This window comes from Mirounga leonina, unplaced genomic scaffold (genome assembly GCF_011800145.1).
Source record: "Mirounga leonina isolate KUSES-001 unplaced genomic scaffold, KU_Mleo_1.0 Mir_168, whole genome shotgun sequence".
Taxonomy (NCBI): Eukaryota; Metazoa; Chordata; class Mammalia; order Carnivora; family Phocidae; genus Mirounga; species Mirounga leonina.
Genome location: NW_023270426.1, coordinates 15,901,436 through 16,145,228, shown reverse-complemented (window position 1 = coordinate 16,145,228; position 243,793 = coordinate 15,901,436). Strand labels below are relative to the sequence as shown.

Sequence of the window (243,793 nt, the reverse complement as noted above, 5' to 3'; positions counted from 1 at the left end):
TTTTCTACCTTAGACCCAACCTTACTTGGCACATTTCATGATACAGCCAAACCTAACAGACCTATGCACGAGGTCCCACGCACTAAGGACTTTCTAACTGGATGTATTTGGTGAGTATATACATATTCTTTCTCCTAAGCCAGGGTTTCTCAACTGTGGCACTATGACGTCTGGGGAGTGCTAACCATCTGCACCACAGGTCAGCAGTCCCCTTTTCCTCAAGTTGTGACAACCCAAACTTATCATGTTGGAAATGGTCCATAACTGCCCAATACGGTAGTTCACGGCTTTTAAAAAGTGATGGTTTGTGCAGGAGAGTAATCTTAACTAAAAATACAGGAATGCTTAAAAACATGCTCTAAGTGAATTAGTGAATTCTAGTTGAAAGGCACTAAGAAAGGAAAAACCAAACCAGGATGGAAAGAAAACATTTATTCAATCAAAATCAATACTTTCTTTTAATATCTACAAGCCAACACTGAATGAACACAATGTACAAAAAAAAGTATGCTTATATTATAAAAATATGTCAATTTTATCTTCTGGGTGCTGAGCAGAAGTCATTTTAAACAAAATCAAGGCAAACTTGCTCTCTATAATGAAACTGCTATAATTTAATAACAAAAGTGAAAGCTAGTATCTTTCTTTAAAGGCGATAATGCTGCACTGGAAATGCTGAACCCAATCACTATAGTGAACCTTTCTTCTTGGCACCCACTTCATGCCTGGCCTACATCATGGGAAAGCACCTCTTTTATAGAATGCAGATAATTAACAGAATCCAGGGCACTGGTTAAACCTTCATTCGGTTTCCCGTGCTAAATGTTAGCATGTATTTCAGCAAAGTACTAACAGTCAATCCTGTTTATTTAGATTCAATTTTAAAATGAGACACATGGCCCAAGAGTTACAATCCCGCAGATGATGTGGGGAAGCTGCCACCCTTCACACTCTTCAAAAGCCTCCCTAAAAAATGTGTGCCCAAGGTTAATATATTAAAATCTTTTGTCATTTCTTGCATTTATTGGCACCTTCCTTGGCATATGTTCTTGCACACAGTGTGGCTAGTGTAGGTCAGTTATCTGCTCTTACCATGGAGGTACGCTCCAGTACTCACTGGAGTATTTGGTCCACACAGAAGATATCAAAATCATGAGTTCAAGAGAAAGGAGCAGGGCTCTCTGTATTGTGAATCCAGGAGTTACAGGACAAGGATAAAAGTTCCACTAATTTTAAAAGTCAAAAGAGACTAAAGGGCATCACTATGGACAAGGCCCAGGAAATCCAATCTCTCTTGTAGTCTGTGGCAGGACACAGACTCTGGCTGAGAAGAACACCACGGGTCCTCAGCAAATCCCAGAACGCTGTATCCACACAGTAAATTAAACTGCAAACTGCCTGTTTTTAAATTACTAAGCATGAATATTTCCTCGACAGATTCTCCCTGGGACTGACACCTATGAAGCCACCAACTGCAGACACACAAGCACTGAGGAATCCAGCGCCCCACTGCCTTGAGTCAGTTCTATTCAGAAGCACTGCTTTCCCTCTGTAAGCTATTTATCCAGTTACCTGGTTCGTAAGAACCTGGGACTAAGATGCGAAGAAAACAATTACTCACCTAATTTCTTAGCTGTCTACATTTTCACCTAAGTCCCATTTGCTGCATAAAATATTAATCCTACTAAATGTAGTTAGGATTTAAACATTTTAATGAGAAACCCTGCCCTCACAGAGAAGAGAAAGTACTTCTGAAATACACATAATTTATGAAGAATAAACATTTTGGAGCCTGAGCAATGGTTTCTCACCAATGTCCTAACAAATCAAGTCATTATATTGCTCTGGGTTAACTTCCACTGCCCCAAAACAGGTCTGAATGTGGAAAGGCCAATGACTGCAGTTAGTGGTACTGGCCAGGAGTTAACAGTTAGTGGAAACACATGGATCCCATCATATTAAAATAACAAGTCAAAACAGAATGAGTACACAGTGAGACTGGATGAAGGCATCACCACAACACTCCGATACACAACCACACCTGTTCACAAATACAGGTCCTCACTCTCAAAATAAATATATTGAACATTCACAACCAAATGAACACCTTATGAATGCCAGATTTTAGTTCTAAAAGAAGCTACAGGTTACCTTTGTGTGAAACTGACGTGACGTGGTGCCACAGCTAATCCCTCTCTAACGGCAGCAAGGAAACACTCATTCCTGGCCTCCCAGATGAAGCGACTCCATAAAGCATGCAGATACCGATTCTGCTCAAGTCTCAAACGAATAAAAATGATCATTGTGCTTGTGGATGTCCTACCTTCCAAAATATACAGAAACAGTGACAAATTAACAAAAGCAGGTCCTACCTTACCAACAAACTCATAAGGCAGAGGGCTGGAGATGGAAATAGAAACGTTTAAAATGGGAGAAAAATGCAAAATAGTGCTAGCATTCACAACAAAGACCATGCTAAGATCAGATCCATAATCGATAAAAATGAAGCCACGATCCAAAGTCCGTGAGTCCAAAGGCATGCATGCCAGCCCAAGGAAATGCAGGGTTCATCTGACGACAGCTTCTTCAGAGCAGAACAAGAACGTCTCACTGGAGGAATCACAACAGGGTGAACAAGATGCCATCACACTTCTTTTTTGTATTTGAAAAGGAATCAACAACAACAAATTAAAGAAGAGTGAAAAGAGAAAACACAAATTCACAATGACCTATAAAACCAAAAGAAAAATCCAAATTATTTTTACACTTTAAGTTGTCTTAATTTGTAAAGTTTATCATCAAAGATTTAGCAATAATGCAGTCTAAAAAACATAAAGGTACTTCACTACACACGACATTCCCCCAAAGTACCAAGATTCAAAATAGTAATTTCATTCATGTTTAAAGAATGAAAGCCGCCTCCCCACATGGTTGTCTTATAGCACTTATAAGTGTTCTTCGTAAGGAAAAGAGCAACCGAAAACTACTATTCAAACTGCCTACAACCATCCCCTGGAACACTTAGCAGGGTAAAATGTTTGCCTTTTCCGGTGTATGACCCAGGTACTCACGGGAGACAGGACTTGGGGCTATCCAGCCTTCGTATCCACAAGCTGCATCTGCAGGCCGGCAGACACCCCACCCCCGTAGCCCCCCTTGGACTGCATCTGATTCTGAATGGAGCTAACCTAAAATAAGACAAAAACAGAACCAAGTCAAGAACCAGGGACAAGGCAACTGATTCTGGCCCTCAATGTTTTTAGCTAAGCAGTTTTGAGAAGGATACTTTCTATAGAAAAAAATTCTATTTTTATAGACTTAAATTTTTTTTTTTTTAAAGATTTTATTTATTTATTTGAGAGAGAGAGAATGAGAGACAGAGAGCATGAGAGGGAGGCGGGTCAGAGGGAGAAGCAGACTCCCTGACGAGCAGGGAGCCCGATGCGGGACTCGATCCCGGGACTCTAGGATCATGACCTGAGCCGAAGGCAGTCACTTAACCAACTGAGCCACCCAGGTGCCCCTATAGACTTAAATTTCTGATCGCCCTTAGGGAAAATGGTGAGGCTACTAAAAACACTTTTCAGCCCTCAACTCCCTCTCCCCACTTAGCAGCGACAAAATACCTGTTTTGTAATTCACAATGTACTTGGTAACATTTCAAAAACAGAAGTATACAGATCAACTCGTTCTTAATTTACAGACACCTCACATAGATGATCACCTCAATTACTTAGAATCAAACAAAAATAAATACAAATGAAATTGGACCAGCCAGAGGTAAATTTTTAAAGTCCCACGTGATAAAATTTACATACCTGATACCACCTTAAAGAATCAAAAAACTTGGAGGGTAGTCCAAATTTATTCACTGAGTCATTGTAACTCTGGGTTAAGTATTTATCCTCTCTAAAGATCTGTAAAAGAGTTAACGTGATCATCTCTCCTCCCCACCGAACAGGGCTATTTTCTGATGGGCTGTAAGGTTCTTCTCTTACTTGGTGGAAACAAAGCTTACTGGCAAGCTGAGAAGTGCCCTTAGTGGACCAACATTATTCCAATCTTGGTTCATACCAGCTAGAAGCAGACTGTGAGTAGGGAAGGAGAGAATCAGGCTAGAATGCTAGAGAACGGGGCCGTGAGGTGGAGCTGGAGGTGCTGACCTAACAGTGTCAGTCAGAGCAGGGCCGATCTGCTCGACGGGTCCCTCAGCTGTCCATGGTTCCCTGGGGGCAGGGGCTGGCAACAACATCCACTAATTAATCCACTTAAATACTTACTGAGCACTTGATAGAAAACATGACGTGTGGGGTGTTTTCAATGGTGATCCTGAGTCAGTATGTTTAAGCAAAGCAGGTAAGATTTGCCTATTTTCTGAGCAAGGTAGGTTTAAATATATTCTAATAGAAAAGCAAAATATAAAATGCATAGCTTCTTTAGATCCAGAAGGGTTTCACTGACAACATCTCACTCTAGTGATATCACACGTGTTATGGCCTTATCTATACTCACATTACTCAAGTGACTACTTCAGTTAAAAGTATTAAAAAAACACCTGAAATCTATAGGCCTATTTATTTTCAGCAACCTTGCTCGTCTGAGAAGGCTACAAGCATAAGCTATCAGTGCAAATTCATTTTCTGTTCAAGTAACCTGTTTTCTGGCACAAACTTGATTTTACCCAGATACCAAAAAATTTCCCACCTAACATGTTACCTTTTCTAGATATATCAGGGCTATTTATAAAAAGTAACATTTTTGTGTTTTTACATAGTGCATTCATAATGTCATGCTGATTCTAAGCAAGAAAAAAACTGGTTTTCCTCTAAAAGTCAATTGTTCAATTTCAAACTATAGAATTTGGATTTTCTAATGGATTACTTTTGACTGTGTATATATTATATCTTAACACAATAAGACTCTTATTAAAAGCGTCATGGGATTCTTTTCTAATAAGGAGTTAATTTATGAAAGGTAATCTTGGGAAGAAGAGTGTGTTTACAGGAAAAGAGAAACTCCCAAGTCATCTGCCCGTTCAGGAATCCAGTGTGGCAAGGCTGTCCCACCTGCGTCGAGCCAGGCACCTCATACATGGGGCTCGGTTCTTAGGACAGACTAACTTAAGGCAAGCTATTTCTGTGGATAAACAGCATTCAGGTTTTGTCTCACTCTGTGCAGCACTGTTACTGCACAGAAGAGTTCTCTCACCAAATCAGGCTCATACCAGTAACATCTCTCCACTAACGTAACTTGCAGGGAACGTGGGGATTACGTAACACTGAACCCACTGAACCTAACGCAAGTGCCTCAAGCAGCAACCCGGGGACATGTGGGAGTCAGAGACTGAGCCTCACCGCACAAACAGGAAACCTCTGGGAGACACACTGGGTTCCAATGAGCTCAAACACTTCATAAAAACACCTACTCTGTAAGCAGAGCAGGCTGCCTGGACTCGGCAGGTAGACTAACAGCGGAGGGCCTGTCTGGATCCAGCTCTCAGCTGGCGGCGCACACGGATGCCCTGCCAGAGACCGTCCTCCTCCAGTCCCAGCTCAACTGATGGCAATGAGAGTCCCCTACATCCATGAGGGGCTCCTAGTGCAGACAAAACGCCAAAGAGGACTTTTAAAAGAAATCCCGAAACGTACGTAAACAGTATTTAAAAGGTTAAATACCATGAACTAAAGATTTAATTCATTCTGGAGTTTTAAAAAACGTCAAGTGGGGAAAATTCATCACATAAAATAAATCTGAAGCCATTCGCTCTACTTGCATGTATTGTGATAACCCTGTTGACAAAAGTCCTAGGTTCTCATTTGGTCTTTTCATTTCATGCTGATCAGGAAACAAAGCTACTGAATTGTATTTTGACAGCAACCTGACACCTCCGACATTTCCACAAAAGCAGTGGAACAAAACAAAGTACTTTTCCTACAGATTTAAAGCAAACAAGCAGTTTCCTCTCAGGAAGCTACACATGTTATTCCTTTGCTTACCTAGTAACTGATGTGACAAACTTCTTTGCCGTATCCAGGATATCCATCTACCTATTTTAAAAGTCTCCGCTCTCTTGTTAAGTCTTTTGTTAATTCTGTCTAGTAAATAAGTATACAATGGATAATTCTGTATTTATAAAAGCCTTACTGACTTTCTGGTTCTAAGCACTTTAGAGATCATTTAGACACATCTGTTTACTTTAAATTTGGGGGAAAGAGGCTCGCGATACTTTGTGAAAAGTAAAAAAAAAAAAAAAAAAAAGTAGTAACTTCAGGGCAAAAACGAGGCAGAGCCCTGACACACTCACTTGGCACTGCTTCTGTTATAGCGCACTGTTTTGTTAGATGAAAATTGAGGAGTAAACGAGTTCAAGTGAGTAAATCTAAAGTGTTTTGAAATTCACTGAAATCTCTACAAAAGAGCAAATGTACACAAGTATTTACATTAGTTATGAATAAATCACAAACATTCTAATAAGGCTAGTCTTTTATAAGGTAAATGCAATAAATATGTTTGCAGAAGGCAACTTCATGAATTTAAGAAAAAAGAAATATTACTAACAGGCTGACATCCACATCCCTTTGCAAGGAGACAGGAGAGCCAAAGGGCTATTAGCTATCATTCTAAACTCAATACCTTTTAAGTATTTTTTCAGGAGAAAGGTAGAAATATACACATAGTTTAGCAAATCAGAGGAGAGAATAATTTTTCATTGCTCATTTTCTTCTATGTTCATGTTATGTATTTATATTCAGTGTCTACAAATTCACTGAGCACTGTATAATCTTTAAGAATGTATGTACCTGTCATACAGGTGACATAGGTCTATGCCCCAAGACCCCATCTGCATCTTCCACCAATACACTTACTGAATTCATTCCACTGAATAGGTCTCCCGATCCTACATGAGCCGTGTGCACAAAATTTGTTGGCTCTCCAATCATACTTCGGTCAATCCGCCGGCGCCTTTTCTAAAATACAGGGAAGAATGTGTTGAGAAATGATTTTATAAGCAACATACTTACTCTGTTGGATTTATTTACCATGGATGAATGATTTTAATGACCATAATACAATTTCCCCAGGACATCAAGATCCCGACATCTTGGGACTATCAGGATTACCTCAAGAGAGAGATATGCACACACACCCACAAAATGATTGGTAAAGCAAAACAATAGGTTATTATTTAGAACTGAAAATACATTACTTGGCCTAGCTTTGGCTATTGACTTATTTGTATAATAACTATTTAGGTTTTATTGTTTAAAAAAAAATAAGGCAACTGTAAAATTATCACCAGTGACCCTTTTCGTTAGCAAAGAATATAGTGTGATTTGAGTACAACACTCCTGATGTTAACATCACTTTCTAGGTTTCATCATTAACAAACTGACATTAGGGGCACCTGGGTGGCTCAGTTGGTTTTAAGCGTCTGCCTTCGGCTCTGGTCAGTGGGGCGTCTGCTTCTCCCTCTCCCTCAGCCCCTCAACCCCTGCTTATGTTCCCTCTCTAGCTGTCTCTCTGTCAAATAAATAAATAAAATCTTAAAAAAAAAACCACCTGACATTTTGATGGTTTTTACTTAGATTACACCCCCACAACCATTCCACCCTAGAATGAATTGGCTGCTCTGTTTGGAGGAAATGTGGTCCCAATCCATTCACTCTTCTCTGGTCTGAGCTGGCTGGGCATGAAACCCTATCCAAACTCAGTCTACTAAGCTGGGGCTTAGTGACCCCTCCTAATTTCTGACAACCACCTCTTACAGGGTACAGAGTACTTCTGCTACCAGCTGTAATCCTTGCCTCACCAATATGCCCATTCACCTCATCAGAGGGAGTTCCTTACCCTGCTGTTTCACTGATCATGAGATCCTTCCAGAGACAAAGGTTATCTTCAATCAGTCCCACGTTTTCCATGACCCCTCAGATACTGTGAGCTAGCTGAGAGGGAACACTGCATTGCTGGCTTCGTGTCCTAACACCAGGGCTGCTTCTCCCCCTTTACTTCCCTTTGAACAATATACTCTGTGTCTACCGCTACTGAAATGCTGGTATAATCCTGATAAATCCTAAATTTACCAAGACAGACCCAAGTGACAGCACCTCAGGATTAAAACACAATTTTCTACAAAGCCACCAAAATGGAGAGTTCATACATTAATTTCAGAAGCCAACATACATTGTTTTACTGTCCTCTAGCTTTTACAGCTGCCATTCAGGATTCCAAAAGAAGCCCGAGTTTCTCCTTAGAAATATTTATGTTCATCCTCACAGTCCAACGACAGACAGTGGGCCATCTCCAAGTTCGTTGGTTTCTCCATTCAGTGCATCTATCTGAACACAGATTTTACTGTATCTTGGAGAAGTTTTCTTCTATTATGTTTTTATAATGCTGCCTGTGTTTCTTTCTGCAATTTCTGTTTCACTGTTAGATGAACAGTGGATTGTATTTGTGTATGTGTGTATACTCTTCCAATTTTCTGGTATCTTTATCCAATATTTTTATTTCTCTTTATAGTTTTGCTATATTGAAAACTAACTTTACTTGATCTTCTTCAGGAATCCACAGATTTTTTTCTTACAGACCAAGACAGTAAATAGGCTATTCCGTGTGTCGTAGCTTCAACTCCACTGTAGTCCTTGGGGCACAAAAGCCGCTACAGACAAATGCATGAACAAAAGGTAGTTCCGCTCCGGTGAGCACTTACTCATGGAGACAGGGAGCAGGCTAGATGAGACCCACAGGCAGTAGTTTGGAGACCCCAGCTCTAGAACAGTTATTTTTTCAGTGGTAGCTACATACTATTTTTCAATTACAGTTATTTTTTTCAGAAGCTCTGTTATGAAATGACATCACCACAGTATTTTTTCATCTCTTGGAGAATTTGTATTACAGGTTTTCATTTTCCCTCTCAAAATGCTTGACCATATGAATTACAGTCTGTAACACTGAACAGCAAAACACTCTCATTCATCTACTTGAAGCCCCTTTTTCAAGGGTTGATAAGAAATTCGGGCGCCTGGGTGGCTCAGCTGGTTAAGCGACTGCCTTCGGCTCAGGTCACGATCCTGGAGTCCCTGGATCGAGTCCCGCATCGGGCTCCCTGCTCGGCGGGGAGTCTGCTTCTCCCTCTGACCCTCCCCCCTCTCATGTGCTCTCTCTCAAATAAATAAATAAAATCTTAAAAAAAAAAAAGAAAGAAAGAAATTCAATCATTCGGGGGCACCTGGGTGGCTCAGTCGTTAAGCGTCTGCCTTCGGCTCAGGTCCTGATCGCAGGGTCCTGGGATCGAGCCCCGCATCGGGCTCCCTGCTCTGCGGGGAGCCTGCTTCTCCCTCTCCCACTCCCCCTGCTTGTGTTCCCTCTCTCGCTGTGTCTCTGTCAAATAAATAAATCTTAAAAAAAAAGATATTCAATCATTTGTTTGGGGCCTTGCTCCCCAATTACAGAAAAATTTCAGGTTAAGAAGGTGTCAGTAAGACGATCCAGAACCTCTGTCTGTTTTTCGATTTTTCTATTTGTCAGCACAAGGCATGGATTTCTTGCTATCTTCTATGTTTTTACTTCAGGTGCTCTAAAGGTACCTCAAACAGACTCCATGCCCCTCAGCACAGACTCGACACCCACAACATCCTTTGACTGGGGACACCCATACCAGCAATGCCCTGGTTCCCCCAGACTCAGTTTACCTATTTCTACCCAGTCCATTCAACATACTTCCCTTCATACTATTCTCTTCTAGGATAACACAGCATAAATGAACTGTAAGAAGCAAAGCTACCTTCTCTTTTCTAGGATTAAGGTAAGGAAAGAAGATGCTAACAGCAGTTTTGTGCCTTTTTTTCTTCTTGGCTATACTGTTACATTCCATTGAATCTGCTTTGTTAGAAAGCTGTGTGTCCAGGCACATCCAAATGTATCTTCACCATCAAAAGATAAGAATTTACTCAATACCTGGGCTGGACAAATTGTTGGGGTTTCTTCCCCAGTAAGCCCCTTGACTGACAGTTAAACAGAAAGACTTCTAGCTTCTTGGCACCCTCCACACAGCAGGAAAGGGTGGATGGCTCCTTCGTTGAAGAAAAAGGGTAGCAGTGACATTCCAGGGGATGATGGCATCTATGGGCCTGAAGACCTTTCCTTCTCAGGCCTCGTCAACAGGTCCTGGTGGCAGAGGGTGCCACATGGCTCAGCCAGAAGGGCCCCCTCAAACAGGTTAAGGGATGGGCACATTTCAGAGAGTAAGATCTATTCCACGACACTGGGAGTCTTGACCATCCCTTGCCCTGTGAACACATAGGAGCAACTTCTCAAGTTCTATCTTTGTAACTTCCTCTGGACGGGTGTGTTCAGGGCTTAGCAAAAGGCTACACTTGGCCCACATCTCCACATTAAGTGATTTATTCTAACAACTGAATTACTGAAGGAAGATGTTGGGGATGAGGAATCACCATGGGGCACTCAGGCCACCACCCAACTCCCCAGAAACGTTTCTTGAAAGGAACTCATGAATGGATCAGGTTGTTAATCAAAATCAAAGACTATAACAAACATTCTGAATACCGAGGAAGGATGTTCCACAGAGACTACTCTCATACTGAAGGGCAAATCTGAGAACAGTGAATACATTTTAACTTCAACTTTACTGAGCTGGGAGTCAGGCTTTCCCCTTTCACCTTGTAAGGTTTCTTCATGCTATTAACCTGACATTGATTTAAGGTACAGAGGTTGAAGCTTTCAGTCCTTCCCCTTCCCTAATGACAAGACAGGTTGTTCCTTTGGTTTGTTTTGTTTTGTATTTTAAAGATTTGAGAGAGAAAGAAAACGAACAGGGGCAGAGGCAGAAGCAGACTCCCCGCTGAGCAGGGAGCCTGATGCGGGACTCAATCCCAGGACCCCAGCAGAAGGCAGACGCTTAACGACTGAGCCCCAGGCGCCCTGTGACAGGCTGGTTTTAGAGGCTCGTCCAGGCCAGTCCACAACAGCTACAGCTTGCACGCGGGCTGGAGGAGCCAAACAGGCCATTACAGCAACGCTGGTGGAAAGAGATTACTTGGATTCAACTACAGGCGCTGAGGTGGAAAGAACTAGGTTGATTTAATTCAGTGGGTCAAATCAATAGCATCTGGTTGTTGCCTGGATGTGAGAAGTAAGGGAGCAGTAGAAGTTAAGAAAATGCACAGATTTCCCATCTGAGAGGAATGTACACAATTCACTGCGGCAGGTAACACTGGAAGAGGAGCCAGGCTTTAGGAAGAAGATGAAAGAGTTCAGGATGCACTGAGCTTGAGTTACGTCTGAGACATCCAAGTGAAATTATCAAGAGGGCCAGCTGGATACATGGATGTAGGATTCTGACAGAGGCTAAACTAGACAAAAGAAATCAAGTCTCACCAGCACAATAAAGAAGGAAAGTGCACAGAGGAACCCTAACGTGGGGTGGAGAAAAATAAGCCATCAAAGGAGGCTAAAAAGAAAATGCCTGGAGGGGTTAGGCAAACACAGTTGAAAGCGAGTGAGAGGTCAGATAAAGACCAAAGGAGTGCCTGTGGAGGGGAAAGAGTGGAGGACTTCTGAGGGGCCAGACGAGCGTGCAAGAGGCGGGAAATGGAGTATCGAACACAAACAACTGGACACAGTCTGGCCGTCTGGACAGGGTCAAGAAAGAATGGGCTGAGCTGAAAGAAGAGGAAAAGAGGACTGAATTTTTCCCTTTAAGATGAGAAAGACTTGATTTAAGCTTAATTTCTGATAAGATCCAGTGAAAAAGTCTAAAAGTAGAGAAAAATAATCATCAACACGGTAATGTTCCAGGGAGGGTAGGAGGGACAGATCCAGACAGAGGATGAGATGTTCTCTGCGTTTGTATTATAACATTCTTAACCTAGATGCTAATAATTACCTATTTGAAAATACAAAAGTGTACTATTTTTCAGTCACTACGGACACTTAAAGAATAGGACACTTCTGTGGTGTGCTGTATTAAGAATACAAGACAGAGATAAGATTTACATCATGGGCAAACAAGGGGAATTCCAGAGTTGGGCCTCTGCAAAGAAAAACAGGAAATGGCGCACTCGCTCTTATGCGTATTAACTTGTCAGTAGCAGTCATCGTTTTTCCTGGAAACATACTTTATTCTTTATAGGGTACTCTATTAAGAATGTCAACCTTCTGAATAATTCTCGCCATCCTTGAAATACTGTTATTCTGCATAAGGTCAAGGATTATAGTTTTGTTAGCAAGGAGACGAGGGAAAATGTCTCTTCACATTTACTCAATGTCAATGATCCCTCTTATTAGAGCAGTTTAATCTTAGAGATACATACTGAAATAGTTTTTTTTAGATTTCATTTTTAAGTAATCTCTATACCCAACAAGAGGCTCGAACTCATGACTCGGAAATCAAGAGTCACCAACAGAGCTTGCCAGGTGCCCCATAATGAAGTATTTTGGGATGAAATGTGATGTCCAGATTTTGCTTTAGATTCTCCAACTGGGGGGAGGGGGGTCACAGGTACAACAGGATGCCCCCCACTGACAACCTCTGAAGCTGGGTGCTACATACATGGGAGGGGGAGGGTTCTCTTCCCTCTATTTCTGTGTATATTTGGTAATTTTCCTAATAAGTTTTTCAAGATTTGAGTGTTCTCCTACTCTTACAACTTTACACAAAAACCTAATAAGTGTTGCTTACTAGTAAAAACTGTGTGACACGAGAATGAATAATCAAACAATTTCTCTCTGATTTCTACCAGAACGGAGTTTTGTCCTTATTCCTTCTGATACAATTCTAAAATCATTCCCTCTCTACTTCCTGCCTTCCTCCCAAATGTATTAGGAGATATATTTTAAGTTTTTGAAAACTACACTGCAGAGCTACCATATAATACTTGGCTAGCAGCTACAGCATCAATTTAGTTTGTGCCATTCATATGCATCATTCATGCTTTCCCATCACAGGTTTCTTCTCTGAAAATAAAATTACAACTGAAAAACAAAAATGGCTTAAGCAGTAAGGCCCAGGGGCAAGGTGTCCAGTGTACTCAGAGCTTCCACAAGATTTCTCTACACTTTTCTCAGCTCTGCCCTCCTGTCAGGTTCAGTCTCAGGCTGGTAGCAACAGAGCTGCAGCAAACCTAAGGCCTTCCATCTGTGTTTAAACACAGAGAAAAATAGCACTTTACTAAAAACAAGGCAAATTTCCCCTGAGGTCTTCACAAAACTTCCCCTGGCATCTGGGTTCTAAGCCCTGTCTTGAACCAACCCCTCTCATCCAGAGAATGTCTTCCTTGAGCCAAACTCTTGAGCCCAATCACTGCTGAAGGCCAGCACCCTCTGACAAGCAGCACAGACCTAACCAGGGATCACTGTGGCTCCTATACAAGAGAGGAGGGAGAATGGATGCTGTGCCGAAATGATATCAATCTAGGCATCTGTCGTGGAACCTTAAAATTACTAGTCAAATATTTATTTCCAAAACCTGGAATGGCGCCTGAGTGGCTCAGTCTGTTAGACGTCGGGACTCTTGATTTCGGCTCAGGTCATGAGATCGAGCCCCGTGGCGGGCTCGGCGAGCTCAGCGGGGAGTGTGCTTGAGATTCTTCACCTCTGTCCTTCCCCACGTGCACATGCTCTCTCTCTCTCGCAAATAAATAAATCTTTAAAAAACAAACAACCCAACTCTGGAACGTACAATTTAGAGAAAGGATTACTCTGAGATTCTTCGAACAGATCCCTCTTCTCTGGTTTCTCACTTCTCTCTCCTGTCTACTACTTCCATCTTTGTACTATTTCTACTTTTCTGGGCTGGAGACTATACATTCAACTGCTTACTGACAAATCCAGAGGACATGCAAGCTTCCCGAGTCCAACACTGAACACATAACTTTCGTGAAGCCCATTCCTCCTCTCCAGTCCCTGTTTGGTAAACAACATTTCTGCCAGTATTTCCAGCCAGGTTGGAGGGCTGTCCCTCACTCACTGCTCCTTCTCCCTCACACATGATCACATCCAATTAGCAAAACATGCTGTGGAGTCAGCCCATTTCCTCTCCCGGGCCCCACATTAGTGTCACAGCCTTATTTCAGGCCCCTAAGCCTCTCACCTGCATCTCTGCAGGAGCCCCTCACTTATTTGCTTCCAACCTCCTTTCTCCTTCCAGTATGCTTCACCCTGAATCTAGACGTACCTTTCTCAAGTACAAAACCGACTGTGTTACTCACCCATTTCAAATCACTCAGTGGCTTCCCAAAACTTCCAGGATAAATTCAAAACTCCAGAGCCTATGGAAATTCTGTCTCTCTCGCCAACTTCATCTTTAACTACATTCCTTCAAGCAGTCTAAGCTTTCATCTGCTATTTCAAGTTCCCTACATACACTGTGCTCTTCCAGAACTCTGCCTGGAAGAATCTTTCCTACTGCTCTTTAATTTCACTAACTCAGGCCTGCCTCCTCTATACCCTCGAATCTGGGGTTACTCCCCCTCAGTATTCCCGGACTGCATGTTCACCTACCAAAGTAAAACTGACATCTCACGCTGAATTTAAACTGTCCCCTGGATGGTAGATGTGCTCCTACACAGGCAGCCACATAAAATGTGAATCCACAAGGGCCAGCACCCTACAAGGCGCACAGCAATTTATCAATAAACTTTTTATGAATGAATAAATTTATGAAGTAATAGTAATAGTGTGCAGCCCAACACAGTGCTTGAACTCATGATCCTGAGATCAAGACCTGAGCTGATACCAAGAGTTGGACACTTAACCGAATGAGCCACCCAGGCACCTCAACAATTCATGTTTTTAAGGCATAATTTTTCAAACACATTTCTGCAGCAATATAAATGCTCCCCGCCAAAATAAATTCTCCAACTTCCTCAGATTTCTTGAATATTAACTAAGTAGAGCTTCTAGAAAAATAGTGATTACTTAATCACCTAAGTGATCACTTAAATCACTTAACTTAAAAGTTAAAACTTCCTCTAGGACTACTGTCTGGGCAAGTTAGTGTTCAAACACAGGACACTCCAGAGCAATTTAGGGCCAGGTCCCAGAGGGTAACAGGAGGCTTTAGGTAAAAGCACATGTAGGTACTTCTAGAAATGGACACAGTGAGTAGAAAATGAATGTGCCAGGGTGCCTGGCTGGCTCAAAGAGCATGTGACTTGATCTTGGGGTCATGAGTTTTGAGCCACACATTCAGTGTCAAGATTACTAAAAAACAGTAAACTTAAAAAAAAAAAAAAATGAATGTGCCTGCCATTTGGAACAGCAAAAAGAGCTGGTACCTTCAGGCTGTAAGACAGCATCACTTACACCAAGGCAGCCTAAGTAAATGAAGAACTGAAAAAGAAAGGTGACTTAACTTGGTGACCTAGACAAAGCATATCCCCACCTATGTATTTTATCAAATAAACCCATGATTCCCAGCAAATACCCAAGGGCCCCACACAGTATTTTCAATTTGAGGGAAAAACAATGATACTCAACTTATGTAGGATACTGTATGAACTAGTAAATCAAGAGAATTCAAAATTTCAACATTATGAAAGAGAACTTCAGCTACATCCACTGTGTCTTCAGTGTGTACTTTCTAACTGATTAAGTTCTTCTTTCCAGCTTATCTCTTAACTCAAGCAAAAGACTCTGCGGAACCGAAACTACTCCCTGAAGCAAGGACTGAGCCGGCAAGACCCGTGTGACTGACTCCAAGACAATGATCAACTTGACCTTCACTGCCCACCTGCACGCACTCAACAACCTCTGTCCCACATTTTCCCTATATAAACCTGGAGGCATTTTCGGCTCTCTGGATAGTCTCTGAGATGTTAGTCCACTGTCTTCCCGGTGCTGGGACTCACTGAAATAAATTCCTTTTAGCACCACTAGTCTATCTGTCTTTGGATTTTGTCAGCGGCAAATGGTGAGGCCTGGTCTGTTTGAGACTGCTAGATCCAGGTGCTCTTGCTGCCCTCCACTCTGGCTACAATGAGAGCATCCACTCTTTTTAATGGCACATCTCTCCAAAGCAGTGCTTCCCATAGTTGCTGTGAAAAGAATCCAAGCACTGTACAAGAGAAAACATGGACCTAGAAAAGAGGGTAGTGGTCTTCATTCTGATTCCATGCTTTGAGGAGTTGTGTAATACCTAACAGGCACACAGCCTGTAAGTCATCGTGATTATATCAGAATGAAATAAAAATTTATTTTTTCTTTTAATTTGTTATATTTTTAAAGTCAACCAAGATGTTAGGACATAAATGTTTATTGCATTGTCTGCACAAAACTAGTTACCAAATCTGTAAAGAACTTCTCTTGGCCTAGAGGTGCCATGAAAAAAGTTACTCAAGTGTTAAGGGCACCAAAAACACACTCTGGGAGTCTCTGAAGTAAGTTATTATTTTTTTTTTTTGAAATATTGACAGTATAACTAGGCAACAGGCATTTCTAAAACAAATAGTTATTTTTTATGATACTATTGACATTGATTCCCTGGATACATGAGGTGCCTCTGAGGGGCCTCCAACTGTCCAACCAGTTCATATAACAGAAAAAACAGAGTAACAAAAGCTATAATATAAAAATGGATTTGACATTCTTTGTAGAAAAGGAAAAGTGGGTCTTCGCTTACACAAAAAATGAAAATGACTTTCATAGTAGTAATAATGTCAACCAATGCCTTCACCCCAAACCTATTCCCACTTAGCAACTGGCCATCACTCCTTAAGACCCAGCTCGAACTCAATCTTGTAAGTTGCGGTCACTGGTTATTTCTTGATCTGAGCATTCAGAGAACAAGGCTCATGTTTCTATTACAGCACCTAAAAAACCATTATAATCTACGTATAGTTTGATTTTCCTACCATAGTAAGCACTCTTTTAGGACCACAGCTGTGCCTGACAAAAATCAGACGATAAATGACTGCTGCATGAGTATAGGCCTGTAAAGAAACAGTGTCAGCTCAGTTCTCTAAAACCTACTGTTCTTACCCAGTATCCAGACCAAGTATTTTTTTAAGGACCTATTTTATATGGAAGATGTTTAACAGGGGGTGGGGAGGGGGGAAGATGCAAATTCTAGTGGAGTTTAATTTCCGCGCAAAAAATTCCCCTCTGCCTCACAATAATGCTGCATCCTATAGAGCTCAACTGGTATCACTATTTTAGTTTTATATCGGGCAGAACCTCAAAAGCAGTTGTTCTCAAACTCTGTGTACATCAGAATTCTTGGAGCGTTTGTTAAAACGCAGGTGGCAGAGCTCTACTTGAAGAATTTTAAATCCAGCAGGGTTGGGGAAGGGCCAGGAATCTGCGTGTCTAAACAACAGTCCAAGTGATGCTGATGGCTCAATGGTTTAGAAATAGTGGCTCTAAAGACTTACAGTTGCATATTTTAAAATGAATAATGGGTAATACTTACACATCTTACTACATGCCACGCACATTTCTAAGCACTTTAAACACAAGAACTCAATTGCTAATACCTTGAATAGCAGTATGTGATGTTTTAATACTGCCTTCAAATCTCAGTGCCTCTGGCAAACTCTCACTTTGCTCGAGTCCATGCTTTATACTCTCACTTGTTCACCTGTTATACTCCCTGAATAAAATATTACAATTTTTGTTCTTTTTAATTACTTAGAATGCCATTAGGTTGAATAGTTTTTCTCACTAAAAATAAACAACTTTACAACAACCATGCCACCAATTTTTTTTTTTAATCAATAATTTTTATCAAACAGAAGAGGCTAGGGCCGCCTGGCTGGCTCAGTCAGTAGAGCATGAGCTCTTGATCTCAGGGTCTTCAGGTTGAGTCCCACATTGGGTTTTATTTACTAAAACAGTAAGTAAATAAATAAAAAAGAGAAAAGCATAATCACTGTAGCAACACGGAGGAAACACTTCTGAACCAGCCAAACCCTCTGGCTCAGCAGAGAGGAGGCAGACACAAACTCCCATCTCCCAGTCTTTCCCTGAAAGAGACCTATTTGCATACTTTAAAAGCTACTGTCTGAATATCTGGCTACTACTGAGGCTGCATCTAGGTGCTAAGATCCTCCTCTTTAAGACACTGAAAGGTCTTGGCACATCCTCAAGGACTAGGAAACCACTAACAAAGAGGTTACATAACCACAAAGTTTGAGAGAGAACCAAGAACTTGGGCCAGGCTGAAATGATAAACTTCAACTTCTACACAAGACCAGTCCATCATGACTGGGAGAGGTGGCTCTTATATAATGGACAGAAACCAATAGCAAGTCAAGGAAAAATGAGAAAAGAGAAGAATATGTTCCCAACAAAAGAACATGATACAACTCCAGAAACATACCTTAATGAAATGAAGATCAGTGATTTCCCTGAAATCACTAAGTGATTTCAAAATAATGGTGATAAAGATGCTCACTAAGGTCGGGAGAGCAACACATAAAAAGAGAAACAATTTCAAAAAAGAGAAAATATAAGAGCATACCAAAGAGAAACCACAAAGCTAAGGAATAAAATAACAACTGAAAAGTTCAACAGAGTTCAACAAGAAACTAGCTCAAGTGGAAAAGAGGATCAGCGAATTTGTAAGATATCCCATGTTCATGGATCAGAAAAATATTAAGTTCCTATTATCCAAAGCAATCTCCAGATTCAACACAATCACCATCAAAATTCCAGTAGCATTTTTCTCATAAATAGGACAAAGCATCTAAAGTTTGTATGGAACCCAAAAGAGAACCTTGAGCAGTCAGAGCAATCATGAAAAAGAAGAACAAAGTTGGAGGCATCACACTTGCTGGTTTTGCACTATATTACAAAGCTATAGTAATCAAAACAGCACAGTACTGGCATAAAAACAGATACAAACATGAATGGAACACAAAAGAGAGCCCCCAAGTAATCCGAATCCCATATATGGTAAATTCGTTTACATCAAAGGAGCCAAGAATATAGAAAAGGGAAAGAACATGGTCTTCAATTAACAGTGCTGGGAAAACTAGACAGCTAGCTACATGCAAAAGAATAAAATTGGACCCCTAGCTTATATCATAACCAAAATTCAACTCAAAATGAATTGAAGGCTTGAACATAAGACCTGAAACCATAAAACTCCTAGAGGAAAACATAGGAGATAAGCTCTTGGAAATTGGTCTTGGCAGTAATTTTTTACATTTGACACCAAAAGCAAAAACAACAAAAATAAGGGGGATTGCATAAAACCAAAAACCTTTTGCACAGCAAAGGAAACTATCAACAAAATGAAATGGCAACCTACACAGAATGAAACAAATTATTTGCAAATTATTTATATAAGGGGCTCATATACAAAATACATAAAGAACTCATACAACTTAGCAGCCAAAACCCAAACAACCTGATTAAAAATTGTGTGGAGAATCTGAACAGATACTTTTCCAAACAAGACATATAGATGACCAACAGGTACACAGGAAGGTACTCAACATCAGTAATCATCAGGGAAATGCAATTCAAACAATAAGATATCACCTCATGCCTATTAGAATGTCTATCATCAAGAAGACAAGAAATAGCACATGTTTGCAGGAATGGAGAGAAAAGGAAACCCTTGCACACTACTGGTGAGAATGTAAACTGGTGTAGCTGCTATGGAAAACAGTTTAGAGGTTCCTAAAAAAAATAAAAACTACCATGTGATCCAGCAATTTTACTTCTGGGCATATATATCTGCAGAAAACAATATCACTATCTCAAAAGGATATGTGCCCTCATGTTCACTGCAGTACATTTACAATAGCCAAGAGGCATGGAAACAACCTAAGTATTCACTGATGATGGATGGACAGAATACAAAAATGTATTATGCATACACATGAATATTACTCTGCCATTAAAAAAGGAAGGAAATCCTACCATTCACAACATGGATGAACCTGGGAAGAGGGCATTATGCTAAATGAAGTAAGTTAGAAAAAGACAAATACTTTATGATCTCACTTATATGTGCAATCTTAAAAGACCAGACTCACAGAAACCGAGAACATACCAGTTTTTCAGAGGCACCTGGCTGGGGTGGGGGGGCGAGTAGGGGAAATGGGTAAAAGTAGTCAAAAGGTACAAACTTCCGGGGCACCTGGGTGGCTCAGATGGTTAAGCGTCTGCCTTCGGATCAGGTCATGATCCCAGCGTTCTGGGATCGAGCCCCGCATCGGGCTCCCTGCTCAGCGGGGGGCCTGCTTCTCCCCCGCCCTCTGCTTCTCCCCCCACTCATGTTCTCTATCTCTGTGTCTCAAATGAATAAATAAAAAAAATCTTAAAAATAAAAAAAAAAAGGTACAAACTTCCAGTTACAAGATATTAAGTTCTGGAGATGTAATATACAGCAGCATGGTAGATGATCTAGTGTACAGCATAATGATACTGTATTGTGTATTTGAATGTTGCTAAAACAGTAGATATTAAAAATTCTCATCATAAGAAACAAACATTTGTGGCTAATGTGAGCTGATGGATATTAGCTGGACTTATTATGGTAATCACTTTGCAAAAGTAATCACTTTGCAATACAGCTGACCCTTGATTAACAGGAGGTTTCAACTGTGCAGGTCCACTTATACATGGATATTGTCCGATAAATACAGTATGGTCCTATCAATGTATTTTCTCTTCCTAAAGATTTTCTTATTAATATTTTCTTTTCTCTTACTTTATTATAAAGATACAGTATATAACACATATAACATACAAAGTATGTGTTAACTGTTTATGTTATCAGTAAGGCTTCTGATCAACAGTAGACTATCAGCAGTTAAGTTTTAAGGGAGTCAAAAGTTATACATGATTTTCGACTGTGTGGGGGATCAGCCTCTACCTCTGCACTGTTCAAGGGTCAACTGTGTATACGTACATCAAATCTATTACACTGTATACCTTAAACGAATATAATGTTATATGTCAATTATATCTCAAAATTGTAGGGGAAGAAAAGAGCCATTCCTACCTCATAGACTGGAAATAGCTCCATGTTCTCTTGTAAGAATTACCTCTAACCATTTTCATTCCCTACCTCTGGACCTTAATCAAGTTTTCTACAACACACTTCAAGTGTGAGTCATGGTTTTATTTGAATAATGATCTGATAAATCATAAGCATACCAGGATTATACAGAGGTCTTATATACCTATTTACAGTTATCGCTGATGATTTGACCTACCCAATCGGGGGTGAAAACCGTGTGAATAAACTGTGTAAGATAATACAGGAAGCCGCTTTTATTCATTATCTTTGATAGCACATTTATTTAAAAGATATGGCACAAAACTCAAAAGGGCTTACCAGACGCTAGCTTTGCTAAAACCCTGCCAAAGGTATATAACTAGCATTATGGCTTTAGCCTTCTTTTACTTCTTCACTTCTGTTATCCTGTCACTGTGAAATAGTCTCCAAGTTTATTCCAGTATTTGGTAAAGAGATACAAGTTTCTGACAGTAAAGCATCATTTACCAAAAGATAAAGAGTTGTTTTTTTACAATTCCGTATCCTTAGCTCCTACTTCACTGATTTGGGTAACTTCTTTTTTCATACAGTAGCTTAGGGTATTCCAGACCTACAACAATTTTTTTATTGTTCTTAAAGGATCTGAGGCAGCTTTTTAACATGTTTACCAGAATGAGTTATAGATATCCAAACTGACCAAGTCAGAGTTATCCTTGTGCATAAAGAGACATAAATCTTTATAGTGGACACATGCCATTTCTTTCTGCATACTTTTTGTTCTGGAAACACCAGTCTCCTTCCTTTCCTTTCGGGAAATCACCTCTTCCCAAACCCAACCATATGATTTTGATAGGCTGCCAACGACAACAGTCCACAGCCCTGATTACAAGGGTGTGCACATGACACAAACTGCACCAGAATCCTTCACTGGGAAGGACTAACGCAGACAGAAGCCCTCTGTTCCTCATGGTTGTTAAACTGAGATGAAGAACCTGAAGTTGAGGGCAACCATGTTTCCTATGAAGAAAAACACTGACCTCCAGTCAAAAAGTAAGATGCCAACGTGCCGAGAATCAAGAAAGCAACAGGGCGGAATCCTACCCGTGCCCCAGGTCCTGGATACAGAAGTTTGAGAAGCCAGATCCAGCTTTCCCATGACTGGTAATACAGCTGACAGAATCACCTGTGGAAGTCTGGTTTCTAAGATTATAACCCAAAACCCCCGACAGGTTAAGGGACAAAGTGAAGAAAAACCAGGGGTGAGATACTGCAGAGACTGGAGGGAAAAAAAAAAAAATCTGCTCTTCAATAACTAGTAGCCTACTTTAAATTCCATATTCTCATAGTTAGGTCAAAACCTCTAAAAACAGTAAGACTTTTCAGTATACCAACTTATACTGTATCTTCTGCTCTGGGGACAATAAATGATAATTCTGTTCCTCCAGCTTCTAGATCTTGGTGCACTCACTGGAATGCCAGCAGTAGCCCTCAGGTCAAAGGGCTTATAGTAAGGAGCCATTTCAATAAAAGATGAGAACCACACCACGTATCACCCAACTAGAGCAACAAGCAAGGGATTATCTCAAAGTACAGAAAGGCAGGATATTCCATGCTGGAAGTATTTACAAATGGTGGTTACTGAAAATCCAGTCCTAAGTAGAACCTCTTTATTTTGCCCTTTAGAGTTTTATAGGTAACTAACCTTTCTCCCTTTCATTATAAATTCTGCAGTTGGTAACAGATGAGAAGTTTGCAGGAAGAGTTTAAAAACAAACAAAATTTGTTTTTAAAAGGAATCTCTAAACAAGTTTATAGTGACCTTCCAAGGGCGAAATTGCTAAAAGCAAAACTGAAAGAACTAGCTGTTCTCATCTCTCAATGAGAAACCTGAAGTGAACATGGGGAATTCTTTTTCTCCTTCTATTTAAAGTTAGTATCTGGATTAAAGTGACACATTTCAAGTACGAAAAACTGAAGCACAAACTAGGTTTAAAAAGTAATCTGAAATCAGTTTTCTAAGTACTAATGACAGATTTTTCAGCTTTTGAGTATAAAAGCCTTTACAACACTAGAGATCTCTGCCACCACGGATCCACCTGAGACTGTTTCCGTACACGGCATATGCAAGCGTGTGTGGAGGCCTGCATAGCACAGCTAACTTTCGACTGGCAAAACACCTTGTATTTCGCACAAAGAACGTGTGATGTAATAAGTTGGCTTACACTGATTTTAGTACAGTGAGACCTGTATTGGACTTCCAGCCCTAAGTGTACATAATAAATTTGTGTCGCTTTCATCTACTAAACGTGTGATAGACAATCTGCTACGGCAGCAGCAGGAAATTCATGTTCCTAGGGAGGTCGTATTACTCCACGAGGTTTCACAGCTCCTACTAAAGCACATCTGGGAATCTTCTTGTCCAGGAGTCTTTCCTTCTCCTGTAAGGGCAGTTGCTCTAAAATAAACATCTTAGTTTCAAAGAAAGTCCTGTAATTCCTCCCACACACTCTGTGAAACAGAGAAAGATCAAATGTTTATATTAACTTTTTTAACTATTGTTCCCATGTGAGCCAAGCAGTGTTCTTTAATTAATTTCTTGTACTGTCTATGTTGAATTGCTTTTTCTCTGCTTCACCTTCTGTGAAACCCATTAATTGTTCCAACACCATCCATAAATATCTTACAACTGGTTAAATAGCTAAATGTCTAGTCTATATAGCCTGAAATTTCACTAAAGGTTATGGGTTTTTTCATCCAATAGGCCTTCAACCAAAAAATTTGTTGCTGTTGTTTCAGTTCAGGAAAATGTTCCTGTATTGTTACTTTGGTAATTTATTCTTGAAGGAATTCTAAAGAGCAACACGGTTAAAAAATGCTAGGCTGCTTTTTGTCAATTAGATTGTGGCTGCCATTCAGCCAATTCCTACTCTATCAACCACTTTTTATTATCTCTCATCCATGGTTATCTCTTTATTCTCTTTCTCTTTGTGAGTTTTATCTTTTCATACCTGTTTGTTTTTAAAACTCCTTTAATGTAAAGTGGGTTTCAGGATAAAAGAAATGGGGGAAGTGTGTGTGGGGAAGTCCAACATTCTCTCTTATGTTAGACGACTGGATCTCTCTTCCTGGTAACTGCAAACCAAACCAAAATACTTGTGGCAAGAGACGAACTCTTCAAACTTGGAAGATTCTCTTCATTTCAAATACAACGTACTTAGAAATAATCAATGGAGATAAAAACAAGAAAAAGCAGGAAAAAATGTTTTTAAATGAGAGGAAATCACAATTTATCAACTCAACATTCATAGTAAGAACACTCTGTAAGCTAGGTACTCACTAAGCACTTTATCTTATTTGATATACTTAACCTATTATCTACTTTAATATATTCAATCCTAGGAGTGGGGATTATTATTCCTATTTTTCCTATCATTATTCCTATTTGCAAATGTTTAATCTCCTCACGGTCAAACAGTAAATAAGTATTGGCACTGGAATTCAAACCCTTATCTGAACAACTCTAAACCCCACAGAAAACCAGGTTATCATATGAAGAAAAGAGCGGGGGGGGGGGGGGGGGGGGGGGGGGGGGGGGCGGGATTTGATTTTTTCATAACTACCCTTAACTTTGGGGTTCCTAAAAATGAGATCAATTTCCCATAGCTGACCACTACTGAAAGCACATTTCTCTTATGTTCCTTACTAATTTTATCCGTTCTTAAAGTAGGCAAGAAAATGGTACCCAGTAATAGCTTTTCTGTGTTTAATAAAAAGTTTTGTTTACTTAATCTATATACAGAACTCACTCGGCTAATACTTTTTCCAATATTTTAATGCCTTTTGAATATATTCGTATACAAGTACATGCAGAAGTATTTGTGTATGTTAAGATCCCAGTGAGGAAATTACCCAAGTAGACACTGTAATAACAAATAAAACCAAAATCAAAACCACACAAAGAGGGAAAGAAGGAAAAATGCAAAGAAGGAATGAAAATGACAGACACGTATATCATTAAGACATATGAAAGTATTTGAAATAAGAAGGTCTATAAAAATGGTAGATAATAATTAACATTTGGTGGTAAGGAAAGCCTTTGAAAATTCTGAAACTCCTGGTTTCATGTTAACTTATTAAAACTACTGATGTATATTTGCATACTCTCATAATTCAATTTCAAATCCAATATACATATTCATTTCCATTTGGATATGTTATGGAAACACACACCAAAAAGAAAACCAATCTTAAGATGCAAAGGCTCTACCACCAACTCATTAGTCTCAACTTACTTTACTAGTTAACAGAGTTTCCAAATCTGCATGTGAGCCATACACAAGCATTTGACTAGATGTCTGTACGAAAATTATTTTCAGTTCACAAATGAAAATAGAAACAAATCACATATAAAGTAATGTCTTACCTTCTAAAACAGCGGAATTTAAGCAGAAAATTAGCTTTCCAAAGAACTAAAAGAAAGTTCAATGTACAAAAGCAAGTGGAACATAAGCACCAGAAAAGTCTTATCTAAAAAATCAGAAGAATTTTTACTATGTACAAAGATGGTAAGGGACCAAATCAACCTTTAGTGTACTCGGAACTTAAGGGAGATACAGCTGAGATCTTATAATCTGTCTTGCATATGGTAGCTGCTAATAAAACTTATCTGTAATATTTTCTACCCATTACAAACAAGTTTTTGTTTAAAGATTTTTATTTACTTGAGAGAAAGTGAGAGAGACTGTGCACAGAGGCAGAGTGAGAAGCAGACTCCCTGCTGAGCAGAAAGCCCAGTGCAGGGCTTGATCCCAGGACCCCAGAATCATGACCTGAGCTGAAGGTGGACACTTAACCAACTAAGCCACCCAGGCACCCTACAAACAAGTTTAAAGTAGAGGAGGATAAGAGACAGAATGGTTTTTTTCTATGTGTTTACATCAGTGATGAACATATTCTTAAGAAGTGCTTCTAAAACTGTTCAAGATACTATAAACATCGTAAGTATCTATCCCAGATAATTAGTACAATACCACTTATAGCATTAGGTTCCATAATTTAAATTCTAATTTCTCCTTAGTCATAGATTACATAAAATTTGTATAAACACTTCATTTTTCTACAATAATGAATAGTTTGACTTCTTTTATTAACAAATAATGTGTTATTTGTTTCAGGGGTACAGGTCTGTGATTCAACAGTCTTACACAATTCACCATGCTCACCATAGCACATACCCTCCCCAATGTCCATCACCCAGCCACCCCTTCCCTCCCACCCCCCTCCACTCCAGCAACCCTCAGTTTGTTTCCTGAGATTAAGAGTCTCTTGGTTTGTCTCCCTCTCTGGTTTTGTCTTATTTCATTTTTCCCTCCCTTCCCCTATGATCCTCTGTCTTGTTTCTCAAATTCCACATATCAGTGAGATCATATGATAATTGTCTTTCACTGACTTACTTCACTTAGCATAATACCCTCTAGTTCCATCCACGTCATTGCAAATGGCAAGATTTCCTTTTTTGATGGCTGCATAATATTCCACTGTATATGTACACACCACATCTTCTTTATTCATCTGCTGATGGACAATTAATGGTTTGTTACCTGCCTAGTATACCCATTTTTTTTAACCTCTAATATAATAAAATTTGTGTTCCTTAACAGTATTATTACTTACTTTCCTGGTTGTATATTATACCAAGACAACGTGAGAATGAGAACCCAATCCACACTAATTCTAGACATATTAAGACTTAATCTTCTTCATTCTTGCTGTTTCTAGGTTTATAAAACCCAAGATTCAGTAAAAAAGAATTTATGGGGCTGATATTTTAGAAGGGCCTTTATTTTAGCCATTTTAAGAATTCACCACCTCAGGGCACCTGGGTGATTCAATCAAGTAAGCATCTCCCTTAGGCTCAGGTCATGATCTAGGCGTCTTAGGATGGAGCCCCAAGTCGGGGCTCCCAGCTCAGCAGGAAGTCTGCTTCTCCCTCTTCCTCTGCTCCTCCCCGCTGCTTATGCTCTCTCTCTCTCAAATACGTAATAATCTTTAAAAAAGAATTCACCTTATGAAATGATGCAGACTTTCACACTATTTACACAAAGGACACAACTTATAATTGAAGATAGTGTTTTCTAAACAACTTAATATCCCAGATGTGGTCAGATGACTTACAAACAATAGACCTTTTAAGAAATGTTTCAGTATTCATATAAGCAGCCAGTTAATACAAGCTCACCTCCAATCACCTCACAATACAATCTCTGGTGAGATCATGACCTCCTAGATGAGGAAGACTTTCTTTATGAACATAAGGATATGGATTTTCTAACTAGCATACAGAAAAAAAAAATAAGTTGGGGCTTGTCATATACATATATACTTTTTAATTATTTGACCACAATGGGCTTTTTCCCCTCCTGGTTCATCCAAAAAATTCTTCCCGAGTTCCCTTTCTTTTCCTTTTAGCAGTATTTTTAATCACAAAGAAGATAATACAATCTTATTTTTGAACGCCAGAGCTCCATGATCTGACCCATCTGTATTCAAGAGTCTATACCACGGGATATACTCACTGAGGGGTACTCAAAATGATCTGCTGGGAAGTAAGAGGAAAATAGAAGAACTTTGATTTTCATTCCCTCTTTTTTAAAATTAAGCTCTACTGGGGCGCCTGGCTGGCTCAGTCAGAGAAGTGTGCAACTCTTGGTCTCAGGGTCGTGAGTTCAAGCCCCACATTAGGTATAGAGATAATAAATAAATAAATAAACTTAAAAAAATTAAGCTCTACTAATATTTGATATATAGGTTGACATGGATACTTGGTGGCTACTGACTACAAGTATTTCTACAACACTAAAAGACAAAATAGAAAGCACTGAACTAATACCCGTACTTGAAATAATTACAAAAATGAAAACTGCTACAGGATGTCTTAGCTAATGTGCTTCAATTTATCTAAATGTGTCTCTTTTAAAGATTTGTTTATTTGAGATAGGAGCAAGAGTGCATGAGTGAGAGAGAGCACAAGCGGGCAGGCGGGCGGGGGGAGGGGCTGGAGACAGGCTCCCAGCTGAGGAGGGAGCCTGCTGTGGGGCTCAATCCCAGGACCCTAGGATCATGACCTGAGCTGGAGGCAGATGCTTAACCAACTGAGCCACCCAGATGCCCCTATCTAAATGTGTCTTTTCTGTACTCTTAAAGAAGTGATCTTATCCTAAAATAAAAGTGGAATATGCTGATGAACAAAAGTCTGAAGAGCTAAACTGGGGAATTATATTTCAAGAAATCTCTGATTTCTGTATATTCCTGAAGCTCACAACGGGAAAGTCGAAAAAAGTCAGATTACTTTTCGCTCCCTTATATTAAAATGCAAGATAACACAAGGTTAAAACTTCAAAGGGATGCCATTACTTTTCTCCCAGACTGATAAAAACATAAAAGTCTGTCAATACCATGTGTTCATGAGGATATGGAACAATGGTACACTCAAAATGCTGGTGGAAATGTAAACTGACAATACCATATTAAACCAATTTGGTCTGGCATGGTAAAACTGACTGCCCTTAGACTTCAAAGCCACCGATTCCACGCCTACGTATACACCCTAAAGAAACTCAAGCATGTGTTCACTTGACAACACATTCACAGAAAGGCACAAGAGCATTACTGCTAACAACTCAGATTTTCAAAAGGACTACACTGGATAAATACATTATGGTGTAGTCATACAAGAAAATTTGCAAGAAAAATGAAGTTTAGCTACCTGGATGAATATGGACCAATCTTATAAAGTTAATATTGAATTAAAGAAGAAAACACAAAAGATTACAGAAACACAAAACAAAACACAAAAGATTACAGAAAACAGAAAGATTACAGAACTCCATTTCAAGTTAGAACAGGTAAACTAAATTACACTGTTTAGGGATACATACATAGATGGTAAAATAATAAAACACAATAAGTAAGTGATTACTCTAAGAACCAGGATAGTGTTGCCTCCAAGTGTTGGAGCAGGGGTGTATTTGGAAAGCACATTAGGAGGCTTCTAGGGTGTTGGCAATGTCCCATTTCTTAATTTAGGTAATATTTTCTTCCTAATATTTTTGTTTCATAATTATTATATGTTTAGATGTAAAACAAACATTTAAATGATTAATTTTTGGTATAAGAATAATGTGGTTATATTAAATAACAGTCATTTACAGGAATAAATACTGACATATTTATCGATAAAATTATATAATGCTTGGGACTGGTGTTCAAAATAATAAAGGAAAGGCAAAAGTGGCTGGAATGAGATGAACAAGACCACATAAGAAATGAAATTGTTAAAGCTGAGAGGTGGGTGCATGGAATTCATAACCTATTATCTACATTTAATACTGATTATTTTTGCTGTTGTTCTCCCCTCTTTGTTAAAGATGTATTTATTTGAGAGAGACAGTGCACACAAGCAGGGGAGGGCCAGAGGGAGGAGATAAGTAGGCTCCCCGCTAGGTGGGGAGCCCGACATGGGGCTCAATCCCAGGACCCTGAGATCATGACCTGAACCAAAATCAAGAGTCAGAAGCTTAACAAAATAAGCCACCCATGTGCGCCCCACTGTCATCCCTTTTTAAGTAACTAAAGATGGCAGCAATCATCAATGGCTTGCTAAGAAATGGCTTCTTAACTTTGAGGAACAGAGTAAAAAACTCCAATCTAAACTGAACAAAGATCAATTTAAGAAAAGCATTAAGCAAAAATGTCTAACATTTACCAACTTATAAAAGCATTGTAACCTCTGAAACTAAATGGCTTTCTACTACCTTCCCCCACTCATCCCCAAACTTGAACTCACATGAAATGCTAGGGACACTAACTGACCAGTGCTTCCTAATTGGTTAAGGGCAAAAACCTTCCACTCTACCCTCATGTCAAGAGCCTTTCTAATTTGTCTTTAAGCACATATACACAAATTCAGCTTTCTTCTCAGGATATTAAGTACACAGGGAATACAAACCACCACACCCCAAAGCAGCTGACTATGAGGAAATATGGTGGCCACTCCTGAGGCAGGGCATGCAGTTTCAGGGCATAAAACAGTCTCAGGAATTTCTAGGTTTAGTTTATAATGGAAACATTTCAACCAGTCCTCTGCAATACCTTTCTAAAAAGTAGGGATATTTTTCATTTCTCAACTGATAAGGATAATTTCCTTTTTATTAAGTAAATTCACCTATTAAGTGTTTTGAGTGTTTGGTTACATGATTTTACATGAAATTAAATCAGGAGCATGTACATTTTTTGTTTTCAGAAAAAGGAATGAAAATAACTTTTTTTTTAAAAAGATTTTACTTATTTATTTGACAGAGAGAGACACAGCTAGAGAGGGAACACAAGCAGGGGGAGTGGGAGAGGGAGAAGCAGGCTTCCCGCCGAGCAGGGAGCCCGACGCGGGGCTCGATCCCAGGACCCCGGGATCATGACCTGAGCTGAAGGCAGATGCTCCACGACTGAGCCACCCAGGCACCCTGAAAATAACATTTTTACCATACTCATACCGCGTAGGTGGCATATGGAATGAGCTTCATGAAAAGAGAGGCTCTAAACAAACGTGCCATCTGAGGTCATTAGAACACAGCATCTATGGAGAGGCACCCACCAGAGCTCCTCTACTTTATATCAATCACCTGAAATCATACAGGTGCCCTCAGCTAGTTTCCTCTAGCGACTTTCCACAGAATTGTTGCTTCATCCTCTCAGGCTGCAGTCAGGGCTTGGATGCTTGTCAGGATGTCTACAGTCTTCTTTCAATTCCTAAACATCTAGTGACGCATGCCATCCTCCTTCCAATTCCTCAACCATTTCCCCTGAGGAAGCCTCAAACACTTGAAAACACGGACGACGATGCTCTGTTTTGTTGCGGCCAGTCCAGCACAGCAGCATCACACACACACCATAGGTTAAAACTACATCAGAACAACAACAACAACAACAAAAATGGCAGAAAGAAAAGCCACAGAGGGAATAAACGGCCTTATTGCAGAACACTCTACAGGCTGATCAAGAATCCCTGGCTGAGGGCGCCTGGGTGGCTCAGATGGTTAAGCGTCTGCCTTCGGCTCAGGTCGTGATCTCAGGGTCCTGGGATCGAGCCCCGCATCGGGCTCCCTGCTCCTTGGGAGCCTGCTTCTCCCTCTGCCTTTCTCTCTCGCTCTGTCTCTCATGAATAAAAAAAAAAAAAAAAGAATCCCTGGCTGAGTGTGCATTACGGAAGTAACTCACCGGCCCAGAGTAACAGTCTGGTCAGTCAGGGTTAACTCTCAGTCTGAGCTTAGAGTAACATTCAAACCATTGGAAAAAGAGTATGTTCTACTTGGTTTTTTGCTCAAAACCATTCAATGATCTCCCATTTCATAAAGAACAGATACCATAAAGTCTTCTCATGGCCTGAAAGGCCACCCATAAGCAGGCCCTTAGCAACTTCTCTGAACTTCTCTCCCAGCACTGTTCCCTGGGCTCACAGCCACTCGGCCTTCTCGGATGCTCCTCTCTCACACACACAAACTGCACGTCCAGAGCCCTTGCACTGCACTCTCTAGTCTGACTAAATGCTCCTCTGAGTCTCCTGTGCCTTATTCCCTTACATCCTTGCTTAAGTATCACTTCACCAGAGAGGCCTTCCCTAGACACCCTTAACACCCCTATTTCTCCTTCTCCATCTTCGTTCCCTGCTTTTCTTTTCCACAGAGCACTTATCATCACCTGACATCACATACACTTATTTATTCACTAAGTTTTTCCTCCACTAGAGTGAAAGCCATGACGGCAGAAACAATGTCTGCTTGACTCATTGTCATTTCATCAGTACCTAGCTCACTGTAGAAACCCTGGAGCATCAGTATATGCACGAACATATGGTGACTGTGTGTGTATGTCTAATTAAAGTAACACATTTCAGAGACAAACAGCATTACAAAATACCATGAAATGAAAAGTGGGGGAAGGATGTAATTGATACTGTTTTTGAGGCTACATTATAAGTTTATTACCTTGATTGTGGTGATGGTAACACAAGTATGTACCTATGTCCAAATTCATCAGATTGTATACATTAATTATTTGTAGTTTTTGGTATACCAATTATATTTTAATAAAAGTCCACCAGTACTCCAATGCACAATAAGTAGGTAAAGAATCACTACAAACCTATAAAGAGCTGACAGATCTTTTGTTTTTAAAAAAAATTAAATTGCAAGGCAGCAACCACCCACTTTTAAATTTATAACTTGAGCTATAATTAGCAACAGCAACTACAGCATTTATAAAATACAGTTAACTTGAAAAGTTGGGCTGCCAAGGCTCAAAAAAATTGGGACTCTATTATACTCTGTACTGTGCTGTGCTAAATTGAAGGAGTAGGAAGAAAAAGTATGATTCTTATGCCACCACACAGAAAAATGCATTCTGTTTTCTTCCCATATTGGGTTGTTTCTTCTTCATACGTGGAATGTGCAAGAGCAGGGGGCGGCAAAGAACGAGTGGGAGAGTTGGCGTGCAGCACTTTCATTTCAGTAAATATTTTAGAAGACTTTAGAGATGACCAAGCAGCTTTCAAAAAAGGCACTCCTGATACTGTCTCACAGAACTGCAAGGATCTGTTTTTGTAAACTGTAAACATACATAAAATTATTAGTGCACCCTTTAAATGTTTTTCTGATGCCAATAAGCAAGCTGTTCCTGTACCATAATAACCACATGGCCCTGTTAAGTTTTGTGTTATTTTTCTCAGCAGGCCAAAAAGAATAAAAAAATCACAGCCCATTGAATTCTTATGGGGTATTTCACACAAATTTATATTATTCAACAATAACACAATACTGGCATGTTATATGTATGCAAAAACCTCAAATTGTGAATCCTTTGTGCAGCAGAAAATGTATTTCTAAAGTCTCATATTTGTAATTCCAAGGCCTTCTGCTCCTGTTGTTTACACTCCTAATCTATGTTTTCCTATTTTAGCTATTGGTGACTATACCTACATCACATACTGTACCAGGACTCACTTTATTATATACATTACGAATACCGGCAATGAAAACATCAATCTTAAAAAATGCAGCAATATTGGGGCACCTGGGTGGCTCAGTTGGTCGAACATCTGACTCTTAGTTTTGGCTCAGGTCATGATCTCAGGGTTGTGAGATGGAGCCCTGTGTTGGGCTCCGTGCTCAGTGGGGAGTCTGCTTGGGATTCTTTCTCCCTTTCCCTCTGCCCCTCCCCCTGCGCGCACATGCTCTCTCTCTGTCACACACACACACACACACACACACACGCTCTCTCGCGTGCTTTCTCTAAAATAAATAAACCTTAAAAAAAAAAAAAAATACAATACTGACTTCTGGTTTCCAGTGTGGCACATAAGGAGTTTGTAGTTTCACTCCCATCCACACACAAGAAAAAAGTTGAACTAACTGAAAACCACCAACTCTTCTCAGATCCATTAGAGAACTGAGATCACAGAGAGAACCGCTGCTCCCAAAACCAGACAGATAAAGAAAATCACAACTCATCGGAGCAGAAACCCAAGATGAGAAACTTCCAGGTATCCAGGACCAGTGTAGGAAAATGTAAACTTAGTAGAAGAGGAACGTATAGGAGTTTGAGAGTTAAAAACCACACGGGGGCCCAGTCTTAGTTTTACCTCCAAGAACTCCACCATGTTCTCAAGTGAAGATCAGAGTAACATCTCCTTGTGCTTTGGCAAAGAAAAAGGAAAAATAGACATTTTTCAGTAAGGCTGGGTATTCTGTTCTTCTTAACAAAGCCACCCTTGGAACACCTAGGTGGCTCAGTCAGTTAAGCGTCTGCCTTCAGCTCAGGTCACGATCCCATGGTCCTGGGATCGAGTCCCGCCTCGGGCTCCCGTCTGGGCAGGGACCCTACTCCCTCTCCTGCCACTCACTCCCCCTGCTTGTGCTCTAACAAATAAATCTTTAAAAAACAAAACAAAACAAAACAAGCCAACCCTCAAGACACACTCTTTTACCAGAGTCAATGGGCTGGGGTTTTACCATAAACTAACCAACTCCAGGGAAGGGAAATATCCAATCGCCAGCCAGCTTAGCCTTCCATATAGAGAAAGAGAAATACCCAATTCCAGTCCCTTCTAAGGTTTTTGCTTCAACCAGGGAGTTCAAAACAAAACACTAAAAAGCACTTCTGGGAGTAACAGCCCAGGGGCTTAGGCTCACTAGAAAACTGAAACCTAACCACAACAGCACATAATGCTTCTGCCCCCACACCCTATCAACACATCAATATGCTTCTATATAAGAGGAGAACTGAAAGGAGGAGACATCTCAGACCTTATTTAAGAAGTCTCCAAGTAAACCCAAAGAAAACGAGGCACAAAAACAAGGACACCAGCGGAAATTTTATCCTCTGCTTTTATTTTATACCTACAGCTTCAGTAAACATGGCCCAACACTGAGACAGATAAACATAAAACCTCATGCTAAAGGCCTGTTTACCTTAGTTCCTTTACTGTTACCATATTTCTGACTTTTAACAAAATATTACAAGGCGTACTAAAACAATATGGCAATAGAATTTAAAAATTCCCTAATTTAAAAACTGGTGAAAATTTAATCCTTGGTAGTATCGTTGATAACAAATTACACACGATAACTTAAATGTACAGGTAAACACACATTCACTAAAGTATAAACTCATATTATGCTTTAATTAGAACCTTTCCCATTTCCTTTCTCCCTTTCTCACACATCACTGGCACTATTCAACATTATGCTGGAGATCTTAGTCAATGCGTAAGATACCAGGATAAGACATTCACTCATCAGAAAAAGACTAAAAAAAAAAAAAAAAAAAAAAACCTGTCACCATACAAAGGTATTTTGAAAATATAAACTGTTCAGTAAGATGTCTGGTTAAAAGATTAGTGGATAAATAGTATTCATTTCCTATATACTAAAAAAATTTTATTAGGAAATGTAATTGAAGAACAGAATTTGATTCACAACAGTAAGAAAAAAACCCTAAAATATTTAGAACCAATCTAATAAGAAATGTGCACATTTTTATTGATGAAATCTTTAAGCTTTACTAAAAGAATATGAAAAGAACTATATAAATGAAAACATATGCCATGTTTCTCAAAGGGATTGTTCAGAATTTTGAAGACATCAAATCTCAATTACACTCTATGTACAATGCAATCGTAAACACCTATAGTATTAAAAATATGCATTATGAAATACTTCATCTAAAGAAAAAGAATAGAAAAATCTGATAAGAGACCACGGAACAACAAACCAGCTCACAAAACAAGACATTACCAATACAGTTGAAAAAACACCTATGAAAGAGATTTTCTCTATGATATAGCAAAAATTTACTTAGTAACTACAGCAATTAAAACAGTATGGTAGAGGCACAGGTATAAACACATGCACCAAAAAAATAAAAGACTTCAGGAATGGACCCTTCAATACAGGAAAACATGGCATACAGTAAAAGTGACATCCCAAATCACTAGTAAAAAGATTATTTAATAAACTGTAGGTAGCTGATTAGCATGGAAGAATAGACCCCTACCTCACACCACACAGAACAATTTTGCATATTTCATGGACCAAAGAGCCAAATGTAAAAAACAAAATTATAAAAGGTGTAAAAGGGGAAATGGCAAAGTAAGTAGCACAAGGATTCTGCATCCCACCACAACAAATGCATTGGCAGAATCTGTCTGATAGAACTATTTTAGAACTCTGGAGTCTGTTCAAGGTTTGCAACGTCCAGGGGAAGACTTAGAAGATAAACTACATTTAATTTCAGCTCTTACTACAGTAGCAGCTACCCATCCCCAACTCCTAGCTGTTTCCTAGAGCAGTTTACACACATCTTGTAGAGCCAGGATGGGCAAAAATGAACCCCTCCTTCAATTATCTGTGCTTCTCATCACCAAGGACAAAAGAGGTGGGCAGTCCTTGCACTTCCCCCTCTAATTCAGTCACTTGTAGGGGATTTAAAAGCCAGCATCCTTTCTCCTCTCCCTCCAACCCTCTTCATTTTTCACTTTTTCCCCTTCTGGGAGCCAAACATGAAAGACTAGAACGTTCAAAACAAACACTGCATACTTGAGGAAAATTACAAAGTGACTGCACATGCCCAGGAAAAGGCTCAAAAAAGATCTGAGAAGACTTCAAGATTACACCTCATTCTTCCACTTATGTTCTTACAAATGTAAATGAAACAATATAAATTCACTTATTCAGCCAGCCAGCCAGTTAACCAACTGGCATGTAAAGCTACATGCTCCAAGATAATAGATTTGATCCTGAAAATACAAAGTAAATCTGGTCAGAGCCCCTAAAGAACTAAAAATGTGGTGGAGAGACTGTAGAAGTTATTTACCATAAAGAAGTTCTAGGCTATAATAGAAAAATAAAGTAATGAGCCAGTGGGAATACACATGAGATAATGACTAAGTCAGGAAAAAGCTGAAGATTATACAGAAGTGACATTTGATCTAGGCATCTTAAAAGATGAACAGAAAATTGACTTGGAGGGCAAGATTTGGGAAGAGGCAACAATATGAGTGCACAGGTTAGAAGGCACAAAAGTGGGGCATGCACCAAAAAGTTACCTAAGACCAATTACTATCTATAGAACTTTGAGCAAAAACTGTATCTATTCCAGTTGAACAATAAGGGTAATGGTATCTACCTCAGATGCTTGCTGAGAGGAAAAAGAAGTGGTAGGTCAAGAAGGATGTGAGCAGTCTGGCTGCCACATTCTTCTACCCACTGACTTTCAAGGCTAACTCCACTGTTTTTACCTCAAGTTGGGGTGTCAACCCCTCACTGTTCCTCTAGAAGCCATCTACTTGGTAGAGGAGACAACCTCCTCAGCCATGTACAGTGGGCGGGCACAGTTCTTGACACTCAGTATTTACTCAAAAGAGTTTTTCTTTTTTTTTTTAACCAGATGTTCAGAGTTCCATGAACTACTTTCTGACACTCCTGAGATCTGCCCTGCAATTACTGCTAGGGTCCTGACTCCCAGCTTGAGAACCAGTGGTATGTTTAATAAGCACCCCACCCAATCTGTACACATATTACTTCATACTTACAGGCTGAGGCTGTTCTGCAATACAGCAGTTGAAACACAACCAGAATTCACTCATGCTTATAAGTCCACGGTATAAATGAGCACCAATGAAGTTTTCAAATCTTGGCTCAGGAAGCTTCAAAAGCAAGCTCCTTGATATGCTGAGTGTCCAATGATGCCAAAAAAAAAAAATAATTTTATTACTTCTCCGTGTTTTTGTTCCTGAAAGTCGAGTATCTACAGTCAATTTAATGAAGAAAGTCAATCTGTTTTCCTTTCTTTGCTTCTCGTTCTACAGAGACTCGTTTCTCAACCACCAGGAAGGTATAAAAATTGTTGTCTTGACTCAGGGCGTCTAACAGGTAATCTAAAAAGAAGAAAAATAGAAGAAAACAAGTTACTTATCCTTAGATGCTTTTATTTTTTTAAATCTGTGACAAAATTAAAATTATTTCCCCAAAAAGCATTGAAAAAAAAAATCAAAATTTTAATAAACTGATATTCAACAAAATTTTCTGAACACTTTGTCAGGTATCAGGAATATGGCAGTGAAATAAGAAATCCCTGCCTTCATAGAGCATCCTATTTTATGACTATAAAACTCTGAATTATTCTAATAAGTTTATTTTTTTTAAATCACTAAACTAGAACACTATTATAGCCATACAAAAGTCTCAAATTCCAAGAAGAAATACTGATCATTTTCATACAGGTTTCCTCACCTGAATCTCTATTCTCAAAGACAACCCAGAAAGTAACTGGTAGAACAATCAACTCTTAGATAATTAAGCAGCTGTAACTCATCAATAACCATAAATAAAACTAGCAGCTTCTCCAATGAAGTTGAAATTGAACATGAAAGATGGACAGGGTCTAATTTTGGCTTCATTTTGTGAATTAAGACATTAGATTCCTGCCACCACCATCACCAGAATCAGTGTCAGTAAAAACAGTTTTTTATATCCCACAAGTAGCTAACCAACAGAGTCATTCAGAATCCACGTCAGGCCATTTTCTTTTTTTTCTTTTTCTTTTCTTTTTTTTTTTTTTTTTAAAGATTTCACCCATCCATTTCACAGAGAGAGAGAGAACGCGCGCACAAGCAGGGGGAGCAGCAGAGGGAGAAGCAGGCCTCCCGCTGAGCAGGGAGCCCGATGCGGGACTCTTATCCCAGGACCCCGGGACCACAGCCTGAGCCTAAGGCAGACGCTCAACTAACTGAGCCACCCAGGCATCCCTGTCAGGCCATTTTCTATGTGGAGCTGGGCAAAGAGTGAACCTATCCTTTCTTCGTGACTGCCAAGCTGTTGACTTTAAGAAAGGCTTTTGCCAAATAAATTCCAAACTTCATGTAGATGACTGTTCTGAGATAATAATGCCGACAAGCACAGACAAGAGAGAGGAGGAAGTCTAGAGGACATGAATCTCTACTTCCACTCATCCCTAAGACCAGTTTGAGCTATGCATCTGAGCTTTGGTTTTGTGAGGCTGTGTTTCTCTCTCTTTAGCCTGAAGCTACACTGAAGTGGATTTCTATCACCTGCAGCCTAGTACAACCATCAAGTAAAGACCTCTGGATGTACAGTTGTGAAGCCAAGGAAAAGTCCCGGAATTACCAGCAGATCATAAATGAAGCCATGAATCCTAAATTCTTTTTTAAGATTTATTTATTTGAGAGAGAGAGAGAAAGCAGGCGAGCGGGGAGAGGGGCAAAGGGAGAGGGAGAAAGAGAAACCCAAGCTCACTGACACTCAACCGACTGAGCCATCCAAGTGCTCCTGAATCCTAATTTCTAAGGAAAGCTGCATCATGAAAAGCCAAGAGGGTCTAATAGAGAACTCTAAGTAATAGCATCATTTAACTACGGGTAGAGGAAGAAAAATCTACCGAGAATATTTGGCTATTACCAGAGAGAGAGAGAGGAGGAAAACCAGTTAAAGTGGTGTCACTGGGGCCTGTTTCAAGGAGGAAGTTGGTAACAGTATTAACTGCTGATGAGATAGCCAAGACAGAGAACTGTCCATCAGAATGGGCAGAAGATACTCGGTGGTCCTGGTTACATCAACTTCATTGAAGTAGTGCCGGCAGAAATCAGATTAGAGAGAGCTGAGAAGTGAGTAAAGGGAAAGAAGCAGAGTCAACAAATGTAGGAAATATTTCCCAGAAAAGACATGGTAGGGTGGCAGATACAGTGAAGAAAAGAGCCATCCCTGAAATGAAAAGACCAAAGATGCATTAATGAGATTACTCAAAGAGTGTATTAACATTTTTGCCCCAAGTAATCAAACATATCACATATTTATCAATCTCTGAAAAAGATACAGTCCATTTATAAGCTATCCCAACTATAAATCAGTAAAAGACAGCTACATTACAGGATCACACACCCTGAACATTAAGTGAAATAACATTCCTCCCTTTTGTGTTCTCCAAAGCCATGACTGGAAACCTGGTAAGACACGAATGACAGTCATCTTTGTATCTGTATGGATGAAAATCTTCAGTAAAGATAAATGCATGTATGTTTAATGTCACAAACGTGGGACTCTGATTCTACTGAGTCCACTGGACAAGTCCCCTATGAGAGGTTAAGATTTAAGCCTATGTTCAAGGAGGAAGATCAGAAGGAAGAAAATTTACATTCTTGCCATAGTTAAAATTCAGAACCTGGAAGATTTATTTTTAAGCAGGGATGAACATTCCTCATCTCACCCAAACTTCCAAAACAAAGAAGTGGCAGTGTTGTAACTGACTTTGTCAGTGAACTAGGTAAATACTGTGAAGGTTCAGAAACTCTTACTTCCTTCTTAGGAAGAATCTAAGAGGAAAGGGTTAAATTCACAATAACAGGAACATTATTTAGTGTTGCATTTAAGAAGTTTAATTCCACCTTGATCAAAGACCTTGGGCATTAAGAAGTCATTGTGCCAGTTGTAAAATAAATAAGTCATTAAGATGAAAAAAGCACAACATAGGGAATACAGTCAATAATACAGTAATAACTGTGTGGTGACACATTGTAACTACACTTCTCTCCTGATGAGCATTTCATAATGTATATAACTGCCAAATCACTATGCTGCAAGCCAGAAACTACTATTTCAACTGTACTTCATTACAAATAAGAAAAATTTCTTAATGAAAAAAGACGTCATTGTGAAATGAAGTCTCTTTTAACCAATTCTATGAAAACAAATATACCTTTGTTTGAAACTGAAAATTCTTTATGCTCATCACTGTTGCAACACAGACATGGAAAAACTTCAAATCTATTGGATTTGAAATTTGATATTTAAAAATCTATGGTTTAATTTATTCTATTTTCTTATCTACATATAAAGTCAGGCAAATTTCGTTTTTATTTGGAAATTATGTTTTCCAGAAACCATCTTCAAATATTAATTTTGGATTGGGAGGTGTAGTTTCTTCTTTTTTAATTTTATTTATTTATTTGAGAGAGAGAGAGAGAGAGAGAGAGGATGAGCACAGAAGGAGAGTGAGAGTGAGAAGCAGACTCCCCACTGTGCAGGGCCTGATGTGGGACTCGATCCCAGGACCCTAATAAGATCATGACCTAAGCCAAAGGCAGACACCTGACCAACTGAGCAACCCAGGTACCCGTTTCTTCTAAGTGTTCTGTTTAATACTTAAAATTAATAAAGAGCTTCCTAATATACAATCCATAATACTTTATCACCTTTCCTTGTTCCAAATTCAGACCTCGTTCCCATTTAGAGTAAAGCTATTCATTAATTTGTGATTTTTAAAATATACAATTTCACACTCACATGTACCTTGGAAAATGACATTCATAAGACTTCCTCCTCCCTTGTGTTTAAAGAATGATTTTTAAAAGTGCAGTAATTTTTGCCTCATTTTTGGAAATAAGACAGACAGGATATACAGCTTAAGTTATTTCCACCTAGATAATCATGAAATGCACTTTCAAACCAAGCAGATGTTTGCAACTCCACAGCTCTATATTTGTTAAGTAAATACATGAATCTAAAAATGTCTCAAACACGCCTTGGAATGTCATGCAAATACATTTCCATCTTCCTCCTTTTCTAAACAAACTTCCTTGTCACAATTATTTTTCAAAAGTGCATACTTAAAACATTTATATATGAACACCTGGAGAGAAGTATTAAATTTATCACAAAACAATTTCCCTAGTAATATATAAACTATAGTTACTTCCATTTCTTGAGCTGACAGTTGCTTAAAACATTTCCATTTTGAAAACCTTGTACTTTTAAAATCTTAAGACAATAAAAGGAGTGTCACTTTGCAACAACATCAACATCTAAATTTGGCTTGAAACACAGCTCAGCACATTCCACACATATATAAGGGGTCAGACTGGTCTACAGCACCAGACGGGGTATTTCACAAATGCACAGGTTCACGAGACAAAATTTTAGAAAAAGTTTAAAGTGAATTATCTGGCCATTCAGTGACTGGCAGTCTCTCTGAATTAAAAGCTCAGTCTCCTGGCTTTCAAAGAGACTGGCATGAGTTAAAAAAAAACTGCAGTAGTACTCTCCACCATCAGCTTCCTCTCCTCCTTACACTCTGCACTTGGATCGGTTTTCCTCTCTCCAGAGTAATTTAGAAATAGAAATGCTGGGTCTTACTCTACGTTTAATTTCAGCTTGGTAAGAAACGGCTCACCCATTCTGCAAATCCGTCGTACCATTCTTCACTTCTGCTAGCAATGCAGGAGTGTCCCCGCTGCTCTACAGTTGTCAGTCTTTTCAGTGTTGGTCTTTCTAGTGGGTATGAAGCAGTAACTTGCTGCGGTTTTAATTTGCACTTTGATGATAACTAATGATAGTCTTTTCTTTAGCTTGTTTGGTAATTCATCTATCTTCTTTGGTTACATATGTTGAGATCTTTTGCTCACTTTTTAATTTAGTTGTCTTATTCAACTGTGTTCTTTACATATTCTAGATCAAGTCCATTGTCCAAAATAAGTACTGGGAGTATCTTTTCCCAGGCATTCTTTTTTTAAACAACATCTTTTGGGGCACCTGCGTAGCTCAGTGGGTTAGGCATCTGCCCTCAGCTCAGGTCATGATCTCGGAGTCCTGGATGGAGCCCCACATGGGCTCCCTGCTCAGCTGGGAGTCTGCTTCGTCCTCTGCCCCTCCCCCTGCTCATGTGCTCTCTCTCTCAAATAAATAAATGAAATCTTTAAAAAAAAATCTTTCAAATAGTTTGTTTTTTGATAGTTTGGTTTATTGATTTTATCTTTTATAAGTTACGCTTTTTGTGTACTGTCTAGGTTCTTCATATTTCCATATACATTTAGATTCAGTTTGTGTCAATTTCTACAAAAAAGCCTCTGGCACTTGATTGGGATTGCATTCATACTAACAACTACATAATGGATAATTACATTTTAACAATATTGAGTATTCTAATTCATTAACATGACATACCCAATAATTTGTAGTTTTCAGTGTATAGGCTTTACATGTGTTTTCTTCATCAGTTTTGTTTTTTTTTAACATTTTATTTATTTGAGAGAGCACGCACACGAGTGGAGGGAGACGCAGAGGGAGAGGGACAAGCAGACTCCCTACTGACGTGGGGCTCGATCCCAAGACCCCAGGATCATGACCTGGGCTAAAGGCAGATGCTTAACCAATTGAGCCACCCAGAACATTAATCACTGATATTTTATTCGTTAGGTATCATCTTCACAGTCTACTCAGACTTTTTCCCCCTCACATCTTCTTTTTTCCCTCTTAATTAAAACTCAAGTATTTAACACTAAACATATACATTATGTTTAGAGATATAAGATTTTTTTTTTTTTTTTTTGGCTCAAATGTGCAAGAGTTTGCAATACCAACATAGAGGAAAGCAATGTTCATGAATACCACTCTCTCAAGCTGTACTCCCCACATTTCTTCTCCCTCTTGTATGAGAATGACTGCCATGTTTTCCTTCCCTCTCCTTAATAATCTTTCTCCTTTTCCTTTCCTGGTACTTTTCTTTCTGCTTTTCGTTTTCTCTCTCCCCCTTTTTCTTTTTCCCATTTCCACTGTATTATTCCCTCTCCTTAAATACTTCTTTAGTGGCCAAATTAGAAGTAACAATTATGTGATACATAGCCTCTCAGTGTATTAGGTGATGGACTGAAATATCTATTATCACTCTGAACTTTTCTCCTGAGTCCAGGCAGACATTTATATACACCTGCAAATGAACATCTCACTTAGTCTCCTACTTAACCTGAAACCTGGTATTTGAAACCTAGAATTCACTGCCCTTTCCCCCATATCTGGTTTTATGTTAACTTTCTTGGTGGGTGGTACCACCACACACTGTTTACACCAAGGAACACACATTTGAATTCTATCCTACCACTGGCAGTTCTCTGAATAAAACCATACTTGTACAATGCTTTCTTACATTTAAACAAATCTTTAGTGTTATTCAAAATAATACAAGCACATAGATTTTTTAAATTCAAGAAATAAGTTATCAAAAATGGCAAATCTCAAAAAAAAGATAAATCTCTAACCTATTCCTCTTCATCTGTTGGTTGTAGTTGTTCCTAACTTACCAACATGTTTCCTTCTGGTACTTATAAATAAGATGCTTATGCTACTTCTTAAATTGTCGATTTGTAAATAATTTAAACTGCCTTTCTGTTAAAATAGATTGATAGGTTTTTTTTTTTTTACATCACCTCCTACCTTCAAACTCCCTGTCACCATCACCGTTACCACTAGATAATTATAATTTTTCATTGAATCAATATTCAATGTTTCTGTTATTATAATTGCTACTACTGAAATAAGTAACGTATTAGAATCAGCTATCCCTTCTTGAATCATCTTTCTTTTCCCTGAGGTTAACAAGTGCTGAGCTTTTTTATTTGCTTAGTCTTTTTTTTTTTTTTTTAAAGATTTTATTTATTTATTTGACAGAGAGACACAGTGAGAGAGGGAACACAAGCAGGGGGAGTGGAAGAGAGAGAAGCAGGCTTCCCGCCAAGCAGGGAGCCCAATGCGGGGCTCCATCCCAGGACCCTGGGATCATGACCTGAGCCAAAGGCACACGCTTAACGACTGAGCCACCCAGGTGCCCCTTTGCTTAGTCTTTCTATGTACCTATATCAGAACTGTAAAATACTTTTAATTAGAGCTGCAAAAGACCTGTAATTTCCAAATACCTAACCATATGCGTAGACATACTGATTAAAAAAATTTTTTTTGTTTTGTTTTGTTTCTTCACAAAACCTGGCCTCCTGCTTTAATTCTAACTAGCTGCTGTCTAGGCATGTTCCCTCAGTTCCTTTCCGATTTCTAATCATTACATATTCCTTTTTCTTCATCCTCCTCTGCTTATTTTGCAAAATCACATACTCCAGTAGCTTTTTGCATGTGAAAATAGTTGGTTTACTTATACCTTCCAAGTCCAGTAGCTTCTTAAGAAAGGGTACATAGGAAGGAAAATGTTTTAAATCCCTGCATTTGACATTTGATTGAGCACAGAGTATCAAGTTAAAGATCTTTTCCCTCAGGATTTTAGAGGCACTGTTTCATGATCTTCTACCTTCCAGAGTTGCTAAGAAGGCTGGTGACATTCTAATTTGCTTTCTAGGTGAAAAATTTTCCCTTCTCTCAAAGGCTTAAAGATTTTCTCTTACTCAGAATTCTCAAATTTCACAGAGACATAACTTGGTTTTGTCCCTTTTCACTCAGTGTGCCAGGGACTGAATGAGCTCCTTCAAAAAGGAGAATTTGGTGTCCTTGAGTTCAGAAAAATGTTAAGTACCTATAACCATAGGGCTGTTGTGTGAATTAGACAAAATACTTAAGACTTGGCACATGGAAGTACAGAATGATGATGATAATCAATGGTTATCGACATTTGCACCAATTTCTTTGATAACCACTGTTCCTTGTTTTTCAATCCTTCCTTTAAAGATGAACTTCCATCTTCATAAAGTACATACTTTAAGAGTTTTTTCAATAATACATGCTGTTAATGATTACCTGCAAGTGGTAAGCTTCCAGTTGTTTCTCTAAAACAGTGAGGGTTTTTTTTTTAATTTCAATTTTGAAACAATTTACTTATAAAAGAATTGCCAAAACAGAAATCTCCCATCTAACCTTTATTCAGATACACTGTTAACACGATTTCTATATTGTGCCCTTATTCTTGCATGAGAGCTTAACAGCTAAGTATGAAATTCTTGGTTAACAGTGCTTTTCCTTCAGTCCTCTGCAGATATTATTCTGACCTCTACTGTTGCTGATGAGAAGTTCACTGTTAATCTGACTTTTGGTCCTTTGAATGTACACTTTTGTTTTTTTCCCTAAAGATACTTTAAAGATTGTCTTTCCATTTGACTCCAATTTCATAGAATCTCTAGCTTTAGATACACTTCTATTGGGGTTCTTTCAACTGTTTCTCAACTGCTATTTAATTTTCACTATTAATATTTTCCCCAATTATTGACTTTTAATTAAATAATCAAATTTTCCATTTTAACAAATTCTATGTGGTTCTTTTGCAAATTCACTTACTTCAATCTCTTAATCTTTTAAACTTAGACACTTTAATGACTCATTTTATAGTGTTCTTCTGATTATTCTGTTAAATCAATCCTAGTCTTCTAATTAGCCTTCTTGTGTTGTCTGCTAACTCTCCCTCATGTTGGACCACTTCCTTGTAATTATATTATGAGCTCATCTTCACTGGGAGGTTGTTTTTCCTGTGAAAGTCTAGTACTCCTTGGTTGAGGAACAATCCCTACAAAGCAGTTGCATTTCCTAATACTTAGATGCCCATAGGTGTGCTCGCTTCAGCAGCACATACACTAGATACCCACAAGGGGAAGTTCACAAAATCAAATTTAAGTTTTAATTTCTTCACTCGCAATTCTCATACCACATGGATGCTACACATTCATACTGCACATTTCTGTGGAAGTGCAAGCTTGGAAAGATAGTATGATATAGTGTTGAAACTTAGATTCTGAAACTAGACAGCTTAAGTTCATTTTTTTTTAAAGATTTTATTTGTTTGCAAGAGAGATTGAGAGAACGAGTGGGGGAGCGGCAGGGGGAGAAGCAGACTCCCTGCAGAGCAGGGAGCCCGACGTGGGACTCTATCCCAGGACCCTGGGATCATGACCTGAGCCGAAGGAAGACACTTAACCGACTAAGCCACCCAAGTGCCCTAGAGAGCTTAAGTTCAAATCCTGGATTCCACCACCTACTAGCTGTCTGATCTTGGGCAAGATACTTAACCTGTGTGTGTCTCAGTTTTCTGTTCTATAAAATGGAGTTTACAATTTTATCTACCTCAAAGGTTTATGTGAGGGTTAGTTAGATAAGTAAAGTTGCTAAGTACAGAGGGTGGCAAACAATGAGTTTAAATAAACAAATAAATGGTATTGTTTTTACTGTTACCATCATCATCATCATTGCTACATCATTATTTTTCTCTCCACCCAGAGAACTGAGCAGAGATAAACTTCCTTGATGCTTACCCAGGCAGGTGGACAAAAATATTTCTAGTTAATCTCCCTTCTTAGATGGAGTAGCACACACACAGAAATACATGAGTCTATTTATTAGCACTTATATTTAACAGGGAAAATGAAGCAGGACCAGTAATAAGGTAAAGAAAAACAAAGCTTACTTATGCCAATTAAATTAATCCCTTTGATAGCAATGACATATTTTCCACAAAAGCAAATTTAAATGTATGTATTATTTGTATGTCTATGTCCTACAATAAGATCAACAATAAAAGGATATTCAGTATATACTTTAAGTAATTCTAACTTCATCTACTGGTTATTAATTATTTAAAAACACATTCATATAATCAATTGTATTTAGTCAGGTTTTCTCTTCTTGGTATAAAAGGCCTTGGTATCAGAGATTTAAACTTTCAGAAGGGAATGCTTGTTGAGTACCTAGTTACTGCCTGAACTGGCTGCCAAATCTGTTTTGCAAAAGCAAGGCTGAAGGAAGGTAATTAAAAGGCTTGAAGAATGAAAAGTATGTAATTCAGGCTTCTTAGGCAGGCATGGAATCTCCTATCAATCCCCTGAGGAGGTAAAGTCAAATGAGCACAAACTGCAGTCATTTATCTGGGTATAGAACTAGGTAAGGCAGAGACCAGGCTTTGATACCGTGTTCCAGATTCATCCCAGGGAGAAAAGATCACAGTGATTTATATTTGATTCCTACTTGCTTTGTGATAATTGCCTGAGGACTTTTTGTTAACTTGGTATTTTCCCTAAATAAATGAGGTATTCTCAGCTGTCTTTGGCTGGGACAAACTTTTACAAGATTAATTTGGTATGACAAGAGAACTCTGTCACACTCCTTAAAGAGCTCTCTTAGCTGTTTTAAATTTCTCCACCCCAACCCCGCCATAAAAATTAACATCAAATTGTATTATCAAAGTGATTAACATCGTATCTGGCACAAGGTAAGAGCTGACTCATGTTACTAGGTTATCAAAGTTTCCTCTCAAGTCAAACATCAAACAATAACAGGTCTAACACCAGACATAGCACATCCAAGTTTAAAATGGTTCAAAGATTTTCTTGTTAAAGGGAACAATATCTACAGAAAAAAATATTTAAAAATTATGTACGTGCATACTATCTTTTAAGTTCCAGATGGAAGTTATAAGCACAAACAAAAAAGCTGTACACATCACATTTTACTTATCTATTTCACATCATTTGTAAGTTAAAGATCAACAATGACAACACCTGCAAAAAAAAGCATGGTCACTGCCAAAGACTAACCAGACTACAATTTATTTACAGCTCTCAGTCAAACTAATCATTAATTATTATTTTTTCAACAGTTACTTAGGTCTATACGGTTGTCACTGAGGCTGAACAGATTTTCCTCTTTTTAGGGTAGACAGGGAGGAGAAAAGGAAGCTAGTGTAGAAAAAGATGCCTTATATGAATTTATACAGAGGTGGAGTAGGAAGCCAGGAAAATTTAAAAGATTTCAAAAATTATACCATTAGCTTTATTACAAAGAAAAACAATAAAGATATATCAAATTCAGTACAAATAAAAACCACAGGAATCCTTACAAAATAAATAATGCGTAACTACTGCTTCTGGTACCAAGAAGATAAAATTTATACACAAAGCTGATCTTTCTCACCCTTACCAAAGAGAATTTTTTTTTTTAATCTACACATCTACAGAACTGTTTCCACAGGTTTTTTAAAAAAATTCTAGAAAATATCATACTGAAATCCTTTGCTAATTTTACAGAGGAAATGAGAAGAAACAAAATTAAGTCAATACCATCAACTGCATATCGGAACATGGTATCTTGACCTGTGTTTTCAGGAACACAGAAAAGCAAGCAATACAATATGCTGTCTGTAGTCAGAATGAGTCTGTATTTTTCCAAAAGAAAAGTCACTAAACTCTTTAGTAAAATATATTATAGGCAGATTAAAGATTAAGTTCATTAAAACTTAATGTCTCTGGCATACTAAAAAAATAGAAAAATTCAAGCTGTCAAAGGAGAAAACCTGCTGTTATCTTTAAAAAGCTCTTCTTATGAATACCCTAAGTGCATTTACATATAACTTTTAAAATATGATGAAATAACATTCCCAAAAGTTAAAGGACATTCTCAAATTTAATCTGCTATTCTCTTTCCTTACCCACACATGAACTTTACAAGAATAAGGTATATGTTTTACTAAAATCAAGAAAAATTAAGTTAGAATTCACATGAAATGATAAAAATGTATCTATGTGGGATTCTAGTCAGTGGTTAAAAGCTACTGAGATTAACCAAAAAGGTTAAAGTCCTTTTTGGTTGCTTAGAGAAAATATTATAAGGAAAAAATACTTCTCTATCACCTTTTATCTTCTAAACCCAGAATGAAATTTAATATATTTCTATAAATAGTGTTGATACTTTACATGTAAAAATATAAAAAATATTTTAGAATAGACTATCTTACAGTATGATAATCTCAAAGATAACAGTCAAACAAGTTCAATTTGAATATAACACAAAGAATACTTAAACACAAAGTATAAAATACCTGTAATGTCATATAATCAATGAAGTCTTCCATTGCTTTATTAAACTTTAAGTGCAGTTTATCAGTGAGGAAATTAAAAAGTATACCCACATTTAGCATCTTTTAAATGTATTTCTTTACTCCAATCACATAATTAATAACCCTTTAATACCACCTCTTAACTGGATAACAGAAACAAACTTCAGAAGGTGGGATCAAGAAAGTGTAATAGGAAGATCCTGAGCTCATCTTCTCTCAGGGAAACACCAAAATCCACAAATACATATTTAACAACTATCTTTGACAATTAACTCAAGACTAGCAGAATGGATCATAAAAAAAAAAAAGGCCATACTGAGAGGGCAGAAGAGGAAAACAGGCAGTTTAGTGAGGACCCACACCCCAGGCCTAGTGACCCACAGCAGGAATATCACAACTGTAGAAGCCATCCCTGAAGAGTGAGGGTCTGAGCCCCACATGGTACTCCACAGGCCGGGGGTCCTGCACTGGAAAGACAGGCACCTACAATGTCTGGCTTTGAAAACCAATGGGGCTTACATCCACGAGAGCCAAGGGCAGCAGGAAGCCAAGACTCTGCTCTTAAAGGACATGCTTCATCTCAATGGCTCAGAGTCCCAACACAGACGCAGCTGTACCTAGGTTACCCGCGAAGGAAATCCACTGACGGATTTTAGTAAAAGAGGGGTAGCAATCTGTTGGCATGTTCTCTGGGGAGCAAAGTGCTTGTGGGTGTCCCTTTTCTTACCCTCCTCTACCTTGCTGGCCTGTGAGCACCATTTCTGATATTCTCCATCCACTGCGGTAGCACCACTAACCCTGCTCCAACACTGTCCTGTGTATTCACCTCACCCAACCCACCCACACAACTTGGGAGTCCTTCCCAGACAGCACCCCTCTCACGCCCACCACAATTGGCAAGTGCCCTTGGCTGGCCCTGAGCCCCTCCTGAACACCCTGCACTGGGGGACCAGTCCCACATACTAGAACTCCCATAACAAACACAAACATACCTCATAGCAAGCTGCCCAAAAGACCAGCAAACCCCAGCTGCTGCAGCATGGCCTCCTAGCCAGCCACGCTGTGGGCGAACTATATATATCAGAGCACCTACAGCAGTCATGATTGGGCCTCTCAGCCAGATAAGACGTAGGCCCGCCTTGTTTACCATCGTGCATGTAGCAGTTAGTGGCTAGACCTCAAGAGACAGACAGACCAAGGGAAAGTCCTGCACACCAGCAAGTCCACATCAATCATGACCCATCCATAACAGGAGGGTAAATGCAAACCACACAGGGAACATTCCTGGAGCACATGACTCAGGTGACCAGGGGAATTTATGCTACAGGGCCCCACAGAAATCTTCTGCATGAAGACACTCCTTAATGACCAGGAGATGTACCTGACCTACCTAACAGAAATAAGCAGAGACTAAAGCAAATGAGGAGGCAGGGGGAGTATGTTCCAAATGAAAGAACAAGACAAAACCTCAGAAAACAAACAGAAAATGAAACAGGGATAAGCAATCTACCAGATAAAGAGTTGAAAGTAATCAAAGGTGCTAACCAAACTCAAGAAAAGAATGAACACAGTAAAAACTCAGTCATGAAAAATACTTGGAAAAAAAAAAAATCAATGCTGAAGAATACAATAACTAAAATGTAAAATACACTAGAGGAATCAATAGCAGGTTGAATGATGCAGAACAGCAGATCAGCAATCTGGGAGACAGCATAGTGGTAACACCCAATGAAAAAAGCAAAAAGAGGGGCACCTGCATGGCTCATTCAGTTAAGCATCTGTCTTCAGCTCAGGTCATGATTCCAGGGTTCTGTAATAGAGCCCCATGTCAGGCTCCCTGCTCAGGGGGAGTCAGCTTCTCCCATTCCCTTTGACCCTCCCCCCACTCTGGCTCTCTCTCTCTCACAAATAATTTTTTTTTTTTTGTAAATCTTTAAAAAAAAGAAAAGAAAAAAGTAATTCAAAAAATGAAGACACTAAAAAAAAAAGGGGGGGGGGGTGTGCCTGGGTGGCTCAGATGGTTAAGCGTCTGCCTTCAGCTCAGGTCATGATCCCAGAGTCCTGGGATTGAGTCCCGCATCGGTCTCCCTGCTCCTTGGGGAGCCTGCTTTTCCCTCTGCCTCCTTCTCTCTCATGAATAAATAAATAAAATCTTAAAAAAAAAAAAAAATGAAGATACTTTAAGGCACCACTAGGATATCAAGCATAACTAATGTTCACATTATAGGAGTCCAAAAAGGAGCAAACAAAGAGAAAGGGACAGAAAACCTATTTTTAGAAAATAGCTGAAAACCTCCCTGAGGAAGGAACAGGACATCCAAGTCTGAGAAGCAAAGAGTCCCAAAGAACATACACTCAAAGACACCCACACCAAGACACACTGTAATCAAATTCTGAGCAGTTAAAGAATCTTAAAAGCATCAAGAGAAAACAAAAACAAAAAACTAGCTACATACAAGGGAAGCCCCGTAAGACTGTAACCTGATTTTTCAGCAGAAACTTTATAAGCCAGAAGAGAGAAGCACAAATATTCAAAGTGTTGAAAGGAAAAAACTTAAAATCAAGAATACACTACACACCTAGGTGGCTCAGTCAGTTAGGTGTCTGACTCTTGATTCCAGTTCAGATCATGATCTTAGGATCCTGAGATTGAGCCCTGCATCGAGCTCCATGCTCAGCAGGCAGTCTGCTTGAGGATTCTCTCCCTCTGCCATTCCCCCACTGGTGTTCGTGCATGAGCTCTCTCACTCTCTCTCTCAAATAAAGCTTAAAAAAAAAAGTCTGCCTCAAGGACAAAATCTGAACAGACCCATTACTATTAAGACTGAATCAGTAATGAAATAACTCCCAACGAACAAAAGTCCAGGACAAGAGAGCTTCACAGTTGAATTACATGAAACATTTAAACAAGAGTTAATACCTATCCTTCTCAAACTATTCCAAAAAACTGAAAAAGAAACAATACTCCAAATTCGTTCTATAAGGCCAGTATTACCCTGATACCAAAATGAGACAAAAAACACCACAGAACAAAATTACAGCCCAATATTCCCGATGAACACTGATGTAAAAATCCTCAACAGAACATCAGTGAACCAAATTCTATGATACACTGGAAGGATCACACACTGATCAAGGGGATTTATTCCAGGGATTCAAGGATGGTTCAATATCTTCAAATCCATCAACATGATAAACCACATAAACAAAAAAGGGTAAAAATCATGTCATTATCTAAACAGATGCAGAAAATACGTTTGATAAAATTCAACCACCATTTATGATAAAAATTATCAACAAAGTGGATATAGAAAGAACATACCTGAACTTAATAAAGGACATGTATGACAAACCCACAATTAACATCACACTCAAGGGTAAAAAGCCGAAAGCTTTTCCTCTAAAATCAGAAACAAGACAAAGGTGCCCACTCTCACTACTTTTATTAACAGTGTTGGAAATCTTAGCCATAGCAATCAGATGAGAAAATCAATCAATAAATCAATGGCATCCAAATAAAAAAAGAAGTAAAACTGTCACTACTGGCATATAACAAATTATATACAGAAAACCCTAAAGATTCTACCAAACAATTATTAGAAATAATAAATTCAATAAAGTTGCAGGTTACAAGATTAATGTACACAATTCTGTTGCATTTCTATACCCTAATATTGAACTATCAGAGAAATTAAGAAAACAATCCTATTTATAATCACATCAAAAAGAATACCTAGGAATAAACTTAACCAAGGAGGTAAAAAGACCTGTACTCTCAAAACTGTAAGACAAAGATGAAAGAAACTGAAGAAGACATAAATGGAAAGCTATTCTGTGCTCACGGGTAGCATAAATTAAAACTGTTAAAATGTCTATACTACCCAGAGAAATATATAGATTCAGTGTAATCTGTATCAAAATATCAACAGCATTTTTCATAGAACTAGAACAAAGAATCTTGAAATTTTTATGGAACGACAAAAGAACCCCATTAGCCAAAGTAGTGTGGAGAAAGAACAAAGCTGGATGTATCATGATCCCTGACTTCAAACTATCCTACCAAGCTATAGAAATCAAAACAGTATGGTACTAACACAAAAAGGACACACAGATCAATGGAAGATAATACAGTCCTGCAATAAACCCACACAGATAAAGTAAATTAATTTTCAACAGGGGAGGCAAGAACGTACAATGGAAAAAACACAGTCTCTTGAATAAGTGGTGTTGGGAAAATGGACAATTACAAAGAAAACAATGAAAGTGAAAGTTTCCTTTTTCTTTTTTAATAACTTTTTTTTTTTTTACTTAGTAATCTCCATACCCAATGCAGGGCTCAAACTCACAACCCTGAGATTGAGAGCCACATGCTACATTAACTGAGCTAGCCAGCCACCCCAGAAAGTGGGCCACTTTCTTACACCATATACAAAAATAGTATCAAAATGGATTAACGACTTAAAAGACTAGAAACCATAAAATTCCTGGAAGAAAACACAGGCAGTAAGCTCTTGGACATCTGAACAATATTTTTCTGGATCTGTCTCACCAGGAAAGGACAACTAAAGCAAAAATAAACAGGACTACCCCAAACTAAAAAGCTTTTGTACAGCTAAGGAAACCGTAACACAGAAAAGGCAACCTACTGAATAAGAGAAGATACTTGCAAAAGATATATCCAACAGGGGTTTAATATTATAAATACAGAAAGAACTCATACAACTCAGTATCCAAAAAAATCTATTAAAAATAGGCAGATGATCTGAATAGGTATTTCTCCAAAGATAAGACAGATGGCCAACAGGCACATGAACAGATGCTCAAGATCATTAACCATCAGCAGACTGAAAATCAAAACCACAATGAGATCTCACCTCACACCTCTTAGAACGGCTAGTATCAAAAACACAAGAAATAAGTTCTGGCCAAGATGTGCAAGAAAAGATGTGGAAGGGAACCCTCATGCGCTGTTGGTGGGAATACAAAATGGTGCAGCCACTATGAAAACAGCATAATGATTCCTCAAAAAAATTAGAAATACAACTACCACACAATCCATCATGTCCATCAAAATATGAAGGGATAAAGATAATGAACTGTACACACACACACACTAAAATATTAGCCATAAAAAAGCATGAAATCTTTCCATTTGCAACAACATGGATGGACCTAGAGAAAAATCCTTAGTGAAAAGTAAGTCGGAATGAAAAGGACAATACCCTATGACTTCACTTTTATATAGAATCTAAAAAAACCAAACAAATGAATGAATGTAACAAAATAGAAACAGACTCAAGATATAGAGAACAATCTGGCGTTTGCTAGAGGGGAGAGGAGTAAGGAAATAGGTAAAATAAGGGAAGGGGATTAAAAGGTACAAACAATAGGTATACTATGTACAGCATCAGGAATATAGTTACTAATATGTAGCAGCTCCGTATGGGACACATGGTAGCTAAATTTATCTCTGTGATCAGTTCCAAATGTATATAAAATGTTGAATCACTATGTAGTACATAAGAAACTAATACAATATGGTGTGCTAACTGCACTTCAATTTTAAAAAAGATATCAGCATATATATATATATATATATTTTTAAGATTTTTTATTTATTCATTTGAGAGAGAGCAAGCAAGAGCATGAGCAGGGGGAGGGGCAGAGGGAGAAGCAGGCTCCCTGATGAGCAGGGAGCCCGATGCGGGGCTTGATCCCAGGACCTGGGATCATGACTTAGCCGAAGGCAGACACTTAACCAACTGAGCCACCCAGGCGCCCCTCAGCATATATTTCTGAATATAGGATTTCACTATACAAGTATGTATATATGTATGTATGTATACATACATTTATTTTGACAGATATTTTTATTTTGCATACTTTAATTTCAGAACAAAAACAAACAAAAAAACCCACAGTATGCATCCAAACCCCTTGGCAGATATTGTTGAGCAATAACCATGTGACTATAAAACTGAATGAAGGAAAGTTCATTAAAACTGGAGTCAGGACACCAGAAGGGGGAGCTCTCCTATCCTACTACTCATAGTCACTCGCATTCCCACTGAGCAGAAAGAATTTCTCCTTGTCCAGCAACAAGCTCAGCCAATACGAAAATATGTACCTGAACCAATGAGAAGCCATCACCACCCTCAACTCTAGCTTTCCTCCAATGTACTTTCCCTCCCATCTTTCTCCTTTTCTCAATAAAGTCATGTTCCTCTTTTCTCATCTCCGGACTTGCCTATGGTTTGCCGTAGCTTGCACTTTCGATTAATCCTGAATAAACTCATTTTGATGGTAAAATCACAGGCTGTTTTACTTTTGAAGTTGGCAGAAGATAGTAGTACTTTAGGGATATTAGTACTATGTGAAATATTAGTACTATAAAGTCACAATAAGAAACCATAAAAATGAATAAAGTGGAAATACGGAGTAGGAAAAAAAAAAAAAAAAGACATCCAGATAAGAGAAGTTCCAGAAAGAGAGAAAAACATTTCAAGAGAAAAGCAAACATGTCAAGAAATGATGAGGATAAATTTTTCCAGAATTAAAGATAAAAAAAGTCAAGATTTAAAAGACCAAAGAGCCAAATAAGATATAAGGAAAAAACTCATTCCTAGAAAAATTAAGATTATGTAAATTGGTAGTACATTTAGAAAATATCAAAAATTTTTACAGCTAATGTGTTAGTATGACTTCTGAAAATCCAAAAGTAATTGAGAGTAATCCAGAAAAAAAAGCAAAATATATGCACAAAAATGTTTTATTGCAATACTTCTTATGACAGGAGGGAAGACCCCAGACACAACCTAAATGTTGGTAATAATTAAATTACGGTTTAATGACAGATTCTACAGCCACTGTCATAGGGCTGAGAGAAAAGAATATGTTTACAAATTTTATTATTTGAGGGCACCTCAAGATTCCAATAACAGCAAGAAGTTTACATTAAAACTACTGTGAGCATTTATTTCTTAAATTACAACTTAAAAACTTGTTTTTAAAAATCTGATGAGCCTGGTACATTGTGCTTTCAATACTTTACCAAGAATGGGCCAGCAACAATTACTTTTTAGATACACTGCACAGAAATATTAGCTTCCCAGAGTCTGTAGGGTATTTTTATACTAAAGGACAATATAATGCAGCTACTCTTATTGAGTAAGCAGCTTATGACAGCTTTTTGACTTATTAAATAATAAAATATAGTAAGGAAAATTTCAACATCCACTATGCCAAAGAAAGGCCTGGTCTTACTTCTACTAAGTGCTTTATATTTTTATCAGTTTTCATTAGCTCAGCTCCACATGAGACCATTGCCTGCCTTGATTTCTGGAATTCTGCCCCAATTCTTTTCTCCTAGTCTGTGTTGCCAGGGTTGCAGCTGCACAACCAATTCTTATTAAAATGTAAGTCTTTGAAATGCACGTCTATGGAAAGGGATATAAAGGATTTCATTATCTTTTCTCAAAACTAACAGTGAGGATTAAACCCCCACCCTTCCCAAGCCATACTACCACTCAGCTCCCTTCTTTACCACTCACACCAAATACAGTAAATCCAACTGCTCAGTTTATTTAAATGAAGTCATAAACTGCATAGTGAAACTTAAAGTCTAGCAAAAATTATTTTTAAATGACTTCTAATACTTACAATGTAATTGTAGGTTATAGCTAGATATTCACACAATGATGCATTACTTTTAAATACTACTACTAAATACTTCTAAAGAATAAATACTTGCAAGATAGAATAGGCGATTCTGTGATGATAATGTCAGAGTAGTAAGTTCAGAAACTTCAAGTCAGGAAAAGAAAACTGCAATTAAATTACTTAAAATGGAAAATATTCTACCAGGTGTTAATTTTGTTTTGAGTCCCACATTGGGCCCCCTGCTCAACAGAGGTTGGGGGGGAGTCTGCCTCTCCCCTCTGCCCCTCTCCCAGTTGTGCTCTCTCTCGCTCACTCTCTCTCTCTCAAATAAATAATGCCCCTAAAGTTTTCTTGGAGATGGAGAAAAAAAAATTGAAAGACAATTTATACCCCTTTTCCATTTTTCACTAGGATCTCATGTACTTTTTTTCTCTGGATAAATCCTTCAACACTGCTTGGCTTGCTCTTAAAGACAATTTATGACTGGATTCATCTTGTGAGAAGAGTTAACACAAAACTGTCAAGACTGTAAAGGTAAAACTTTTCAATTAAAAGTAAACAGGGGCAGCTGGTGGCTCAGTTGGTTGAGTCGGCCTTCAGCTCAGGTCATGATCCTAGGGTACTGGGATCAAGTCCCACATCAGGCTCCCTGCTCAACGGGGAGTCGCTCTTCCCTCTGCCTCTGCCCTTCCCCTGGCTTGTGCTCGCTCTCAAATAAATAAACAAGATCTTTTTTAAAAAATAAATAAAAGTAAACAGAGGTCAAATACTATGTTGCAAAGTGAAAATGACAGTTTTTTATTAAATCATAGTGTTTTTAATGCTGGTACACAGCTGGAATTCTCATAACATGTAGAACCTTAGAATTTCAACTATGTAAGTGAAAATAAAGTTGGCAAAATTCTTTGGGGTTAAATATAGCCTAGACTCTTCCTGGGTCATTCAATCATGGTTAAATAGAAAAACAGGGAAGGCATCGTAAAGGTACTACCCCTTTAAGATCTGATTATACAATACACATCTCAAGTTACAACAACAAAGCATTCTGAGAAAAAGTTCTAAAAAGTAACTATTTGTTGCATTTTAGGCGATCAAACTGAAGTCATTAGGTTAAATGTACCTGATAAAGTTTTTTAAATATACAAGAAATATATGATTATAATGCTTGTTAAAAGCATGTATTGAGATTACCTTACATCCATTACGATGGCTAGTAACCAAGAAAAAAAAAAGGAATAGAAAAAGAAAAAAAACAGACAATAAGTATTGGTGAGAATGTGAATAAATCGGAACTCTTGTGTGCTGTAAAATTAAAATGGTGCAACTCTTATGGTAAACAATATGACGATTCCTCAAAAACTGAAAAATAATGCCACCAAATCAATCCTACTTTTGGGTTATCTATTTAAAAGAACTGAAAGCAGAGTCTCCAAGAATATTTACATGCTCCTGTTCAAAGCAGTACTATTTACAATAGCCAAAAGGTGGAAGGAAGTCAAATGTCCATCAGCCAATGAATACATAAACAAAATGTGATATATACATATAATGGAATCCTATTCAGTCTTAAAAAGGCAGAAAATTCTGTCACATGCTACATGGACGAACTTTGAAGACATTATGTTAACTGAAATAAGCCAGTCACAAAGAGACAAATACCATATGATTCCACTTATATGAGTAATTCTACTTATATCTGAAGTACTCAAATTCATAGAAACATAAAGTAAAATGATGGTACCAGAGGCTGGCAAGAGGAAGTAAAAAGAAGTTTTTGTTTAATGGGTATTAGAGTTTCATTTTTGCTAGGTGAAAAAATTATGAAGATCTGTTCACAACAATGTGAATGTATTACTAAACTATACTTTTAAAAATGCTTAAGATGGTAGTTTTTACGTTATGTGATTTATACTACAATAAAAAAACTTTCTAATGTAATTGGAAGTGGGTCTCACCCTTAGAGATTCTGATGAGTTGATAAAGATGAAAATTAGGATAAATATGTTTTGTTTCTCAGTACTACATATTAATGTTTGTGTGTGTTTCTTTTTGGTAAGATAAGTAATACACCAATATATTACCATGGTGTAATATATTACTCAAAAGATGGAAGAGTAAATCATGAATAATAAATCTTCTCACCATTATCCCTAGCGATCCAGTTCTCCTCCACCCACTGGTATTAGCGTCTTGTGTACCCTTTCACAGATACTCTGTACACATAGAAGAATGCACATATATATTTTTTCCTTTTTAAAGTATTTTCATGTGATTGCACATATCATTTGGCACCTTGCTCTTTCACTTAATACTTTATCTTGGAAATCAGGCAGTATCAGTAACTTTTAAAAAACTGCCTCCCTCAATTTATAAAGGCTGTATTTTATGAGTATAACCAGTTCTCCAATAGATGGAAAGTTTCTAATCTTTTACTTTTGTTTCTAATCTTTTACTTCTACAAACATGATGCACAAAATAATCTCGTATATTCACACATGTAAAGTATGATGGAGTGAACCCAAAACCTACAGGATTTATCTGTGGGATAAACTCCAAGACACTTCTGAACATGGTCAATCAAAGAGTTTACAGACTGAATTTGAGGAGGCATTTTAGATTTTCACAAATATTTTCCAAATTTCCTTCTAACAGAATATACCAAACTGCACACCCACTAACAATGCATTAGAGTATCTGTATTTCCAATCTGTGAAAAAAAATCTTGAAAAAAAATGCCTCCCTAACTCCAATAAATAAAAAGGGGAAAAAATGTGTTTTCTTCCTCTGAAGGTAAGGATCTGTTTCTTTTGTTTATTTTGGACCACTACCCTGCTATAATACTGCAATATAAAAAAAAAAAAATCCCTTTCTATGCTGATCTGAAATGCACTTTTATTATATTCTACCTCCCTATGAATTTGGAACAATTTCTATTCTGTACTACTGACCTGTCTCATATACAGAATCACAATGTTTTCATCACTACTGTTTTATTTTTTTCATCACTATAGTTTTGTGGGTTTTTTTAAAGATTTATTTTAGATAAAGAGTGAGCGAGCAGGAGGAGGGGCAGAGGGAGAGAGAATCCCAAGCAGACTCCCTACTGAGCATGGAGCCCAACACTGGGCTTAATCCCACGACCAGGAAACCATGACCTGAGCCGAAACCAAGAATCACTGAGCCACCCAGGTACCCCCATCATTACTGTTTTAGAATACATTTTTAATATATAAGATAATTAGTTCCTTTTCTTTCATAACTTTTCTGGGTAATCTTATTTTTTGTCTTTTAAATTTTAAATTCACCTCGCCTAATTCTTTAAAACCTTTCTGGTATTTTTATTGGTATCATGCTGTATTATAAATTAGAACAGTATTTTTCAGATACCGAATTCTAATGATAAGTCCCTATTTAAGTCTCTTTTGAGTCTAAGGTGATTCTACTACAGATGATCTACTTTCTGAGAATACTGTAGGTCCAACTGAAAACCCGTACTGGTTAAGGGACAAGGGGAGCCATTACACAGTGTGGCTGTATCTAGAAGTGAAACTACAGCTTTTATGTTTCATCTCAATACAGATTTGTCATTGTTCGTGAGACAAAAAGTTCTTCAGAGAGGCAGAAACTGTTCTCCAAATCACTTTCTGTGGCCCTAGTGTAGAGAACTATAGCTGAAATAAGTGGTTCAGAATTCCATCCTATATAAAGAACTTAAAAATGAGTGAGTTACTATATGCTTAGAGCACCAGGATGAAGTGGGACCCTGAATCTGAGGGGGGGGGGAATTAACAGTGGGACCTAGAAAGATGTTTGTCCCACCTACTACTCCCAACTCATTTAAAAGACCAGCATTTCAGGTAAGTACAGAGAATTGCATAAAACTAAAAACTTACGTGTTCAAGTATGTAGATGAAAGGAATGGACTCCAAAGGTCCTATTAAGTGAGAGGCAGAACTTCAGCCTAAGAAAAGCACCCATCCTAACCACAGCCAGCTCAGCCTTCGCAGGCACACCTAGGTCCTAGGCCTCTATAGTCTCAAATTTCTTTGCCCTGAAATCCATTCGAATCTATAGTTTTTGACCCTAATAGCTTTACTAGTAACAGCACCACAGTCATGATTTTTAACCAAATTACTTCAACTGGCCTTGACAGTAATTGTTTCCTTTTGGGTGGATAATTTTCTAACTCTGGGAAAATATAGAAATCGATATAGAAATGATGAAGTCAACCAAAACTACAGTATTAATATTTTAGTGCTACTATATATATCTGTAATAATTTATTTTGATATTTTATGTTCTGTTTATTAAGATATTTAAAAGAGAAAAAACTGATATGCTAAATTTACAAGTTTACAAGTTTAATTTATTGGACATTAAAAATTATTTAAGTTTGGGGAGTCTGGGTGGTTAAGCATCTAACTCTTGGTTTCATCTCAGGTCATGATCTCAGGGATCCTGAGATGGAGTCCCAAGTCAGGCCTGGTGCTCAGCATTGAGTTTGCATGTTCCTCTCCCTCTTCTCCTTCCCCAGCTCGCTCACTCTCTCTTTTCTCTCAAATAAATAGACAAAATCTTTAAAAAAAAGAAAAAGATTAAAGTTTTAGGAAGATTTGTTTACGGGTAAATCTGCCTTGTAAACTGCTTGAAATATATGAGCGAACCAGAGAAACGTAACTATAACTCAGAATATTTAGGAATGTAATTAGGCATGAAAGTGTCAGCCAACATTTAAAGAGCAAAATTTACTCTTCCTTATCTGCCATTAAAACCCAATGACAAGGGATCCCTGTGTGGCTTAGCTGGTTGAGTGTCGGACTCTTGGTTTCAGCTCAAGTCATAATCTCATGGGTCGTGGGACTGAGTCCCACGTAGGTCTCTGTGCTCAGCGAGGAGACTGCTTGAAGATTCTCTCCCTCTTCCCCTGCCCCCACTCACATGTGCGCATGCTCTAAAATAAATCAATCTAAAAAAAAAAAAAAAAAAACCAATAACAAGACCATAGCAATCAAACAACAGTAAGAAATAAAAGGCATCCAAATTAGTAAAGAAGTAAAACTTTCACTATTTGCAGATGACATGATACTATATTCAGAAAAATCTAAAGGGGTGCCTGGGTGGCTCAGTCAGTTAAGCCTCTGACTTTTGATTTTGGCTCAGGTCCTGATTTCGGGGTTGTGAGATTGAGCCCCCCTATCAGGCTCTACGCTCTGTGAAGAGTCTGCTTAGGGTTCTCTCTCTTCTCCCTCTGCCCCTACCCCCTCACACCCACACGCACATGCGCGAGCACACACACACACACACGTGCTCTCTCTCACTAAAGTGAATAAATCTTTAAAAAAAGAAAGAAAACCCTAAAGACTGCACCAAAAACAACTAGAACTGATAAATGAATTCAGTGAAGTCACAGGATACAAAACCAATGTACAGAAATCCATAGCATTTCTATACACTAGTAATGAAGCAGCAGAAAGAGAAATTAAGAAACCAATCTCAGTAACAACTGCACCAAAAATAAAAAAATAACTAGGGATAAACTTAACCAAAGAGGCTAAAGACCTGTACTCTGAAAACTATAAAACGCTGATGAAAGAAACTGAAGACAACACAAAGAAATGAAAAAAGACATTCCATGCTTATGGACTGGAAGAACAAATACTGTTAAAATGTCTATATTACCCAAAGCAATCTACACATTTAATGCAATCCCTATCAAAATAGCAACAGCATTTTTCACAGAACTAGAAGAAAAAATCCTAAAATTTATATGGAACCACCAAAGACCCTAAATAGCCAAAGCAATCTTAAAAAACAAAACTGGAGGTATCACAATTCCAGACTTCAATTTATATTACAAAGCTATAATAATCCAAACATTATGGTACTGATACAAAAACAGACACAAAGATCAGTGGAACAGAAAAGAAAGCCCAGAAAGAAACCCATAATTTTTTTTTTTTTTTAGATTTTATTTATTTATTTGTTAGAGAGTACAAAGCAGAGGGAGTGGCAGGCAGAGGGAGAAGCAGGCTCCCCACTGAGCAGGGAGCCCTATGTGGGACTCAATCCCAGGACCCTGGGATCATGACCTGAGCTGAAGGCAGACACTTAACCAACTGAGCCACCCAGGCATCCCGAAACCCATAATTATATGGTCAATTAATCTTCAATAAAGGAGGCAAGAATTAGCAATGGGGAAAAGTCTCTTCAACTAACAGTGTTGGGAAAACTGGACAGCTACATGCAAAAGAATGAAACTGTACCACTTTCTTATACCATAAACAAAAATAAACTCAAAATGGATTAAGAACCTAAATGAGACACCTGAAACCATAAAAATCCTACAAGAGAGCACAGGCAGTCATTTCTCTTGACATCAGCCATAACAGCATCTTTTTAGATATGTCCTAAGGAAAGAGAAACAAAAGCAAAAATACACTATTGTGACTACATCAAAATAAAAAGCTTCTACACAGCAAAAGAAAGAACCAACAAACTAAAACACAACCTACTGAATGGAGAAGATATCTGCAAATGACCTACCCAATAAAGACCTAGTATCCAAAATACATAAAGAACTTATACAAGTCAACACCAAATAAAAAAAAATAATTTAAAAATGGGCAGAAGACATGAACAGACACTTCTGCAAAGAACACATACAAATGGCCAACAGACATATGAAAAGATGTTCAACATCAGTCATCATCAGGAAAATGCAAATCAAAACTACAATGAGATTTTACCTCACACCTGTTAGAATGGCTAAAATCAAAAAGACAAGAAACAACACGTGTAGACCAGGATGTGGAGAAAAAGGAACCTTCATGAACTGTTAGTTGGACTGCAAACTGCTACAGCTACTGTGAAAGACAGCATGGAGGTTCCTCAGAAAATTAAAAATAGGAGCACCCTATGATCCAGTAATCACACTACTGGTTATTTAGTCAAATAATACAACACCACTAACTCAAAGGAATATATACAGCCCTATTTTATTGCAGCATTACTTACAATAGCCAAACTATGGAAGCAGCCTAAGTGCCCATCAATAGATGAATGGATAGAGAAGAGGTGGTGTGTGTGTATATACAATGGAATATTACTCAGCCATAAAAGAGAGGAAAATCTTGGCATTTTTTCATGACATTGATGGAGCTAGAGCATATAATACTAAGCGAAATAAGCCAGTCAGAGAAAGACAAATACCTTATGAGCACACTCATATGTGTAATTTAAGAAACAAATGAGCAAAGGAAAAAAAAGAGAGAGAAACAAACCAAAAAACAGACTATGAACTATAGAGAACAGAGGGCTACCAGAGGGGAGGTGGGTGAAATAGGTGAAGAGGATTAAGAGTACACTTAATGAGCACTGAGTGATGTTTGGAAGTGTTGAATCACTATACTGTACACTTGAAACTAAAATAACACTGTATGTTAACTACACTGTAATTAAAATAAATTAAAATACCCACTGACAATACACATAGCACTCAACTTGTGGTGAGTTCTATGGGTCAACGATTTTTAAAGAAAACTACAGAAACAGATGACTATGGGGAATATGGTCTTGAGTGGAAATTTTCTATATCCACCCTAAGATCAACACATTTCCTTTAATTAGTATCATTTCCTCTAAGCATTTTTTCAGTGAACATGTACATTAAAACCATTCACAAATATTATTAGATGCTAATAAAAAAATGAAAATAGGTTTCCTGCATGTGACTACTTTTCAAAGAAGAAATGGCTTCTTTTATAAAAGCATGTCTTATATCCACATAGCACAAAACAAGCAGAGCATTTTCTCATGCTGCCCAGAAAACACTCTGTAATCAAAACCACAAAAGGGCTGCTTTTATGATTTCCTCATGGAAATCATGGCCTTTACAGTGAAAACATACAGCAACAGCTACAATAAATTCCAGCTGCTGTGGTAAGGATTATTATACTATGGGTTAGCTGCTGAATGGGCCCAACACTGAGCCACCAATTCTATTTACTTAAGCAAAGCACAGACCCTCAAATGGCAATTGTTTCCAGATATTTAAACCCTGGATCATTAACCAAAGTAGGAATTTAATATCAGTTTCATTCCCTTAAACTGTAACACTATTACCAGACTTCCAAAAATATTTTCTACCTATAGATAGAGACAGATATTTTGTATCATACTGACAAAACTAAAGAGCTAATACCAACTATTCCATTCCCTAAAAATCTCCAAAGCTACTTCTTTACAGATAATTTCAAGTTTAACAGGAGAAACTCTGAACCATTCAGGGGCAATATCTGAATGGAGCAATCCCATTCTACTTCCTTAATAATTTTCTTTTATATACACATTTCCTCATTCTCTCACATTTGGTGAATGAATTATTCCTAACGTGTGTGTGTGTGTGTGTGTGTGTGAGAGAGAGAGAGAGAGAGAGAGAGAGAGATAGAGACAGAGAGGGAGGGAGGGAGGGAGAGAGAGAGAGGGAGAGAGAGAAATACCTAAACCCACCAGAGAGCTTCTAAAAGACTGGTACCCACAGCAAAATGCTATCAAGTCAGGGAAATTGGTATATCTGAAATCAGCCATACGACCATGAAACCAAGAAACTACAACAATAATAAATATGTATTTTCTGGGTTTTTTCCATTTCTAAAATTGATATAATATTTTCCTATCATTAGCCAAACATAGGCTTATCAAGATGCCTCACTAATCAGATAATTATAAAAATTAACTTATTCAATATATATTCACTGAGCTCCTACTACATGTTAGCCCCCCACAAAAAATTTTTAAAATATATAGATAAAATAGAACTCAACATATTTTTAAGTGTATAAAAATGAATATACTGAAGAGGTAAAAGATATTATGTACAGACTATAAGAGATTAAAAATGAAGTGCAGTATTGGGCGCCTGGGTGGCTCAATTGGTTAAGCATCTGACTTCGGCTCAGGTCATGATCTCAGGGTCCTGGGATCGAGTCCCGCAACAAGCTCCCCACTCAGCGGGGAGCTTCCTTCTCCCTCTTCACCTGCCCCTCCTCCTGCTCATGCTTGCTCTCTCTCAAATAAATAAAATCTTGAAAAAAAATGAAGAGTGGTGTAAGTAGGTAGAAGTAACAGTAAGTTTTAGTTTATAGCAATTTTGACACAGCAACAAATAAGACTTTAAAGTCTGGCCTACAAAGATGTCCAAATAGGAATTTTAAAAACTTGTTTTTTAAGATTTTATTTATTTATATGAGATCATGACCTGAGCCGAAGGCAGATGCTTCACTGACTGAAGCACCCAGGCGCCCCAGATTTTTAAAAACTCTTAACAGAAGTACTCCAATCCCTTTTATATTTTATTTATAAAGAGTACTAAAGTCTGGGCTTCATGCTCAGGGGTGAAAGAATATCAATGTTCCAATTAATGTTAAGTAAGCATTTAGTGAAACATTAGATACATTAAATTAACAAGACAAGATGCTCACTGTAATCACAATGTGCCACAAGTTCTAGCCAATGTAATTAGTAAGTGAACCAATATGATATAAAATTTGAAAAGGATAAGCAAAATTTAGAACTATGTTTAATTACAAATAGACTATATTCCCAGAAAAGCTAAGTGAATCAATTGCAAGACTAATAGAAATACTATGTGAATTTGTTAGATTGGCTGATTAAACTTAACAAAGAATAATCACCTTCCTAATGTTCACAATAAAGAGATGAATTTAAGCGGTACAGCACCATGAAGAGGCAGTGCAACAGAGGTTTATTTAGCACAGGGATATCAGTGCCAAACAGATAGAGAGTATAATCTCAACTCTATTACTTCCTAGCTACATGAACCTCCATAAAATCACCTAATGTCTCTAAGTTTTCTCAAGTAAAAAATGAGTCCTTGTCAATGCTGGCCGCGGAGGTGACACCATGGGCACAAGGTAGAGGGGCAAGTTAGCTATCACCGCTGTGGGTGGTGGGAGAGCTAATTCAGGGGAGGGGGGAACTGGGGGAGGGAGAGTCGGGCAGCCCTGCACCCACTTTTTAAATTTTTTCCAGGGCCACAGCGGCAACCCCTCAGTGCAGATGGACCTCATTCCCAGAGTGACAAGAGCCACTGCCTAACCTGGAAGGAGGAATGCCCACTCCTGAGCAGGACTTCACTAGTGGAGGAGCAGCAACCACAGAAAGGAAGCTGCCTCCACTGGCCCAGGCATGAAACCAGATGCCACAGCCACGTTCCTAAAGGAGCAGCTCAACTGAGAAGTCACTTCCTTGGAGATCAACAGATGTGCCAAATACTGGTATAAAAGAACCTGGACTTTCTGACACTGTTCATCCCAACAATGATGTCATCAGGACAGCACTGGCACAAGGGACCCTCTATTCACCAGCACAGACATCTCTCCATGAAAGATCATTGGGTACCTCAAGAAGTCCAACAAAAATGAATTCTTATTCCAAGAGTAGATACCAGTAGAAGCAAGGAATTTCCACAACAGCTAGAATTTGGGTAAGACAGACAACAGACCACAGCATTTATTCATGGGATCAACTAATAACCATTTGGTGAGAAACTCAAGAGCCGAAGGACAAACAGTGGTTCAGCCATCAGTAGCTAATCGGGCCATGAGAAGAGTTAGTTTAGCTCCATCTGGAGCAGTCTTTCTTTTGTTATCAGGAGGCACGTCTCCTTCAAAGGAGTTACAGAAAACTTCTCTGGAGAGTAGATTTGGCTCTGTGTCAGTGAGTGACTCCCGACCACTGAACCCCAGTGCATATTCCTTCACTCCATTACCTGCTCAGCAGGCAGCCTCACCATACTCTGCATACAGACTCGCTTCCCCCGTAGTTGTACATAGGGCTGGATCAGTCACCTCCCAGCAGACTTCCAATCCCAACTGACCAACCTCTCAGTACCAAACCACTACCAAAGTAGGGTCCCCGCTGATCCTGATGGGAGGCACAGACTCAAGTAGCTTCCCATCCCAAGGCCAAGTGGGGTCACTGTTCCCCAAACACTGAGGGATGACCACCGCACCACACCCTGTGACCTTCACTGTAAAGGACTGTTCATGACATAGAACAACTTGCACAGCAGCAGTATGCCCTTTAGGAAGAGTATGGTTCCACATCGGCCAGACAGCCTGAAAGGCTTAGAGTTCCTGTGCTAGGCAGTACAACCAGCTTGGGAAAGACCTTCGTTCAGCTCTGTCTCCCAACCTGCTCATCACTCCAATATAGGAGGGGAAGACCTATTACGGCCCAATGTTATCGCAGACCAAACCACGGAACCGTAGAAATCCAAAGATCATAGGCAGCACTATATCGCCCAGGTACCGTAGGTGTTGGAAACGTGCAAAGGATGTCCAGCCAGCAAAGCACCCTTACATACCAAAGAAATAATTATGCTCTGAACACACGAACCACCTGCCCAGAGCCCTACAGGCCAATACAGCAGCGAGTGCAGGAGTGCAACTGTAACAGGCTGCAGCATGCAACACCACATGTGATGCTGGCACAAGATCCCCATCAACAGACAGGATTCAGAAAGACCCCAGGGAGTTTGCCTGGCATGACCCCAAGCTGCCTGAAGTCATTCACATGCTGCAGCACCCTGGCCATCAGGGGAGGCAAACGCAGCAGCCTACCTGCAGCACCTGTGCTTTGGCAACAACAAAGTACAGATGGAGGGGTACAGGTAAGGAGGAATCAAGCATCCGTCCGACTTTTTGGACGACAGAGTTTTGGAAGTTTGGAGGAATGCTGTGGGGTGCCCTCCGAAACCTTGTTTTTGCAAGTCTACAGATGAAAATAAAATAGCAATAGAAAAAAATGTTGGTAGGATACCTGCCTTGTTCCAACTGATGAGAAAATCTACTGATGCCGAAGTAAGGGAATTTGCTACAGGAGTCCTTTGGAATTTACCTCCATGTGATGTTATAAAGATGACAATCAATCAAGATGCTCTCTCAACCTTAACAGACACTATGAATGTTCCAGTTATTCTGGATGGAATAGCTCTTCTTTTCATGATGATCACAAAACTAAATTTCAGACTTCACTTGTTCTGCCTAATACGACGGGTTGCCAGCTCCACAGGGGAGGAAGTGAAGCAGCACATGCAACCCTGTGAGGTGCTAGTAAACTCACTTTTGCATGGGATCCACACATGTGTGAACACATGTGATTAGAACACCAAGATTGTGGTGAACTGCGTTTGCACCCCACGGAACCTGCCCAATCAGTTGCACCTGGAGGCCCCTCAGGCCTGGCTGCTGGGGCTGAATTAACTGGATGCCTTACCAGGAAAAGAATCTCCCAGCAAGGACTTGGAGCCCGGCTGTCAGCGGGCGAAAAAAAGGGGAGGACACAAGAGGATCAACGGGATGGAGCTGGTCATATCCCAAGACTGCCGAAGTACTCCAAAGGGGCGGAGATGCTGTGGCATCCATCAGTGGTAAAACCGTATCTGATTCTTCTACCAGAAAGTTGCATCCCAGCTACCTTGGAGGGCTCTGCTGGATCTCTCCAGAGCCTCTGCTGGAAACTAGTTTGCAGAGTACATCCAGGTGACCATCCACAAATACAAAGGGCTGCCCATGCTTGTAGGACTTCTGAAAGCAGATAATGATAGATGCTCCATCTGAAGAAACTGCTTTGAGGGATGTGGTGCTAGATGTTTGGGACAAAAAGCTCACAGGTAAATACACCGTGAGAGACCTGGCCAACCAGCTTCCCAGTAGCTCTGGCCCCCATGTACTGTCTGATGAGACCATCTGCTGTGCTCTGCATGAGGTCACCAGCAAAAACATGGAGAACAACAAAGTCCTGGCCAACTCAGGGGGGATAGAGACATAACCAAGGGCAGAGGAGACAGATCATCGCTGTAAGTGGTGAAGACAGCAGCCCAGGTCTTGAATACAGTATGGCAATATGAGGATCTCCAAAGCATTTCTAAAAAGGATGTGTGGAATCAAAACTATTTTGTTATACCTTTATTTTACATTTGAGTGAGACCAATTCAAATCGCATCCTTCTTTGTCAACCACTGACGAACAGATGTCACCCATCGTTCGTCAGCAGCATCTCCTCCTCACCAGCATCTCCTCCTCACCAGCACGGTTACGAATCAGAAACCCTCACTCTGAATACGATAGGACCCAGCCACCTATGCAGTATTACAATAGCCAAAAGAAAACCAAACAAAGGCTTATACTCTGGCTCCAGCAAATCTTCACCAACTTACATCAGTTCCTATTCCTCACCAGCAAGAAAACAAAACAGACAGCTCCCATACCGACTATATTGTAGTCAAAATGATTCCAACAGTAAGAACCCTGCCATACACAGATGTGTCTGCTGTCTCCTCATAGCTAAAAAGATCTTTATGTTGATGAATGAGTTCACTTCCCTGCTATTACTAATTATTCAACACAGTATGGACTGAAACCAACCACAAATTATATAGACTTTTATTCCACGAAACAACGTTCTTATAGAGCAGAACAGTACCCAGGGTTCCCAGACTTATGGGTTGTAGCATCAGTAGAACTACTCTATCTAATCTTGTTTTGAATGAGAAGAAAAGCCTGCCTTGCTCATTTGCTGAAATGTCCAAGTATGAAATGTATGAGTGAATAGCATTTTTTCTTCTTTTCTGAAGAATTATCAATGAAGTGAGGAAACCTTTGGGAGAGAAGACTTTGACTTTCTAAGCTCTACTTAGGTGTCAGATGTAACTACTTGTAGATTCTGTAGTTTGGTAAAGGTGTGGGCAATGCAATAAAGAAGTTTAAGAAATGGGTGAAATGAGATGGGGGATGTGTAGGTAAAATCAAAGAAAAGGGGATTTTTCAAATGTAAAGAAAGTTATGTTCTGATAGTTTGGACAGAAAAAGAAATGAAATGGGGCGCCTGGGTGGCTCAGTTGGTTAAGCGACTGCCTTCAGCTCAGGTCATGATCCCAGAGTCCTGGGATCGAGTCCCGCATCGGGCTCCCAGCTCGGCGGGGAGCCTGCTTCTCCCTCTGACCCTCTCCGCTTTCATGCTGTTTCTCTCTCTCTCTCTCAAGTAAATGAATAAATAAAATCTTTGAGGAAAAAAAAAAATGAAATGAATGTCCCTCATGTTTTACTGCTATTACTAAAAAAAACTGTTAAATAGTTAAGATAATGTTGAAAAGTATACAGAGTATGTCATTTAGCAGTTCAACTCATGTAAGGATTATTTGTATTATTAATAACAGAAACCGCTTTGTCCTTTAAGTAAAAAAGAGGTATTAATACAGTGTGTGTACTATATTAACCTTTCTAAAATCTGAAGAATTCTGAAACCCCAGTATATCTGGCCTCAAGATTCTGAATAAGGCAAACAAAAAAAAATCTGAATATGGGATTGAGGACTGTACATTTTTCTAATGCTTTATTAGGAAAAAATGAATAATTTATATATATATATTTTTTAAAGATTGCCAATTCCAGGTTCCCCACAATTGTTTTACCAGCTTCAGAGGTAGCAGGGGTTCAGTAGGCGTCTCCACCAAAGAGCTAATCACAAGAGATGATGGATACTCCTTTTCCTCTACAACTCTCATCTTGCCTAGTGAGAGATTTTTTTTTTTTAATTTTTTTTAAAGATTTTATTTATTTGACAGAGAGAGACACAGCGAGAGAGGGAACACAAGCAGGGGGAGTGGGAGAGGGAGAACCAGGCTTCCCACCGAGCAGAGAGCCCGATGTGGGGCTCGATCCCAGGACCCCGGGATCATGACCTGAGCCGAAGGCAGACGCTTAACGACTGAGCCACCCAGGCACCCCTAGTAAGAGTTTATTAATCTCAGTTAATAATCCTACTAGTATATAGTAGGATTACTATCATCATGATAGCCTATTCCAGTTAACAATAAACTACTTAGCAATGGCATGGACTATGTATTTATTTACCACCTTAACTCTTCTACTTAATACTTGAATCCTTGTAATCAATCAATGAATGGCCTTTTCTGCCACCTTACAAACCTGATAATGGACTGCATTATCAGAGACTTATTTGCCTAATTCACAATTCAAGTTTCATTAAGTCCCTTGAGTTATCATTATATAGTTTAGAATAAAAGATCTATCAGTTAAGACGGTTTCATATACATGAAACATAAAATCCAAAGCCAACTGGACTAAACTGAATTTAATGGCTCATGTAAACTAAATGAAGTCTAGAAGTATACTATCTTCAGGGAAGACTGGATCTAGTGGTCAGGGCATGGTTTTTCTCTGTTCTACTCCTTCAGTGTTTGCTTCCTACTCAACTGGTTTCCTTCAGTGTTTGCTTCTTATTCAACTGGTTTCCTTTTATGGTCAGAAGGTAGCTTCCAGGAGTTTAATGAGTACATTTTGATTTCTGTTGAAATTCAGCCAAAAAAAAAAAAAAGTGCCTTTATCCTAGCATTCCTAGCAAATAGCCTAAGATCATTCTGATTCATCTACCTGAGATCACATGCCTACTGTGACTGCCTTGGGTTAGGGCACATGTTCCATTCTAACAAACTCTTCGTAGTATTTATGAAATAAAGTACATTACAGTTGACCTCAGTGATTTCAACTTCTAATATTACTGAATGGTATTACTGAATTAAAATTGATAGGTTAAGCATATCATACAACTTTCACTACCTTCTTAAAAAGTTATTCCCCCAAACTTTAATGACAACCCATCAAGGAAAAAAAAATTAACTCAAAATGTCTTACAAAATTACCCACAGGCTTTACGATTTTCCTTTTTAACACAACAGAAACCAACACCATATATTTTCTCAAAGCAAAAGAGGTTTACATCCGACTTTTTCAAGATCACAACAGTAGAATTTAAATAGTGAAGAGTACATGATTAGCTTGAGTTAGGAAAAAAAGTGTTTTTGTTTCATAGAGCCTTAAAATAGAAGTGACTAAATAATCCATCCTGTAACTCAAGACTCCTCTTACAAGGTACTAGATTCACCATGAAACCTACCCCCCCACACACAAAGACACACAACTAGGTCCTAAGAGCAGATCAAAGATGTACACCTTAGGGAGACTTTTTCTGAATGTGCATTTCAAAGTCAAATACTAATTATTTCTGAATTACGATGTTTCTTACTTTTTATGTCCCTTATTCCTATAATGAGCAGAGAAAATAGAACATAAACTATCCTGTTTTTACGCCAGAGAATAGTGAAATTTATTACACTGAAAGCCAGTAATCAAATATATAGGAAAAGATCTGATATTAACAGTAAAGTCAAAGAAAAGCAAAAGACAAAATATGAGCACCATTTTTTTAGAGTAGAACTAACCACCTGAATATGTGTTATACAATAATCATCTTAAAAGCCAAACTTCATTTATAATCCTGCAGGGAAGCAGTGTGGTTAAAGAAAAGGATTTGAACTAAAAGAAAATCTCTGTAGGGGCACCTGGGTGGTTCCGTCAGTTGGTTTTGGCTCATTTCATGAGCGGGGAAGTCTACTTAAGATTCCCTCTCTCCCTCTCTGCCCTTCCCCCTTCTCTGAAATAAATAAAACAAGAAAGAAAGAAAAGAAAAGAGAGAGAGAGAGAGAGAGAAAGAAAGAAAGACAGAAAGAAGGAAAGAGAAAGAAAAAGAAAAAGAAAAGGAAGGAAGGAGAGAGGAAGGAAGGAAGGAGAGGGAGGGACGGAAAGAAAGGAGGAGGGAGGGGGAGAGAGAGAGAAAGAAAGAAAGAAAAAGAAAAAGAAGAAAGTAAAGAAAGAAAAGAAGGAAAGAATCTCTAATTGTTCAATTCTGTAGATTGGTTTTTCAAATACTCAACTGTTCAAACAATTCAATTCAGTAAATATGCACTGATGGCTTTATTAAGAAGACAGTACTGGTATTAGAGGAGAGATATAAACAGAGCCCTTAACTTCACAAAGTTTTGGGGCGCCTGGGTGGCTCAGTTGTTAAGCATCTGCCTTCGGCTCAGGTCATGATCTCAGGGTCCTGGGATCGAGCCCCGCATCGGGCTCCCTGCTCAGCTGGAAGCCTGCTTCTCTCTCTCCCACTCCCCCTGCTTGTGTTCCCTCTCCTGCTGTCTCTCTGTCAAATAAATAAATAAAATCTAAAAAAAAAAAAAAAAACTTCACAAAGTTTACAATATGCCTCAAAAGCAACATATACAAAGCAGCATTACTGGACAGCACAGAACATAATCAAGGAGAAATAAATGAATGAGACACTAAAGACAATGGGTAATCAGGAAGAGGAGAAATCAAATGAGAGGATTTCTACAGCCAGTAATAGAAAACCTAAGGGCAAAACTGCTTAACATTAAGGAAATTTGTTATCTCACATCACAAGAAATCCACAGTTAGGGTGATTCTACATACATTACATGGAGCCCCAGTTCTACTTCTCTGCCGTTCTCTTGAGTCTGCCTTACTTTACATAAGGGCATCACTTTCAGGCTAGTAGCAAAATGGCTACAGCAGTTCCAGATGTCCCATCCAGATAAAACCACCTCTAGGGAGTAGAGGGATCAACTTTTTCCTTCTTTCTCAAAACCAAGAAAACCTTTCCCAGAATCCTCTTACAGACTTCCCTTCTATTACTCAGTCGCCAAAACTGGATCTATTCCTAAAATGATTCCCAAGGCAAGGGCACCTACCATTAACCAAGATTAGAGTAGATGCTGTTAATTATCATGACCATCATTTTAATGTTAGGCTGAATATTTCAAGAAGACAGGCCTTGGAAGATGGTATAATTAGGCAAAGAAATAAAAGAGAAAAATACAATGACAAAGGATGTGCCTAACTGAATAAAAAAAGTCAAACTGCAACCATACACTAAATACACTGTTAGGGACAAGGAACTTTCCTAAACTGCACTGCTGTCATTCTCTGTAATACAAAAATTAATTTACTATTCAACAGAGAGTAAATGCTAAGAATGGAGGAGGAGGAGTTCTCTTTTTATGAAAAGGATTTAGTTAATTATCAGTGGGGACAGTCAGACTCACCACTCCTTGTCAATGGAGTCACCCATTTAGCTATCTCTGGGTTGAGAACATTCCATATTATGCATACAGATGATTACAGACTCACTGTCAATAGAAGTTGTTCCTTGAAGGTTTCTTCTCATTTGGGTTCCAGGTTTCAGTCAAACGTCCACAAACTCGCAACTGGCCCTATGTGCAAATGAAAGCATGCAATTAGGAAGCAAAAGGCTACAGGGAACAATTCCCTCCTCCCCCATCTATATTAACTGATCCATAAGAAAACTGAACTTAAATACCAGATTCAATAAACCCCATGTTCAAACTAAGCAACTTGCATTTCAAAGGCTAAGTGCTTATTACACGGTTACCACCCTTTCACATCATATAAATGTATTGTTGTGTCCACAGAATACCAGATACAACTCTTAGCAGAAGTTGCCCACTGGGTAGAATCCAACACACATTTATGTGTGGTGGACACAAATAAGGTTGACCTACACTCATGTTAAAGGACAGCTGCCTACATTTATAAATCAGAAGAAGACTCAACATGGAAATCAAGATTTCTGACCTCTCTTGGGGGAAAAAAAAAAATTAGAAGATCTAGCGGTAATGGGCCCACATTCCCACATGGTAACAATCTGCTGGAGCTGATTAGCAGCTAATCCTTTGGGTGGGTCACAGGCTTTGCAGTTGCCTGCAGATGTCATCACTCTCTCATAACACAACTCAGTTATCTGTCTGGATCCTGCTGGCATCTGACTTTGCAAACTCTGCTATATTTTTATAATAGCTCACAGGGAACATTAATTACTATCAAAGCCAAGCATGTTTTTCTGCCTTGACAATACAATATAGTATAGGGCTAATGACTACATTGATTTTGGAGTCAGCAGGCCCTAGGTTTGAGTTCTAATTCTGCGATTACTAGCTGTGTGACCTCAGACCTATTTTTGACCTAAGAAATATTTTTTTTCCTAAGATATATTTCTTCATTTATAAGCCTCCAAATAAACATATAAGCACTTAACACAGTCAACAAACAGGCCTAAATCATGTCCAAGCTGAAATGAAAATCCCAAATTCATTGCCTTCTCAGTTTTCTCCATCTCCGAAAGCTGCAATGTGATTCATGTGCATAAGCCTCAAACCTCAAAGTCCTTATCATATACTTTCCTTCTCCCAAAACCAATACCAAGGTAACTGATTCTCTAAAATATGTAATTTGAATGAAATCTCAGAATCCCATAAAAACAAATAACAATGCCTCCATCAGAATTACTTTCCTGAAATTACCTACAAATTCAACCATTTAAGTAATAGTAGTTTGAAGTTTCAAGGTTCCATATTATGAAGAATATTAATATTTCATTAAAAAAATGAAGACGGGGGCGCCTGGGTGGCTCTGATCATTAAGCATCTGCCTTAGGCTCAAGTCATGATCCCAGAGTCCTGGGATTGAGCCCCACATCGGGCTCCTGGCTCAGCGAGGAGCCTGCTTCTCCCTCTCCCTCTGCCTCTCTCCCTGCTCATGCTTTCTCTCTCTCTCTCTCTCTCTGTGTCTCAAATGAATAAATAAAATCTTAAAAAAAAAAAAAATGAAGACGGGGTGCCTGAATGGCTCAGTAGGTAGAACATGCAACTCTTGATCTCAGGGTTGTAGGTTCGAGCCCCACACCGGGTGTAGAGATTACTTTTAAAAAAATGGGGTGCCTGGGTGGCTCAGTTAATTAAGTGTCTGACTTGATTTTGGCTCAGGTCATGATCTCAGGGCCGTGAGATCAAGCCCCACGTGGGGCTTTGTGCTCAGCGGGGAGTCTGCTTGAGGTTCTTTCCTTCTGCCCTTCCACCAGCTCGCTCTCTCTCAAATAAATAATCTTGTTTTTTAAAAAATGAAGACAAAATACTGGGGATAATACCAATCACTCCTTGAAAGATACTGACACATTACATTTTGTAAGCTTACATGTTTCTTCCAATCTAAACTAACAATGAACTAGGATGCTATGCTTCATCTGAAAACAAAATTAAGAAAAGAGATGGCTAGAATTAAAAAATCAACTGTTTCTATAGAACTGTTCAAAGAACAATCAAAAAATCCACTTTTGGAAATATTACCACTGGAAAATATGAATTACAAATTATCAAATGACGTGTAACAATGACAAATACATGGAGAGATACACTATGTTCAAAATTCAATGATCTTAACATGTCAATTCTCTCCAATTTGAGCAAAAGATTCCACGCATTTCTAATCAAAATCCCAGCAGCTTTTGTAGAAATTGAGAAGCTGATTCTAAAATTCACATGGAAATGCAAATGAGCTAGAATGGCCAAAACAACTTCAAAGATAATTAATATTGGAAGCCTTATACTACCTGACTTCAAGATTTGTTATAAAACTGCAAATATCAAGACAGTGTGGTACTGAAAAGAGACAGATCAAGAAAACAAAATTGACAGTCCAGAAATAAACCTTGCTACAAAGGCACTACTTCAGTGGGGAAAGGGAGAACCTTTTCAACAAATAGAGCTGGAATGACTGGATGTCCACACCTTGTGCCACATATAAAAATTAACTCAAAATCGATCACAGACCTAAAGGTAAAACCTAAAACTATAAAATTCCACAAAGAAAACATAGTAGAAATTTTTTGTGGTCTTAGACAAAAATTTCTTAGATAAAACACAAAAGCATGACAGGTAAAAGACAAAAGTGACAAACAGGACTTCATCAAAATTACTAATTTCTGCTATCTGCAAGACACTTAACAAAACGAAAGACAACTCACATGCTAAAAAAAAAAAAGAGAGGCAAATCTCATGATCTGAAAATGGACTTATATTCAGAAAGAATACAAGAAAGATGCTCAAAACTCATTAAGAAAGCCCCATTTTATTTTTAAAGATTTTATTTATTTATGTGAGAGAAAGAATGAGAGAGAGAGAGCATGAGAGGGGGGAGGGTCAGAGGGAGAAGCAGTCTCCCTGCTGAGCAGGGAGCCCAATGTGGGACTCGATCCCAGGACTCCATCCCGGGACTCCAGGATCATGACCTGAGCCGAAGGCAGTTGCCCAACCAACTGAGCCACCCAGGCGCCCAAGAAAACCCAATTTTAAAAAGGAACAAATGGGGGCGCCGGGGTGGCTCAGTCATTAAGTGCCTGCCTTCGGCTCAGACCGTGATCCCAGGGTCCCAGGATTGAGCCCCACATCGGGCTCCCTGCTCAGCGGGAAGCCTGCTTCTCCCTCTCCCACTCCCCCGTTTGTGTTCCCCTCTCACTGTGTCTCTGTCAGATAAATAAAATCTTTTAAAAAATAAAAAAATAAAAAGGAACAAATGATTTTAACATACTCACGAATGATGTACACACAGCAGATAAGGACATGAAAATATACCTTAACATTATCATTCATTAGGAAAATACAAACATTGGCAAGGATATGGAGCAAGTGGAATGATCATATGCTATTGATGAGAATGTAAAATGGTAGAACCACTTTAGAATACAGTTTGGCAGTTTCTTAAAAAATTAAACACACACTTAACATACAAGCCAGCTATTCCTAGGTCTTGCCTAACAGAAATGAAAGTCTATGTTCACAAAAGACTGTTCTTAGCACCTTTATTTTTAATACCCAAAAGTGGAAACAACCCAATTATCCATCAAGAGGTGGATCGATAAACTAAGTGTGGTAAAGCCATTCAATATTTTACTACTTTTAAGAAAAATAATGAACTATTATACACTATTTAACATGGATGTATCTCAAAATAATTATGCTAAGAAGCCACACCAAGAGTATATTCTGTAGAATTCATACACGCAAAACTCTAGAATCTCTAGGGATAGAAAGCAATTCAGTTGATTGCCTGGGAACAGAGGATGGTGGACAAAAAGACCCACAAATGGCTGAAAAAAAACCTTTTGGAGGTGCCAGATATTTTCATTATCTTGATTGTAGAGATAATTTCACAGGTATAAAAACTTCAAAATTTATTAAACTGAACACTTAAATATGTGCAGTTAATTTTAAATCAAATTCATTGCATATTAATAACTGAAAGCAAAACTGATTAATATGAAAAGCAAGACCCTTTCAATGCAGTAACTATGAAAATCACAGCCACTATCTTTTTTTCTGAAAAATAATTCCATTGAAAAGTATATTATCTCAATGTTAAAGATCAAAACCATAATTACCGATCACAAAGAAAGCATATGCCAAAAATTGCACTCTAGCTAACCCCATATAATTCAGCATGGGCAAAAAGAAAATTTAGAGGATTTCATTATTACTCATTCAACTGCAGTCCACAACGTACCCCAGGCTTTCATTACATTTGGTAGGAATTAGATAAAAAAAGTTTTTTTCACTGTCAACCAAAAACATTTTAATATAGTAATTTTATTAGCATTCATCCCAGTATCACTACTATACCGTATTTCACATTCTGCTTAGAATTAATGAAGAAATCATCAAATCAGATCCATTTTAATTGTTAACTGCTGACATGGCTTGGTGCTTTTTACATATTAAATGGCACCTCTATCCCCATCTGCCTATTATTTATACTGATAACAGAAAATTACATTATTTCTTCAGCTGAATTTAATCATTAAATTTTATTTTAGATAATATCAGAAGTGTGTAAGCCCATCTCTATCCAGAGATATGTATTCTCCAAGTTAACAGTCTCAGTTCCATCACACTGCTATGAAAAAAGGGCTTCATCTTTAGAGAAATGAGTTAGTAGTGCTACCTTAGAATACTTTTAGGGCAGTCACAGAGAAAAATCATGCTAGTTCTGCATCAGCACAAATGGCACAACTAGAATGAATGAGCAGAGGCTCTATCTTCCACATATTAGAACATCTTTCTGAGTCACTGTTGCCTCAAAGGGAACGTCCTGCCTTCGGATACCTATCATCAGCAGTCGGAGTATTACAGCAGCGATCTGAAAATACCAGATAGCTGATCTAGACCAGCTTTATGATTCCTTGCAACCCTCAGATGCTCTTATGAATTTAAAAATAAAAATCTATTTTTAAGTGCCCAAATCCACTGCAATTCAAAAGTCTTAGGTTTAAGCCGGTCAAACTACAAGAAGCTAAAGCCTTAAGTCTTACAGTAACATTTCTGTTTAGTTTCCACTTTTCCTCAATGAATAATGGCTTAAATTACCAGGCCTTGACCCTATTAAATTACTCTGATACTGAAAGAAAAATATGTACTAAGTATGTGTTCCATCTCCTTGCTCATTTAAGTCAAATGCTAATTCTTTCTTTCTTCCCAAAGAAATACAGATCTGGCAAGAACAATAAAGATCTATGAGAAATCTAGTTCAATTTCTTCATTTTACACACTGAAAAAAGTAAAGAAATTTGCCCCCAAATTCTAAACTAATCAATATACTATAAAACCTATTAGCACTGTAATAAATCACTACCATTTATTTCCTCCTTAAGTACACTGTAAAGAAAGGCATATAACCATGCAGTTACACAGTTTAAGTGAAAAGTTATCTGGGCAATAATATCCTAGCCAATGGTGATACTATTAGAGATTCAAGCCATTTTGCCTCTAGCTACTGTTCACTGGTGCTGTTAACGTTCCTGGACCCAAAAGCGTAGGACGTGGTAGGGTTACAGAAATGGATAGAAATGACAGTATATACATGAATAGCTGTGAATGAGGCAAAACTTTTAAACAGGGAGAATGAATGTATTTCTAACTACCAGAGTTTCAAAACTGGTGGAAAAGGCTGGGACGTGGTAATAAAGATGCACTACCAGTGGGAATGCAAAGTTGTACAACCACTTTGGAAACACTGTGGAAACTTTCTTATATACACTTACCAGGCACCAAAACAAACCCACTCCCAAGAGAAATGAAGACAGGTCCACATAAAGAACATGGACCAGAGGAGGCAGTAGAGGAGAGCAATTAAGAAAACAGGCTCTGGAGTCTGTCAGAGCATGAATTCTGGCTCTGCCACTTACTAAATATGTTGAGTTTAGACAAGTCACTCACCATGCCTCAACTTCCTAAACTATAAAAAGGAAATAATTCATAAGGCTATCATGAGTTTAAATTATGTTAATACACATAAAATGCCTAGATAATGTAGTCTGGCACAAAGTAAGCCTTCAGATAAATGACTATCAGAAGGGGAATGGGATTTAATACATGATGTAATATGACGAGAGTAATTTTCTGAGCAAGTCAAAGGGCATTTTTAAATACAGATGCACACCCACAGCCACTGCAGTACAATGTAGTGTTTAAGAGTTTACTTGGATTTTGTTTGTATCACTTCATTGTGTCCAAGTCTGACTGCCACGGAGAACTGTAGGCCAACTTCCCTGAGATTTGGTTTCATCAACTATAAATAAAAACAACAGCCAATTACCTCAGAGGATTATTTTAAGAATGTAATTAAGATGTATCAAGTGCATAGCTAGTACAATGCTTGGCACATGGTAGCTAAAAACTGATACTATTTTATTACACTATATTAAAATAAGCACATTATAACTACAGTGACCATTTGTTCTTACTTGCTAATGATAGCCCCAGTTTATGCAAGTTTTCACAATGTAATTACTCAGAAGTCAGTCCCCTTTCTATCTCAGTATGTCCCAGTTTAGATAATAAATTTTCTCAATATGTCCTAGTTTAGATGATAAATTACATGGTTGCCCTAATTTATAACTGAAATACTTTCAGGATTTTCCATTTATTTAGTTCTTTATCTTTTCAAATGTTCTCTTATGTCTTTTTAATGACATTACCTCTTTGCTCTCCAACTCACCATCCCCATTTTACACACACACACACACACACACACAGTCTCTGGCTCTTACTCTCCTTATCTCTTTATCCAGGTGCTTGGTAACCTCAATGCACAAATCCAGGTCTGTGCCCCATACTCCTAACAATGTCATGTTTCCCAAGCCTCATCTTTCTCAAATTCCTATCTGTCCCTTCAGTGTGAATTCCAGAAAAAAACCTACTGACCTAAAAATATCACCACCACCAATTAGTATTTTAGCGGTCTTTAGGGACATCTACATTTTAACAGGTAACTCCTTTAGAAACAATGCCTTACCCCAAAGTAGAGAACCTCTAATAATATGAATTTTAGACACTGAGAGCTGACTAAGGGAGATATTTTAAGAACCATTTTCACTCCTCCAATCAAACAATTTTGGTGGGTTTCTACTAAATAAATTAAAGCAGCCCTGATTTCTTTCTTTTTGCTGGTTCCCAAATAATCCCATCAAAAACACCAAAGGTGTTTAGCTAAAATATAATAAGGTCACAGTTCTTTAAGAGTTTTGGCCTGTGCCCTCCTCTTTCACTGTACCAATGCTCTAAATTATTTCAGATCACTCTCCTAAGTTCAGCTACCATATGTATACTGATGACAGCCAAACCTACTTTCCCAGTCAAGCTCTATCTAAAGTCCAAAGTTCTCCAGCCTAGATGTCTTTCAGTTCAGCCTCACATAACCAAATGCATATAGTACACCCCACCTGCATGTGCTATCTCTGTCTCAGGCTTAACTGAACCTCACTTCTTCCCCAGCACTCCTCTATTCCAATCCCATGCAAATGATTTTTTTCTTTTATTTCTTTAAAGATTTTATTTATTTGACAGAGAAAGACACAGCAGGGGGAGTGGGAGAGGGAGAAGTAGGCTCCCCGCGGAACAGGGAGACCGATGCGGGGCTCGATCCCAGGACCCTGAGATCATGACCTGAGCCGAAGGCAGACGCTTAACAACTGAGCCACCCAGGCGCCCCTGATTTTTTTTTTTATGTTCTATTTATTTATTTGACAGAGAGAGAGAGAGAGAGCATGAGCGTGCACAAGTGGGGGGGGGGGAGCAGCAGGCAAAGGGAGAAGCAGGCTCACTGCTGAGCAGGAAGCCGGATATGGGGCTTGATCCCAGAACCCTGGGATCATGGCCTGAGGCCAAGGCAGTCGTCTAACCAAATGAGCCACTCAGGCGCCCCCTCCCCATTCAAATGATTTTCATTAAATTCTCTCATCTACCCAGTTTCTCAAACCAAATCCTTGACTCCTACCTTTCCATCCCTCCCCACTACAGCCAAACAACAACGGAATTCTCTGAACTATTCCAGTCTGTTTCTTTCCAACCCAAAAGCCACTGGTCAAGGCCTGGGCACCACCATTATATCTAAAAATTACCATTATAGCTGTTAAGTGATCTCCTGGCACATCTCAAACCCTCCAATTCGTTGGCATTTGGGACAGAATGATCCTTCTAAAATGGGATGGTTGGTGGTGTTTGCTTTTTTTTTTTTACTTAAAACTGCCACTAATGATTCACTATTATCCTCAGGAACAGTTCAGTTAATACAATTTCTAAGGGCCTTTATGACGTGCTCCCCAGTTTTCCCTTGAACATCATTTACTGCCTCTTCCACTCAATGCCCCATAACTGTGTCATCATCCAGCCATTTTCAATTTCATTCTGTTTCATGAAACACCAGGTTCTCCCTCTCGTGACTACAGGGCATCACACTTGTCCACCTCTGCCTGGCGTACTCTTCAGAACTTGATATGGCCATCACTTCCTTCAGGAAGCTTCCCCAACCCGCAAATCTATATTAGGTGCTCTTCCAGTGTATCAGGTACCTTCCCTTCAGGGCACTTATATTGCAGAAGTTACCAATCCTGCTTGCACCTCCACATCATGAAAAGTAACTTAGGCCTATAATTTCAGATTCACATGTTGAGGAATATGGCATCTGTTTTTGGGTACCAGATCCTAAGAGACATTTTTATAAACCAGAACACAACCAGGAAAGGAAAAACAAAGCTGAGGTATCACAATCCCAGATTTTAAGATACACCACCTTGTTGTAGTAATCGAAAGAGTATGGTACTGACACCGACACTGACACACAGATCAATGGAAGAGAATACAGAGCCAGAAATAAACCACACCTATATGGTCAATTAATCTATGACAAAGGAAGCAAGAATGTACAATGGGGGAAAGATGGCCTCTTCAACAAACAGTGCTGGGAAAATATGACAGCTGTGTGTTAAAGAAGGAACCTGGACCACCTTCTTACACCATACCCAAAGTAAACGCAAAATGGATTCAAGATCTAAATGTGAGACAGGAATCCATAAAAATCCCAGAAGAGAACACAACCAGTAGTTTCTCTGACACTGGCCCTAACAACATTTTTTAGACATGTCTCCTCAGGCAATGGAAACAAAAGCAAAAATAAACTACTGGGAATTCATCAAAATAAAAAGCTGTTGCAAAGTAAAGGAAACCGTCAACAAAACAAAAAGGCAAACTACTGAATGGGAGAAGGTATTTACACACCCTTAAAAAAAGAATGAGATTGTTCTATTTGCAACAACATGCATGGACCCAGAGGGTATTATGCTAAGTAAAATAAGTCAGACTGAGAAAGACAAATATCATATGATTTCACTCATGTGGAATATAAAAAAACCAAATGAATAAGCAAACAAAAAGCAGAATTAGACCTATAAATACAGAGAACAAACTGATGGTTTTTGTCAGAGGGGAGGCAAGGTAATGGGGGGGGACAGGCAAAGTGGGCGAAGGGAGTGGGTGATACAGGGACACAGTCATGGGATGAGTAAGTCACAGAAATAAAAGCATAGCCATTTGAATACAGCCAACAATACTGTAATAGTATCATACGGCGACAGTAGCTAGACTTGTGGGAAGTACACAACATAGAGGGGAATCACTTTGCTGTACACGTCAAACTAATGTTAATGTTGTATGTCAACTATACTCAAATTTTAAAAAAATAAAAAATTAGAAAAAGAATATATCCAAAGAAGAGCTGAATGGTGAGGAGTCTGAAAAAGATGTCATGTAAGAGTTAAGGGAACTAGAGATTTAGCCCAGCAAAAAACAGAGGAGACAAGACAGCCTTCAAATATGTGTAGGCCAAAGCATACAGTTTGAGAAAGAGGAAGCATTATTGTGGGTTATCAAAGAGGATGGAACCAAAGCCATTACATAGAAGTTTCAGAAAGGCAATTTTTGTTTTAAAAAAAGGAAGAACCATATAAAGTATAACTGCCCTCCAAAAGATACTGGGTTGGCTAAAGAAGTGGTGAGTTCACACTCCCTTAAGGTTTTAAAAATAAGGAACACTAAAAAGATGCCTACATTTGGGGCACCTGGGTGGCTCAGTCGTTAAGTGTCTGCCTTCAGCTCAGCGTCCTGGGATCGAGCCCCGCATCGGGCTCCCTGCTCAGCGGGCGGCCTGCTTCTCCCTCTCCCACTCCCCCTGCTTGTGCTCTCTCTCTCTCTCTCTCTCTCTCTCGCTGTGTCTCTGTCAAATAAATAAAAATCTTTAAAAAAAAAAAAAAGATCCCTACATTTGATGGGTGATGGGTAATCAAGGAGGGCACTTGTGGGGATGTGATATGTAAAGTGATGAATCACGAAATTCTACTCTTGAAACCAGTATTACACCGTATGTTAACTAGAATTTTAATGAAAACTTGAAACAAAAAAAATTAAAAGATTCCTGCATTTGAGATAACGCCAGACTAAGCAATTACTGACCAAATCAATTCTAACAGTCTATGATACCTGAATTTATAAAATATTTTAAATATGACTAGGTGGCAGCTGAATTAAAGCACATTACCCTAGCCTACCCTATTAAGAACATAATATAATGTCTTAAGATCTAAGATCTTAAAACTGCCTGTTTCACAAAGAAGTCAGAGGAATTACTCATAAAAAAGCTGAATACATGTTTTTCCTCTATTAATGAACATTTCAGAGGGGAAAAAAGCACTTTAAGACTGCTAAGAGTTTCCTTTTTTTTTTTTTTGACCCTGAGTGGGGGCGGGGGGGACACAGAAGGGAATCTAAATGACAACTGGTAGGTTTATTCAGATAGAATGCTCATTTCACAAAGGATAAAAAGGTATCAAAAAGGCGTATTTAAGGAATAACTTTTAAAAAGACTTTGTAGGCTAACAAATACTTGGCTTCTGATTTATACATGAGGAAGAGAGAAAGGGGAGAAAGAATTTTTAAAGTTTTCCTAATGTTTTATAGAATTATAATGGTCATGGTACAAAAGAAAAACTAAGAAGGGAGCTAAATACTCTGTCCTCTCTGCTGCCATATTTAATTTTATCTTTAGGTCAAACTGATCTGGAAAAAGCCATCCTTACATGAGCACAAAAGCGCAAGAAAATAGGCGGTATTTATCTTCATGGTATGACTTTATTAACAAGTACAAAGTATGAATTAGTCATTCAGTGTCATCTCTAACTCACTACTATTTACAATCCTCATACTTTTACAACACTAAGAGAAAAAAATACTGTATTTTCATTAAAACATAACGTTTAGTAGACTTCACTCTTAAGTTTGATTTGATTCAGAGATGAGATCTTCTCTCCTTATAGAAAAAACTTTTCTATTAAGAGTCTTTAAAAATAAATTGTGAAACATTACTTATCTTTTCATACAACTTCACAAAACAGTTTTGTATATATGGAAGGCTGTAACAGGAAAGAAACAAGCCTCTATTTGGGGTTGAACTGTGTCCATTTCCCTCTACTGGCCCCCAGAAAAGACATGTTGAAGACGTACCCCCCACTATCTCTGAATATGACCTTACATGGAAATAGGACTGTTGCAGATGTAATTAGTTAAAATGAAGTCATACTGTAGTAGGGTGGGCCCCTAATCCACTATAATTGGTGTCTTTATAAGAAGGCAGCCATGGGAAGACACAGACAGGGAGAATGCTATATGATGAGGAAGGCAGAGATTGTAAATTATGCAGCTGCAAGGTAGTAATGCCAGAGACTGCCTGTAAATCATCAGAAACTAGGAAAAGGCAAGGAAGGATTCCTACAGGTTTCTGAGGGAGCCTGGCCTTGATGACACCTTGGATTTCTGGATTTCTAGACTCCAGAACGGTGAGACAGCAAATTTCAGGTGATGGTACCTCATTGTGGCAGCCCTAGGAAATGAACACCTTCCATTTGATTAGAAGAGTGAAAAAACAGCACACGAATCTAAATGTTACCATCATGATCCCTACAATCCATCATCCAAGATGTCAACAACAAGGTCTCCAGCTCAATAGAATTGAGTCCGTGTTTCTATTAACTATCAATTTTATTCACTATCTAGGCCACTGGGTATAATAAATACATGCGTTTTCCATCACCTTTTTTTTTTTTTTTTTAAAGATTTTATTTATTTGACAGAGAGAGACACAGCGAGAAAGGGAACACAAGCAGTGGGAGAGGGAGAAGCAGGCTCCCCACGGAGCAGGGAGCCCGATGGGGGGCTCGATCCCAGGATCCTGGGATCATGACCAAAGGCAGACGCTTAACGACTAAGCCACCCAGGCACCCCTCCATCACTTTCTAATTGGGCAAACAGTCCTTACATTCTTACTTTACACCGTATTTGCTCACTTTGACTAAGTAGTATAAATACAAAATAAATGGGATGTGAATTTTTTTCAATGAACTCAAAGTTTTTTGGTTTGGGGTTTTTTTTTTTCAATATTTTTTTATTTTAAATTTGGTACAGTTAACATACAGTGCTTTATTAGTTTTATGTGTACAGTATAGTGATTCAACAATTCTATACTTAACTGACTGCTCACCCCTTTAAGTCCCCTGTACCTATTTAACCCATCCCCCCACCCACTTCCCCTCTGGTAACCATCAGTTTGTTCTCTTGAGTTAAGAGTTTTTTGGTTTGTCTCTTTTCTTTGTTTTTCTTAAATTCCACATGAGTGAAATCATATGGTATTTGTCTTTCTCTGGCTGACTTATTTCGCTTACTATAATATTCTAGCTCCATCCACATCGTTGCAAATGGCAAGACTTCATTCTTTTTTATGGCTAAGTAATATTCTATTGGGTATATATACCACATCTTCTTTCTCCATTCATCTATCAATGGACACTTGGGCGGAATTTGAACTACTACACCTCACTCTGTCTACCAATCATCCTGTTCTCCACACCAAAGATAAGCACTATTAACATTTTCTTATGTATCTTTCCAATGATAATCCATGCATTTATAAAATTACATATATAAAATATACAAATTTTTGTAGTAGACATAATGGTAGCATACTCCTTTTATCATTCCATACCTAATTTTTATTATTTCCTATATCTGAGATGATTCTTATAGGTATGACTTATTTTTTTTTTTAAGATTTTTTATTTATTTGAGAAAGAGAGCACATGTGCATGAGTGGGGAGGAGGTGTGGGGAGGGGCAGAGGAAGAAGGCGAAGCAGGCTCCCCGCTGAGCAGGGAGCCAGATGTGGGGCTCGATCCCAGGACCCTGGGATCATGACCTGAGCCGAAGGCAAAAGCTTAACCAACTGAGTCACCGAGGTGCCCTGACTTTTATTTATTTGCTATACAGTATTCCACTATATAGGTGTATCATAATATATTTAACTAATCCTCTGTAGATGGATATTTAGGTTGCTGCCAATATTTATCATAAATGATGCTCTAACAGTTGTCTTTTTATTGTCTTGCCACTGAGCCCTTCCTTTGCCATCCTATTTATAACTGCAATCTCCTGTTCCCTACCTTGACAGTCTCCACCTTGCTCCCATGTTTTATTTTTCCTCGTAGCACCTGAAGTTATCTGGCTATATATTTCACTCATTCACTGCTTGTCTTCACCAACTAGAAAGTAAGCTCTATTAAGACAATGTTAGTTTCCAATGAACTCCTACTACGTAAGTCCCTGGCACACAGCTGGTGCTAAGTATTTATTGAATAACTCAATGTTCTTATTTAATCCCACAAAAGAAAAACATATTTGATAATAAAAAGGGACAACATATCTTACCTTTAAGGCAAAATAAGTAATAGTTCCCAAACTGATCAATAATTTGTCCTCTTCGTCCTGTATTAATACATTTTAATTTGATCCAGATTTGATATACTCATCTGTGAACCCAGGAATGTCTCCATTTATTTCAGCCTATCTGCCGAAGGATAACGCTTCCTGATGTTTCTGAATATTACTTAAAGGATGAGTCTCTGCATCTTTTACGTAGTGGCCCTCCCGCAGTAACAGTATCATTAACATGAGATTTCTTCTACCAGCTGTTCATTTTCAATCACCAGAAGAGTGACTCAGTGTGGTATTTTTCTGGTAAATGCATAGGGTGCTGAAATTTCAACTTATTTTGAGAAAGTCAATACATATTTAATTTGTCCCAACTGCCTTCCTAAGGACTTAAGATGTGGTAAACTGTGTCATTCTCTTGCAGAGCACTCAGTACGCATTTCAATCAGGCCCTGGCACACTAGGGCCTCAAAGTAGCCACTGACAAATTGCTCGGGGGAGGGGGGATATAATTTACAGGAAAAAAAAAAAAAAAGAACAGGAGTGCCTGGATGGCTCAGTCGGTTAAGCATCTGCCTTCGGTTCAGGTCATAATCCCAGGGTTCTGGGTTCAAGTCCCACATTAGGCTCTCTGCTCAGTGGGGAGCCTGCTTCTCCCTCTCGCTCTCCTGCTTCTCCCTCTCCCTCTGCCCCTACCCCTGCTTGTGCTCTGTCAAGTAAATAAAATCCTAAAAAAAAAAAGTTCTCATTTTTATATTATTAAAATTTATCTATATACTGTAAAAATAACTATGTTCAACCATTCAAATATCCAATTAACAAGTATATATACTACTACTCAGTATGAAGATCCTCATCTTAAAACAGCTTAGTAATCAATACAGACAGTCCCTGATTTAAGGATTTTTTTGACTTTACCATGGTGAGAAAACTACAGACATTCAGTAAAAACTGTACTTCATAAATTCTGACTTGTGATATTTTCTTGGGCTAGTGACATGGGGTACAATACTTTCTTGGGATGTTGGGCCGCAGGGGTGAGCCACAGCTTCCAGTCAACCATGCTATCTTGAAGGTAAATGACAGATACACTTACAACCATTCTGGTTTTCATTTTCGGCATTAAATAAATTGCATGAGATATTCAACACTTTATTATAAAGTAGGCTTTTCATTAGTGCTTTTTGCCCAACTGTAGGCTAATGCAAGTGTTTGGAGAATAAGGTAAGGCAGGCTAAGTGATGATGTTTGGTATGTTAGGTGTATTAAATGCCTTTTAGATTCTGGATATTCTCAACTTATGATATAACCCCATTTAAGTTGAGGAAGATCTGTACTTTATTCCAAGAGAACACAAGAGCCAGCTTCCCTAACAATTTCAATTCCACCCACTCCTGTGTATGTACAACCTGTCTGTTCCCAAGAGCCAAATAACCCCTGAACTTAGCAAAGGAATCACCAGGAAGGTTATGGGTACTGGGTCATGTTTATTACAACACCTCTTTGAAAGGTTTCTCCAAGCTTAAAAGCAAAAGGGAAGGGCGCCTGGGTGGCTCAGTTGGTTAAGCGACTGCCTTCGGCTCAGGTCATGATCCTGGAGTCCTGCGATCGAGTCCCGCATCAGGCTCCCTGCTCGGCAGGGAGTCTGCTTCGTCCTCTGACCCTATCCCCTCTCATGTGTTCTCTCTCATTCTCTCTCTCTCAAATAAATAAAATCTTTAAAAAAAAAAAAAAGCAAAAGGGAAAATATATGAAATTTGCAAGATAACTTAGATATAAATGAGAATATTGACCTTTTACTTGTATTTTTAAAATTGTATTTCTGAAACAGGTAAGATTCTGTATTTTTAAAAAAATTATGGCCATGAAACAGTAATTATGAGTTTTTTGTTGTTGTTGTTGTTTTTAAAGCGGGGCAATGGCAGAGGGAGAGAAAGAATCTTAAGCAGGCTCTACGAACAGCAGGGAGCCCAATGCGGGGTTTAAGCTCACAACCCTCAGATCCTGACTTGAGCCAAATACAAGAGCAGGACGCTCAACCAACAGAGCCACCCAGACTCCCCAGAGATTTACTTTTTTAATGAGAAAAAGTACAGTAGTCTTCCCCTTATCCCTGGTTTCAGTTACCCGCCGTCAACCACAGTCACAAGCACATGAGCCTACTGAATTATGATCAGGTCAAGAGTAGCCTAACATTACAGTGCCTATGTAGGTCACCTCACTTCAACTCATCACAGAGGCCTTTTTTCATCTCACATCATCACAAGAAGAATGAGTATAGCACAGTAAGATATATCAAGATGGGGTGATTGGCTGGCTCACTCGGAAAAGCATGTGACTCTTGATCTTGAGGTGGTGAGTTCAAGCCCCACACTGGGTGTAGAGATTATTTTAAAAAATAAATAAAAGGAGGCACCTGGGTGGTTCAGTTGGTTAAAGCATCTGACTCTTGGTTTCGGCTCAGGTCATGATCTCAGCGTCATAGGATCTAGCCCAGGCTCGGGCTGCATGCTCAGTATGGAGTCTGCTTGTCCCTCTCCCTCTGCTCCTCCCCCTGCTCTACTTATTTCAATAAATAAAATCTTTAAAATAAATGAACTTTAAAAAAAAAAGCTCTTTTGAGACATAGCCCACATTCACATAACTTTTATTACAGTAACTGTTACAATTTTTCTATCATTAGATACTGTTATCAATCTCTTACTGTGCCTAACTAGATACATCAAACTCTATCATAGGTATTTATGTATAAAAAAATATAGTAACAGATGGCTCACTACTATCCATGATTTCAGACATCCACTTGGGCCTTGGAAATGCATACCCCATGGATAAGGGGGATTACTATATGCTGGATGGCTTGTGAAAGTTTCCCCACACCCAAGAGTTTTTATACTGATTCATGTTTTCTTCCAGTATTTCTAAGGTTTTCTCTTGTATACTCAACTCTGGAAAATCAAGATCTTATCGTGGCCTAAATTATAAGGTAGATAATCAGTTTTCTTTTTTTCTAATTTCTGTACTGGCAATCACATCCATGAGGTCCTGATGACTATGTTCAATGGTCTATAGAGTACTATGAAAACCACAATGGTTTCATCACAAAGATCAGTTTTGCTGTCTGTCAAAACAAAGATTTCAAGACAAAATTAAAAAGGAGGTAATTTAGTTAAAAGGATAAATACACAATGCCAACTAAAGCAGAAGATAAGCTAGTCCCTTAACTCAAGGGTCCTCAACCCAGTGTAAGGTTTGGTACTTTCCAGGTACTACAGAGGATAGGTCTGGACAGTTGTAAGGAAATTTCATTTCCACATCTCCAACTTCCTTCTATGCTCTTGTCCAAAATTGATGTGCCTTGGAGCGCCTGGCTGGCTCAGTCAGTTGAGCGTGCGACTTTTGGTCTAGGGGTCATGGGTGCAAGCCCCATGTTGGGCATAGGAATTACCTAAAAAATATTTTTTAAATGTTTTTTAAATAAATAAAATTGATGTGTCTAGGCATCATTCATTCTTTCTCCACCTTCCCTTTCACAGTAACTCTTCCACGTTGTAGAAGAAAGCCATACTTCACTCATCTCAAACCTTAACATGGTACTGATTTTCAGTAAGTCTCCAGTGCACCGAAGGCGTAACTGGCAGACACAAAGTCTCATTTAAGCAACGCAAGAAATACTCAAAGAAATTCACGGCAAGACTCCTTGCCTAATCAATCGATGTCAGAATTTGGTAGTGCAAACAGTTGTCCAGTGGTTGTTCAGTGCAGGTGCTGCTATTTCTATTAGCATTGCAAACGTCAGGCCACTTTTAAGAAAACATACACGATCTGGCTTGACAGTGAGGACTACCAAATTTTACAGCAGTTCTTTGCAATAAAGTGAATAAGCAGAACAAACAGGGTCAAGGTGTTTGGCAACATATTCTTTAAAAACATAGACAACATACAGTATTCCAGAAATTACATCTTTGGTAATTTCATAAACTTAAGATTTTAATGTCAGTTTTAAAATTTATGAAGAAGTACAAAGTTTCTCAAAAAAGTTTTCAAGGGTACATATACAAGAAAGTTCAAAGACAACATTAACTTGCAGATATAGAATAACAGTGCTCTAGACCTAATGAGAACAGCAACAGAATACTATCAACTCTTTAAAAATCATCAAATTAGGGGGCACCTGGGTGGCTCAGTCGTTAAGCGTCTGCCTTCGGCTCAGGTCAGGATCCCAGGATCCTGGGATCGAGCCCCGCATCGGGCTCTCTGCTCAGCCGGGAGCCTGCTTCTCCCTCTCCCACTCCCCCTGCTTCTGTTCCCTCTCTAGCTGTCTCTCTCTCTCTCTCTAATAAATAAAATAAAATCTTAAAAAAAAAAAATCATCAAATTAGAAAATAGCTGGGAGGAAAAAATGGGGACCAACCCTTCAATTTCACCCAAAAATGCTTATACCAAAACCTAATTCCATGCTCCTTGCAAGCAGTCAACAGGCATCACTAAAGCAGACTTAGGGGGCACTTGGGTGACTGTCACTTGAGTGCCCAACTCTTGTTTTCGGCTCAGGTCATGATCTAAGGGTCGTGAGATCCTGCCCTGCGTCAGGCGCCATGCTCAGCACCAAGTCTGCTTGAGATTCTCCCTTTGACCCCACCTCCCACCTCCCTGCTCACCAACGCAAGCTAATTGAGTAAATAAAATCTTTAAAAAATAAATAAAGCAGAGTCAGGTTTCCAGGTCAACTTAATACTTTTTCCTGCAAACAGATGCCAACTGAAGCTACATAGATAGCAACATATTCTCAACTACTTAATATTAAAGAACCTAAGACATAGCATCTGAAAGTTATTTAGCAAAAGGCTATTTAATGATACGCTCACCATACTCAAGACTACGGAACACAAAATATGGGAGGTATAAATACTTTGATAGAAAAGCATACTGACTTGTAATACTCTCAAAATTTTCTGACGAAATAAAAATTTCTTTAAAAAACTATCATAGCGCTTGGGTGACTCATTTGTTAAGCGTCCAGCTCTTAATTTCGGCTCCAGTCAACTATTTTTTTTTTTATATTTTATTTATTAGAGAGAGAAAGAGAGCACATGCATGTGCACACAAGCTGGGGAATGGGAAGAGGGAGAGGGAGAAGCAGACTCCCCACTGAGCGAGGAGTCCTATGCAGGGCTCCATCCCAGGACCCTGAGATCATGACCTAAACCGAAGTCAGACTCTTAACTGAGCCACTCAGGCAACCCAATAAATAAATCCAAAAAAAAAAAGGGGGGGCCCAGTATCAAAAAATCATACATGTTTTCATTCTAAATTTTATAAGGGGAAAAGCTACTTTTACTAGCTCGCATATTCTTTTTAAAGATTACCATAGCTTTTCCTATGTTGACAAAATAATGAACTGAGGTAGCATAAACGATTTTAAAAAGACATTTAAATTACATACTAGGGGACACCTGGGTGGCTCAGTCAGTTTAAGCGTCAGCCTTCGGCTCAGGTTATGATCCCAGAGTCCTGGGATCGAGTCCTGCATCGGGCTCCCTGCTCACCGGAAGCCTGCTTCTCCCTCTGCCTGCCCCTCCCCCTGCTTCTGCACGCATACACTGTCTCTCTCAGGTGTACTCTCTCTCAAATAAAATCCTTAAAAAAAAAATAATTATATATTAATTCAATCCTGTGAAAAACCAGCAATAAGGGAAAAACAAGATTTTTTTAGATTTATTTATTTTAGAAAGAGGCAGAGAGAGAGAGAGTGAGCAGGGGGAGGGGCAGTGGGAGAGGCAGAGAGAGAATCTCAAGCAGACTCCCTGCTGGGCAGGGCTCAAGCTCATGACCCTGAGATCATGACCTGAGCTGAAATCAAGAGTTGAACTACCCAGGCACCCAGAAAAACATAATATTTTACAGTTATATTCTTCAGAAATATTTCACCTATTCAACCCAGAGATAAACACAGTATAAAAGAATTTTCTACAAACACTAGTGTATTTCCAAATGGAAATATTACAATAGACATGCTACTTTATGAAAGTAACAGAAGAGTAAGGGCTCACATTATAGGAAAAGAAAATTTCCTGAACAAATCAAGTCTAAGGTGGATTTTTTCATCTTACCATCTTCAAAATACACTGCATGTAAAGACATAAAGCCTTATCACTGAAAAAATATGGAGGCTTCTGCTGAATGCTAGAGAGGTTACTCAAGTAGCACCTGGTATTCATTCTTTCCTACCACTCCTCATATATGCCTACCTGTATCTCAGGTGCAGGAAAGCTAAAACAAAATAAAACCAGTAAACTACATTTCCCAGACTTCAAGTTATAGTTTGCATTCAGAATGTAAATCAGGTTCTACCAGTAAGAAGGCCTCTTTAGAGATTTGGAAAGCAGAAGTGAAGGAAAGAAAATGACGAAGCTATCCTTCCACTGCTGATTTAAGTGGTAAGCAATGACAAAACAAAATCAATGTGATTAGAAGCAGTTACAGTAACTTTAGTCACCAGATGCAAGCAAGAAGCAGTCACATCACATATTCAGCATCCCTATGATGGGTCCCTGGTTTTACCTTCCTGACCCTTCAGCTATGGCCTTATATTCTTTTTTTTTTTTTTTAAGATTTTATTTATTTATTTGACAGAGAGAGACATAGCGAGAGAGGGAACACAAGCAGGGGGAGCAGGAGAGGGAGAAGCAGGCTTCCCGCGGAGCAGGGAGCCGGATTCGGGGCTCGATCCCAGGACCCTTGGGATCAGGACCTGAGCCGAAGGCAGACGCGTAACGACTAGCCACCCAGGTGCCCCTGGCCTTATATTCTTAAACATATAATCCAGTGATGGTTCTGATTCCAATTCTTCCAAACTATCCAATGATTTTTTTTTAAGTATCAAATTCCCTCTATAATATCTTTCTACCTGAAAATCCTACAGTACTGTTTGTATCTTGCAAAGAATGCTCACAGATAGATTATGTTTAAGCTTAAAATGTACATTGCCGGAGTGCCTGGGTGGCTCAGTCAGTTAAGTGCCTGACTCTTGATTTTGGCACAAGTCATGATCTCAAGGGTTGCGAGATCCTGCCCAGGGATTGGCTCTGCGCTCAGCGGGGAGTCTGCTTGACATTCTCTCTCTCTCTCCCCCTCCTCTTGCTCAAGTGATATTGACTGCCATAAAAGCACATTTCAGAGTTGATAGCTGACTTTTTTTAGTCTTTCAACCGTAGCATAAAGTGATTCTCTTAGCAGTAGCCCAAAATGACTTTATTTATAAGACAATTGTTAGGGCAACATACAATACTAACATTCTAACACTGAATGATCTTGGCTGAAAGAACTTATCAGTAATACACAATGGGGAGTCCCCCTCTGCCCCACCCCCTGCTTGCGCTTCTCTCATAAATAAATCTTTTAAAAAATAAAATAAAATATATCCATACAAAAAGCTGCATATGAATATTCATAGCAGTATTATTCATAATAGCCAAAATGTAGAAACCCAAATACCCATTAACTGATGGATAAATGAAATGTGGTATATGCATACAACTAACATTCATCTTCAAGACACAATCAAGTGCTGATACATGCTACAACATAGATGAACCCTGAAACATTATGCTAAGTGAAAAAAGCCACTCACAAAAACACACACACTGTATGATCCCATTTATATAAAATGTCCAAAGGAGGCAAATCCAGAGAGACAGAAAACAGATTAGTGGTTGCCGGGAGCTGGGGGAAATGGAGGAATGGGGAATGACTGTTAATTTCTTTTTGAGGTAATGAAAATATTCTAAAATTAGACAGTACTGATGGTTGCACAACACTGACTTATATACTTTAAAAGGTGGATTATGATATGTGAATAACAATTGCGACACCAATCCTGAGGTGCAGAACACACCAACACCAAGCAATTCTCCAGTACCACCTGGGTGTCCTATAATTCAACTCAATCCTGACATACCTAGAGACAGCACCAGATCCCACAGGCAGGCTAAGGGCTCAGTCCTACAAGACTGCCCTGCCCTTCAGAGGCCAATCCTAAGACCAGACTGTCACCTGTGCTTCTAAAGTTCCCATGACTCCCTCCTCAGGTTTGACTAATATGCTAGAGCAGTTTACAGAAATCTGAGAAACATTTCAGTCACGAGATTACCAGTTTATTATGAAAGGATATAATTCTGGAACAGCCAAATGGAAGAGATACACAGGGAAAAAAAGGAAAGGGGTCTGTAGCTTCCTTGCTCTCTGAGCATGCCACTCCCCCCAGCATCTCCGTACGTTCACCACCAGGAAGTTATCCTACCCCATCCTTTGGATTTTTACGAAGGCTTCATTACACAGTTATGACTGATTAAATCACTGGTCACTGGCAATTCAACCTCCAGCCCCTGGCCCCTCTCCAGGTCAGACAGGTGGGACTTCAAAGTTCCAAACCTCTCATCGCAGGGTTGGTTCTCCTGGCAACCAGCGGCCATCTTTATGTGCTTCCCAAAAGTCACCTCATTAACATAACAAAAGACACCTTTATGGCTCTCTCAGGAAATTCCAAGGGTTTTAGGAGCTCTGCACCAAGAACAGGGAAGACCAAATAGATTATTTCTTATTGTAACTCACAGTATCACATCTATTATCTCGATAAAGCTGCCATAGGGTAGAAAAAAAAAAAAGGGTGAGGATCATTTCCTTAGGATACAGTCTCAGAGACAAAAATACCAGTCTTTGATATATATGTCAAAATGCTTTTGGAAAAAAAAAGGGGGGGGGTTCTACAGATTTATACTCCCTCCAGCAATAAATTTCGTACCTATGTCACTGTACTGAGGTGAATTGGCACCACTTCTTAAATCCTAAATCTGGTAAGAGAAACGTATTGTTATTAAAGTTGAACACTTTTTTCCATATTTTAGTAACTTTCTTCTTCTGCAAAGGGTAAGTTCTTAGGCTTTAAAATAGACATCTCTGGGGCGCCTGGCTGGCTCAGTTGGAAGAGCACGCAACTCTTGATCTCAGGGTTGTGAGTTTGAGCCCCATGTTGGGTGTAGAGATTACTTAAAAATAAAATTAAACAATACATTAGATGTTAAAAAAAAAAAAAAAGAAGATAGTAGGAAGGGGAAAATGAAGGGGGTGAAATCGGAGGGGGAGACGAACCGTGAGAGACTATGGACTCCGAAAAACAAACTGAGGGTTCTAGAGGGGAGGGGGGTGGGGGGATGGGTTAGCCCAGTGATGGGTATTAAGGAGGGCACGTACTGAATGGAGCACTGGGTGTTATACGAAAACAGTGAATCATGGACCACTACACCAAAAACTAATGATGTAATGTATGGTGATTAACATAATAAAATTTTTAAAAAATTAAATAAATAAACAGACATCTTTATGCACACAACTGTTACACTATAAACCAAGAGATTAGTTACTTTCTTACCATTTTGGCCAGCAATAATGAACTCAGCCTCACTCTGTTCTACTTCAGCTTTTAACTTCAAAACTTTCCTTGAAGTCAAAATACTTTTTAAAAGAGTCTCAAGAACCATTCTCCTCCTAAAATAGGCAGATTAAAAGGACACTACAATATGAGTCCACCCGGGGTTACATGAATTTCCAGTTTCCTGACTGCAATTCACTTTCAAGTAAAATGTCCAACTGACTCTGGAGATGTTTTAAAGTAACATGGAGTAGCAAAAAGGAAATGAAATATTAACACTTTCTACAATCCAGGTACTGAGGTGTACCTCATTTAATCCTACCAAGCCTATTAACCTCACTTAATAAAATTAAAATCACTGAGACTGAGGCCTTGGCCACGCAGCAAATATGTGGCAAAGTTATGGATCAAACTAAGGTGTGCCTAATTCCAAAGTTCCTATTCTTTCTGCCACTTAACAATGCTTCCCAAGTCAATGACTCTGAAAATCAGACATTTTGAACAGTAGTTCTGCCATTTATTATGTGACTAATTTCTGAGCTTTGTATGTATCCTTTTTATAAAAACAAGGTTTTTATTCACAAAATAAATATAAAAATGCTAAAAATTCACTGTGAAATTGAAGTTTAAAAATACCTATTTCTTAAACAGCAAAATGTACAGAATAATTCTAGACACTTTCCTTGAATTTATATCAATATTTCACTGAACCTTCCAACATTTACAAACATGTGATCACTCGCTGAAAAACATTTTTTTAGGAACTAACTGCCAATCTCCCCTTCACACAAAAATGCATCATTTCTCAACTATAATGCTTTTTATTCTTCTTTACCACATGAGACATGTTTTCAGTATTGTATGCACCATTCAGGAAGTAGCACTACGTTAAGAGAAATGACTACTTCAGCTATTTAAGAAGAGATAAAGAGCACAGGAGCTTGAGAGCAAGCAGTAGTACAATAAAGAAAAAGACAAGGTAAAAAAACAATAAAAACAAGGTAGGAAACCAACTTTCTACTCTACCATAGCTAATGAATATAGCTGTGATAAAGGAAAAGTCATTTAAATTATACAACCCTTAAGGACTCTTGATTAGCTTTTAAAAACTACTTTTAGTCCAAAACAGCTACCTGATAAGATTAGGACTGATTTCCAAAGCATGGAATATACCAATATATATGAGGGATTCTTCCACAAGGATCTGCACATACATGAAAACAAAAATCAACTCAAACATTAATACACGAATTCTTAAACTAAAACTTTTTTTCCAAGAACTCCCTCACTCCTCATTCTGACATATTAAAAAGGGTAGCAATATTTAATGAAATTGTCACAGACTGGATAAAAGCCTTTAATAAAACACATTTTTCTTCTAAAATTATTTTAATATTGGGGCGCCTGGGTAGCTCAGTTGTTAAGCATCTGCCTTCGGCTCAGGTCATGATCCCAGGGTCCTGGGATGGAGCCCCACATCGGCCTCCCTGCTTGGTGGGAAGCCTGCTTCTCCCTCTCCCACTCCCTCTGCTTGTGTTCCTGCTCTTGCTCTCTCTCTCTGTTAAATAAATAAATAAAATCTTAAAAATAAATATGTAAATAAATAAGATTATTTTAATATTAAGGCATCAATAGGACTGGGGCAGACCAAAAAATATGAACTTATCTACAACCCCTTATTTTACCCTAGGGCTATTATTAAAATAAGTCTACTGTACACAAAATCATGTACTGTTTTCCTTAGCTGGTATAACACAATCAAGCTATTGTGCAATGGTAAAAGAGCTCTCAAGAAAAAATTACTGCTCAAGTAATTTTTGAGTCGAGGTGACTTACCACAATTATACTCTCCATAAACACCATTGTTTTTAATCATAACTTTACTTACAGCTTTACCCACTGTCAAACAAAATTTTCACTTTCCAAAGAGATTCTTTCAAACTAAAGTAATAAAAGTAATGCTTTTATGATCACAGTATTTGCTAAATTGTGTACTAAGATTTTATTTCGGTTAAAAAAAAAAAAAAAAGAAAAACCACTTATTCATCGACGTGCCTGGAAGGACACTCAACAAAACATGACCAGTGGTTATTTAGGATGGTAGAATTACGGATGTGTTTTTTTTTTTTCTTTAGCTTATTCATATACTCTGATGCTCTGCATCAAACACAACTTTTTTTAATGCTTGTGAATGAGAGAGAGAGAACCTGAGTTAAAGGATAAGAAATATAGGTGCCATATTTTAATTCAATATCAACAATTCAAATCCACTTATTCAGAGTTAACATAATGCAAATGTCACTCAAGAACTGTCAGTAAATCGACAAAGCTCAATTTTTAAATTAATTTCCTCAAGAAAATTTTAAATCTCCGCAGGTGCCTGTAAGAAAATAATCTGTCTCTTTATAGAATTGGGGGGGGGGGAGATAAGGGTGGAAAATGGCACGGTATGTCCAGGTGATCATAGGAGAGACAAAGAGGAAAAACAACTAAAGCTGAGAAATAGGACCATATAATTTCATTGATTCAGAGATACGGATTCACAGAAAAAATCAGAGTAACAGGAAGTAAATGATCAGAGACATCAGGTAAGCACTTAGAGGATAACGGGCAAAAGAAGAAAACAAAAAAGCCAGGAAAAAAAAAAAAACTGAACTCAGGTATATTTATGTAAATCATGTAAATCATTCTGAAAAGCAAATTTTAAAATAAAAGGTACCTAATAATTTATGACTCAAATTGAATCAGCTCTGCTTTCTTCACCAGGAAAAGAACACCTTACCATGGGCGTAGCAACTCAGTAGCAAAACCAAAAACACCTTCAAAGGCCTCTCAAGATCTTTTATGCCTGCTTTGGAATGAACTAGTCAAAGTAAGGTGTATAGTTAAGCAATTAATATACAAACACACAAATAACCAGTTTTTACACAATAAAAGAATCTACAAATCATCATCAGATGTGAAGGGGATGCAACTTTGAAAAACAAAAAAGATACAGCACTGAGGTAAGTCACGGACTGAACTGACTTCACAGACCACAATGAGGAAATTATCTTTAAACCAAAATAACTCCGCTAGGTTAAACCATAAGAAAAAATGCTTGTCGATATTCAAGCACTTTTTATCCATAAAAACAACAATTTCATATGGTTCCACCCAGTGGCTGGCTGATAAATATTTAACAACTACCTCTCTGGAAAAAAGGCCCTGATTTATAGCTTTTGCAGATTCCCATGTCATAAACAGTCCTACCATAACCAGTTTCGAGCTGCCAACATGATGTCACTGAACATGGAGCTGGAAAGATGCACAAGATCAGCTCACCAGCTCCAACACACCACTAGTTCTACCCAATACTCTGATCTAAGGATCATCAGAGCAATTTCATACTTTCCTTAAATCAGGCTTTTGCCTGAATATTCCCATTTCCTACTCCCCTAGGTTAGAAGGAATACATCTTTGACACTTTAAGACATCACTACACTAAAATTCATTCACAATAAAGAATAGATGAGATTACTATTTTTATTCATTCAACACTTTTTTACTAAACACTTATCTAGTGTCATGTAGTATTCTGAGCATTGTGACAGCAAGGAACAAGAAAAAGGAGTTCCTTGCTCTCATAAGGGTTATTATCTATTTTCGGACACACTTAAATTAAAAACATATTAAAGTCTGACAAATGCTATAAAGAAAGTGTAACAGTGATGGGAGGGTGCTACTTTAAACTGAGTGGCGAGGAAATGAGGTGATATTTAAGCTGAGATCTTCAAGATAGGAGGCCAGCCTTGCAAAGATCTGGGAACCATCATTTCAAACAGAGGAAACAACTAGTATAAAAACCCTAACACAAGAACAAGCAAGGCCTGTTTGAGAAATTAATTTGTGGCTAAAGGCAGTGAGCAAAGGTGAGCCACTCTGAGTGGCTGTCAGGTCCATATTATATCGACAGTGTGAGTGAGTTTGTATTTTCTGGGAGAGTACAGTTTGTATTTTATTCTGAGTAAAATGGGAAGAGTAGTTTGATAAATCTGTTAAATGAACAAACGAATGCATACTTTGACAACCCCTTAAGAGATTTGGTTCACAGCCTATTACTTACATTCACTTTTCTCAATATGATCATTTTGATTACTTCACAATCCACCTAGAATATTATGATGTTAAAGCAGGCCACAGTAGGCCTCAGACTACGAATATACCTGAAATAAATTTAGAGGTTTGACTACTTATCAGTTCAGAAATAAGGATTTTTTAGAAAGAGAGAGAGAAAGAAAACAAGTGCACGCAAGAGAGGGGGGAGAGGGACAATCAGAGAAGGGGGAGAGAATCTTAAACAGACTTCATGCCCAGCGCAGAGCCCACTGCCCAGTACAAAGCCGGATGCAGGGCCAGATCTCACAACCCTGAGATCATGACCTCAGTCGAAACCAAGAGAAGTATGCTTAACTGACTGAGCCACCCAGGTGCCCCAGAAAGAAGGATCTTACTAATCCAAGATGGGTATTTCATACTTGAAATTGTGACATGAATTTGTGCGCACACACACACACACACACACGGGGGTGGGGGGGGCAGTGGCAGAGGGAGAAGCAGGCTTCCAGCTGAGCAGGGAGCCGGACAAGGCACTCGATCCCAGAACCCAGGGATCATGACCCAAGCCAAAGGCAGACACTTAACCAATTGAGTCACCCAGGTGCCCCTAAAAGATTTTTTTTTTTTTTAATCAACAGGAAATGACACTTATAACTTAGAAAAAAAGAGTTTAAAAATAAATTTTAGGGGCACCTGGCTGGCTCAGTCAGTGGAGCGTGTGACTCTTGGTCTACGGGCTGTGGATTTGAGCCCCACGTTCGGTGTACAGATTGCTTGAAAATAAAATCTCCAAAATTAATTAATTTTTAAAAGGGTTTACAAAATCTTGTCTCAGCATAATGAAATACTGAAAGTGTGCATTATCATTAATTTCCCCGGCACTCCTATTTCCTACCTAAATATTACTTAAATTACAGTTTTAAAAATGCATTTATACATATTCAAGTATTTTTCATTTATGAGCACAAACATGCTTATAAATATTACTCAATAAAATTGTGCACATTAATGTAGCTAGCTGCTAGCTTACCACAGAACTACAGTAAAACTACTTATAGGCCCCGCCTTTTCCAAGGGGGGCGGTAAATAGGCAGTGTAATACTGAGAGAACAAAGCATACTAATAAATTTGTGTAAGCTGAAAATCTCTCTCTAAAGCTATGACACCTCTGGACTCTCTACAAAAAAATTAAGAAATGCTAAGAACATCGTCCGATAAAGCACTTTCTTGATAACAGCAACTTACTTTAACAAAAGGAGTTTGGCAATAGAAAACCAACCAAGTTTTGGATCCCAATCTCTCTTGAACCAATATCCCTGATAAAAGAAAGGTGTAATATAGCCCAACTTCAAGAGCCTAAGTCCATGTAAATCACCAACACTCAGAATTCAAGAAAAAGCCCAAAAGAAGTACGGAGCAAGCCAAAAATGGTTTGTGTTGTCACCCTACTTCCAAATCAGGCTTTTCTTTTTATTTTGTTTACCTTACCTCCCTGTTCCTTTCCTACCTCCTCTGTCCATAACCATTTCCCCATGTATTCTTTTTTTTTTTTAATTTTTTTTTAATGTTTTATTTATTTATTCATGAGAGTCAGAGAGAGAGAAAGGGGGGCAGAGGCAGAGGGAGAAGCAGGCTCCCCGCCTAGCAGGGAGCCCGACGTGGGACTCGATCCCGGGACTCCAGGATCATGACCTGAGCCAAAGGCAGACGCTTAACCATCTGAGCCACCGAGGCGCCCTCCCCATGTATTTTCACTTTGCATACACAAAAATTGATTTGAACATACTTTCTCTCCTTGTATCTAAATTTTCTTACTTAATTTTTCCAGGACTACATGGTTTTAAGTGAAATATTTTTAGTCAGGCGCCTGGGTGGCTCAGTCGGTTAAGCGACTGCCTTCAGCTCAGGTCATGATCCCAGGGTCCTGGGATCGAGTCCCACACTGGGCTCCCTGCTCTGCGGGGAGCCTGCTTCTCCCTCTCCCACTCCCCTTGCTTGTGTTCCCTCTCTTGCTGTGTCTCTCTCTGTCAAATAAATAAATAAAATCTTTAAAAAATATATATATATATTTTTAGTCAAAATACTTTTGGTTATACAAACATACACAAAAGCTGTTTTCAAAGACATGAATAACAAGATAAGTGGTCATTCATTGAGCAAATGTAAATGCCCATCATGTGCATGTCTCTGTTCTGAATACTGGATATTCTGCAGTGAATAAAAGAAAGGTCTTTCCCTAAGGACACTAAAGCCAAACTGCTTGGCAGGTTCGAGAATAAACCAAGGAAAAAGTAATAGGACATGTCAGAGAGGTAAGAGGCACAGATGATGGAGGGCCTTGCAGGCCCTGTTGTATTCTGGCTTTTACTCTAAGGAAAGCCACCAAAGGATTTTGAACATCAAAGTAACATAATTCAACTTGCATTTCAAAAGGATCACCCTGCTACTGTTCTGAGAACAGAAAAGAGCAGAAGCAGCAAAGAGACCAGGAAAGAGACTACTAAAATAAGATAGGCAAGAGATGATGGTTGCTTAGAGAAGAGTGTCAGCAGTGGTCTTATGGTAGACTTTAAGGTATGATACATTATTTTGAATTAGATGTGGGGGTGTGAGAAAGTGAAATCAAGAATGTCTACCAGGTTTCAGCCACAAAAAACTGAAAGATGGGGTGGACACCTAGAAGATGAGGGAGATGGGATAAGAGCAATCATTGGAGTAGGAGAGAAACAAAGATGGAGAGGTCAGTCTTGACTTATGAAATATGGGATATCTAATTAGGAATGTTGACTCAGCAGTTGGGTACACGTGTGGAGGTTAGGAAAGAGACCCAAGCTGAAGATAACATTTTTAGTTTGAAATATATGATAATTCCAGCTAGAGAATAGGATGAGATTACGAAAGACTACATATAAATATAGAAGAGACTTAAACATAGAGCTCTGGGACACTGCCTTATTTTTTAGAAGTTGGGGCTACAAAAAAGAACCAGAAAAAGAAACTACAAATAAGTAGTAGTGTCCCAGAAGCAAGGGGAGAAAAGGTTTCAAAGAGAAGAAAATTATCAACCATGTCAGATGCTGCTGCTGCATCCAAGGGGACTAGGACTGAGAACTGACTAGGGAATGAATTACCAAGGAGCTCACTGGTAAGGTCAACAAGAGTAGAGTGGAAAAAAAAAAAAAAAAAAAAACCACCTGAATGTAATGGATCCAAAAGAGATAGGAAGGACTGTTGACCACAAATAACTCTTTTAGAAAACGGTAGCTGAAGAAAAATGTGGTGCTGGGGGAGGTTTGTTTGTTTTAAAGATGGGAGATACTTCAGCATATCTCTACCCTGATTAGGAATGATCAAGTAGAAATGGCAAAACGGTGATGACATAGCTCACTGGCAGGCAGGAGCCCGGGATGAATACTGAGGCAATGCAATATCCTTGACAGGAGAAGGGGATAGAACCAAGGGCAAGAGGAATGGAACCCATGATCACAGCAGAATAGAAAATGCAGAGTGTGGGTATAGATGCGAAAAGAGATGAAAAAGTTTTTTTCTGATTGCTTTCATTTTTAATATACAGGAAGCAAGGTCGTCAGCAGAAAATGCAAAGAGGTACTAGAGTTTTAAGGAGAGATGTAAAATAGTCATTTAGGGGAGTGGGAGAGTGATTCAACCAGGGAAATGTACTAAGATTCCAGAACTGGGGCACCTAGCTGACTTAGTCGGTGGAATGTGGGACTCTTAATCTCAGGGTCCTGAGTTGGGAGTGCCACATTGGGTGTAGGGATTACTTTAAAAAAAAAAAAAAAATTTTTTTTTTAAGATTACAGAACTGTGGGCAGCATGAAGGACCCTCCTAATTTACAGGGAGATGAGGTCAGCATCAGTGTTTGGTTTTTTTCCCTCAAGCCATACTCAAATGCCACGTACAGGCTAGTCTAGATGGGGGGGGAGGGGAGGGGAGCAAACTACAGGTGAGTAAAGAACTGCTATAGAGAACTGAGGGTGTACAAAAGTAAAATTTCTAACAGTGGACCATGGATTCAAAGCATGGATGTGGAGGAAGGAGGGCTTGGGACAGTATAGCAGCAACATTCTATAGGTCCCAGACACAGAAGTACTGTGTAAGTGGGGTAATTAACAGAAAGAGCCGGAAAGGTACAATGTTGAGGTCCTAGTGGAATGCATGAAACTGCATATTATGAAATAATCTTAGTAAAGGGCAGGTCTGGTTAAAAAGTTATAGAACTACTATGAAGACTAAAGCAAAACCTCTCCTTGGGCATAGTGAGCCTGCAGATGAGGGAAACTGGAAGATGAAGGGGCAGTAACAGAAGAACTGTATCACAAGAATTGTAGCTGGAAGGTTCCCAGACATGGAATCCCCAAGAAAACCATTTCCAGCACTTCTGGAGAAAGTCCACTTTGAACAACCTGCCCGATTCAGAAGGCACCAGTGCCCAGAGCACAACAGGATGAGCCACATTAAAATCACATCTTTCCCCCCACTTCTCTTTCCCCACTGACCTGGACCCTGGACAGGTGAATGGACAGCACAGTCAAGAGAAGCTGGTAAAATAAAAGACACCTACTAGGACTCTTGCTCCAAAGCAGACTTCTGGGCTCACAAAGTTCTGAGCCATAGAGAGAAGTTTTAAATTGTGTAACAGTTTTAACACTGAATATTATACTGAACTGTACCTTCCAATGACTAAAGTAACACTATCATTGACAAGTAAGCACAAGAATTTTTATTACCTAAAACTAACTAGAAAAGGTACCTGACCTTCCTAAAAGCTCATCCAGAGGCCGGGAAAGACTTAATCTATAGGGACAGTTTGAAGGTATAGGGAGAGAGTTGTTCTCTCCTTAAGCTTTATCAAGTCCCATCCACTGCACATACCAGTTCCACAAATACCCATGGGTTCTCACCATACGTAAGTGCAAAATATACACAATGCTGAATATACAAAAAAATCATTTTTGCTTTATTAATCAAAAAGTGGAAGTATATTATTAAGCTACATGGAACAAAATGATTTTATGTTTTACTAACAGATGCTTACAATAATCCAAAGGTTTAACAAGAAATCTTAGCATGAATTTCTAATTGGGTAAGAAATAAAATGAAAATATCAGTGCTCATCATTTAGTCAATTTCAAAGATACCTAAATTTAACATGGAGTTATCTAATGCTTTCTAGGAAAAAGAGGGAGTTTGTTTTACTGTAATCCATTTTGACTAAAATACATTTGCAGGTATTTTATGGTGTCATGATAAAGACAACTTATTACCAAGTCTTTAGGCTTTCAGTTCAGAAACTCCCTTTGGATGGATTCCCATAACTCGTTCAGCTAAATCCTGCTCTGTTCATTGTTTGTTTGTATTACAGAAAAGTTCCAGTATTCTTAAGCTTTGAAGTGAGGTAGCAGGATGCACACAGTTAATTATTAATAAGCTAAATTTCAAGTTTTTCCACATGGTATGGAAAAAAAAATCAGGATAAATTCCCTCACCTAACTAGTAAGTAAGAATTAAGGATAAGCACACATTTCACTCAGTTCTTCTCAAGAATGCACAGGGAACCCATAATATTCCTCTCAAAAATATTACTAACATTTTTCAATAAAATGTTAAAATATTTCATGAGAACTGAGATTAAGAACACTATAACAGATGAAAACCAATATGCATTTCCAGTTGTGAGGAAAAAAAACTTACAAAGCGTTAACAAAAGTACCCCAGACTCATCCTAAAGCAGATGAAAACCTAAACACTTTCAAAAAGCGACACCTGGGACGTAAAAAATGTAATAGCAACCTGTCCTAGAGAATGTGAGAAATTACTTACAAAGCACTTTGGAAATGTTTTTATACAAATGCTAATTGATACTAACAATCTATACAAAAATGAGCACAGCTGCAATGCTTTTTTATGGACATCATTCTTAATCACTTTATTAATTACATCTGATAAAGGAAACACTTTGTAAAGCATTCTGAGGGGTCTTAAAAAAAAAATGAACAAACTCCCTACTCCCATCCTGTCACACACACACACACACATACCCTAAGGATGAAAGCATCAACATTTCAAATACTCCAACAATTATAAAATGGGATGATCCTGGAATTTATTTAGACTCAAAACATTATAAACTATTCTGAGATAGAAATACTTTGAAAATACAATATTTTTTAAGGTACAAAACCCTATTTTTTTTTTAAGATTTTATTTATCTAGGGGCGCCTGGGTGGCTCAGTCGTTAAGCGTCTGCCTTCGGCTCAGGTCTCGATCTTAGAGCCCCAGGATCAAGACCCACATGGGGCTCCCTGCTCAGTGGGAAGCAAGCTTCTCCCTCTCCCACTCCCCCTGCTTGTGTTCCCTCCCTCGCTGTATCTCTGTCAAATCAATAAATAAAATCTTTAAAATACTTTATTTACTTGACAGACAGCAAGAGAGCACAAGCAGTGGTAGTAGCAGAGCGGGAGGGAGAAGCAGGCTCCCCGCTGAGCAGGGAGCTGGAACCCAGGAGGGGCTCGATCCCCGGACCCTGAGATCACAACCTGGGCCGAAGGCAGCCGCTTAACCGACTGAACCAGCCAGGCACCCCATGGGTTCTTATTTCTTGAAAAAATTTTAATATGTCTCAATACTGTTGACTGTCATGAACTCTGATGATGAAGCTTGTATCCAAATACAATACACCAAGCATTTTTTATTCAACATATCACAGCTTGCTTACACTTCTTAAACATCACTTTATCACCTACTACGAGGTTTCTCATCAGCACCAGACTATCAACAGTATGTTGTCGGGATGCCTGGGTGGCTCAGTCGGTTAAGCATCTGCCTTCAGCTCAGGTCATAATCCCCAGGTTCTGGGATGGAGCCCCACATCAGGCTCCTTGCTCAGCGAGGAGCCTGCTTCTCCTTCTCCCTCTCCCTGCTGCTCCCCCTCCTTGTACTCTCTCTGTCAAATAAATAAAATCTTAAAAAAAAAAAAAAAGTATATTGTCAAAGTAACTCTTCCCACAAGAAACATACGTTAAAAAAAACAAACAACGAAAAATACAACTCTCTACCACTAAAACTTAAGGGATTACTTTCCATATTACTCCCAGGCACAACCACAAAAAGCAAGCAGCCAACCTAAAAATCTTTGAAAGTTCTATCTGAAAGTACATTATCTTCAATAATGTATAAGGTGTTAACAAGTCAAAAGATCCACCTAAACTGAAATGCCATCTATGACAAAATTCTTAATCTACATTATTTTGTAATGATCAAAAAAATGACACTGGAACACATCAATATGGCCTTCTGATGAGACCAAACAAAATAAGCACTTTTTTAAAAAATCCTGTGTATATAAGACAAAAGCAGGCAATGCAACCTTATGTTCAGAATAAATACTACAAACAGTATTCTCCTTTTAGTAAGCAGTTCCATCACAGTTGCGATACTAGCAGGAAAGTCCAAATATGGAAGCACAAATTATTACTACTCCTTCCCTTTTCAGCATGATCAAGTCAATACTGTATTTATCTGTAAATAGTGACTAAAAGATCAAAATAAAGCTTCCAAATAGGTGCTTTATTTAAAACATTTCTTGTAGAAAAGTAATCCACTGTTTCTCCTTGGAGATTCTGAAAAATAAAAAATGTCGTATAACAAAGATTATTTACAGAAAACAACCAGAAGTGCATTACTCTTCAATAAATACACTGTACCAAAATCATCCAGTATGGAAGGAGGGAAAAAAAAAAAGTTGGTTAAACCTCCTCCTCCCTTCATTTTAAAATGTAGATTGATTTTATTAAACTGACAATAAGAAAATGTAACCTAATAATCTCAGCCCTATGAAGTTACTTATTAACCTTTAAGTAGACTTAGGGATCTATACTTCCTGCACTCCACCTGCCAGCTTCCCTTGTAAGTAGTCAGTAGGGGTGTAAGTCGGTCCTTACTTGCAACATCGATAATGAGGAAAGAACTTCACGCTCAGGTTAAAGCGATAATTGTGGGTTTTGTTTGCTTCTAGAAACGTTACCAACACAGGTGCCACCACCTAATGGCTGCTCCATGAATACCGGTTGAATAAATGGTAGGGTTTAATTAGTGCAACATTAGTTTTCTTTCCCCCCTAACTTTAGAGAGCCTCTGGCTCAAAAAGCAACTGAAGACCATGCCGCCACGGCCCGCCAAAAGCACATAAACTATTTATTCATAATGAAATAGACTTTGGGCGTCTCAAAAGAACAAAATACAATCCAAACACCTCTCCTTTAATTTCTTTCTTTCGAAAGAAAAGCAGAAATAACACTTACCTTTTAACACTTATTTTTAAACAACAGAAAATGTCAACCAACTTCCCCTCAAAATGAAAAATTTCACATTTCAACTACATATTCTACACTTGTAACACCGATAACAACTGATCATCAACACTATCAATATGGTGGGTAAAAACAAAAAAGCAGCATATAAACAAAAACTGCATGCGGTTTGCCAACGTTTTTTTCCTTGAGTCAAGAGGGTATGTGCCTAAATTTTCCTAGCTGTGAGATCAGTTTTCATGTTTCAAGATTCGTTCATTCAAATATTTTACTGAGCACCTACTATAAGCCAGACTCTTTAAAACAAAGTATGTCAATTCTGTAAACTGAACATCAGCACCAAATTCCCCTACAAAAGTTTATCATTTGAAATAGCAGCAGACAAGGAGAAATTCCAATGTTTCCAGTACACACGAAGTCAGCCCACCGGGGCTTTTCAGCTGTAAATGCGGCATCAGCGAGCCTCTACCTACCACGCCGTCACCAAAAATCACAACTGAAGCGGCGAAGGAAGGACAACCTGTAAGAGTAACACGAGCTCCTCCGCGTAGGTGGTCGGGCAGGGCTCCCTCTCCGGGGCCCAAAGAGAAGCGCCGCGAGACCCGCGGGCGGAACGCGCAGCACGCCTCCGGCGAGAGCCCGGGCTCCCGAGCAGGGGTTCCCGCCCCCCCCCCCAAACCCTCACCTGGAAGACCCCGGCCCTCCCCGCCCGCCCTTCGCGCCTCCCCTCCCGACTCCCAGACCTGCAAAGTTGGGGGGAGGGGGTCTTTTCATTTCCATTTTACATCAGGCTGGCGGTTGGCTCCCTCAGCCGCCCGCCTGTCGTCAGTTTTGAACTGAGCATGTAACCATTCCCCAGAAGGAATGGAAGAAAAACCAAAGGCAGGGTCCGCAGGAAGACCTCGCCCAGACCTGAAAATGGAGCCGCAGGCTCAGCCCGCAGCCCGCAGCGCGCGGGGGGCAGGGCCGGGCCGCGCTCCCCGCCGCGCCCTCGGCGGCGGGGGTTCGAGGCTGCGGGCCCCCGCCCAGGAGGCCGCGAGGGCGAGGTGTGGGGGCCGGCGCGCGAGCCGGGCCGGCGGGACACTCACCGTCGCCTTTGTCTCGACCGCGGGCTCCAGCCGCAGCCGCTCCCGGTGCCGGCTCCGCGGCTCCTGCCACCCCCACGCCCGCAGCTGCGCTCCCCGGCGCGCTCGCCGCTTCCTGGCCCCTCCCCCCGCGCCCAGGCTCGCGCGCGGGCGGAGCGAGAGGCGGCGCGCGCCCGCAGAGCCGCGGGAGGGCAGCGCCGCCGCGCAGCTGCCGCCGCGCCGGCCCCACCCCCTGCCCCGCCGGGGCGTTGGACTCAGCCCGCGACCCCCGCAACGCGCGGCGCCCTGCAGCTGCGCGGGCTAGGAAGCCCCCTCCTGAGGGAGCGGGGGGCCGCGAGCCGGGGTGGGAGCCCGCGCGGGAAGGGACGCGCCGGAAGATGGCGACCAGGGCTGGGTGGGAGCGCACGAGAGCCCCTCCTCGCCCTCCGCCCGGCGGCGGGCAACGGCGGCTCGCGCCCCTTCCCCGGACCGCGCGGAGGGGCGGTGCCTGCGCTCCAGGGGGGACCGCTGACGCTCCCGGGCTGGCCAGGCTGGGCGCTGAGCCCTGGCACCACTTGTCGGTTCGGTTGGAAGCGGTGGAGGGAAAGATGCCCTGAAATCGCCGGACCACCGCTTTTTATTAATGGAAACGTCAGAATCATTGAATCTGTCATAACCAACTGGCTTTCATGGCCTAGAAGTGCCACCTGACATTTGAAAAGCGTGAAATTACTTGTCTCCTGGATCTCTGAATCTTCTTTCGCTGTATGTTTTATATATCCCAGAAATCAGAAATACCTGAGAGTCCCCATCCAGCAATCAACCTTCCACCGAATGCCTACAGTAAGTTTTCAGGCCTACAACACTTAGAATATGATGTAGTAATATGTACGTCTTCTTCATCTGGATTGATTATATTAGTACAATACTAGTTTTCTTTTCCCCCTAAGTTTCTAGTTCTCGCTTGCTCAAAAAGCAGTTCAAGACCTAGCCAGGTCCTTCTAGCTAGTTGCTCAGAACAAATATTTTGTGGAGTCCTTGGCTCCCTTTCTTCTCTGATCTTCACCTCCAAGCTGTCAGGCAAGACTGTTGTACTCTCAGAGTAAATCAGAATCAGACCAATCAGTGCATTACTTCCGTCTTCTGACTTGGATCGTACTTCACTGGCCTGCTAAATGGTCTCTCTGCCCACCATTAACTCACTCTATTGTCAGAGCAACAAACAGAACACTGTCTTACAAGAAAAGTCGGCTCCGGTCTCATCTGGCCCAAACCCTCCAGCAGCTCCCTATTTCATTGTCTGTAAAAGCTAAGGTCTTTATGGTGACCTACGAACCCTTGGTTTTGCCTGTTCCCTTCACCTGTCTCACTCCAGCTCCAACTACCCTTTGTTGCTTGAATATTCCAGACTACTACTTAGGGCCTTTGAAGTGTCGCTCCTTTCCCAGGAACATTCTCCCTCAATGTCCACTTTCCCTCTTCTAACTCCTTTCTCAAATCTCACCCTAACAGTGATGCTTAGACTGACCACACTATTTAAAATTGCAACTACCCCAACCCCAACTCTCATTCCTTCCTAACCTGCTTTTTTATTTCCATGACACTTTAAACCTTGCAACAATCTTTATAATTTATTTATTTTGTATGTTTATCTCTTAATGCCTGTCTTCCCCAATATAAGATGGAATTTTGTCTGTTTTGTTCAGCTGATGTACCCTGGCGCCTAGAGTAAATGAAAAAAATGTTTAAATCCCCTGAGACGATAAAAAGTGCAAAGAAAAAAAAAGACCAATTTTTTTATTTTAAATTTGCTCTTTGTCCCAATTTCTATTAGTTAACCATAGATCCTTATCTACATTATAATAAAAGCATTTCAATTTTCTAGTTATTCTGAGTACAGTGAAAACTTGACATTTAATGCAGTTTTTCTGACCAGTGATATCCTGGTATCCTAGTTCAAAAAAATAGGAATAACATAATAAACTAGAGGAAGCTTTCTGGCCTGAAATTCAAAGGCATATTAATTCTAAAAATTTTCTAGGACAAAAAAACCAGGAAGTTCCTACAACTGCATGTGAATCTATAATTACCTCAAAACTAAAAGAAACATGGGATGCTAAAAAAAAAAAAAGCCCAGAAAATTCCTGAACTTAATATGTCTGGTATGTTTGTAACCCTTCCTTTGAATTGCTAACGTAGTCATTTTGTGTGAATGCCTTAAAAGTAGCATTTCCTATCATTTATTCATAAGGGTTAACGTTCATTACATAAACATTTGTTTTCAGGTTTCCCATAGGTTTATAACACATCATATGCAACTGAATACCCTGATAATATCTAATTTCAGTTGCTACAGCTATTCATACACTTCTCTTGTCAATAGAAAAAAAAATCAATTAAGAATACAATTCTTGAAGGATACCTTTTGTATGAAAGTCTGTGTGTATAATTATTTGCTCAGTATCACATTTATAGCATAGTTTCTTTACATATTTTATTTATCCTTTATGATTTAAAACAGTTTAAGGCTACAGATTATTCTTACAATTTAGATTATTTTTTATAAAATTAGACTACTTTTGTTTAAGAACCACTGATAATGTGTTTCATCAATGTCAAAACATGGTTTGTAATTATGATAATACCAAATAATAATTTTTCTGGAGTTAATATAATGATGCTTTAATGATGACTATCATTAAAATTGTTTCCAAGTACAATCTTGTCAAAAGGACAAGGTAGAAAATAGACACTGTTTATAACTTATTCACATAATGTACACTGAAAATGCTGCTAAAAGTAAACCCAACTGTTGTAGTACAAAGGTTTTTTGTATTACAAACTGCTTTGCACACTTACTAGTTCGTAAGCAAGAAAATGATCTCAACAAAACTAGCGGTATATTTGTGTCATAACAAATGGAGATGTTAACACCAAGAACAATAGCAAGAATGTCTTTGTCTGTCACTACTCATGACCTCACATCGCCGCCACATTGATCTGATTCTTCAATCTTTACTTAGTTAAATACATTTTCCTTTAAACATGTAAAAGCACATGAATTTTTCCTAAAAGTATGGTATTAATATTTTAAAATTACTTTCCAAAATTTAGTACTAGTTACTGCTCACATATAGGAGAGATGGTGTATGGCGTGAGAGTCTGGGGTTCAAACTCTGCTACATAATTAGCTGGGTGACCCTGAGCAAGATTCTTAATCTTTCTAAACGTATCTTTTCTTCTAATTTAATGAGACCATAATAATGCTTACCTCCAAGAATTGTTGTGAGAAATCCATGAGAGAACTCACCAAAGTTCTTAGCCCTGGGCCTGGCACATGCTAAGTTCTGGTAAATGCTAGCTACTATCATTACACAAGCATATAATTAAGCTCATTACCCTATATTTTTATACTGAGAAAATGGCTCATAATAGGACCCAAATGGGATGGTTTGAGTTCTACATCTAGATAGTATAATATGCAATTAAATGAACATTTTTAAAGAGGCACTAACATTTCTTCTACCACCACCAGTGGTAGGCATAGTTCTAGATAACAAGGAAGCTAAAAGAAATAAGGCCCAGACCTAGAATAGCTTTATAGTTGAACAACAAGAGACATACAGTTAGCAAATAACTACTTTCAAAGTAGTATGAGCATACTTCCTGGTTTGTCAGGGACACCTCTTATCCTGGCTTAATAGTTTTTTGTGCCCACTTTCATTCTCAATGTGTCCAGGTTTAGACAATAAATTATGTGGTCACCCCTAACTAGATGTATGGCTTGCTCAGAATATAGAAAAGGAACCATCAGTTCTATGTAAAGCTATAGAGACTTACATTGCTCCTTGAAAAGAACAGTTAAATTGCCAAGTGGACCAAAAAGAAGGAGCAAAAGAAGGACCAAAAGAAAGGCAAAGGGAAGATTTCATTTTTATTATTCCAAGTCAAAACCAGAAAGTGTTTGTATACTTGTTAATAGACTTAGTAAATTCCCTTGACCAAAATGTTAAATGAATTAGTTAGGTGATTTCGTACTTTTCCCTAAAGATATAACAGCAACACCCCAAGACACAAACAATATAACATGTATTCATTTATTTATACAATAAATATCTATTGAGCATCTATTATGTACACATATGTCTGTCTTGGATGATAGAAGATACAAAAAAATTTTATAAGCAGCATAATATCTAATGGCAAACACCAAATACCTTAGCTAGTAGTCAACATGAGAGACACAGAGCACATGAAGTGTGATTTGGAGAGAGAAAAATCAGGAAACACCTGGAACTGATTGAGAAAGTAGAAAATGACCAGTTCAAAGGAGTATCATAATCCATGGCCCTTTCTGTGATGGAAGCAGTCAAAGGTAGAAGAACCTAAGTCAAACTTCACTTCACACTTTTACCCAGAGCTGCCCCTTGCTGTTTATCAAACCACAAATATTCATTGAATGCCTGCTGTTTGCCAGGTAGCATACCAAGTGCTGTGGGAAAAACTTAGTATAAAGCATGGTCTTTGTCCTTAATGAAATGTCACACAGCAACATTTGAATAATTAGACACAGTAGCCTTATGAATGCAGTGGAGGGGATCACTGAGGTCTGTATTGTCAGAAAAGGTCTCTTGGAGGGAAAGGAATTTGAGGTGGGTCTCTGGGAAAAAGGGAGTAGATCAGTGTTTTCTAACTGTTTATTGCATACTGTAGACCAGAAGTCTTACCTCTAACATAAACAATCAACTAACACATATTTTTTTGTTTTTTAGAAAGAGAGAGCGTGAGCAGGGGAGGGAGGGGCAGAGGGAGAGAGAGAATCTTAAGGATGCCCCACACCCAGTGTGGAGCCCAACACCGGGCTTGACCTCACAAGCCTAAGATCATGACCTGAGCTAAAATCAAGAGTCAGAAGCTTAACCAACTGAACCACCTAGGCATCCCATATAACACATATTTTGTATGTCACATGTATTTATATTGTATTCTTACCATAAAATAAGCTAAAGAAAAGAAAATGTTATTAAGAAAATCCTAAGGAAGAAAAAAAATCCTAAGGAAGAAAAAATACATTTATAGTACTGTGCTATATTTATCGAAAACAATCCGTCTATAAGTGGACCCACATAGTTCAAACTCATGATGTTCAAGGATTAACAGTAATTGCAATATAGCCCCTCAGCTCAAAACAAAAACCAAAAATCAAAAAATGAAACAAAACAAAACAAAAATAAAACCAACACCACCAACAACAAAAGCATTAGGAATTGTAATAAAAATGCCCCTGGTGACAACTAGAGAAGAAGAAAGGAGCCTTTTGAGAATCATTCTGCTATGTCAGCTTAGAGACTACCAGTGACTAAGAATTCCCTTTTTTTTTCTTTTTTCTTTTTTTTATTCTTACCTATATATGGCAGGTAATTCAGATTTTCCACATATGATAGTGAGAAAAGTTTCCTTGATACATTTGTTAAAATTAAAAAGGAATAAGCTATAAGAAACCTCTCAAGTAAACAATAGTAGCAATAAAGAGAAAGGAGATGTGGCACTTAGGAGAGCACAAAGTTTGGCAAACAAAACTTCAGTAACTAGCACTTAACTAGGGGCGAGTTCCCCGGAAGAGCAAAAACCACGATGGATTTTGAGCTGAGCATTGGCAGATTGGCATATGAGAGTGGGGAAAGTCCAAAAGGCAGGTAACCAAGAGGGACTGCGGTCTGTACTGTTCTGGGAGGAGAGCGTTACTCCCTGCACCTTGAGGAAAGTCCTTGGCTCAGAGAAACCAGGAGAATTGGCCCCTGTGACCTGTTAGGAAGCCATTCAGAAGGCACCAGTGGGACTCCCACCTTTGCGGTTTACTAGCGCTTCAGCAGGAGGAAGCTCCAACATAGCTCAGTGTGTCTAGACACTGCTGCCCTTAAACCAGGTAGGACAGAAATGTTACAGTTCCGCCTAACACACTTAACCTTTGTGTTGCTTTTGCAAAGGAAGTTTATGATTAGTAAGATTTGAGGGTAAAATTGGAAGAAAGGGAAAGGAGCACACCAGGATCTTTCATGTTCTCCATTCCTTACCTGAGAGTAAAACAACTCTTGCTTTCGTCCCTATGACTAGCAAAGCTAAGTAGCTGGGAGAGTTGTGATAGTCAGCTTCGTGTCATTGCCACCGTGGTGGTGTGCCTGCCCTATATAATCGCCAGGGCTACAGTGGACAGATTGCTGAAAATGTACCACCCACTCCCCCCAATATGCTGTGCTTTCATTCCTGGAACCTGTGACTAGGATGAGATATCCCCCTGATTATGTTATATTTCATAGTTGACTCTAAAGGAAGATTATCTGGGTGAGCACCATGTCACTGCAGGTGCACTTCAAGTAGAGAGTTTTCTACCACTAGTGGCAGAAGGAGAAGTCAAGGAAATTCATAATCATGAATAAGACTTGATGAGCCATTGCTGGCTTGAAGATGGGGTATGGGGCACATGACAAGGAATACAGTTAGCCTCCAGAAACAGGGAATGGCCCCTGGTGGACAGCCACAAGGAAACAGGGACCTAAGTCCTATACCCACAAGGAGCATGAATACTGCCAACAACAATAATGTACTTGGAAGCAGATTTTTTTTTTCCCCCCGAGTCTCCAGACAAGAGCTCAGACTTGCAGGCATCTTGATTTCAGCCATGTGATAACCACGAACAGAGAATTCAGCAATGACATGCTGGACTTCTGACCTACAGATAATATGAGCTAATAAATGGGTGTTGTTTTAAGCCACTAATGGTAATTTGTTACACAGCATTAGAAAACAAAACCACTGTCACTGAATTAGCCCTTTTCTAGACAGGTTGTGAGGTGGCCCTCCAGCCTCAGAAGTGTATCTGAATTTCCACTCTACTGTCAATCCACAAGACAAATGGATCAATACTTGGGCATTAGTAAACAACTCTTGGTCATTTATGTCTACATTTATGAACCATGGGAAAAGACTGGAATTCCTGATAATTTGGTATATGAGGGGCTTAAATGTTATTTTCATTTGGGTGAAAAAGAAAATAAGACCTTATTTTGAAGTAATCAGCTTCAAAGACCTGGTAAGGTCTGGTAAGACCTCATAATTGTAGATGTTATTAGAATTTCTGGTAGCATATGGTGCCAGTCTCTGAAAAGGAAAGGCAAATGAGATTATTCTCTAGTAGAAAGAGAATGATCTCTAAAGTCAGGGAGATATGAGTAAGTTTTATTGACAGTAGCTGTCTGATCATGGGCTTAAGGAAATTTTCTTAAACTCTTTGAGCCCCAGTCTACCTATCTTAGAATAGGAATAACACCTATCTAATAAGATTTGGGAAGAATTAAATGAAATAGCTCATGTAAAATCTCAGAGCCTGCAGCACAGTAGACTATCAATTAATTAGTCTCCTCTACTGGAGTGGAAATTTTTCCACAACTTCCTTACAATGTTTTTAAAGTAAAAGTAACTAAATTATAGCATATACCAGAGTAATGCTGTTTTAGAGAAACATAATGCATGCCACACATGTAATTTTAAGCTTCCTAGTAGCCACATGAAAAAAGTAAAAATAAGCATATAAAATTAATTTTAATAATATGCTACTTATGTACATAAATTTGTAAAAATTCTGTCATTTCAACATGCAACCAACATAAAACTATATTAATGATGTATCTTACTTTTTAAACTCAGCCTTCAAAGTTGTTTATATTTTTTTATACTTAAAGCACAACTCAATTCAATATAGCTATGTTTCAAATGCTCAATAACAACACATGGCTAGTAGCTACGGTGCTGGGCAGCTCAGTACCAGATCTCTAAATAAATATTTCAAAAAATTCTCCTTTATTCTTTGTTAATTCTAAAATAAACATGAATATGTGCTAAACAGATAATTATAGATATATGAGAACACACATGCATATACATCACACTCTGGCACATACCAAACCCAGATGGTTTTTTTCTTTGTTCTTTCTTTAACCATCAGTTCTTAGTTACAGTGAGCTACACTTCAATCAGAGGATTAAGGTATAAGTGGTACATGGCTTTCTAATTTCAAATTCCAAAAATACTACAAAGCAGAACTATATAGCCAATGTAAAGTAAGACCAGGCAACCATGATACTAGGTTAAAACAAAATCCTATCTTGTACAAAAGAATACAGGTTGGTTTTGATAGTAACTTTACTTGAGGATTATATATTTATTTTCTTTGCTTTTCCTTTGAAGACAGTGAACTAGACTTTTGGATTCTCCATAAGCTTGTTTTTCCTTCTACCATTTCCTTCAGTATCTCCATTATCGAGAATGAGGGCTAAAACATATTGGAAATGGTGGGAAATAGGAGTCATACATAGCAACCACCTGAAGACGCATAGAAAATCTGTAACACTTCCTACTGGGATCTTCAAAGATGATTCAGACAGTAATCTTGCCACTAGGGTGGATACACTCAGACAGAAAAACAAAAAAACAAAACAAAAAAACCAACAAAAACAAACCCAGAACCCATCCAAACACATGTAACACATGTAATGAGACAAGGTGGAACACTGAAAGAGACTGAGAGATACCAAAAAACATACCATGAGTATATGTAAGAACAGAATCCTAATCAGTGGGGATGAGAGAAGGTTTCCTAGATAAGTAACCTACATGAGAGGTTTTGAAAAAAAATGGTCTTTGGGGCACCTGGGTGGCCCAGTCGGTTAAGCGTCTGCCTTCAGCTCAGATCATGATCCCAGGGTCCTGGGATCGAGCCCCACATCGGGCTCCTTGCTCAGCAGGGAGCCTGCTTCTCCCTCTCCCTGCTTGTGCTCTCTGTCAAGTAAATAAATAAAATCTTTAAAAAAAAATGGTCTTTAAAGAATGGTTAATAGAACTCAGTGTAATTCAACAGATATATGCTGTCTACCAACTGTGCAGCAGGTCCGATAGTAAGCAGTGGAAATTGAGTGATGGAAGTCTGCACTTAAGCTATTGGGAGGAGATGGAGAATAGTGGAAGACAAGGAAAACCCAGCAGCACAGCACAGCTGTGGATTCTAACAGCTCTTTGCACTTCACACCACGTCTGACTGCACCCTGCCTCTGAAGTCTTCCCAAGTTCTCCCTCTTGTACCCACAAACGACTTTTTGCTTCTTCTCTGTTTCTGACCCTTCACGTACAATATAACTCTAGGTTTTACCTTGTTCTCAGGCCAGCCTGGCTGTGAGATGAGTGTTTTATCTCTGAGCCCTGCCTTGTAACCACACGGACACCTGGCCCACGCTTGCTCTGGCTCTAGCTCTAACCAGGAAGCTGCTGAATCAAGAAGTTGCCACCACAGCTTCCGGCTCCAGCATTACTCTAGTGTGAAGAGGAAGTTGGGCACAGTTTGGTTAGTTTTATCATAGAGATAGCTCTAGTAGAGGACATTTGACCCCGCCTGGAGGGATCCAAAAAGGATTCCAAAAAGAGCAGATGCTTCAGAGGAATTATCCAAAAATGAAAAGAAGCATCAGATTCTTTTTTTGGCATAGAAGAACAGAATGTATGAAATCAGGGAGAGATGGGAATGTGACACCTTTAGAGATCCAGAGAATTGAGTGCAGGGTCAGAGAAAGGTGACTGTGGGCATGGGGAGGAAATGATGCTGGATCCACAGAAAGACACTACATCGTACTAAGGAGTTGGGCTTTATATAGGAGATGATAATAATCAGGGCAGAAAGACAAAACGCATGGTATTGCTTTAAGGATAAAGTTGATGTATATGGCCATATCATTAAAGTATTTCACATATAACCTTTGAACTTCAAAATACTCCTGCTTCAGTTACGTTCTTGATGAGCTCCATATATCATTTGTTCATAAAGGATAGTATGTGAAAACTTGAAATGGAATTTACAGTACCTACATGGTTATTTTATGATCATTTGTGTGTTTCTAATAAATCATCAGTATTATGGAGGTTGACTTCTTCCTGGTTTATTTTCCATTACTATGAACAGTTTTGTATTAACTAGAGTTATCTCCTTATGAACAGTAATTGCTTACATGTCAGATTCAATGGGCACTGTCTATTACATGAATTACTCTGCTATTCATGTATTGTCTCCAAGACAATTTTTTTTCATTTTTCTCTTTTCTCACAATGAAGAATTAAATATTCTGCTCTACTAAAAAGTAGGTTAAATACAAAGAGAAAAATTATTAAAATCTCTTAAAAGAACCTGATGCCGGGCGCCTGGGTGGCTCAGTTGGTTAAGCGACTGCCTTCGGCTCAGGTCATGATCCTGGAGTCCAGGGAACGAGTCCCACATCGGGCTCCCTGCTCAGCAGGGAGTCTGCTTCTCTCTCTCCTGCTCCTCCCTCTTGTGCGCTCTCTCTCTCTCACTCTCTCTCTCAAATAAATAAATAAAATCTTTAAAAAAAAAAAAAAGAGCCTGATGCCTTAAAAGAGAAAGGAAATTAACTTGTTTTGAGGGGGGGGATATTAACATTTTGACCATTTGACTACTTCATAGGAATTTCTTTTCTTTTCCTTTCTTTTTTTTTACAGATTTTATTTATCTACTTGACACAAAGAGAGAGATAGCGAGAGCAGGAATGCAAGCAGGGGGAGTGGGAGAGGGAGAAGCAGGCTTCCCGCTGAGCAAGGAGCCCGATGTGGGACTCGATCCCAGGACCCTGGAATCATGACCTGAGCCAAAGGCAGACGCTTAACGACTGAGCCACCCAGGCGCCCTTCATGGGAATTTCTTAAAGGGAAAAAGGCGAAAGATTTTTTTAAAAGAAATAACTAACTTTAGTAAAAAGAATGATCTCCACAGTGATTTCCTGGTGTAGAAAAATAAAAAGAACTAAAGGGGTTTATTATAGCTTTTTGCTTCAGGTAAGACCTGCCCAGCATATTCTTTTGCCCACCAAGAAATAATTTCAGTCCTCCTTCCATAATCCATTAACTAATAAATTGTCAATCAATAAGACAGATATATAAAGTATTAAAACAAGTCATCTAAAAAAAAAAAAACAAGTCATCTATTTGTTAAGAATTTTGATAAGTAGCTATAGTGCTATTCATTATTTCACTTGTTTTTATATAGTTTTATTGCATCTGTACATATTCTTTCAAAGCACATTTTTTTAAAAATGGACTTCTTTTTAGTAGTTTTAAGTTTACAGAAAAATTGAGTGGAAAGTACAGAGAGTTCCCATACAACCCTCATCCCTCCACCCCTATTATTAACATCTTGCATTAGTGTAGTATATTTGTGTTATGATAGGTTTTTTTATTTTTTATTTTTTTATTTTTTTATTTTTAAGACTTTATTTATTTGACAGAGAGCATGTGCACAAGCAGGGGGAGCGGCAGGCAGAGGGAGAGGGAGAAGAAGATTCCCCACTGAGCAGGGAGCCCGATGTGGGGCTCGATCCCAGGACCCTGAGATCATGACCTGAGCCGAAGGCAGATGCTTAACCGACTGAGCCACCCAGGTATCTGTGACAGGTATTTTTTTAAACAAAGTTTTCAACTTTTCTCTACAGAGGTCTTGGATATTTTCTATTAGATTTATTCCTTCAGACTTGGTATTTTTTTTTCTCAAGATTTATTTGAGAGAGAGAACATGCACACACACATGCACGTGTGAGATGGGGGAGGGGCAGAATGTCAGGCAGACTCCCCACTGAGAGGGGAGCCCCACTGGGGCTCAATCTCATGACCCAAGAGATCATGACCTGAGCCAAACCCCAGAGTCAGAGCTTAACCAACTGAGCCCCCCAGGTGCCCCTGACATTCTCTATTACTGCAAATAGTTTCTCCTCTTTAATTATGTTTTCTAGGTGTTTGGTGCTAATGTAGGAATGAAACTAAATTTTGTCTTACATCTGACATCTTATTAATTTGTGGATTATTTTGGGTTTTCCATGTAAATAGAATCAGCTGCAAATATTGACCATTTTACTTCCCTCTTGCTAAACCTTATGCCTCTACAATGGTTAGGATGTCCAATATAAGATTTAATAGAAAAGATGATCTTTCTCTCATTCCTGTTTTTAAAGGGAACACTTCTAATATTTTCTCACTTAGAATAATATTTGCTTTAAGTTATCTATAGGTACTGTTACATAAAGGAAGATGAGGAAGTAGATCCAACATATATATAATTGGTATATAACTGGTATCCTCAAAGGTATGAATCTCCCCGATAAAGGACCATCTTAAGTATTTAAGGACATAAATCAAGAAAACTTTTTCTCCAGATAAAAGGTAACTTATCTTTTACTCTATTATGAACCAACCAACATGAAACATATCCTAGCAAAAAAGTTACTGAGCATCGAAGATAAAGAAAGAAAACTTTGGTGTGCCAGGTAAAAGTTTAAGTCACAATGACTGTGTTTCAGATTTCTTCATAGCCCTGCTTAGAAGTCAGTAAAATAATGTCCTCAAATAACTCAAAGTCCTCAAGGAAAGAAAGTGTGACTCAAGAATTTTATGCCCAGTAAATTACTCCTCAGATATAAAAGCAATGGAAGTACAATTCTGAATATGGAGGAATTCAGGGAGTTCTTCAACAAACTCCTTGAGGATTTACTTTCACTGAGAGATAAATGAAGAAACTATGGCAAAAGAACAAAGTATGCAATATTGAATTCATTTAACTGTGAAAACAGAACAAAATAAAGGTGTATGGTTAAAGAAAAATATATAAATGTCACAAACTCTAATGTTAAAGTAATGTTACCTTTAACAAAAGTTGGCACCAGAAGAAAAAAAAGGTACAGGCTCAAGTAATACATATAAGAAAATTTATCTGGCATTGGGATTTTTAAAAATCCCTCCAGGAGATCTGCTTTGCAGCAAAATTTAGGAACAACTGCATGATGGAAATAATGACAGTCACTTTCCTGTTTAAGCCTCAGCTCAGCGCAGAAAACACTGTTAACTTCTACCAGTCTCAGGACTGTTGAACAAGGAGATAGCAGTGGTAAAAATCTGTATGTGAAATTGTGTATGAGAAAACCAAGTATTTTTTTTCTTCTTGGTATGACACATTGTTTTAACATACAGTCTCAGCAAGAACAGACTGTTCTTGACTATGAATCTTGCCAATTGTAATAGAAGTCATTAACAAAGTTATACTGAATAAATCCAACCAGGATACTCTGTACCGGGAACATCCGTATCAATCATGGAGACTGACAAGAGAACAGTAAGCACAGTACAGACCCAAAATACATTAGAAAACAAACAAACACAAAACAAACAAAAACCAGAAATAACCACCTGTAAGCTCCAGTATCCAGCAAATTCAAGAATATTTGGGGTCTCCTCCTTGGGAGGAGAGGAGGGGGTACTAACAGAACCTTGTCCTTTCTTTCCTGTACCCATAATGTTCTTATTCCATTGTGGGTTTGCTCATCAGCCTATTTGCTTGTCTGGGGTTTTGCTCCACATAAGCAGCAAAATCTACTCCAGATATTTGTATCAACCCATCAGGCTGACTATAATTCTGAGCCATTGGTAGTCAATATCTTTGCTTTTCTTCTACATTTTCTCTGTATACTATAGGAACAGCTCCTACCATCCCTTATGGTTCCTCCTGTAATTCTGAATCACCAGCTTCAGCCATAAAAAAATATACATTCATGTGTACATTTGTTTTTCTGGTAGAAAAACTACCCAGAGTTTCCTTTCTGCAGTGAATCTATCTTTTCAGAGTGACTTGCATACTTTCACATTTTGAGGCCTAGTTGATCTTGCTGCTGTGACCTAACCTCTCAGGACTTAGAGTAGATTCCTCAGCAGCCCCTCTTGCTCCTGGGATCATGGAAATCTGTGGCCACTCCACTCACTCTGAGGTTAGCAGACACCTTGGCCTTCTGCCCTCCTGGGGCTTAAGACACTGGGCCCAGTCCAATTTCCATTTTTGAAAATGTTCTGGGGCATCTGGGTGCTCAGTCCACTAAGCATCTGACTCTTGAGTTCAGCTTAAGTCATGATCTCAGAGTCCTGAGATCCAGCCCCACAACAGGCTCTGAGCTCAGTGGAGAATCTGCTTGAGATTCTCTCCCTCTGCCCCTTCCCCCACGTCCTCTCTCTCTCTCTCTCCAATAAATAAATGAATAAAATTTTTTTTAAAAAAAGAGAGAAAATGTTCTTCGTGTGCTTGAAATGAACATTTTTCTGCAGTTGTGAGTGCAGTGTTTTCTATATTGCATTAAGTCAAGCTTGCAAATTACATTGTTTAAATTTCCTTCCCATTTCCTGTTTTTTATATCTATTTATTCTATCAATATCAAAAGAGGTGGTTTAATATCACCAATTATGATTTTGATTTAGTCTAATGTCAATTTTGCCTCTTAAGTCTATACAAATTTGGAAATTTATATCTTCTTAGTAAACTGGATCTGGACCTTTTATTATTATTATTATTATTATTATTTTAAGATTTTATTTTTAAGTAATCTCTATAACCAATATGAGGCCTGAACTCACAACCCTAAGATCAAGAGTCACACACCCCACCAAATGAGCCAGCCAGGGGCCTCTGGACCTTTTATTATTACTAAGTATTTCTCTATCTATAATAGTAACTTTTTGTTTTAAATCCGATATTATTAAAGCTACATCAGCATTCTTTTGGTTAGTATTTATATGGTTTAACTTTTGCCATTCTTTTACTTTCAACTTTAAGATCTCCACTCAAAATAGTGAGAGTTTACAGAATTCTAATTTGACAGCCATTTCAGTCAGCACATTGAAACTATCAGTCCACTGTTTCATGGCTTCCATTGTTGTTCTTGGGATCTAACTGTGGCTCCTTTAAAGGTATGCACTGCAGATTTCAGCCTGGGCAGAAGGAACTCCAGCTCAGACAATCCAGAGCAACTGTTCCTAGATCAAAGTCCTCTTTCTCATGGACTGAGATTATGAGCCTCCCGAGCTAACCTAGAAAACCTGATTTATAAGGAACTTTAACTTTTTTTGGACATCAGCACCTCTTCCTTTTCACCAAGAATTTTTGTTCAGAGGTGAACAAGTACTGAGATCAAGATTGGTTACCTAATTCATGTGCCCTGTACAAAATGAAAATGTGAGGTTACTTATTTAAAAATAGTAAGAATAAAATAAACCCACAATTATATGGTCAATTAATCTTCAACAAAGGAGGCAAGAATATACAGTGGGAAAAAGTCTCTTCAACAAATGGCATTGGGAAAGCTGGACAGCTAGGTGTAAAAGAATGAAACTGGATCAGTTTCTTACACCATACACAAAACTAAACTCAAGATAGATTAAGAACCTGAATGTGAGACCTGAAACCATAAAAATCTTAGAAAACAGCACAGGCAGCAATTTCTCTGACATTGGCCAAAGCAACATTTTTCTAGGTATGTCTCCTGAGGCAAGGGAAACAAAAGCAAAAGTAAACTATTGGCATTTCATCAAAAGAAAAAGCTTCTGCACAGGAAAGGAAACAATAAAAAAACTACAAGGCAATCTAAGGAATGGGAGAAGATATTTGCAAATGACATATCCAATAAACAGTATCTGAGATATATAAAGGGCTTATATAACTCAACACCAAAAAAAATAATAAAATAAAATAATCCAATTAAAAATGGGCAGAAGACATGAACAGACATTTCTCCAAAGAAGACATACAGATGGCCAACAGACACATGAAAAGATGCTCAACATGACTTATCAGAGAAATGCAAATCAAAACCACAACGCGATCACCTCACACCTGTCAGAATGGCTAAAATCAGATAAACAAGGAACAACAAGTGTAGGCAAGGATGTGGAAAAAAAAGGAACCCTTGTGTACTGTTGGTGGGAATGCAAACTGGTACAGCTACTGCGGGAAACAGTATGGAGATTCCTCAAAAAAGTAAAGATAGAACTACTCTATGAGCCAGTAACTGCACTACTGGGTTTTAACCCAAAGAATATAAAAACAACTAATTTGAAAAAATACATGCACCTCTATGTTTACTGCAGCATTATCTATAATAGCAAATTACAGAAATAGCCCAAGTGTCCATCGACTGATGAATGGATAAAGAAGATGTGTTATATATATAAATATATACAATAGAATATTACTCAGCCATAGAAAAGAATAAAATCTTGCCATTTGCAACAACATGGATGGAGTCAAAGTATAATACTAAGTGAAAGAAGTCAGCCAGAGAAAAGCAAGTACCATATGATCTCACTCGGATGTGGAATTTAAGAAGCAAAGCAAATGAGCAAAAGTAAAAAATAAAAAAAAAAAAGAGAAAGAGAGACAAACCAAAAAACAGACTCTTAACTCTAGAGAACAAACTGATGGTTGCCAGAGGGGAGGTAGGTGGAAGGATGGATGAAATAGTTGATGGGGATTAAGAGTATATTTATCATGATGAGCACTGAGTAATGTACAGAATTGTTGAATCACTATATTGTATGTTAACCATATTGGAATTAAAATTAAAAATAAATAAAGTGAGTAAGTAAGTAAGACTACCCAGAGAGCAATAGCAGAATATTAAAGCAAGTTCAGGATCCTTCTGAACCTGGGAGCCTGCGTGATTACACAGGTTGTGCACCCATGAAACTGGCCTGTGTGAGACAGAATCCGCTTGCTGATCTGATCTATTACTCTTTTGCACAAACAGAGCATTTGTTCCATTAGGACTTTGATGAAACTCAAAGGAAAAGAAAGCTGATCACAAGAAACGAATCCTATAACTTCAGAAATTGATAACCTTCTTACAAACATACACAGACTTTTTCTAGAAAGAATATATAAACGAATGAATTCTTACATTTCTCAGCTGTTGACTCAGAAGATAACTTAACCCTAATTATACTAAGCGAGCAGAAGTGAGAGAGTAAAAAGACTCATTTACCACAACTATGACCACTTAGAAGAAGGTAGTACTGAAGAAGAAGGAAAAAAGGATCCAGACTTGACTTCTGTTTTCTGAACATTTACTCATAGCTAACACCATCCTTTAGATTTCACTGTGAAAGCAGTAACTTAGATGAAGTAAATACATACTAGCAAGGAAATAGTAGTTGTGGGATGTGTGGAATGTAAGAGTATCAAAGCAAATTAAAATTTAGATATCTGATAAAATACCATGCTTTCAACAGGTTGGGCAAATGAAAAGCAATAATACTATTCATTCATTCAACAAATGTTTATTGGGTGCCTACTATATGTCAAGTAGAGAGATAGTAAAAAAATAAGATTGTAGGGGCACCTGGGTGGCTCAGTTGATTAAGCGTCTGCCTTTGGCTCAGGTCATGATCCTGGAGTCCTGGAATTGAGCCCTGCATCTGGGCTCCCTGCTTGGGCGGGGGGCGGGGGGGTGGTCTGCTTCTCCCTCTGCCCCTCCCCCCACTCGTACTTTCTCTGTCAAATAAATAAATAAAATCTTAAAAAAATAAGATTGTATATGTATGTATATGTATGCATTGGAGATGAGTGCTAAAGAGAAAAAAAGTGGGTAAAAGAAATATGGAGCAGAGAGGGATTGAAATTTTAAACTGGTGGTGGTCAAGGTAGATTTCACTGAGAAGGTGACTTTTGAGGAAATGCTTGAAGAAGATGCAGGTATTATGAGAGTTTGGAGTGTGTTCATGGATATGAAGACATTAAAGATAAAGGAGTAAATGACAGATGATGGTCTGAGAGATGGATCAAGGGACATAGGCAAAGGGGTTAAACCTGTAAAGGTTAAAGACAACTCATTTTCTGAAATCAGAGAAAATGACTTAAAAATGAATTCCAAACAAAGTGCATTGTAAATTGTTGACATTTATACAAAGTTAAGGTAATTTTAGCAATCTTAAATCCTGTGTGGCATATGACAAAACCTAAAGAAATAGTGGTTATATTAGAAGAGAAAAGAAAGTGCATAGGATAAAAAGGCAAGAATTTATAATTTGACAGTTGAAGTATAGAATAGGGAAAAACAAGTTCATTTAGAATAATACATGAGAAGATAGTAGTTAATGAATTATTAATATCATAGCTTATAAAGGAAGTATCATGCAAAATAAGACCATAATTTTATAATCTTGAGAAAAACAAAATATATGAAGGGAATTCAGGGGTAGAAATTATGTAGCATGCACCAGAAATTTATTTATTGTCAACAAACACTAGTTTGGATTTCATGTTCTCTGGCAATGAAAACAAAAATGAATTACATTATGGCATATATTATTCAGTGTCTGACATAAGAATGCATACAGGGGGCCTGTGGTTCAGTCAGTAGAGTATGCAACTCTTGATATCAGGGTGGTGAGTTCAAGCCCCATGTTGAGTATAGAGCTTACTTAAACAAACCAACAAACAAAAAATAAATAAAATAGAAAAAAAAAGAACGCATACAAAATCACTGATACAGGCACATATTTTTCCAGAACTTTAGGACAAATTTACTCTAAGTCCTTTGATGTTTAAAGAGAATTGGATAACATAACAGACATTTTTACTATGATTTTATTAAAGCCAGATAATTGTTATTAAAAATTTTATAAACCAGAAGGCATAACATCAGATTGCAGGTAAACAAGGGTGTAAGTCACTTGTTCTGTAATGATCTTATAATACAGGGATTTTTTTTTAATGTTTACTTTTTTTTTAACATTTATTTATTTATTTATTTATTTATTTATTTAAGTACTCTCTACACCCAACATGGGGCTTGAACTCACAACCCCAAGATCAAGAGTTGCATGCTATACCAACTGAGCCAGCCAGGCACCCAACAATACAGGGATGTTTACTCTTAAAAGAATGTTGCTTAAGTTCTGAATAAGATCTGCCTGGAGTTCAGAAGAGAAAGCTAGGAGTTTTGCTTGGTTGCACCTCATTATATAAATGCACTTTCTTGATACCTTACAAAGTCCTAAAATAAATGGTCAGTATAAATCAGATGTACAGGGGTGCCTGGATGGCTCAGTCAGTTAAGCATCTGCCTTCAGCTCAGGTCAAAGGAAGAATAAGAAGAACAGAGTCAGAGACAGGAAAAGATAAAAGGACACATACATGAAAGAGAAAGTAAAAGGATAACCCTTTTGTTGGTGTTGGGTAAAGAGGCTTTGTGAAGATCTGAAGACAAAGAAAAAAAAAGCTGAGAGGGAAAAAGGAAGACAACAGCAAGAGAGAAGACTAATGAGACTAATGAAGCATCATTCCGAAAAGGTGGGCAGGGAAGGTTCAAGAACCAGCATGACTCAAGACTCACAAGACTATTTAAAAAGTAAGAATACGGGGCACCTGGGTGGCTCAGTCAGTTAAGCGGCTGCCTTTGGCTCAGGTCATGATCCCAGAGTCCTAGGATCGAGCCCAGCATCGGGCTGCTTGCTCAGCAGAGAGCCTGCTTCTCCTTCTCCCTCTGCCTGCTTGCCACTCCCCCTGCTTGTGCTCTCTCTCTCTCTCTGTCAAATAAATAAAATCTTAAAAAAAAAAAAAGAAAAGAAAAGTAAGAATGCTGAGGGGCGCCGGGGTGGCTCAGTTGGTTAAGTGTCTGTCTTGGGGCTCAGATCATGATCCCAGGGCCCTGGGGCCCAGCCCTGCATCAAGCTCCCTGTTCATGGGGGAGTCTGCTTCTCCCTCTCTCTCTGCCCCTCCCTCTCTCTCTGCCCCTCCCTCTCTGCCCCTCCCCTCTCCTGCTCGTGTTTGCTCTCTCACTCTCTCTAACAAATAAATAAAACCTTAAAAAAAAAAAATCAGATGTACAGTTTGAGAAATAACCAGCCAAAAATAAACATACAAAGAAAGGTAAGAAGTAGAGAAACTTAATACTTTTCCGTTTATGAAAGAACAGAATGGAAAAGTAGTTTATATTCTGAGCTAAGCAGAAATAAAAAAAAATCCATAACATGAATTTTGAAATTCAGAAAAATGTTGCATAAAACATAGAGAAATGTTTAAAGTCTGTAAATGAGCCTACAAGAAAGAAAAATTCATAGGTGCCAGAAATGAAAGATAATTCATTTCTACAGTGGGAAGTGTATGAACTGATACTAAGGCAGATTACTGGATACAAATGTTGATCCTAAGAGCTGGAGACTGGGGTGTAATAATCATAGGAGAACATAACATAACAGCTTTGGCCCTTTCAAAGCAGAGATATAGAACTGATACTTCCTATAAAAAGAAATGACCTGTGGAAGGGTTTCCCCTCTGGGTAGATAAACTCTGTCAAATCAGAGAAACATCAAGGAAGTTTGCTCTGAACAGGACTCTGGAATAGAGATCCCCACTCCCCCACTGAGAAACAAAACGTAAAGTTAAGCCTCTCTCAGATGTGGAATCTGAATTTATTCTACCCCTATGGTGAGGGAACTCTCAGCCTAGCCATTAATATTAAAACTGGTGCTGGACCCCAGTGAAAAACACCTAGGGTGCCAAGCAGTAGCAAATCCCTAACTGCTCTATAGGGATGCTTCTTCAGCAGTGGTGACACGAATTTTGTACTCAAGGTTCACAATAAAAAAAACAAACCCGTTCAAGATACTCAATAAAAAAAAATCACAAAACATCTAACATTATGTCCACAAAAACCCAATAAACAGGAGAATAAGGAAATGCAAGAACTTAGTTACAGAAAAATATTTCTGTAAAATAATTATTTTTCAAATTATTAAAAAGATGAAAGAAAATGAAAAAATATTGTTATTAATAGTAATAATGAATTTTTATTTTATATTAAAAAATATTTTATTTATTTATTTGAGAGAGACAGAGAGAGAGAGAGCAGAGAGAGGGAGAAGCAGACTCCCTGCTGTGCAGGGAGCCTGACACGGCTGGATCCCAGGAACAGGAAATCATGACGTGACCTGAAGGCAGACACTTAACTACTCAGGCGCCCCAATAATAATGAATTTTTAAAAGAAAAAAGATTAAAGAAAAACAGGAAACAGAATTATAGGATAATACATTGAAAGACAACACACAATTTTGATTTGAAAAATATATAATTTCCAGGGGCACCTGGCTGGACCAGTCAGTGGAACATGTGACTCTTGGTCTCCAGGTTGTGAGTTCAAGCCCCATGTTGGGTGTGGAGATTACTTAAAAATAAAATCTTAAAATATATGTATATATATACACATACATATATATGTATATATATTTATATTTATATATATAATAAATATATATATAATTTCTAGAAATGAAAAACAGTGATTTGAATTGAAAAATTCAATGAACCTATTAAAGTACAGATTATACACAACCGAAAAAAAAACAGTAAAATGGATGATGGAGCAGAGAAAATTATTCAGAATATATGATGAAATGATAATAAGATGGAAAATAAGAATGAGTGAAAGATGAAGGAATGAAGAATGAAGGATGAATGAAGGACAGGGGCACCTGGCTGGCTCAGTCAGTAGAGTGTGTGACTCGTGATCTTAGGGTTGTGAGTTTGAACCCCACGTTGGGTGTAAAGATTACTTAAAAAAATTAAATTAAATTAAAAAGAGAGAGAGACATGAAGGATATACTGAAATGCCCGAAGTAGTCTGAAAGGATTTTTAAAATTAATTAATTTTTTTAGAAGGTGGAGAGGGAGAGTAAGAATCTTAAGCAGGCTCCATGACCAGCCCAATGCAGGGCTCAATCTCACAACCCTGAGATCGTGACCTGAGCCGAAATCAAGAGTTGGACACAACTGACTGAGCCAACCAGTGAATAGAGTGAATAGAGAGAATATAAGAGAGGCTATATATGAAAATATAATGGCTAAGAATTTTCCAGAAATGATGAATATAATAAATTCCCAAATCAGCGGAAATTGGACAAAGACTGGAGAATAATGAATAAAAATAAATCCATGTCCAGACACACGGCAGTGACACCACAAAATGCACAGATTAAAAGGAAACTGTCATGGCAACCTTGAGAAAAGATGGACACTTCAAAATACTTTAGTTAGAAAGAAAAATCTGAAAGACACTGGGAAGAACAATTTCATCGATAACAGATATATCAATAGCAACTGCAGAAACCAGAAAGCAAAGAATAATACTTTCAAAGTGCTGAAGGAAAAGAGCTGTCAGAACAGAATTCTGTATCGAGTGAAACTATCATTCACAAGTGAAAGAGAAATAAAGACATTTCAGACAAAGCAATTAAGGCAGGCTGCCTCTCGCAGACCTTCAGGAAGGTCTAATATAAATTAAATATAAATTAGGCAAATAGTGTGTTAGAGTAACTGGTAGATTTCAGGGAAAAAAATAAATTTAATCTCTACCTAACTAAAACCTCACACCAAAATAAAATCTAAGTGGATCAAAAACTTAAATGTAAAAAAATTAAAACTATAAAAATACTATAAGGAAATACAAAATAATATTTATGAAAATATTTATTCAGGAAAAGAACTTTCTGAATGAAAAGAAAGCTAAACTAAGGCAGAGTGAGATCCAAGAAACAATGGTAATCACACGACTAGGAAATATTAACCTAATAAAACAACAGCAAAAATGACTAATTTGGTGTTTAAAATAGGTCATTTCCCCCTCTGTCCTCCAAAAATAGGTTATCGATTTTTGAGAACTAGATAAGCTTATTGTAAAGTTTACATGGAAAAATAAACCCAAATATTTGGGGAAATTATGATATAGGAGAGTAATGAATGGGAACTCTCTCTACAAGACATCCAAACATTTTTTTAAATCAAGATTATAATTAGAATAATGTGGTCTGGCGTCTGAACACACAGACAAATCAGTAGAACAGGAAAGAAAACATGAAAATTGTTGTGAAAATTGTTGTAACATGTGTTGGAATTCCGACTTAACAATGGTTCAATTTATAATTTTTTTTGGCTTTATGATGGTGCAAGTATATTACACATTCAGTAGAAAATTGCACTTCGGGAATTTTCAATTTTGATCTTTTCCCAGGTTAGCGATGTGCAGTCCGGTACTTTCTAGCGATGCCGGGCAGTGGCAGTGAGCCACAGAAGCGGGTCAGCCGCCCAATTATGAGAGTAAACAACTGATAACACTTACAAGCATTCTGTTTTTCACTTTCAGTACAGTATTCAATAAATTACGAGATACTCGGCACTTTATTATAAAATTGGCTTTGTGCTCGATGATTTTGCCCCAGCTGTAGGCTAATTAATATAAGTGTTCTGAGCACATTTAAGGTAGGCTATGCTAAGATATGATGCTCAGTAGATTAGGTAGATTACATGCATTTTCAATTTAAAGTACTTTCAACTTACGATGGGGTTATTGGGAAATATTTATATTGGGAAATAACCCCATCATAAGTCATCTGTATATGACAAAGGTAGCACTTCAAGTCTTGTGGAAAATATAAATTAGGCAAATAGTGTGTTAGAGTAACTGGTAGATTTCAGGGAAAAAAATAAATTTAATCTCTACCTAACTAAAACCTCACACCAAAATAAAATCTAAGTGGATCAAAAACTTAAATGTAAAAAAAATTAAAACCATAAAAATACTATAAGGAAATACAAAATAATATTTATGAAAAATCTTGAAGTGGGAAAGCCTTTTCTAAGTGTGATCCCAGAAACTGTAAGAGAAAATATTGATAAACTTATTACATGTAAAACCAAAAATTCCTGCACAGCAAAAGAGAAACCAAATCAAAACAAAACAACCCAAGAAACTCCTCCAAAATCCCCTAAAAACATTAAAAGACAAATGTCAATCTGGGAAAAAAATCTTGCAATTCATATCATAAACAAAAGAAAAAAAACAACAATTGTATAGTGAACTGGGCATAGGATGTGAACTGATAGTTCACAGAGAAGGAAATACCAATGGTTCTTAACATATGAAAATATATAGAAAGACTTTTGACTTGAGTCACAGTAAAAGAAATGCAACTTAAGACTCCAGTAAGATGGGTTCTTTACCTATCTGATTTGTAAACAACACAAGAGTTTCTAACACACTATTAACAAGGGTATGGAGACATCTTTTTTTTTTTAAATATATATTACTGGTAAAAACATATATGATGGTGAGGCGCCTGGGTGGCTCAGTCGTTAAGCATCTGCCTTTGGCTAAGATCATGATCCCAGGGTCCTGGGATCGAGCACCACATCTGGCTCCCTGCTCCTCGGGAAGCCTGCTTCTCCCTCTCCCACTCCCCCTGCTTGTGTTCCCTCTCTCGCTGTGTCTTTCTCTGTCAAATAAATAAATAAAACCTTAAAAAAAAAAACCCCACACATATATGATGGAACCTGAAGGTGATTACAGGTAGGTACAAGCTAGTTTTCAAATAAACCCCACAATTTCATTTATGTAACAGAAGTGAATTTCTTGTATATGAAATAGTCCAGTGCAGAATTTCCTAGTAGTGGGAACAGATGATGGGAAAGGAAGAGATAGGGATAGAGGTCTGATCCATGAAGGGATAGAGGTCTGATCCATGAACTAACTTACTCAGGGACCTAGGTTGATGGTAATTCTGTCCTCTGTAATAGGTAGTTTTCAAAGTTGCCCTGAGTAACAATACCCAGTCAACAAAGGCAGAAAGAACTTGGAGAACTGTACATGGTAAATATCTTAGCTTGAGATGCTTTAACAAAATACTGTAGACTGTGCCTTAAACAACAGAATTTTTTTTTCCTCAAGTTCCAGAAGTTGGATGTCTGGGTTCAGGATGCCGGGATGCTCACATTCTGGTGAGAACCCTCTTCCAGGTTGCAGATGGCTAACTTCTTGTATGGCAGAAAGAGAGCAAGCTAGCTCTTCTGCCTTTTCTTTTATGGGCATTAATCCCATTCATGAGGGCTCCACTTCCATGACCTAATCACCTTCCAAAGGCTCCACCTCCAAATACCACTGCACTGGGATGAGGGTTTCAACATGCGAATTTTGAGTATTTACAAACATTCAGTCCAAAACAAGAAGTTTGTGTGTGTGTGTGCGTTTTTAATTTTCAGTCCTTTAATTAGAATGTACCAAATGTCCTTCCAAACTGCAATTTAAGCCTGGATGGCTCAGTCGGTTAAGCGTCTGGCTTCAGCTCAGGTCATGATCTCAGGGTCCTGGGATCGAGCCCCACGTCCGGCTCCCTGCTTGGTGGGGAGTCAGCTTCTCCCTCTACCCTTACCCCCCACTTGTGATCTCTATCTCTAATAAATAAATAAAATCTTAAAAAATAAAAAATTAACAAACAAACAAACTGCAATTTAAATGGAGTATGTAAGTTATAAACTCTTTGAATAAACTTTTTAAAAACTGAGGTTAAAGTTGCCTATATATATAACATTACATCAGTTTCAGGTAAATGATATAATTGGATATTTGTATACACTGTATACCAACCCTCACCATACAAAATTACAAATTTGCTTTGCTTGTGATGAGAACTTTTAAGACTTACTCTCTTACCAACTTTCATATATGCCATGTAATATTATTGGCTATAGTCACCATGGTGTACATTATATCCCTATGTCTTATTTATTGTATAACTGGAAGTTTGTGCTTCTTTTTTTTTTTTTAAGATTTTATTTATTTATTCGACAGACAGAGACAGCGAGAACAGGAACACAAGCAGGGGGAGTGGGGGAGGGAGAATCAGGCTTCCCGCAGAGCAGGGAGCCTGATGCAGGGCTGGAGCCCGATGTGGGGCTCGATCCCAGGACCCTGGGATCATGACCTGAGCCGAAGGCAGACGCTTAACGCCTGAGCCACCCAGGTGCCCCGAAGTTTGTGCCTCTTGACCCCTTTCACCCATTTTGCCCACCCCCAACGGCCTCCTCTTTGGCAACCAAACCACCAATCTATTCTTTGTATCTATGAGTTTCATTTTGTTTTTTCATTTGTTTTTAGATTCCACATATAAGTGACATCATACAGTATCTGTGTTTCTCTGTATAAATTATTTCATTTAGCATAATACCCTCAAAGTACATCCATGTTGTCACAAATGGCAAGCTTTTGTTTTTTTATGGCTGAGTAGCATATCTATGTACATATATATATCTCAGGTCTTCTTTATCCATTCATCCATTCATTTATCCATCCATTTCCATATCTTTATAAATAATGCTGCTATAAACATAGGGGTGCATATCTTTTCAAATTAGTGTTATCATTTTCTCCAGACAAATACCCAGAAGTGGAATTGTTGGATCATATGATAGTTCCATTTTTAATTTTTTGAGGAACCTCCATACTGCTTTCCATAGCAGCTGCACCAATTTGTATTCCTACCAATAATGCACGAGGGTTCCCTTTTCTCTACATCCTTTTCCACACATGCTCACCAACACTTTTGTAACAGGAAGTTTTAATGGGGCATCTATAGGAAAGCAGTGAAATTCATTTGGAGAATAATATGCTGCAGTTAAAACATACATGCCCTGTGATGCATGCCCTCTGAGGAATTTATACTATAGATATATATACCTGTATGCAAAATTAGGTTTATACAAATATGCTTCACTTCAATATTGTTTTTAGTAGCAAAAACATTAAACAACCTAAATACCCATAGTAGGTGTTTTGTTAAATACATTGTGAGGGCGCCTGGGTGGCTCAGTTGGTTAAGCGGCTGCCTTCGGCTCAGGTCATGATCCTGGAGTCCCTGGATCGAGTCCCGCATTGGGAGTCTGCTTCTCCATCTGACCTTCCCCCCTCTCATGTGCTTGCTCTCTCTCATTCTCTCTCTCTCAAATAAATAAATAAAATCTTTAAAAAAAAACACATTGGGATATGTGCACGTAATGGCTATTATAAAAAATTATAAAGCCGTTATATTATTATCTTTTTATATGTATAATATAAAATTTATATTTATATGTTATAAATATATAAATTATTACTAGTAATGAGAAAGCTCTATATATGTACTGATATGAAATAATCTTGAAGAAGTATTTTTGGATGAAAAAGCAACATGTAGAACAGTATGGGTCATATACCAACATTTACATGAGAAAAGAAAATTTTATGTACACACTTGATACACTTGTATATGCATATTCTGCCTCTGGATGGATATACAAGAAACTGGTACTAATGGTTGCCTCTGCAGAGGGGGCCTTGAAAGCATGGCACAAAGATGGGAAAAAAATCTTTCACTGTACAGCTTTTTGTAGCTTTGAAGAAAATTTGTTTTTACTATGTACAGCCTAGTCAAAACATAAAATATTAAAAAATAAACCGAAATATAAGAGAACAATAATATAGAAGATGCTGGAAGTTAGGCAGAAACACACTGATGAGAAATAGTCAGAAGGACTAGACATAGTTTTAAACTTGAGATATTTTAAAGACATCTATGCAGGATAAAAATTCAAGTAACCACTAACAGAATAGATAAAAAGATGTATAATTCTGAAATAAAGTAGGGGTAAAGAAAAGTTATTTACTTCAGCAGAAGGCAAAAAGGGAGAAACAAATGAAAAGCACAAAAGGGAAAATGTAGGAAAATTCAAATATGTCAGAAATTGCAGTGAATAGGAGCTGATTAACTCACAAGTAAAAGAAAACTTTGGGTAGGCCCTTCTAGATTGTCCAGCCTGCCAACCAGCAGAGATGTGAGAAAAGGCACGTTACACCATTTGGTCCCCAAACTGGCCCAGACCAGAAGAGACCATCCAATCAACTCACAGAATCATAACAATCATAAATGTTAAGCTACTATGTTTTGCAGGAAAACCTAAACAATAGAGTTGGGATTTAAAAAAATATAATAAAACATCTCAACAATTTTATGCTATTAAATTTAAAAACCTTAAGATAATTTTCCAGAAAAAGATTAATTCCAGAAACAGATTCGAAAAGAAAGAGAAAATATGAATGAACATAAACCATGAATCGAAATACACCCTAATTTAAAGCACTAGGTTTAGAGTTTATCTGAGACTTAAAAAAAAAAAATTCAAATAACAGCTAATTTCTAGAGAATACAAAAGGAGGAAAAAGGCACCACTGGTATAACTTTGATACAATATTACACAAGAACAGAATGGAGAAATGAAAACGAAAGGTCAGTCTTGTGATAAACACAGATGAAAAGCCCCAAACAAATGTGTTAGCAAATACTCACACAATGTTGTATGTCAATTATATCACAATAAAAGTGGAAAACAAATGTTAGCAATAAAATCTGGCCTATACACAGAAAACACATATACGTATATTTACAAATACATCATGATCAAGCAGGTTTTATCGCAGGAATGCAAAGCACATTCAAGAGTGAGGAAATCCTTAACCTAATTTCCTTATTGTATTCATTAGAAGATTTAAAAAGAAAGTCCATTTAATCATCCCATTAGGTAAAGCAAACATGAAAACCTCTTCGATGACTATGAATGTACAAAAACTTTCCTAGTCTGAAGGAGGATACCGTGCAGCTTTTGACTTGTAGCTGTCAGCTTTATTTCTGCACTTGCTTTTTCTCTTCTATCACAGGGGGCTGGAAGCCTGACAATTCTGTTTCCCCTGCTCCCTTGCTGTGGTTTGGTTAGGTTCTGCCAAGGGGAGATGCTGGCGAGGACGTGAAAGGTGGCAGAGGGAAAGAAACCATTTGTCTCCTTCTGTTCCCGGCCCTAGCAGCGGGAGCAGCTTCACCAGCTGTGCCCCAGCTGCCCAGAAGTACAGCATGCCTGGGCTCTGAGAACCACTTTCACCTTTCTGCTCCTTCGTCTTTTTAACAATTTTATAATTAGTTCTCTGTGTTAACTACCCTCTGACATTCCTAAAATGGTTTCTGTTTTTCAGACTGGTTAATAACTGATACACACTGCAACAAACATCATTAATCGTGGTGAAACATTAAAAGGTTTTCCTGTGGAGTCAAGACTGGGACAAAGCCGCCGCCTTTACTGCTTTCCAAGGAATATTTTACTGGAAGCCTTAGTCTGAGCAACAGGATAATTAAAAGGAAATGAATTATAAGGAATTAAAAGAGGGCAAGAGAATTGTCAATACAAAAAATAGGATGTTTGGCAACGCTTCTTGGTGCTATATTAAACCAAAATCAATTGCAAGCTTGTAAATGCTATCTGAAGGATTTTCAGAGAGGGCTCTGGTGTCTTTGCATAAGGGAAACTGATCTTAAAGGATCAGGGCATTGCCCTTATGACCTCATTCAATCTCAATTACTTCCTTTGAGTGCCCTCTCCAAATACAGCCCCACTGGGGGTTAGGGCCTCAATATAAATTTGTGTGTGTGGGGGGGTACACCGACATTCAGTCCATAACAAAATGTATGCCCTGAAAGAAGGTGAGAAGCTAGGCTGCTTGAGTTTGCACTCCAGAAAAACTGAGGGATACTTAATTGCTTTTAGAGTCAAATGTCTTTTATTAAAGAGAATAGAGCCTTTGAATAACTCAGATAAAGGGCATAAGTCTCACGGAAACCAGAGACTGAAGCCAAAATTCCAATGGATTTCATGGGAACTAGAAAGTCACCAGGGACCAAGGCTGCTCTATGTTTATAGTCTATGGGGCAGATTCTTTATATGGTGCTGTAGATTGGGTAGACAATGAGAGACATGTCTCATACAGTTACTAAGCATGAAGTTAGCAGTGCACCTCTAACAAATATTCCATTCATTCATGCATTTACTATATACACCCATACATTGACTTTATACTTAGCAAGAAAACTTGCCAATGGAGATTGAAATATGAAAGTCTAAAATAAAATTAAATTGTATGAATTAATGTTTAATTTAGTTTTATAAAACAACTGTACCCAACCTGACACTGAGTCATGAGTTACCAAATACAGAAGTTACATTTCATAACTATAAAGCCCTGCTTCTTCATAAGACCACATCTTGTAAAGGGATCTTCTTTATTAGCATTATTTTTTAAAATTTTACTTCCAGTGTAGTTAATATACAGTGCTGTATTTGTTTCAGGTGTACAATACAGGGAGTCAACAATTCCGTATGTTATTCAGTGCTCACCAAGGTAAGTGTACTCTCAATCCCCATCACCTATTTCACCCAGCCCCCACCCAACTCCCCTCGGGTAAGGGTCTGTCTGTTCTCTGGAGTCAAGACCCTGTCTTTTTTCTCCCCGCTTTGTTCCTTTATTTTGTCTCTTAAATTCCACATGTGAGTGTGAGCATCGCATGGCATTTGTCTTTCTCTGACCGGCTTGTTCCGCTTACTGAGGGGACACCTCAGCTCTACTCTGAGCTGCCAGGCTGTGCTCCATCCAACCAAGCCGCTGTTCCCGCAGGAGCCCGTTTTACGCTCCCGGCCCGTCGTCGTGCCTGCGACAGCGGCCTCACCCGGGTCCCCGCTCCCCTTTCCTCAGGCTGCTGCTGACGCTGCTACTGCTGTCCTCCACGCCCTTCTTGGCTCCTCCACACGGGTTAGGGCTGCCCCAGATGCTGTCACTCTACCTGGATACTACTTCTCGGCGCTGTGCCGCTCTGCCCGGCTCCACGGCTGGACCTCGTGCTTCGGCTCCTGCTTCTGTCGCCGTCATCCTCTGTGGCCGAGCAGACCTCGCTGGGACCGCAGCTGTGCCCCAGGCGGCTAGTGCTCATCTTAACGTTTCTAAAATAGGTAGGGAAACAGTTTCCTCTTCCCTGTTTTCTGTCCTCCTATAGAAGTCTGTGTCAGGATTGCTTGGGGTCTAAGGTGCTACCAAGTTTAAGGAGTCTGTAGGATTATCCACACGCTTCCCTGCCCTTACACATCCTCCACAGTGGCGATTAGAACGGCGATAGAGCTTAGGGGGAGGTCGCATCTGAGGCATTGCACAGTCCCCAGAAATCCTCTTGAAATTGCAGGCCTTGTGACTTAGTTTAGTTTATCATGCCAGGCTTCCTTCCTTGAGATTGTGCCATACTTCTTCCAGGAACTGCGTAATCCACTTTTCTTTTACCCAGTTTTCCACTCAATTTGAATTCCTATCATGAACACAGTTCAAATACTTGTCCTAGAAGATGCATTAACTTGTGGCTCAATCAGTGACTACGAACAGATCCAGTGGTAGCTGTGGGCCTCACCCCACACTAAAATATGGAGGACCGTCATGCCACTGCAGCAGTTGAGAATTCTCATTTGGGGGCGCCTGGGTGGCTCAGACGGTTAAGCGTCTGCCTTCGGCTCAGGTCATGATCCCAGGGTCCTGGGATCGAGTCCCGCATCGGGCTCCCTGCTCCTTGGGAGCCTGCTTCTCCCTCTGCTTCTCTCTCTCTCTGTCTCTGTCTCTCATGAATAAATAAATAAAATCTTAAAAAAAAAAAAAAAAAGAATTCTCATTTGGTTTTATCAGACAGAAATAACTTTCCTATAATATCAACTATTCATCAAATATATATATTGCACAGATGCTTCTAGTACATTGGGACTACAACAAGGATTTTTACCCTCAAGCAGCTAACATTTTAGTGAGAATACAGACAATAAATAACAAATATAATAAGTTATATATTAGTGGGTGATGACTACAGAAAAAAGGGAACAGTAGAACAGGATAATCAGAAATGCCAGTGGTATGTGTTGCCCCTGTGTGAGCGTGTGCATGCATGCACGGCCACAGCTGTAGTAGGAAACCAAGTGGTTAGAGCAAGTCTCGTTGAGAAAGGTCCCTCACTGAGGGAAGACATGAAGGAAGGGAGGGAGTTAGCTAAGGAAAAGAACATTTCAGGCGGAGAGCACAGCCAGAAGAAGAGTGTGCCTGGGGTAATGGAGTAACAGCAAAGAAGCCAGTGAGTGAAGGGGACAGTAGAAAGAGATAAAATCAGAGAGATAATGGGATGCCAGCTTAAATAGGACCTTCAGCCTATCGTAAGAGTTTTGCTTTTGATCCAATTAAAATGGGAAGTTACTGGAGGATTTTGAACAAATGATATGGTCTGTCTGACCTTTTTAAAGCTCATTCTGCCTACTGAAATGGGGTTTAGCTTAGAGGAAGAGAGTTCTGGCTTAGTTCAGGTGAGAGAGGAGGGTGGTTTAATCAGGGTAGTAACCAAGGAGGTGATGAGTAGTTTGATTCTGGTAATATCTGATGGAAGAGTCAAATAGGAATTCCTGACAAACTGGATGTGTGAGATACCATAACAGTCAAAGAGCTAACTCTGAGATTTTGACCTGAGCAGATGGAAGGCCAGAGTTGTCCAGGATGCCAAGATGCCAGGATGGAGAAGGCTGCAGTTGGGCCAGGTTTGAAGAGTAAGATCTGGAGCTCTGTTTGAGATCTGTCAAGTTTGAGATTCCTATTAGATTTCAACTAGGCAGTTGGATATGTAAGTCAAGAATTCAAGAGAAAGGGCGCCTGGGTGGCTCAGTTGGTTAAGCGACTGCCTTCGGCTCAGGTCATGATCCTGGAGTCCCGGGATCGAGTCCCGCATCGGGCTCCCTGCTCAGCGGGGAGTCTGCTTCGTCCTCTGACCCTATCCCCTCTCATGTGTTCTCTCTCTCTCAAGTAAATAAATAAAATCTTTAAAAAAAAAAAAAAAAAGAATTCAAGAGAAAGATCAAAGCTGATGAGATACCTTTGGGATTTGTCAGATTAGAGGTGACATTTTTAGCCCAGAGAACAGAAGAGATCATTAAGGGAGTGAATGTGGACACAGAAGAAGAGAGGGCCCAGGACTGATCCTGAGGCACACTCCAGAACTAAGAGGTTAGAGAGAGAAGAGACCAGGTTAGCCAGAGGCTGAGAAGAAACAGCTAGGCAAGTAGGAGGAAAACCTCCTCCTGGGATTCTGGAAGCCCAGTGAAGAAAGTACATCAAAGAGGAGGGAGTGATCAGTGTCATAAATGCTGCTGGTCAGGTAAGATGGGGACTGAGAACTGATGATTGGAATGATCCAGTGAGGTCTCTTGATGGCCTTACCACAAACAGATTTGGTGGAGCAAGGTGGGTAAAGCCTCATTGGAGTACATTCAAGAAAATGGGAGGGAAACAATGGAGAAAGAGTTTACAGATGGCCACTAAGAAATTTAACTGTAAAGAAAATGGGCAGTAGGGGCGCCTGGGTGGCTCAGTTGGTTGAGTGACTGCCTTCGGCTCAGGTCATGATCCTGGAGTCCCGGGATCGAGTCCCGCATCGGGCTCCCCGCTCGGCAGGGAGTCTGCTTCTCCCTCTGACCCTCCCCCCTCTCATGTGCTCGCTCTCTCTAGCTCATTCTCTCTCTCAAATAAATAAATAAAATCTTAAAAAAAAAAAGAAAATGGGCAGTAGATGGAGGGGAAAGTAGGTCAAAAAAGCCTTTTGTTCATTTTATTAAAGATGATAGAAACAATGGCATGCTTGTAGGCTGATGGAAATGATTTCGTGGAGAGGGAAAAATTGCTAACCTGAGCCAAGGAGCAGGAATGACTGCAGCAATGTCCGTTACTGCGTGAGAGGGGGTAAGAGCTAACGCACATGTTGAAGGACTGCCTTTAAACAGAACACGATGAGTTCACCCACAGTAACAAGCCATTTTGGGGGAGTTTTTATTTTATGTAGAAAATTGCATGTTTTTTATCTGATTAATAATATTGATTGTAAGAAAGCAGAATGTTTGTCAGATTAATGGAAAGTCGCCTTTTCAAGTTGGTAGTTGTGCCTCCAGACATCCTCCTGCCAGTACTCATCCTACAGACACATGTCCAATCCTAAGAGTGGAGTCCACGCCCCAGACTTATTTGGGGTAAGCCCAAGAAGGCCAAAGACCATCTTTCTGATGGTCACTGACGTTCAATTCTGGGTTAAAGATGCTCCAGATTAGATTAAAACATCAGGAGGAAAGAAAGAAAGAATCACATTTTACAGTCAATTGAGTTCCATTTAGGACTAGAAAGGAAGAAGAAAGAAACAATTTTCTATTTTAAGTAAATGGATAGGGTGACGATGAGTCAAGTAAATTAGCTAAGAAACAGTGCTAGGAAGAAGGAGAGAAAATAATATGCTATTTTTAAAAAAATGGATGGGGTGACAATGATTTAATTACCTTGGCTAAGAAATAAGTCAGCACTTATGGTACTTTTGGGGGGGAGAGGTCTGGAGACTTGAATCTGGGACAAATCTGAAAGCTTGGCAGCAAGCAGAGTAAGAAGCAAAGATTTGATAAATGGTAAAAAATGATATTATCATCTGTATCTGTCTTTCTGAGGGAATCACTGGGAATGGCATTGAAAAGTTCAGGGTATGTCCCACATTCATGACCTCCTGTGTCCATGCCAGCCCACCTGTCACTCTGTTAAAGAAGCCTGCTGATATAAAACCAATGGACAAGAAGCAGATAGTGTGTCATCTCCAGCCAAAATAGGATTGGAGGGGATTCATCTGCAATAAACACACAGTAGAAACGCAAAGGCAAGTTCAGTGATGTGTGGGTCTTCATTTCTGTTCATTTTGTTTTATGTTTCATTTAGCAATAGCTCTGGTTTCTTTTGATTCAGTGTCATTATCAAATAATGCAAATAATAGGTGACATATTAAGAATTTACAATGTGCCATGCACTGTTCTAAGTAGTTAAAATTTATTAATTAATCTCAAGAAGGAACTATTATTTTCCCTTTACAGATGAGAAAACTGAGACACAGGAGAGGTTAGATAACCTGAACCTGCACACAAAGCTAGTGGCAAAGCTTGTTTTCTTCCCTACTCTGGAATACTCCATCTCAGGACTTTTGGATGGCTAAGCACTTTTTATTATATTTGTGTGTGTTTGTGAAAAATCTGTTTTATCTTTGAATTATGAAGTTCTATCCCAATATTGAAAAATGAGGGGTGCCTGGGTGGCTCAGTTGGTTGGGTTCAGACTCTTGGTTTCGGCTGGGCTCATGATCTCAGGGTCATGGGATCAAGCCCTGGGTCAGGCTCCAGGTTTAGCGGGGAGTCTGCTTGAGATTCTCTCCCTCTGCCCCCACTCACCCTTGCTCACTCTCTCTTTTTAAAAAATTGATAAATCTTTTCTAAAAAAGAATTAAAAAAAGAATAAGGGGTGCCTGGGTGGCTCAGTTGGTTAAGCGTTCAACCCTTGGTTTTGGCTTGTTTAGTGATCTTGGGGTCGGAGTCCTGGGATGGAGCCTCGCTGTGTTGGGCTCCATGTTTGGCATGGAGTCAGCTTGTCCCTCTCCCTCTGTTCCTGCCCACCCCCCATTCTCTCTCTTTCATAAATAAATAAAATCTTAAAAAAAAGAATTAAAAAAAAGAAAACTGAGCAGAACTTTATGGTCTTCACAGAGATATTAAGGTAGAAAACCTTAGCTACTCTTTCTTTTGAAATCAAACAATTTCTGGGAGCATTCATCCATGTGAGCATTATGTAATGATGAATCAGAGCTGTCTGAAAGGTTTGGGGAGTGATATATTATTTATATTGCTAATTGCTTTATCACTAAAATTATGACTTTACACAATGTTTATTGTGAATGTTCTTCAGGTAGAGTTTAGTTATTTAAATGATTTCTAACTTTATGTATACATATGAATAAATGATAACTTGCCATGTTCTTTTCAGTACCAATATTTAACAATTAATAAAATATTAAATTTGCACAATTCACCTACGGAAAAGAGCTCATGGGAAGTATGAAAAAAGAGGGCTGCAAATAGAGAAAAAAAGTGTGAAAGAAAAAATTATGTGTGTAAGTTAGCAGAACCATTTTCTTCTCTAGAAATTGTAGAGGAGGAAAAATGAAACAAGTCAGAATATATTCTTGTTAGGCATAAAGATTCTCCATTCTGTGAAACTGGACCATTTTCTTACACCACACACAAATATAGACTCAAAATGGATGAAAGACCTAAATGTGAGACAGGAATCCATCAAAATCCTAGAGAACACAGGCAGCAACTTCTTCGACCTCAGTCACAGCAACTTCTTCCTAGACACATTGCCAAAGGCAAGGGAAGCAAGGGCAAAAATGAACTATTGGGACTTCAACAAGATAAAAAGCTTTTGCACAGCAAAGGAAACAGTCAACAAAACCAAAAGACAACCGACAGAATGGGAGAAGATATTTGCAAATGACCTATCAGATGAAGGGCTAGTATTCAAAATCTATAAAGAACTTATCAAACTCAACACCCAAAGAACACATAATCCAATCAAGAAATGGGCAGAAGACATGAACAGACGCTTCTGCAAAGAAGACACCCAAATGGCCAAGAGACATATGAAAAGGTGTTCAACATCACTCAGCATCAGGGAAACACAAATCAAAACCTTAATGAGATACCACCTCACACCAGTCAGAATGGCTAAAATTAACAAGTCAGGAAATGACAGATGTTGGCGAGGATGTGGAGAAAGGGGAACCCTCCTACACGGCTGGTGGGAATGCAAGCTGGTGCAGCCACTCTGGAAAACAGTACGGAAGTTCCTCAAAAAGTTGAAAATAGAGCTACCCTACGACCCAGCAATTGCACTACTGGGTATTTACCCCGAAGATACAAATGTAATGATCTGAAGGGGCACATGCACCCCAATGTTTATAGCAGCAATGTCCACAAGAGCCAAACTATGGAAAGAGCCAAGATGTCCATCAACAGATGAATGGATAAAGAAGATGTGGTATATATATATACAATGGAATATTATGCAGCCATCAAAAAACCGAAATCTTGCCATTTGCAACAATGTGGATGGAACTAGAGGGTATTATGCTAAGCGAAATAAGTCAATCAGAGAAAGACAAGTATCAATATGATCTCACTGATATGGGGAATTTGAGAAACAAGACAGGATCATAGGGGAAGAGCGGGAAAAATGAAACAAGATGAAACCAGAGAGGGAGACAAACCATAAGAGACTCTTAATCTCAGGAAACAAACTGAGGGTTGCTGGAGTGATGGGGTGGTGGGAAGGATGGGAGGGCTGGGTGATGGACACTGGGGAGGGTACATGCTATGGTGAGCACTGTGAATTGTGTAAGACTGATGAATCACAGACCTGTACCTCTGAAACAAATAATACATTATATGTTAAAAAAAGAAGAAGAAGATAGTAAGAAGGGGAAAATGAAGGGAGCAAAATCAGAGGGGGAGACGAACCATGAGAGACTATGGACTCTGAGAAACAAACTGAAGGTTTTAGAGGGGAGGGGGGTGGGGGATGGGTGCCTGGTGATGGGCATTAAGGAGGGCACATATTGCATGGAGCACTGGGTGTTATACACAAACAATGAATCATGGAACACTACATCAAAAACTAATGATGTAATGTATGGTGACTAACATAATATAATAAAATTAATTAAAAAAAAAAGATTCTCCATTCTGTAATAAAAGAAGTCCATGAGAGCTCTACTCCATCCTCTGGAAAAACAGAGTGGGTATTCTGAGGTGGCTTGCTTTATTCCCCCCCTTCTTTTTTTTCTCAATGATAGTGGGCTCACACAAGAGAATACTATTACATTTTAAATTCTGAGGGTGGAGTCAAATTTCTTTTGTATTTTGGCTACTATCTAGTGTTATGCTTAGCTTAGTGGAGGGTGTTAATAAATATTGATTCAGCTGGGTGTGATGGTTAATTTTATGTGTCAACTTCACTGGGCTAAAGGATGTTGGTAAAGCATTATTTCTGGAGAGGTAGTAAATCTCAGCTTGTAAAACATTATTTCTGGATGTATCTGTAAGGATATCTCTGGAAGATTGGGATTTAAACAGTAGACTGAGAAAAGATCTCCTTACCAATGTGGTTAGGCATCATCTAATCCATTGAGGGCCTGAACAGAATAAAAAAGTTGAGGATGGGCAAATTCATTCTTTCTGTTTGATTTGAGACATCCACCTTCACCTGTCCTCAGACATTGGTGCTCCTGGTCCTTGGGCTTTCAGACTCAGATCAGAACTGACAACACTGGGCTCCTCAACCCCACCCCTCTTCCCAGGTCTTTGGATTGGGCTGAATTCCACTGGTGGCCTTTCTGATTCTCCAGTTTGGAGATGGCAGATGGTGGTTGGCCTCCATGACAGTGTGAAACAATTCTTATAATAAATATAAATATTTATATATATTGGTTCTTTTTCTCTGGAAAACCCTAAGTAATACACGGGGTGACAGAATGAATGAGCAGACATTTAGTCTCAGGTGAGATACTCTTGGAAACATTTTGGCCTTGGAGATACACAAACAAGTGTGTATGACTTGGGAGATGAGAGTCAAATATACATAGGCACCAATAATGTAGAACTGTGCCCTAGTAATTAGGCCATAGCACATGCTTCACAAAAATACCACTTGACAAATGGCTCATCCTGAGCAAAATCCCAGTAATAGTTCTGGCCTGATTTGCTTTGTGATCTTAAATAATTTATTACCTTCTGTCATTCTACCTCATTTTCTACATCTATAATAGGATATTCTATCAAGGTGCCACAAAAGCACATTAGCTAAATGTGTTGTTGCAGATGGAATTATGTGTTATGTGTTGCCTGCTTGAAAATATTTTCTGAGAAACAAGTAAAAAGTATTTTTAAAATAGGGCTATTCCTAAAACAAATGACATAATTAAATGCAAGTGTATGAGCAGAGCATTATGTGCTGACAGCTTACATTTAGAGAAATTCAATACTTCTAAGTATTTCCTGTATCAACCATTACTCAGCCATACTGATATAAAATATAGAGGAATTAGAGTGATCATAAGCAGACATAATCAAAACCTTATTCCAATAGATACCTGCATTACAGTTACTGTGAACCCACAACTTTTCTTTTCCTGCATTGTGTATCAAAGCCACATGATGTTTTGGCAAATGAGGTTTTAGCAGCCCAGGTTCCAAGTACAAGAGTTAATGACCCATCTCAATGAACAGTATTTTTAGTCTTACTTGTTCAGTATTGTGGAGGGAAGTAATAAAGTGCTACAGTTCCTGGAAAAAATGGCCAGACTTTATTTTTAGTGTAAACAGTCAGAATAGAGGTATATTCACAATAAGCAACAAATGTGGGCTTATATATAAACTGCTATTAGGGAGCTTCCTAGTGCCAGATGTAATTAAAAGGTAACTGATAATTTTTGAATCTTAAAATATTACAGAATTGTGAACTTCACTTACTGGTTTAATTTATACCATTATAAGTCCCCCCAATTTTTTTTTTGTTTTTCAAATATGTGTTGTGTTCAAGTCACCATGCCAAGATCACAGACAGGAGCTAACAATCTAATGTAAACTGCACTTTTTTTTGAACTTTCTTTTTAAATCAAAATCTTCACTGTTAGCATAATATACATATATACAGAAAGGCACACAAATTGTGTGTAAGCTCAGTGAATTTTCACAAAGTGAACACTTTGCAATTCCCACTTCAATCAAAATACAGAGCCTTAGTAATACTCTAATAATTTCTTTCCAGTTTGGGCTAATATATTACTGACCATTTTTGTATGTCTTTGGTAAACATAGTTCCATAGCTCAGAATGCAAATGCTGGGTCACAGAATATGCTTATGCCCAGCTTTAGTAAATACAGCCCAACAGGATTCCAAAGTTGGACCAATTTACATTCCTGTCAGCAACATATGAAAGCTCCAGATGCTCCATATCCTTGTCAACTCTTGTTATTATCTGTCATTTACATTTTAGTCATTCTAGTAGGCATGTACTGATACTGCCTTCCACTTCCATTTTTCATTTCCATGGTAAGCACTATCTTCAAATACATTTTTCACAGGTTCATCGACTAAAAAAATCCCCTTTTGGAGATATCTACTCAGGTCTGATGCCCATTTTTCTAATGTTAGTCTTTTGTATACTGATTTGGAAGAATTCTTTACATATTTTGGATATGAATCAGATACACGTATTACAAATATCTTCTTCCACTCTGTAGTCTGCCTATTCATTTTCTTTTTTCTTTTTCAAGATTTTATTTATTTATTTGTCAGAGAGAGAGAGTGCACAAACAGGGAGAGTGGCAGGCAGAGGGAGAAACAGGCTCCCTGCTGAGCAAGGAGCCCAATGTGGGACTCGATCCCAGGATCTTGGGATCATGACGTGAGCCAAAGGCTGACGCTTAACCAAAAGGCAGACGCTTAACTGACTGAGCCACCCAGGTGTCCCTGCCTATTCATTTTCTTAATGTGTCTTTGGCAAAGAGCTTCTTAAGTTAAATGTAGCCCAACTGATCTTTTTTTTTTCTTAAGGTTAATTACTTTTTTGTGTTCAAGAAATCTTTGCCTCCCCCAAAGTCATATTCTATTTTTCCTTTAAAAGCTTTGTTTTCTCTTTCATATTTAAGTCTACACAACATTCAGAATGGATTTCTTAGTATGGTGTGAGATATGGTCCAGTATCTTTTTTTCATATTAATATCCTATTTGCCCATTACCATTTATTGAAAAGAACATATTTTCTAAATCATGCTTTTGAGACAAGCCTATATGAGAAGGCACATTCAGAAAACATAGGTCTTTAAAAGCAGAACTGTATATAATCATGTGACTAATTTGGAATGCTCTAGACTGCCAATACAGATGTAAGAAATTTATCTTTAGACTAGAGTTGGCAAACTTTTTATGTAAAGAAGGAGATAGTAGGGGCACCTGGCTGGCTCAGTCAGTTCAGCATCAACTCTTGATCTTGGGGTCATGAGTTCAAGCCCCACGTTGGGTGTAGAGATTACTCAAACAAACAAAAAAAGAATGAGATAGTAAATATTTTAGGCTTTGTGGGTCATATAATTTCTGTCCTAACTACTCAGTGTTCCTACAGTGTGTTACTAGCAAAAAAATAGCTATAGACAACATGTAAATAAATGAGCATGGTAGTACTCCAATCAAAATTTATTTACAAAACCAGGTAGAAGGCTGGATTTGGGCTGATGGCCATGGTTTGCCAACTCCTGCTCTAGATTGTAAAAAAAATTACCAAATAATTATGTATTTCTCTATTTCCTTGTATCAGTGAAACCCAGATATAGAAATAGGCCTTTGGCAGACAGATGGTCTGATCCTGCTTAGGAATTGCTCATAGGAGTTGATACTGATTCATCCAGTCTAAGCCAATTTAGCTGTTCCAAGTATTTAAGGTAAGACTGAGTGAATCAATATAAACTTCTCCAGTAAATCATCCCTAGGCAGTCATTTGGTGAGAGTTTTTAGAATGGTTTGGAAGGAAGGATTAATGTGGTATAAAGTTCCCTGAGAGGAGAGGGAATGGAATTCTTGAGGACCTGATTGGATCATTCTCCCAAGTCAGGTCATTTCATTGGCAGCTTGATATCTCTGTGGGGACTTGAAGATCAGGGAAGTTTGTACCCAGTACTGGCAACACTGCTGTGTTCCCTGTTTTAGTGCAGATGAACTGTGTCCTCTACCTAAATTAAAGACTGTATCCTTACCCTGTGTCTATAGCCTGTTTCTGTCAATCACTTTAAAAACTCTTATGATAGCTACACTCCTGGTTATAGAAAATAAACTTCTCTGTAAGTGAATATCAGAAATTGGTTTAAGCCACACACCAATCACAAATCAAGAGAAAACATCTTTAGTCCAAGTGGTTTAAACATTTACATTTTCCCCTTTTGAAAACATTTTGTACTTCTTGATATTTTATTACCAGGTTAATATGGGTTTATTACCAGTTTTGTATGGGTCTAAATAGAGAGTGAAGGGGGCACCTGGGTGGCTCAGTCATTAAGCGTCTGCCTTCAGCTCGGGTCATGATCCCAGGGTCCTGGGATCGAGCCCCGCATCAGGCTCCCTGCTTGGCGGGAAGCCTGCTTCTCCCTCTCCTGCTCCCCCTGCTTGTGTTCCCTCTCTCGCTGTGTCTCTCTCTGTCAAATAAATAAAAAATCTTTGAAAAAAAAAAAATAGAAGAGTGAAGCTGTCAATGCATTTTGCTGAGGGATTTAAACTTCAACCTCCCTCATTTAATTGTCAAATTTCCATTCACACTTTATGTATTTTAATTAAGCACTATAATTTTTTTTTGAAGATTATTATTATTATTATTTTTTAAGATTTTATTTATTTGCGAGAGAGAGAATGAGAGACAGAGAGCATGAGAGGGAGGAGGGTCAGAGGGAGAAGCAGACTCCCTGTCGAGCAGGGAGCCCGATGCGGGACTCGATCCCGGGACTCCAGGATCATGACCTGAGCCGAAGGCAGTAGCTTAACCAACTGAGCCACCCAGGCGCCCAAGCACTATAATTTTTAAATGATAGTTTAAAGCATCATTTAAGAATCAGTGAAAAGTGAATCATATTTTACTTAGGTAGCTGCTTAATTCAATCATAGGGTTTTAGAGATAGCAGCAGTGGACAAGTTAGCTGCCACAGAGCATAGCATTGTCCTAAATGTTTTCTGGAAACTTCTCTCCCCACTAGGTTCTCCTCACCTAGGCGCAGTTGTTTGAATCAGAGGTTGTTCTCTTCATACATATATGGCCAACAAGCACTGTTCTCAGACAATCTGGAACTGAGACCCAGGGATTTTAGCCTGGGTGTGGCTGCTGTCTTGAATATAGGAAATGAAAACTCAAGAGTGGCTGTTTGTGTTATTTTCCTCATGTGAACTGAAAATCAGAGTGAGCTGGGCTGCAGCAATAGTGAAGAATGAAGCAAGCGCAGAGGTTGGGGTGGAGGGTGTCTCTGGATAGCCTGTAGCAATCCAGTCTGTTCCTGAAGCTCAGTTTCAACCCAGCTTCTGTGAGATGCACATTTATTTTTTAAACCAATTCCCTCCTCTTTCCCCCTCTCTCTCTAGCTAGGTAAAGGTTATTCCTGAGCACACTCCTTAATTTAAATCTCTTGCATGCACAAAATCTGTTTCTCTGGGAATCTGTTAGTCACACCTAAAATATTTCTAACTAATACATCATCTAGTCCATACTTCCCATTGTACAGGAAAAGAAACACAAGTCCAGGGATGATAAATGATTTGCTCAAAGACCACATTTTCAGCGACAGAATCGTGACTAGAACCCAGTCTCCTCCCTTTTTGCCAGGTTTTTCTCTAGGTGATGCTAGATAGACATTTATTGAATGAATGAATGACCCCATGAATGAATTCACCTTGAATCTCAGCTTGTAATTAGCTTTTTCTAACAGGTTTGCTCTCTTCTTTTGGTCTGAATAGGTGACAAACTGTCTCTGGGGTACTTACTTCCCAGAAGGGAAAACGCTCAGCTTTAGAGTTGTGCTTCTCCTGCTCAGTTTCAGCTAATTATGGAAAGGCCTTATTTGGTATAGCAGATTCTGTGCATGGCCCAGATGTCCCTTTCAGAAGGAGGCATTCATTTCCCTAGCTCCTGGAAGTGTTGGCTGCTGAAGGTTCACAAATGTTGCTCTTTCTGGTTATACCACTGAAGGGAATTGCCTTAGTGAGGCTATGCTTCTTCCCTGGGGTCCGCCTGTCCTCCATTACAGCTGATGCCAGGAAACAAAAGTCTGGTCCCCTTGCCTCAACTCAGCACAATTCTGAAGGCCATTTCATCTCCAGTCTTCCTCTGCAGCTGTGTGGCAGTTCAAAAACTCCCTCTGCCCAATCTCCCTTACTCCCTCACAGAGGTTATTCCTGAGCACACTCCTTAATTTAAATCTCTTGCATACATAAAATCTGTTTCTCTGGGAATCTTATCTAACACAGTAGAACTTTCACTCTGTTACCAGAGTAAAAGATAAAGAGGAGCAAAAGAGCTACATAAAGCAGTTTGTATCTTAAGATTCCCCAAAGTTCTCCTGTCTCACAAACAAAGCTCCATTTTTTCATTCTCATTGATATTTTAAAATAGTGTTAGCTGTGTTATTTTATAACTGTTTACTTCTTTAAGAAATTAAAAGTACATCATCTTGTATATTTATTGTATTTTATCAACCACTTTCTAATAAATTACTTTTATATTCTTTTTTTTTTTTTTTTTAAAGATTTTATTTATTTGACAGAGAGAGACACAGCGAGAGAGGGAACACAAGCAGGGGGAGTGGGAAAGGGAGTAGCAGGCTTCCCGCCGAGCAGGGTGCCTGATGCGGGGCTCGATCCCAGGACCCTGGGACCATGACCTGAGCCGAAGGCAGACGCTTAATGACTGAGCCAGCCAGGCGCCCCTACTTTTATATTCTTAAAACTCTGTTTAATCCCTGTATAGCAGTAATTATACTACAACTGCCTCCTTTGCTGGTCTTAACTTTGAATCTCTAGCACCTATCTTTCAGACTGCCCCTGAGCAATTCAGTTAATGTTGGTTGAATAAATAGATTGTATTCAGTTGAAATTTGGAAAAAGATTACAGCAGAACAAAATTCTTAAACTGAAGGCCTGAATCACATTTCATTAAATAAGATTTCTTTTTAAAAATTTTTAAAATTTTTACTTTATTTTATAAGATTTTATTCATTTATTTGAGAGAATGAGAGAGAACACGGGGGGAGCAGTGGTGGAGAGAGAGGCGGAAGCAGATTCTCTGCTGAGCAGGGACCTGGGACACAAGGCTTGATACCAGGACCCTGGGCCTACTGAGCCACCCAGGTGCCCCTGAATAAGATTTCTTATACTCAGAAGCCTTGAGATATTAACAATGGATTGTCAGAAAGACATTTTAGAGACTTGTTTCTAAAAGAATCAGTATCTGAAATTCTGAGTTTGGCGACATGTGAACTAAGCTAACGTAGAACCATTCCCCTCCAACAAAATGCTGAATGAGATTCAATTTTTAATTTCCTCCAACTTTTATTTTGAAGAATTTCAAGGCTGAAGAAAACTTCAAAGTCTGTAAACAAACAAACAAAAAACCTTACCTTTTTTTTTTCTTTCTCTCCTTGAATGTCTTTATGAACTAATGGGTTATTTTATTTTTTATTTAATGTATTAGTCCATGATAGTCTAATTATTATTTTTGATCCATAAATTGTCCCAAATTTGAGTGAAGAGTTCTTTCAATCTGGCTTCTGTGTCCTTTTAACATTACAACATTAGTCTTTTAGTATTTCTTTGTATTCTGGCTCATATTACACGGCTAAGCTCACAAGAAAAGAAAGGAAATTCGTATTTGCTAGAAAGTAAAGATAACTGAAAGCCAAAACAGATTGTAATTGTAAACTGACACTGAGGTAACCTGGGAGGCTGTGAGGGGACCTGGACCTGGGCCTTAATACCGAGGGGCTTAGATTTTAGTTCCCGCATATCAACAGGTGATAAGCCCCTGGACTGGGGTGTAGCATGGATAGAAGTGAGACCTCTGTGTAAAGCAAGTCCCCTTCAAAGAGCTGCAAGTACCATGAAAGGGGACTGAAAAACTGTTCATAAGGCCAGAGAGAGAGCAAAGATCCAGGGACTCTGGGTGGAGGAAAAAAACTACTGGTGAGAGAAGAAAATCACTACACCATTCAGTGATTCAGTATCAGTTTTAAATTACCTGAGTGGTATGGACATCTCCAAGGTACTCTTGGCATTACCTGAAAAAGGCATGTATAAAATCTCTTTGGAGGAACACTCCCATGATCTACAATTCCACATGAGATCTTCAGAGAAATAACAATTGCCATTCAAGATACACACATAAAAAATTAAGGACACATGAGTAAAGACTGTCATGAACAAAGGAGTATTGAAAATCTAGACAGTTGATATAATAGAATATTCTGAGAGATACTATAAAATTAGTATTTTTTTTTTTAGAGTACATGTGAGTAGGGTCGGGGGAGGGGAAGGCTCTGTGCCCAGCATGGAGCCCAACATGGGACTTGATCCCATGACCCTGAGATCGTGACCTGAGCTGAAATCAAGAGTCAGACACTTAAATGACTGAGCCACCCAGGCACCCCTAAAATTAGTATCTTTCAATGATGAAACATATAAAGTTTAGATCAAGTCACTGTGCAAAAGGAACAGTGTATTTGATTAAAAAACCAAACATAATGACAAGAAATGAAAAATAAAGTCACTGAAATTACAAGAGAAATGCATGGTGTGAATAAAATGATCAGCCACAGATGAAGAAAGTAGTAATGAATTAGAGCAGATACTAAACCAGTAAAATTGAGCAAAGTACCAGAATGAAGCACAATGAGAGATGCCTAAGAGAAGCTCCACTAGGAAAAAACTGTAGAGAATATTTGTGAGATATTGAAAATATAATGGATGAGAAATTTCCAAAATTGAAGCATGGCATGAATCCTCAGAAAAATGAAATACACCAAGTTTGAGTAAGATAAACAAAAATAAAATCCCTATCTAGAATACCGAAGAAAACACAAAAATCTTAAAAGCAATCATAAAGAAAGGGCAAATAAGGTAAAAGGGACTGGAATTAAACTGCTAATAAACATGTCAGCAGTAAAACGAGGTTAAAAGACAATACAAAGTATCTGTGAAGTGCTAAGGGCAAAAAAAGCCAACATAGAATTCTGTACCTTACTAAACTATTATTCAAGAAAAAGGGTGAAAATAAGTATTTACAGACACAGGTAATTATTGAAAGAAATATTAAGAATGTATAGAATGGTCAACTGCTACTATTTTCAGTTCTTCGACCAATACTACACTTAAAAAGAAAATCACTATAGGGGTGCCTGAGTGGCTCAGTCCTTGAGCGTCTGCTTTCGGCTCAGGTCATGATCCCAGGGTCCTGAGATCGAGCCCTGCATCGGGCTCCCTGCTCGGTGGGAAGCCTGCTTCTCCCTCTCCCACTCCCCCTGCTTGTGTTCTCTTTCTCGCTGTGTCTCTGTCAAATAAATAAATAAAAATCTTAAAAAAAAAATCACTATAGCTTTGTAGTATTTTTTTAACAGCTTTATTGTATTATAGTTGATATAGTTAACTATATTTAAAATGTACACATGTATTTTGTACATTTTTTGACATGTGCATACACACATGAATCCATTACCACAATCAAGGTAATGAACATATACATTACCCTCCAAAATTTCCTCATGTACCTTTTTAATCTCACCCTCCATCCCTCCCCATGCCCTCATCCCCTGGCAACTACTGATCTGCTTTCTATCACTATGAATTAGTTTGTAATTTCTAGAGTTTTATATAAACAGAATCATAAAATATGTACTTGTTTTTATCTGTTTCTTTCACTCAGGATAAAGTATTTTGAGATTCATTTATGTTGTTGCATGTAACAATAGCTCATTTCTTTTTATTCCAGAGAAGTATTCCTTTGTATGGATATGATAAACAAAATGTTTATTCATTCATCTGCTGATGGACATCTGGGTTGTTTCGTTGTGGGCCATTACAAATAAAGTTGCTAGAAATAAGTCTTTTTTATTGAGATATAATTGACATATAATATTATACTAGTTTCAGTGTACAATGTAATGATTCAGTGTTGGTATGTATTATGAAATAATCACAATAAGTAAAATAACAATAAGTCTAGTTAAAATTCATCACCACACATAGTTGTAGTATCTTTTCTTGTGATGAGAACTTTTAAAATTTACTCTTCCCATCTTTCAAATATACAATATTATTAACTACAGTCACCATGCTGTACATTACATCCCCATGATTTATTTTTTTACAACTGGAAGTTTGTACCTTTTGACCACCTTTGATCACCCTTTTTGCCCACCCCTCACCCCTTGTCTCTGGAAGCTACCAATCTGTTCTCTGTACCTATGAGTTTGGCCTTTTGTTTTCAGAGTCCACAAATAAGTGAGATCATATAATATTTGTCTTTCTCTGTCTTATTTCACTTAGCATAATGTCCTCAAGGTCCATCCAATTTGTTGCAAATGGCAAGATTTTATTCTTTTTTATAGCTGAATAATATTCCTATATATATATATATATATATATATATATTATATACACATATCACATTTTCTTTATCCATTTACCCATCAATGGACAGGTTACTTCCATGTCTTGGCTACTGTAAATATGCTGCAGTGAATATGGGGGTGCATATATCTTTTCCAGTTAGTGTTTTCATTTTCTTTGGATAAGAAGTGGAAGTGCTGGATCAAATGGTAGTTTTATTTTGAATTTTTTGAGAAACTTCCATACTGTTTTTCCATCATGCCTGCACCAGTTTACATTCTATCAACAGTGTACAAAGATTCCTTTTTGTCCATATTCACAGCAAAACTTATCTCTTGTCTTTTTGAAAAGAGTCATTCTAACAGATATGAGGTGATATCTCATTGTGGTTTTGATTTGCATTTCGCTGATGAATAGTGATGTTGAGCTTCTTTTCATGTAGTTGTCCATTTGTACGTCTTCTTCGGAAAAATGTCTATTCATATCTTCTGCCCATTTATTAAATTGGATTGTTTGTTTTTTGCTATTGAGTTATATCAGTTCTTCATATATTTTGGATATTAGTCCCTTATCAGATATGATCTGCAAATATTTTCTCCAATTCCATAGGTTGCCTTTTCATCTGGTTGATGGTTTCCTTTGCTGTGCAGTATCAGTAAGTCTTTGCATGGATAAATGCTTTCGTTTCTCTTAAATACCAAGGAGTGGAAAGTTTGGATTATATGGGGAGTATATGTTTAACTTCTTAATAGATTTTCAAATTTGTTCTGCCATTTTGCATTGCATTCAGCAATGTGTGGGAATTTCAGTTCCTCTAGATCCTTGCCAACCCTTGGCATGGTCACTCATTCTAATTTTAGCTACCAGAAAAGGTATGTAGCAGTATTCAATTGTGATTTTAACTTCCAAAGAGTAATGATGTTGAACATCTTTTCATGTGCCTATTTTCCACTTGTATATCTTTTTGATAATTTGATAACTTGATAATTTTTTCAAATATTGATCTGTTTTAAAAATTAGGTTGTCCCCTTTTAAAAGTTCTTTATATATTTGAGATCCAAGTTCTTTTTTTTTTTTAGATTTTATTTATTTATTTGACAGAGAGTGAGAGGGAACACAAGCAGAGGGGATCTGGAGAGGGAGAAGCAGGCTCCTCGCTGAGCAGGGAGCCCTATGTGGGGCTAGATCCCAGGACCCTGGGACCATGACCTGAGCCAAAGGCAGACGCCTAATGACTGAGCCACCCAGGTGCCCCTGGATACAAGTTCTTTATCAGTTTATTATTTGTGAATATTTTCTCCCAGTCTGTGCTTGCCTTTTCATTCTCTTTACAGTTACCTTTTACAGAGCAAAGGTTTTACATTTTGATAAACTCCAGTTTCTTAAATTTTTCTTTAATGTATGGTGTATTTTGTGTCTTATCTAAGAAATCTATGCCTAACCCAAAGTCACAAAGATTCTCTACTGTTATTTCAAGAAGTTTTACAGTTTTAGGCTTTACATTTAAGTCTATGATTGATTTTGAATTAATTTTATATATATAGTTTGAGGTATGGATCAAAGTTCCATTTTTTGCATATGAATAGCTAATTTTACTCTTTTGTCATAGCTGACTTAGTTATTTATGGACCTTTGTTATTTCTCATAAGTTTCTGAGTAAATTTTAGTAGTTCCTCAAAAAACCCTACTGCACTTTTAACTGTGATTACAATGAATTTAAAGGTCAATATGGGTAGAATCACCACGAGCATAAGTTTCCCCAATTACATCACTAAAATTCTCTTGCCATAGTCATCAAAACCACCTCCATTTGTCTAAATCCTACTGGAATTTTAATTGCAATTACCCTGCAACACTCCCTCTCCAATGAAACACTTTTTTTCACTTGGCTTCTAGGACTCTACCCCTGGGGTCAACAAACTTTCTATATGGGGACCAGATAGTAATTTTAGAGTTTGTGGATCAGTTTCTGTTGCAGTTACTCAACTATGCCATTATAGTATGAAAGCAGCTATGGGGAAAAATATAAATGAACAAATGTGGTAGTATTCCAATAAAATTTTATTTACAAAAAAAGGCAGTGTGTCAGATTTAGTCTCTCTGAGCCACAGTCTGCCAACCTCTGTTCTACATTCTCTTTGGTTTCATTCCACCTTACTGGAAACTTCTCTGTCTCTTGTGCTTATCGTTCCTTATTTCCTTAACCTCTTAACATTGGAGTAATCTAGGACTCAACTTTCCTTCTTTAGGTATAATCAATTTCTTGGTGATTTCATCCAATATTATGATTTTAAGTAGTTTATCTATATTAATGGCTGCCAAATACGTATGTCCAGCCCAGACAACTTCCTCAACTCCAGCTATTACATTAGATGTCTTATTAATATCTCCACTTGGATATCTAATAGGCATTTCAATCAATACATGTCCAAAACTAAACTCCTGATCTTTGTCCAAAACCTAGTCTGTTTTCACCATAATAATTGATGGCAACAATATATTTCCAGTTGCTCAGGCCAAAACCCTTGGGAATCATCCCTGACCCCTTTCTTTTTGTCTCACCTCACATTTAATCCATCAGGAAAACCATGAGCTCTATCAAAATATATCCAGAATCTTGGCCACTTCTTATCACCATCATTGCTGCCACTCTGGTCTAAGCCATTATCACCTCTTACCTAATTTATGCAACAGATTTCTAATTGATATCCATGCATTCAACCTTGCTCATAGTCTCTTCTCAGCATAATAGCCAAAGTGATCTCTTTAAAAGTTAAAATCTTATCATATCACTTCTCTTTTCAAAACCATCTAACGGCTCTGTATTTTATTAAGAGTGAAAACCATAGTCCTTTTAATAGCCCACATAAACTGGAATCCACTCCCCACCTCCTTTTACCACATCATTTCTACAATTTCATCTCTTACTACTCACCCCATTAACCACTTTGCTCCTGTCACTGGGTTCTCTTCAAAGACAGCAGGCATGAACCAGTCATGAAACTAGCAGTTTGCTATTTGGAAAGCTCTCCCCTTAGATATATGCATGGCTAGATCCCTCACATCCTCACCTTTACTCAACTATCACTGGTCTTTACTCAACTATCACTTTCTTCATGAGAACTTCCCTGATCACATCTAAAATTGCAACACCCTACTGTTCCCAGCTTCCCTATCTCCCTTTCCTGCCTTTCCTTCTAATTTACTTATTAATTTTGTTTATTGTCTATCTATCACCTCCAGAAGTAAATTCCCCTAGGGCAGTGAATTAGTGAGTCCCAATAGGAAATAGATGGTACACTTAAAACACGGCAGTTTGAGAATGATTTACTTGTAAAGGGACTATTTACAAAACTATGAGTGTAGGGGAACCCACATGGATAGTAGCAGATGAGCTGTTGCAACCCCAGGTCTGCAGAGGAAAGGGAAGCTCTTACCCAAACTGGAAGGAGAGAACTGTACAGAACTCACCTTGAGAGAAGCTTTGAGGGATATTGCAGTCTGAGGCAACTTCTCAGGGATAGTCAGAAAGATAAATTCCTGCCTTCACTCTCCTCCCTCCTTCTGATCTCCTGCCAGCATCTCTCATTAGAGAACCAGCCAAAAGTCAGAGGGTACAGAAGCCACTTGAGCTGGTTCATACAGGTCAGTACTCCCAGATAAGGTTGCAAGCAGGGTCAAAAAAGGCTGAAAGTGGATCTAAAATGACAAACAAGATAAGGCAGGCATTTTTGTTATTTGCATTCATGTCTGTATCATACTCACAATAGGTTTACAATGAAAGAGTGTCTAGGTCTCTCCGTTCAAAGAAGAGGGATGATTGATTATGCCAACTGCTACTGAGAGAATGAATAAAATGAGGACTAAAAATTGACCTTTGGACTTCCAAGTGGAGGTCACCAGTACCTGGGACAAGGGTTTGATTGGAGTGGCAGAGATTAAGTCTTGATTGGGAGCTCTATAAGACAGAGTTGGGAAAGAAGTGGCACAGTAAGCATAGAAGCTTCGTAGTAAAAAAGTGCAGAAAAATAGTGTTGAAGCTCAAGGACGGAGGTGAGTTCGATAAAGTTTTTTTTTTAAGATGGGAAATATTTCAGAATGTTGAATGCTGTTGAAAACAATCCAGTGGAGAGAGGGGGAAAAAAAGATTTGGTGGAGAGGGATAATTGTAGGAACAAAGTCCTTAAATGATTCCAATATATAGTAACTTGGGATATGATCACATTGTTTTACATGTAATCAGGAAAAGGATAGGCTATCCAATAAATGATGCTGAGGCAAACTTTTCTCATAAAAAAGGATAAAATTAAACCTCTCCCTCATATTATAAACAAAAATAAATTCTAGATGGCATAAAGGACCAAACATAAAAAGCAAAACTTAAATGTTTAAAGGAAAATGTATTAGAACACCTCTGACTATGGAGTAGAAAAGAATTACTTAAAAAGGTACAAAAGCAAAAGAAATTTAAAAATGGACACACTAAAATAAACTCCCATACTACAGGTTTATATAAACAGTGTTAAAAGACAAGTTACATTATGGAAGAAGACATTTACATCACAGATAACAGACTCAGGATTAGTACCTAATATATAAAAAGGGATCAGTAAGAAAAAGCCAGACAATCCAAGAGAAAAAAGTGAACAAAGGATATGAACACACATTCATAAAGGAAAACTGTAATGACCAATAAACACAAGATGATCTACTTCATCTGTAATCCAGAAATGCAAATTAAAATGTGATACCATTTCATATCCATCAATTTGAAAAAAATGAGAGAAGTTATATAAAACAATAGTGAGGATATGGAAAAATGGGACCTCTCACACAGTGCTGACTAGAATATAAACTGGTACAAATACTTTATTTTTTTTATTTGACAGAGACAGAGAGTACAAGCAGGGGGAACGGCAGGCGGAGGCAGAGGGAGAGGGAGAAGCAGGCTCCCCGCTCAGCAGGGAGCCTGATGTGGGGCTCGATCCCAGGACCCCGGGATCATGACCCGAGCCGAAGGCAGACGCCCAACCGTCTGAGCCACCCAGGCGCCCTGGTACAACTATTTTAAAGAACAATTTAAAAATTCCTGGAAGGATTGAATATGCACATACCCCATGCCTCAATGGTTCTGCCTCCTCATATAAATTCAGATAAACTTTGGGTACAAGAATTCATGTGCTGGAGTTTTTGGTAAATTTGTTTGCAGTATCAAAAAACAAGACAATACTATTGTTCATCAAGAGACATGAATAAACTAGTTCATTCTTACAATGGAATAAGACATAAAAGACCCAGATATTTATGCAACAAAATAGATCAATCCCATGTAAAAAAAATAAAAAAAGAATAGATCTTTAAAACCTAAGTATGATGAAAATAAGTTACGGAACACATGGAGCATAACACCATTTATTTTCATTTTAAAACCTCAAAACAATACATTGTTTTGAATACACATACATTTGGTAAAAGTATAAAAACAAGTATGGGAATGATATCCACCAGCTGTAAAACAGTAATTATACCTGAAAAGAGACAAGAGAAAGAAAAGTGGGACTTTAGCTTTATAAGATTTTGTGACTTATAAGGAAGGATATCTTTAAACAAATATGGCAAAATGTAACCTCTGTCAAATGTGGGAATGAGGTTCATGAGTGTCCAATATACTAGATGCTAATATTTTTACTATTGCATAATTAAGTTTTAAATAAATCACTAGTAGCTTAAGTACTGTCCTTTAAAAATTATTCATTGATCTACACACTGTAAAAAGTACTTAAGCATGCAGGAATTACCATAATAAAAATCCCCAATTTACCAGTCCTTTCACCAAATCTCATTCTCCTACTTAACTACAATTGATCCCTGAACAACCTGGGGGGTTAGGGGCACTGAATTCCCACGCAGTTGAAAATGGACATATAACTTTTTTTTTCCTTGAAGATTTTATTTATTTATTTGACAGAGAGAGAGACAGCGAGAGAGGGAACACAAGCAGGGGGAGTGGGAGAGGAAGAAGCAGGCTTCCCGCAGAGCAGGGAGCCTATGCGGGGCTCGATCCCAGGACCCTGGGATCATGACCTGAGCCGAAGGCAGACGCTTAACGACTGAGCCACCCAGGCACCCCTCGACATATAACTTTTAATTGCTCCAAAACCTAACTACTAATAGCTTACTTGTTGGCCTTACTAATAACATAGTTGATTAACACATATTTTGTATGTTATGTATATTATATACTATATTCTTAGAATAAAGCTAGAGAAAAGAAAATATTAAGAAAATCATAAGGACAAGAAAATATACAGTACTGTACTCTATCAAAAAGAAAAGGTCCACGTTATAAATGGACCCATGCAGTTCAACCCTCGTTCAAAGGTCAACTGTACTAACATTAAGCATGTTTATTTCTTAAAGGTATGTAGATTTCTATTCATTTGTGTGTGTGTGTGTGTATATATATATATATATATATGCATATATGCACAAATGTGTGCACAAATACTTTTGTATGTAAATGGATTCATAGATAACATATATTCTGTGACTGGCTTCTTTCACTTGATGGTATATATATTTTGCATCAGTCTTTTCAACACCTGCATAATATCCCAAAGCTACATTTCCTATAATTGTTGCCTTAAATTTGGAAATTTAGGCCATTTTCAATTTTTTACAATTATAAACAATGCTACAGAAATTCCTATACATATATCTGAGTGTTCATTTATTAGTATTCTTGTGTGCTATGGAGATGAAAGATTGAGTAATATGTTTATTTTATTATTATTTTTTAAAGATTTTTATTTTTTTGACAGAGAGAGAGAGAGAGCACAAGCAGGGGGAATGGCAGGCAGACGGAGAGGGAGGATCCCCGCTAAGGATCCCTGCTAAGCAAGGAGCCCGACGTGGGGCTCGATCCCAGCATCCTGGAATCATGACCTGAGCCAAAGGCAGATGCTTACCTGACTGAGCCACCCAGGTGCCCCAATATGTTTATTTTAAATTTTGATGTCAATTTTCCTTTCAAAAAGGCTCTATCACTTACATCCCTTCCAGAAATATTTGAGAGTGCCCATTTCCTCACACCCATGTTACTTTTACAAATAATGGATATGATCAGTTTCTTTAACTTTTGCAAATTTGATGAACAAAAAGTTTCATATTGTTTTAATTTACCTTTCTCTGATCAGTAGAGAGGCTTAATCTTTCTTCTTTTGTGAACTTTTTATTTATATCATTTGTCCATTTTTCACTGAGTTATCTTTTACTGAGTCATAGGAGCACTTATATCTTAAAACTCTTTTAATCATTATGTTGGCAGCAAATATTTTCTGTAAACTTTTTTTATAGTAGCTTTTACAGATTACATAAGTTACATTTTTTTTTTTTTAAAGATTTTATTTATTTATTTGGCAGAGAGAGACACAGCAAGAGAGGGAACACAAGCAGGGGGAGTGGCAGAGGGAGAAGCAGGCTTCCCGCTGAGCAGGGAGCCCGATGCGGGGCTCGATCCCAGGACCCTGGGATCACGACCTGAGCCGAAGGCAGACGCTTAACGACTGAGCCACCCAGGTGCCCCCATAAGTTACATATTTTTACATAGATGTATCTTTAATCTTTCAGGATTTTGATAGATAACATTTAAATTGTTCATGTCCATAATTTTCAGTTGTCCCATCTAGGAACATAGTATGTCTTTCATTTTTAAGTTACACAGTTTTTTAAAAAAAGTCTATTACTATTTTATAGTTTTGTCTGCTAATATAAACACGATCTTTTTTCTTATATATATACAAGATATACATACATCTTGAAGAAAATCTCAAAGCCACTGGCTTTAATAAAATATGCATGTGAATTATTAATCTCTATTGCTCCTAATGGTAAGTTTATAAAAAAAAAAAATCTGTTGAGATATTTAAATTAATGTGAATGAAGAATGGAACACAGGAATTAAGATTAAAGAAAAAAAGCTAGGGGGGCGCCTGGGTGGCTCAGTCGGTGAAGCATCTGCCTTCAGCTCAGGTCATGATCCCAGGGTCCTGAGATGGAGTCCTGCAATGGGCTCCCTGCTCAGTGGGGAGCCTGCTTCTCTCTCTCCCCTTGTTCCTTCCCCCTGCTCATGCTCTCTGTCCAATAAATAAATAAATAAATCCTTTAAAAAACGAAAAAAAGCTAGGAACTACTAAAAATGTTCAATATTACTAAAATAATTAAAATATATTAAGTTAACCTAGGTCAGCCAATGTTCCTCCAAATATATAATATAGATACTTAATGAAACAATACTAAGTCAGGGAATTTATCAGTGATTGTACTGTGACAACTTTCAACATTCTTTTATAAGAGCAAATTTCAAATATGAAACAAGTAGGTATAATTTCCACATAAATAATAACTACACATGGGAGATGAAAAATTAACGTTGCAAATCGTTTGACATGTATAAACCATTTCACAGACTACTAAACACTCTTCTCACAAGTATTAGAAGGCATTAAGGATAGTTAATGGCTTAATGTTAAGTGTAATATGTCTGAGGAATTTAGCAAAATCTTTGATCTCTTAAAATTAAATTATTTTATCATTTTTTAAATTATTTTAAAATATGACATTTTATATCCACTATGGATATACCCATGTTTTGCCAACAAAGCTTGCATTAAGAATCCTATAAAAATTGAAAACTCTGTATCATTACTGAATGGGAGAATTGGTCAGTGAATGGGAGAGAACACACTGCTCACTAAGACGAGAATGGTAAAGATACACAGATAAAAGAGAAACAAGAAGAATATTAAATACAATTTTTTAGTTCCCACCATTAGATGGTAGAATGACACACTGTTTTGTGATACTGCCACTCACGTCAGGGACGGATGGGACATGTGGAAGAAAAGCCATCTAAGTTTTATTGATTAAAATCGAAAGAAGGTAGCCACATATTACATTTTCACAATAAAGTCTAGCTGTGGCCTAGGTACACTATTTCTACTAAGGATGTATTACATAGTTTGATTAAGGGTCATTATTTCCTAAAAAAAATTAGGATTTCTTTATTCCATAGTGATCCTAGGTGATTTTGATATTTTATTCATCTATCTTCAGAAGACTTACTAGAAAAATGTCTTTACAGGAACAGAGAGATACTCTATCTCTGAAAGGAAACTGAATAATTATTTGTTAGCTACAGAAATAATTTCAGTGCTGGGGCGCCTGGGTGGCTCAGTCATTAAGCGTCTGCCTTCGGCTCAGGTCATGGTCCCCGGGTCCTGGGATCGAGCCCAGCATCGGGCTCCCTGCTCAGCGGGAAGCCTGCTTCTCCCTCTCCCACTCCCCCTGCTTGTGTTCCCTCTCTCGCTGTGTCTCTGTCAAATAAATAAAATCTTAAAAAAAAAAAAAAGAAAGAATTTCAGTGCTTTAGGAAACAAAGGCCACCTTCTGTGGAGAGCTGGCACATATTGTGATTTTTTTTGACCAATTTAATGTTTATGGAACTAAACACAAATTTAATCTAATAATTTTAATCTTATAGTTTCATTTCATGTGGGAGGAAAACCCACCAACTTGTCAAATCACTGCATTCTTAGTTATGTTAAGACCAAAGTACTCGGGGCGCCTGGGTGGCTCAGTCATTAAGCATCTGCCTTCGGCTCAGGTCATGATCCCAGGGTCCTGGGATCGAGCCCCGCATCGGGCTCCCTGCTCAGCGGGAAGCCTGCTTCTCCTTCTCCCACTCCTCCTGCTTGTGCTCCCGCTCTCCCTGTCTCTCTGTCAGATAAATAAATAAAATCTTAAAAAAAAAAAAAAAGACCAAAATACTCATCAAGGTCAAAGAGAAATGAGTATGACATACTTCCTGAGCATTTATTTTAGTTTATAAAGTTTGATTTTTTAAAGCAAATAACATGTCTTATTTAATGCTGTCTAGGAATATTTAACTATGTTCTGCAGTTTTCAGCAATGTCCTTTTAATGTGAAATTTAGTTATGAAGTGATACTTTAATTCATTCATTTTCAATAGGCTGGTTCTGAAATACTTGCATTTCCAAAACTTTTGCCAGAGTTATGTACTTAAGATTAAAAACTAAAAGACTTGATTTTATCCTAGAAAACTCATTGCTTCTGAGTTGGTGCATCACAATATGGCACATTTTCTATAAGGAGCTCTTTCCTAGGGACCAATTCTGAAAGAAAAACAAAAAGAATAATTGATATCATTAAAATTAAAATAAAATGAACATACTCATTTCCCTCTAAAATTTCTAACAGTAAAATACTGAATTTTAAGGTAAATCTTCCAGAAATATTTCATTTCAGATAACTTCAAAAGTGAAGTCCTTGATTTTAAATGGAAAACTGTTAACAGGATTCTCATTTCAGATTATATTAAAACATCTATGATCAACTTAACCCTTTATGATTTATTAAACATAACTACCTGAACAGAATTCGGCTAATATACATTATCACCTATCTGATGAGAGATTACTGATAATTAAAACAATCAACTTGAAAATTTGTTGAACTGCCTACTATATAAAAAGCAAGACCATTTTCCTAACTTAAAGACTGTAAATGAATTTTACAGAACAGTGGTTCTCAAATGGGGGTGTTTTGGGTTGTCGTACCAAGTGAGAATGCTACTGGCATTTAGAGAGCAGGAGCCAGAGATGTATGGGACAACCTGGTGCAGTAAAGAACTATGCTGTACAAAATGTCAACAGTGTCCCACTGAGAAACTCAGTCAAACAACAACAACAAAAAATATAAGTCTTCGGTGAGACATCCTACTGGAGGTCAAGTGAGAGAGCACTCTTAATTAAGATAAGAAATTTTGTAAAGATCAATGATTTTTCCTTTTTTTTTTTCCCAGGAGAGCTGAATTCAGGTATCAGGATCAAAAAATGCTCACATCACATTCTATGAAATAACTTGGATATACTCTTCAAAAATATCATGGTCAGGAAAGACAAAGAAAGATTGAAGAATTGCTCCAGATTAAGGAAGACTAAAAAAATAGTGACTAAATGCTATTTGTGTGATCCTCAATTGGATCCTAGACCAGAGGGAATTTTCTTCTTCTACTAGAGAAGACAAGTTAGGACAAATGAAAACATCTGAATGGTAGAGTTGTATCAATGTTAATATTCTGGTTTTGATAATTACACTGTGGTTTTATAAGAGAATATCTTTGCAAATTTAGCAAACATATATGAAAGTATTTTTAAGAAATACACTCTTTCTCCAAATCTAATCTTAGTGGGCTGTCATGATTTTTAAAATGACCATTTGGGGGTAAAGAGGCATTATGTTTACAATTTACCCTCAGAACATTTAGAAAAAAAATGAGGGTTGGATAATAAAGCAAATGTGGTAAATGTTAGCATTTGTGGAATCTGGGTAAAGGAAATTTCCATACCCTTCAACATCTCTTACATCTTTTCTGTAAATTTGAATTATTAAAAAAATTTTTAAAAAGGTATCATTAAAACAAATTCAATTGAAAAGGAAAAACACCTGATCTAACTAAAATAATGTTATGAGCCAGATGATAAATGTGGTTTACCAAAATGAAAATCAGCTAAGTAATTATTATTTAATCACTGTTTATCTCTCATCTGCTTCTACCAATCTTTGGAGATACCACCAGAGAACAAATTACAGTTTAGGTTTTAACGTATTAGCAATGGCAGTAAATTGTTTCACTTATCAAACATATATGTGCCATTTTATGCTGCACATTATATCACAAAATGAAAATGCAGAAGTGAATACAGAATAGTCTCTTCAGTATAACATAGTGATTGCAGTTAATAATACTGTATTGCATATCTGAAAGCTGCTAAAAGAGTAGATCTTAAAAGTCCCCATCCCAAGAAAAACAATTTCTAACTATGTAAGCAGACAGACATTAACTAGACTTATTGTGGTAATCATTTTTCAATTTATACAAATATGCTATCATGTTGTACAAATGAAACTAATATGTTTTATGTCAATTATACCTCAATTTAAAAAAAAGTCTATTTAACTTCAAGGAGTTTACAATCTGGTGGAAAAGAGAGATTAACCAAAAGTCCAACAAACAACAGTTTAAAATAAGAGATTTAATTTTCTCACATATCAAGAAATACAGATTAAGGCATCCTGGGCTACTGCAGGTCTTTACTACCACTAAGAAGCCAGGCTCTTTTTAAATTCCTGCTCTGCTATCCTTCATGTGTGATTTTTGTCTTTACTGCTGCTGTGACATCACCATCTATACTCCAGGAAGGGAGAAGGGAAAAGGGCAAAAGGAGACTGCTGGGTTGACTTATGCCTTTTTAACAGGAAAACAATACCCTTCTTACAACAATATCCAATACACAACTGCTTAGGTGGTCAGAAAGGTGTCATGTAGTCTGAGAAAGAACCTTTTTTTTTTTGGCTTGGCACACTGCACCCCAACAAAATTTTTCAGCTGGTAAGAAGGAATGGATATTGTGGTAACAAGCAGTACACCCTCTTGGCTACAGAACATGAATATATACCCTTTGTTTCATATACAGAATATATCCATTTACTACTTGACCCCCAAGGTCCTATCCAGATTCAAACTGAGTCCCTCTGGCTGATGTGCTAGCCTTTCCATTAGGTCTAGCCAGGGCCCACACGGTAGTTACCTATTGGACTACCGTAAAGAATAAGCAGATACAGCAATAAAAACCTGGAATAGGAAACATATGGCAGTCACTGTTCCACAGTAAATCCTAAATGCTGCTGGACAGGAAGAGCAAGGACCCCTTGCTTTTGGCAAAGCAATAAAGTCCTTAGTCAGTCAATCTGGTAGCACGTATCCTGTTTTCTGGGAGACTCAAAGACCCTCTCTTGTCCATTGTTCTTCAAGGCTCCTGGTTCTGTATGTTGGGGAAATGCTTGCCCAGAGGTGAGGATACTGGGAAAGATGCCCTTCTTTGAGGCTCTGAAGCTTTCACTTTCTATTGATATGAGTTCAGGGGCCCAGGGATGGCTTTAAGAGTTGAAGTGAGCTAGCCAGGCCTGGGGTTTCTTGGCAATATACTCCATTCAAAATTATTTTTTTCTAGTCATTTCTATGTACAAGTAGCCACAGGCAAACACCCTGAAAATTTTTAAGCATGAAGATTTTCATCCTTTGGTAATGGCCTCTATGTTCTGCCCATTCCCCAACCCTAAGATTAATGAATACCCTTAGAGTAATGAAAAACTATAGGCTCCATTGAGTAAATGCACTGTATATCTGATCCTTGTTTGGAAAGTGGGAACGGCTTGAGGCACTGATTTTATTTCATGTCAGAACTCAGAAGCCCCCCGCTTGTATTGGCTATAGGGTTAGTGAATAAGAGCGATTCTCATTTTCAACACTGCCAGACTCTAAATCTCAAGTATAAGACTCTCAATCAGGATTTAGACAGAAAAGTGTCCTTAGCAAAATAGTACTTCCTTCCATATTTGCTTTGCACCAACTAGCTTAATCTGCATTCATCCTCTTTTTCAGAATTTTGCTGAAAGCAGGAAGAAATAACCAGAACACCTTGACATTCTGGTTATTTCTCTTATTGCTGTAGCCTCAGCTGGTACTTGGTCTGTGTCTCAAGAAACACGATGAGGCACTGACCTCATGTTTCATCACTACATAACAAGGACCACCAGCCTAAAGACTGTAAAGGTCAGGTCCACAACAGTCCTATCCCCCTCTGTCCTTGCCTTCCATTCAACTAATTTCACATTTTAGGCTGTGTAATTTTCAGTATCTCACTTCTGGTAACAACTTCTGTTGTTTTTGGTTAAAAGTAACAGAAGCTGACTCTGGACGATTAAGCAGAAAAGTCATTTATTAAAAAGGTTATTAGTCTAACTCAAGCAATTATTGTGAGGGCTTAAGAATCAGGCAGGCTTAAGGCTAAGCTTCCAGCAACAATGTACAAAGCCACACCACAAAACTGGCCTGATGATGAAAACTACTGCTGCCTATTGGGCACTAGAAGAAATTGCCACCAATTCTACCACCATGGAACACAAGATGCTACATTTCAGATGCTGCTGGAAACTCAATTTTTTTGCTCCTGCCACCACACCAGTGCGCTTCTGCATCAGTAAGTTGACTCTGCAACCACTGATGCTACTCTTGCCTGCAAAAGAGATTCTATGCCAACTGTCTTTTCTCAAGTTCATTTCTGAATGTGAGTGAATATACTTCACCTATGTCAAATTCTATGCTAAGCTGTAAGGAAAACTGAGGAACTGAATTTTCTAGATTCTATGATGGGAATTTAGAACTTAAGGAGATGGAAATACCTGAAACAAAATTATCAATTCAAAGAGTGGTAAATAACCAGAAAACCTGCCAAATATTCACTACTCCATCCCTTCACCCAATTCACCTTATTAGGTAATCTCTGGAATCAAAAAGTACCCTTAACTGAATTTTTCTAAATTAACTGTTAGCACTTTCATAGGCCAAATATATCACAGGTGTATTTATATGCTGTATACTATTTTTCACTGTAATTTTGCTTTATTGATGATAAAATCTCTGACTTTGCTCTCTATATTAGATGTCAATGTACCATAACAGCATAAGTTTACTGAAGTTGTCAGATCTTGAAAAAGAACTATACTGAGATCATGATTTATTTCCTGTACTTTAGGCTCCTGAAAAACCTTATCTATTATGGTCATATGAAATGTATCACTTAAAAAGTAATTTCTTAAAATAAAAAGGCTTTAATCAAAATTTAGGTCAAGATTAAAGATAAATAAATAAATAAAACAAAAGAGGAAGGAATATTTCCAAACTCATTTCATGAGGCCAGCATTACTCTGATACCAAAGGACACTATAAGGAAAGAAAACTAGAGGCCAATAACCCTGAGGAACATAGATGTAAAAATCCTCAACAAAATATTAGCAAACCAAATTCAACAATATGTGAAAAGGATCACACATCAAGATCAAGTGGGATTTATACCAGGGATGCAAATCAACATCTGCAAATCAATGTGATACACCCCATTAACAAAATGAAGGAGAAAAAAAAATCATAGAGTCAACTCAAAAGACATAGAAAAAGCATTTAACAGAATTCAATATACACCCATGATAAAAACTCTCAGCAAAATGGGTATCACGGGAACATACCTCTACATAATGAAAGTCATATATGACAGGCCAACAATTGACATCATACTCAATGATAAAAAACAGAAAGTTCATCCTCTAAGATCATGAACAAGGATGCCCATTCTCATCACTTCTATTCAACACAGTACTGAAAGCCTTACCCAGAACTAGGCAAGAAGAAGAAATAAAAGGCATCTAAATAAGAATAGAAGAATGGTCTCTATTTGCAGATAATATGACATTATATATAGAAAACCCTAAAGACTACCAAAACTGCTAGAATAAACAAATTCTGTAAATTTGCAGGATAAAAAAATCAATGTACAAAAAATCAGTTGCATGCCTATATACTAATAACAAACTACCAGGAAAAGAAATTAAGAAGATCCCATTTATGATCGTGTCAAAAATAATAAAATACTTAGGAATAAATTTAACCAAGGAGGTGAAAGACCTGTATACTCAAAACTGTAAGATAGTGATGAAAGAAATAAAAGACAATACAAATAAATGGAAAATTATTCCATGCTAATGATTTGGAAGACTTAACACTGTTAAAATGCCCCTAATACCCTATGGAATCTACAGATTCAATGCAATCTCTATCAAAATTCCAATAGCATTTTTCACAGAAATAGAATAATCCTAAAATTTATATAGAACCCCAAAAGACTTTGAAAAGCCAGAGCAACCTTGAGAAAGAAGAACAAAGTTAGAGACATCACACTTCTTGATTTCAAACTATACTACAAAGCTGTAGTAATCAAAGCAATATGGTATTTGTGTAAAAACATAAGAATAGACACATAGATCAATGGAATAAAACAGAGGGCCCAGCAACAAACTCATGCATATACTGTCAATTAATTAACAACAAAGGAAATGGGAAAGGATACAATAGGAAAAGATAGTCTTTTCAATAAATAATTCTGGGAAAACTGGACATCCACATGCAGAAAATGAAAGTGGACCTTTATCTTACACCATACATAAAAATGAACTCAAATGGATTAAAGGTCTGAACATAAGACCTGAAACCATAAAACTCCTAGAAGGAAACACAGGGGAATAAGCTTCTTGACATTGGCCTTGGCAATGATTTTTTTGGATTAGACATTGAAAACAAAGGCAATAAAAGAAAACATAGTAGGACTAAATCCAACTAAAAAGCTTCTTGTACAGCAAAGGAAATCATCAACAAAATGAAAAGGCAACCAATGGGATGTGAGGAAATATTTGCAAATCATATATCTGATAAGAAGCTAATATCTAAAATATATAAAGAACTCATATAATTCAATAGCAAAAAACCAAACATATAATTAAAAATTAAATTAAAAAATTCGATTAAAAAGGTGCTGAGGATCTGAACAGACGTTTTTCCAAAGACCTATAAATGGCTAATAAATACATGAAAAGGTGCTCATCATCACTAATCATCAGGAAAATGAAAAGCAAAACCACAATAAGATAGCACCTCACGCCTGTCAGAATGGTTATTATCCAAAAGACAAGTAAGAAGTGGTGGCAAGGATGTGGAGAAAAGGGAATCTTTGTGCACTACTGCTGAAAATGTATATTGGTGCAGCCACTACAGATAACAGTATGTAGTTTCCTCAAAAAATTAAAATAAAATTACCATATGATCCAGCAATTCCACTTCTGGGTATTTATTCAAAGAAAATGAAATCACTATCCTGAAAATATATCTGTACCATATGTTCACTGCAGCATTATCTATAATAGCCAACACACTGAAACAATCTAAGTGTCCACTGACAGATGAATGGATAAAGAAAATGTGGTGTATATATATACATGGTGGAATATAATTCAGCCATAACCAAGGAAGGAAATCTTGCCATTTGTGAAAACATGATGGGCTTTGAAGGCATTATGCTAAGTGAAATAAGTCAGACAAGGACAAACACTGTATTATCTTACTTACATGGAGAATCTAAAACAAATACAATAACAAAATACTGAACTCACAGATACAGAGAACAGATTAGTGATTCAGAGGTGGAGAGTATGGGGACTGGATGAAATGGGTGAAGGGGGTCAAACAGTACAAATTTCCAGCTTTTTTTTTTTTTTTAAGATTTTATTTATTTTTCAACAGAGAGAGAGAGACAGTGAGAGAGGGAACACAAGCAGGGGGAGGGGGAGAGGGAGAAGCAGGCCTCCCGCGGAGCAGGCAGCCGGATGCGGGGCTCGATCCCAGGACCCTGGGATCATAACCTGAGCCGAAGGCAGACGCTTAATGACTGAGCCACCCAGGCGCCCCCAAATTTCCAGCTTTAAGATAAATAAGCTCTGGGGATGTAATGTACAGCATGGTGACTATAGTTAACAATACTGTACTGTATATTTGAAAGATGTTAAGAGAGTAAATCTTAGGGGTGCCTGCCTGGTTCAGTTGGCGAACATGCGACTCTTCATCTTAGGGTTGTGAGTTCAAGCCCTACATCAGGTGTAGAGCTTACTTAAAAAAAATAAATAAAAAGTAATTTTTAAAAAATTTTTTAAAAAAAGAGTAAATCTTAAAATTCTCATCATAAGAAAAAAATGTGTAACTGTGTGGTCATCAAAGTTAACTAAAAACTTGTAATCCATGTTAATTGTATTTCAATTAAAAAATCTATCAATGGCATGGTTTATAACAGTTTGGTAATCAGAGAGTTGTTTAGGATATAAATAAATTATAGGACATTGAAATATTTAGAATATTTAGCTCCACAGTTCTAGCAATGTCTCTAAACATATTAAGCACACAAATATATATAAGCTCAAATTAAAGAACTTGAAGAAAAACTGTTTTTTTTTAAGAACCTGTCCTGACCCACCAAGTGCTGGATTTGGAACTCTGCCTATGTGCCTGTGCCTCAACAACACCTCTGCCTCTCTTATCATGGCACCCAAAGGATTGTAATACTTAGCTATTTGTTTTCCACATAGCACTCTAAGTTCCATTAGGACAGGAACTGTTTATTTTTATTTTTTAAGATTTTATTTATTTTTGACAGAGAGAGAGAGAGTGTACAAGTAGGGGAAGCAGCAGGCAGAGGGAGAGGGAGAAGCGGCTCCCTGCTCAGCAGGGAGCCCAATGTGGGGCTTGATCCCAGGACTGTGGGATCATGACCTGAGCCAAAGGCAGACGCTTAACCATCTGAGCCACCCAGGCACCCCAGGACAGTAACTGTCTTGCTCATTTTCTATTCTCAGTGCCTAGCACAGTATGTAGTCAATAAACGTTTGTTGGATCACATGAACTTGCCTCAGAATAAAAACCATATGATAGTTTTAGGTGAAGACAAATATAAAAAAAACAAAGAACAGAAGTTTAAAAATGCACTTGAAATAAAGAATAGTTTCCTGGAACTTATATAACACACATGTACTTTGTTTGTCTTTCACATATAGTCCAGAGAAGAAATTTAAAAAATATGGATAATGCTGTTTAGAAACAAAGTATGATTAATATATAGCCATGTGAAGCCCTGAATTTTCTTGTTCACAATTTGTTCATCATACATTTCTTATTCATAGTTTTTTCTTATTCACAAATTCGGCGACTGTCTATAAAATATATGTTTGATAAAGGCCAACAATGAAACCAGCTGTCAATATTCCTATGAGAAAGAGGGCTTTGACAAATGTCAATAATCAATGAAAAAGTGTAGAACAAGGGAATAATTTCAGTATTTTTCTAAGTCATAGTTATTATTTTTCTATACACTATCTAGAAAGGCTAGGCTAGACTAATGATGAAAATGGTATGAATCAAAGATTATGATTAATCCAAATTCATGTACCTGAGATACCAAAAAAACAAACAAACTAGACACACACACAGAAAAAAGTAGGGATACATGGAAAGAAAAATAGTTTCCCCAATATTTTTTTTCCTCATCCTGCCCCAGTTTCTCCAATATTTGAAAAGATTTTAAAAATAATGAATCAATAAAACTAAAAGACAACCTATGGAATGGGTGAAGATATTTGCAAATGACATATCTGATAAAGGGTTAGTATCCAAAATATATAAAGAACTGATACTACTCAACACCAAAAACCCAAATAATTCAATTAAAAATGGGCAGAAGATAAGAACAGACATTTCTGCAAAAAAGATATAGATGGCCAACTGAAACATGAAAAAAATGCTCAACATCACAGATCATCAGGAAAATGCAAATCAAAACCACAATGAGATATCACCTCACACTTGTCAGAAGGGCTAAAATCAAAAAGACAGGAAACAACAAGTGCTGGTGAGGATGTGGAGGAAAAGGAACCTTCGTGCACTATTGGTGGGACTGCAAACTGGTGCAGCCACTGAGGAAAACAGTATGGAGATTGCTCAAAAAATTAAAAAATACAACCACTCTATAAGCCAGTAATTCCACTAGTGGTTATTTACTCAAAGAATAAGAAAACACTAATTTGAAAAGATATACGCACCCCTATGTTTATTGCAGCATTATTTACAATAGTCAAATTATGGAAGCAGCCCAAGTATTCACTGATAGATGAATGGATAAAGAAGATGTGGTGTACATGTATAAGATGGAATATTGGTGTACATGTATAAGATGGACTATTACTCAGCACCAAAAATAATGAAATCTTGCAATTGCCAACAATATGGATGGATCTAGAGAGTATAATGCTAAATGAAATAAGAGAAAAAGAAATAGCATATAATTTCACTCATATGTGGAATTTAAGAAACAAAACAAACGAACAGAGAAAAAAAGAGATAACCCAAAAAATAGACCTTTAACCCTAGAGAATAAATTGATGATTACCAGAGGGGAGGTGGGCAGGGGGAAGGGTAAAACAGGTGAAGCAGATTAAAAGTATACTTATCATGATGAGCACTGAGTAATGTATAGAATTGTTGAACCACTATACTGTATGCCTAAAACTAATATAATACTGTATGCTAACCATAATGGAATTGTGATTGTAAAGTCTCAGCATTTTATTTTTAATTTTTTAAAGTTTTAAAAAATGAGTTTTTCTCAAATGATGAAATTATTTGGTCTGTAATAAGAAACTTGTAATTATCTACAAGGATAGTGATGTGATTTTTTTTTTAAAAAAGAAAAAATGAGAGGGGCGCCTGGTTGGCTCAGTCAGTAGAGCATGTGACTCTTGATCTCAGGGCTGTGAGTTCAAGCCCACTGGGCATGGAGCTTACTTAAAAAAATAAATAAATAAAAAGGAAAAAATGAGAAGTTATTTAGTATAAAGAGTTCTTGGTAGGTGTTCGTATTTTATTTCCACTGTAGTTATTTTTTGAAAGGGAAGGAAAAAGAGACATGGATTTAAAATTCATGTAGCTGTTTCTGAACTTGGTGATTATTCTTGCAAATGAAGTTTAATTATTTTCAATATCTATTATTTTTCACGTTGGGACATTATCTGATTATTTTTTAGAAACACACTATCACAACTCTACTTTTTAGCCAAGTAGCAGAATTCATTTCTGTACACCAGTATAGACATTGCTAAAATTTGTGGAGAGATTTGCTTAAAGTGGTTGTAAAACAGAGATTAAAAAATCAAATTTGTTATATCTTGGGCCCACAGGAATAAATTAAGAAAAAGAGACCCATATATCTCTTAATAGAAAGAATGAGGCCATTATTAAGGTAATACAGCATTCTATACTAATTACCATGAAAGAGTTAAAATTTTCAATCTTGTGGGAAAATTAAATTATACAAAAACCAATAGACAAAAAGAAATTTAAACCAATATTGTCATATCTAAAACAAGGCATGTGAAGTATAGATATCAAATTTAGTTAGTTGAAATAACTTCAATTTTTATTCATATAAATAAAAATACCTTTTTAAAATGATAAAAATAACATTTAGCTGTGACTACCTGTATAAAATGTTGGCTATCTTATACAAAAGCTCTAACAGTCATTATTAAGATTAAAGATGATGACTAAAATTTGCAATTTAGATTAACTGTGTTTACCGCTCTTATAAATACAACTCAGATCTAATAACTTCTGATAAATTCTCATGAACTAAAAATAACTTTAAAGCTCTATAGGACTTATACTACTATATATCAAGATTTATTATAAGGCTGTAATAATTAAGACATTATGGCATATGATGCATGGATACAAAAACTAGTTACATAGATTATAAAGTTCAGAAACAGATATATGCATATATAGTTATCTGATTTTACAACAAAGGTGATCCTGCAGTGCAGTGGGGAAAAAGTGGTCTTCTCAATAAATGATGCTGGATTAAATGGACATTCACATGTAAAAAAATAATTGACAAAAAGCTTATGATTTCACTTCTATGTGGAACCAAACAACAACAACAACAACAACAATGAATAAAAAAAGCAGAAAGAGACCTATAAATACAGAGAACAAACTGGTGGTTGCCAGAGGGGACAGTGGTGGGGGAATGGGCAAAAAAGGGGGTGAAGGGGAGTGGGAGGTACAGGCTTCCAGTTATGAAATAAATAAGTCACAGGGATAAAAGGTATGGATAGGGAATACTGTCAATGGTAGTGTAATAGTGCTGTGTAGTGACAAATGGTAGCTACACATGGGATTAGCACAGCATGTACAGTGTTGTCATATCACTATGTTGTGTACCAGAAACTAACATAACACGGTGTCAACTATACTTCAATTAAAAAAAAAAAACTTCACTCCTATCTCACACCATATACGAAAATCAACTCTAGTTGATAGAGACCACCAAATGGAAAAGATCAAACAATAAAGCTTTGGGAAGAAAGCATAGGAGAATCTCTTTATGACCTGGCTTGAGATAGGCAAAGATTTCTTAAGACTCAGAAGTACCAACCATAAATGAAAAAACAGACAAACTGGATCACATTAAAATTAAGAACTTCTTACCAAAAGACAACATTACCAAAACAAAAAGCAAGCCATTAAGTAGAAGATTCTTATAAAACACATATCCAACAAAGAATACATATTCAGAACATACGAAGAATTTCTTCAAATCAATAATAAAAAGGCAGATAACCCCTTGGAAAAATGGGAAAAAGACTTGAACAGACACTTCATAAAAGAGAATATCCAAACGGCCATTTAAAAACTGAAAAGGTGCTAGTACTTCATTAGTTACCAAAGCAATATAAATTAAAATCACAATGCAATACCATTATACAACTACCAGAAAGGCTAAAATTAAAGATGTAGAGTACCAAGTATTGGTGAGGACGTCAAGCAACTGGAGCCAGACACTGCTGCTGGAAGTGTAAATTAGTCTAACCACTTTGGAAAACTGGTTAGCAGTATCATGTATTACTTTTTTGATAAATACAGTGAAGTACTATAAATGTCTTTTCTCTTCCTTATGATTTTAATAACATTCTCTTTTTTCCAGCTTACTTTATTGTAAGACTATAATATAATACATATAACATACAAAATATGTGTTAATGTACTTTTTATGTTATCAGTAAAGCTTTTCATAACAGCTGGCTATCAGTAGTTAAGTTTCTGGGTAGCCAAAAGTTACACATGAATTTTTTTTTTTTAATAGAGAGAGAGAGATCAAGCAGTGGGGAGGGGCAGAGGGAGAGGGAGAGAGAGAATCTTAAGCAGGCTCCATGCCCAGCGTGGAGCCTGACATGGGGCTCTATCCCAGGAGCCTGAGATCATGACTTGAGCCAACATCAGTAGTTGGATGCTTAACCATTTGAGCCACCCAGGAGCCCCTATACATGAATTTTCTAATGTGCAGGAGGTCAGCAACCCTAGCCCTTGCACAGTTCAAGGGTCAACTGTATATATATATGTTTGTATATATACGTATACACATATGTACACAGATGTACATTTTATTTTTCATATATGTATAAATTTTAATCTAAAAGGCACATTCAATAATGTTCAAAGAATCAACATTCATTATAGTCCAGAACTAGGAGCAACCCAAATGAACAGGAAGGATGAATTGTGGTATATTCAAAGAATAGTCATAGAAATGTTGCTATACACAACAATACAGATGAATCTCACAAATACAATGTTGAAAGAAACTAGACAAAACAGTAATCCTATATGATTCCATTTATATGAAGTTCAAACGTTTTATTATATTAACTTAAAAATCTATAATATTAATAGGATAGTGGTTAGCTTGTTGGAAGGGGGTATCTGGAAAAGACATGATGACATGAGGGGTTTTGGAGATATTGGTAATATTATTAAATAGCTTACTGTAGATGTTGGTTACATGGATATTTCACTTTGTGAAAATTCACTGGCTGTATAGTTATAAATAGTGCACTTTTCTGTTTGTATGTTATACTTTGATAGTTCACTTTAAGAAAAAAAGAAGCCTTTCAAAAATTTGAATATCATCTTTTTTGTTGTTGTTGTTGTCCCCAAAGATACTTCAGGCAATGAAAACAAAATATAATGTGATATGAAAATTCTGCTGAGGGGCGCATGGGTGGCTCAGTCATTAAGTGTCTGCTTCAGCTCAGGTCATGATCCCAGAGTCCTGGGATGGAGCCCAGCATCAGGCTCCCTGCTCTGCAGGAAGCCTGCTTCTCCCTCTCCCACTTCCCCTGCTTGTGTTCCCTCTCTCGCTGTGTCTTTCTCTGTCAAATAAATAAATAAAATCTTAAAAAAAAAAAAAGAAAATTCTGCTGAAGTCCTACAAGGAGTCTGGAGGTATAATGGAGGATCCTCAACTATATTTCCATTTCCTATAATCATTTTTAAAATAACTTTAATCATAGAATAAAAGGTAAAGAACAGTTAATAAGTGATAAGTAGGTGATAAATGATAACAGTTTAAGTAGGTGATAAATGATAACATAATAATTAAGAACCCCAAATAAATACGATGAAAAACTGGTCATATTGTCTTTTAACTACAGTTCTATAATGTAACCAGTGGTTAAGATTAAGAAGAAAAAATAAATTTAAAAAAGAAAAAGAAAAAAATCTAGTAAAACAAAGTTTTATAATCTAGCATTAAAAATGGTAGCCTTACAAATGTATAAAGATATACCACATTGTCTAGCAAAATCAAGCTGTTTTACTAATCAGCATTAGAAATGCTGCAATTGCTCAATATTTTAAAATACAATGAAGTCAGAAAATATTTTTAATTTTACTTACTCAGTGTATTGTGGTCTGTGTGAATACCTTGTATAACAGATGTTCTGAGTAACAATTCAACATCGGAACCTATTTTTATTAGCTGTTAAGAAAACCAAACAGAATAAATCCTTTGGATATTTTTTCAATGGTCCTTATGAATGCACTGTTTTTGAAAAATGTAAATTTACTGTTATTTCTTTTTGGGTAATACTGCCTTTAACTTTTTCTAACCATTCCAAGCATACAGAAACTCAGACATATGTGTACTTTTATCCATCCGTTCCATATTTTGTTCCAAAATAGATTCAGAGTGTTTTTTGTTGGAATATATATTTAATATGTTCAAAATGCTGTTTTCTTTGGGAGAGGGTTGAATCTTTCTTTTATAGAGTTGGATGTTCTAAACACTAGAAATGATACTGAACTAGGAGTCGGAATACTTGGATTCCATAGCTCTATCATTAAGTATTAGGCCTTTAAGTTCTCTTTAAGTTTCAGAACTTGTCATATGCAAAATGAAGAAGTGGACTAGAACAAAGATTCTCAAAGCTGTGGACCCCTGAGGGATCTTGAGACCCTTTCAGATACCATGAAGTCAAAAGGATTCTCATAATACTAAAGCTTTCTGCACTGAGTTGTGAGCAGAAGTAGAGCTTTCTCCATGGAATACCATTTTATATGAATGAGCAACAGACAAACTATGATCAGACTTGGGTATCTGGCAAACATTTTCTTGAAAATGAATGAGCTGACTCTGTTATTTATTTCAAGAAAACAACTAACTGTATTTGCTGACAATGGTAAAATTCAAGTTTTCAAGAAAAAATTAGAATTCTAGGGAAACTATCTGCCACCATGAGCTTGATAGTTTTTCAATGCTTATGGATTTTTCTGATGAGATAGATATTAATATTAATAAATATAATTTTAAAATATTACATACTGAATTATGTTAACATTTGGGAGATATGCATTACTTGGTGAACCTGTATTCTCCAAATCAATGGTGCAAGATGTTACAAAATCATGCATGGTAAAAGATCCATTCAAAGAGAAAGACAGATTAAATCTATTGGTCTACTAATGAAGACTTAAGAGCATGTGGAGAAGAATATCCTAGAAATAAGCAACAGCATAAATGCCCTGAGACAGGAAAGTTCTTGGTAAATTCAAGTGCCCTCAATACACTGAGACTGTAAGAGTAAGAGGGATGGAGGGGGCTAAGGTGGGTAGTTAATAGAGGTCAAATGATATAGTCTTTTTTTTTTTTTTTTTAAGATTTTATTTATTTATTTGACAGAGAGAGACAGCTAGAGAAGGAACACAGCAGGTGGAGTGGGAGAGGGAGAAGCAGGCTCCCGGCTGAGCAGGGAACCTGATGCGGGGCTCAATCCCAGGACCCTGGGATCATGACCTGAGCCGAAGGCAGATGCTTAACGACTGAACCATCCAGGTGCCCCTGGATGATATGGTCTTGTAGGTCATGGTAAGCACCTTAGATTTTACTTTGGGATGAGAAGCTATGGGGGTTGTGAGTACAAGAGTGATGGGATATGCCTTTTTATTTAAAAGGCTCAATCTGCCTTTAAAAGTACTGAGAATAGGCTCCAGGGAGTTAGGGAGGAAGCAGGGAGACCCACTAGGAGCCTGTTGTAACAATCCAGTGAAAGAGGATAGTGGCTTGAACTAGGAGATAATGATGGGGAGGATGAGAAGTGGTCGAATTCTGGATATATTTTGAAGTCAAGAAAATTGGCTGACAGGCTGGATATAAGTGTGAGAGAAAGACGGCAATCAAGAAAGAGAACATCAAGTTTTTTGGTCTGAGCATTAAAAGGTGGGAGCTGCCATTAACTAACATGGAGAAGGTGTGGAAGAGCAAAGCCTCAACTCCCAACAGATCTGAGAAGGGACTTAGCAGGAGAGAGAAAGAATAAAAACGGGCCTCCTCATCCACTGGAGGTGCATGAACTGAGTCTACTCATAGGTCTAAGGCAGGAAACAAGGCTTGTTGAGGAATAAGGGATAAAGGGAAATCAGAAAGGATGAGCAGGAGGTGGTCTGTATGAATCCTGGAGCAAAAAAAAAAAAAAATCTATCTATCTGCTTACCTACCTATCTACCTCTCTCCACCCATTGGTCTAACAGGTAACAGAGTTCCACAATGCAACTAACCTTTAAGGAAGTTTACGATTTGTTGAGGTGTAGTATCAAAGAATATTCACAATTTATTTGAAAAGTCTATTTATACTCCTAACTCTTTTCCAACTTCATCTGTGTGAGGCTGAATTTTCTTCATATATTTCAACCTAAAAACATTGCACCAGATTGAATGAGGAAGCAGATATGAGAATTGAGCTGCCTTCTATTAAGCCAGACTTTAAAGATTTTATTTATTATTATTTGAGAGAGAGAGTGAGAGAGAGAGAGAAAAAAGAGAGAAAACATGAGCAGGGGGAGTGGTAGAGGGAGAAGCACATTCCCCACTGAGCAGCAGGGAGCCCGATGCGGGGCTCAATCCCAGGCTTCCAGGATCATGACCCGAGCCAAAGGCAGATGTTTGTTTGTTTGTTTTTAAAGATTTTATTTATTATTGAATTATTATTATTTGAGAGACAGAGAGACAGAGAGACAGAGAGAGAGTTAAGCCAGACTTTAAAGAGATTTGCAAAATGGTAAAACAGTGTCCACTCTTCTCACTAAATGTTTTGAAAATATAGTTATTTTCCATAAACAGTATGTTTGTTACCACATAATGAGCTTATTATTTTTAGATAAAAAATACGTATTTTAAAAATCTCTCAGTTTTAATTTCTACTAAGATAAATATTGAAAGGCATACCACATGAAACGTACTTTTTGGGGTCCTCAACTTTTAAGAAGGTAAAAGGGTCTTGTGACCAAACAGTTTAAGAACTGCTGGTATAAAAGATACCTAAGATTCTTTGTGGTGCCAAGACTTCATGAACCTTCCAATACATAACAACAACAATGTAATTTACTAAACACTACTAAATATTTAATCTATGCAGAATTATATAAAATACACATTTGTATGTAACAAATAAGTCATTTCTAGACTGCTTTATGTTAAATTAGTGCTTTACAAATAAAAGGAATTTACAGTTGATATAAAGACATGTCAATTTAAAAATTTTTTATCATGATTTCAAAATTTAAAAATAATTACCATATTGTTATTAATCAGCCTACTGAATAGCAAATACAAACTTTTGTATACATCTTTTAACTTCAAGTTATGACTTGATTATGATGTCATCTTAACTTCTGCCATGAATAAAAATTACACAGTCCCTGTTTGCCCTATCAGATGGTTAAATGAAATCTTTCCCTTTCTACTTTATACGGGAGGGATAGAAACACTTAGGCTATCTCATTTTGACTCATTAACTTGATTATTACAGATATTTACTATTCTAAAAACAGCATTTTTCTCTACCAAAAAGAAATGCATTTTTTTCTAAAAAAATTTAACATGTAGAAATTTTATTAAACATGGAAGATTCTAATTTGTACCTTCCTCTTTATCAAACCAATTCTTGGAATTATGATTGCCCCTGCAAATAATTTTCCATTTTTTGTTTTCCTCCTAAGGGTACTTTCCCTACATTTATACAAAGTATAAGTAAAGTGTACAGAAACACTTAGGAAGCTCAAAATAGAGACAATATGCATGTATATGCAGTATGATTTTATACAAAAAAGGAATCATTGTGCATTTTTTTAAATGAACATGTACTGGGCGTAGTAAGAAGCTCACCAATCAGTGTCAGTAGACTGACTGTCTTCAACTAGAGCAAGTGACCAAAAGGCAAAGCAAGAATAGTTCATGAATTGTGGCTGATTAACTCTCACTGCCTAGTTAGGAATTAAAAAAAAGTCTGTCTAGCTGAGCTAAATGAACATTAATTCCTTCTGTAGTTCTAATACTCATGCTCCTTAGTTTTAGTCACTTGCCTTAAGTAAAGATAGAATTTCTGTGGGTTTCTGGGTTGGTTGAGCTGCTCTTGATTTGACCATAGCTACATCCATGTTTTGTACCTGGTAACTTGCTGTCTTAAGGGTGTAGCAGATGACCCTAAAGAGGTGAGCCATACCAAACAAGTGAAGGTTATCTATAGTTGTGATATAACTACCAAGTAATAATCTTTATTTCATATAACCCCTTTATTTTCATCATTTTCTAAGAAAATTTATAAGGGCTTTATCATAATTGAAAGACTCAATTACTATACCTCTTCTATTTTCTTGGGAGAAGTTTCACTTTTATTACTTTTGAATTCTTCATTTATCTTTATTCTGGCTGCTAGAGAAAGAAAAAAAATATATAATTATTTCTCTTCTAATTTATAATTCCTGTCCCAAGAATTTATACCTTATTCATTATAACTACTTCTCTAGTAGTCGAAACAGTTTTGCCCCATGTGAAACTAATTATAAAAATAAGACTTTTTTAAAAAAAAACTGTCCTAGAAATCTTTGGACAGGCTGGCAAATTTTTAATTAAACCTAATATACTCTAATATACAAATACTTTCGTTTCCTGCTTTTTACTTCCAATTTCATTTATATACCTCTAGCTATCAGATTCTAATGAATCCCATTTAATAATTTCTTTCCATGAATCTAAAAAATTAAAATGCTTTAAGATGGCAAAACTCAATACATACAAACACGTTAAACCACACACACACACACACACACACACACACACACAAATAAAATAAAGACATAGCACCAAAATATATATAAAAGTGGTTTGGCTGGCATGTAAAGTGAGTGATAAATACACCTTTGTTCATGTAAACCACTGATACTTTGGCATCATTATAGCATAATTTAGTCTAATCTGACAAGTGCCTTATTGTTGCTGTGAGCATTTAATGGAACAACCCATGTAAAGTGCTTAGTAATTATGCAATGTTAGCTGTTCTTACGTCACTTAATAACACTTGAAGTGCTGTTGATAGAGAATAGCCAGAAAACCCTCCTTCTATGCTTTATATATTTCAATATTAGGTGCTGAAAATTTGGGATTTGGAGCCAAACTGCTTAGGTCAATCCTAGCTCTACCTCTCACTAGTATGATGTGAGACAAATCCTTTCACATTTTGTCAGTTTTCTCATTGGAAAAAAATTATAATAGTAACTACCCCACAGGGATATATGAAGAACTAAATGAATTTGGTAAAACATATACAATATGAAGCATATATTTTAATATTCAAGAAATTGTTCTTGGTGAATTACAAAAAAACTTGAATTCCTAGGGACAGTGGGGATACTACCTAGGTGCCCTCTTAAAGAGTTTTAGAAATATATGAAGATAGATGGGGCGCCTGGGTGGCTCGGTTGGTTAAGCATCTACCTTCAGCTCAAGTCATGATCACAAGGTTCCTGGATCGAACCCCGCATTGAGCTCCCTGCTCAGCAGGGAGCCTGTTTCTCCCTCCCCCTCTGCCTCTCCTCCTAGCTTGTGCTCTCTCTCTCAAATAAATAAAATCTTAAAAAAAAAAAAAAAAGAAAACGAAATATATGAAGATAGATACTGCACATGACCAATACATAACCTAAGCTTTAGAACTCCGACTTTTAGATATGATAAAAGCCACTTAAAACAGTGAAATACTAAATTTGTAAACATTTGGGATAGATTCTTTTTCACAGCTGCTATCATTTCTGGAATGACACAAGGAATTAATAATATGGAAGTATCTGGTCCTAGAGAGTGTGAAAATGTGATTATATAATAGAAATAAGTTTAACGGCTTGACAAGCAATGGAGCATGCTAAAATTCTGATCTTTTCTGATTCTTTATAAAAACTAGATCTTTAAAAATTTTAAGTAGATACTCCTCAAAGCAGTGTAATGTAAACTAATCTTCATAAAACATAACAAAATTAGGGGAGAGATATGAAGATCACTCTCTAAGATGGGTCTTGACCATGCAAATTCTCTTGGATATATTAGAAGCCATGTGAAGAACTTACTCCAACATGACGAAAAATAAACCTACCTTCTAATGCTCTGGTATCATTTTTAAAAACCCGTTGTCTGGTCCTGTGTAATGTTTTAAAGAGCTGTAAAACCTATAAAAAAAAATTAGAATTCAGACCTCAAAAGAAAAAAATTTTACATTTTATATAATTACAAGGATTACAAGGTATTTCTTTTCTCTTTAGTTACTTGGACTATTTTTCAAAATAGCCAGTAAAACCAGGGTTTGCCAAAACAATTTTCCCTTTGTTATTTATCTTTAAATTTAAAAAAAATTAGATTTACAAAAATAATACCAAGTTCTTTGGGAAAAAAAAACAAGGATGGTTAAAAAGTTAATAATCCCCCTGCCAAAACCAGTCTGCTAAAGTAACTTTGTCAGTCTGGTATGTATTTGTTCTCACTTTTCTTAACATATGGAGGCCTTCATCTGCTCTAAAAGTTTTACACACATATACACAAACTCATGAACTTATTACATCTTAAGAGAGCCCAGAAGGAAGATGTTTCAGATAATTTAGGAAAGTGTAATTGTGATTTCCCAAAGAGAAGTGGAATGTTGAGACTTATGAATATTCTAACACTATGTTAAAAAAATAGAAGAGCCTGACATTTTGGTAGAAGACAGATTGTGTAGAGGCTTTAGTGTTAGGCCAAGCCTACTTCACCCTTCTCAAGTTTAAAAACGTACTCAATATTGTTCCCCCGATATTGTTTTTTCTCCTGTCTTTTCAATTTTAGAGAATAGAAGACACTGAGTTTCTCAAGCTGGAAATCTCTACACAATTCTTTAAATCTCTATTACTCTTCATGTGGAAATTTTAGGACTGTCTCTCTAATGTTTTCGATATTCTCCATTCCTGAAAATTATTTAAGTTCAGACCCTCCCATCTCTTGCATAGACTACTTAACACAGATTTGTCACTCTGCCACTATTCCCTCCAATCCATTCACTAGATAAAATATCTAATATTTATTTACTAAGTATACCCTGTGCTAGGCATTGTTTTAGGTATTTACATATATTAGAAAACCTATAACATCAAAGGCAGACACCAAAAGAAAAACAGGAAACACGAAGCAAAAAACATAAAACACAACAAACAAAAACCAAACAACCAAAATGAACTTCCTCAGAAAAGTAAGTGACTGCAGAGATGGAATAACAACAAAAAGAAGCCATAGTAAATTGAAAAAGGAACATTCAGAAAACGCCCCAAAGCTCTCAGATATCAAATGAAGGATAGCAAATATTAAGGGTAGAAAAACAGCCAAGAAGTAGAATAAAAACTCAGAAATTGAGGCAAGAAAACAAAATTAAGGGAGTAGTCCAGATGGACCAACAATTACATTAACTGGATTTCCAACAAGAAAGAACAGAGGGGTGCCTGGGTGGGTTAGCTGGTTAAGTGTCCGAGTATTGATTTTGGCTTAGGTCATGATCTCAGGGTCCTGGGATGGAACCCAGCGTCGGGCTCTGCACTCAGCGTGGAGTCTGCTTAAGATTCTCTCTCTCTCAAATAAATAAACAAATCTTAAAAAAAAAAAAGGACAGAGAAAACAGACAAAAGAAATTAAAAAGGGAAAAATTAAGAAAATGTTACCAAGTAAGGTGCATCGGTTACTTGATTGAAAAAGCTCCAAGTGCCCAACACAAAACCCATACCATAGTACATCATGATACAGGTTCAGTACGATGCTCATAAAAAGAAACACCTTGAAAATAAAAAACAGTTCACATAGAAAGGACAGAAAATCAGAATGACACCTGACTTCTAAATAGCATCACTGTGAGAAGACAATGGTATAAGATCTTCAAGTTAAAAAAAAAAAAAAAATGCCCAGGGCAACCCTCTTGGGCCCCCTCCCTCTTTGGGAGCTTTGTACTATCACTACTATCACTCAATAAACTATGCGTTGCTGCCCACCAAAAAAAAAAAAAAAAAAAAGATGTCCAGCTTAGAATACCATACATAGCCAAATTACCATTTAACTGCAAAGGCAAAGAGACATTTTTGAAAATACGAAGTCTCTTATCTGCCATACATCCTTTCTTGTAAAGCTATAGAAGAATGTACTCCACAACAAGGGGATGAACTACAAAAGAAAAAACATGGGAACCAGTGAGGCAGGTGATCCAACACAGAGAAGATGGTGAAGGACAAATACAGGTCACCATTTGTGCAGCCAGTCTACAAAGCAAAGTCCAGACTACAGCAAAAGGTTGAACTGATCCAGAAAAGATGTTCCCAGGAAAAAATCAAACTGATACTGATTTTGGGAACAGATAAGTAGGAAACTAACCAATGATAATAAAAACAAGGTTATTATTTTCAAGAAAAACAGAATTAGAAAAGAAAGGCAATGTAAGAGGACTCAGCTGTGGACAATTTTATACAATCAGAGTACTTAAAAAAATGAAAACTAATTCACCAAAATTTGTAAATGAGAGGACTAAGGTTTTTTTTTTTTTTTTAAAAAAGATTTTGTTTATTTATTTGACAGAGAGAGACAGAGCAAGAGAGCAAACACAAGCAGGGGGAGTAGGAGAGGGAGAAGCAGGCTTCCCGTGGAGCAGGGAGCTCGATGTGGGGCTCGATCCCAGGACCCTGGGATCACGACCTGAGCCGAAGGCAGACGCTTAACAACTGAGCCACCCAGGTGCCCCAGGACTAAGGTTTAAGAGGGGAGCTCAATCATCAAATTCTATTGTTAAAAGTCAGTAAATAGTATCTCCCAACAGAAAAAAAAAAACCCCACAAAACACAACGAATAGCAGTTTAAGTATGTTCTTTAGAAACATGGAGGTAAATGTGAGAATAGCTAAAATGATTAAAAGCACTTATCTCTGGGGAGCAGGAATTGAGAGTATGTAGAAGGAAGTATACACCTACTGGTTTCTGTGTAACACTTTGATTTCTTAAACCTTACACATTTATCAACTTTATTAAAACTAAAAAAAAGTATTTTAGAAAGAGGAAGGGAAAGGACATTATCAAAAAAGAGATTAGACAAGCCCTGACAAGAAGAAAGTATCTGCAAACCATATATCCAGTAAGGGGCCCTTATCTGGAACATTTAAAGAACTTTTACAGCTCAACAATAAAAACACAGACAAAGGATTTCAATAGACATTTCTGTAAAGATAGACAAATGGTCATCAAGGCCATGAAAAGATGCTCAATATGATTTGGCATCTGGGAAATACAAATCTAATTCTCAGTGAAGTACACTTAAGCCCAGCAGAATGGCTATAATGAAAAAGAAAATCAGTAATGAGTAACGAGTATTGGCAAGAATGAGGGAAAATTGGAACTCTTATACATTGTTGCTGGGAATGTAAAATGTTGCAGCTGTTTGGAAAACAGTTTGGCAGTTGCTCAAAAAGTTAAACACAGTGTTATCACCTGATCTAGCAATTCGATACTTATATACCCAAGGAAATGAAAACATATGTTTACACAAAAACTTGGACTTGAACAATCATAGCAGCATTATTCACAACAGTCAAAAAGTAGAAACAACTCAAATTTCTATCAATTCATGAACAGGTAAATAAATGTGGTATATCCATACTGTTACAGCTTAAACTGTGTTCCCCCAAAGGACATACTGAAGTCCTAATTCCTAGTACCTGTAAAATGTGACTTTATTTGGAAATAGGGTCTTTGCAGATGAATTAAGTTAAGATGAGGTCATTAAAGTGGGCTCTAATACAATATGACTGGTATCCTTAAAAGCAGCAGCAAACGCCATGTGAACACAGAGACACACACAGACTGCCATGTAAAGACGGAGGCAGAGATTAGAGTGATGCAAGAGTGAGCCAGCAAGCCAACAAGCCAATGAACATCACGGATTGATGGCCACCATCAGAAGTTAGGAAGAGGTAAAGATTCTACCCAGTTTCAGAGGAAGCATGGCTCTGCTGGCACCTTCATTTCAGACTTCTGGCCTCCAGGACTGTGGAGACAATACCTTTCTGTTGCTTTAAGCCACCTAGTTTGTGGTACTTTGTTAGAATAGCCATAGGAAACTAATACAGATGTTAGTATTGGGAAGTGGGGTACTGCTACAATGAGTACCTAAAAAATGGAAGTGGCTTTGGAACTGAGATGTGTAGAGACTGAAAGAATTTTGAGGTGTTTGACAGTAAAAGCTGAGACTGCCATGAAAAGATTGTTTGTAGAAATACAGACTTTAGGGCGCCTGGGTGGCTCAGTTGGTTAAGCAACTGCCTTCGGCTCAGGTCATGATTCTGGAGTCCCGGGATCGAGTCCCACATCGGGCTCCCTGCTCAGCGGGGGGTCTGCTTCTCCCTCTGACCCTTCCCCTCTCATGCTGTCTCCCATTCTCTCTCTCAAATAAAATCTTAAAAAAAAAAAAAGAAATATAGACTTTAAAGGTAATAGAATATCATAGAAACCCAAGCAGTTTAATATTACAACAGTGGTAGAAGATAAGTTGCATGGGATTAAGAGCAAAGTGGAAAGTTAAGTAAATGTAATCATTTTAGGGGCACCTGGGTGGCTCAGTCATTAAGCGTCTGGCTTTGGCTCAGGTCATGATCCCAGGGTCCTGGGATCGAGTCCCATGTCGGGCTCCCTGCTCAGTGGGAAGCCTGCTTCTCCTTTCCCCACTCCCCCTGCTTGTGTTCCCCTCTTACTGTGTCTCTGTCAAATAAAAAAAAAAAAAAAAACTAATCATTTTACTTGTTTTTTAGGGAAAAAAGAAATTTCATTACTACAACAGCCAACCCCCCTAATTTAAGAACTAGTATACACAAAAATAAATTTAAAATGGATTAACATGAAACCATAAAACCATGACACTCCTAGAGGAGAACACAGGCAGTAACGTCTTTGACATCAGCTGTAGCAACTTCTTTCTAGATATGTCTCCTGAGGCAAGGGAAACAAAAGCAAAAATAAACAACTGGGAGTACATCACAATAAAAAGCTTTTTGCACAGCGAAGGACATAACCAATAAAACTAAAAGGCAGCCTATGGAATGGGAGAAGATATTTGCAAATGACATATCTGATAAAGGGTTAGTACCCAAAATATACAAAGAACTTATAAAACCCAACACCCAAAAAATGAATAATCCAGTTAAAAAAGGGGTGGAAGAAATGAATAGACATCTTTCCAAAGAAGACATATAGATGGCCAACAGACACATGAAAAGATGCTCAACATCACTCATCATCAGAGAAATGCAAATAAAAACTACAAGAGATACCACCTCACACCTGTCAGAATGGCTAAACTCAAAAAACAAGAAATAACAGATACTGGTGAGGATGTGGAGGAAGAGGAACCCTCTTGCACTGCTGGTGGGAATGCAAAGTGGTGCAGCCACTCTGGAAAACAGTGTGGAGGTTCCTCAAAAAGTTAAAAACAGAACTACCTTATGATCCAGCAACTGCAATACTAGGTTCCACAGAATACAAAAATATTAATTCAAAGGGTTATATGCACCCTGATGTTTACAGCAGCATTACTTACAATAGCAAAATTATGGAAACAGCCAAGTGTCCATCGACTGATGAATGGATAAAGAAGTGGCATATAAATATACAATGGAATATTACTCAGCCATAAAAAAGAATGAAATCTTGCCATTTGCAATGATGTGGATGGAGCTAGAAAATATTATGCTGGGGCGCCTGGGTGGCTCAGTTGGTTAAGTGGCTGCCTTCGGCTCAGGTCATGATCCTGGAGTCCTGGGATTGAGCCCCACATCCGGCTCCCTGCTCAGCAGAGAGCCTGCTTCTCCCTCCTCCTCCTCTGCCTGCCACTCTGCCTACTTGTGCTCTGTCTCTCTCTGTCAAATAAATAAATAAAATCTTTAAAAAATATATTATGCTAAGCAAAGTAGGTCAGAGAAAGACAAATACCATATGATTTCACTCATATGTGGGATTTAAGAAGCAAAACAAATGAATAAAGGGGGGAAAAAAGGGAGAGGCAAACCAAGAAAGACTCTTACCTATAGGGAACAAACTGATGGTTATCAGAGGGGGGTAATGGATTAAGTAGGTGATGGGGATTAAGGAGGGCACTTGCTGTGCTGAGAACCAGGTGTTTGTTGTATGGAAGTGTTGAATCACTGTAGTGTACACCTGAAACTAATATTACACTGTAGGTTCACTGGCATTTAAGTAAAAACTTAAAATAATAGAACCAGTATAAGAAAATGTCATCAATACTGTCTTGGAACTATAAGAGCTAATATCACCTTAGAGTTAATCAATTTTTATTAAATGCAGAAAGCTAGGTCACAGATTATCTTCTCTTCCTCATTTACTTATACTAATTGGATAATTTAGGTAATGTATACGGAAGGCGGACTCTCTACAGACAGATCAGTTGGAACAGGACATTGCCACTTATTTTAACCTTGGACAAGTTACTCAGCCTTTTTGTCTCAATTTTCTCACATAATGGGTTAATATTAAGGGTGTATGGGAAAATTTCTGAACTAGGTTTCACATTAGATAGCTATTACTTACCTATCTCTTCCAATTCTGGGTTATATGCTCTTCCTGAGTACATCCACAGCACTGGGCACTTACTACATAGTATGTGAAATCAAATGCTTACTTGCTGTGGTCCCATACTTCTTCAAAGGCTATGTATCCTTTACACTTACCGTTAGTATCGTCTATATATGGTAGGCCTCCCCAAAAGTGTTTTTGGAATGAATCTTAATTTCTTTTGAATTCAAGTTTTCCAAGCAACTTCCCACTTCAAGGACTTTCCATATACTACTTCCTCTTTCTGGAATACTCTTTCCTCTCTTCTTCTAGCTAGTTTCTAATCAACCTTCGGGTCTTAACTTTTAATTCTATGAGAGACTTTTTTTTTTTTATAGGCTCCATGCCCAGTGTGGAGCCCAACCGCAGGGCTCCAGCTCAAGATCCTGAGATCAAGACCTAAGCTGAGATCAAGAGCAGGACGCTTAACTGACTCAGAGACCCAGGCGTCCCAAAAGATTTTTTTTTTTTTGCATCCCTCTAGAGAGGTTAAATCCCAACTATAAGCTCACAAAATACACTGTATTTTCAATTCAAAATCTCGCCCCTTAATTTTTTTTTTGAAGATTTTATTTATTTATTTGACAGAGAGACAGACAACACAAGTAGGCAGAGGAAGAGGGAGAAGCAGGCTCTCCTCTGAGCAGGGAGCCCCACGCGGGGCTCAATCCCAGGACTCTCGAATCCATGATCCCAGCCGAAAGCTGACGCCCAGCCAACTGAGCCACCCAGGCGCCCCCCCGCTAAATTTCTTTATGAAGGCAAAGGTGGTCTGTTTATCGTTGCATCCACTGTGCCTAGACAGTGTAGGCTAAATGTTGGCTGTAAGGTATTACCGATAGCTATTATGGACACTCAAATTATCTGAATAACTCTTCACAGTTGTTTCTCCTGGTGCTGTGACATATACTAAAATGTACTGAGAACACCAAAGTCAGTAGTACAGGAGGCACCGCTTGGTGGTGTCTTACTATTGACCAACCATAAACATTGCTTTTCCTCACTATACAGTAACAGGCCTTTCCCCCCTTTTCCGTGCTTACACTGCAGCCAGTGACAGAGACAGGACCAAACTGGGCATGCTGATGTTGAAGGTTAGGGATGGCTTGTCCCTGAGAAGTGTGCGCCGGCCAGGAACGTGCACCAGTTTGACAAGAAATGAATCTGACACCAGGTACTCAGGGAAGCACCCGGCGGGGGCATCACTTCCCAAGCTCATTTCGAGCACTCAGGTCTCACGGGTCTCTGCTCTGTCTCCCTGGGTGTTGATTTTTGGCAAGTGATTCCGCCCGGATTCAGTTTCCTCGGTGCCATACTTCGGTGTACCTTCCGGTTATCTGGTTATCTGACTAAACTTTTCACCTCATCGGACCTTTCACTCAGTAGAGGGTTGCAGCGCAGGGCTGCCTTTGGCGTCTCGTCTACCTCTCAACGACGCGAAAAAGGTCCCTCAAACACTCGGTGTGGGGATGAAACGGGGGCAGAACTTGCACGACGTAGAAACAAACACTTCGGTACCCCAGGAGACCAGTGCGGAAGCTCTGGTGCCACCCTCCCTCCTCGCACCAGCACAAACCCTCCACCGCCCTTCGCAGGTGGTCACTGTGCTCCTCAGCGGCAACGTTCACAAGCTCCGTGGAGGGTCCTGAACCCACACCTACTGAGATTCCAGACAACCTGCGCAGGACCGCCCGTTTTCCCTCCCCGTCGGCAACGAACCCAAACCTTCCCGGGCCCTGTCACCTTGGCCGCCTGACCCATGGCTCTCCTCACCGCGGCGGCCGCTTCTCCGGCGATCGAGCCTCCCCGCCTCTCGGCAACCAATCACTGCCCGGCGTGGACTATCCAACTCCCCGAAGTCACGTTCCTAACGTGCCGCAACCAATCACCGCGCAGATTCCCCCTTGTAGCCCCGCCTTCCACAAAGACACTGGAGACGAGTTTGCTAAACGGCTGCAGTCTGGTAAGAGCGCGAGAAGCTGCCGAGCCCAAGTACTGGAGAGAGGAGAACGGAAATTACCTGGACGCCATGTTAGTTAGGGGCAGAGTCACTTCCGGTCTCTTCCGAGGCAGTCAGGTGTCGGGGGTGGGTTATTTATTGGAGGTCTTCAACGTCTCTGTTATTACCTCTTGTTTGGAGGTTGCGGTTATCTAATAAAGAACCTTTATGTTAATGTTTCCCAGTTGCGACAGTCTACTTGTGAAAGTGCATAAGAGCCAAGCCCTAACAAGTATAGCTGCCGTTAATTGGAATTCTGGCTTCCCAAAGCGCTATTTGTATCTCAATTCCCGGAAAAGGTGAGGTAGAGTTACTTGCTCAAGACCACAGGCTAGAGGGGTGCCTGGTGACTCAGTCGGTTAAGCTGACAACTCTTGATTTCAGCTTAGGTCATGATCTCTGGGTAGTGAGATCGAGCCCCCCCCCCCCCTTGGGCTCCACCCTCAGCTGGGAGTAGCTTCTTTTCTCCCTTTCCCTTTGCCCCTCCCCCTGCTCAGGTGGTCCCGTGCACACTCTCTCTCTCTGAAATAAATAGTTTCTTAAACAAAACAAAACAAAAACCATAGGGCTAGTAAATGGAGGTCCGGGACACAAATCCCTATGCCTGACTAGTCTTACCCTCCACACAGCCTCACCTTACCCTACTCTTTGGTTTTGCTGGTCAAACGGTCAGAAATGTTATTTAAGCACATTTTAACTTAGGACCTTGCAAACTTCAAGAAAAATCTCAACCTTTCCCTCATCGCATAATCGTTGTTTGCCTTCCCTACGTCACAGCCTTTCAGGTAAAACTACTTTTTAGTAGGAATGAACGATTTGAAGCAAAAGATCTTAAAGACCTTTTTCCTTCTCTGTGATTTATGTCATTTTAAAGAATATTTCAAGTCATCAAGATAGCAACATAACAGTTAACTTTTTAAATTATAATCCATTAGATCTGCAGATGAGTGTTTAACATAACCAAGCAATTAAACCAAATATACTCAAGTACTGTCTTTTATATAGGAAACAATAGATCTTGTGACATTGCACGATGGTGCCTTCAAATTTTTAAAGAATGACTGAAACATGCTTATTTTCATTTCCAGTTTTAGAATCACGGCCCAATTTCCTGAAAATTCATAATTTATTGTTACAATTTCTGGCTAACTAGGGTCCTGTATTCACTTAACCAAAACCCCGTATCTGCCAATACTTGAAAATAAAATTCTCATAGGGTCAAACTCAGTTCATTACTGAAGCCTCTCTTAGATAACTCTGTATCGTTCCTTCAGCTGTTCCATAAATGAGGTAACTATTTTTATTCTAGGAATATGTCCTGGTTTGTTAACATCTCAAAGTGTGAGACCAGAACTAAACAAGAATTCTAGTTTGTTCCTCACATAAGTTCATGGAGCTCTAAGTAGGCAGAATAAAGGCCTCCAAAAGATGTCCCTGTTTAAATCCTAGGAACTTTTGAATATGTTACCTTATATGACAAAAGGGACTTTGCAGATGTGATTAAATTAAGGCTTTTGAGATGGGAAAATTTTCCTGGATTGTGTGGTGGGCCCACTGTAATCACAGGATCCTTATAAGTGGACGAAGGAAGCGGAGTCAGGAAGAGGTTTGAAGATGCCCTGAAGACAGAGGTAGGGGCTTCAAGTCAAGAAATGCAGGTAGCTTCTAGAAGGTAAAATAAGGTAAATGTTCTCCCCTAGAGCCTCTAGAAGGAATGCAGCCCTGTTAACACAGTGATTTTAGCCCAGTGAAACTCAGACTTCTGACTTCCAGAATGTTACCTCTTTGTGACCCCTTCCATCTTGAAAGCCAACAGGAGGGCATCTTCAATCTTTGACTGTCACCTCTCCTTCCATCATATCTCCTCCCTCTCCTGTGTCCCTCTTTCACTTATGAAAGCCCCCGTGATTATATTGGGCCTACCTGGACAATCCAGGAATCTCACCCACCACAAGATCCTTACTTTAATGACATCTGGAAATCCCCTTTACCATGTAAAGAAACATATTTATAGGCTCCAGAGATTAGGACATGGGCATCTTCTGCCTACCATACCCAGTTTAGTTGAAGCTGGACAATAAGGTTGAAATTGAAGGAAATGAAGCAGGAGAAGCAGCCATGGGCCTGATCAGGTAAGAACCCTATAATCCAAGGTAGGATTTTGGATTAATTTTGTGATAAAATGCCTTACCAGCAGGAGAGTGAGATCATGATTTATATTTTATAAAAATCACTTTGTGTGCTGAATGGCAAATTGACTACAATGGAAGCAGAACCTAGCTAGGAGGCTCTCAAAGTACTCCAGGCAAAATATGACAGTGGCTTGGATTAGGGTGGTGTAGTAGAAGAGGTGAAAAGTGATTGGATTCATGATATGTATTGCCAAGTATAAGAGAGAAGAGTTAAGGATGATTTCATGGCCTTTGACTTGAGCAGTTTGGTGAATGGTATTATGGTGGATGTAGAATTTTGCAGGAGGAGGTTTTTTTGTTTGTTTGTTGTGCAAAGAGTAAAAATAAATCTGAACTGCCTCACAGACATCCATATGGAGGTGGTGAGTAGGCGGTATTACATTCCATTGGCCAATCTGGAATTAGGAGAAAGGTAGATCAGAGAGACATACTGGAGAATCATTGCTCTGCAGATGATAAAGCCTTAGTGAAAGATGACCACACTTATTATCCAAACCAGTATATATCTCTTCTTTTTAACTTTCTATTTTGACAATTTCAGTCTTACAGGAAAGTTGCAAGAATAACAGAATTTGCATATACCCCTCACTCGGATTCCTCAAATGTTAACATTTGACCACAATCACTTTATCCTTTTCTATCTCTCTATATATGAACATTTTTTTTTTGGTATTTCTTTACTGTTCGAAAGTGAGCTGCAGACATGATACTCCTATACTCCTAAATACTTCAGTGTTTTTTATTCCTACAAAAAAAAAAAAAAAAGACAGTTTCTTACATCAGTGGGCCTCAAAGTATGATTCCAGGGCAAGCAGCAAATGCATCACTTGGAAACATGTTAGAAACCTAAATTATGGGCGCCTGGGTGGCTCAGATGGTTAAGCGTCTGCCTTCGGCTCAGGTCATGATCCCAGGGTCCTGGGATCGAGTCCCGCATCGGGCTTCCCGCTCCTTGGGAGCCTGCTTCTCCCTCTGTTTCTCTCTGTCTCTCATGAATAAATAAATAAAATCTTAAAAAAAAAAAAAAAAGAAACCTAAATTATAAGACCCCACCCCAGATCAACTAATTTTGATAATTTTGCTATGGTTATGTAAGGAAATTAACACAACTTTCAAAGCTACTATCTAATTTATAGGCATTATTTAGATTTTGCCAATTGTCCTAGTAATGTCTTTGATAGCAACAGTAGCAAACGAGTCACTTTTGAGATTCAAGGGATCCACTATCAATAATTTTTATTGGCAGGGGACAAGATAAGACAAACTGGTAAAATATTATCATATAGAGTAGTCCTGGAGCTATAATTAATTTTTCTTAATAAGGGCATGTGGAAATTAAATGTTAGCTAGAGAATATAGCCAAGAATGGAACCCATTGAGAAGTCTGGAACTGGAGGCTTACTGTGAAGGAGAAACAGCATCCAGAGGGGTATAGGAGACAAGACTAGGAGAGTGAAGACTATTCCTGAAAAGAGGAAATGATCAACATTAGGAAATAATGCCAAGAGGTCTAGTATGATAAGAAATAGAAATGTTCATAGAACTTGTAAGTGGAGGTCCTTAACAACATTGGCAAGAGGGAAATGGGTTAAAAACAGATGAGAAAGTGGACACAGAATAAAGAAAAGTTTTAAGAAGCAGCAAAGATATGAAGGGGTATGTCAAGTTAAGGAAGGTGTTCTTCCTTTAAGGTGGGGCATGTTACGTTACGCTGATTACTTCTGGGAAGAAGTCTTAGTTGCACAGTGGAGGGAGGATTACAAAGTCCTGATGCCTGGATCCCAACCTCGGAGTCTGATTTAATTGATCTAGATTTTGGCCAGGTTCAAGAGGATTTTTCAAAAGTTCCCCAAGTGATTTTAACGTGCAGTGAGAACCACTGCTAGAGGGAGAAAAACACTGGTGCAAGGAGGGCTTACTTACTGGAACCAAGACCTTCTGCAGCTGAGAAATTAAGTGTTAGGGTGTCTCAGAAATTAAGTGTTAGCTGAGAAATGCAAACACGACCAGCATTGCTTGGATTATCCAAATCTTTTCAGTTACAGTACCTAATTTTTCCTACAAGTGTCCATAAAGCAAGTGAAGAAGGGCGTATACAGTAACTCCATTCCCCAAGACACACTAAAGATAGAAAGAAGGGAAAAAAAAAAAAAAAAGACCTCGGTGTGGCTCCCTAGAGGCTCGAATCAGGAACCTCCCTTCCGCCGGGTCTCGTCGGGCAGTTCTTGGAAGCTCCCGTGCGCTCTCTGCACCCGCAGTGCCGGTCGCCAGTGCGCACGCGCAGGACCAGCCCGGACGCCCGAGCAGCGGTCCCCGCGCAGGCTTGGCCGTGCACCCCCGCCCTCTGCTCCGGCTCCTCCCTCCTCTCGAGCTTCTCCCCGGGGCGGCCGCGCGGGAGGGAGGCCGAGATGGCAGATGAGATCGCCAAAGCTCAGGCCGCGCGGCCTGGTGGCGACACGATCTTCGGGAAGATCATTCGCAAGGAAATCCCAGCCAAAATCATTTTTGAGGATGACCAGGTAGCCACCGGCCGTCGCCTCCCTGGGGGGCTGAGGCGGGGCAGTCTCCCGTGAACACGCGGGTTTCCCGCGGACGGAGGGGAAAGGGTCGGGCAGCATCGCGAAGGGAAGGCACTCGGCCGCCCCGCGGGGCCTCTGCCGCGGGCCCCCAGCCAGCGGGCAGGGCCGCGGCAGCTCGGAGGCCGCCCGCTGGCGCGTGCCGGCGCTCCGGTTACGCGTTATCAGCCCGGGGCGCGGGTCAGGCTGCCGGGCACCCGCCGGGCCAGCACCGTGGGGTCTGGGCGCGTGTGGGGGACGCGCTGGCTCCTCGGTGTGGGCGCCCGCCGGCTCCGCGACTGCCTCGGACCTCGCCCGTGTCAGGAATCTCACAATCTCGCCAGCGCTCTGCCCGACAGGGAGAAATCCGATCGCGCCCTGTCTAGGGCCCAATCTCCGCGATCTCCCGCGCACAGCCTGCCCGCCTGGGCTTTCCCGGGCGCCAGTCCGCGCCGCGTTGCGGGAGCCGGCCGGGGGTCCGCGGCCTCGGGGTGGCTGGGGGCCGAAGGTCCGCCAACGCCGGGACCCGCAAGTCAACCCCACCCCACCCCCATCCCGCTCGGGCCGCGGACTCTGGCGGGGAGTGGGTCGGCTTTTGGGATTTGCTTTTCTTTGGCCCCGCCCGGTAGCAAAGGTTCCTTGCCTATTTTACAGGAAGCAGTTTTATGGCAGGGGACTAAGCACGTAGTTTTTGTTGACTTCATCGTAGGTGAAATTCTGTTTTAGGGGGGCCAAGTCGATGTGACATCTTGTGTAAAATACTTCCGGGCGAGTTGTATTTATGGGCTTGGATCTCAGATAAAGCTGGGCAGGAGGTTGGCTGATTTAGCTAGAAATTAACTTTGTCAAATTAACTTTAAGAAATATGGAATATAAGGGAAACATTCTTTTTACACTTAGCGTTCTTAGATTCAAAATGTTACCTAGATTAGGTTCCTGTAGGTGAATTTTATTTAGATACCTTTGTTACTGGTAGGGAAGTTCTTTTGTTCTAGAAAATGCATATTTCTTTTTTTTTAAGATTTTATTTATTTGACAGAGAGAGAGAGACAGCAAGAGAGGGAACACAAGCAGGAGGAGTGAGAGAAGGAGAAGCAGGCTTCCCACTGAGCAGGGAGCCCGATGTGGGGCTCGATCCCAGGACCCTGGGATCATGACCTGAGCCGAAGGCAGACGCTTAACGACTGAGCCACCCAGGCGCCCCTGCATATTTCTTTTTAAATATTTTCACTTGCTTTTTATAAATGATGATTGAAATAATTGATTTTTGAACCACCTAAGACCCAAGAGTATAACTGCATGAAGCAATCTAAATGATACAGCATTTTGTGTGGAGTACTAAATAGAATTAGTCCTAAGACGTTGAGCAGGGAAGGTTCTATTAATAAGCAGCTTCCACCTTCAGTAGAGAACAAGAGATAAAAAAATACTCATTTTTTTTTTGGTATGTAATTTGCCTAAATGCTACTTATCTTCATTTCTATGAAAGACAAAAGGTATATTATTACTTAAATAGTTGAGTAAGGTGAGAAGAAATAGGTATTAGTCAAAATATCAGACAAATACATAATTACAAAGCTCATCGCTGGGGTAAAGGAAAAAAACAGGAAATTGCACAATGGGGACTCCTAACCTAGGGAAAGTGGGGAGAGAAATCTGATTTCTTTCAGAAATTTTATATATGCTGGGAACTGAGGAATGAATATCAGGTTAAGTTAGACAAAAGCTGGGGTTGAGGGGAGAGAGGACCATTGCAGTAAAGGGAAGGGCCTTTGAAAAAAGCCTGGGAGTGTGGAGAGAGATGAAAGACACTGTGATTTGAGCAGGAAGAGTTGAATGAGATCAAACTGAAAAGGTAGACAAGGATGAGCTTGCCTAATTTCTACTTCACTTTTGGATTTCTCTTTAAATGTCCCTACCTCAGAGTGGTTTGTCTGTGATCCCCCGGTCAAAATTGGGTTTTTCTGTGATAATCATTTATTTCACTCTTTACTTTTCCTTTGTAACATGTAGGTAGGATCTTAACTCTTTTATACCTTTGTTTAAGGTCAGCCTTCCCATTAGACTAAGTTCCATGAAAGTAACCATGGGATCACAGGTATTGTGTATACTTCTGATTTCCTAGCATCTACTACATGCCTCCCATGGGGCTAGTGTGAAAGAGTAAATTTAGCCTATAAGATGATACTAAAACTAATTTTTTCCCCCTTTTCTCTAGTGTCTTGCTTTCCATGACATTTCCCCTCAAGCACCAACTCATTTTCTGGTGATACCCAAGAAACCTATATCTCAGATTTCTGTAGCAGAAGATGATGATGAACGTGTAAGTAAATTTACCAACACAATTCATTTTCTTGCCTTTTTTTTTTTTTTTTAATTTGGGAGACTAAATTTTGACCTGAAAGTGATGTCATATTTTCATTTTCCTGAGGGTATTATTGAGGGAAAAAACAGACAATCCTTTGGGAGTGCAGTGTAGAAATAGTTTGATTTTTTAAAATTGAGATATAGTCGGCACATAACATTGTTAGTTTTAGGTGTACAATATAGTGGTTTGATATATGTATATTACGAGGTGGTCACCACAGTCAGTCAAGTTAACATCCATCATCACCAATTCTTAAACAAAATGGTTCCTAACAAGGAATAGTTGGTGAGACTCATTTTTTCTCAATAAAGAAACAGTACATCATACAGGGGATGATGTTTTTTTCTTTCTTTTTAAATTTATTTGACAAAGAGGGAGAGAGCACAAGCAGGGGAGAGGGGCAGAGGCAGAGGGAGAAGCAGACTCCCCGCTTAGCAGGGAGCCCAGTGTGGGGCTCGATCCCAGGACCCTGGATCATGACCTGAACCAAAGGCAGTCACTTAACCAACTGAGCCACCCAGGCACCCCGATGTTTTTTCTATTAATTTTTTCTATTAATGCTGTTAAAGGAAAGAAAAACCATTTGGTTTTGCCAGATGTATAGGCCTCAATTAAATATTTTCCTAATGCTCCTCATGGTAGATTGTAAAATAGTTTATAAATACTGGCTCTTCTTCTTCAGGGGTGCTTTAATACTTCCTGCCTTATTGATGGCAGGCCTGGTTATGTGACTTAATTTGGCCAGGAAATGCAAGCAGAAGTGATATGTCTTGCATAGAAACTATTAGAGACTAGCACCTGGTTTGTCAAGTTCTTTCTTCCCTCTGCCACTGTGGTCATACAGAAACTACTCCATCAGCCTGTGTTTCAAAGTGAAAAAGATGAAGAATTTAGAGCCTAGTCAACCTGTGATGAGCCTATAGTGAGCACAAGAAGTGTATCTTTGTTGTAAACCAGTATGTGGAGTGGTTTGTTACCACAGCTTAACCAAACCTATCCTGATTGATGTACTCTTCTGTTATAAGAAAGCAAGATATATCTTGCTTTATTAAGAACATGTAAATCTTTTTTTTTTTAAGATTTTATTTATTTATTTGAGAGAGTATGAGAAAGAGAGAGCACGAGAGAGGGGAAGGTTAGAGGGAGAAGCAGACTCCCTGCTAAGCAGGGAGCCCGATGCCGGACTCAGTCCTCAACTCCAGGATCATGACCTGAGCCGAAGGCAGACACTTAACCAACTGAGCCACCCAGGCGTCCTATTAAGAACATTTCCCACTTGGAAAATGATTTTAAAATTGTTTTAATTGAGCAGATTTATGTCTTAATTTGTTTATTGGAATTAGTCCTGAGTAAATACCTAATCTTAATGGCTTTTTATTGTAAATTGTGTTGTATTAGTATTAAGAGTTTCCAAATATTTGCCCAGAGGGATATGTTTCAAGTTGGTGGTCTTTTAATATTTCAACTTGGTAGTATGTTATTTAATGACAAGAATTTGTAAATTGCCTGTGCTTAAGAAACTTTTTTTTTCTTTTCCAGCTTCTTGGACATTTAATGATTGTGGGCAAGAAATGTGCTGCTGATCTGGGCCTGAAGAAGGGTTATCGAATGGTGGTGAATGAAGGTTCAGATGGGGGACAGTCTGTCTATCATGTTCATCTCCATGTTCTTGGAGGTCGGCAGATGAATTGGCCTCCTGGTTAAGCATGTTTTAGGGATAATTTTCCCTTATCTAGGCAATGGTCAATATTTCCCAGTTCCAGTATGTTAAACAGTATACTTTGTCTGTGTATGGAGAGATTGAGGAAATAATTTTTAAAACCCATACATAATAAAAGACAATGTTGCATGGTTTACAGTCTTTTTGACTCCTGTATTTGATTTATTAAAAAATATATATATATATATATTTGTTGGAATGTATAAAGATAGAGTTCATAATTTGGGAGGTTTTTTTGGTTTCTCTCCCCAAGGAGGACTAAACATATGTACGTTGTTATAATGGTGTGACTGGTTTCTGAATACAAATTAAAAGATTTCACAAATTTAGCTTTGAAATACCCTTTTAGGGTAAAATATTAGTCCAGGAGAAGATTTTCTAATCTAATTCTCTGATTTCTTAAGAACAAAGGAGTATGGGATGTGATTGATCCAGAAAGTGACAGTTTTGGGTCTAGAAGGAATATCACAAAAGTGAGTATCACAAAAGTTAAGTCAGATGAATTTTTTGGTCTAGAAGGAATGGTTTTTGTCTAGCCCATGCTTCCCCTGGACTGTTGGGGTAATTTGGAAGGGATGAAAGTCGATTTGTCACAGAATCTTTGATGACCATATGAAGCCATACATTGGTATTTCTTTTGTCATCTGAACTCTGTCTGAATATTTATTATAATCATATTACTTAGATTTAACTTTCCAAATTGAAAACTTACTGTTTTAGTCTTTGAAAACTTACTGTTTTAAATGTGCATGTGCACACTAGCAAAATTTTTTAAGTTGTACGTGAATCTGGCTATGTGGAGTTGGGGAGGGAATCTCATGATGTGAGTTCTTATGTAGACTGACCAAACTTTTTTAGTCTTGCCATGCACCGTAGCCTTTCTGAGATACTGTAGGGCAAGTAGTTTTGTCTTTTGGCTTTCCTTCATGTAGGCACTGTTTTCCAAAACCTAACTTGATACTTCTTGGCTGCCTTACTTTCCTCTTTGATTCTCTTTGTGCTTATGGATTCCTTCCATTATAATCTCTATAAAGACCATTTTAGTAAGGTTTGACACTGAAAACTTTTTTTTCTACATTTTAAATTGCATTACTGATTTTTAAATACCTGTTTGGGGGGATTAGGAAAATTGGCCATTTAAATCTTAAAAATAATTTTTTCCTAATTGTCATTTTTTAAAAAGATTTTATTTATTTATTTGAGAGAGAGAGAGAGCCAGCAGGAGCCGGAGGGAGAGGGAGAAGCAGACTCCCCACTGAGCAGGGAGCCCAGTGTGGGGTTCGATCCCAGGACCCTGAGATCATGACCTGAGCCGAAGGCTTAACCAACTGAGCCACCCAGGCGCCCCCCCGCCAATTGTCATTTTTTAACTTTTTTATAGTGTTTAAAATATTTCTGTAGTTGATGTATCAAGTTTTTAATTTATTTCATATTTTAAAAAGCCTTTCCCACTCCAGGAGGATTTTAAAAAATCATTATTTTTTCCCCTTAATACTTTAATGGCCTGAGGTGCCTGGGTGGCTCAGTCGTTAAGCGTCTGCCTTCGGCTCAGGTCATGATCCCAGGGTCCTGGGATCGAGCCCCGCATCGGGCTCCCTGCTCCGCGGGAAGCCTGCTTCTCCCTCTCCCACTCCCCCTGCTTCTGTTCCCTGTCTCGCTGTGTATCTCTCTGTCAAATAAATAAATAAAATCTTTAAAAAAAACAATACTTTAATGGCCTTATGTACTTCTATGACTTTTTTTTTTTAAGTAAGCTCTAGGCCCAAGGTGGGGCTTGAATTCATGACCCTGAGATCAAGAGTCACATGGTCCATTGACTGAGCCAGCCAGGCACCCTGACTTTTTTTTTTTTTTTCAATGGGGGTAGGTCTGGGGAGGAGTTTGGGAAGGACTTGCCACTATAAAGAATATTATAACAAGAGAGCATTTGTATTACATATAAGAGGGTCGAGTCTGCTTTCTTTAGGCACATTATCTTTCCCATTGATTTCATCAAACCAGTGCTAACAAATCAGGTATACAACTGCTAAGTTGTCTTGCTGGTTGTGTCTCTGACCTTTCTGCCTTAAACAGACTCATGGCGGGGCGCCTGGGTGGCTCAGTTGGTTAAGCGACTGCCTTCGGCTCAGGTCATGATCCTGGAGTCCCGGGATCAAGTCCCACGTCGGGCTCCCTGCTCATCAGGGAGTCTGCTTCTCCCTCTGACCCTCCCCCCCTCATGCTCTTTCTATTTCATTCTCTCTCTCAAATAAATAAATAAATAAAAATCTTAAAAAAAAAAAAAACAGACTCGTGGCAGTTGTTGCCCACCAACTCCTTTCTGTGAATAATAGTGGGTGCAACTGTTATTCCAAGTTAAAGCTCCTTCTTTGCTGTACTCATGGTGCTTTATTATACTGATTATGATTTTTTTTTCTATTCACATTATGACATACAAAATAAGTAATTAAATTTTAAAAAGCCCTTTTCTTATAGCATGGGTTTTACTTAAATAGAATAGAAAGTGATTAAGCCGTTCTCAAATACGTACTGCAAGTATGCCAAGAGTTGATTCAAACTTTGCATATCAGTCCTTTCATTAGTCTGGAAAGCAAACTATTTGAGAACACCATCAGATCATAGTAATTGCTTCTTGAATTGTTTTCCGTGATACACAGGATCATTTAGTAAAGAGATTTTTGCCTATCCTGGCATGCCTTAGAGATACTGCAGGTTCTCTTCTAGACCACTACAATAAAGTGCATATCACAAAAGTTAAGTCAGATGAATTTTTTGGTGTCCCAGTGCATATAAAAATTATATTTATACTATACTGTTCTCTGTTAAGTATGCAATAGCATCATGTATAAAAAAACAGTGTACATACTTTAAAAAATACTTTATTTCTAAAAAAATGCTAACTATCTCCTGAGCTTCCAGGGAGACAATCTTTGCTGACAGAGGGTCTTGCCTTGATGTTGATGGCTGCTGACTGATAAGGTTGGGGTTGCTGTAGCAATTCCTTAAAATAAGACAGCAATGAAATTTGTTGCACTTATGGACTCTTCATTTCACTTGATCTTAGCCAAAAGGTCGAGAAGCGATTGATTCTTCATTTCATGAATGATTTCTCTGGGGCATACAACACTGACAGCACTTGACTCACAGCAGAACTTCGTTCAAAATTGGATTCAAAGGGTGCCTGGTGGCTCAGTCGGTTAAGCGTCTGCCTTTGGCTCAGGTCATGATCCCAGGGTCCTAGGATGGAGACCCACATCGGGGGGGGGGGTCCCTGCTCAGCAGGGTGCCACTTCTCCCTCTCCCACTCCCCCTGCTTGTGTTCCCTCTCTCGCTGTCTCTCTCTGTCAAATAAATAAAATCTTAAAAAATAAACAAAAAAACAAAATTGGATTCAATTTTCTCAAACCCTGCCACTGTTTCATCAACTAAGTAATATTCTAAATCTTTTGTTGTCATTTCAACAATCTTCACCAGGAGTGGATTCTATCACAAGAAAGCACTTTGCTCACCCTTAAGAAGCAACTCCTTATCCATTAAAATTTTATGAGATCTCAGCAGTTTGGTCACATCTCAGGCTCCAGTTCTAATTCTAGTTCTCTTGCTATTTCCACCACATCTGCAGTTATTTATTCCACTAAACTCTTTAATCCCTCGTCGTCATCCATGAAGGCTGGAGTCAACGTCCAAACTTTTTTTTTTTTTTTTTTTACAATTTTACTTACTTAGAGATCACGAGCTGGGGGAAGGAGGGGCAGAGGGACAAGCAGACTCCCCACTGAGCAGGGAGCTTGATATGAGACTGCATCTCAGGACCCTGAGATCATGACCTGAGCCAAATTCAGACATTTAACCGACTGAGCCACCCAAGCACCTCAACTTCTTCCAAACTTCTGTTGATGTTGATATTTTGACCTCTTCCATGAATCATGAAGGTTCTTAGGGTACCTGGAATGATGAATCCTTTCTAGAAAGTTTCCAATTTACATTGCCCAGATCCATCAGAGGAACCCTCTCTATGGCAGCTATAGGCTCAGGAAATGGCTTTCTGTCTTTCTGCCTTGTCTTGTCTTCTCTTTTTTCTTTTCTTTTCAAAGATTTATTTATTTTAAAAAGAGAGAAGGCGGGTGCACACACTGGGGTGGGGGCAGAGGGAGAGGGAGAGAGAATCCTAAGCAGGCTTCACACCCAGCACGGAGCCTGACTTGGGGCCCCATCTCATGACTCTGAGATCGTGACCTGAGCCGCAATCAAGAGTTGGACACTTAACTGACCGAGCCACCCAGGTGCCCCAGGAAATGTATTTCTTAAAGAGTAAGACATGAAAGTCAGAATGACTCCTTGATCCATGGACTGCAGAATAGATCTTGTCTGAGCAGGCATGAAAACAACATTAATCTCATTGTACATCTCCTTCAGAGCTCTTGGGTGACCAGGTACATTGTCAATGAGCAGTAATATTTTTAAAGGACTTTTTTCCCCCCTAAGCAGCAGATCTAAATAGTAGGCTTAAAATATTCAGTAAATATTATTGTAAACATGTTGTAAACAGATGTGCTGTCATCCAGGCTTTGTCCCATTTATAAAGCAAAGGCAGAGTAGATTTAGCATAATTCTTAAGGGCCCTAGGCATTTCAAAATGGTAAATGAGCATTGGCTTCAAATTCAAGTTTCCAGCTGCATTAGCCCCTAACGAGAGTCAGCCTGTCCTTTGAGGCTTTGAATGAAGCCAGGCTTTGACCTCTCTAGCTATGAAAGTCTTACCATCTTTTTCCAATAGAAGACTCTTTGTCTATGTTGAAAATCTGTTGTTCGGTGTAGCCACCTTCATTATCTTCACTTAGACCTGCAAAATTGGCTTCAGCTTCTACATTCGCACTTGCTGCTTCCCCTTGCAATTTTATGTTATGGAGAAGGCTTCTTTCCTTAAATCTCATGCACCAACCTCCGCTAGCTCTAAACTTCTGGACCCTCCTTTCCTCTCTCAGCCTTCATAGAACTGAAGAGAATTAGGTCCTTGCTCTGGATTAAGCTTTGGCTTTTGGGAATGGTGTGGCTGGTTTGATCTCTCCAGACCATTAAAACTTACCCGTATCAGCGGTAATGCTGTTTGCTTTTTTTTATCATCTGTGTATTCACTAGAGTAGCACTTTCAATTTCCTTTAAGAACTTTTCCTTTGCATTTACAACTTGGCTAACTGGTGCAAGAGGCCTGCCTGTCAGTCTGTCTTGGCTTTTGACATGCCTCCCTCACCAAACTTAATCATTTCTGTCTTCTGATTTAAAGCAAGAGACGTGTGACTCTTCCTTTCACTTCAACACTTGGAGGCCACTGTAGGGTTATTAAGTAGCATTTGCTCAAAGTATTATATATGTAATGGACACGTGTAATTATTGGTGTCCAGCATTTGAATGCTCTTCACGTTTGAGGGATTCCTTGCCTCCCCAAAGAGAAACTGAAATGAACAGACATCTAGTATCCTAGCTCCTCTGCCAGCTGGGATGTGGGCCCTTGATTTAGGCTCTGCCAATCAGATACACTCATCTGGGATTTTGAATTTGAAACCAATGACACAAAGAAACAAGGACAGTGGAGACTTTTTTCTGGTGTCAGTGGCAGCAGCATCCAGTTGGCAGGCACAAGAGTGCCTGTGTTGCCCGTCGTTGGATCCAATATCGAGTGCCAGGGGTGACAACGGTGCTGGCTGTGGTTCCTGAGTTCAGTGATGGGTAGCAGTGCCCTGCTGGACTAGCTCTCTGAGTCTGTTTTTGAGTGTGGTATTATCTGCATAGCTTCGCTTTATTCCTGCCTATTTTCCCAGTTAATCTGTGACTAGCCACCAAATACTGTCTCAAGAAATGTACAGCTGGAGAAATTTTTATGAGGAATGGTTATAGACAATAGATTCTCAGGGAAAGGGAGGGGGTGGAGTGGTGGGGAGCTGAGATTAGTTATTTGGCCTGGTTTGAGAATCCAGTGACTATTAAGGAACTGTATTTTCATAGCCCATGGTAAATAGTAGCAAAGTAGTGAATTAAGTCATTCCATGGCTCACTTGTACTGATATGCCAGTTGAAGGAAAGGCTTTGGGTTTCGCGCTGCTACAGCCATAGGACAGCATGAAAGATAGGCAGAATTCAAGGATCATGGAGGTGTTGTGATTACTTCTAATTGCTGAACAACTTAAAAAATGAATGACAACGTAAGATTTCTTCTTTTTCTTCTTTTTTTGACAAGCTAAGATTTCTTTCTTTTTATTTTTAAAGTTTTATAGAGAAAGAGCACACATGTGGGGGTGGGAGGAGGGGCAGAGGAAGAGAGAGAGAGAGAGAATTCCAAGCAGACTCCCCACTGAGCAGGGAGCCTGAAGTGGGGCTTGATCCCACCACCCCAACATCATGACCCAAACTGAAACCAAGAGTCAGACACTCAACCTACTGAGCCACCCAGGCACCCCAAGTTGAGATTTCTAAATTATTAGTTCAAGTTATCAATTGAAACCCAAGGGTTTTCTACGACTATGATATAAAAATTTATGAGAGATTTTTTCAAGATGTAAGCTCTTTCAGCTGAAGAAGTGAAACAGTTGTAAGCCAAACAACATTTGATTCTTAAGATTGCCAAATTTTATTACTTTAATTCATAGCTTTGTCTAATCTCTTATGAGGAAGTTAGAATATCAAAAAGCAAAGAATGGTATCTGAATACTTGGAATGAGCTATATTGGACAATTTGGCTGACTCAGAGCATCCCAAATTCCCAATCTACTGAGTCTTTCTTGTCAGCTGAAGCAGCCTCTCCTCTGTGTAAAACATATTGGTTGCTTAAAGAATGTTCTCAATTATTTCTCTTATATACTGCAGCTATTCCTATGCCTCACTCTTTAAAAAGAAAACTCTCATGCCTAATCTTCCAACCACCTGTTGCATTTCTTTCTCTGAAATTATATCAGAAGATCCCAAGAGACCGTAAATGGTACATTTGGGACCATTCTGAGAACCGTAGAAAGAGAAACTGCCAGGCAAAATGAACACTTTCTAACTTCCTCATAAGAGATTAGACAACTTCATTGTTTTGACTATGGCTCTTCAGTTGTCCCACTACCATTTGCTTTCCCATTTAATGGTCTTGGCACCCTCATTAAAAAATCAACTAACTATAAATGTGAGGACTTGTTTCTGGGCTCTCAATTCTATTCCACTGATCTATATATTTATCCTTATGCCAATACCAGACTGTCTTCATTACTGTAGCTTTTTTTTTTTTAATTTTATTTATTTGAGAGAGAGAGTGCATGTGCGAGAGAGCATGAGCAGCAGGAGAGGCACAGAATGAGTTAGGAAGAATCCCCTCTGCTTCTGTCTTCTGAAAGAGATTGAAGAGTATGAAAAAACTTCTTCCTTAAATATTTGTTTAGAATTCACCAGCAAACCCATCTGGGCCTGGTGCTTTTTCTTTTGGAAGGTTACTATTTATTAATTACATTTCTTTAATGTTATGTAGGCTTATTCAGATTGTCTCTTTCTTCTAGTATGAGTTTTGGCAGATCGTTTCTTTGAAAGAATTGGTCCATTCCATCTAGGTTATCAAATTCATGAGCAAAGAGTTGTCCAGAGATAGTATTCCTTTATAATCCTTTTGATATTCATGGGGTCTGTAGTGATGTTCCCTCTTTCATTTTTGATATTTGTAACTTGTGTTTTCTCTCTTTTTTTGGATAGCTTGACTAGAAGCTTTTTTTGGTTTTAGTGATCTTTTCAGAGAATCAGCTTTTCATTTCATTGATTTTCAGTTTTCAATGGAGAAGTTTTCAATTTATTAATTTCTCCTCTAATTTTTATTTCTTTACTTCTGCTTACTTTGAATTTAATTTGCTCTTCTTTTTCCAGTTTTAGGTGGAAGCTTAATGATTTTAGATCTTTCTCTTCTAATACATACATTCAATGCTATAAATTTCCCTCTAAGCATTGTTTTTGCTGTATCCCACAAATTATGTTATATTTTCACTTAGTTCAAAATATTTTAAAAATTGTCTTGAGATTTCTTTTTTGATCCATATGTCCACATGAATTTTTGAATTAGCTTGTCATTTTCTGCAAAGAAGCCACTTAGAATTCTTCTTCTTCATTAAAAATAAATGATTTCTAATGATCAGAAGTACTTTGGAACCACTGTAATGACAATTGAGGTCTATAATACTCTCCTCCTTTATCTTCATTCTTGCTCTGAGTGTGCCACTTTAAAACAAATGATTTGGGGGTACCTGGGCAGTCATTTAAGCATCTGACTCTTGGCTTTGGCTCAGGTCATGATCTCAGGGTTGTGAGATTGAGTCTTGCGTCAGGCTCTGTGTTCAGTGGGGAGAGAGTGGGATGGAGCAGGGAGTTTGCTTGGGATTCTCTCCCTCTGCCCCTCCCCCTGCTTTCTCTCTCTCCCTAAAATGAAATCAATTTAAAAAATCTTAAAGAAAATAAAACAGGAATAATTGCTAAATGATCCACAATTCCTCCTAGTATTTTTTTTTTTAAAGATTTTTATTTTTAAGTCATCTCTATATGCAACATGGGGCTCAAACTTACAACTTCAAGATCAAGAGTCACATGCTCCACTGACCTAGACAGCCAGGCACCCTCCTTCCAGTATTTTTGATGGCATATTACAAAATTTATTATGTCACTATTCTTTATTTCCTCTGTTTTGATGTATCTGTCCTGCTGTGAATAGCATCAACAGTTCCTGAAAATAATAGAGCCCAAAGGCAATCACTAGCTAGAAGAATGATAAGAATCTTACTCTTGAGAGCAATAGTTTTATCCTTTTTAAATTTTATTTTTGTCACATCACATTAGACACTTCTGTTTGGCCACACAGCACAGGATGGGTTCAGGGGAGCATTAAGCTTTGCCAGGACTACATTTTGTCCTTCAGTAAAACATTTTTGTTATTAAAGAAAATTAATTAGGTTCTATTTCAAGAGGTCTTTCTCTGGATTTTTGTTAATGCTCTGATTTTTTTTTTTTTTTTTTTTTAGATCTGCTATAATAAAAGGAGTTGCACTGATTTTCCTTTCTGAGTTCAGGAAATGTCTCATTCAATTATTTGTTTGCTTTTAACTGCTGTTAGAAAACAAAGGAATGAACTCTCTGATGGAAATAATTGGTAAATTCAGCATATAGTATATATTTTTCTGTTTATACTATTTATATTCCATTGAATGTGGCTATAAGTGATTCAGGGAAAGATGGCTATCAGAGAATGCTCATGTTTGCTAAAGGGAGGATATAATTCTTCTTAATATTGAGATATTGCATGTCTTCAAGATTCAGCTATTTGGTATGTTTAGGAGTCTGTAAAAGGTTTTGTTTAAGAGCACGCTTATCACGATGAGCACTGAGTAATGTACAGAATTGTTGAATAACTTAACTGTATACTTGTAAGTAATATATCAGTGTATTTTAACTATACTGGAATTAAAATAAAATAAAAAAGAGGTTCTGCTATTTACTCTTCTGGAATTGCAATGAATAGCATTTTTCATTGGAAAATATTAATTACCCTCTGTTGGAGTCCCCAAGAGGACCCCCAATAAATAGTACCTCTCTTCCTTGCTTGAGTTAAGGACAAACTGAGAAAATAAAACAAAGAGTAAAAATAGAAATCTGCATTATGATTACATCTTATTATTGGTAGAGATGAGGTTGAAGGATATGGCCCTAGGTCTGTAGCCATGTGTTCTTACTAATACTCATCCCACAATTAAACAGATTTAACCCAGGAGGGGCAAAGGAACTGGGGGAGTAGCAGGGGATATGAGCTTCTAGAGGGCAGCTGGCTTCTAAGAGGAAGAACAGCAGAGCAAAGAATTTGCATTAGTGGTTATTCTTCAGAGATTTACCAAACAGATAAATCACCCCACCCTCTTGAGATGGAGTGGGAAAAAGGGGAGAGGGTGCTTAGGAAAAAGCTTTCATCAAGGAAGCCAGGAGAAGAAGAAAGGAGTTCCATTCCTACATTGCCCAGGTCTTTGTTCTTTTAACTCATTTATTTAGCTACTAAGCCTGTGGTCAACCACTGGCTGTTCTGTTTAGTACCCCTCATAAAACTGCTCCTCCCAAAACATCCACTTCTCTTCTGGGCATCATTCTGGGACTGTTGGTGGGAGTTTAGATTTTGACCCAAGAAGGCTAGAAAATGGGTGAGAAAGTACACTTATTAGTCAATACTAAAGATACTGCATTTCAAAGGCTGAAAACCAATTCCCCACTTCCCATTCTAAACTATGTACAGTTACAATGCCCAACAGAGTGTATCAAAGGTTCCACATGAGACTGAATAAATATATTAATATATAATAATAATAAAAACTGAAAATATGGAATTTCATCAAATGTGAATGTAAATTTTCTCTCATTATCAAATTCCCAGAAAAAAATTAAAGTCTAAAGATAAAATCTTTTTGCAAATTTCATGAACCAGAGATAATTAAGTACAAAGGAATTAAAATCCCAAATCAAAATTTCTTGTTCTTTTGAGCTGGAAGTCTGAAGTTAAAAATTTCTCAGGCCCCAAACTCATCCTCTCAAATTTCTTTTAAAATTTGGTTTTAGCCAGGGGCAGATGCTTGAGTGGGGCTGGGGTTCCTTCTACAGCCATGGTTTCAGCTGGCTGTCATGTAAGGAGTATGCTTTCTTTAGAATTTGGGAAATAATACCTGTTCAGAGCCACGTTTTTCCTGGGTCTCCCATTTTAAAAATTCAAACTGTCCACAGACCCTATCGTAGCCACAGATTTAGGAAAGGAGATGTTTCTACCCCAAGAGCAGAAGATGGGAGAGAGCCAGACCCCACCCTGCTTCAGCTCCACTCAGGAGACAGGGAGTGCATGAGTCATTGGGAAGAGAGCCCCAAACTGGAGAAAACCCACTGTCAAGAAAACCTAGATTCACAGCTACATGCAAAAGAATGAGACTGGACACTTTCTTGCACCACATACAAAAATAAACTCAAAAGGGATTGTTTAAATATAAGACCTGAAACCATAAAAACTCCTGAAGAAAACATAGGCAGTAAACTCTTGGATGTTGGTCTTAGCAATATTTTTCCAGATATGTCTCCTCAGGCAAGGGAAATGAAAACAAGAATAAACTATTGGGACTACATCAAACTAAAAAGCTTTCACAAAGTGAAGGAAACCATGAAGGGCAATGACTGCCTTTGAATGAAAATGAAAGGGCAATCTACAGAATGGCAGATGTTTACAAATGATATATCCAATAAGGGGTTAACATCGAAAATACATAAAGAACTCACAAAATTCAACAACATAAAAAGCGAACAATATGATTAAGAAATGGTCAGAGGACCTAAATAGACATTTTTCTAAAGAAGACATACAGATGGCCAACAGTCACATGAAAAGATGCTCAACATCGCCACCCATCAGGGGAATGTAAATCAAAACCACAATGACATCTCACCTCACACCAGTTAGAAGGGCTAGTATCAAAAAGACAAGAAATAACAAGAACAAGAAATGATGAGGATGTGGAGAAAAGAAATTCTTGTGCACTGTTGGTAGAAATGTAAATTGGTGCTGCTATAAAAAAAATTATAAATAGAACTACCAAACCATCCAGTAATTCCACTTCTGGGTATTTACCCCAAGAAAATGAAAACACTAATTCAAAAAGACATATGCACTTCTATGTTCACTGCACATTATATATAACAGCCAACATGTAGACACAAACTAAGTAGTCCATTGATAGATGAATGGATAAAGAAGATGTGTTTTATATATATATATGATGGAATATCACTTAGAAAAAAGAATGAAATCTTACCATTTGCAACAGTATGGATGGACCTAGAGAGTACAATGCTAAGCGAAATAAGCCAGTCAAAGAAAGACAAATACCATATGATTTCATTTATGTGTGGAATCTAAAAACAAATGAACAAATAACAACAAAAAAAGAGAAATAGACTGATAAATACAGAGACTAAACCGGTGGCTGCTAGAGGGGATGGGGTGGGGAGATGGGTGAAATAGGGGAAGGGGATTAAGTGGTACAAATTTCCAGTTATAAAATAAATGAGTCACAGGAATGAAAAGTACCCATAGGGAATATAGTCAATAATAATGTAGTAACTTTTGCATGGTGATGCATAGTAACAGCAATTATTATGGTGAGCATTTCCTAACGTATATAATTGTCAAATCAATATGTCGTACTCCTTTTTTTCTTTTTCTTTTTTTTTTTAAAGATTTTATTTATTTATTTGAGAGAGAGAATGAGATAGAGCATGAGAGGGGGTAGGTCAGAGGGAGAAGCAGACTCCCTGCTGAGCAGGGAGCCTGACGCGGGACTCGATCCCGGGACTCCAGGATCATGACCTAAGCCGAAGGCAGTTGCCCAACCAACTGAGCCACCCAGGCGCCCCGTACTCCTTTTTTTCTCCAGTATGATCCACCCCCAATGTGGGGCTCAAACTCACAACCCTGATTTCAAGAGTCGCATGCTCTACTGACTGAGCCAGCCAAGCACCCCACTATGTTGTACTCTTGAAACTAATATTTATGTCAATCATATTTCAATTAAAAAAAAAAAACCCACACTCAATCACCATATACTTCTCAAAACAAACCCGTAGGTTGGGTGTTCCTCCTTTGCTTCTGTATTTGTAAGAGTTTTCCAGGGAAATAGAGCCAACAGAATAAAGATAGATATAAATAGGTATAGATACAGATTTAGATACAGATGAGGAGATTGATAATAGGAATTGGCTCACTGTGGTTATGGAGGCTGAGAAGTCCCAATATCTGTCATCTGCAAGCTGGAGAACCAGGAAAGCTGTTTCTATAATTCAGTTCAAGGCCTGAGAATCACGGGGCTGCTGGTGTAAGTTCCAGAGACTGAAGGATGGAGAACCAGGAGTTCCGACATCAGATATCCAAGGGCAGAAGATAGATGTCCTAGCCCCAAATGAGAGAGAGACTGAGTGAGTGAAAGAGAGAGAGAGAGAGAGAAAATTCTCAAAAAGAACTGAATGATACCTGCCCACATTTGTCAAGGTGGATCTTCTTTACTCAGTCTACTGATACAAATGCTAATCTCTTCCTGAAACAGCCTCACAGATGCATCCAGAAATAATGTCTGATCAGCTCTCTGGGTATCCCTTAGCTCAGCCAAATTGACAAATAAAAATAACTGTCATAGGCTCCTATGGAGACACAATATAGGAGGACACTCCTTGGCTGTACTTCTCCAGTTCTGAAGTTTCTAAGCAACTGCCCAAGTTGCTTTATTTGTCTACTCCTCTCTTATGCACAGGACTTCAGGTTAAAATTAACGTAATTTTAATCCTGAGGACACCTGGACCCCAGGCTGCTGGTAAAGGCTTAACAGCTGACTGGGGGTCATTAGGGGGGAGCCTTGATTTGTAGTGTTGGCTGATTTCCACAGCATAAATACTCCCGCCAGGGCCAATTTCAAGCTGCCAACTCAAAGTGGAGTTGAGAGGAGATGTGCAGTAGCACAATATTATATAATGTTTCCACCATACAAGTACAATACATATAAATATTATCAGGAATATAGATAACTGCAAATTGGAGTAAAATAATTAGGAAGTGATGAATTTTGAGTATTGTAAAAAAAAAAACCTTTCTATTTTTTTTTTTTAAGATTTTATTTATTTATTTGAGACAGAGAGAATGAGAGACAGAGAGCATGAGAGGGAGGAGGGTCAGAGGGAGAAGCAGACTCCCTGCTGAGCAGGGAGCCCCATGCGGGACTCGATCCCGGGACTCCAGGATCATGACCTGAGCCAAAGGCAGTCGCTTAACGAACTGAGCCACCCAGGCGCCCCAAAAACCTTTCTATTTTTAAATAGTAATACATTCACTAGAAATTACAAAATAGAACAGGGAGGTTCTGTGTATCTATCACCCAGTTTCCCCCAATCGTAATATCTTATATAATGATCATATATTACAAAATTCAGGAAATTGAGATTTTATTGCCTTTGATTTTTTTAAAATTTTACTTTTTTTTTTTTTTTTTTTTTTTAGGAGAGAGAGAGAGGGGCACCTGGGTGGTTCAGTCGTTAAGTGTCTGCCTTCGGCTCAGGTCATGATCCCAGGGTCCTGGGATCGAACCCCACATCGGGCTCCCTGCGGGGTGGGAAGCCTGTTTCTCCCTCTCCCACTCCCCCTGCTTGTGTTCCTGCTCTCGCTCTCTCTGTCAAATAAATAAATAAAATCTTAAAAAAAAAAAGAGAGAGAGAGCGCATGAGCTGGGAGGGGCAGAGGGTGAGGGAGAGAGAATCTTAAGCAGGCTCCTTGTCCAGCAATGGAGCCTGAGAGACTTGACCTCACAACCCTGAGATCATGACCTGAGCTGAAAACAAGAGTCAGAAGCGTAACTGACTGAACCACCCAGTCGCCCCTGAATTTTACTTTTAATTGTGGTAAAATACATGTAACATAAAATTTACTATCTTAACCATTTTTCAGTGTATAGTTCAGTATTGTTGTTTATTCACAATGCTGTGAAAGTACCTCCAGAATTTTTACCTTGCAAAAAACTGAAACTCTGTAACTATTAAATAACTCCCCACTCCTCCTAGCCTCAACCCCTGGCAACCACCATTCCATTTCCTATGTCTATGAATTTGACTACTTTTGGTATCTCATATAAATGGAATCATACAGTATTTGCCTTTTTGAGTCTGGCTTGTTACACTTAGTGTTGAAGGACAGCTGGAAGAAAGGCAGGCAAGGACACCCCCCCCCCCCCGCCCCTAAGAGGAAAACACCCTTAAAAGGATTTTACACTGCCCTGGAAGGAGCCCTCCACCCTTTCCCACGTGATAGATAGATGACAAAAACCTGATTGGATGACAGGCTCAGGGTTAATCAGATTAAAACAGCCCACCAACAAGCCCATAAAACCCCCTAGACTTAGAAACTTTGGTGGCAACCCCTCTGAGATACCCTCCCTCTTTGGGAGCTTTGTACTATCACTTTACTATCGCTCAATAAATTTTGCTTTGCTGCCCACCACTCTTCGTCTGGTCTACCTCTTCATTCTTCGAAGCAGTGGGACCAAGAACCACGGGAACTAGAGGAGAAGGAAATCCTGTAACAGCATAATATCCTTAAGATTCATGCATTTTGGGGTGCCTGGGTGGCTCAGTCGTTAAGCGTCTGCCTTCGGCTCAGGTCATGATCCCAGGGTCCTGGGATCGAGCCCCGCATCGGGCTCCCTGCTCTGCAGGAAGCCTGCTTCTCCCTCTCCTGCTCCCCCTGCTTGTGTTCCCTCTCTCGCTGTCTCTCTCTCTGTCAAATAAATAAAAATAAAATCTTAAAAAAAAAAAAGATTCATGCATTTTGTGGTGTGTGTCAAAATTTACTTCCTTTTCACGACTGAATAGTATTCCATTGTGTATATATACCACATTTTGTTTATTATCTGTGGATGGACATCCTACCTTTTGGCTACAGTGAATTATGCTACTATGAACATGAGTGTTGCCTTTGTTTTTAATGTAACTTATTTGTTAGCTCATATAATTTAATTTTTAATAATGGCTGTATTTAAAAAGTGGCTTGCAAGATTCCTGAAAATATAACAAGTCGCTATGGAGCCATCATACCAGCTCTAGCACGTCAGTGGATCAGAGTCACTTCAGCAAGGGAATGGGGACAATTTGTTCCAAGACAGTGGCAGAGGAGAAGAAAAGCAGAACAACATTTCCCATTTCCTTATCTTCTCTCCTGCTGGGCTGCTTCCTGTTCCAGGCCAAAGCCACCATCCCCTGCACATACCAGTTCAAAGCACTTCCCCCATCAAGGATTCCTCACAGTTTTCCTTCTTTACATACTTGGGGTCAGTCTTGGGAGAGGGAGCCAGTACTTCTGACAGTTCAGCATTCTGTCCTTCTGTGTTATCTCTACCATTTGCAATGATATTTCTAATGGTGAAGGGTGATGAGAGAATGCTTATGTCCTTTTAGAGGAACATGACTTGTTAATGCTGTGCTCCAGGCTTACTGGAGCCTTATCTTGGAGGAGAGTCTCACGTGCCTTGGAAGCACATCTTTCTTATTCTACCCCTGGCATTTCCAGGGGTGAGAAGTCTTTTCGCTTGTCAACAGTGATTTTCCCCTTCTGGACAATCTCTGGAGGGAGGGAATCATCCCTGGAGGCTTTGTGGACTGCTTGAGCTTTCCTGAATGCCTAATGCGGTTAGAGAATTTCTGCTTGGATTGCAAAGTGGGAGAATGGGCCTTAGGAAGTAATAAAGATACAACTCAAGTAGAGCAAAGAAGGCCTTATTGTAGTTATGGTTTATAGTACACTGTTAATTTTCCAGAAAAATGTGTTTTTTTAAAAGTGTAGCATACAATTAGAAGTTGTAGTAGGGCCATTTACACGGGACAATTATACTTTTGATGAGTGCTATTCATAAACACTAGCCATGTACTTTGGGGACTCATTACATTTCATTTAGATGACACATTTAAAAATTCATAGATCTTGATAGGAAGTTGTAATTAATCTCAATTTCTCTTCAAGGAAGAAGCTGAGAAGTGTAGCATACCTCACTTATGAGGTATAAGTGAGAGACTAAACAGAGGGAAAAGCCTAAGGCAGGCAGGCAGGCATGCAGGACTCGCTCTCCAGCCGTTGTGACCCAGGACATTGTGGAGATAAGCAGCACAGACCAATTTGCAGAGGCTTACAGGGGGCTGGGCGCACAGCCAGCTGCCCATGTCCACTTTCTTCTGCCTCTTCTTTAGGGGCTCTGGGGCAGTTTTGGCACTAGGGAACTCCTTTCTCCTCCCAGGTATGGCTTATGACTTGGTATTTTTGTGAATTATTTACTAAGATTACAAGGGTGTGTGTTCCTGTGCCCCCCCCTTCTTTTTTTTGCTGATTACACAGCACACACCACCCAATGACAGCTGATCATTTATTTATTCAGTCAGTTTATCTCAATATTCCTACCACATAGTCTGCCAATATGCTATTTTTCCTTAGGGAATAGACTTTGCTTTCTGTACAATAAGCATCGATTAAGTCTTGGGCAGGAAGTCCTACATGTAAGAATATCCATTAGGTGTATTAGATAAAAACCTCAGAGACATATCTTAGCAATAAGTAAAGGGTTATTTTGTGTTTTTTGTTTTTCCCTTGCCCTGTTTGCAATGGAGTCCAGCTTTCCGAAGTACTGGCTCACTAAATTAAGAGAACAAACTATAGTTATAATTCAGTATATGTGGCCTCCAACAATTCTAATTAGATGGCATTGAGTTCAGTTTTGATTAAAAATAAATGATGTTTCTGTGTTTTGGTAAAGGAAACCAGGGTGTGCCTGTTATTCTTGGCTTACCATGGAATGCAAGGATTTTAGGAATCTTACTTTTTTTGCATTTTATGAACGTGACAAAGTCTGCCCTTGAGCACACTTTAGTCAGGTTCATTGGAACTCTTCCCTCACCTGGTCCTGACTTTTGGACTTCTATGTCTTTCTCTGCATTGCCTAATTTTAGCAAGAATCCTGTCAAGTTGGTTTAGTCAGAATCTCCCACCTTCCCTATCTGATCACCCTCAATATCTGAGTGGGTTCCTCACCCTCCACTGTTCCCCAGGTGGTCTGATTACTCTGGCCTGCCTTCAGCAAGAGTCTTGTTAGATGGGCTTAGCCAGAATCTTCTCTCACCCCTGATGTTTCCTCTTAACAATTCTCCATTCACCTACCCTGCCTCCTCCCACCCAAGTTGCTCTTTGGCAATAAATTCCTCCCCCCCTTTTTTAAGATTTTATTTATTTGACAGAGAGAGACACAGCGAGAGAGGGAACACAAGCAGGGGGAGCGGGAGAGGGAGAAGCAGGCTTCCTGCTGAGCAGGGAGCCCTATGTGGGGCTCAATCCCAGCACCCTGGGATCATGACCTGAGCTGAAGGCAGACGCTTAACAACTGAGCCACCCAGGCACCCCTAAATTTCCACTTCTCTTTGCTGTATTTGGAGTTGAGCCTGATTTCTCTCCCCACCTACAAAACTCCATTGTAGTAGCCCCCTTTGAATAGTTTTTGTTACCATCTTGAAAATGTGATTGCATATTTTTTTTTTTTTAACATATGAAAACTTGCTTAGCTGAATGGTGAACAGAGTTGGGTTAAGGACAGGATGTGTCTTTTTCAGGTGGCTAAAATTCATTAGCTTAACCTTTAGAGGAAAGTGTTGATTCTAATTATTTTATAAGTGTTTTATAAAGACACGTGGGCACACATGCACACACCCCCCACTTTCATTATGAGAACCTTATCACCTGTAGTAGAATTTGGAATGGCAGCTAATCTCTGGGTTTATAAGAGAAAGAGTAGCAGCTGGGAAAAGCAGACAAAGATTGAGGAAGGTAAATCCTGAGAGAGGCTCCTGGCTCATCCATTCTTCTATAAACTCTTACACATCCTCCCACCCACAACCCCCCCGCCCCGCCACTAAATGCCTCATTTTCCTCAATGTTTTACTTCATTTTTTTTAATGCATGAAATTCCGCCAAATGAAAATTAACTTGGGTCAAGGAATATCATCATTAAAAATATGAAAAATCTAGAGGGTTGAATAACTACTCAGTCATTCATAGTTAGGGTGAGTGAGTCCTTTTGTGTATTCTTCTTGAGTCACACAGGGATCTCCTGGGATAATTTATTCAGCTATATCAGAGATTATATATGAAATTCATGAATTAATGCACATTATAAAAATGTCAAACAATTTGGGTATATATGGAGTAAAAACACAATCCACTTATCTCAATTCCTTCTCGCCACATTGTTCTAAGCATATGTATAGAAGTATGTTTTTCACTAAACAATATATCTTAAAGATCTTTCCATACCAGTGTACAATGATTAGTTCAAATTTAAACAAGTTGCTGCATGGTATCACATTAGGCGGACATAAAAAAATTACACACGAAAAATTCAGCTTTCGTTAAAAGAGAAAAAAAAGAAACTTTCCAAATCTCATTGGTAAAGAAAAATCAAGGGAGAAAAAAGAGGATGAAGCTACTTATCAGGTTAATTTCCAAAAAGAAGGAGTGCGCTTAGAGTTGGTTATCTGAAGAACACAGCAGACAAAACTTAGAGCTAAGACAAAGTTCTTTAAGGTTAATTTTATTAACGTTCTCCTGCAAACACAGTTATACTTTCTTTAAAATTTTTAAGTGTGATAACCATCTACTAAAGGTTATAACCTGTAAACTTAAGTAAATACAAAATAGACTCTTTTTTTTTTTTAAAGATTTTATTTATTTATTTGAGAGAGAGAGAATGAGAGAGAGAGAGCACGAGCGGGAAGAGGGTCAGAGGGAGAAGCAGACCCCCCACTGAGCAGGGAGCCCGATGCGGGACTCGATCCCGGGACTCCAGGATCATGACCTGAGCCGAAGGCAGTCGCCCAACCAACTGAGCCACCCAGGCGCCCCAAAATAGACTCTTTACAGGAAACTGTAATATACTCTAGGGAATTGTATTTGTTCAGGAAATTAAAAATTTTTACAAGCCTTTGATAATTAATAACTATCATTTATCTTTTTTTTTTTAAAGATTTATTTATTTATTTGAGAGAGAGAGAGAGAGAGAGAGAGGGGAGGGGCAGGGGGAGAGTCTTAAGCAGACTCTGCGCTGAGCACGGAGCCCAACGTGGGGCTCAATCTCATGACCCTGAGATCATGACCTCAGCTGAAACCAAGAGTCAGGAGCTTAACCAACTGTGTCACCCAGATGTCCCTATGATCTCACTCATCTTATATCATATTAATACACAGATATATAAATTATGTAAATTCTCTTGCTATGTAATGGAAAATAACTAGGCTCAAAATTGGAGAGATCTTTCTCTTCTCGTTGGTTGAACAAATTAAAAAATTTAGCATCTCTAGTAGATATATTTTCCAAACCAAAATACAAAATTTCATTCTTTAACAAGAGTATGAAAGCACCATAATATAATATGGTATTGCTGCTCCCTGATGAGCGTTTAGGTTGATTTCTGTATTTAACTATTACAACATCTGTGACAAAACATCTTTGTATAAACTTTTGCAAATATGTGCAAATATGTGCAAATAGGAGAGAGGTCTAGAATTGGAATTTCTACATCAAAACATATGTGCATATTATATTTTGAAAGAAATTGTCTTCTTTAAAGGTTGCATATTTCTAGCAGTATATAAGAATATCTTTTATGCAGTATGATCACCAACACTGCATTTTAAAAGATAGCTTTACTGAAATATAAATCACATACTGTAAAATGTCCCAATTTAAAATGTATAATTCAATGGTTTTTAGTGTACTCACAGAGTTGTATAACTATCACCACAATCTAATTTGAGAATATTGTCTTCACTCCAAAAAGAAACCTTGTATCCATTAGTAGTCACTCTCTATTTTCCCCTTTACTCCTGGTCTTTCAGCCCTAGGCACCTCTTTTTCTACAGATTTGCCTATTCTGGACATTTCACATAAGTCAGAATCATAAAATATATGATCTTTTGTGTCTGGCTTTTTTCACTTAGCATAATGTTTTCAAAGTTCATTCATGTTGTAGCATGTATCAGTACTTCATTTCTTCTTATGTCTGAATAATATCCCATTAAATGGACATAACCTATTTTTGTTTATTCATCAGTTGATGGACATTTGGGTTGTTTCTACTTTTTGGCTATTATGCATATAATGCTGCCATGAATACTGGTGAACAAGTTTTTTTGGAGGACATATGTTTTTGTTTCTCTTGGGTATATACTTGGAGTGGAACTGCTGGGTCATATGGTAACTTTATGTTTAACTTTCTGAGAAAACTGCTGACCTGCTTTCAAAAGTGGCTGTATCAATGGCCAACAGGCACATGAAAAAGTGCTCAGCATCACTCGGCATCAGGGAAATACAAATTAAAACCACAATGAGATGCCACCTCACAGCTGTCAGAATGGCTAAAATTAACAAGTCGGGAAACGACAGGTGTTGGTGAGGTTGTGGAGAAAGGGGAACCCTCCTCCACTGTTGGTGGGAATGCAAGCTGGTGCAGCCACTCTGGAAAACAGTATGGAGGTTCCTCACAAAGTTGAAAATAGAGCTACCCTATGACCCAGGATTGCACTACTGAGTTTTTACCTCCAAGATACAAATGTAGTTATCTCACAGGGCACATGCACCCCAATGTTTATAGCAGCAATGTCCACAATAGCCAAACTATGGAAAGAGCCCAGATGTCCATCGACAGATGAATGGATAAAGAAGATGTGGTGTATATATACAATGGAATACTACTCAGCTATCAAAAAATGAAATCTTGCCATTTGCAATGGCATGGATGGAACTAGAGGGTATGATGCTAAGTGAAATAAGTCAATCAGAGAAAGACAATTATCCTATGATCTCACTGATATGTGGAATTTAAGAAACAAAACAGAGGATCATTGGGGAAGAGAGGAAAAAATGAAACAAGATGAAACCAGAGAGGGAGACAAACCATAAGAGACTCTTAATCATAGGAAACAAATTGAGGGTTGCTGGAGGGGGAGTGGGTGGAGGGATGGGGTAACTGGGTGATGGACATTAAGGAGGGCATGTGATGTAATGAGCACTGGGTATTATATAAGACTGTGAATCACAGGCCTGTACCTCTGAAACCAATAATATATTATGTGTTAATTAACTGAATTTAAATTAAAAAAAAAAAAGTTTGGTCATCCATTGTACCAGTTCTCAGAATATCCTGAAATAAAAAAAGTGATCCAGAAACAACAGTTTTAACATTAAAAAAAAAAGTGGCTGTATCATTTACAGACCCATGGCGACATATGTGGGTTCTGATTTTTCCACGTCCTCACCAACACTCATTATTGTCTGTCTTTGATTCTAGCTATCACAGTGGGTTCAGGAGGTATTTCACTGTGATTTTGATTTTAATTTTCCTAATGAATAATGATGTTGAGCATCTTTTCACTATGTACATTTAGGACATTTACACATATCTTCTTTGGAGAAATGTCTATTTAGATCCTTTACTCATTTTTAGTAATTTGGGTACTCATTTACTCATTTGGGTAATCTTTTTACTGTTGAGTTGTAAGAGTTCTTTTTTTTTTCCTTTTTAAAGATTTTTTAAAAATTTTTATTTATTCATTTGAGAGAGACAGAGAGAGAGAGAGAGAATGTAAGCATGAGCAGAGGGGAGGAGCAGAAGGAGAAGGAGAAGGAGACTCCCCACTGAGCAGGGAGCCCCATGCAGGGCTGGACCCCAGGACCCTAAGATCATGACCTGAGCCAAAGGCAGACGCTTAATCGACTGAGCCACCCAGATGCCCCAAGTTCTTTATATATTCTGGATACAAGTCCCTTGTCAGATGTATGGTTTGCAAATATCTTTTCCTATTCTGTGTGTGGTATTTTCACTCCAACATTGCATTTCATCAATCTTTTAATTACTGTCAATCTGATAGGCAGAAAAGTTGTCTCACTGACTGATTTGTATCATTTTTGCCAGGTTGAACTCATTTATTTTTTTTTAAAGATTTTATTTATTTATTTGACAGGGAGAGACATAGTGAGAGAGGGAACACAAGCAGGGGGAGTGGGAGAGGGGGAAGCAAGCTTCCCGAGGAGCAGGGAGCCCGATGCGGGGCTTGATCCCAGAACTCTGGGATCATGACCTGAGCCAAAGGCAGACTCTTAACGACTGAGTCACCCAGGTGCCCCTGAACTCATTTATTAAAAATATTTTTATCTTTAATCTCTATACCCAACGTGGGGCTCAAACTCACAACCCTGAGATCAAGAGTGGCATGCTCCACAAACTGATCCAGCCACGCACCCCAACTCATTTTTATATACTTACTACTTATTATTAGTGTATCTAATGTAGGTTGCCTGGTTCTGTATTTTGCCAAGTTTGGTTTGCTCCTTTTGTTTTAAAAAAAACCTAGATAACAAAAATGTGAATAAAATATTCGCTTCTAGCCTCCTTCTTTGCAGATACACCTTTTAAGAGTGCCTGGGTGGCTCAGTCGGTTAAGCGTCTGCCTTCGGCTCAGGTCATGATCCCAGGGTCCTGGGATTGAGCCCCGCATTGGGCTCCCTGCTCGGTGGGAAGCCTGCTTCTCCCTCTCCCGCTCCCCCTGCTTGTGTTCCCTCTCTCGCTGTGTCTCTGTCAAATAAATAAATAAAATCTTAAAAAAAAAAAAAAAGATACACCTTTTAAGAACTTGGAAGATGAGATTTGAATTTTTCAGACTCTTAGATTTCCGTAGAATGTGGCACTGCAGGGAGGGCTGGTCCCCAACCCAGCTCTAGGTCCACCCATTCTTTCCTTTTTTTTCCCCTGAGGCAGTGCACCGGGTGCTTATGTCCTGGCTCTCATAAGCACATTCCTTCTATCTCCCTGCAGAGGACTTGTGTACCCGCACCCCTGCTGAACCAGGGAGCCCAGTACCAGTAGAAGGGGGTAGGCCTGGGGGGGGGGCATCCTCTCACTGCTCTGTGGACTACTTGCTCCATGCCCCAGGCAGAGGGGTGAGCCAAGTGAAGGTTCATAGCTGGCATAGGGACCTTTCTTGCAAGAGTCGAATGATATATAATTTTCTTAATTAAAAAAAGCTCTACTAAAAATCAATGCTATTAGTACTAACTTTAATTTGGGAAAACCCATCACAATTTCCATACAACTCACTTGTAAATAAAGTTTTGTAATCCACTTATCAGTTTGGAACCCTCTTCTGTCAAGCCCATGTTAATTTGATCCTAAACCTTGCACTTGTTAATTTATGTTTGTAGTTGTGAACTGTCATGAAGACAGCCTGAAGTTGGGAATTCTATTTCTGAAAACACAAAATATATAAAATGTCTTGATCTTGAGGAGCTTGTTGGGGAAATCAAGCTAAATTTAGAATGCAGTTTTCAAATACAATTCATCACAAGATTAAAAGTTACAAATCTAAATGATGGTCATTGCTTGCCCCAAAGCAACTAAAAACAAAATGAAACAAAGCCAACAAAACAAAAACACAAACAAAAACAAAAACCAGACTGAAAATGGTAGCTTGTCAAGACCAAGTCGTATTAACCCCTTGGGAAATCTCATATGAATGCCTAGATTGTAGAAACTGGACATAATGAAGTAGGTCAAATCAATGGGGAGAAAGATTGGGAAAGTTCAAGTTAATTAATTTTGGGTCTTCAGATGGGGCTTAATGCTAATTAACTTACCTTAAACCAAGTCTACTTAATGCATAATGGAATAAATAATTATGCCTTATTGTTCTTGTGACTTAGCATTCTTTTCTTCCAGTGTTAAAAACAGTAAAGAGAAAGCCTATAATTGTCAGATGCAGTCATAATACTTTGTTTATTCAGTTTTGATAGGTGTTTCTTAATCAAGATTAGTTTGGTTGATGGTTTTTCTTGAGGGCTGTAAACCAAACATCTTTGTGCAAGTGAAATAAATACGGCCCGGGGAGTTAGGATACTTGGACTCCGATTCCGTCCCTTGAGGTTACCTATTCAGCTCAAGGTCTTTCAGGTGTCTTGTGTACCATGAGGGTCCCTGTGTCCTTCACAGCACGGTGTAGGGGGCAACAGAAAACACTTCTGTGAAAGCACTTTGAAAAGCGTCAAGAGCTAATATGCCATGGCATGAGTTTGTTGTGAAGACTAAATAAATTAACACTATTAGTGTTCTAAATTTTTGCCATTGAAAATGGATAAGCACTAAGATTTTTCCAGTTGTAAAATTTTGCTTCTATGATTTAGAAGACAAAGAAAAGGAATACATATATAAAGAGACACTAAACTTTATGGCATTGCTCTAAGCACTGCCTTGGAAGACTAATGATGACAGTTATGATTTAAGGTAGATTTTTTTTGATCCAAAAACTGTTATCAATGATTAAATTGAGGCACAAAACGAAGAATTTTTCTTTTTTCATTCCTTTTGGAAAAAAACATAACCCCACCTGATACAGAGTAATGGCTCAATTAATATTAACGGTTATTATTGTTATCCCTGCTTTTCCCATTTAAACCTGTACCATGTTTTACATAGCATCTTACCTTGGAAAAATGAGAAGTATGTAGGAACATTAAATTCAACTTTACAAGTGGATGAATTAAAAACAATCTGACCTTCACCAATCACTTTCCCTCTAAGTCATTTATATATGATCCTTTAGTATTCATAATACTAAGCTCAGAAATACGAATATTTAGTGTGGATTTCTTATTGAAAGAGAAGCCTCTGTTTTTCATTTGTGCTTTGCCTGTATCTCTGACTAAAGGCATTTCTATTAGCTGATTCCGAGTCTTGGCATGCACTTCTCAGTGTTCCCACAGCAGGGCAGAGCAGCACCATAAAACGAACGCTAGTCAACACTAGTCAAGCTGTAGAATGCCAGGTCTGCTGGCCTCCACCTTGCTGGAATCTGCAGTCTAATAGGAAACCCTGTGAATGCTTTGTTCACAGTTACGCTTATTAAATTTAACAGGTCCTTCCGGAAGCCCTTTTATGCCCCCTGAACATTTTGTGTGTGTATATGTTCAATATAATCAGAAGGGCAACAACTTAATGTGGACCCTGTAAAACTGCCCTTCATTTGGTTTGATGTGTTCCTCCGTGGAAGGCTAGGAAGAAACCTAGCCTTGTGCTTGGGACAACCACTGGTTTTGCGGTTGTGACTGAGTACAACCCTCTGAGAAACCGTCAACTTGACCCTGCTGCTGGTTTTCTCACTCCTTACGTGCAGAAGCGAAATTATAAAAGACTGCATCCCAGGCTTACATGTTGTTTCCATAGCCACTGATTAAACTTCCTCGGGGATCTAGACATTTTGTTCAGGCTTTCCCTACAGCCTGAATTCTAGAGTAATCCGAACATAGGTCTCTGAGTAGACACTGATAAATTAAAAAATAAAAAAATAAACACAGCTAATGACCATACATGGGCAAAATATTCCAATGACTATTTGGATGTAAATCTAATCACTCATTATTAATTTTCCTTTTCCAGCCTGATAATGCTTTCAGAAAAACACCCACGAAAGACAGCATTTACTTAGCTACCTTTCTCTGCATAAGGCCTAGGACCTTCCCTGATACCCAGAGGATTTTTCTATGACTTAATTAATGTAAAAAAAAAAAAAAAGACTTTCTAAACCCTGTTTTGATCAAGTGTGTGTGTGTGTGTGTGTGTGTGTGTGTGTGTTTAGGGTTCATTTGACAGACTCACATACCAATCAAGTATTTGTTAAGTACCATGTATAGAAGACACTGCTAAAATGGGGGATTTCAATCAAGTAAAGAATGTAGACTTTATAAAACTACAGTTTGATGCTGAGAGATAAGACCTGTAGATGTTAAATAACTCTTAGTGTTCTAAATTTTTACCATTGAAAGTGGATAAGCACTAAGATTTTTCCAGTTGTAAAATTTTGCTTCTATGATTTAGACAAAAGGAATATATATAAAGAGATACTAAATTTTATGGCATTGCTCTAAGCACTGCCTTGGAAGACTAATGATGACAATTATGATTTAAGGTTGATTTTCTTTGATCCAAAAACTGTTATTAATGATTAAATTAAGGTACAAAACAAAGAATTCTTCTTTTTTCATTCCTTTTGGAAAAAAACATAACCAGGGTTTTCCCAACTTCTGTGGGCTTTTTCTATATTCTTAACAACAGGCACTTAGGATAAAAATTGAACACTATAAATCCTCCCCAATGCCTTTTTAAAGTGTATTCACCATCTCAAAATCTAGCTGTCATTTTAATTTAATCAACAAGTCTTTTGGGGCCACCAACAATATGCAAGGCGAGAAATACAAATAAGAACAGGCTTTACTGTTCTACATTATCTATACTGACTTTATTATATTTATTGTGATTTCCAAAGAAAAGTACTAACTGTGGAATATAGTCTGCTTACTCTTCTCTCTCTTGGGATAACAAAAACATAGGGAATGATTTTTTTGTGTGTGTCCGCATAAAAGAGCCACAATGTCTGTGGCTTTTCAGAAGTCAGTGGCTATTCTCAGACTATAATTTCAATATTGGCAGAACCCTTTACACAGATGACTTCCAAATCCGCATCCCTAGCTTTGAACACTTCTGAATTCCAGTCATAAAACTCCAACCGCTTAGTGGAAATACATTTGGATATCCTGCTCACCTCAGCTGAACTTAACTGTAAGAGTCATTACCTGCCCCTCCCCGCCATTCCCTTTCGACTTCTCACCATAGTTGTGTTCACCTAGGGTTGAAGGTTTGGAGTTATCTTAGACCCCTTCTTCCTTCTGTGGCATAATCAGTCACTAAAACCTGTCAGTTCTTACTTCATAACTTCTAACATATTAGACTCCTTAATATGACTTCTGAAGTCATCATTAAAGTATAAGCCCTTATCTTCTGTCTCTTACCTGTTCACCTCCAGGCTCTCTGTCCTCTAATCTAGCCAGCCACCTTTTTCATATTAATCTTCTGAGAGCACTACTTAGATCTCTAAAGGCATTTCCAGTTCAAAGATACTATAATTCTATTACTCAAGAACATTTAGAACTTCCCTGTTATTTAGAAGATTAAGCCTAAATTGGAATTCAAGGATTTCTAGTCTGGTTCCAATACATTTCCAGTGATATCCTCCATTACACTAGTATCAGGACCCTCTAATTTGGGTCAGGCTTGGTAATGCATTCATGCCTTGATACTCTTCCACACCTTGTTTATCTGGTGTTTTTTCTTTATATTCACATGTTAAATTACCTGTCCAACCTGAGCTCTGTTATCATTTTTTCCAATTGAATCTTCCTTCACTGCTCTATTTGTAGTGATTTCTCCATGGCTGAATCAAAAGCAATGTCTGTGCTCATATATGGTACTGTTGTGTGTATGATATTTAAAATTCTCCCATTTAAATAGAGGCTATCCATTATTCTCCATAGCCTCTACTGCAGATAAAGCAGCTCCCAGAACATATCTGCCGATCAGCCAACTGAATGAATGATTCAGTAAATAGAGAATGAATGAATGAAAACTTAGGCCAAGCTGACTTGAACTCAAAGCCTTACATATGATTTTGACCACTTAAAACTTCAAGACTGCCATTATGTTCTTCCCAAATGTTTTGAGTGGATTGTAATCAAGTCAGGAAGAAGATATCATCTGTCTTTCTGGAGGAGCTTATAGGCTTGGAAAGTCAGTCAGGAAGTTTCTGCTGGAGTGCCCAGAGGGCACTTGTAGGCCTATATCCTTCTGAGCCTTAAGTCTCTGAATATTCCAAGAAGACTGAAGGACATTTGCAGAGAAATGAGTTCAAGATTTGCTTTTACCCTTTCCAGAATAAATTGAAAACCACAAATGAATATCCCTGATCTTCTTCCCAGACTTCTGGAAAATACTCCTGCCAAGAAGGCACCAAGCATCCCTCTGCATTAGGTCAAGAAGTTTTGACAAATATCTAGTGATCTCTGTTGGATATTCACCATTAGAGCTGTCAGCTTCTATCCCTAGAGATAGATGTCCAAGGCCTCGGCCTGATTAGATTTACCCTAGGATTTAAGGCTAAGAGTTTATCTGCCCAGATTACACATACGGGAGTCCCCAGAATAGTTAAGGGTCTATTGAATAACCTCTAATGGGTAATGGGACTGAGAGGGAAACTGATTAATCAATCTGCTCTGTATCTTCTTTACTGATAGTATTATGTACCACTTAAGCTTATATATTTGGAATAAGTATGATGAAATACTTAAAAGTTTTATTTTATTTTATTATTTTATTTCATTGAGATTGTTCTTTTTTGAGATTGTTTTATTGTGCTGTGGTTCAAAAAGTGAAAAGAAGAATTTTACTGAACACTATCACTAATCAGTTATCTGAGTACATGATTCAGATATAACCCCTCGGGCCAATTTCCATGACATCACTGCTTTGGATCTATGAGGCTGTTGACCAAACAAGTTGACTTGTAGAAGTTCTAATTATGCCACCTTCTATGACTGGTTTCCTACACAGCAGCAAAAAGGGAATTTCTCTCCCCTTTCACATACTTGTTTGGGAAGGAAGGAAAGGAACCCTTTATTGACACTGTGATAATGATCTAGTGTGAGGCTAAGCTTTCACAATAATCAAAGAATACATATACAATTCCGATGTTCTCAACAGCAGGTATTCTGAGCCTGCAAATATTCTTCTATTTTCCTTTTCCTAGGAAGTTCACTGATGATCACTGTATGTGAGCCTCTGCTTCTTCTTTAAAGCCAAGCAAAAGTATTGTGTTTGCTCAAATAGTTGCCCCCCCCTCCAAAATTATTCCCTGGAGAGCTGTACTACATTTCCTAGTCTTGAAGGATTTCTAGGGTGTAGTGATCTCTAGTGATTCTTCACATTTTTAGATACATACTTAATATCAGCACTACCATGGTGACAGAGCATATTCCTGAGAAATCAGTAACATCCATAAATGACTGACACATAGTGTGAGATACTGAAAATGACTCTTTCGATGAGGAACCATTCATTCAACAAATTTGTTATTCAACACATAACTCCTGAGCACCTATTTCGTGCCAAGTGCCATGCTAGTAACTGGGGATACAACAGTGAACAAGGTAAGAAAATTCCTTATCTTCAGTGATCTCATGTTTTAGCAGGTAAGGCAGATTATAGGCAAGTAGACAAATGAATAAATAACATAACTGCCCTATATATTACGTGTTATTAAGGAAATAACCGAGCATTGCAATGGGATGGTCATGAACGACTTCTCTGAGGAGATGACCTGAGGGCTATAAAGAAGCTAGACGCATGAAAAGTCCCCAAAAGATCAAGCAGTAAGTGTAAAGACCTTAAGAGAACAAGTGAAACTAGATAGATTAGAGAGATGGGTGGGATCCAAATTATGTTGATGGAACCTTGAAGGATAAGGTGTAGAGATTGTTCATTGTAAAACTCCAAGCAGAATGGGAAGATCTGAAGGGTTTTAATCTGGGTTATGGTAGGAAATGAATTTTATTTTGAAAGATCATTCTGGCTGCTATGAAAAGGTGGGGATTGGGGAAAGGTTAGAAGTTCAGTTAGAATATACATGTGCCGAATGTCTTCTGTTTGCTCGTACATATCCTCCTTATACCCTATCTTAGGTGGCTAATCTGAAAGGGTTACTTCAGCAGGGTTCCCTTGCCCTGTGTCTTCAACAGGGTTTGAGCAACACTTAGCTGAAGATCAAATAAAGAGAGTGAAGTTAGGCTAATTATTCACTTGGGTTTTTTCCTGCAAGAGCTATGTTACTAACTAAGATCCTTGCTTCTCTTGATGTGGCCTACTCTTTTATGATTCTTTTTTGGGGTTCTGGTAACCTTTTCCTCCCCTCATCCTTGAGGTTTGATAACAGCTCTGATGCTGCTAGCCTGGGTTCCTTCAATCCTTCATTCCCTTAACTTTGTGTGCTTGTTTGAAGATACACCTTAAATTTTTATTTATTTAATTTATTTATTTTTAAAGATTTTATTTATTTATTTGACACACAGAGAGAGAGATAGTGAGAGAGAGAGAGAGCACAAGCAGGGGGAGCGGCAGGCAGAGGGAGAGGGAGAAACAAGACTCCCCGCTGAGCAGGGAGCCCGATGTGGGGCTCCATCCCAGGACCCTGGGATCACGACCTGAGTTGAAGGCAGACGCTTAACCGACTGAGCCACCCAGGCGCCCCATACACCTTAAATTTTTAGATTACTGGGGTTATACAGAGTCTTTCAGGCTAAAACACTCCCAGGATTCCATCTTTCACTTTTTTGGCTTCTGAAGATTCCTTATTTTCTTGCATCTCAGAAACTCATTTAACATGGTGACTGTTACTATTATTTAGCCTTTGCAGTCAATTCCTTGAGAGAATCCTTAGAATATCTAAACATTAAGCTTAACCTCCATTTATCCTTGTAACAGACCTAGCATTTCCTGATCATGGGATGGACAGGTGACACAGGCTGAGGCAATCTTAGTCTCTAATTTCTCCAGGCCCATGGTTGGTTCAGGCAGAGTATGTACCCCAAGCAGAGACAATCAGAGACCTTCCCAGGGATTCTTCTAACCAGAGCCAATAGGGGAAGGGGATCGTTTTCCTCTCTTTGATTTTGTGCTCTGAAGATGTAGGAAACCAGAATTTCCAGCACTCATTTTCCCCCTGCCATGGGGCAAAAGCCTGTTTGCTATGGGAGAGGTTGAAGATAAGCGGAGATCAGCAAAGACTAGAGATGGTTTGAAAAAGAGTGATAGAGAAAAAAAAAAGGGTACTTTGGAAGTATCAGGTTTCTAGTTCTAGTTGCTAAGATCCTTGGAGCTGCATGAGTCCCTGTAGCCCTCCCTTTGATTCTGTGACAAATCTCAATATCCTTCCTATAAATTCCTGAAGTCAGTACGGGTGGGCATCCTATGGGACTCAGGGCCAACACTGTATGACGCTCAGGAGACAGCCTTACAGCGACACTTTTACCAGTATGACCCTGTTGGAAGACTGGCAGTTTTTGAAAATAATCATGTGCCATCCCTTCTAATCCCAAAGTAAGACTACTCAACAGCATGGCTCTCAGGCTAAGGATTCAGCACCAGAGAGTCTAGTTATGAGCTCTGCACACGGTACCTGATTCAGAAGCCAAATCAAAGATAGCTTAGATGAGGCAATCTTTACCATGACATCAAAGACAAAATTAAAGCTGCATCCCCCTAATCTGTCAATCTAGAGCCTTCACCAGCTCTCTATCAATTCAAATTAACATTTAGGAGAAATTAGCTTTCTTATATTTTCTGTTGCATTTCCAGTCATTGCCAAAATTCTGGCAGATAAGATATCTTGAAGCATGACTATTTAACATATTTTAGAAAGTGAATATTAATAATTATTTTCTAGATTAATTTTATTTTTTCTTTTAAAAATAAAACTAACACCAGATTTTACAAAACCTTTTAACATTTTCTGAAAAAAAAAGAGAAGCACATTACATTACTATTCATGTTCCACGTTTAAAGCTTGTCAGATTTGAAGTTTTATTTATTTATTTATTTTTAAAGATTTTATTTATTTATTTGACAGAGAGAGACACAGTGAGAGAGGGAACACCAGCAGGGGGAGGGGGAGAGGGAGAAGCAGGCTCCCCGCAGAGCAGGGAGCCCGACGTGGGACTCGATCCCAGGACCCTGGGATCATGACCTGAACCAAAGGCAGTCGCTTAACCAACTGAGCCACCCAGGCGCCCAGATTTGAAGTTTTAAACAGTTCATAGGCAAACAGAGTCACAGCACTATAATCAAGTTACTTCCCTCTTGATGTCAAGGCGTTTGTCTTGTGATGTTAGATTTACCTGAACTGAAGTCAATAGGTGGGAATGGAGATGTGCAGCTCTTTGTTCTTCATGATTAACAAACTCAATTTCCCAACAGCTTCCTGAAAGACTCACTAAACTCTCAAGATCAGTCAAGATCCTAGTCCATTTACAAGCCCATTACTGGAGTTCCTGAACTCTAACCAGGCAAAACACATTAAATGATCTACGAGCATATAATGAAAGTGCTTCTACTCCCAACCATTCCTTTAAAGACCAACAGGATCAAGTGAGAGGACACTTGATCAGGCTGGGACATTATCACAGGGACTAGACATGCAAACACTACCTAATGGTATCTCTCTCTCTCTTTCTTGTCCTCCTTCCCTCACCCTCCCAGCTACTATCCTTCCCCATCTGTATTAGTTTCCTATTGCTGCTATAAGAAATTAGCACAAATATGGTAGCTTAAAACAACACAAAAGCTTTATCTTACAGGTCAGAAGCTGGAAATGGGATTCTCTGGACTAAAACCAACATGTCAGCAAGGCTGCATGCCTTCTAGAGGCTCTAAGGAAGCCTGCTTTTCCAGCTTCTGGAGGTCACCTGCATTCCTTGGCTCTTGACCTCTCCAGTCATCTTCAAATCAGCAACTGCAATATTTTTTTTTATTTTATTCTTATGTTAATCCCCATACATTACATCATTAGTTTTAGATGTAGTGTTCCATGATTCATTGTTTGTGCATAACACCCAGTGCTCCATGTAGAATGTGCCCTCCTCAATACCCATCACCAGGCTAACCCCTCCTCCCACCCCCCTCCCCTCTAGAACCCTCAGTTTGTTTTTCAGAGTCCATCATCTCTCAGGTTCGTCTACCCCTCCGATTTCCCTCCCTTCATTCTTCCCCTCCTGCTACCTTCTTCTTCTTCTTCTTTTTTTTTTTCTTAACATATATTGCATTATTTGTTTCAGAGGTACAGATCTGAGACTCAATAGTCTTGCACAATTCACAGTGCTTACCAGAGCACATATCCTCCCCAGTGTCTATCACCCAGTCACCCCATCCCTCCCACCCCCCGACTCCAGCAACCCTCAGTTTGTTTCCTGTGATTAAGAATTCCTCATATCAGTGAGGTCATATGATACATGTCTTTCTCTGTTTGACTTATTTCGCTCAACATAATACCCTCCAGTTCCATCCACGTCGTTGCAAATGGCAAGATCTCATTCCTTTTGATGGCTGCATAATATTCCATTGTATATATATACCACCTCTTCTTTATCCATTCATCTGTCGATGGACATCTTGGCTCTTTCCACAGTTTGGCTATTGTGGACATTGCTGTTATAAACATCGGGGTGCACGTACCCTTTCGGATCCCTACTTTTGTATCTTTGGGGTAAATACCCAGTAGTGCAATTGCTGGGTCGTATGGTAGCTCTATTTTCAACTTTTTGAGGAACCTCCATACTGTTTTCCAGAGTGGCTGCACCAGCTTGCATTCCCACCAACAGTGTAGGAGGGTTCCCCTTTCTCCGCATCCCTGCCAGCATCTGTCGTTTCCTGACTTGTTAATTTTAGCCATTCTGACTGGTGTGAGGTGGTATCTCTTGAGGTTTTGATTTGGATTTCCCTGAAGCCAAGCGATATTGAACACTTTTTCATGTGTCTGTTGGCCATTTGGATGTCTTCTTTGGAAAAATGTCTGTTCATGTCTTCTGCCCATTTCTTGATTGGATTCTTTGTTCTTTGGGTGTTGAGTTTGATGAGTTCTTTATAGATTTTGAATACGAGCCCTTTATCTGATAGGTCATTTGCAAATATCTTCTCCCATTCTGTTGGTTGTCTTTTGGTTTTGTTGACTGTTTCCTTTGCTTTGCAAAAGCTTTTTATCTTGATGAAGTCCCAATAGTTCATTTTTGCCCTTGCTTCCCTTGCCTTTGGCGATGTTTCTAGGAAGAAGTTGCTTCGGCTGAGGTCAAAGAGGTTGCTGCCTGTGTTCTCCTTTAGGATTTTGATGGACTCCTGTCTCACATTGAGGTCTTTCAACCATTTGGAGTCTATTTTTGTGTGTGGTGTAAGGAAATGGTCCAGTTTCATTCTTTTGCATGTGGCTATCCAATTTTCCCAACACCATTTGTAACAACTGCAATATTTTGACCTCTGCTTCCCTCATCAAATTTCCTTCTCTGACTTTAACAAAGACTCTTCTGATTCCCTTGTCTACTTTTAAGGACCCTTGTGATTGGACCCATATAGATAATCTGGGATAATCTTCCCATTTCAAGGTCAGCTGATTAGCAACCTTAATTTCATTCACAATTTTAATTTTCCTCTTCCATTTAACCTAACATGTTCACAGGTTCTGGGAATTAGGATGTAGACATTGGGTGTATGTATATGTATATTATTTTGTCTACCACACTATCTCCCTCTTAACCATAACAAATCAAAAGTATTTTTTTAGGGGTGCCTAGGTGGCTCAAATGGTTAGGCATTTGCCTTCAGCTCAGGTCCTGATCCCAGGGTCCTGGGATCGAGCCCAACATTGGGCTCCTAGCTCAGCAGGGAGTCTGCTTCTCCCTCTGCCTCTCTCCCCGGTTCATGATCTCTCTCTGTCTGTCTGTCTCTCTTTCTCAAATGAATAAATAAAATCTTAAAAAAAAGTATTTTTTAAGGTCAAAAATAAGTCTAGGATGATGAAAATGTTCCAGAATGGAATAGTGGAGATGTTGCACATCCTTGTGAATATGCTAGAAAACTACTGAATCGTATACTTTAAAATGGTGGATTTTATGACATATGGATTATATTGTAATAAAAAATATATGTATACATACCCTGTGGACTTACTATATGCTGGTCAAATAATCTTAGTGGAGGGGCACTTGGGTGGCTCAGTCAGTTAAGTGTCCAACTCTTGATTTCAGCTCAGGTCCTGATCTCAGGGTCATGAGATAGAGCCCTGCATCGGGCTCTGTGCTGGGTGTGGAGCCTGCTTAAGATTCTCTCTCTCCCTCTGCCCCTACTCACCCCTTTCCCCCTTAAAAAAAATCTTAGTGGAAAGAAAAAAAAATAGATATGTATACAACAGTCTCAGTTTGACTATATGGGTTCTATCCACTTTGCTGTACTTATACATAAACAGGAAACATCTCTCATAGTCACTTCTTCCCCAACTTCATCCAATTCAATTTTCTCCTGAGTGGGAAAAAGTTAATGAATCCAGATATATCAATTTCAAGAAAGATTAAAGAAGAGACAGATAAGCAATAAAATAGGGTATATTGGAGCTTCAAAGATGTTTTAGATAACTGAGGCTTTCAGCCCCAAGATCACCCTAAATCACACACTAGCAGATCTAATTGGGCTCTAACAGAATTGAGAATAATCCCCAAGTAAATGAAGTACATGCTTAAAAATGTCCTGGGAAGGTATATACAGAAGTTTAAATAGTCCGTGTTAGTAAATTTTCTGCAGGAGGAAATAGAGGCGATGACAAATCAGCTGCAGCGCCATCCCAGAATAAGTAATTGATGTCCCCCGCAGCTGAAGAGAATCCTAGGTGGGTTTTAATGAGACTTAATTATGAAGAAAATAAAAGAAGAGAGCTCAAAAGGGGTCCTTTATGTGAGACCATAGGCTTAAATCACACAGAATCCACTAGTAAGCCTTATTCTGACAACAGAGCCTCGGTAGAGATGGGACTGTTGATGCAAGGATCCCAGGGCACAGAGCACAGGCCACGGGGCACAACCATTATGCAGACCAGTGGTTTGGAAAGCTTCTCCATGCCATACATCTGAAAAATCTATGACAGAATATATGTGAATGTTTGCAGCAAGCTCTCCCAGCTTTACTTCCCAAACATCAACTTGGTTAGAAGCGAGACGATATTAGAAATAGGGAGGGTAGAGATGGAGAGGGTACAGTGTCATTTAATACAGAAAACGGAACCCTTGAACCTCTGTTCATGTTTGGGAATACTACAATACAACCAACTAGTTACTCTGGCTGTCTCCTTTATCTCTCTACTCACCTTAGGGGAAATTCAAAACGTATGTTGACGAAAGTGGTATTTGTATCTAATAAAACCATTTTTATTCAGTCTGAAAGTGCCTTTATTCTTCAGAAAAAATCTCACAACATTTATTAATCCTCCCACAGTGCTGTCATAAAAGACAAACCTGAGATGGACTTTTTTTTTGCTTTGAGTTTGCATTTAAAAGAATATGATGCTGGAAGAGAGGTTTCAAAAATTTACAGTGAACTCACTGAGTTATTTATTGCTGAACTTTTCCTTCATGCTCACCAAGGGAACACATTTATTATATTTTCTTCCTCTGTGCATTTACATTTCTGAGAAGTCTCCAGAAATGGAAGGAAGTGGGGAATTGGTATACTTATT

At 38.5% G+C, this 243,793-nt stretch overlaps 3 protein-coding genes and 1 pseudogene across 10 annotated transcripts; 2 read left to right on the top strand and 2 right to left on the bottom strand.

Annotated features, from left to right (window-relative positions):
* Window positions 1-228: 228 nt before the first annotated feature.
* Window positions 229-185,996, bottom strand: CDC42SE2 (CDC42 small effector 2). Of its 7 annotated transcripts, none has more exons than XM_035014054.1 (8): window positions 185,784-185,996; window positions 183,627-183,708; window positions 162,791-163,018; window positions 74,932-75,014; window positions 37,113-37,457; window positions 6,867-6,968; window positions 3,072-3,188; window positions 229-2,652 (listed from the first exon to the last, which is right to left on the bottom strand). In XM_035014054.1, the coding sequence occupies exons 5-7, from the start codon at window positions 37,164-37,166 to the stop codon at window positions 3,090-3,092; spliced, it is 255 nt and encodes an 84-aa protein (XP_034869945.1). In that variant the 5' UTR covers window positions 37,167-37,457; window positions 74,932-75,014; window positions 162,791-163,018; window positions 183,627-183,708; window positions 185,784-185,996; the 3' UTR covers window positions 229-2,652; window positions 3,072-3,089. The 7 variants fall into 7 exon arrangements, with proteins under 7 accessions (XP_034869945.1, XP_034869944.1, XP_034869947.1 ...); XM_035014053.1 differs by having other exon boundaries at window positions 229-2,729; window positions 185,784-185,877; XM_035014056.1 differs by lacking the exons at window positions 162,791-163,018; window positions 183,627-183,708; window positions 185,784-185,996 and adding an exon at window positions 141,971-142,734.
* LOC118017094 lies at window positions 54,346-70,172 on the top strand (annotated as a pseudogene).
* Window positions 164,716-198,102, bottom strand: LYRM7 (LYR motif containing 7). Of its 2 annotated transcripts, XR_004680872.1 has the most exons (6): window positions 197,910-198,102; window positions 189,647-189,719; window positions 187,865-187,935; window positions 183,627-183,708; window positions 169,370-169,512; window positions 164,716-164,847 (listed from the first exon to the last, which is right to left on the bottom strand). XR_004680872.1 is itself a non-coding variant. In XM_035014052.1 (5 exons), exons 1-5 carry the CDS (start codon window positions 197,925-197,927, stop codon window positions 169,442-169,444), a joined length of 315 nt encoding a protein of 104 aa, XP_034869943.1. In that variant the 5' UTR covers window positions 197,928-198,101; the 3' UTR covers window positions 169,172-169,441. The 2 variants fall into 2 exon arrangements, 1 of the variants encoding a protein (XP_034869943.1); XM_035014052.1 differs by lacking the exon at window positions 164,716-164,847 and having other exon boundaries at window positions 169,172-169,512; window positions 197,910-198,101.
* A 4,470-nt stretch (window positions 198,103-202,572) lies between these two features.
* Window positions 202,573-207,141, top strand: HINT1 (histidine triad nucleotide binding protein 1). Its single transcript, XM_035014051.1, has 3 exons — window positions 202,573-202,876; window positions 205,131-205,235; window positions 206,820-207,141. Exons 1-3 carry the CDS (start codon window positions 202,766-202,768, stop codon window positions 206,982-206,984), a joined length of 381 nt encoding a protein of 126 aa, XP_034869942.1. The 5' UTR covers window positions 202,573-202,765; the 3' UTR covers window positions 206,985-207,141.
* Window positions 207,142-243,793: the final 36,652 nt, after the last annotated feature.

Coding starts and splice junctions, on each gene's coding strand:
- LYRM7 (XM_035014052.1), bottom strand. Junction 187,936..189,646: donor TGATACCAGAGCATTAGAAG/GTAGGTTTATTT, acceptor TTCTTTCTCTAG/CAGCCAGAATAAAGATAAAT. Junction 183,709..187,864: donor CTCCCAAGAAAATAGAAGAG/GTATAGTAATTG, acceptor TTTTCTTAACAG/CTAATAAAAATAGGTTCCGA.
- HINT1 (XM_035014051.1), top strand. CDS start 202,766: ATGGCAGATGAGATCGCCAAAGCTCAGGCCGCGCGGCCTGGTGGCGAC. Junction 202,877..205,130: donor TCATTTTTGAGGATGACCAG/GTAGCCACCGGC, acceptor CCTTTTCTCTAG/TGTCTTGCTTTCCATGACAT. Junction 205,236..206,819: donor CAGAAGATGATGATGAACGT/GTAAGTAAATTT, acceptor TTTCTTTTCCAG/CTTCTTGGACATTTAATGAT.
- CDC42SE2 (XM_035014054.1), bottom strand. CDS start 37,166: ATGAGTGAATTCTGGTTGTGTTTCAACTGCTGTATTGCAGAACAGCCT. Junction 6,969..37,112: donor TTGCAGAACAGCCTCAGCCT/GTAAGTATGAAG, acceptor CCTGTATTTTAG/AAAAGGCGCCGGCGGATTGA. Junction 3,189..6,866: donor TATTCAGTGGAATGAATTCA/GTAAGTGTATTG, acceptor GTCTTATTTTAG/GTTAGCTCCATTCAGAATCA.